At 47.8% G+C, this 204173-nt stretch overlaps 1 protein-coding gene across 2 annotated transcripts; it reads left to right on the forward strand.

The window, feature by feature from the left end:
• Positions 1–63899: 63899 nt before the first annotated feature.
• On the forward strand, positions 63900–193083 carry LOC119393236 (galactosylceramide sulfotransferase). 2 transcript variants are annotated; one of them, XM_037660148.2, is made up of 6 exons: positions 63900–64301; positions 146444–146554; positions 182187–182263; positions 184473–184673; positions 185045–185480; positions 185987–193083. In XM_037660148.2, exons 2-6 carry the CDS (start codon positions 146516–146518, stop codon positions 186545–186547), a joined length of 1314 nt encoding a protein of 437 aa, XP_037516076.1. In that variant the 5' UTR covers positions 63900–64301; positions 146444–146515; the 3' UTR covers positions 186548–193083. The 2 variants fall into 2 exon arrangements, with proteins under 2 accessions (XP_037516076.1, XP_037516075.1); XM_037660147.2 differs by having other exon boundaries at positions 63901–64301; positions 182187–182314.
• The last annotated feature ends 11090 nt before the right edge of the window (positions 193084–204173 follow it).

Genomic DNA, 204173 nt, shown 5'->3' on the forward strand with positions numbered 1-204173 from the left:
TGATTCGCTTGCGCGAGTGCGGCTACCGTGTACTGAGGAGTGCGGCGCCGGCAAATGGCGGCACCCCGCGGCAAGAAGCGCATCTGATCCGAACGCCGCTCTCGATTTACGTCGGCTATCGGCCAATAAGCATGCTATGTCTCTTGCGACGTACAGCGGACCGACGCCCCGCCCACCGACGAGAGTGAGAACCGGCCTCTGTTTGAAAAGAGGGTGCCTGGGGAAACGGCAACTTCGCGCTCCGCTTGTGGCCCTTACGCGGCGCGCACGACTGTAATATTTGGCAGAGCAGTTCATAGCCGTGTCAGCTTTCCGCAGGATGTGTTTTTTCAATCAGCCCAAGGGGTGCTTCATGACCCCTTTAAGAGGAAGGAGGTACTTATACGATCGACTATCGAACAAAACATGCGCGAGTGGACGCGACCGTTCTGCCGTATACCAGCTGGACTTCCTTCCATTTACTTCGGCCGAGTGGGCGTATATCGAAATCCCTTGTCGGCCTTCCGTTCCGCGCCAGCTATAGACCTCGTCGAAGGTTGACGGCAGCCATACATCACATGTCGCAGTCGAGTGTGTCTTTTGTTTACGACAGAAACGGGCCGAGCGCGCTGTGACCTGCAACGCAGCGCTATCCATCAACGCAAAGTACTACCCTCGCTTCGAACGGCTCCAGTGTCCCCACTGCGACGCGCGACTGTCCAATGACGAAGTAGCTGATATGAAGCGAGGCAGGACAGGAAAGGCGGGGTACAGAGAGAGGTTGTCACTGTGAATTCTACTCTGCGTGCTCATTGCGGGTCTGCTATTCGCTAGTGATATGAATCGGTTTGTCATGCGTATAACTAAGCGGAGCGAAAATGTTTGCTTTATACGAAAAAAGAAAAAAAGAGACAGTAAGAGAATGAAGAGAGAGAGAAAGCACAGTTTACAGAAACGTAGCGGTCAATGTACGATATCCCTCGTGCCATACTTCCGTGCGTAATTGATTCATATATGTATGGTTTTGTCTGTGTCTATTGATTCGCACATTGGACAGCGCCATTGATGCGCTGAACAGCCACGTTGCTATGGCATGAAATTGCCGGCTCAGAGCTTGCACTTTCTTTGTTTAAAAACCGCTTCTCATGATGTTTGCGTGCAGATAACGACGAAAACGACGTTGTTCAAGTCGATCTACTGACGGTCATTTGCGGTCGCGAATCGAGTTGAATAAAATATTTTGATGCGCATAGGACTGATAAAAAAATCACGGTTTCGTCGTAAGGGCGAGGCAACGAATGTGATAGCAACAAATTGGAATGTTATACTAAGTAAGGCTAGCAGCTAACTCATTTAATGTCCAACATGGCGTAACTGAACAAAAAGAAAACAGGTAAAAATTATGCGCGTCCGATGTTCTCGAGCACCGGACGCGTAATTCGAAAGTTGTGGGTTCAGACCCCACCGACGGAACGGGTGCTTTTTCGACAACTTAATTTACTTTCAGTTTAGGTAATAATTATTAGACTACAGTTAAAACAACAAATAATGTCTCCTATGCCTTCTTTGGCTTAATCGTCTGTTAGATCCATGCGGTCGTGTCTAACGAAGGAACGAGCCCCTCGGAAAAAAAATCCCCTCCTTTCATTCTCCTTTTTTGCTACTTCCTTCCTTGTCCAGCGTCCTTGCTTTAGCCAACCTGGCTTGTTCAATCCAGTGTCCTTGCTGTCAGTCTTCCTCCTGGTGACATTAACTTTTTTTCGAAAATTTGTTTGCAGATGTCATTGTCTGCCCGATCAGCATTGTACTACGCTTTGTGTGTGTTCTTTTGTTCTCATGCTCATGCCTTGTGGGTGTCGTAGCTTGTAGTTGTCCATACAGCTGCTTTATTGCTCTTGCGTATACGCGAATGTCTGTGCACCTTTGCGCACGAAAACCGTCTTCTTCGGTGTTTAGTCGCGGCTTTCATGGCAGACAAGCACTGGCGTAGATTGGGGGGGGGGGGGGGGAAGGGTTCAGACTCCTCCGAAATTTTTCAATTTAGCATGTGCGTATGTAAACGCACACACGAACATACATAAAGTATGGTTGAACACCCACCCTCCCCCCGAAAAAAAATTCTGGTTACGCCACTGCAGACAAGTAGCTGAAGATGAAAGGAACGATAAATTCACTGTTCTAATTTTGTTTGTCGCGTCTTCGGACGCGTCCGCACAATAAACTTAGCCGCGCTTATGACGAATGCGTTACTGGCACCGCCACCACTCACATATTGGTGTAAGCACAGCCTAAACGGCCCCTGCTACTCGCTTATTTGTCGCCTGCCTGCCACACCTCTTCTATTTCCTTGTTTTTGAACCCAATATTTCTTGAGGCAACGTCTCAAACACTGAGCATTAGTTTAACAAAGCAGCCCATTCCGACGCCGTAGCTCTTCTGATACCGGCATTCACTGCGCTGCGTGGTCTTTAAAGAGACGGAAAAAAAAAAAAAGATGAGGCAATATTTTCCAAGGCTTCAATCCGCCGTGGTTCGCTGAAAAGCCGGCAAGTTATTTGCCGTGCGGCAAGCTACAAGCGTCCTGTCCGACGAGCATATGCATAACGATCTATTCAGCAAGGTCGAACAATGAGGCAGCCGCAGGACTGAGACCTGGCGCCCGGAAACGGTAGCCCCGAGTGCAACCTCTTTCTTTTTTACAAGTGCATACACGCACGAACTATTAGTAGCCGTTCCCGACCGCCACTCTTTTCTGTCTCATTCCAATGGTCGGAAGCTCGCGAGGGCGCTTTCAATCGTTTTTTTCCCCCTTCGTTCTTTATACCTCTATGACTATTCTAATGCCGCCGCCACCAGCAACTTCGCTGCAACCTTTTGTGCGCCATTTTCTATGGCCTGACGGCAGCGCTGTTAACAATGATTCGGTTCTTTTTGTCTTTCGTGGCAGCCGGGTCGAGCCTTGCTGCTGCTCTTCTGCTTTGCGTGCACTCCGGTCGTTTCCGAGAGAGAGCCACTCGCTCTGTAGCTGGCAGAGAGATTCATTGATTGGGCGTCCTTCGCTGCGCGCTTGTTTTCCCGGGGCTTTGCTTACTCTTGGCGCGCTCGCCATGCTATTTGCTTTGTCGCCGTGCGCTTAGCTCTGTACGCACAAAAGGGGCGCCACTTTCGTGGCAGCTTGAAGAGTATTGACAAAAGGGCGAGCTAAGTGAGAGTTTTTGTTGCTGCTAGGCTAAGCAGTGCTTTCTTACCCGCTCACGTAAATAGCTGCTGGCAGCATTTAATTCTTAACTTTGCTTATAATTCATGAGAGGGAGAGAGAGAGAGAGGCTACTTATTGGAAAAAAGGAATTTTTTGCTGGCGTGTGTATTACCGCCGACATGCTACTCTGTATGGGGATGGGGAATGGGATTAGAAGATTCCAGGAGAGGGAAGAAAATAATAAAAAAGAAAGAATATAAAGAAATGTGAAATGCGCAAGTGAACCTGATACTAATATTTACAACTAGGATGTAAGGCAAGTTCAGGCTTTTTTATATCAAAAAGTCAATCGTTAAAGCTTTCCGATTAGGCCAATTTCTGACAGGTAATTAAACGGTGACTCTTAAACCCGTCGCTGTTTTGAAGGGCCGGGCGCCGGACCTAATAGGCTGTTCAACGGTAACGGATCGTGGCAAATCGGGCCCATTTGTCGCTCAAACGCTTGCCTCTCGTCGCGGTACGCGGGGCATTCCAGTAATGTGCGCTCCTCTGTCTCAATGTTGCTAATCCTTAATTCTGGATGAAGATTTATGCTTTCTTCTTAAAAATTCACTTACGTTTGGAAAAAAACTACTGATGTATTTTTAACGTCTCAAAGCAATACTAAGGATAAAATCATAGATAGTATTGCAGGGCTCTGGATGAACTCAGACGGCCTAGCGTACTTTAACATGCACTCAAATGTCACTGCGACGAAAGTTCTTAACTTTCGTATCAGGCGAAATGCGACCTCGGAGGCAGAGAGAGAATGGAACTTGCGAAGTCGTGCTCAAAAACGGCGCGTCATGCTATAGACCACACTGGCCTGTGGTTGAGCCCGCATCTATACGCACAGACGTGCTAAAATCCTTCAAACTTCCCCCATTCCCTTGCCAATGCTAGGCGTGTGCGTATAGTGAAATGTAGAACATTGAATACGAATTGAATACGAATATGAATTCGAATACCATTCGAATAATTTTCATTTAGTAAGGCAGCCATTTTCAAAATAGCTCTGGTATACCACAACATTTCATTGGAACCAAATAATCACATACTTTAAGAATAACAAAAGAACATTACGATTACTGTTAACCGACAAAAAATGATACAATTATATACACTGAGGTAAGTTTGTATACCGCAGCGACTGGAGCTCTCGAGATATTTTGTAACTGTATAGGTTAAAAAACAGCAGTTACTTTATTCAAGGTGGTACTTTGTCACCAGCTCTTACAGAAAGAAGAGACATAAATGTTAAGCAATCTCTCACGAATTAACGTTATCATGAATTCCATGATGGCGACTACAAGTGGTTTGAGGACAATTTCACTTCGGCAAAACTAGAGTTTTAAGCAAAAATGCCTTCATCCGCTGATCAATATAGCGCCGATAGTCCCGTGGAAGCTTGGACTGCATGTATCTTGGCCATTCTATCAATAAAACTAGAAAAGTGACCACTCGCTGTTCGAATGTTTTGTTGCTTTGGGAATTTCCCGTCAGTGCTCATTATTCGAAAAGTAGAAAAATATTCGGTATTGCGAATATGCACTATTCAATTCGGTACTCGAATCGAATAGTGCATATTACAATCTTTATTCGAAACTTTCGAATATTCGCACACCCCGTCCATTGCGTTGCCTGTTTCCCGTGATACATTGCTTGTTTTATAGGGCGAAAGCCTTAGATGCCTCATCAAACTCGAAAAGTGATTGTCGGCATCCGCATCGGCGGCGTCAACACGAGTGATGCAAAAGATCATCATCACATGATGACGTCACCATATGACGTCATCACGACCTCACAGATCGCCAAAATTTGTGACGTTACTATGACGTCACATAACGTGACATCACACGCTGACGCCATCGCATGTCATCTCCGCTTGGTCAAAGGTGGGCCTATCACCGAGGCAGTGCAAAACCACGCTAGGGGCAGAAAGCTTTCGGAGGGGGGCGCGGAGGAGGATTAACGCACCGACTGCGAAGAAGATGGCTTTCGCCTCCGAGGGGTCTCAGGCGGATGCATAAGTGGCCCTGTGAGCTTTTTGCTCTTCTCTGTAGCAGCCCGAAACCATCGACGTGACCGCCTTAGAATGAAGGCCGTGCTCGCGTCAATCCGAGCATGGCGCCGACTTCCCAGGCGGTGATCGTGCTGTTCTTTTCCGCCGTGTACTGCTCGGAGAAAGCAGCCGCATGCAGGGCGCTGCGTTTCGGGTATATGGTGTACGACGGTGCTCAGCAATTATTCGCATCACGTTGTCGCTGGCTGTGCCGTGTCCGAGCTGCATCCCTTGTGCTATACGACGCTGGTTGCGCCACGACCGTCACCGCTTTATGACGGCGGCTTCGTGGAACGCCGGTGACGTGACGTGCGGCTATTACAGCGGGCTTCCTTTCGCAATATGGGGCATTCGGATGTGGTATATATGCGCAGCGTGCTACAGGCCCTATACGAGCGTACTCGTCGTTACGTGGACGTGCAATCACGAGGCGATCGTCGTCTTTTCGGTTTCACCTGTCCTGCTACAACCGTTATCTGCGCTGTACCTTTAGATAGTCAGCGGTGTAACTACGTATACTGCTTCTATGGGTCTATCAAGGAATGTCGAGCCGGACAAAATAAAAGCGCGTTAGTAGCAATTACCAGGATGGAACATCCAAGGTTTGTGAGATGTCCAACCTACACATATATTGAACTTTGTTACAGTCTTTCCCATATAATATTATCATGTTAAAAGTATCTTTACCGACATAATCGAAAACGTGTAGGAATATATTACCCATTCTTTTTTATATTCCTATAATATTGTGAACTCGTTCCGCAAGTTGGGACAAGACAGTTTCCTAGGACATCAAGTTTTAAATGCTATAGAGTATAAGAGCAGCAAACCACTCGGCACCGGCTAAAACATCTTTCGGCGTGGCGCGTATATCGGTCGATGGCGACCGTGTGCGCAAAGTATTATCCTACCGTGAGGCGCGAAAGTGCTTCAAACTTAAAGAAGAAGGCCACACGCCCTCCCTGTCGATGGAGACACGCTTGGCGAGAGAGAGAGAGAGGAGGTAGAGCACTTACGCAGACAGCACGTGTCTATGTAACATATTGGAGGGAAACAGCGCGAAAGACGAAACACCAGGCAGAGAAGGACACATACAACAGCGCTGACTTACAACAAAAGTTTATTCGTCAAACCACGCATTATATACCTGCGCAGTTGAAAACGAAAACGTCTTTCGCGCTGTTTCCCTCCAATATGTCGTACCAACTCGCCCAAGCAACCACTTTAGCTGTATGTAACAGATGCTCGTCAACAAAACCTAAAGGGGGGAGTCATTAGAAAACAATATACTGAACGATCAACAAATGTAAAGATGAATATGTCATAAAATCTTTTATGTTTCCTTCAAGCGATGTTACGCCCTCATCCTTTCACCGTTACTCAGGTTATTTGTCAAGGCCTGAGGCAAGGACTTCGAAGGAAGCCTCATGCATCAAAGAGCCAGGTGAACATCATCGGCGACTTGACACTACCGGACTGCATTCAGAAGGTACTCGAGCTCGGGCCAAAGTTCGCAATTGAACCCAAGAAATCGACTCCCAAACTATTGGAAATCGTCCGACAAGTGTCCAAGCAAGTACCTGACGCCGAGTCCGAGAGGTGTGTATCAGAGGGAGTTGATGTGCTGACGCGTTCCCGTGCCCTCACAAGAAAGCTCTCCTTGATTAGAATAACAGAGAGCTGAGCTAGTTGGTAAGTATTCATTCTAAAAAGACAGGGCGTGCCAACACGGACACAAGAAAGAAGTCAGGACACCACAAACGCCGACTAACAACTGAATAGATGCACAACGGTGGAAAAGAAAGAAGGCACGAAAACTCATCTGCGCATGCCCATGCAATAGGAGATCCTATCAATCCGGCACGCGTGGAGGCCTACGCGAAAGATAACTGTTAAGGCATTTGATTTCATCTTTATGCAAGTTAATCGACGGTTGGCTCACGCATGCGCTACCACTATTCTCGATATGCCATGCCTCAATCATCGGACGCGTTTCTTCATTCCTATGTCGGTACAAAACTGCGCATTCATTGAATTTTGGCGTGCACTTACAATCTCGACAATGTAACGATAGATGACAAGGTGAGCCTCCGGTTAGTGATCTTTTATGCTCTAATAATCTCTGGTTAATGCAGCGGCCCGTCTGTTTAGAACTGTTGTTGATTAGAACTGTTAAATGCATCAAGGACCATTCGCTCACACTTGTACCCGCTGATAAAGAAGGTGGTTTTGTTGTGTTGAACAGGACCACGTATAATTCAAAGGCTCATGAAGCCATTTCATCTACTTTTCATGTGCACAAAGACTTAGCTCTTAGTAAAGTGCAAAACGACGCGAGAAAGTTATGCAAAAGCTTCAAACTAGATCATTTATCCCGGTCCATCGAAAAGAGCACTAATGGTCACCTTGACTTGTTTTTTTCTGCGAAAACACACGAACCTGATTGTTTTTTCCGTGTGATTGTCTCAGAAAACACACGCTGGCAGCAACATGTAGCGGGTTTTTAAAAAAAAGTACTTGAAGCTTTTGCCAACTGACGATCCGTTTTTAGTAAGCAATTCCGAACAAGTGGTAGAATTCTTTAATGACAAACAAGACAGGAACCTTGTTGCCTTCTCTATCGATCTAAAGGATCTTAACTATTCTATTTCGCAGAATGACTTGATGATATGTGTAACTCATTGCACATACAAGTTTGGAGCAGTACGATTCAAAAACGCTTCCGGATTGACATGCGACATGCGTCACAAAAGCAATCTCAGGTCATTTGGGCATTCATTGCCGAGATTGTGGCTGCATGCCCTTGTTTGAAAACACCTCTATCCTGTATAAGGCGCATAGTAAAGTGACTAGAGAAATTGTTGAGGCCTATGAAATTACTAGATTAGAAGAAATGTGCGTTAGCCAGCCTTCCCTCTCGCTTTCTCAAAAGAGTTGCAATATCTTGCTTTGTCGCATTAATGTTTTTGCTATGTCGTGATATTGCCCAGTATACACGTGTTCGGTTCAGCGATATACCCACTCGTTGTCCATTTGTTGTTCCTGTTGCTTCCGCTGGCTCGGTATATATTTATCGGTTCGAGCGAAAATAAAATCAGTTGAAAGTAGTGCTCGGTCCTTGTCTGTTTGCTTTCATCGTCCCTGTCTAGTCGCGCTTACTCACTCTTCATGAAGTGACATCAGACTTTTTCGCTTCCTACACATGCAAAAAGCCCAGTGAGATTGGTCCCACGATTTGTGGCGTTCGTTTGACCACTATCTTGAACTGCACTCTTATTCAGCAGTGTTCTTATGTTTGTCGGCACTTGCGAGATTTACAGGTTGACCACGTGTCCGGGTTCCTGATTCAAATATGTTTCTCGCTTACCAGAAATAAACTGTTGGCAGTCTACGCTCGCTGTGTTCTGTACGTTTCTTACATGTGTCCCTGCCTTTTCGCGCAGTTTAATAACGTCTCTAAGAAACAACTTGAAAAACAATGTTCGTGAGACGCTTCTTATATAGATGGTTCTGACGGCGATGATCGGTCGCTGCAAAAATTTCTTTCCATGATTACTGGCGTTTAGTTCTTCGAAGCAACGGTATAAACAACGCTCACCGAAACAGTTTGAAAGGGGTCATCATCGTGCAAATAAGAAATTTTCTTATATGCAATTCACCAAGGGCAAGCGATAACTACGATTACCCGCCACGGTTGTCTAGTGGTTATGGTGCTCGACTGCTCAACCAGAAGGTCGCGGTATCGAATCCCGGCCGCGGCTGCCGCATTTCGATGGAGGCGAAATGCTGAGGCTCATGTAGTACTTAGATTTAGGTGCACGTTGAAGAACACCAGATGGTGGAAATTTCCGGAGCTCTCCACTACGGCGTCTTTCACAATCATATCGTGGTTTTGGAACGTAAAATCCGAACAATTATTAAATGGTAACTACGTGCTAGGCGCGACAGCGACGCCACCGCAACTCAGCATGACAAACCCGAGGTGAATATTTATATTGATTGAAACAAGTTCAGCTGAATTGGCACGTCTAAACAATAAGAAAACTGACACTTCATGATTTTTCTTTCTCTCATTTTTTTTCTCTTGTTGAGGTTTTTGCATGCAAGTAAAACTGCTTCTGTTCGAGAGAGCTTATTGCAGTGAACCGGTTAACTGAGCTTGCTCACCTTAGGGAGCACATTGTAGTGATCGGGTCACTGAACTTTCTCGCGTGGCAGCTTGCGATTATCATGAAAGCCGATTGGCATTATCTCAACGTGACAATAATTTTTCTTTGCTCGAAAAAGTAGCCTCAAAATAAGTAAGTATAGTGCACACCAGGCCCGTAGCCAGGGGAGGGGGGGGCGATATTTTTATGATACATGGAGTTTTACCGAAAATAAATAATGAAAATAGGAGTTTTTCTCAAATAGTGAAGACTTTCAGCAAGTGGGCGCCTCCCGAAAAAAATTCCTGGCTACGGGCCTGGTGCACACACTGTGACCAGCATGGGACCCAACGTGCTAAAGGTCGATACTATGGTGCTGCATAACATGCAAGCCAAACAGGCACGTCCTTGGTTAACTTCTGTGTTCACTAGCGTTGCGCAATCTGCATATCTCTCTTCCTAGTCGGTGTTATAATTAATCCTGATCGCATTTCAGTCGCGGATTCGGACCTGCCTTGTTATCTTGCGTCTTTGCCAAACGCAGTTCCATAAGCGTTGATGAACACATCTTGAAAACCACATCTTTAGCCTTGGCCATGCTGCATAGAATTGATTCATGCGCAGCGTGACCTTGCGTGCATCCTTGCGTGTGCACGAAAGGACGCGGCGAGGAAAAACGAGACTGCTGCTTACTTCGCGTATACGCGCGGACAATTCTTCCGCGTGAGCAAGCGTGCAGTGCGGGTTTCATTCAGTTTGCGCGCTCGACTGCCTCGATATACTGCGACGTCTCCTTCAAACAGCCGTCATTTTCTCGTTCCATTTCAGTGAACTCTCCTGGCAAAGAACGACGGGACTGAACGGTGGAGTGAAACAAACACACGTACGCCATCGGAAGATAATGTGTTTGTTTGTTTATGTGTACGTGCGCGACGATCGTCAGGCGCTGTGCAGGTCACTACGCAATGTCGCGCTCAACCGTGCTCTATTCGCTACGAGTCGAAAGCAAAGTTCATGGGGCGATAGAGCCGGAGCGCTTTCTCTAATAGCATACTAAATAACACGAAGCAAACTTACCACTTTTTTTATTTCACGCATGCACGATTACACTTCTTTAATATAAAGTTAAGCCTTCGACTTCCATCAAGACTCCGCCGAGGTGACGCTACCGTTCTGTGTAGATTATGGTTGGGCGTCGCGTTTACCCATGCGTATGCGTTCCGCGTAGGGATGGCCGACACGGCCGCCTGTGAACACTGCGGCGATGAAGAAACGATGCTGTGTGTGACTGGCCGGAGTACAGCACACAGAGTCGATCTCTTTGTAATTCTCTAAAGGAGTTAGACGACCAGCCTTTGTCAAAGAAAAGAATACTACGCTATCGTCAAGACTTAACGTCTCGGAAGAAGGCCCTACAAGCACTACTGGACTTCCTGCGATCTACTGGGCTATCTGAACGACTCTGAGTGGGACGCTGCCTTGCGTGCGTGCGTGCGTGCGTGTGTGTGTGTGTGTGTGTGTGTGTGTGTGTGTGTTTGTGTGTGTGTGTGTGTGTTTCTTTTATTTATTTCTTATTGCGATAGCAATTATATCGACAGTCTCGACGGTTTTTTTGCTGTTGCTGTCGCCGTCGCCGTCATGCCCCTCTTGTATGAAGCCCAAATTGATAAGATATCCCCACGCATCTGATGTTCTACCGCGGGTAAAAGCGCGCGAGCGGGGGCGATGAACGCGGCCGAAACAGAGATCAAACGAGCCGGCTCATTTCCGTCGCTCGGAGGGTGGATGCGGTAACATCACCCCGCTCGGGAGGCCTGCCATCGAAGCAGACAGGAAACGCCCCGCCCGTCTTTGACGGCCATGAAAAGACGCGAGGCGGGGGAGTGGGTGTCTCGCGCGGAGCCACTTTGAACTTTGAATCTAAGGGTGCAGTCGCGATCGCTGGCGCGCGCGCTATTGGCCTCGAGGAGTTACGGAGCCGCCCTCTATCGGACGCGCCTCGATTGCGTGCTAGGCAGGATACCGCCGGCGCGCTCCCCATAGGTTTTGCTGTCGGCGCTCTACAAAAACACCTCGCGGAAGCCCTCCAGGGCATTTCTGTAAGTACTTTCGAAATGAACTGTGTTCTTTACTGTCAAAATAATCATTTTCGACGAACTGAAAGCACAAGATAGTCTACAGTCGCTGTCTCTTTGCAGAAAACCGAGCACCCGCTTCACGCTGTCACCGCGTTGGAGACCCCTGAACCGGCTTCTTGCGTGAAAGGTATATATAGTCACTCGCTGAGTGCGAACTATGTGAAATATCTCGTTAGAGTAGACTGCCTGTATAACCAAACGGAGCATAACAGAAAGAAGCCTCAAGCCAGCGATCGCACGGGTTCGCGACGACTGACGGTGCCTCTGCATGTATGAGCGTCTGCATGTTTGTTCGTACTGATGGTTTCGCTTTTGCTACGAGCGCGTTTTGGCACCGCGCTGTGAACTTTAGGCCGCAAAATATGAGAATTTGTGAGTAAACAAACAACTACTGTTGCGCGGACGCTATCAGAGCAGTTCAAAAACAATTTCCTTACAACTGCGGCTTCGGTGCGCATGACAACCTTGTGATCTGCCGTCCCGACGATTCAGTGTTTTTTTTTCTTTTTCGATCTAAATTCGGGTACGTTTCAATGTCATTTGACAAGTTGTCTCGCACTGCGTATTGATCGGTCTTCTCAGCGGGCAAATGCCGCTGCTTCTGTTCCTTTATTCAGTGCATCCGTTACGTTTGGTGCTCACACAAAACGTGAGCAAATGCGACGCCTTTTTTTAATGCTCCTTAATTATCGTTCCGTTTGCATTCCAGTGAACTTGCCGCTCTCTGTCATCAACAAATTCATAGACCAAAGCTTCACCACTTCGATATTGCTGGCGGAAGGAGAACCAATCTACGAGACCGAGCAGCATGCGACGCCTAGGAAAAGAAAGAAAATACAGTAACGTTTGCCGGACGTCGGCTGTGATCTAGGACCCACGGGAACTTGAAATAGCGGTGAATAAAATAGAAGGTATTGCAGCAACCAGCAGCCGCAAAACAGGATAGTAATTATTTGGCGTGTACCCCAGCAATTTTGGCAGCAGCGTGTCTAACGCCAACAGGGCGGCATCTTTCCCACGTAAATAAATGAGGCTCCAAGAAAATACATGGGGTTGGCCGGTGGGCCGATCATCGGTGGGTCGATCACGGAGACAATGCAAAATTTATGTAGCTTATGAAGCAATGCATGCCTCATCAAATGGGAAGGAAGGTTGCCCGTCGGCGTCCCTCGTCGGCGGCGTCAACACGAGTGATGCAAAAAATCGTCACGTGATGGCGTCACCATATGACGTCACAGATCGCCGAAATATGTAGCGTCATTATGACGTCACATAATGTGACGTCACATGATGACGTATTCACACGTCATGGTCGCTTTGCATTGCCTCCGTGATCGGTCACGGAGGCCGTGCAAAACTGCGTTAGGTACAGAACGCTTTTGGAGGGGGGCGCGGGAGAATCAGTACATCGACTGACAAGAAGAAGATGGCTTTCGCCTTCTAGTCATCTTTAACGAATCCATAAGAGACCCTGTGCGTTTTTTAATTCAACGTATCTAAACAATGACTTGCGCATCTGCAGCCGATTTTGTGGACACTGAGCACGGGGCCGACGATCAAGAGGTCGCATTGGAGGGTTCTGAGATGGCATCGCACGTGGTAAAAGGTAGCGCTTTTACCATCCTGTGGCAGATAAGCATCATTTGCCGGTGGGAAGCGCGCGCGAGCCATCGTCTCAGTGCGCGCTGTCTGCTACTCACCGAACATTGCAGGCCCGACGCAGTAACAAAAGTCTTCGTCGCGGAAGTGCTTGTTGCACACAAGACTCGTAGCGGATGGCTACTTGCCGGTTCTTAGCTTTACAACCCATGCTTCACGCTGTTTCTTGTCCCGCGGTTACCAGTGCAGGCTGACACTGGGCTCCTTTGCGTAAGCGCGGCACTGCGGCACCGAGCGGTAGAGCCCCATGTTCGTCGCCTTCGGAGGCAGCCACTCTATTACAATGGTTTCAGTTGAGTAGAAAATGAGAGAAAACTTCCAAATTTGAAGAGACCGCAGCGCATGTGGGACTTGAAACTCGTTTTCAAAGCACGCGGCAGTGCGCCACAAGCAGCCGACGCGGCCGCTGAGACCACGTGATCCTGCCAAGCACGTCACGCCGACGGTGGCGCCGGCGTTTCCAGTGGTGGGCCTCGAGCCATCACAGCGGGCGGCTCGTATACCCTTCTACGTGCTGCGCTCTCAAGGCGAAGTGACTATGCGGAGAGCATCTCTCCCTGGGGCGGCCGTATTCTCTTACACCAGCGTTTTGTAGTTACTCGAGATCGGATACAAAACAGTTAGCTGCCAGCCTCACTTCGTATAACACTACAACTTGTTGCTATCGCATTCATTGCTTCGCCCTTGCGGTGAAACTGTCTTTTTTATGGTTCTCTTTCCAATCCCTTATTTCCCCACGCAAGGGCAGGGTATCATACCGGATACTACCATCTCGTGAACTTTCCTGCCTTCCTCTTCTCTCTCTCTCTCTCTAAAACATTTTTCTTTAACGAGGTGTATCGTATAGCATCCTCGATCGTTCGTTGAGTGCGCTTCGGAACACTCGGCGCCCCGCCACGGTGGTCTAGTGGTTATGGCGCTCGGCTGCTGACCCGAAGGTCGCGGGATCGAATCCCGGCCGCGGCGGCTGCATTTTCGATGGAGGCGAAAATGTCTGAGGCCCGTGTGCTTAGATTTAGGTGCACGTTAAAGAACCCCAGGTGGTCGAAATTTCCGGAGCCCTCCACTACGGCGTCTCTCATAATCATATGATGGTTTTGGGACGTTAAACCCCAGATACTACTACTCGGAACACTCGGCGAACTTCCGTATGCAATTTTCATGCCTTATCCGATATTGGGTTCCTTGTTGCTCTCTCAATGAGGAGGGTGGAGCTATGACATTGAATGGTTTGTCTTGATGAAAATAATTGCACAGAGCCCGGAGATAATCGTGGGAGTGCGTTTCTTATGTTTAATGAAACTGTAATCAAAACGATGCAGCGCTGATGCGATATCATTGTGCCTTCTCTTATTTCAGCCTAATTAGGAACTCTTTTTTTTCTTATTATTTGAACTTGTAGATTTGTGCACATGATGGCGCTATTTATTTAGTGGTTAGGGCACGGTAGTGGCGGAGGAGGCATAAAACGAAAAGAAACGAGCGTTACTAAGAGGGGATTATCATCAGAAAACTACATTTTGAGAAAACACTCTCATGAGCGGCGTGTTTGGGGAAACTTGTCTGTGCGTCAAACGCATGAATCACTGTAAAACAAGATGAGGTGATGAGACCAGATCGTATGCTAATTGCAAGTGTATTTTATTTTATATAACATCACGCGTATAGAAAAACTTGATCTGTATTGTAGCGCCACATGTCATAATTATTTGATCATGCGTTCAGGCAATTTGTTGCTGTCGATTTCTCTCACGTACTTGAACGAAGTGCTCTTTTTTTCCCAATTTGTCGGGCAATATATATCTTTTCAATGTTACTTTGGCAGCTGCGAATGTAGTGCTCCTGTTAGCGCGCTCCATTGCAAGGTCTGTTCAGATGGAAGAACCACTTTTGTCGCTGTGATGGCGCTCCACCTCGGAAGCCATTATTATTATCGTGAACATAAAGATATAGTAGCGTAAAAAAATGACACACACACACACACACACACACACACACACACACACACACACACACACACACACACACACGCGCGCGCACGCACGCACGCACACACACACGCGCGCACGCACGCACGCACGCACGCACACACACACACACACACACACACACGCGCGCACGCACGCACGCACACACACACACACACACACACACACACACACACACACACACACACACACACACACACACACACACACACACACACACACACAAAATCAGCTTTGGGCTGTCCAGAGAGCCTGCGATGCGGTGGTTAGGTTGGGCTTAACCGTCTATATACACGTGGGAGCGGCCCGCGGTGACGACCTAAGGGGTGGCGCTCCTCAAGGTGCCGCATCCGTATTCGTACCAACAGCAGTTTTGGTTTAATACATAGCCAAGTACACTCCGCGTGTATACTCTATTATGTTTAATTTGTGAAGGAATGCACGGGACTCTCGTGAGCGACGTTTTAACTACTGCGAGGTTAACTGCTGCGAAGTACGGCACGCCGCCAACGTTGTTGCGCGGGTCTCGCACAGTTATCCGATGCACGGCGGTAGAAATGGCTCATTGTCGCCGTGGTTTGGCGCGAGCTTTCTCTTTCGCTTGCACGAGGCTCGCGTTCTGCGTTGGCGTCCACCCAAGGCAGATTGGTGCCCTTCACTCGGTGGAAAACGTTTAACTTTCCTCAGTCATTATCATGAGCAATTACGGGTCCGTGCTGTGATCACGAGGCTGCAAGAGAGACGTTTTCGCTGGGTATACTTCTATATAATGTAACTTGTGGGGACTCGACCCGTAACTCGGTTTTGGCGGTCGGCAACAGACTCTAGCAGTCGCAAAAAAGAGACGTACCACCATGGCAGCTGGCTGAATCGCCAGTGTCATCTACATGCACCGTTCTGGAGGTACTGAGCCCTGTTCTTTGGCTATACCATAGGCACGCTCATGCCACCGGCCATCCCCTAATGATCAAAGGGGGCACCAAGTCTGCGCCACACCTTTACTCAGTAGGACCTGTCTCGTCATTCGACGCGGGCTTTTGACGATAATGACAGCTGAGAACATCTACCTCAGACGGCGTATACCACAGCGCGCGAACACACACAAGGAAAAAAAAAGGGGGGGGGGGAGTATAAAGAGAGCACTCTTTCTACTCTTCGCCATTTTTTCTCCTATGTTCTCGCGCTGTGATATGCGCCGCCATGAACCAAAACCAACTCGCCCAAGTTTCTCCACTTGTACTTTACCTCTGATATGGCCTTCAAGATCTGCTTAATTACTTTCCATCTTTACTCCCTGAAGGCGGCGGCTTTACCAAAGGCAGGCCGTTGCATGGGAAAAGCCGTTTTTTATCGGACTCGACCTAACAGGGAGGGAGGGGGGGGGGGGAGTGAGCGCTGCCATGAAACTTGGCCTCCCCTATAGTGGAGAACCTTTGCGCACGCCTATGGTCTATGCAGTCATTGCTTTGTCATCGGTCTCTAAAACCTGCCATTCTGTTCGCCTAAATAAGGTCTCCAGCTTCTCAATGTCAGCATCTCTTCATATCGAAGGCGACAGCATTGGCAGATGAAGTGTTGCTAGATGACTTCTTTGCATGCCGAGCAAAAAGACCGCAGTTGATGTGGCGTTCCAGCATTCTGTGTACAGACACGTGGATATCTAGAGTATATATGTCCTGTCATCTCTTTCCAATCATATTCACGTTTTTCTTGTTTCTTCGCTAAAGCTTTACTTATTCTCATCCAGACCCAGCTCTCGGAGCGTTTCCTTTACAATTTTTTTCGTATACGCCCGGACCTGATCTTGTATCGTGCCACAACACCAGTAAAGACGAATTTATATTAAAAATTAACATTTTTAGAATTGTGCATGACAGCGTTGTCTGGCTCTATTAGTCTTTACACGCATACCTCGTTGTCAAAGATCTATTTACTGTAAACAATAGCGTGGTGTATTTATTTATTTATTTATTTATTTATTTATTTATTTATTTATTTATTTATTTATTTATTAGGTTGACCATCGTCAAGACTTAACGTCTCGGAAGAAGGCCCTACAAGCACTACTGGACTTCCTGCGATCTACTGGGCTATCTGAACGACTCTGAGTGGGACGCTGCCTTGCGTGTGTGTGTGTGTGTGTGTGTGTGTGTGTGTGTGTGTGTGTGTGTGTGTGTGTGTGTGTGTGTGTGTGTGTGTGTGTGTGTGTGTGTGTGTGTGTGTGTGTGTGTGTGTGTGTGTGTGTGTGTGTGTGTGTGTGTGTGTGTGTGTGTGTGTGTGTGTGTGTGTGTGTGTTTCTTTTATTTATTTCTTATTGCGATAGCAATTATATCGACAGTCTCGACGGTTTTTTGCCGTTGCTGTCGCCGTCGCCGTCGTGTCCCTCCTGTATGAAGCCCAAATTGATAAGATCTCCCCACGCATCTGATGTTCTACCGCGGGTAAAAGCGCGCGAGCGGGGGCGATGAACGCGGCCGAAACAGAGATCAAACGAGCCGGCTCATTTCCGTCGCTCGGAGGGTGGATGCGGTAACATCACCCCGCTCGGGAGGCCTGCCATCGAAGCAGACAGGAAACGCCCCGCCCGTCTTTAACGGCCATGAAAAGACGCCAGGTGGGGGAGTGGGTGTCTCGCGCGGAGCCACTTTGAACTTTGAATCTAAAGGCCGAACCATATAGAGCGTTTTGGCCGGCGTTTTCTGACGTTGCGTCCCTCGGCGTCGTCGCATCAACGCCGTCAGAGAGGGCGGCAAACCATATGAGGAGCATCAACTCAGCGTCGCACAGTGTGACCAGAAGGAATGAACCTGACACCTCGTAAAGCAGTGTACAGTTTCCGTCAATGGACCAACAAGATATATTCCTGATTATAGCTTTTATGTCTCATTTGCAGTTCTGTGGTGCAAAAAAGGAGTCACAGTGCCGCCGAAAAGTATATTTTTTTATTTGACTTGTAGCGCCAGCTATTGGCATTAAGAAGAACCACACACTCGTAATATATGGCCTCTGAGCTTGAAGCCGCTGCACATCTTTGAGGCCACGTATTCGGCCAATACACTCATTCCTGCTAATCTTACCGATGAACTTGAGTACGGCTCTCGGAAAGAGTTCGAAGATATCACGAGCGTCTTGCTGTCGAAGCTTCAAGGGAACAAACTAAGTCAAATACAAGCATCAGTTGAGAACTTAAGGGCCACACAGCGCACGGCGACGACTTATTAAATTCGAGGCGGGCGGCAGCCATTTTGGCAGCAGCGATGACGCCGTTACGTAGCGGAAGTCGCTGCCAGCCGCACGCTGATTGGTTCTGCGTCCATCGAACTGCTTCCGGCATCGACGCTGCCGCCCGTGATGTCTGGACCGTCCAGAAGTGGACGTTTCGGCCACCGTCACTGGTAGCGTCGACGTCGAGGGACGCCGGCGTACGAAACGGCGGGGAAACGCCGGCAAAAACGCTCTATATGGTTCGGCCTTAAGGGTGCAGTCGCGATCGCTGGCGCGCGCGCTATTGGCCTCGAGGAGTTACGGAGCCGCCCTCTATCGGACGCGCCTCGATTGCGTGCTAGGCAGGATACCGCCGGCGCGCTCCCCATAGGTTTTGCTGTCGGCGCTCTACAAAAACACCTCGCGGAAGCCCTCCAGGGCATTTCTGTAAGTACTTTCGAAATGAACTGTGTTCTTTACTGTCAAAATAATCATTTTCGACGAACTGAAAGCACAAGATAGTCTACAGTCGCTGTCTCTTTGCAGAAAACCGAGCACCCGCTTCACGCTGTCACCGCGTTGGAGACCCCTGAACCGGCTTCTTGCGTGAAAGGTATATATAGTCACTCGCTGAGTGCGAACTATGTGAAATATCTCGTTAGAGTAGACTGCCTGTATAACCAAACGGAGCATAACAGAAAGAAGCCTCAAGCCAGCGATCGCACGGGTTCGCGACGACTGACGGTGCCTCTGCATGTATGAGCGTCTGCATGTATGTTCGTACTGATGGTTTCGCTTTTGCTACGAGCGCGTTTTGGCACCGCGCTGTGAACTTTAGGCCGCAAAATATGAGAATTTGTGAGTAAACAAACAACTACTGTTGCGCGGACGCTATCAGAGCAGTTCAAAAACAATTTCCTTACAACTGCGGCTTCGGTGCGCATGACAACCTTGTGATCTGCCGTCCCGACGATTCAGTGTTTTTTTTTTCTTTTTCGATCTAAATTCGGGTACGTTTCAATGTCATTTGACAAGTTGTCTCGCACTGCGTATTGATCGGTCTTCTCAGCGGGCAAATGCCGCTGCTTCTGTTCCTTTATTCAGTGCATCCGTTACGTTTGGTGCTCACACAAAACGTGAGCAAATGCGACGCCTTTTTTAATGCTCCTTAATTATCGTTCCGTTTGCATTCCAGTGAACTTGCCGCTCTCTGTCATCAACAAATTCATAGACCAAAGCTTCACCACTTCGATATTGCTGGCGGAAGGAGAACCAATCTACGAGACCGAGCAGCATGCGACGCCTAGGAAAAGAAAGAAAATACAGTAACGTTTGCCGGACGTCGGCTGTGATCTAGGACCCACGGGAACTTGAAATAGCGGTGAATAAAATAGAAGGTATTGCAGCAACCAGCAGCCGCAAAACAGGATAGTAATTATTTGGCGTGTACCCCAGCAATTTTGGCAGCAGCGTGTCTAACGCCAACAGGGCGGCATCTTTCCCACGTAAATAAATGAGGCTCCAAGAAAATACATGGGGTTGGCCGGTGGGCCGATCATCGGTGGGTCGATCACGGAGACAATGCAAAATTTATGTAGCTTATGAAGCAATGCATGCCTCATCAAATGGGAAGGAAGGTTGCCCGTCGGCGTCCCTCGTCGGCGGCGTCAACACGAGTGATGCAAAAAATCGTCACGTGATGGCGTCACCATATGACGTCACAGATCGCCGAAATATGTAGCGTCATTATGACGTCACATAATGTGACGTCACATGATGACGTATTCACACGTCATGGTCGCTTTGCATTGCCTCCGTGATCGGTCACGGAGGCCGTGCAAAACTGCGTTAGGTACAGAACGCTTTTGGAGGGGGGCGCGGGAGAATCAGTACATCGACTGACAAGAAGAAGATGGCTTTCGCCTTCTAGTCATCTTTAACGAATCCATAAGAGACCCTGTGCGTTTTTTAATTCAACGTATCTAAACAATGACTTGCGCATCTGCAGCCGATTTTGTGGACACTGAGCACGGGGCCGACGATCAAGAGGTCGCATTGGAGGGTTCTGAGATGGCATCGCACGTGGTAAAAGGTAGCGCTTTTACCATCCTGTGGCAGATAAGCATCATTTGCCGGTGGGAAGCGCGCGCGAGCCATCGTCTCAGTGCGCGCTGTCTGCTACTCACCGAACATTGCAGGCCCGACGCAGTAACAAAAGTCTTCGTCGCGGAAGTGCTTGTTGCACACAAGACTCGTAGCGGATGGCTACTTGCCGGTTCTTAGCTTTACAACCCATGCTTCACGCTGTTTCTTGTCCCGCGGTTACCAGTGCAGGCTGACACTGGGCTCCTTTGCGTAAGCGCGGCACTGCGGCACCGAGCGGTAGAGCCCCATGTTCGTCGCCTTCGGAGGCAGCCACTCTATTACAATGGTTTCAGTTGAGTAGAAAATGAGAGAAAACTTCCAAATTTGAAGAGACCGCAGCGCATGTGGGACTTGAAACTCGTTTTCAAAGCACGCGGCAGTGCGCCACAAGCAGCCGACGCGGCCGCTGAGACCACGTGATCCTGCCAAGCACGTCACGCCGACGGTGGCGCCGGCGTTTCCAGTGGTGGGCCTCGAGCCATCACAGCGGGCGGCTCGTATACCCTTCTACGTGCTGCGCTCTCAAGGCGAAGTGACTATGCGGAGAGCATCTCTCCCTGGGGCGGCCGTATTCTCTTACACCAGCGTTTTGTAGTTACTCGAGATCGGATACAAAACAGTTAGCTGCCAGCCTCACTTCGTATAACACTACAATTTGTTGCTATCGCATTCATTGCTTCGCCCTTGCGGTGAAACTGTCTTTTTTATGGTTCTCTTTCCAATCCCTTATTTCCCCACGCAAGGGCAGGGTATCATACCGGATACTACCATCTCGTGAACTTTCCTGCCTTCCTCTTCTCTCTCTCTCTCTCTCTCTAAAACATTTTTCTTTAACGAGGTGTATTGTATAGCATCCTCGATCGTTCGTTGAGTGCGCTTCGGAACACTCGGCGAACTTCCGTATGCAATTTTCATGCCTTATCCGATATTGGATTCCTTGTTGCTCTCTCAATGAGGAGGGTGGAGCTATGACATTGAATGGTTTGTCTTGATGAAAATAATTGCACAGAGCCCGGAGATAATCGTGGGAGTGCGTTTCTTATGTTTAATGAAACTGTAATCAAAACGATGCAGCGCTGATGCGATATCATTGTGCCTTCTCTTATTTCAGCCTAATTATGAACTCTTTTTTTTCTTATTATTTGAACTTATAGATTTGTGCACATGATGGCGCTATTTATTTAGTGGTTAGGGCACGGGAGTGACGGAGGAGGCATAAAACGAAAAGAAACGAGCGTTACTAAGAGGGGATTATCATCAGAAAACTACATTTTGAGAAAACACTCTCATGAGCGGCGTGTTTGGGGAAACTTGTCTGTGCGTCAAACGCATGAATCATTGTAAAACAAGATGAGGTGATGAGACCAGATCGTATGCTAATTGCAAGTGTATTTTATATTATATAACATCACGCGTATAGAAAAACTTGATCTGTATTGTAGCGCCACATGTCATAATTATTTGATCATGCGTTCAGGCAGTTTGTTGCTGTCGATTTCTCTCACGTACTTGAACGAAGTGCTCTTTTTTCCCCAATTTGTCGGGCAATATACATCTTTTCAATGTTACTTTGGCAGCTGCGAATGTAGTGCTCCTGTTAGCGCGCTCCATTGCAAGGTCTGTTCAGATGGAAGAACCACTTTTGTCGCTGTAATGGCGCTCCACCTCGGAAGCCATTATTATTATCGTGAACATAAAGATATAGTAGCGTAAAAAAATGACACACACACACACACACACACACACACACACACACACACACACACACACACACACACACACACACACACACACACACACACACACACACACACACACACGCGCGCGCGCGCGCGCACGCACGCACGCGCACACACACACACACACACACACACACACACACACACACACACACACACACACACACCACACACACACACACACACACACACACACACACACACACACACACACACACACACAAAATCAGCTTTGGGCTGTCCAGAGAGCCTGCGATGCGGTGGTTAGGTTGGGCTTAACCGTCTATATGCACGTGGGAGCGGCCCGCGGTGACGACCTAAGGGGTGGCGCTCCTCAAGATGCCGCATCCGTATTCGTACCAACAGCAGTTTTGGTTTAATCCATAGCCAAGTACACTCCGCGTGTATACTCTATTATGTTTAATTTGTGAAGGAATGCACGGGACTCTCGTGAGCGACGTTTTAACTACTGCGAGGTTAACTGCTGCGAAGTACGGCACGCCGCCAACGTTGTTGCGCGGGTCTCGCACAGTTATCCGATGCACGGCGGTAGAAATGGCTCATTGTCGCCGTGGTTTGGCGCGAGCTTTCTCTTTCGCTTGCACGAGGCTCGCGTTCTGCGTTGGCGTCCACCCAAGGCAGATTGGTGCCCTTCACTCGGCGGAAAACGTTTAACTTTCCTCAGTCATTATCATGAGCAATTACGGGTCCGTGCTGTGATCACGAGGCTGCAAGAGAGACGTTTTCGCTGGGTATACTTCTATTTAATGTAACTTGTGGGGACTCGACCCGTAACTCGGTTATGGCGGTCGGCAACAGACTCTAGCAGTCGCAAAAAAGAGACGTACCACCATGGCAGCTGGCTGAATCGCCAGTGTCATCTACATGCACCGTTCTGGAGGTACTGAGCCCTGTTCTTTGGCTATACCATAGGCACGCTCATGCCACCGGCCATCCCCTAATGATCAAAGGGGGCACCAAGTCTGCGCCACACCTTTACTCAGTAGGACCTGTCTCGTCATTCGACGCGGGCTTTTGACGATAATGACAGCTGAGAACATCTACCTCAGACGGCGTATACCACAGCGCGCGAACACACACAAGGAAAAAAAAAAGGGGGGGGGAGTATAAAGAGAGCACTCTTTTTCTACTCTTCGCCATTTTTTCTCCTATGTTCTCGCGCTGTGATATACGCCGCCATGAACCAAAACCAACTCGCCCAAGTTTCTCCACTTGTACTTTACCTCTGATATGGCCTTCAAGATCTGCTTAATTACTTTCCATCTTTACTCCCTGAAGGCGGCGGCTTTACCAAAGGCAGGCCGTTGCATGGGAAAAGCCGTTTTTTATCGGACTCGACCTAACAGGGAGGGAGGGGGGGGGGGGAGTGAGCGCTGCCATGAAACTTGGCCTCCCCTATAGTGGAGAACCTTTGCGCACGCCTATGGTCTATGCAGTCATTGCTTTGTCATCGGTCTCTAAAACCTGCCATTCTGTTCGCCTAAATAAGGTCTCCAGCTTCTCAATGTCAGCATCTCTTCATATCGAAGGCGACAGCATTGGCAGATGAAGTGTTGCTAGATGACTTCTTTGCATGCCGAGCAAAAAGACCGCAGTTGATGTGGCGTTCCAGCATTCTGTGTACAGACACGTGGATATCTAGAGTATATATGTCCTGTCATCTCTTTCCAATCATATTCACGTTTTTCTTGTTTCTTCGCTAAAGCTTTACTTATTCTCATCCAGACCCAGCTCTCGGAGCGTTTCCTTTACAATTTTTTTCGTATACGCCCGGACCTGATCTTGTATCGTGCCACAACACCAGTAAAGACGAATTTATATTAAAAATTAACATTTTTAGAATTGTGCATGACAGCGTTGTCTGGCTCTATTAGTCTTTACACGCATACCTCGTTGTCAAAGATCTATTTACTGTAAACAATAGCGTGGTGTATTTATTTATTTATCTATTTATTTTTTTATTTATTTATTTATTTATTTATTTATTTATTTATTTATTTATTTATTTATTTATTTATTTATTTATTTATTAGGTTGAACGTTTTAAAACAATGAAATGTTAATGAGAACTAACAAACAATAATGCATTATTGTCTGTTAGTTCTCATTAATATTGCGTCCAACAAAGAAAAACGAGCCCTTAAAAGTCACCTTCTTTCCTTAAAACAATGGAGGGGCCTTAAGAGACCCAGTGCAACGGGAGCCTACTCTGGAAGAATCTTGACCACCAAGCGTATATAAATGGGCAAGAAAGCGCTCGGCACGCTCCACGCTCGCATGCGATCCTAATCGGAATGTGGCTGAATGATTTCTGCTCGGTGTCATAGTCACTGACGCTACGCGGCGGGTTCTTTAATCAAAAGTCCCGTTTTTAACACTTCCTGGTCACCCGCCACCGTTGTTCCACGCCAATCCTGTTATTGCCGCTGGCACGCTCTTCCGGCAACGCGGCTACCCAGGATTTATCTTGGCACGCTAGGCAGACCCGCCAGAGGCTCGTTACAGCGCGCATTGTGAAGCCGCGCCGGCCTTGTAAGGCGCCTTTATTTACGGTCTCGGTCACTAGCTCGCTACCGCCGTGTCTTGTAATATTCAAAACGCTCTTCTCTCGTTCAGAGAAAAAGGGCAAGGACTGGCTTAGACGTGGACGCTGCGCCGACGAGCGCGCCACGTGCTGCCGCTTTCGTGCGCTCTCCTATGCATTCTCAGGAAATGAACTTATGCAAGCGTTGAATTACGTCTTTGCTGCCGCGGGCCGTGTTTTTGTTCTTCGCTCTAGCGGCGCGCTGCCTTCTTAGCATGACGCGAACCGGCCTAACGAGATTACACGGATGCTGACGTAAAGTTGCGAACAGCCTCTGCTGTCGTGTCGGTTACCGCGTGTGGTGTCGTATGAAGCGGAGAAAACTTCGAAACTTGCTGGTCTAAGCACAACGCTTCAGACATTCCTTAACTGTTGTCCTAATACAAACACGTCCGTAACAACACGTGTTGCTGGACTAGTTGGCACGCGTTGGCGAGAAAATAAATTGCTGGAACTGAGACTAGGACGACAAATTAAGATAGGAAGAACGCGTAAAATGTATGGTCTTTAAAATGTATGTAAAGTTTTAAAAAACTGCCCGGGTTTCCTGACCTGGTGTGTTTTCCCTCCACCACCCTCTATATTGAAAGCAGCAACAAATATAGCGTAGTGTAACACAAGTCACAAGTGCTGTACTAGCAGAAGAGTGGTGTGCAACAACCTCCTTAGGGACGTGCCTAATGTATACGTCACAGATAAATTTTATGATCAACTCTATGTAAAACACATAGTCATGTGTTTTACATAGAGTTGAGCATAAAATTTCCACTTAGAGCTCCACTTAGTGCTCGTTAAGCATGTCAGTGTCCCAAAGGAAACGTTCGAAATTGTTTAACGCTTACCGCTGTGTGCAGCACGCCTGCACCATAATTTTAGAAAATAATGCAGTATTTTCTTGTTGGTATATCTGTAGGCGTCTCCACATACGGTCCTGAGAGTCTGAGACGAAAAGGTACACAATGTGCACCGATGCAAGGCTGCTGGTTCCAACTGTTTCGCGTGCGGTGTGCTAATGTGACGAGTCTCTTCATTCACAGTTTTCCTTTCCCCCCCCCCCCCCCCCCCTGTGAATGCAGCAAAGTGGCGAGAGATATATACGGACCATCGGCCTGAAGCGATAACTAGCTTACTACAAGCAGCGCAGAAATCGGCAGCGTTGTGCAGCGCAGGACCTCTGCTGCAAAGTAGTTTAATGCAGAACGAAATGTGGAGTTTATACTACCTATTTTATCGCGCAGCTTTTAGGCGCCCATTCTTGTTCCTCGTTGTCCTTCGCCAACAAGCTCACAGAAGGATCTTCTGGATCGCGCACCTCGAGCCACGCGACACTATATTTTGTTTTGTTGAGGCCGCCTTGATTTCTTCGGAATCTTCGCGACTAAAACAGAAAATAAAAGCAAACAAATAAAAATAATCAATAAAATATTTCTGAAAAGAAAAATAAGGAATAAAGAAAAACAAAAGGAAGGGTTTTCTGCAACGAGGCGGAAAATAAAGAAAAAAAGAACAAATAATAAATAAATATTAAAATTAAGGAGCAGCCTGTAGCTGTACCAACATACACATCTATCTCAAATTCTTTGCCTCAGTATATCGCCAAATGAAAACACGCGTACAGCTGCAATGACATTTCGCACTAAGGAGTATAGTAATCGCCGGGAATATTTCTTTCTTCGCTGATAGCAGCTCCTCTCTCGGTGTGAAAAAAAACAAAAAAAAACGGGGTTCTGAAATAGTATTCCAGTTATTCTCTTTTTTTAGCTCGGCAGTTGGTCGCTGCCGCTGCTTGCTACAGATGCCCGCTGCGGCAGTTACGCATCGTGTTGTAGGAATCTGTAGTCCCGTGGTCTTGATTGTCCACGTTAATTATGGGCGTCAAAAAAAATGTGTTGTCTACTCATGTTCCAAGCCAGGAAAAGCCCTCCCGGTGAATCATACGCCACTGTTAAGAGAGAAAGAGAGAAATAGATCAAAAGGAAGAGGCAGTGAGGTTAACCTGGTAGTAATAACCAGTTTGCTACCCTGCACAGGGGTGGGGATATGGGGGTCGGAAAGAGGACGGAGAGGGAGAGAGTGAGATAAAATAAAAACAAAACACAAAATGCACACATGCACACACATGCAGGGCGTTCCTTATAAGAGCCGTTCTGATAGACCGGTTGAACGCAGGACTTCGCCGAGGTGACGCTGCCCTTCTGTGCAGGTTATGGTTGGGTGTCGCATTTACCTATGCGTACGCGTTCCACATAGGAATGGCCGACACCGCAGCTTGTGACCACTGCGGAAGTGATGAAACGATTCAACATATTCCGTGCGTCTGTCCACAGTACTGTTCGCAGAGACGGTCGCTTTGCAACGCGCTTATTATTGGACGACCAAACTCTTTCGGAAGAAAGAAACCTGCGCCACCGACAGGACTTAACGTCACAAAAGAAGGCTGTGCAGACGCTAATACGTCACTGTTAAAAGTTCTGAAACGATACTGACTTCAGTGATCAGTAGTCAGATCCCAAGTATCACAACACAGAGCTCATGCGAAGTTCCCCCGTACATAGGCTTGTAAGAGTCGGAAGCTTGGGGCGAGTTGGCAAGGACCCATTTAGAAGACAGCGCATACAAGATTAGGAAACGAGACAGGACATGCAGCGCTCTTTGCCTCTGCTTCTGCTGTCTCGTTTCGTAACCTTGTATGCGCTGTCTTCTAAATGGGTCCTTCGTATATAGGTTCGCAATGGTTATACTGTTATCGAATGTCCCAGTGAAGAATTCAAGCCCGCTGCCCTTCCTTCATTTCCAGTTAAAACATGAGCTAATTGCTGCTTTGGATAAAACAATTAATGTGTCAAGATTTAAATCAACGCACTGAAAAATAAGTAGAACAGCTTTTTTCATGCAGCAATAACCCCGTACACTTGGGACTTCCAGTGAACGAAGTGCGCGACCTACTAAAGGAAGCAGAATCCCAGCATGCTTAGCAGTCAAATAAGTTAGTCATTCTGAGAGTTGGCTTAGTCAACAATGTGGCGTATATTGGGGGCGTTTGCGCTGCGTACTTGTTGTGAATAGATACGCCAGTCTTCTCGCAAATGCATGGTCGTAACCGTCCACCCGTAACCACGTTGCTTGATAGTAACGCGCATTATCAACTGTGTGGTATCGTCTTCTCTCCTTTACGCGTGTTATAATATTTAGTATACATGGATACATGGTTCGCACTAATCTCTGCTTTTGTTTTCCCCTTGATTTTCTTCGTTTCCCAAATGCTACAGCGCAGCGTTTTCAAGATTACTCACGAGTATTGTGGGCACTATCTGTAATTCATGTTTACGTTTCCTTTATTCTCGTGGCTCATAACACAAGCTGTGATATAAACCGCTTTGATAATAACCGTTGCGGGCATTTTGTGTCAGCTACTAACGCTGAATTAATATAGCGCCTTGCGCACCAGCTGGCACCATGTCGGTGCTCGCGGACGCAAAAGAGTAAGCTAGCCTGGCAGAACAGATGAATGCGAGGACGATAAGTTAAAAACAAAAAAGTTATCCAGCGCGCCATTTCTTCCTCTTTTTTTTCTCTCTCTTTAACATTCTTTTTTGTTCACAACGTGTGTGTCTGGCTACCTCATACGCGTATGTACCCATCACGCCGCATGCGCTTTTTGGCTTCCACGCTGTGCAGTGCGCGCCTTCGAAATGAGATTCTTTTCCCTGGGTTGGCTTAAACTCGCTGCCTCAGTGGCGAAAGTTTCATTTTTCGCCCTCCAAGAATGTGCGGCGCAAGCTGCACAGCCGTCGTCTCCTCTTCACTTTACGTCCTGCCCTTCTTGTGAGTTTGCTGTTAGGCATAGTTGGACGTGATGTAGGCTTTCTCCTCTTTCTTCAGTTCGTTCCTTTCTTTTTTCTCCCCTCTTTGATTTATCTTACTGTAGATCTATATATGTATTCCACATGTGGTGCGACTTCAAATGCGCCAAGCGCTGAATAACATGAAACAAACAAACAAAAAAAGGAAAACGACAGGGCGGTGGAAAAGAAAGACATGGCCAAAAGCTCATATCAGCCGCGCACCCACAAGAATGCACGCGCAAGGGCTGAGCTACTCTCGGGATTTTTAATATCGGGAGCAGCGGGAAACAAAATGCGCTGGAGGGGGAAGGTTGAAAGAGGATTGGGGGGGGGGGGGGGGTTGCTAGCAGCTGAAACGTGACGATCGTATTTCTGATGACTACGTCTTATGAGGCAGCTGTCGCTGAAGTATGCGCATGAAATTTGAAGCACCATACGCCATCTGTGTGACAGCGCATGCATATATTTTATACGTTTGCAACTGCCCATAAAGTATTGCAGAACACTCACCGCATTTAAAGGCCAACACTTTTCTCATTTCGTCTTTCTGCTGAAGATTGGATCGTGTGGGTTTACTTCATGACTGTTAAGGTTTTCTGCCTCTTCTTCAAGTTTCACTGTGTTTCGGTAGAGATGAAAAATCCTTGAACAGGGTGTGTCGCTGCAGCCAACGTTTCGGCAAGTGGTGTTGCCTTCCTCAAGGCAGCAACTGCCTTCCTTAGCTGTGTATATCTGTACGTTTCCCTCACTCTCACCCAATCTCAAAAGTGCAGGAGAGAAAGAGAAGCTGCGAAAAAATGGGGAGGGAGGGGGAGAGAAAAAACAGGAGTCTAATATTGAGATAGGCTTCACAGACTATAGGCACTGTTTACGGAGAGGTGGTTTGATAGTAGTAAATCAAAGCAATCAGTGTTATATGGAAATGAGCCACACAGAAAATTCTCAATAGCGGCAGATCTCCCACGACACATAGAGACGTCACTTAGTGGAAGTAGCGTACCAGTAGCGTAGCCAGAATTTTTTTTTTTTGGAGGGGGGGTCAATCATACGTTATTTATGTTCGTGCACGCGTTTGTATGTGTGCGCGTATACGCATGCAAAATCGAAAAATTTCGTGGAGGGGGGGGGGGGGGTTGAACCCTCCATCCTTCTGGCTACGCCAGTGTAGCGTACACAAACAGTTTCTCGCACAAGATACACCGATCCAACTCATCGGAATGCTGCTGTGGTTATGAAGATGAGAATGTTGGGCACATTCTTTTGCAATGCGTAAAGTACGCAAATGAAAGAAAAACTTAAGAAACTAACAAGTTTGGACAGACGCCTCCTCACGCTACTAAAATTACTTGAACCGTGACCTGACAAGCATCTTCAGCAAAAGGCGAACATCTTCCTAAAATATTCCTTGAAAATATTTCCTTTGTGCTAAAACGCACGGGTGGTTGTCGATTTTCCCTTCCACAACTTCAGTATATCCCGCTTGAAAGAATGAACATTCCGGTGTAGATCAGCACCGTTTTCTGTCCGCTTCTTACTCCCTATTTCTGTGAGCTGTTATTGCTCAAGAAATATTAAAGTCAGATGGTATAGCACGATGAGTTGTGATCACGCTGGCTTCGAGCTCGAAAGGAAAAACGCCGGGGGCTGCAGAGGCGTGCGCTGAAAGAAGGAGCAGCGCGCGGGAAATGGGAAGAAGCGGTAAGCATCCGCTGCTGCGGGCGTGAACCACTGAATGGCAAAGTGAGTCGACGGCAATAATTCAGCGCAAGGGCGGGGAGAGTCATCCAGAGTGAAAGCGACGCGGACGTGTACACGGGGCATCATTAGCATCATTAGGGCCCCGGCGCGCACCCGTGGCAAAGGAAACGCTCGCCATTACACCGGACGGCGCGATGACTCCGACGTTTTGGAGGAATAAAACCGAGGCTTTGCCTTCTTTCGGGGCTTTGGAGTTTTCCCATCTTCAGCTGAGTATGTATTGTAAGCGCGCTGGAAAATCGCCGCGAGCACGCCAGAAGCCCGGTTTGACGCTGACGCCTTGGATGAGCGCTCCCCGATGCCGTTTTTCTTCGGTTTGCCTGTTTCCACACCGCTTCCCTTTTTCTCTGATTTAAAGGGGTCATGAACCACTTTTCCAAGTAATGATCTAATGGCCTCAGTATCGGAGTGTACTGCCTCCCGAATCGATTGCCGCAAAAATTTCTCGAATCCGTCAAGAATCAGCGGAGTTACGGGGGTTTGGCGCACGCTCCCAGCGCTTTCTCTCTTTTCTCGTGCCGGCGAGCGCACTGGAAGCTAGACAGGGAGGGATGGCATGGGGGAAAGAAGTTACGCCAGCGCGCGTCATGAAACGCGATCGCTTTCCCGCTGTGATTCGCTTGCGCGAGTGCGGCTACCGTGTACTGAGGAGTGCGGCGCCGGCAAGGGGCGGCACCCCGCGGCAAGAAGCGCATCTGATCCGAACGCCGCTCTCGATTTACGTCGGCTATCGGCCAATAAGCATGCTATGGGTCTTGCGACGTACAGCGGACCGACGCCCCGCCCACCGACGAGAGTGAGAACCGGCCTCTGTTTGAAAAGAGGGTGCCTGGGGAAACGGCAACTTCGCGCTCCGCTTGTGGCCATTACGCGGCGCGCACGACTGTAATATTTGGCAGAGCAGTTCATAGCCGTGTCAGCTTTCCGCAGGATGTGTTTTTTCAATCAGCCCAAGGGGTGCTTCATGACCCCTTTAATCGTCGCTGGGTCTTGGTTATGATAGAAGGGAAATGAAAAAACATTTAGCGTTTCCCTCTTCTTAGGGAGAGTTTGAAGAAAAAGAAAAAGCGAAAGGGCACTTAGGGTTAACGACGTGAGTTCTTGCTTTTTAATGAGGGTATGTATTCTGTCTAATGCTTGAGCTAAACATATGCTTTTCTTTAGCTAAATGTATGTTTGAGTCGTGACACAGCTGCCGCACTAGAACGTGTGTGTGACCTCTTGGCATCAGAAGGCAGGGTATATTCCGTCACATTCTGTAGGAGGCATTACCTCTTCAAGCTGTTTGTGAGATAACTATGACGAGCCGTTCCTTAATACTGTTTTGTTTTCTCAAGTTCTCACACACGAAAAAGCGAGCTCATGTCAATTGCCACGGAGAAGCGTTCTCTCCAGACGGGGGGAACATCAAGAAAAGCTTATGGTGAATGATGCTGTAAATTATTTTGATATATAGAATGCAACAGCGTCACATTCCACGCGTACAGCTTCACGTGCAAACGATTGTAAATAGATGTCAGATTAAATTGGGCAGCTTCTTTGCGTCCGAAGCCACCGGACCCCTCAACGCAATCTGTATAGTCGTGAGCTTCTCATAGCTTCAGTGACATGTATGAAGTACAACCCTGCATGCTTCGGTAATGAGCGATGGGCGGCAAATAATTCACCAGAGCTGCTTCTTGGCTATCTCTTTATTTCAGAAATTAAACAGTCATATTTCTTGTATTTTTTAAACCATCGGACAAAGTTATAAACGTCGCCTGAAAGGAATATTTAGACATGCAAAAACAGAGACAACATGCGCCTTTTGTACTTGTGACTTATGCGCTCCTTCGTGACTGCTTTCCACGTAAGAACTGGAATGAATCGAACGATATGGTTGCGAAGTGTACTTATGTAACTGTGTGTTCGATGCTTGCAACAGGCGACGATACAGCACCCCCCCCCCCAAAAAAAAATTATACCGCCTTCCCAACGGAAGCTGAAGTGTCACCAAGATTTTCTTTTAATACGAAACTTTATAGATGATCCACCGGGTTTTCTATGTATTTTAACACGAAAGTGTTTTATGCCGAGGTCCACCACGGCTCCACATACGTATTTCTGTCACGGATGTGACGTTGCAAAATATAAAGACTAACAGATGGCAACGAAAAAAACTAGAAGAAAAATTTCCGTCACCGGGAGTGAAATTTACGACCCCTCGCTCCGCAGCGCGCGGCCGGAAACGATTAGGCCACAGACGGCACGTTCTTCGCTATGATAGCGGCGAGCTATTCATATACATCATTTGCCGGTGGCGGTACTCAGAGATCGGTGGTACATCAGCGTGCTTTCGTTATCACTAGCGAGATGGCACGAAGGGCTCGAAGAGCGCGCTTTAAAGATCCACGCCCTACGCGTCGCGATTAGTGCGCGTCTCTACAGGGCGTGGTCGCTCGCGCGCGCGCGTCTTGATGGCGGTGGTTTGTACGTCTTGTGCTCTCACCGTTAGTTTTCGTTGAGAGCACGAAGGTCACTTCGCTCACTGCAGCGGCCGCTATTGCGAAAGGAGCGCGCTGCTCACACAAAAATAAGTTACAACTGTGACATTTCGCGCTCATCCATGCGTATGTTCGTTCCGTGCGTCCTTTCTGCTTGAGCAGGGCGTTGCAAGTTTAGAGCTGCTTGCCGTTCTTCGCGTGACATTACAATTTGTTGCTGTAGCATTCATTCCTTCACCGTTGGGGCGAAAGAATGCCCAACAAACGCTCAGCTGCGTCTGTGAAGACACGTTTCACTTTCGTGTTATACCGATTCCTATGACAGAGGGATCAGCCATGTTTTTTCTTATGCAGAGTAACAGGCCAGAGCGCACTAGCTAAGGCACACCTCTCCGCCTTGTTCTAATATATTCTGTCTTTTGTTAGGCGCATCTCGAGCACAGTGCAACAGTGGTAGCTTTGCGTTTGGCGCCTTTCGAGCAAAGTGCACGCAGTGCCAAACGATGCGTACAACATGCATGCTCATGAACGCATCAATCTTGCCCAGGCGACGCGCTCACACAGAAGCTTTCCGAATACAGCGTGCACAACGCAACCAAAGCGTACGTACATCTCGCAAAGCGCCGTCAAACACAATAGACGCAAGTGCCAACTCATCAATCACCGCAACCAATGAACTCACATGATGGAAGTGTTTACAGGCTATCTTGTGGTAAAGACCTGAGTCGTGGTGAGACAAGGCCTACCAAATATGCCTAGGCGGACCTCTGACGAAGCAGACAAACGGGAAGCGGAAAGAGACTGCCAGATTTGTGCATAAAGCAATATCCAGCATCAGCGCACGCAATCGCTCTCTCGCGCGTTGTGTGTGCGTGCGCATAAGCGTTGGCAGTATGCTCCATTGGGCAGTTTCACCGCAGCGCACCCCCCCCCCCCCTGGTCGACTACGAAACAACACAAGCTTCGCCATGGAGGCAAAAATGAAAATGAAGCGACGATGACGTGCTCCTCCCAACGGCTTGCCATTTGTCCCTGCATTTCCGAGGTAAAGGCGGGAAGCAAACAGTTGTTTGAATGCGACATCAGAGGTCCTAATAATAATAATAATAATAATAATAATAATAATAATAATAATAATAATAATAATAATAATAATAATAATAATAATAATAATAATATCTGGGGTTTAACGTCCCAAAACCACGATGTGATTATGAGAGACGCCGTAGTGGAGGGCTCCGGAAATTTCGACCACCTGGGGTCCTTTAACGTGCACCTAAATGTAAGTACACGGGCCTCAAACATATCAGAGGTCCTAGGTTGTCATTATCGTCAAAAAGCATTCGTAGCCATCAACCTGCCCATTAGAAAAACTTGGAGGATGCTTGAGCTTCGCCTATAAGAGCAAGTAGAACGCGATAGCGTAATCAGTCCCCGTGCGCATCGCCTTCTCAACTGCTATATAGCCTAGCTTCGGTTCTCGGGGCATGCCTCAGCCGTGCCGTAAAAATTAATGTGCGTAACATTGGCCGTTTCAAACTATCCTAGAATACCTACTGCAAGTACAGTTAATTGCCTACTACGCCACAATTCTTCCTTTTGCGAATCAGCGAAGGGCCCACTAGGTGTCCGTAAGGCAACACGCGAACCTACGCAGTTCCTCACTTCGTTGATGCTTTTGCTGCTGATGATGATTAAATATGTCTGAGCGCTTTGTAATGGGTGGGCCTTTAAAACATCCACTCGTTGCGAAATTCACATGTTTTGACGCCTGGCGCAATTCTACGCTTCTGCCACGCATGCGTTAAATATAGCATGCGTTACAGGGAAGCTGAAGCACTTTTTGAAAGAAAAAAATGACTTTGGAGCGTGTAAGGAGAGTTTGACCCCTGCTAAATTTGAAAAGCGATGTGAGAGTTCTCAAAAGCGAACGCAAATAGCACTTTTTGGCAAAAGACACAGGCTGTGGCCGCAGGGCTTCTTGAGATGCTGAGCGAACGCGGTGACGTCATGCTCGGTACGCCGCGTTATGTGCAACAGCAGCACTGCCGTAGCGTGGCCTCCTCGATTAGCTCCGGCAACGGCACGTCACGAGTTAGTCACGGAGGCCACGGTTGGAGATACGAGAGACGCTTGTTCACGTTGCGCTGGGCTGTTTGTCCTTATTCGAAATATCGTAATCCAGCTGTAGATCTTTCAGCTTCGCTATACTTACTGGAGCCTTCGTCACCTAAACAGCGCTCTCGCAGTTCCGATCAACCAGTGGCGGGGAACCTTCCGTCAGAGTGCAGCCCGGCTCTGTCAAAGGAACCGAAAATGACGTAGTTTCCATGCCCACACTTTCGGCGCGCTTGCGTGGGCGGAGCAAGACAAACTTTTCTTTCAAGTATTCTAAAGCTCCTGCTGCAACAACGGCAAAAAAATTACGACATCATTGACAAAAATGTCGGTCCTTGCTAACAACGAAGTTTTATCGAATTCAAAAACCTCTTCAGCTTCCTATTAAGGAGGCTCCTTCCACTACGTGACATTCATGTAGTATTTTTTTCCGAAGCTGATTCAAGAAATAGCGTGGCTCTGATCAGCCTCAGTTGGCACACCGTGCGCAGGAAAGGACAGACACCATTTGTTGTTATTTATTCTATGTGCTTGTGATGTAATTCGTGTCTGCAAACAGGCAATAAAGCAAAAAAATAAAATAAAAATAGCTTGGCTCTGTAGTAGAACGGCTGCTCGCCACGCAGACGGCCTGGGTTCTATTCTCATTCGAGCGCGAAGGTTTTTTTTATTGTTATTATTTATTTTCTTTGCATCTTTCTCGATTGGTCGGTCACGGACAATCGTGACAACATGATGATTTTTCGCTCACAACCAACGATGCTGTCACTGACGCCGACACCGGAATTTCTGCGAAACGAGCTCTTTAACGCTATCGCGTTAATGGGGCGTGAAAGGTCCGACTGAGTAAAGGCGGGGAGGCCGATCCTCCCCCCCTCTCTCTCTCTCCCCGTGCGCACGCATATGCGTGTGTGTGTGTCTGTGTGTTTGTGTGTGCGTGTTGGTGTTCGTCAAGCACAGCTGCCGTTTGTATGCACGGCGGCGAGTAAGCATTCAGGAAGCGGGAGCATTCCCAGGGTTGCGCTACGATCGCGGCAATGCTTGCACGAAAACCACCTGGGGCAACAAGAGGAGGGGAAGCCGAAGAAACCATCCCAAAGAGGCAGTGATACGGGGCGCCAGAAAACTGCGGTCGACAAACTTTGCGCCAGCCTCTGAAGTAATGGTATCTCCGTGAACGCAACAGACGTTCCTCCGCCGTCGTCATCTGCCCGCCCACGCAGAACTGAACGCCGCGAGCGGCATACCCAACGTTGTCATGTGGTGCGTGACGGCCATAAGGAAGTAGGGTCGTCTCGCACTCCAGGGCTATTGTCCAGCTTTGAAAACATTGCGCGGCGCATCGATGGTTGAAAGGATGTAGAGAAGGGGGGAGGGGGTCAGGCTTAAATACAGCGCGGAGTTGTTTGAGTTTCTGTGAGAATATTCATGTTGTATTTGCCGAAACGGATGCTCTATCTCTAGACCGCCGCTGCGGTACACCGTAGAGGTTAGAAAGAGCAGTGTACGTGCATGGGACCCACCGCTTCTCTACCCATTTACTCGACATTGGTTATGCTTGTATGCAGTGCATGTGTTGACCGAAAAAAAACCGAATGACTCATAAGCGTTTCTTATATATAATTCAAATTGTAGTGGGGAAGAGAGACAGCGAGACAGCATCGAGTAGGAGTGGAAAAAGACCAAGACGAAGGGCCGATTGAGAGCGCGCGTGACAGTTTTTTTTTTTTCACTCACACATCCTACTGCCGCACGATTCGTGGCCGATCCCCCGTGGTGGGTTGTGCCATTCCTCTAGGATCAACCAACCAACCAAGCGTGACAGTTTTTCAGCCGCTGAACCCCGGCCTTTGGTTCTGTGAATAAACCCCCTTATAATTTGGTGGAGTCGCTGGGTAGTCTTCGAAGCTGGATCTACGAAGCCGCACCTTACCTCCAGTGTCAGCAATGCCGGAAGAATCCGCCAACCAAGGTACCTCCCAGATCCCAGCCACTGCATGTCCTGGCGTGTTGCCACTGCGTCACCCGCCGATCTTCAGCGGCACTGACGACCAAGACGTTGAGGAGTGGTTGGCTACATACCACAAGGTGAGCGCAGCGAACAAGTGGGACGATGCGGCTAAGCTGACTTATGTCAGCTTTTACTTGGCCGGCGTCGCTAGTCTCTGGTTGCGGAATCACGAAGCTGATATTACCAACTGGGCTTCGTTCAAGACAGCCTTTTCAGAAGTCTTCGACCGCCCCGCTGTACGAAAGCTCCGCGCAGAACAGCGACTTCGTGAGCGCGCTCAACAGCCAGGAGAGAACTTCACCAGCTACATCGAAGACGTTGTTGACTTGTGCAAGCGGGTGAACCCATCGATGCTCGAAGCAGACAAGATCAAGCAGATACTCAAGGGAATAGCCGATGACGCATTTCAGATGTTGTTAGCCAAGGACCCACAAACCGTAGCCGAACTGGTCAGTTTGTGCCAGAGTTTCGACGAGTTGCGCAAGCAACGCGCCCAGACACGTCGCTCTCTGGAACAGCGTGACTCGATCGCAGCTTTGACTCTCGGAGACCAGAATTCCATGTTGGTTCAGATAAAACAGTTTGTGCGTGAGGAGGTCGCTCGGCAGCTCTCCATATTATCAAGCACTCCCGAACCAGCACAGACACATCATCTGACCCCAGCCATGCGACAAGATCCAAGAGGAGGTAACTGACGCTTTGCCTTTCCCTCGTTCACCACCTCTGGAGGCTGCGCCCTTGACGTACGCACAGGTCGTCGCAGCCAGAGTGCCCCGTCAGCCAACTCATTCACCCTCGCCGGCGCCTGTTCCGTCGCCACCAGTTCAGTTCGGCCGACCAGTCGCTACATTTCCTAACCCGTGGCGCACCGCAGACAACCGCCCTATCTGCTATTCTTGCGGCTATTGGAATGCCGACCTGAACTGTCTGCACAGCGAAAATCGTTTAAGGCCTTACTGAACTTTTTGCGTGCCAGTGGCCTATTGAATAGGCTTTAGTACTGCCGATCTACAGCTTCCTTTTGTTTATATCTTTTTTTTTATCGCGCGCCTGCTCTTCTCTCCGCTGTCCTTTCCATCTTTCTTTCCCTTTCCCCCTCCCCTTAGTGTAGGGTAGCAAACCGGATGCTACAATTCTGGTTAACCTCCCTGCCTTTCTCTCGTTTTATTATCTCTCTCTCTCTCTCTCTTGCGGCTATGCCGGACATGTGGCACGTTTCTGCCGCCGCCGCCCTCTCGTCCACACAGATACCATGCCACGATATTCGCACGACCCTCGACGGTTTAGCGGCACATCGAGGCCACAAGAATCTTCTTCACCCGACCGCCTCCCCTCAGTTAGCCGCCGATCTCCATCGCCCCGACGTCGCTCCTTGTCACCTATGCGCCGTCGACCCTACCCTTCAGACACGGAAAACTAGATGCCGCAGTTCCCGAGGCACGAACTGCGTCGTCGTCGAAAGAATCAAGTCCTCGCATTTCTCCGGCAAACCTCATCGAAGTTTTTGTGGATGGCTTTCGTACCCTTGCGCTTGTGGACACTGGTGCTGCCGTTTCAGTGATAGGTTTAAAACTTTGCCGATTACTTCGGAAGGTCACCACGACGTCAGAGGGATTGTCGCTCCGTACCGCCAGTGCTCACCATATTCAGCCATCAGCCGCCTGCACAGCCCGCGTTCTAATCCAAGGTGTTTTGTATACTGTTGAATTTCTTGTGCTCCCTGCGTGTTCGCATGATGTGATCCTCGGCTGGGATTTTCTCTCTCGTAATCATGCGGTTATCGACTGTGCTCGCGCCGAAGTTGCCTTCTCTGCGTTGTGTTCCTCGTCGCCTGAAGCTGCGTTGAACAAGCTCTTTGTCGCCGACGATATCGACATACCACCCAATAGCGCAGCCTTTGTTCCCGTGTCCTGTGCCGATGTGTCTGAGTCTCCAGTTTTGTTTACTCCCTCCCAAACCTTCCAACCTCGCAGGAGCCTCGCGTTGCCATTCGCTATTCTCGACGTAGCCACCGGCGTTACGAACCTATTTGTCACGAATCCCTTGCCGTCTACATCAACCTTACTCCGCGGAGAATGCATTGGCACATATCAAGAGTTGGACGCTTCCTCCATCTTCGGCCTTGGCGGCGCGAGTGATTTGCTCCTTAATGCACTGACACCATCTGCCTGTACGCCTTATCGCCCGACTATTAATGCGTTTGGACCCTCAGTTGATGGCGACCTTGAAGGGGAACACCGAGAGCAACTCCTCGAACTTCTGCACCAGTTTCGCGGCTCGTTTGACTGCCAGCAGACGTCGTTAGGTCGAACACACACCGTTGTCCATCACATTAACACCGGCTCACAAGCGCCTCTGCGACAGCACCCTACCGCGTATCTCCTGCTGAGCGACGTGTGATCACCGACCAAGTAGACGACATGCTTCAACGCGGCATCATTCGGCCGTCCAGCAGTCCCTGGTCGTCACCTGTTGTCCTCGTGAAGAAGAAAGACGGCTCGATTCGCTTCTGCGTCGATTACCGCCGTTTAAACAAAGTTACGCGCAAAGATGTGTACCCTTTGCCACGCATCGATGACGCTCTGGACTGCTTGCAAGGCGCTGAATTCTTCTCATCACTAGACTTACGGTCCGGCTATTGGCAGGTCCCCATGGCACCCTCAGATCGCCCGAAAACTGCTTTTGTGACACCTGATGGCCTATACGAATTCAATGTTATGCCCTTCGGCCTTTGTAATGCGCCAGCAACATTCGAAAGGATGATGGATAGCGTCTTGCGTGGGTTAAAATGGAAGACATGCCTTTGTTACTTGGACGATGTCGTTGTCTTCTCCCCCGATTTCGACAGTCACCTGCGTCGTCTCAAAGAAGTCTTGAGCTGCCTCACGCGTGCAGGCCTTCAGCTCAACATCAAGAAGTGCCGCTTTGGAGCTCGCAAGCTTACAATACTGGGCCACGTTGTCTCAAAGGAGGGCGTCCTCCCTGACCCGGAGAAGCTTCGGGCAGTTGCTGAGTTCCCGAAGCCTACGAACGTGAAAGCGCTTCGCAGCTTCGTCGGTCTCTGCTCATACTTTCGCCGCTTTGTGAAGAACTTCGCTTCTGTCATCGCACCGCTCACAAAGCTGCTCACCTGTGATGGACACCTCTCTGATTGGTCGCCAGCATGCGATGAAGCTTTCGCAACATTACGCCATCTCCTGACTTCGCCACCCATTTTACGCCACTTCGACCCTACTGCTCCAACCGAAGTGCACACGGATGCCAGTGGCATAGGCCTTGGCGCTGTCCTTGCTCAACGCAAGCCAGGCTTCTCCGAGTATGTCGTTGCATATGCTAGTCGCGCCCTCACCAAGACAGAGTGCAAATACTCGGTTACCGAAAAGGAATGTTTGGCCATTGTTTGGGCATTACAAAAATTTCGCCCGTACGTGTACGGCCATCAGTTTGATGTCGTTACCGATCATCATTCCCTTTGTTGGCTTGCTTCATTGAAAGATCCTTCGGGCCGGCTTGGGCGTTGGGCGCTACGTTTACAGGAATTTGATATTCGCGTCATTTACCGCTCAGGACGCAAGCATACCGACGCCAACGCACTTTCTCGTTCGCCCCTGCCTTCCGTTGCACCCGTTTCCATTGCCGACGCTACTATCGCCAGCATTGATCTCGCTGACATGCCTTCGGAACAGCGCAAAGACCCTTGGATAGCGTCGCTCATAGACGTTCTCTCCACGTCTTCGGCGACACCACGCCAACGGCTACCTCGTGCACTACGCCGACAAGCCCCTCATTATGCGATACGGGATGCCATGTTGTATCGCCGCAACTATCAGCCAGATGGTAGAAAGTGGCTTCTTGTTATACCTCGCCATTTGCGCTCCGACCTGTGCACGTACTTCCACGCAGACCCACAAAGCGCCCACGCTGGCGTTTTGAAAACTTACGACCGACTTCGCCAGCGATTCTTCTGGCGTGGAATGTACACATACGTTCGCAAGTACATACGTTCCTGCACTGAGTGTCAGCGGCGGAAAACAACTTGCCATGCGTCTGGCGAATTGCAACCTTTGCCGTGTCCAGCTCGCCCGTTTGATAGAATTGGCATAGACCTCTACGGCCCCCTTCCTTGCACACCTGCTGGCAATCGATGGATTATTGTGGCCGTTGACCACCTTACCCGTTATGCCGAAACCGCCGCTCTGCCAGCCGCTGCAGCTCGTGATGTTGCCTTGTTCATCTTGCGCAGCTTCGTCCTTCGCCATGGCGCGCCACGCGAGCTGCTTAGCGATCGAGGACGTGTCTTTCTTTCGCAAGTCGTCCAGGAGCTTCTCACTGAGTGCAATATTATTCATCGCTCCACTACGACCTATCACCCGCAGACGAACGGTTTGACGGAGCGCTTTAACCGCACTCTCGGTGATATGCTCTCCATGTACATATCATCCGACCATTCCAACTTGGACTTGGTGCTTCCGTTCGTGACGTACGCATATAACACGGCCACACAAGCCACTACTGGGTTTTCGCCCTTCTTTCTACTATACGGACGTGAGCCCTCTTCGATGCTTGACACAATCCTTACATACCGGCCGGATGCTTCTGAATACCGCCCGGCCTCCGAACTCGTTCAATGTGCCGAAGAGTGCCGCCAATTAGCACGGTCATTTACATCCGTCGCACAAGGTATTCAAAAAGAACGACTTGACCAGGACAAGCCTGCCCACACCTTCCCCGTCGGCTCGTTCGTGTGGCTTTCTATTCCGTTCCAGTCTCCTGGCCTCTCCCGAAAGTTCGCACCCAAGTACACTGGTCCGTACCGCATCGTTCAATGCACGTCGCCGGTCAACTACGTCGTCGAACCAGTGACACCTCCCACCGACAGACGATGTCGTGGTCGTGAAACAGTCCACGTCAGCCGATTAAAGCCCTATTATGATCCGCTTGTGCTTGCTTCGCCTTGAGTCGCCAGGATGGCTCCTCTTCGACACCGGGGCAAGTGTAGTGGGGAAGAGAGACAGCGAGACAGCATCGAGTAGGAGTGGAAAAAGACCAAGACGAAGGGCCGATTGAGAGCGCGCGTGACAGTTTTTCAGCCGCTGAACCCCGGCCTTTGGTTCTGTGAATAAACCCCCTTATAAAATATATATCAGCAACGCTACAGCACCGTCGCCACGTCCATCACTCACTCACTCACTCACTCACTCACTCACTCACTCACTCACTCACTCACTCACTCACTCACTCACTCACTCACTCACTCACTCACTCACTCACTCACTCACTCACTCACTCACTCACTCACTCACTCACTCACTCACTCACTCACTCACTCACTCACTCACTCACTCACTCACTCACTCACTCACTCACTCACTCACTCACTCACTCACTCACTCACTCACTCACTCACTCACTCACTCACTCACTCACTCACTCACTCACTCACTCACTCACTCACTCACTCACTAAGCAAGCACCTCATTCTGCATGGGCACTATACCGCATCATACACCATTCGTTTTGCAGCTGTGCTAGTAGCGAAGGAAGGAAGGAAGGAATGGGAGAGAAAGGAAAGGCAGGGATGTTAACCAGTCCAGAAAAATGGGTATGCTACCCTACACTGGGGAAAGGGATGGGGATCGAGTCTTAAAGATAGAAATAGATATAGGGGGTGCACGCACACATAAAGTCATACATCTCAGAGTCATGATATCGTCATCGGTCTATAAACGCCGGTGCAAGTCTGATGTCTTCAAGAATTTGAGCACTGCCTTCGTCGGCTTCACCCGCGATGACCTCCCAGGAAGACGTTCCGAAATGGTTTCTGCCGTCATCGGTCTGTGGTCTATGCGAGCTAGAGCGACCGCGAGTGGTTTTCTCTGCACATTGTGGCGAGGACAGTCGCAGAAGATGGGCTGTAATGTCTCGTCGCTACCACTGTTGTCACAAAAAGTATTGTCAGCCATTTAGATGCGAAGGGAGAATGACTTCGTGACAGGCACTCTTAGTCATAAACGGTAAATCAGAGTGGCATCTTTTCGGCGGTGTCCAGTAGGTGTCTGAAGACCTAAAGTGTTCGGGTAGTGGTGGTCCTGGTTGTTCAGTGTACTTGCTGTATGCCAAGTGGAGAGAGTGATTTTTTTTAAGCGGCCACTCGAAGTTGGCTAGCAGCATCAGTCCTTGATAGGGGTATAGTCTCGAGCCTGACGCCTTGAAGAGCTGATGGAGCAGCATTGTCGGCGTCTTCATTGCCTATCATATACCGCAATGACTTGGCAGCCACTGAAATGTCACGTGATGTCCTTCCTCGAATGAAGTAGGGAGGAGATGTCTAATCTAGAAGACAAATTGTTCGTATGGTCCGTGCCGCAGGACTGATAACAAAGCTTGCAGGGCTGCCTTCGAATCGCTGAAGATTGACCATCGCTGAGGCTGTTCGCGATTCACTAGCCAAAGTGCAGCGCTAAGAGCGGCAAGTTCAGGAGCCGCAGCTAGTAGCGAAGATGGCCGCGTATGCTTTTGTGGCTTAAGCATGAGAGCAGGAAACACTCGCTTTTATGGAATGCAGCCTCCATGCTGACTCCACGTGTCCAATGGGCACCTATTCTGTCTTACCGACTCAATGAGCAGTCAGTCCCGGTAGTGACGGTCGTTGGGCATAGGACATATCGACAGGTAGCGTATATAATTACGATGCTCGAGGTAGGTAGAAAGCAAGAGCAACAAAGAGAACGCAATGAAGACACGTAAAAAACAAATATGAAGTTCCTGTCCGGTAGTTGGGAGGAGCAGCCGGGCGAGTGAGAGGGCGCTCTGCAGCAGTGCGGTTTGTGGCCGTGGCTGCCATTATGTCTGGAGAACTCGTTTGGCGCCGTGAGTCACGGAGTTCCAAGCCGATAACCCTTCATCTGGCAAGAGCGAAGATGCTGGCGCAACCCGTTCCGCAACGACGACGACTCCTCCCGGAGCATCATCGCGGCCGCTGCCCTCGAGGCCCGCCTGTCTGGTGGCAACAGACCGCACGCTGATGGCCGCAGCCACGTCGTTTTCCCAATGATGCGGCCGTTGTTCAACCTCTCGCTACTACTGTAACCTGTTTTTGTGGCGCTATTTTCACTATTCATCTCTTATGTTTTCGTGATTGCGTATTGTTTCTGTTGTGCTCATCGTATCCGTCTGCGGAGTTTTATCGGTTTTTCGCTTGAGCTCCACGCTATTTGCGCGAGATTGCTGCCGAAAAAGTATTCGAGGTCCTTGTAAAGGTTTTGCATAACCCGAGAGAAAGCCACCTGACGGCTTTGTACGCGCAATCGTCGTGCGTGGTGCTTAATTGCGTCACTTAAGGTATTAGCTTTATTTTATTGTACCTTGACATTTCCTGCTCATCAGAAAATCAGTGTTATTGTCTTTACGACTGCAAGTCAACAACACAGTTATCACGTATTGATAGCTTGCACGTGACGTCATGGACGCAAAACATGGCTCCAACATGGCGGCTTAGATGACGTCGAGGCAGTGTAATTACTCGGCGATAAACATTCTTCAGTGTGACAACGACGTCGCTGTGATGATATTGGGCCTCTGTTCATGAATAACGAAGGAACCTGCATGCGATGTACTGATGACAATGTTAATTATTAATTAATTAATTAATTAATGCCCGCAGTGCCTTCATAGGCATTACAGTGGGAGGGGGGATTACATAAAAAAATAATACAAAATGCAGGTTACATGGAGTAAACACAACATGATCATAACTATACTATTACATCGCAGCACTAACGCACAGCATCACAGCACTAACGTGACATCAAAAAGTTCGCGTCCCACCATGTTGGTCCTCCAAGTGGCTGTTTTAGTGACGTCAGTGGATACCAGCGCGCACCACTGCGAAGTGGGAACTCGGGAAGTATTCGCAAAGGTGAACTTACTCGAAATGACGAAATCGGCATACTATACTCCATAGGCGTGCGCAGGGTTCACCATTAGTGGGACGAGGGCAAAGTTCCATCGCAGCGCCCCGATTGTCCTTCACAGTTGAAGCGCGCCGCGGCTCTGTAAACGGAGATGATATATTTTTCTTAGGTCATACCCGAGTACAGAGCGCGGACCCGGCATCATGCGGCGCATATGCGTCACCTCAACACAAATACCCTATAGCCTCGTTCCCATCCTTCGGGGTGAAATTACCGGCCGGCATTTTGCACGCATACCTTGACAAGGAACCCGCTTTAGAATGGCTGACAGTTGGGCATGTTGGTTCATGATCAAAAGTGTTGAATTGCGGAAACGGGACAACGACTAGCGGAAGAGACGACTACACACAGAGCGCACACTACCAACAGTTTATTTCCTTGAACACACAAAAATTCAAACGCACAAGCGCCACCATGTCATGCACTAATAACTTCTTAGAAAAGCAAGCTCTTTACTAGATAAGTTAACAGACGGCGTACTGGCACACTCAGGACACGCGCCGAAAACAGGCTGCCTTGCAGTGAATTGTAAGCCATCCGTCACGCGCATTTTTTACATTGTTGTTGGGCTCTCTGAGCCTATCATTAACACACCTTCCAGCCTGGCCTATATATTTCTTACCACAAGAAAGGGGAATACCGTAAGCAACATTACTCCTGCAAGGAACATAGGTGGCCTTGTGCACAAGCATTTGGTTTCCTATCGCTATTATTGCGGTGGCAGGCAAAGAAGTTTACGGAGGGCTGGAAAAAAAAAAAACACTTTTACTTTGAATTGTCGTGCCACTTTTTTCAAGTTGTGTGATGTCTTGTGGAAGTACGGGATGACAGCAACTTTTTTCGAATTGGTCTTTGAGGCCTGCTCAGCTTGCTGACCCGCAGGTCGCGGGATCGAATCCCGGCCGCGGCGGCCGCATTTTCGATGGAGGCGAAAATGCTTGAGGCCCGTGTGCCTATAAATTTAGGTGCACGTTGAATAACCCCAGGTGGTCGAAATTTCCGGAGCGCTCTACTACGGCGTCTCCCGTAATCATATCTTGATTTTGGGACGTTAGACACCAACAGTTATTATGAGGCCTGCTCAGCTGAGGGCGGACGAATCTTTCTGAGCAAAGCTTTAGCAACAGACGTTTGAACATTTAAAGGATAACCTGCTTCTGATAACCGGTTGGACTGGTGTTCGTCAGTCGCCCTCAGCTGAGCAGGCCTCAAAGACTGATTCGAAAAAAGGTTGCTGTCATCCCGTACTTCCACAAGACATCACACAACTTGAAAAAAAAGTGGCACGACAATCCAAAGTAAAAGTGTTTTTTTTCAGCCCTGAATTCGTAAACTTCTTGGCCTGTGCCACCGCAATAATAGCGATAGGAAACCAAATGCGTGTGCACAAGGTCGCATATGCTCCTCGCAGGAGTATTGTTATTCACAAGATTTCCCTTTCTTGTGGTAAGAAATATAGGGGTCAGGCTGGAAGGTGTAATAATGATAGGCTCAGAGAGCCGAACAACAATGTAAAAAAGGCGCGTGACGGATGGCTTACGATTCATTGTAAGACATGTGGCTGTCAGCCTGTTTTCGGCGCATGTCATCTATGTATGATAAGTTGACAAGAGAGATTATATAAGCTGAAAGCATGGTAAGATTAGGTCCTGAGTGTGTCAGTACGCCGTCTGTTAACTTATCTAGTTAACAGCTTGCTTTTCTAAGAAGTTGATTGTTAGTGCATGCCACGGTGGCGCTTGTGCGGTTGCATAATAGCTGTGTGTTCAAGGAAATAAACTGTTCGTAGCGTGCGCTCCGTGTGTCGTCGTCTCTTCCCCTAGTCGTGGTCCCGTAGTCCCGTTTCCGCAATTCCACACTTTTGAACTGGCTTTAGTTTCTTTGTTTTCTTTTTGCTAAGTGATTTCATGTTACGTGATTACGGTTTATTTGCATGTAACCTCGGGGGCGGCTTTTACGTGAGTGTATAATTATATTATTATTCCTGTTTTTGTCCGCACTGTTTACCCTTGAGTCTGAGAGATGGTGAATAAAGGTGCTTCCGCAAGGTGTAATTTTCAATCATTTATATACTCGTGCGTGTCAACGGTGTGTGGCGTCCTTCCATGTGAGTTAGAAGCTTCCGTTTGAACAGCTTCCTAACTTCATTCCATTTTCTGGCTATTTAGGTTTCTTTTCCTTGGATTTAGAATTGCCGGCTCTTTAAGTAGCAATACTTGCCATATTTCACAGCTGATAAAAGAAGGCTCCTGTTGCGGGGATATATATATATATATATATATATATATATATATATATATATATATATATATATATATATATATATATATATATATATATATATATACCTCCTGGCACAGTGTGTGGATTCACCGGAATTCGACCCTTTCATGGCGACTTGTAGCCTATAAGCTAGCGGCGGTTACATTTAGAACCAGCACGGCGGTTCGCCAACACTTATTTATGAATTTATGCGAGTCACGTGTCGTACTCTCTTGCCAGTTATCTTTTCCCAACTCCTTCCGCCATGTGATAAGGAGCCCATAAAACTCCGCGTGGAAGGATAGCCACGTTATTCCTCTTTTCCTTGTTTGCTTATTGGTATACTCTGCCTCTGTGTGAAGAGCAGTAAAATGAATCCGCTGAAACGATGCCAGCAGCGTCGTCCACGCGACCACCATGGCTGGGTTGAATGTGGTTGCTTAGTTTGCTTGTCAGGCAGCTCGTTTTACTTTTACGATATGACTTTTAGCTACATGTTTCTTTCGACCAGCAAACGCACAAAACTACATAGTTATCAAATCAAATAACACTCCTGAAAACGACACGAGATATAGCCTTATTTCAAGTGACATGGCTCGGAGCTTTGTCGCAGCTGCAATGAAATGCACCTGCTATGCGTTCAAATCTCTCGCAAGATATGTGAGAATCAGTAGAAAAATAACGAGGAAACATGGTACTACAAGTGACATATTGCGATTTCGACAGACGCATATTTCGAAGATACTTCAATTATCATCTTATTAGAGGAGGGCGGGGGGGGGGGGTAGCTGCGTTACAGTTGGGAGGGGGGCTACTTGACTCCGGCAGAAAGTGCGTTACTACTTCGATTCAACTGGGCGCGGTCACGCGCTCCTTGTCTTGGGATGGATCAGCAGACTGTTCATACCTTTGTACTAGCTGTGTTCGCATCGCGAAGTTTGCGTTGAAGCCATAGCCAGCGCGAAGGTCGCTTCGCTCGCTACAGCGGCCGCGTTGCTAGCTGACGCCAGGTTGGATACTAAACGAGTTAGCTGCTTGGCTTACGTCGCATAACATCCCGACTTGTTGCTTCACCCTTGCGACGCAGCTGTGACTTTTTTTTTAAAGGTAGGTATATTTAGGTATACCTGAGGTCATAGATAAAGAGCTTGAGAGTTGCTTTCCTTATATTTTGGCTCAGACACGATCGATACCGGCTCTACAACGACTGTTCAAAGCGTGTAACCCGACATTTTCCTGCTTTTGCTTCTTTTTACGCGGCGCATGTTCCAACAGCTAAACTGTAGATTCCGTTATTGCTACTCTTGCATACCCGAAGCCTCTCCCTTGCCTATAGCTGTTCGCACTGCCTGTCGTAGGCACGTGATAGCGTTCACCGATGCTCGGGCACTGCAGTCACTGAGCGCGCTTCCAGTTTCGAGCCTAGTTTGCTTGTTTTGTCTAGACCTGCTTGTCGACAAACGGAGGAAAATAACACAAAGATCGAGCGCCCCGCACAGTGACCATCGCTTCTGCAAGCCAGGTATATCTTTCGTCTCCGTTGAGAGAGGACAGGCTGAGCGGACAGAAATAGGCGGCGCTGGTCCAGTTCCTATTTCCGTCACGACCACCGACTTCAGTTCGTGTTTTGCTGCTCGGTTCGTGCCTTGGAAAGCCGGCGACGCGCACAGCATTCTCGGCCACGTCGAATGGACATCGACGTAACCCGACCGTGGACGCGGTTTGCACAGGGATCGCGTACGTCCTTGCCGGCGGCGTTCAGTGCGGTTCTGTGCGCACCTCGGAACGGCGGTCAAGCGAGTGTTCGCCCATTGATGTATTCCGCACGCGTACGGGCTTTTTCGCTGCACACGGCCCAACCGTGTGAGGAAATAGTGCACACGCGGGCTCCGCAACATCGACTGAATACTGCATGGGCATGCAGGTGAAGGATATAAGTTGCCGGAGCTGTCTGCTTATCATTTCTTTACCGCTGACCGCCTGCCTTCTCACTTGACTTTTGGGGCTGTCTCAGTAAAACTGTGCAGCTGCGAGTAAGCTATAGAAAGCGGCAGCTAATGAAAGTTTCAATGCATGTTTCAGTATTGCTGTTGGCTCTTGAGATTGATGCTTAGTAGGAACTTGTTTCTGGGGGGTTGGTGATCACTTGACGACATTTTCATTTTAACGTTATAAAACAGACGAGCACGTGACAGCACTTGTCCTATCGCCTCTCATGTGTTCGTCTTCTTTAGCGCTAAAATGAAGATGTCGTTGTGAGAATGACCGGTGGAGTCACTAAGAGAGAGATCATAAAATGAGGGAAAGGCAGGGAGGTCATCCACTGAGCTTACCGATTGCGACAGCCGGCTAGACAGTATCGTCCAGCAGAAGGCTTGATTCTGTGCGGCGGGGATCACGAACTTTGGCTGAAGCTAGCTGTGCGAGCACAGCGCCGCACCGCTTCAGATAGAGAGAAAGAGAAGAGAGTGATGGCGATATCGCCTTTGCGACGATCGGCATACGTGCCTAACTTCTTTCTTATTTGTTTATGCTTTTACCGCGTGCCGCGTGCTTTACCGAACGGGAGATCTCGCGAGATCACGGGGCACATAATGAAGTGTTCCGATGCCACATTTATTGCGGACCGGTCGCCTCGCGATCAGCTTAGCCCAAGTGAAACCATTAAGCCGATAGCGTCTGCGATCGTATCAGCTTCGTCTTTGTGTGCGGCAGCTTTCTCGAGCGCGCCATTTTGGCAAGCAGCTCGACGGCACACAGATTCGGAAAGCTAGACGACGCAAGGGTGCAAGCATGTGATGAAAAATATATGGCTCGTTCCCCAAGGCATATATATCGATGAGACGCATCCGGTAACGAAGTTGGCAAGGACACTTTTCTAGTCGCCATTGAAACTACGACAATCGACACACCCCCGTTCTACATGATGACAGAGGCTAAATATTATCAAGCGTTTTGCACGCACAGCGGCGAGGTCGTGAGACAACGATGAACCACAGTTCGAGGAGAAAATAACTAACTAAAAGCTAAATAAATAAAGAGAAAAATTCTAGGCGTGGTTTTACTGTCGCAAACACCAATAATGGACAGCGGTGCTGAGGGAAAGGCTCAGCGACGAAAGCCCTACGCCGCTTTACTATGCTTTACTGTCTCCCTTCTGCCTCACCCTCGCAGAGAGTGAGGCGCATGGACGCCTTCAAATAAAAGAAGAATAATCAAAATAAGTCTGCGTCGAATAAACTGAATCGTACTGCCCACTTGAACGCGTTGTTCGTCATGCGAACATAGGGTGATGCGGTAAACGAAAGTCCATTCGCAACTGAAGCAAACGCAACAACATGCTATTATATATATATATATATATATATATGTATATATATATATATATATATATATATATATATATATATATATATATATATATATATATATATATATATATATATATATATATATATATATATATATATATATATATATATATATATATATATATATATATATATAAGCTTACAATGTAATCCGTATCTCAAACTCGCTGGTGAAAAGATATTAAAAGCAGACGGAAATAACGTGCCATTTATAAGATCATAAAGATTTATGGACGTCGGTTTACGGCGCGATTGTGTCGACGTCGTCGTACGCGCAAGAGTGGGGCGCAAAGGAACGGCGCCGGCGAATTTTATTTCACGAGTAAAAGACGAGCTGAGCGCGCTTCCAGAGAGTCGCATTACCATTTGCATTTCTGACCGAGACTGTCGGAGCTCACACGGCGGGTGCGAGGATACTCCGAAAGCGCAAAGTGTATTTTGCTCAGCGGACGCAGAGACCAACGCCATTGGCCGAAACAGCAAAGCACGGAGGATTAAGAAAGAAAGAAAGAAAGAAAGAAAGAAAGAAAGAAAGAAAGAAAGAAAGAAAGAAAGAAAGAAAGAAAGAAAGAAAGAAAGAAAGAAAGAAAAGTGTTGCTTTGCCTTTGTCTGTCGTGCTGCTATCCACTGTGAAGCCATACCAACTCGCTTTGTGTTCTATCTTACTGAAAGAAAGTGTGTGCGTGGGAGAGGGTGGGGGGAGGGATGAGGAGGAGGAACTGGAGGGTGTCCGTCACTTATGCAACCGTCCCGCGCACACGGCGTATACATGGGATGGTCCGGTATGCGCTTAGTGAGGACCTCGGCTTACCCATCGATCATTCATGCAAATCGCGCTCAACGCAAGCTTCCAATAAACGCAACTGCACCCCCCCTCACCCTTTTGACGGCGGTGATATTCAATACGGCGATAACGCCCTGTAGTGCGCCCTCTACATATACGCACAGCGTTTGCACAGACATAACTTTCGCCGTGAGGCATAAAAAGCCCCGGACGCCTTCGGGCGTGAACCGAGTGAGTCTCAGAGCGGAGACAGATTAAACAAGATTTTCGTCGACTCTCGGCGCGCATCGCGTGCCAGCAACTGTCGGTCTACGCCGTCGCTGGCTCTTGATGGAGCATCTCTCCAGAGGAAAGCCTATATGCTAACGCACGTGTGCATCCGTGATTGAAGTGGTTAGGTCAGAGTTTTGTTGAGACGAGAAAGCTTTCTATCTCTACTTTCTCTTTTGAAGCGAGAAATTGGATTAGGCGCGCGCCACGTTCATGTGATTGTGGTGCGTTTGTTTGCGTTTGGTTTGAACGCCGCGATTGCGTTCGATTACGAAGACGTTCAGCACGCTATACTGTATATTGTTACGACTGGGGTAGGGCCCCTCGGGTGCGCGGCGTAGGATCCGAGGTCGTTGCATCCCACCGCTGCCACCACTGTTACGAATGAGGTTGCGTGGCCCATCGCTATCGTGCTCGGAGTAGGCAGTAATGGCAAGGTGAAGAAGGAAAAGATTTTATGTACACTATTTACATATTTTTACTACCAGGCAACATGACTGCCAGCCCGACCACGTCGGCTGGTTCGACTCCGTTCGAGTCGTTCTCCTTCTCCCATCTCCCTCTCCCCACGGACCGGCACGGCCTTAAATCGTCTAGCCGTCCATTGTCCTGTTGACCTCCGCCGGTCGCAGGTGTTGGGCTCCTATCCAAGTTCTCCAAATTGCGGCGCGCGGCCAGAAGTATCAATTGCGACGCGCTGCCAGAAGCCGCACGCAGGTGTTGACGGTCTTCTAGTCTCTTGACCGCCCGCCGGCCGCAGGTGTTGACGGTCTTCTAACCTGCTGAGCGTCCGCCGGCCGCAGGTGTTGACCTTCCTCCGAACTGGGATGCGCCGGCATGAGCAACACGCAGGTATTGACCTTCCTCCGAACTGGGATGCGCCGGCATGAGCAACACGCAGGTGTTGACCGAAGTCCAGGTGTTGACTCCTCTCCTGGTGGCCTGACAGCAATGCTCTGGCACACAGCACACAGGTGCTGATTCCTCTCCTGGTTGCCCGAAAGCAGATGCCCAGGCACAACAGCACCCCCGCCGCCAAACAATGCATCAGGAGGACGAGCTGCTCCACGTAGCTCGGCTGAATTGATGCGGCCGGACACCAGGCTCATCCACGGCTCGAGGCGAAGCTCCCAAGATCACCGCTCTCGTGATATTCCACACGAACACTCGGCTGGCACGGACTCGATGCTCCTGTGGATAAGACGAACTCGACAGGGCAACCATTATCAACCTACACCCAACGCTGCAAGTGCCCTCCGCACTCCCTCGAATTGCCAGACATGAATGAAACAAATCTTACTGACAACTAACGTTCCCGCTTTAAATAAAACGAGGAGAAGTGCGTATCGCATGACGACGAGTTCAACAACAGACCTCAATTTCAGGTGTTGTTAAAGAAACAACTCCGAGGTAATTCAAGAATTGTAATTGCACTAAAGCTGCTTAGGCATGGAAGGTAAACAACCAAGGAAGCCAACGGAAGCTCAAAGGCTTCGCTAAATTCTCACTAAACGCTCTCAGCGTAAGCGTAACACAGTAAGAACACAACATGGTTCTACTAACTAGGAACTGAAATTGAAAATAAAGCTTACACGCTTCACAAAAACAATGTTGAACTACCTTTTTCTTTAAATGCTCACGCTAACTAGTACAAAAACAAAACAAAACTCAACCTACAGCTAGCTCCGTTGAAACATTTTTCAGCTACAACGCTAGAAGATTAACCTCCAAAATACAGACACTACATAGGTCAAAATTTACTGCCTCTACAGTAAACACAAACAAGTAAAATTCGGTTACGCTCGACCAACGCTACCACTCTTTCACAATTAGCGGTCGCATAAATCTTTACTCACGGCTAACGTGTATTATTTGACGCCGACAACTCACTCCCATGCTGGTTACTGCTTCCGCATGTTATTCTTAATATTGCGCCACTAAAGCTAGACATGTTCCCGTGAGCACTCTGTCACGCTGCACCCACATCAGGAATTGAATTCGCAAACGACATCCGTAATTGCACGTACTAGTGCCACTGCGAGCTTCTACTCCGCGGATGTACGACTCACCTAGCTCTACTCTTGTGGTCACAATTCTTACAAACAACCGAGCGACTCGCTATAACCTTTCCTCATTCGCTCCTACACAGAACGCACGCCAAAAGAACAAAAAACACACAAAAATAAATTTTTGCGTGGCTCTACCAAAACTCGCACAAAGCCTAGCCTTGCCTATCCTTCTCGCGAGCCCTCAGCTTAACGCCTAAGGTTCCGCTAACAACTCGTGGGACACCTTGACTTACTAGGGAGCTCCCGAACGGCGCACGTGTCATACGCCAACCGCTTGCGGGCTCCCGCCAAGTGACGGAAACAGCAGGCCTCAAACGCCAACGCTAACTCAGCGCACGCCACCCGAAAACTGCCCAATTTTCCTTGCGTCCACGCATGACACGCAACGCCACAAACTCTTTTCATAGTCAGCTGACGTCACCCTATTCAAGGCGCTCATCTCTTAAAGCCCCTGACTCGCTCTGATACGTGTCACTAACCTTCCGATAGCTAACCACACAACGCATATCGGCTAACAAACAAAACCACAGAGCGCTAAAGAAAACAAGGTTAAATAACAGTTAACTAAGCTATCAACACTCGCGGAAATAACAAGGAATACTAATTACTAACTAAAATCAACAGTCAAAATTCCTTCCAACAAATCCGGAGTCGATATTCCAGGAAAAGCTAACAGCTGTCCTCAACAACTTTTCAGGCGCACTCGCGGTGGTCGCGCCCAGAAGGCTTTTCTCGTCAAGCGGGGTGTACGATACGCATGAAAGTTAATCACCCCCTCGTCGAGCCTCACTACTTTCCCCGTAGCGGACTTTTCTTTGTCGCCTCCTGCCACCTCGCGAAGGTCACCGACCTCGCGGTGTCGCACCTATTTCAACGTTCCTCGAAAGGAACAACGGGGAGTTCTTTTACCCACTGACCCTTTCCGCGAATCATACGCTTCTCTTTTCTTTTTCTTTCGGCTGCTTGGACGCCTGCGATCTCGCACCTGATCCGACGCTCTTCGAAAAGAACAACGGGAAGTTCCTTTGCCCGCCGACTCTTTCCGCGAATCATGCGCTTCTCTTTTCTTTTTCTTTCGGCGGTACGGGCGCATGCGGTAGAAACCTGTCCCTGACGGCAATCGCACTTGTCTTGCAATTTCGCGCCGACTTTTGAACTTCTTTCTCAACCGCGTCACGACCTTTGTCGCATTTCTATCTTTCTGACGCTTTCTCCCTTTCGCACGCTTCTTGGTGCAGACTTTGGAGCATTCCGTCCGCCTCCGATGCTCATCAGCATCAACATGCTCCTCAGCTGTCTCGCGCTTACTGTCTTGATGATTGCGCATCAATTCATCCTCTGACAGATTCCGCGTACAATGCGCGGCGCACTTCTTTTCTTTCTGGCCTCTCGGACGCATGCGATACAGACCTGTCAGAGATGACAACGGCACTTTTCTCGCCTTTTCGTTGCGACGTTTGAAGCCTTTCTTCAAACGCATCGCGATCTCTGCCGCGTTTTTGTCCTTCGGACGCTTTCTCCGCTTTGCACTCTTCTTGGTGCCGCCTTTGGAGCCTTTAGTCCGCCTCTGACACTCATTAACATCGTCAAAACCCTCGCCAGCTTCTTCGCGCGCACTGTCTTGATGATTGCCTAGCAATTCATCCTCTCGCTCAGTCGCTAGACTGGCGGACAGCTCAACTTTCTCTAGACCAATGCCGCTACTTACACCCTTACAAGGCCGCTCGCGTACCAATGAGCTGTTCGTAACAGCATTGTCTCCTCCACTCAGTTCCTCTGTTAGCCCTTGTGGCCCTTGGCCTCTCAGAGTGGGATCTCTTTCATTTTCGGCAATCCGAACGGCAGGACTTACGTCTATGAGCTCTCCTGTGCACTCTGCGAACTCCCGACTCCTTCCTTAGCTGGCGCGCCTTCCTTGCTATCGTCTGTAGTGCTGTAAGGTTTACTTTTGGTGGAACGCTTTTCCACCGACCCTTCACACCCTGACGTGGCCGCGAGCTCTCTTTCCTTGGAACGGGTCACGGTCTCTGCTATGCCTTCACCTTCACTAGCCTTTTCTTCGGCTGTAAGCGGCACCGCCGCTACATCGCACCGTTTGTGCTCTACATCTACAGATGTCAGGCCTCTTTTCTGCTGTGCCTCATGCTCTAATGCCTGCTTCTTCCTTTTATGTTCTTCCTGCCGGCGCTTACTTTCTATATCCTTATCAACTTCGATAAGCTGCTGCCAACTGTCTGACGTGGGGGTTAAAACTGACCCTTCCTCACGTTCTAGGCATTCCTCTATCTGGCCTTTCCATTCGGCCGAACCTACACTACCACAGTGGCTGAACAACGTATTCTTAACCTCAGTTACTACCTGCAAGCCGTCTGACACTAAGGCTAAAACTGAGCCTTTCCCACGTCCGAGGCACTCCGCGTGCCGGTTGGCCATCTTTCCTCTTCCCCCATGCGTGCCCTCCTCCGATGTCCTAGCTTTGCGCGTATGACTCAAACGCTGTTGGAATCCTTTTGCTGACAAGCGACATTTGCGCAACAGCGCCTCTTTGACCTTGTCATACGATACAGCGTCCTTCCTATTGAGTCTAGCTATTACATCGGCGGCCTCGCACGGAAGAAGAGTTAGCAACTCTTGCGGCCAACTTTCGAGGGGAAATCCGGCCTTCTCGCACGTTCGCTCAAAATTAACAAGAAAGAGCGCGATGTCCTGGCCAATTTCGAACGGCTGCAAAAGGTCTTCCATCTTTACCGCCTCCCTCACTATGGGAACCTGTCTTGCGGCGGATATACGAAGTTCCAGCTCCCTTAGGTTCAACTCATGTTCCTGCTCGGCAGCTTTCTCTTTATCCCTTTCCTCCTTTCTAGCTCGAATCTCCTCATGAGCTTCCTGGGCCTCCTCGACAGTCACCTTCTCTGCCTCCATAATCGGGAGGATCTGTCGTTTCCGCTTGGCCGAGCCAACCGAAATGCCCAACTCCTTGCAAATTTCAAGGAGGTCCTGCACACTGAACTTGTCCATACTGACACTGCACTCCGCCTCGTTTACCCTCTACTTAAGCTAAGCGGTCAGACCATCCAATTCTTGGCTGACCAAACAAAGTTACAAGTCTACACAAAACCTGCTAACAATGACTTAGGCTAGCTAGGTCTGGCAATAAGAGAGGTAAACTTCAGGCACTCACCACACCAGGGTAGCTGACGCTGGCCGATCCCACCGAGCTGCCATCCACTGTTACGACTGGGGTAGGGCCCCTCGGGTGCGCGGCGTAGGATCCGAGGTCGTTGCATCCCACCGCTGCCACCACTGTTACGAATGAGGTTGCGTGGCCCATCGCTATCGTGCTCGGAGTAGGCAGTAATGGCAAGGTGAAGAAGGAAAAGATTTTATGTACACTATTTACATATTTTTACTACCAGGCAACATGACTGCCAGCCCGACCACGTCGGCTGGTTCGACTCCGTTCGAGTCGTTCTCCTTCTCCCATCTCCCTCTCCCCACGGACCGGCACGGCCTTAAATCGTCTAGCCGTCCATTGTCCTGTTGACCTCCGCCGGTCGCAGGTGTTGGGCTCCTATCCAAGTTCTCCAAATTGCGGCGCGCGGCCAGAAGTATCAATTGCGACGCGCTGCCAGAAGCCGCACGCAGGTGTTGACGGTCTTCTAGTCTCTTGACCGCCCGCCGGCCGCAGGTGTTGACGGCCTTCTAACCTGTTGAGCGTCCGCCGGCCGCAGGTGTTGACCTTCCTCCGAACTGGGATGCGCCGGCATGAGCAACACGCAGGTGTTGACGGTCTTCTAACCTGTTGAGCGCCCGCCGGCCGCAGGTGTTGACGGTCTTCTAACCTGTTGAGCGTCCGCCGGCCGCAGGTGTTGACCTTCCTCCGAACTGGGATGCGCCGGCATGAGCAACACGCAGGTATTGACCTTCCTCCGAACTGGGATGCGCCGGCATGAGCAACACGCAGGTGTTGACCGAAGTCCAGGTGTTGACTCCTCTCCTGGTGGCCTGACAGCAATGCTCTGGCACACAGCACACAGGTGCTGATTCCTCTCCTGGTTGCCCGAAAGCAGATGCCCAGGCACAACAATATACAGCGCACCGACCGCCTTCGTTGTGTAAAGCCATGACTTGTTATTGTTCTCGACCCACTCACACATATAAGGCGTGAATAATTGGATTGAATTGCGTTGCGCAAATAAAACGAAATTGGGGTGTTATATATACATATATCCGAAATATTACGAGTGAGGTGCATGACTACCTGGTGAGGCGGAAAAGCGCGAGTCTTCCCGGAACAAGTTCTGTTTCGCTCTCGAAGCATCAGAAGGAAGCGCCCGGCCGACGAGAATGCGTGACAACGAAGGCTGCAGCACCGACTATTCCATCCGTAAGATGTCTGAGTGCTTGATTTGGCCTCGATACTTTCTTCGTAGAGCGACGGGTATCTCTTCCGTGAGTGTCGGTTGCGGAGATGTAGCGTTATTCGTGGACAGGTGCCGAAAGAAGCCCACTCATTGCAGCGCTGAATGTATTTGTTTACGTCACTTCTCTCGTGAAGCTTACTAAGGCGAAAGCCTTAGAGGCCTCATCGAACGCGAAAAGTGACCGTCGGCGGCGTCAGTGTGAGTAATGCAAAAAGTCAACATCATGCGCTCACGTCACCATGTCACGTGATCACGACGACACAAATTGCCAAAATTTACTAACCACTATGGCGTCGCATGACGTGACGTCACATGATGACGTCGTCACATGACATTGTCGCTTGGTCAAAGATGGGCCGATCACGGAGGCTGTGCACAACCAGGTGAGGTGAAGAAAGCTTGCAGTTAATGCCCCCGATCCTGGTGGTAGCTCTAAACGACGTTAGGTGCAGAAAGCTTTCGGAGGGTGGCGGGGGATGATCAACACATCGACTCCGAAGAAAGGAAAAAAGATGGCTTTCGCCTTCGAGTCTCTTTATGCGAATGCATAAGGGACCCTGTGTTTTTTTTGTTTTTTTTTTCTTTGGAGGGTGCAAATTTTAGGAGTGCCTTCTCGAGTGACAACGTTGAAGGCGCCATACGGCTCCATCAAACGCGTGCATGCATGGTCTATACAGCTCTTTCTCTCCCGCTGGTAAAAGCGGCGCGCCTCGTTTGCTGTCGGGTCCGCTTCCCAGGCTCGCGTTCCCCATCTTTCCGGGACATTAAGCGCTCGCTTTCCGACGACTGCCGCATGCGTTCTCGCGGCACCAGGAGCCGCTACGTGCCACGCGGTGTTGCCCACGCGCCCGCGTGAACAGCTGTTTTTTACGAGCCCTTGCATGCTCGAGCTTAGTGGTCGCGCTGTGGGCATGTCTGCCACTGACTTGAACGTATTAGGTATACATGCCTTGTATTGACACAAGTTATACGTTCTTTTGGTCGAGCAGCGTTGAATGGGGAGCACATAGTCAACTGTTTGTTTCCTTTCGTTATACTGAAGACATAACCTAACTTTCGCATATAGCGGAATAATATAAGAAACAAGCTGTGTGACCGGGCTAGTTGGTATTCCAGCGCTAGTCCTCGTCGGTTACTCGTCCTTGTGTGTTTCACGCGCCCGCTGTTCACGTCGCCATAATATAAGAAGTTTTAAGTTTTGTTCGCTCAGTGTTAAGCGACACGAACCGTAGGGCGTATGCAAGAGGACGCGAAAATGTACATACAAAGCTACACAACAGGAGTATAAAAGACCGAAAGCAGGGCGTGTGGTTTTGGATACGACAAGTGCATGCGTATACTTCTCAGCTCCCAATAAGTGGAGTACGCCGGCAGTCCAAGGGCGCGAATTTTGTTTTCCAGTCGGAGCTACGTTGTTAGGGAACAAAGCTATGCCTGTTCGTTTACATTTTGTTCGCAGATTTTCCAGTAAAATGTCACGTATAGCGATACGTAGCGCACATTATTCACGCAGGCCTTTCGCCGCAGCCCATGGCTAAAGCAGCAGTTCCATACATTATAGAGCGTCAACCCTGTGAATTGGGTCGATGCACGGGATTTCACTGCTCTCTGTAGCGTGGCTTGTGCAATTACCGCTAGTGACGAGACAAGTTTAAACAAGACGTGCGCAATGCACCGTCGGATATGGTCGGGTCGAAAGCGCTGCTTGAACAGGCTTGTTTTGTATTGCTTCCGCCGCTGCTGCTGCACGTCCGGCCTTCTTACGAAAATAGAGAATGGATTCAGTAAGAGTGTCGGGGTTGGTATACATACATACATACATACATACATACATACATACATACATACATACATACATACATACATACATACATACATACATACATACATACATACATACATACATACATACATACATACATACATACATACATACATACATACATACATACATACATACATACATACATACATACATACATACATACATACATACATACATACATACATACATACATACATACATACATACATACATCGAGCTAATCCTGCAGTCTCTTGTTTCCTATAGTCGAAGCAATGCCGGTAGATCGCCGAGAGCAAAACAACATTCAACCCTTCATCCTTCAACCAGCGAGCGCCATATGAATGAATGAATGAATGAATGAATGAATGAATGAATGAATGAATGAATGAATGAATGAATGAATGAATGAAACATTATTTCACCCTTCAAAAGGAGAAGTGGGGATCGCAATATAATAGCTACAGAGATGTAGTGCTAGTGTGCATGTGACATCGCATAGATTTGGCGCGAAAGCGTGCGACCAAACATAAGATTATGTAGCTTCATACAGTGCAAATAAGTAAAAAGAAGAAAAGAAAGCACGTAAATACCCATGGAATAAAGCAAAGTGGCAAAAAAACATGGCTGATCCCTCTTTCATAGGAATCAGTATAACACGAAAATGAATTATGTCTTCACAGGGCAGTTGAGCGTTTATTGTGCATGGTTTCGCCACAAAGGGCGATGGAATGAATGCTATAGCAACAAACTGTAATGTCATGCGAAGAACGGCAAGCAGCTCGAAACTTGCAGCGCGCTCTAAAACAGAAAGGACGCACGAAAAGAACATAGTACACATGACGTGCGCGAACTAACAACTCTCACAACTGTTACTTCTTTGTGTGTGAGCAGCGCGCTCCTTTCGGAAACGGGGCCGCTTCAGCGAGCGAAGTGATCTTCGTGCTCCCTATACGGAAGCTTGCGGTGAAAGCGCAAGACGTACAAACCACCACCGTCACGAAATAAGCGCGCGCGCACGAGAGACACTCCCTGGCGCGCTCGCATCGCAACACGCTGGGCGACGACCTATAAAGTGCGCCCTGCGCGCCATCTCGCTAGTGATGACAAGAATACGCTGAAGCCACGGCGGTCTGAGTACCGTCAGCAGTAAATGGTGTATATAAATAGCTCGCTGTTAGTAAGCTGGACAACGTATGCTCTGTGGTTGAATAGTTTCGTGCTGCGGAGCCAGGGGTCGTAGGTTCGACTCCCGACAACGAAACTTTTCCTCCAAGTTTTTTTTTCTTTGCCATCTGCTAGTGTATATTTTACAACGTCATATCCGTGACGGAAATATGTCAGTGGGAACCGTGGTGGACCCCGGCATAAAGCACTTTCGTGTTCAAACTTGATAGGCGATCGAAAACTACCCACTGACATTTACAAAGAGCGTCTAAACTCTTTTTGCCATAAGGCGAGCGCACTGCATTTACTGTAGCTGTGAATATTCTAACGAAATAAAAGCCTTCCCCCCTTTTCATTAGTCAAGTCAGAAAGAAAACAAGCTTCAGGAGATGCAAAAATGAACACGAAACAATGACGTACTTCTCACAACGGCTTGCCTTTGGCCCCCAGCCTTCCGCGCTACAGTTCTTGTAACGCAACATCAGAGGTCGTCGGCCCTTATTATCGCCAAAAACCCTACACTTTAAACAATGAAAGGACAGGTCCGGTTGAGCAAAGGTATGGAACAGACTGTCCAACGCGTGCCCAGGCAAAAAAAAAAAAAAAAAGAAAATCCCGCGGAAGGTATGCTGCATGCGCGTCGGTGATATGCGTGCGCGGTGCGTTATGATGCTTCGAGAGAACGCGCAGAATGTATCTTATAGTTCAGCGGAGATTGTGGTCGAGCCGGCTTGGCGATGGGTTGCATGTGCCGTGGCGATTGCTGCGTCGCTATTTCCGACTGTGTTGTTTTCGGATGCACATTGCTAGTGAGCGCCGTTGCGTACAATTAGCCTAGTGTCCTCGCGTACAAGAGCACTATGCAGCCTCTCTACTAATTCAGGCGACTTCACTTGAAGTGTGCAGCATGTCTAAAGTCATCGCACAATGTAATGCTTTTTTATTTGTTCAGTGTTTCGGTTTATCAGGAAGAACACACTCCAAGTACAATGCGTTTCTTGCAGACTAAACTAGTAGAGCATGAAAGGTCAATAAAATTTATAAATTCTACAGACATAACACAGAGGGACAACATTGTGGGCATTGTTGCCCACAATGACTACACCATTCTGTCATACGCGCACTGACACAAAAATTTCCGGTTGACGTTATTTTGCATCAATGAAGCGCCAAGCCCTCAAGAGCTTTGAGAATGCACTGGTAAGCGCTAGCGCGCCCTGAAAAATTAATTACATATTTTAAAGATATAGTATCGGTTTCTACTGCATCCTGACGTACCGACACGGTATGAGCTTCTCGTCACGTGCTCGCGAAAGGTGTGGTGACGTTCCCAAGGACGCTCCACTCTATGGCTTCTTTGGTGACGCACAAGCGGTTGATCTGTATGTTTTGGCACTTGACGTCACCACAACTAGCTATACTGGTGCGTCATGTCACCAGGATTGATACTGTAGCCTGAAGTAGAGCACTGCACGGGCCTGATTTTTTCGGCCCGGGCCCGCTTTAGGAAGCCTGAGCCCAGGCCGGGCCCGGACGTACATGACCGAACCCAGCCCGAGCCCGGCCCGGGCCCGCTAGAGGATGTTACTTGTTGATGATGACTATTAATGATGCCTTGCGCTTGGTAGCGGGCGATCGGACGGAAAATCCGGTGTACATGCATCGATATGTTGCTTTGGCGGCGGTGGTAGGTCAGCGGATAAAGGGCGAGACCGACGGTACGATTTTCCATGCGATGTTCCGGCCGACGCGGCGGTGGGGGAGAGGGAATGGTGGCTGTCCGATGCTATGAAAGGTCACCATTGCGGTGTCCCCACCGCCGTGTCGGACGTCGCATCGCATGGAAAATCGTACCGTCTGTCTCGGCATTAAGCTGTTTCGCTGTTAAGTCCGAGGACGCGGTGCGATTCCCGCGGCCATGGCGGCCGCGGGAATCCGGTCCCCGCTACAGCGTGCCTCGTAATCATATCGTGGTTTGGGCACGTAATACCAAATGAAATGTTGCCTATATATGGCCATGGCAAGTCATTGCAATAACATTATAGTGAAGTAAAACATAGCAACAAAATTTATTTAAAAGAAGTGTACAGTTAACACAATGCCCGAGTCCGGCCCGGCCCGCAGCCTCAAGCCCGGGCCTGGCCCAGGCCCGCACTTTTCAAGCCTGAGCCCAGCCCGGGCCTGTCGGAAAACGCTTCGGACGGTCCGGGCTTTCGGGTCGGCCCGGGACCGTGGAGTGCTCTAGGCCTTGAAGTCACTCTAGTGTCAGCAGGTTTGTTATCTCTCTTATCAGCCTTGCCTGAGCTTCACATTTGCTCAGAGCCGTCTCGGTATAAAGGCGATTTGTATGGCGGAGTAAATTCAGCTTCGAAAATTAGTGCCAGTACTCCTTTTAAAGAATTCCTGGGGAATGGTCCACACATTCGTAGTTGCTGCTAGAGATTTGTCTCGATATTTTGGCTGCTTGTTGAACAGCGTTGACAACGCAGGTGACTCGTTTTCTTGGAGCACCATGGTGAGCAGCGCAGCGCACCGAGGACCGGCCGAAAAGTAGCATCCCGCCGCGCGGCGGCGGCAGCTACGCACCCCTCCTCGGCGGCGCGCAATGGTCCCGCCCCGCGAAGCGTTTCCGCTTCCTCCTGCGCGGCCGCAGACGCGGAGCAGCCAGAGCAGCTCCGAGCACGCCTGGCCAGCCAGCGGCGGCCCGCGGAGTGATCCCGCCGGTGCATTCTCTTTCTTTCGCCAGTGTGGGTGTGCGGGCGTGCTTTTTCCTCCCCATCCTTCTCTCGCCGCCGACTTCGTCCGAGGGCTACAGCCAGCGGCATGCGGCCGGACACCCCGCTGCCGCCGCTTTTGCCCCGAATGCCGCGCCGTTTTTCGTCGCCGGCCTGAAGGATCGACCCGGTGAAGCAGCGAGCCGCCGACATTCCTCGTTCCCCCGCCGCCGCCAGTGGATTTGGGCATTCAGGTGGCCACCGAGCCTCCCCTCATCTCCGGCCGCCGAGAAGAAAGGCGGACGCGCCCCGGGTCGGTCAACGGGTGGCGGCGCGCTAGATGGTGAGTCACACTCTGCCTCCCCTGCGAATCCCATCCCTGCTGCTCTGCATCCGATGCGCGCACGCGACGATGACGCCGGCTCTGCAGCGGCGCCCGTGCTCGAGGTATCTGCGCGCGCGTGCCGGTCCCTTTTAGCGAGGGGGTGAGAGAGGTCGCGAGAGATCAAAGAACCCCCGTGCCTCTTTGCTGAATATGACAACGAGAGAGAGAGGTGCCTGCGATACGCGTGGGAACAGTCGTAAACGCGTAAGTGCGGATGGGCCCAAGTGAACAAGAGCCGGTATTGTATTCCGTCAGCTCGGTTGTGGGCGCTGTTAGCGGATATGTTTCACTGTCACTTAATTTGCGTGGCTGTTGCAAATGTCAGGCCCTTACGGTCGCAACTTGTGGACGCAACAGGAAAACGAAGGTCGACGTTTCAGTTCGTTCAGTGATATCGGCTTCTAGAGTGCATGACGCTCATACACTGCTCGTATGGTATCCTGTCGCCCCTGTCGGGTGCTTTTTGATCCCGATGCCCATTCTCAATATCGCACTGTCACTGCTCGAAGGTGCTTAGTGCACACTGCTTCCAGTGCGCCCTGTCGAGTGGATTTGATGGAGAGCGTCCGAGGGCGATCGTCATAGGCACAGCCATAAAGGGGTAGCATTCAGCACGGCTTCCATATTTATGCTGTTTGTATATTCTGGGTTGGTTATTCAGGCTGCTTTTATACACTATAAAGTGAACCGGGAGCAATAACCCTGTGCACAGGCGTGCTGTCTTGGGCCTGACGGATAGGACCTAGGTATGCGCACAGTTCGTAGTAATGGTCCTTTTTTTTTTCGTTTTCTTTCGTGCGCATGCGTGAACATTTATCCAGAGCAGCTCTACTGTACATAGTAAAGTAAATAAAATGGTATTGTTGCGTTTCTGAGTTCTGCTATGCAGAGTTTCACAGAAAATATTATTGGAGCAAAACAGCGGTCACCGCACATACACAGTGACACAGTATAGTATCCTAATATACTTCTAGCATCGGAGATGCCGTAGTGCTGCTGTTTCTTGCCCAGAAGTGCTACTCACTACTCTCCCAGGAGACGTCTGAGGGAGTTCTAGTTGTTTACAAGTACATTTGTCTATATCTGTAAGAATTGAAGGGTTTTTACGTTGTCCAGTTCGTAGTAACTGTGGCTTTTAGTAATGTCTGCCTTCACCGCTGCTCAATGTAGGCCGGCGAATTGACAGGAAGAGGGTCTTAATGTGAAAATTTCAACACTTATTTTCGCCTCAAGGTAGCATTTATTTGTGCCACCTCCAGATTTTACCCCGTTTTACCCCACTCAAGTGAGGAATGAAAGGACGCTCTGTCATAAGACGATCGAATCCGTGGCCTTTGTTGTCATTAGGTTGCGATGGGGTGGAAGGGCTTAACACTACACGTCATGAACTCTTGCGCAAGCATGACACTGAAACAACAAACCATAGAACATGTAGATAGAAGAGCGGATAGGTAAGCCAGTTGCCCAGTGGCGGGCTGACTGAAAACTAAGAAGCGGAAGGTTACGTGAGCACGTCATCTTTCGTAAGCCGGTGCGATCCAGCGTGCCTGCGTGTTCTTGCAACAGGAAGTCCCTTGTTTTCGCTGTCACTGCAGTCCTGGTTATATAAGAGAAAGGACAATCACACGCTTTCTGCGACGTGTTCACGCTTATCACGGGTAGACAAGACGTCGCAGTCGAATTCGTGAGCTGGCGCTGCTCTGACGGAAAGAAGAAAAAGAAATATATATACACCGCTGGTTGCGGGGACGAGTTGCCTTGCCTTCAGACCAATGTTTGTTCGCAGCTATGTGTGATCGGCATTGCACTCTGCCTGAACCTGTATACGTTAGCCGCCACCGCTACAGTCCTTACGAGGTACCTAAAAGACACTTCCAATAGAGCAATGCAAATTTTGATAAATAATACGCTTTGTGCGCTTCACGGCATCTCAAGTTGCGCGTTACTTTCGCTTTTAAAAGGCACTAAAGTGCAACGCTCATAAGTTATTCTGTGAAAACCTCATAAGTTATGCCTTGAAAACCCTATTTTCATTAATTTTGCTATCATAGGTTTATTAATAGAAAAGAAAATGGAGGTCGAACTATCATTTTTAAGTTTCGTGCCGATATTCTTGCACATGAATGTCAGCGTGACGTCGTATATTCCAAAGTGCCTTTTCGTATTTTGGCACTTCCTGAAACTTGGTACGTTAAGTCTCTGGCCCACTCAGAGGACAGTGTACTCCATTTTTAACGATTAAGAACTGTTTAGGCCCCAGCCGCCAAAGTCTATGACGTCTGGGCGAGTTGGCGCGGGAACTTGAAGGTGACGTCACCGCCTGAATTTCCTTCGTGAGCGTCTTTTCGCTTGCCAATCATCTTGCGGCAAGAGTGGGGATTTTGGTATGACGAAAGGGTAGCTTACTGAGTACTATAAAAATCGTTTTTTTTTTAATGTACCTTTAAAACTGACCTGTACAAGTAAGTTTTAAAGCAGTTCCCCCTGCGAACGTTTTCCTCATCCCGATGACTCCGCCGCTTAACTTGCTGGCTGCTCTGCTCGAAGTCGTGCATTAACTCAGCTTTTAACCAGCGCTCCTCGTGAACTTCTTTTGGAACCAGTTGAAAATTTCGCAACAGTTCTGTCGCCGGCTTTTCTGTGCGACATAAATTGTCAAAGTATTTTTCTTTCTTAGCTTGTTATTACTGGGGGCATGAAGCGAAACGAAGCAAAGAAGTCGTCTTGGAATAGTACATTCTTCGTAATAACGAGAAGCTATGATGACAGTTCTGGAGAACCTCTGGGTCCAAGCCGCAACGATCGTCGTTTCATTGTTGTGCGTCATCCTTTATACTGAAAATGCCTTTTCTGCTTTGCTAGCACAATAAATTAAGCAAGCTAGGCGTCCATCTAAGTGCAGGAAGCCCAGGTAATATGACTTGCTGTGATGAATCTCGCTCCGTGTCGTGCAGCATGCTTTCCAGCACAACAAATTTTGAGGTTGTGCCGGAAAGTTTGTTTTTCTGGCGATAAATTACAGTTCGCTAAGCGAGCCATTCCCAGTCTTCAAATTAGAATGTTGGATTGAAGTTCAACCTAACCAACAACCTCGTATACTGTAAACTTTAGCGAGAAAATGACATTTCTTTCGAGAGAGATGCAGTCATTGGGCATGCAGCTTCGCACCGTGGTGGCAGATATGTAGTCGCCCTTACGTTGCAGCTAAAAGAGAGTGAAAGTATTACCTCTAGCAACGTGTGTCTCATGCACAAACGCCTACAGGGAGTGACGTCATGTGATGGCAACGTATGCCATATTGTGCGAATCACAGGTTCCGCTGTGCTTCTGGAGATAAGCAGACTGTGATAGAGCGCTGCAGTGTGCTGGCTGTAAAACAAAATGCAGGCTTCGAGGACGTCTTGAAATAGCCCCTATATGCCACACACTAATATAATAATAATGGCTGTTGTTTTACCTCTCAAAACCACGATATGATTATGAGGCAGGCCTATAGATGAGGGCTCTGGAAATTTCGGCCACCTGGGGTTCTCTAATGCGCACCTGAATCTAAGTACACGGGCCTCTAGCATTTTCGCCTTCATCGAAAATGCGACCGCCGCGACCGGGATCGAACCCGCGACCTTCGGGTCAGCAGTCCTGGTCACACAGTCATAAATTAAATTCACTACTTTATTTCGTTGCTTTCTTCCCTACAGTTGCTAAGAGTAAGATTGAACGCGCGTGTTGCACCACCTATTAGCCCTCTTTCTGACCTCTGAAAAATAGCCTTTTTTTTTTGTACGGATATACGGATATGTAACATTCATCTTGTACTGATAAGCTTTTTTTTTTTCTTAAGCCCCGGTACCTGGCTTTTCGCGCAGCGCCGCCAGAGAACAGCGCTACGCGTTTTGTTCCCAATTAAATGCGACGGATGGGAACCTGGCCAACAGTGCACCGTTCAAGTTTCTCGCTTTCAAGGAGACGGCAAAAGAGAAAGAGAGAGGGGAAGCATTTTATGTATACTGCGTGCCTAATTAACAGATCCGGAGACATCTTCCGAAATCTCCCGGTTGCTACGTCATTTTCTTTCGTTACTTTTTTGCTTTATTCAAACTCTCCAGTTCGCACTGTTCCGCAAGCAGCGGGGCTGGCAATGTGCCGTAAGGGTCGAAGAAAGCGAAAAGACCGAAAGGCGCACCACAGCAGTGCACCGCTTCCTGTGGTTTCGCTTATCAGATGCGCACCACAGCCGGTGCATACTCCTTTCTAAGAGGAAAAAAATAAGAACGCTTACAAAGAAATCGTTCTTCGTATTTTTTTTGAAGTGAACCACAATGACAGAGTTTAAAGGACATTGCTGGCGTCGCTGAAAGTTTATTATCGCTCCCGAACGTCAAAAAAGGCGCATTTGTTCGAAGCTAACGCCAAGTTTTGTATACGTCAGGCGCAAATTATTGGAACGCGCCACTTTTTCACCCAGAAAGAAAATAAAATGAGCGATGAGCGCCGACTCTAGGAACGCCCTCTGCACTGGCGCTAATTAATGGTTTCCACGAGTCGTGACCAATAGCTGAAAACGGATTTTTCCTTTCTGTATTTTTTTTTTCAACTAATTTCGTTGCTGGTTAGAGCTCTCGAATAGAGGGTTCAAGCGCAAGTCCAAGTTCTCATGTAGTGCTTCTGCATCGGTTATTCTCTTTCCGATGACTTTACCGGTGGGTCTTTTGACGCTTGAGCAACATCAACGACGACGGGCTCTCTCCCACATCCTCTCCCTGCTTAGCATGTGGTGTTTGCAACCCGTGCTACACCAACGGATTAACGGTTCACCAACGAATTAATATATCAACGGTTTAGACGTCATTACGTGCCAAGTTTGCAGCGTGCGTTAACGAAAAGGACGAAAAAAAAAAGAAAAGAAAGGAAGCTCGCATAACTAGACGTGGACGAGCGCTGAAGAATCTCACGTTGTCAAAGTTAGTCCGTACCACACAACCACGGCGTTTCTCACGACCGACTGGGCAGGGACTTTAAACCCCGTCATTCAATAACGATGATAATTTGACATTCCCATAATTTTCATTCTGTAAACTGTTGAATGATTGCACAACTTGCCTTCATGGTGAAGACGAGCAGCACGGAAGTGCGGAAATACTGAAGAAGCGAAAGAATGACGAACACGAGCGCTGACTTCCAACTGGATTTATTGGTAACATATATATATATATATATATATATACATGAGATTTTTTGTTTGTCAGACACGGAGTAAGCCCCCCGTCACATATATTTACACGATAACAAGGCTGTCAAACAATGTATCAAAGAGACGAGTCACATTAGCAACATAACGAACCCTTTCCTGTATTTCCGCACTTCTGTGCTTCGTGATTCGTGCTGCTCATCTTCACCATGAACGTATAAACCAACTCGCCCAAGTCGCTATCCTTCACAACATACCTCTATAGCTACCCGCCGCGGTGGTCTAGTAGTAATGGTGCTCGAGCTGCTGACTCGAAGGTCGCGGGTTCTAACCCGGCCGCGGTGGCCGCATTTCGAAGGAGGCAAAATGCTAGAGGCCCGTTTACTTAGGTGCACGTTAAAGAACACCAGATGGCCGAAATTACCGGAGCCCTCCACTACGCCGTCCCTCATAATCGTAATGTGTTTTTGGGACGTAAGACCCCAATATTAACTTGCCTCTAGCTAATTTGCGTAAGCTTGTTCTTCTGTCCTCGTCCGCATTAATGTTGTAGATAGGCGCGCCAGCTCTCCCAGTACTAAAAGCGGCTGCACTTAACTGTAGGTGCTCGTGCACTATGCGGTGTCGCGTGCGCACCAGGACCCGGTGCGTCTGTCGTCTGCGCAGCGTGTGCCTTTTGACTCCTGCCGAACGAGGAGGAAGGGAGCGGGTCGTTTGTTTCCTGTCAAGGTTTTTAAAGCCGACGGGAGTCCCCGCTAATTGCGCGCTCGCTGTGAGGAGCCGGTCTTCCTCGCGTCCCTGCCTGTGCTATTCTTTTTTTTTTTTTTTTCATCTGGGACTCATTAAAGTGTGCAGCGCCCGTGCGTCGAGAACAATGCGGCGCTTGCTTGTCGCACCGATCCTTCGCAGCTCGGTGGTTTGCAACCCTTTGGCCGCCGCCGCCTCTTCCGAAGACGCGTCGTCGGAGCAGCGCCATTGTTAGGCCTCTGATGTTTTCTGTTTCGCCCGCAGTGTTTTACTTTGCTGCTCGTTCTTGCACTTGCCCTTCGTTTCCGCTTTAGCGGCAGTAGACGTGCGGACGCCTGCCGGACAACAAAGTTATAAAATGAAAAGAATTAGGCAGAAGTTAAGAAGATGGAGGCTCGGGAAGCAATGCTGTCTTCAAACTGAAAACTGTGTCGTTCTGCTTAGTACATATTCAAATCCACGAATGATGCGAAGAATATATAACAGGGACCTGAACAACGGGACATGTGGAAACTTTCAGCTTAGTTATGCAGGAAAAGCTTCGCTGAAGTAAACCTCACGCGCATGCGCATTAGATTCTGAAACAACAATCAAGCGAGAGTGGTATCCTCCACCTAGCCGTACCCAAATAATTATTGCGAACGAGAAACGGCGACGACACCCCGACGTACTGTTCTCCCTTCTTGATATGAAACACCTCAATGGGACATTTGGCATCACTTATGAGGTGGATCTTTCGTTTAAGTGATGCTCGCTTTTCTTTGACGAGTATATAGACAAAAATCACCGACCAATTAATATTTTTTTTCCTCTCTTAGACAAACATCGGGCAAGATTTTATTGAACAAAGTATTGGAAGCAGAAAAACAGAAACTGGTAAATTTCAACATTAGCATGTGCAGCGAGTTCCCTCCTGGACGTTTTCCGTTCTTATCGTGATTTTTATTTTTCCTGTGACAAGACATACTCGGCCAAGTGCCCGATCAATAGGCGACGAACGCCGATGTCTAAGCCGAGCGACAGCGAGTTTTTCCCACGAATAATTGAACAGGACCCGCGGGCACTTGCGAGCCTTTATCCTTCCACGCGTCTTTCTTGTCGTGTCCGCGGTGGTCTGTTATTTTCCTTCCACTCGAATGAGCTCTCTGTATGCAAGCTTTCTCGAGACCAACTTTCGGCGCTGTCTTTTTTTTTTTTTTTTTGCAGGATCAGTTGCAATGCATGTGTTTAAGCTGCGCCTCGCTAGCACACAACATAAGCGCGAGCTCGAAATCACTACTTTTCCGATTGTTTGCAAAGAGACCGGCAATGCTGACTGCGAGAGATCTGGGCGATTGCAGGTAGCGCTTTAATCCGACATTAGAAATTCATGAACTGTTAAAAAAAGCGAAATCACAAAACTTTGTATAAGTCGTGCGCGCCGACAAAGCGCGCGAACATGGAACGCCATTTGACATATTTGCATTAGAAGGGGTTCGAGGGGCTCGTTTCTTTGTTAGACATAGCCTAATGAAACCAACAGGCAGTGAAGCTAATTAAGGAAAGCACAGGGTACATTGCTTGTGTAGTAAATGTGACATAAATGGGGAGGAATTACGGCGGACGAAAAAACATCATGCCGGTGGTGGGGCTCGAACCCACACCCTCCACGAATCTCGACCTAGAACAGCTTACGAATATATTTACACTGAGTTTGACATCTTATAATTGTAATAAAAAACGCGAGTTGATATACTGGAGAGCCTGCGTAGTTCAGAAAACACGTTATCGTTTAATTACTATACTAACTTCAATTGATTCAATCAGGTTTCTTTTGTGCATTTTTTAAAAGAAATTCAGTCTCCAGTGCACGGTATAAGGCAGACAATTTGTTCTATTTCTCTTTTAACGGTGTTTGTTTTTGGTCGTTTTTAATCGCAAATTCCGACGCATAGTTTTTGCAATAATTCTACAGAAGAGTTGCAACAGGATGGAAAATTGGGCTAGTCGGTACAATCGCATCGTTGAAGCAGTGCGAATAGATTTAGACAAGGAAGGCGAGAACACACAGGACTGCGCTGTGTGTTCTTGGCTACCTTGTCTACGTCTAATCGCGCTGCTTCAACGATACAAGGAGTTGCCGACGCGATCCCTCTGTTGTATCATGCATCTTATTTTCAATTTGTATTCGAGCAGTCGCCGTTTACTCCTAATGGTGTACCATGATATCCGGTTAATCAGGCTCCCCTGGAAAGTGTGCTGTCGAGATAAGGAGCGTCGTGTTTACGCCCGCGTTGAGGACGCTTTAAACGGCTTATATACGCTGGCGACGAGAGAAGTCGACGGGCAACAAAGTAACAATAGCGTTGGCTTCTGGCAGCCACTAAATGGCTATTCGTATGACCGCCGATAGCCCAGGCCGCGACCTTTGCATGTTTACTTTTTTTATTTTCCGCTGAAAATGCGTAACCTTAGCACAAAAGCTAGGACGCATGCCGTAGGCACGTCGCCAAGAAGCTCTTCTTGGTGTGACGAGACCATGGAATGGCGGCCGAGAAACTGGCTGCCGCTGATTCTGGCTACATTTTACCTCGTAGGATGGCTTCGCAGCTTTCTTTTAAAGACTGTTGGCGTTTGCGTAGATTGTGCAGTGACCACTCCCTGTTTTCTTTTTTCGGTCTGTCCGTAGGAATATATCCGAACTTCCATCCATATTTTGGGCTAGGCGTGCGGCCAGGTGGAACTCTTCAGCTTCAATTAAAGTCTCTATTTCTATCTCCTGTTAATTAGCTGTCAGTGTATGTGGCGAAACTAAGGGAACAACTGCATGTAGTGTTACTGTCCAACAGTATCAGCTCAAGTTCATCGACGGGGCCCCATCGTTCTAGGAATGCGTCGCGCGAGGCATTGCGCCAGGAAAAGAAAACTAAATTTATCTCTAGGACCATCGATCAAGAATACAGCGGCAATATTCGTGAGAAATGCCTACTCCCCTGTCATCATTATGCTCGTAATCGATTAGTTGTACTCGACCTTTCGTGCGATCGATCTACACTTGGAAGTGTTTCACGGAAAACTGATTTCTTCCCTAATATTGAGGGACCTCCTAAATACTCCCTGTGAATCAAAGTATCGCAAGTACTGCAAATGATGTGTTCATGTGTTGATTTCTCGATTAATTCGCCCTTGCGCTGACAATTGCTAGCTGCCTGATTAGCTCAATTGGTAGAGCGACCGCCCCGAAAAGGTGTCGGTCCCGGGTTCGATTCCAGGACCAGAACGAATTTTTCGGCAACTAGGTAGCTTTCGTTTAAAAAAAAATCTATATGGGTTTCCTTGTAGCCTTGTGCTACGAACGGCTGGTTGTCAGCTTTCCCTTTCATAACGCCAGTTCTCCCTCGCATTTGGATTGCCTTAAATGTTCTATAAGTTGGCATTATGGAATAATCTCTACAGGCGTCCAGTGCTGGAGCAATATATATATATATATATATATATATATATATATATATATATATATATATATATATATATATATATATATATATATATATATATATATATATATCGTTAGCAACGCTCTCAAAGTTCGCTTATGGAGCGAATAGTAATCAGCCCGGATATCGCATTTCTGGCTGAAGCAAACGCGCTCGTTTAACGCCCGAGTACGCAATCTTTCTGCGATTTCAATTGCACGGCTCCAATTTACAACACTCCTCGCTCATCGCATCCAACTGAAGCTCCCGAATTCGGCGTGAATGCCTGCTCAAAGCTAATTAAGCGCACGATACGCTATTCGGCATACAGGCGCAGCCTGTGTGCTGCGTCGAATCGGGGCCAATAAAACGGAGCGCGCATGTAAGACAATTTCACCGAAATTAGACTCGCTAGAGTTCGTGCTTACATGCGTTCGATTTCGAATCGTCATCATGCTCAGCCTGATTTAGTCCACCGCAGGACGAAGACCTCCCCCAATGATCTCCAGTTTACCCTATCTGTGCGAGTTGATTCCATTTTATCCCTGCGAACTTCTCAATCTCGTCACTCCGTCTAACTCTCTGCCTTCCTCGACTGCGTTTCCCACCCCTTGGTAACCATTCCGTTGCTCTTACCGCCCACCGGTTGTCTGTCCTACGCATTACGTGCCAGCCCAGGTCTGTTTCTTTCGCTTGACGTCAGCTGGGATATCTGCTACCCCTGTTTGTTCCTTGGCCGTCCTCCGATCTCCGGATGTTATTCCTATAATTTTTAGTTCCATTGCATGCTGCGTGGTCCTAAACTTCATTCTCTAGTTGCTTTGTCATCGTCCATCTTTCAACCATTTATGTTAGAACTGCCACTATGCAGCGATTCTATACTTTTCGCTTTAATGACTGTGGGAGATTTCCTCACATCATTTGGGAGTGCCTGCCGAATGCGCTCCAGCCAATTCTATCAGCGTCAAAGGTAGGGACGTCGATTCTCGGACGCGCCTTTCGTCGACGGTCTTTGCTTCCTCGGCTACGCGTGGGACCGTTGCACAATGCGGCTGAGTCACAGCAATTTCTATTATGCGGCACGCGGAACTAGTTCGTCTCTTGAATGCAGCGTACGGACACAGCCGGTTTTCTCGGCCCTGATTAACTCGCACTTGGCTACGCTCTCCGGAGAGGCGCGGCTGCACGCCTTCTGCACATTTCATTTGACGTCGGCCACCGCGATTACGACGTTCGCTTGAAGGCTTTGCTAATCGCTTTTCACGTCGTCGTCGTCGTCTGCGCGTCGCAGATTACGCCGCACACAGTGCTGCTGCACTCGGTTGACGAGTAAGGCCTACATTGTTTTTAAACTCTCGCTTATGTATATAAACACAATTTCTTGGGTGGTTTGGGGTGATGTAGGCCTACTCATGACATATACACTCTTGTATTCCGTGACTAACCTTCAATTGAAGAGCGTATAATATATCGCTCTTCATTCACGCAGATCGTAGCAGTTTGCACTGTGCGTTTGGACTTCCCTTAAGTACAAGATTGTTTGGTGAGTACGGTGCCACTCTTGCGACAATGTTGTAGGTCGCGTTGTTGTCGCTGTTGCCCTTAAAGCATTTATTCCTTTGTTGTTGTTGCTGTTGCTGTTGTTGTTGTTGTTGTTGTTGTTGTTGTTGTTGTTGTTGTTGTTGTTGTTGTTGTTGTTGTTGTTGTTGTTGTTGTTGTTGTTGTTGTTGTTGTTGTTGTTGTCAATAGCGGTTGCAGTAGACTACTTTCGAGAAAGAGAGGGACAAAGGAAGGAGTACAGCAGAATTTTGACCTTCCATAAAAGGCGGCGCTCGGATTCAAGAATGGTGCGAACGCTGCAAATGTTAGAAAAGAGTGGACATACATGGACGCAGTGATAATCAAAAGCGTTATGTGATCGATCACGAAATATAGATGGCGGATATTCAAAGAATGTATTTCCTATTCGGCGTGTACCCGATAGACTTCGTGGCTTATTATAGAATTCGGTGCCATCGGATTCGCTGACGTGAAAATACGTTAGAGATGTTTCGAACCGAGGTTTTCGGCGAGACACAGGAGTCCCCGCGCTGCCTCTAGATCTGGAAATGAACCACGATATGAATGGCGTCATTAGTGGAGCCGCTCTCGCGTGTGTCCATGCTTATCGCGTCGGCTTATACGAGGCCATGGGAGCAGCATCTGAAGACAGCTTGCACATCTTCGTTTTCGTTGTGCTGTTGTTTTGTCGGTCGGCGCTCTTGACGGGTGATACGCTGTTTCCTCCACCAATATCAAGCGCGGCTAGTATCCGGTGGCACAGCTTCCTTCAGAAGCGCAACGCCGTTCCCGGCGCACTTGCGGACATCTGGAGAAGATCCGCGCTTTAGCGTATGCACAGAACTAGGAGAGAATATTACGCAAGCAATTTTGTTTAAAATTTCTCAAACATTTTCATTCGAGACCTTGAGGGCACTCAGTTTACGTTTGCGGGGAAAGGGAGAGAGAAAGGTCAAGAAAAAACAGGGAGGTTAAATGGAGACCTCTCGTTGGCTAACCTGTACTTCGGAAAGGGAAAGCAGGTATGAATGAATTAGAGAAGAGTGAAGGCACCGCAGGGCCATTAATTTCTCTGTAATTAGTATTTTTGTTGCCCTAAATTTTATGTACACTTATTTTAAATATTTCACTGCTAATCCGCCACTGTCTGCTGGCCGATGTACTTCTGCTTATATACTTCTTGTTAGGAGGTTCCCCTGACAGTTCTTACTTTGGGACTTCCGATTATTTACTTACCACGCAAAAAAAGAAAAGTATTCTAATGTAACCAGGCTTATCATCATCAGCAGCAGCAACAACGGCCGATCGTGTGTGCACTGCAGGACGAAGGTTTCTCTGTTATTTCCACGCGATACTGTCCTGCGCGGGCTGATTCCATTTCATGCCTGGAAATTCCTTAATTTCGTCACTCCACCTAGCTATCTGCCGTCATCGGCCGTGCTTCTCATCTGTTGGTATCCATTCCGACATCCTAAGGGACCATCGGTTACCTGTCCTTCTCATGACGTGACCTGCCTTAGCATATTTTTCCCTCCTAATATCCGCTAGGATATCGGCTATCCCTGTTCGTGCTCTGGTCCACTCTGCTGTCTTCCTGCCTGTTAGTTACGCCCGTCATTTTTCGTAATGCCCAAGTAATACACAGATACATTATTAATGCACAGTCACGATGCATCTTTCGGGAAGCTTGTAAGTGTAGTCCTAGCACGCACGCTAGTTTCGTTTTTCGAGCTATACACCTATAGAAGAACACAAGTTTCTGGCGTTTGCCTTCATAGCAGCATTCAAACTGCATTTTCGCTTTGACGTAGACTATTGGTGCACGGCAGCTGGCCGGGTGGTAATAATTTTCGGCGTCGGACCGAAGATAGTAACAAGAGTTTGAGAAAATAGGATGCACTTAAGCGCTGTTATGAGTGAAAAATTTATTTTCCTTAATTCATTGACGTTTTTGTACATCAAATATTAATTGACAACTGCCATTCCTGAGTCTGATAACAAGCTTGCGTTGTCAGTGAAACCCGCCAAACGTATTTTGAGGTTGTTTCTTCATCCGCCACGGTGATAAGTGGTTATGGCACTCGACTGCCCAAACGAAAGTCGCGGGATCGAATCCCGGCCGCGGCGGCTGCATTTTCGATGGAGGCGAAAATGTTTGAGGCCCGCGTACTTACATTTAGGTGCACGTTAAAGAACCCCAGGTGGTCGAAATTTCCGGAGCCCTCCACTACGGCGTCCCTCATAATAACCTCGCGGTTTTGTGCCGTAAAACCCAACAAATATGAGATGTTGCTTATTCCCTCGAAAAGTCAAGGTTGCCTCTTTCTGCTCTCGCCCGCATCGTGACTCGCGTTAGGTCGCAGGCGCAAGCAACCGCGGAAGAGTCGTTGCATCGCCAGATTTGTGCCGGACCATTTGCGGAAGTGACTACCTCTATCGTCTTTCATTAATAGGCGAGGCCTGCGGCGGACATCGTGCCGTGTCCCTGCAGGTATTTGACACGCGCACTTGTGCTCGCCGTACACTTTCGTCTACGCACGTACAGCCCTTTTTCCACGTCACGGTCTGCTCGTTCTCCGCGTGGCTGCGCACGACGCGTGCGTGCTTCGCCTGCCACGCGTGTTCGTGTCCCGACGCAATTAGGGGATATTTCTAGCCTCGAAGCGAGCTCTTCTCGAGACCAATTGGCACCGCTATTGTTGTTCTCCGGAGTAGGGGGGACAATGCGAGATCTGCCACCTCGTGTATATCTTCGTGTGGTCCCCCCGTCGGGGGTCAAGGCGAGTTTGGACGTCCTGTAGCGGCGTCGGGCGCAGATAAGAGGACGCGAGGCCCCTTCCGGCATCTGCTTATAATGCCTGCGCTGCAACTCGCCTCACGTATCCTGTAGCCTCTGTACTTAGATTTAGGTGCACGTTAAAGAACTCCAGGTGGTCGAAATTTCCGGAGCTCTCCACTATACGGCTTCCCTCATAATCATATCGGACTTTTGGGACGTTAAACCCCAACAATTATTATCATGTATCGCTATGAGTGCATGCTAATAATAATTGTTTAGGGTTTTACGTCCCAAAATCACAATATGATTACGAGGGACGTTGTTGTGCAGGCCTCGGAAAATTTTTACCACATGGTTTTGCTTAACGTGCACCTAAATCTAAGTACACGGGTTTCTAGCATTTCGCCTCCATCGAAATGTGGCCGCCGCGGCCGGGATTCGACCCCGCGACCTTCGGGTCAGCAGTCGAGCGCCATAACCACTAGACCGCCGTGGCGGGTATGAGTGCATGCTTGGTAGCCCGTTTCGTTTCCTTAGTAATTGTTAATCTTCTAACTTTGAGTCTCATTCTGCGAGGTGTAGCTGGTGTTTGATCGCGTTTGTATAGTTAACTTTGCTACAATAGAGCTGTATTTATGCATAAAAGAAAACTTTAATCTTAATGTTGATAACTCGCCGTTGTGGAGATATCTGTCTTACCGCGTATTTAAAAAAAATATTTTAACGCATTATTTAAGTGTTTCTTTTTAGTAGTTAGTACCTCGCGAGCAATTCCAGCGATAGCTGGAATTAAATGTGTGATCTCTGTGCGTGTACACATACTACTTGCTGTCGCTGTCTGGTCTTTAGGATACGTCGAGCTACGTACTTAGCTTTTAGCCCAATATGATCATCCAGCATGGATACTTATTAATGAAATTGATTTGATTAAAGGAAGCCACCACCGGGCGCTCAGAAACCGAGGGTTCCTGGATGCACGATCACATTGCCTTATCTGCCTTAGCAACAGTGCGGATTCCGCAGTCCGAGTATCGCGCCTGCCACTAATGGTGCGCAGTTTCTGTCGTAGTAATTGCATGCGTGAACGCGCCAACCGCCATATGGGAGTTTGCATAGTTGCTTGTATCCTGTGTCTATGACTCTATCTGTACATATGACAGCAAGGCTCATTAATAATTGATGGGCTTTATCGATCCAGGGCTGCACGTGGGCATGCTATATATAGCACTCAAGATGCCCTTATTGATGTCTCCGGGTTTAGAGCGGCCAGGCGTCCTTCAGCGTGCATAGAAATCGGAGTTACATGAATGTTTGTGCGTCATGCGATCGTCCTAACGCGGGCACCGCATTCGGGAATCAAACACGCGACCACGTGCATAAGATCATACAAGACGCGGAGATACAAGACGCGCAACGCCAGACTTCAACTGTAGAAGTCTATTCTGTCCATGTCTTTGTTTCCAGTGCGATGTTTCACACTATGCATCTATGTATATCAATAATTTCTGTCATTTTGTCATACGGATGATGATAGATTTGCGAAAGCACACTCCATCTGTTCGTCGAACGGATTGAGAGCCGTAGTGACAGCGTCGTGGCCAGCGCTCCGCGCACTTTGCGCGTCATTAGTTGAAGCACGCAGCCTAAAGATGACCGTGCGCAGCGACCGAGGAAAGCCTTCCGTGCATCCGCATCGACGACCAGGCATATCGAGTCGCCCGGGGCGGCCTGTCCGCTTCCCCGCGTCGCAGCTCGGATCTTCCTGCTGCCAAGGTCGCACGCCGTCTCTTGCATACAGAGGAGTTCCCGGTGGCCGCCGTTGCGACTCGCCAAGCCTCGTCGCGGACTCTTTTGCTGTGGCGGGCAGGTTTGGCCTTCGTAGTTCAGAGCACGCAGTGCTGCTTATCCCACGGACGTGGGTTCGACCCTTGCAGCACTTATCAAACCCGACAGCACTCACAGGCGTGCGCACGGGGCAGTGGGAGCGGCCGCCCTCCTCCTAATCATCTAAAAGGGGCGCCAATTCTGCCTCATACCTTTACTTATAGTCGGACGTTTCACATCATTCTTTTAATGCGTAAGGTTATGACTACGCATGCTTTTTAGGCGATAATGGAGGCCAAGGAACTCTGGTGTTGCATTCAAAAATCTGTTTACTTCTCAACTTTACCCCGGATAGGCGGGCACCAATGGCAGGCCTTTGTTAGAAGCACGTCATCGCTTCTTTTGATTTTCGCCTGCATACTTTGCGGAGCTTGTTTTCTTTCGTAATTGACTAACCAGAGGGGGGGGGGGCAGCGTTCAACTAGCGGTCCTCCCCCCCCGCTTTAATGGAGAACCCTGCGCACGCGTATGGGCACTCTCATCGAACGAGCGACGCGACTGATGTAACCATGTATGCAGTGCGGAAGATAGTGAATTTGTTACGTAACCTTCCGACACAGGAAGGTCCCTGCGTGTAACTGATATCATTAGGCAGATCGGTTGGGTTTTTTCTGTTTTTCTGAAGCTTGCTGACACAGATAGACAGAGCGAGACATAACGCAAGAATATATTTAGCTATTAAGCCTAGTCGCGTTCCACTTGGTACTGACTTTTTATTGCAGCTGCGGAAAACGGGCTAGATAGTGGGGTTGAGGCTTAATCCATGGGGAGTTACAGAACAGTAAAAAAAGAAACTCTGGTTGGCGACAGCAAGAAGCGGGAAAACACAGAACAGGGGGACGCCCGGACAAGTGGTCATAATTCGTTTTACATTCTCTTACTTGGGAACCAAGCTATTCGTATGAGATGTAGCCGTAGATAACTATAAGGACGAACACTTTCCCTCTCGGGCCACGGCACGTATATTATGGTGGTGGTGGTGGTGGTGGTGGTGGTGATGGTTGGCTGGTTGGTTGGTTCCTCAGTACCTTGGCGCAACCCACTCCGGGGGATGGGCCATTGTTGCTACAAGCGGCATCAGCGCTCGTGCGTGTTAGTGTCTTATTTTTCGTCATTGGCACTTCTATTGCAATACTGTTTTATTGCTTACCCCCCTCCCCCCCTTTCCGCACTGTGTATTATACCCAGTAAACTATCACTACAAGAGTAAAAGCTGTCAGGTACCGAACACTCTCTACACCATTGGTGTGGGAATGCGAGCACAACACATACCACACCCCATTTTCCCATCAGCCGTGGAGCAGTGAGAAAATCAGTTGACCAGCTTGAGCCGTCATGAACAAGCTTGAGAACTGCGAAAGTTGATAAGGATTCATAACGAATAGATAAGCAAAACAGCGCAAATGGAACGAGGACTAAGGAAGAGTGGACACAACACGAGCGCTGTATATGGGACCATGCATGGTTTCCTGTGACTAAAGCGCTCATGTTTTGGCCACCCTTCCTTAGTCCTCGTTTTTATTTGCGCTGTTTTGCTTATATTCGCCGTGAAGAACAGTCCCACATGTAGAAAGGGTCAGACAGGGGCGTTACCAGAAATATTTTTAGGCAGAGGGTGGGGGGGGGGGGGGTTCAACCGCGCTTTATGCATGTTCGTGCGTGCGTTTGTATGTGTGCGTGCATGCGAAATTGAAAATTTTCGGAGAGGGGAGGGGAGTTGAGCCCCCCGCCGCCTTGCTACGTCAGTGGAGCCAGACTAATGTCAAAGGGCCATGGCATCGCTGTGAGTACGAACCGCCCACTTGTGGATGACCAAAAACTTTCGCCTGGTCATTTTCAGTAAAGTTGACTCTTTTAGGGGCGAAGCTCCTTATAGCGGCACCCGTTCGTCCCTCGTAGCGTAGTATGTAACCAGTCTTACGCTTTGACCTGCAAGGTGGTGCCGGTGGGAGATTTTTCCTGTGCGTTGTTGAACAATAAAAAATTCGCAGCGTTAGCTAAAAGCCGACTTCTTCTGTCTCTCATTCCCATTAGCAGCCATTCTTTACCTCCAAGGTAGTGCCTGGTGAGATTTCTCCTGTGCGTGATTAAACAATAAAAATTTTGTTCAAAACGCCGTTGATTGATGAAATAAACCAACAAAAGACGCCAGATGTTTTTTAAAAGCAAAACGAAAGAACGCCAGATGTTTCTAAAGCAAAACGAAAAGACGCCAGCTGCTTAACGAAAGACGCCAGATGTTTTCTAAGCAATGGTTTTCTAAACAATGAAAATTCACAGCGTACATGTAAAATTAAAGTGCGCTGCAAGTCGTCATAACTCATCGAACCTTTAGTATAAACGCGCCCGATCTCACGTCGGTGATGATGTACTGGGCAGAATTCACGGAAGATTCACGGTTTACCGATGAACCTCCGCAGCTTCGCCCACTCATCATCATTCACTCCGTGGATATGCTGTGATTTTTTCTCCCTGTTTTATGTGGGGAGTTCTCTAGTTCACTCGCCTTCATCGTTGACCCCAATCCGATATATTGATCACGTGACGAAGCCGCTGTAGCGAGTGGAGAGCGGCGGGTGTATGCGGAGGAAACGCACGAAGAGCGGCGCAGCTGTGCCTTCAGCTGCGTGATGGCTTGGCGACACGCTCGTGACACACAATTCGCCGAGCTCGTTCGCGCCATCATGAATGCCGCGCATTAATGCGCTTAACGGTGTGCGACAGCCTCGTTAACCGCCAGCTTGCTTGATTTACGGGGTCACATTTTCCCCGCAAGGTTGCGTTTCGATAGCTATAGCACCACGCCTGGCTTTCAAGTTCGTCACAACACAGTGTCTCTCTGTCAGGGCCAAGGAAGCGCTCACGCTTCTCTTTTTGCCTCTTTTGAAATGTACAATCGTTACCGCGGCACGTTTAAAGCGAAGTTTTTATGCAAACCGTGACCGCTGCTTCTGTCGCCGTCGATCGTCGCCTTCTTGCTGAATAGCTCACATATGGGATCGCACTCACATATAGATCACTGAAGCAACATATGTCTTATACGAGCTCTGTCTTATCACGCAGTAAAAAAAAAGTGCCTAAATATTCTCGGCGCAAAATAGCATAATATTGTTAGTAAAGCGAATCTTTAACGTGTTCGTCACCGCGGTTTGACGCGTACCATCACTTCTTGCCGAATAAGGCTCGGCCACCCTCGGTATAGCGAAACATATTCAGTAAACTGTGCTGAACTGTGGCTGCAAGAGTCATTGCACTACTTGTAGAAGAGCCCAACGATCAGTCTCGCTCTTTCTCACAATTTGCTCGTGGTACATGCAAAGCGACGCTGTCAAGTAGACAGCGACGTTTCTGCGTTTCGCGGGTATCGTGTTCCTCACGACCGTCGGATTTGCCACTCGGCAATAAGCCGGAGATTCCGTTTTTCTTGGCGCGAGTGTTTTCGTTTTCAGCTCGAGTATCGAACCAGCCACCAAGTGCACGATTCGTCGAGATGACCTATGCTCAGTGGAAACCTGTCGCACGCGCTGCTTTCTTCGCTCTAACTCTTTCTGCAAACACGGCGTCGCACTCCATACCACTTTGCGAGCAGCACCCTGTCTTTTTCTGGCTTCCATGTCCGTGGCATGCCTTGATCAATTCTGTCGTGGCCCAGTTCTTTTGAGGCAGCCCGGCAGTGGAGTTTTTCTTGCCTTGCGAAGCGGCCGGCTTCTGATCCTTTTGGCTGGTACCGTCAATGGAACTCAATTTGACCCAAGGCCGCCGTCCTTCCTTGCTTGCGCTGCGAAATCGGGGCTTCCGCATTCTCAAGGGCCGTCTTTGCTTTCTGTCCGCATTATTTGTTCCTGTCGGTGTAAGGCGAGTTAGTTTGGTGCATGTGACTTGCAGACATTACGGTGTCAGCGCCAGTTTGGCAACACGACGGCGACTGATGTCGAATCACGCCGCTGTTTAGACATTCAGTGGCTAGCTATATAGATTTCAGTCAGTAAGCACTTATAGCGGCCAATAACCGTAAGGAAGACCTGGGGATAGCATTAGTTGCAGACGGCGCGCATACAATCTTCATGGCTCCCCCCCCCCCCCCCCCCACCTCCACCTTTTATGCTGCAGGTGCACTGGTTCATGTTTATTTACGGCGAAAGCTTTTATGAGATCATTTCAGCGGCCGTTTTCGGCGCCGTAGTTGTCCGCCGCCGGTGTCCGTAACCACTATATCGCTCGAAATAAAAAAAAAAACGAAATAAAAAATTCCAGGATGGAACGAGGTTCGAACTAGGGCCCTCTGCGTGGGAGCCCAGTATTCAACCTCTGAGCAATGCCGCTGCTTGACACTGCTTTGCAAAAAGGTCCTATACAGGCTTCATGTCGGGAAGGAACCACATTAACGTATGCAACATAACGTGGTAGAAGAGTAAAATAAGCACCAAGCGTCGCACAACGCGAATTCTGTAACCAGACATCACACAATGCGAATTGCGTCATCAGGCACAGCATCAATAAAGTGCGCATAATGCCTTACATGCGTTTAGCAGATACCACGGCTCTCCGTAGAATGACGAAAAATGTCATAGTGCCTGCTTCCCTACTTCTCAAAAATTACAATGATTTATAGCGTCGTGAGTTCCTCGCAAGTGCACTTATATTGGTTGCCAAGGAAGCCCATAAGCGCATGATCTATTTCCTCCTGGTCTCAGTAAAGTTCTTCCCCCCCCCCCCTCTCTCTCCCACGTCAACGTATGTTATACAGCATGGCGGGAGAGGGAAATAGCGACCGGGCGTCACCCAATGCAAATTGCATAACTGGTGGGGCGTTTAAAGCCTCCAACCCATTACAAAGGGCTGAGCCATAATTCTTCATCGTCATCAGTCGTCGCGTCAACAAAGTGCACATAATGCCTTACAGACGTGTAGCTGGTGCCTCGCTTCTCCGCAGAATGACGAGTAATGGCTTAGTAAGTGCTTCCCAACTTCCCAAAAATTGTGATTGATGGCGTAGTGGGTATACCTTGCTAGTGTACTTGTATTAGTAGCCCCAAGGGAGCTTACAACTGGCTCTAGAAACGCCGTTCTTCCAGCTTTCGCTGTGACTGTGCTGCGGTTTCAGCGCAGGCCTGGCGTTTTTTTTTTTTTCTTCTTATTCGGTAACCTCGCATGAGGGCGGGGTGCACATCTGCTAATTGTTGGGGTTATTGTTAGAGGGGGCTACGCGCTATCGACGAGTTAGGACAAGCGCTTCTTCACATTACGAAAACTACTTGGAAAGTTAAGAAAAAGGCGAACATCCTTCTAAAAAAAAAACTTCTTAGTGGACACCGAACTAGATAAGCGTTTGTGGCGAGCAGCCATGTGCGGTTATATTACGAAGCGACGTGTTAGCCTGTATATACCGTGTGTAGAGCTGTAGGGCAGAAATGCGCGAACGCTCTATTGCAAAGTGAACTCTTGCTAGCAAGCTGTCCATTGCCATGTTATTTTCTTTGTTTGTTTCAGTTTAATATATGTGTTATTCCTTTATTTGTTCATTTTTGTTTCTGGGTAAGCATTCCTTTTTTTTTTTTTTCTCTGCAGAACGTAAATAAATGGCGCAGTCGATGTGCAATAAATGTCACCCTCTCCGCAGCACACAAGTTCGAGCAGAACAGGACAGATAAGGAGCCATATTCGCTTATCGGCGATTAATGGCCGACGACCGGGGAATGCGCTATCGCACGCCCTCCGCGTACGGACTAGCTGTACGTACGCACGCTTCTCTAGGCCGCGCTGCATCAAGAGCGCGATCTCGATTTTATTATGTTATCGCACTGCAGAGACCAAGGAAATGAAGATCCTCTTGCCTGCAGTTCTCTCATGAGACAGTAAACGCTTCTTGCTACCTTGTGCTGCTGCTGCTCAGTGTTTACCTTCTTTTTTATCGACTTCTATCGCTTCAAGGCACGGAAATTTGCGGCCTGGCTTAGTCGGCGCGTATCGCATTTGCGACTTCTGGTAATTGCAAGCCGCTCTCCATGAAGATTGTGATGGGTGGATCCGGTTTTTCCTCCCCCCCCCCCCCCCCAATCATACTAGCACCATTTTTACTGGTTCTTAAGTATTGTCGATGCGTTGGAAGTGTAATAAAACGTTGTTCCGCTTGCAACGCGAAGAGTGGTCAGTGTAATTACGCGCGAAATGCGAGGAGGAAGGCGGAGGAAACGGCGAAGGAGAAGGCACGGAAGTTAACCAGAAAAACTTCCGATTGGCTACCCTACACTGGGGGATTGGGGAAGGCCAATAGAAAGACGAGAAATAGAGAGGAGGGAAGGAGAGTAATAAAAAGGAAGAAGCGAGGCAGAGGTTTATAAAGCGGATTATGGAATGATTCGCGTGCACGGCCAGCCATGTATGCTTTTTTTTTGTGTGTGCCAGGAAAATTGGGATCGGGCAGATACGGTGCAGAACACATATAGTTCGACGGGCTGCCTTATAGGCGTTTAGCGCTAAGCGGTAATTTTCTTCGGATGCAGGCATATCCTAATTTGAAAAGACAAGATACGACGTGTGCATTCCGGTCGTTCTGGCCATTGTGCGAGCAACTTGGCGTTTTTGTAGACATTTCAGGTTGTGTGTGGCCGATCAGTCGCTCTTTCTCGCTTCTAAGCGTTTTCGACCTGCTCGTGTTTTGTAGATGATACTCAGTGTAGACTAGCGTGTTGGTGTTAATATTTAATAAAACTGTCTTTTAAAGTAATATATATTTTTCACTTGCTCCTGTCTCTTGGATAACATGGCCGCGCTTAAAGGAAGGCGGGAGCAGAAGAAAGACGTTAGAGTACGATTTTTCTTAAATAGTTAGTTTTAGTTTCGTTACTTCAATACTTTCGCAAACTGTTTAGTAGGTTTTTCCCGAAGTACGTTGTGCTATAACTTCACGACAGCATACTGTTGTTTTCGACTGGCGCATCTGCAGGCGCTTTTTGTCATAATTTCGTGGTAAGCTTGGTAAAGCGAAAAGCGAACAGACAAAAACAAACAAACAAACAAGTCAGCGTGCCTCTCTTTGCTTTTTTTCTTTTAATTTCCTTTACCGCTTTTGCTGTTGGCTCGCGCAGTGCGCTGCGCGTCACTGATACCACGCGAGCAACCAGTCTTCCGCAATTCCTGTACGTGTTTTCTTCCCGCATCTTTACATTCCGTTTGGCTCCTCCTTTTGCTTGTTTTTGGCCGGTTGTTGTGTGGATGGACACCAGGCACGTTCGGCGAATTCTAGGGAAAGAAAGGCGAGAGAGAGAGAGAGAGAGAGAGAGAGAGAGAAATAGCTTGCACGCGTGCTGAACTTTGCGAAAGTCAATCCGGCGAATAAGCGGATGCGCGGAGAATCGCCTTTCAGCTATTTCGAAGCGGCAAGCTTCTCTACGCAGTCGCCGCGCGTGAGACGTTGCCAATTCGAGAGATCTCCTACACGGAGCCCTTCTCCCTTTTTTAGGGGGGGGGGGTGCGTCTGGCGGTGCGCTCGAGGCTCGCATGTCGCGCTCCCCCGAGAACCGATCGACACTTTTGCTTCGCTGTACTTCATTCCAGTGTGACAACAAAGAACAAGATGGGGATCTCGAGTCCACGGAGCCTATCATCGACAGACAGAGTGCCGTTGTGTTCACCATCGGAGCCGAAAGAAAGACAGTAGCGTACACGACAATTCCGACAGAACGGGGCGCGGGCGGCAGGGCGTCATCTTTCTGGATCTTCTCTCCTCGCTCGCTGACAATGTTTTATTTTCAATCCCGAGGGCCACTGATCGGCGCGCCTTCAGACGCCGGAGTGTAATCTGTACGAGAAGTAGCTCTACTGGGTAACGCGCCTTGCCCCCGCGTCTTCCGAACGGACATACCGTGTTTCCTCGGTTCTTATTTGCCGCAGGTACTTCGAACAGATCTATGCCCCTGTGGCGGCGAAAAAATAAAAAAAAGAAAGCGCGGACATGGTTGCACGATGTGACGAGAAAACGTGTGAATAGTAAACTATGTTGCTTCCTGGGCCTTGTCTTATTATAATTAAGATACTGTATTGTAGAGTGCGTCGCAAGGATAAGTGATCGGGAATGCAGCGTCCAGCCATAGGAAGGGCAGGGAACTTATTTTTAACAACTCAACCGACTCAGAGGGAAGAGGACAAAAAGGCGTTTGAATAATAAGGATAGACAGTCCTGTCTTATGTGTGCCTTAGAAAGTTTTTCTCGTCCTTTTCGCGCTGTTACATAATGAAGGATAGACAGTCGAATGCGACTATATTCAACAAAACGGCCTTGTTAAAGACAGTAAGCGTTTAAGCCGAGGCCACAAATAAAATATTGGGTTTGAGGAAGGGCCAACTGGAGTGAGGGAGCGAGTAAGTGAAAACATTTACTAAAATAAAGGTAAACCGTAGGGTCGTTCGACAGGCCCTGGGCGTGGGTGGAGTTCTCAGCCCAGGACCCCGTGAGCCGCGGTCTTCCTGAGCGTTGTTATGCCAGGGCTCCCAACCCAAACTTCCTTGCTTCGACAAGGAATTCAAGCTGGTAAAACGTCTGACGCAACCAGCGTCGACACCCGCTGATGCAACGAAGCGGGAGTCTTACGCAACCCCCGGCAACTCCGGCGATGAGGCTGACTCAACCAGCGTCAACACCAGCTGATGCAACGAGGCGGGAGCCTTACGCAATCCCCGGCAACTCCGGCGCTGCGTCTGACGCAACCGACGGAAATCTCCCCCGCAACGTGCGGCAAGCCCTCCTCCCCGCGGATCCGGTTCGAGCCAGCGACCAACGGCGGTTCCTGATTGGAGGCTTCGCACTACTGGCTGATGCAAGCGATCGCCCAGGGCTATAAAAGAACCAAGCTGCGCGGAGAGAGAGAGACAGCGAGACAGCGAACCAAGAAATCGCGGGTCGTCGTCGCACCGCTGTGCGAGCCCAATAAGCTGTCGGCCCCAGCGCCGAATATGTAACGCCTCTGTATATATGTATATAAATTTGCCTTAACTCACCGTCGCCTTGATCGCTCCGTCTATCAGCTCTGCGCAGAAGCAGTCGCAAACTGAGACACCCGTTTCCCAACAGCGTCCTCGTGACAAGATCGAGCTGGTCCCGGGAGCTCACGCTAGGCTTTCTACTATTGTACGGTTGGGTGAGATCTCTGGTCAAACCCCACGATTGTTCCATTGCCTTTATCTTTTTCTTGAGGAAGGGGACAATGATTTGTTTGTTCGGCAAATGCCCCTTCGTTCATGTTCATTCTTTCCCAACATCTTCCTATCTAAATGGCTTCCACTTTGCTGTCGAGGCCGTAGAGCGTGAGACTCGCTGCGAGCGGTTGATATTCGCCAATTAGAGTAGCAGTTGTCTTGTGATGTGTAATATGTGTGAGCTGCACCATAGGCGTGCGCAGGGTTCTACATTAGAAGGGGGGGGGGGGGCGGAGAGAGTTGAAGTGGCTAAAGTTCTACCCCCACCCCTCTCACTGAATACCCATCCCACTCCTACTGAGGTCCTTACGAACAACGGAGTGCAATGACGAGGTATTAGGGAGGGGGGGCGGCCGGCTCCTACGCCCCCCCCCCCCCCCCCCCCACCTCCGGGGCGCACGCCTATGAGCTGCACCGTGTCTTGACTTGTCGAAGTAGCGAGAAGCGATATATGGTGCACGCTGGGCAGACGCATAACGGCCGCACCCTGCATCAACAACCGCAACAGCTATTTCTTGTAAAATTTACGAAATGAGCCAAGCAGGAGAGGATTAATGAATAGAAGCAAACAGTCCTTTCTCTTATGTCTGCTTAGAATGCGAAGAATCGTTAGGAAGGAGTAAGTACGGCGTATTGCGGCTGACATCGTCGTCAAAATCGGGCTGCCGTGGCACGGCTCAGAGGAGTAAGGGGAAAGAGACAGGGACTAAAGATGAAAAATAAAGGATCGAGAACTCGGCGCAAGCAGCCGCTGCCATGTCTTTCGCTTTGGTTCGCCGAATTCTGCCGACTCGCTCTGGTCGCTGTCCACGTATATATAATGGTCGGCTCGCCGCATTGCTTTTTAACGAAGATGTCGAAACGGCTGTATAGTGCACTTAGGCGTCTCGGAACGGACGCGTGTACCTCTGTACTGCACCGCACTCGCTCGGTGGGCGAATAGACGCCGATTGGTTCTCTCTGTTCCGCTGGCATCACCTCTGGCTTGCTTCCTTCTGCGCACAAACGCGCCGCACAAACAGCCGCCCTGTTGATCGCATCGTCGTATACGGAGCCGAGTGCGAGGTTATTTGGCCTGCCGGTTTTCTCGGAGCTCATCTCGCGAGAGCCACTTTCTCCGACGACGCTGAGAAGGCGACTGCCGAGGAGGAGACGGGATAAGAACGGGGCTTTTTTCCGTTTCTTCTTCCTCGTTTGAAAACCCGATTGCTTTGACGGCCTAGCGTTACGATTATAATCTAGTGCCGACTCTGGCCATTGCTTCGACAATTTGCAGTAATGCCAAGAGTCCTACGTCTGGCAAGAACGGAGGTTTTCAAAGAGTGATTTTGTACTTTTCTTTCCCGATGGTTGTTTTTGTGTGCGTGCGTGCGCGTCGGCGAGTTCTTCGTTCATTCCTCGTTCGTTCGCGATGACAACTGCGAGCGCCTTGACGTCAGGCTTTTCGAGCGACAGCATTTGAACGTTCACTTTCGGCTGTAAGCTAAACAAAACTGACTGATTTGCTATACACGAGGTGAAGGAGGTTTTGAGAAAGCTAACACTGTCACTAAGCTACAGCTTCGTGACTGCTTTCACGAAGACAACTTTTTCCATACTCGTGCACATGCTTATAGCGCTTGATACGCGAAGGAGCGCGAAGCGTAATCAATGGAAAATGGAGCAGCCTTCCTTGAGCACGAGCTGTGAACATATCTATGTGCTATCTTCAAGTGCACCTAAATCAGTTTCTGGTTTTTGAGACAACTCGGGCTATCAGCGGAAGTGGTTGCTCTGGTGATTTAATAGGAGACTTTTGCGACGGCCTTCCATCGATTTAGATTGCATCATAAAAGTACCATGCGCCAATCTTCAGGCTTCCGTAATGTATGCTCAACTGGCACCGTTGTACGGCGCATTAAGTTCACGGACGGAGGAAAGGGACGCGTTGAATCTGTTCCGATTTTCCTCACAGTTAATTTCAGCTCGTCGTGGCTCAGAGCGACAATGTGACCAAAATATTCAGTCCGGTTAAAGTCCGGCCAGACAGTATTAAAAACAACGTAACAATGTTCGTGCGCTTCTGGATTAAAGGGTATTGATATAGGCATACACTTGCGCATAGCGGCCTTGTTTTCGGGCCCTTGTTGCACCATAGCTCGCTGACGATGCCAGAAACCAAACAGTGAGTCAATTTAATAATGGAGTGGACTGTAGACGTGTTTCACGGTTGCAGGATGCTCTAGCTTCTACATTTAGTGCGTCATACAGAGCTCAACTGGTATACGACTTCGAATAGAGGGTCAAAGTGAGACGAAAAGAAGTGCGTTGGCCTTACACAATAGGCTGCTGTTATGCATTATTCAGTCGTCAGGCACACCTGAGTGAGCGATCGGTGGCGGACATTTTTTAAAGCATCTAGAGCTTTTGCTCGGTGGACGGCGTCGCAGCAGCCGCTATTGAATTTGCCTGTACAGTGGTAGTGTCATCCGCATCCATTCTACATCGGCGGATGCTGTTTCGAGCTGAACGACTTTCCGGAATTTGCCCTCATAGCTGACAACCCTGGAGCATTCGCTCGCGGACGCCGAACGACAATTTCCTCCTCTTCATCATTGTCCTCCTCTCCTCTTCCTCCCGGAGTTCATTCATGCCCGTCTCTGTGACGCGTTCGTCCGCAGGCCGGACGCCGTGCCGTGAATGACAGCCCCCACTTTGCTGCTCGTTCGCTCGCCCTTCCGTCCTGTTTTCTTTTAACCCCCGGCCGGACAGCTCGATGTTCATTTGTGCCGCGTTCCGCTCTGCGTGGGATGTGTTACAAATCCTGCTCCAGTTCCACGCAGTGCCGTGGAAACCCCCAACAGCAGCAATCGGCGTGGCCTTGGTCGTTTGGAGCCACGTGAATATCATTGGACTATATTGTTCGAATTGGTAGAGTTATTGGCCGCTTCGATGATAGGCTGACGTTCGCCTTCCGCTATATTCTAGTTTGATACATCACTGTATTACACTTGTATTTGCTACTGTTAAACAGAGATGCCCTTCTTGACGTCATTCATCTTTTTCTGAATTTTACTGCTGCTTACGTGATCAAGCTTTGTCAACTTAAGAGTAATTTCTAAGGTGTTACACGTCATAACGCGTAATACCTTAGAAAGTTAGTAGGGCTCGATGGGCCTGGTCACGCCCAGCAGCACAACTTCCCGGGAACAGGCAACCATCAAGGTTCGTACACCTAAGACCAATATGTCCATATTCCTTGATGAGCAGTTCTCGCTGCTTAACGAATGCGGGACACTAAAAAATTGTGTTCTCGTGTCTTACAGGAGCCACACGACGTACATGACGGACTGTCTACACGACCTTAACTCTCCTCTCGCAAGCAGCCAGAAACAAATAGCTCAGTGGGATAAAAAGTAAAAGGAACTGCCCCTTTAATATTACTTCGAACAGCTTGTGCTAATACCTTAATAAAGGCCGCAAGAATATGCACCTGAACAGAGCTCTATTGGTATCCTGTTTCAGTACACTGTTGTACTCAATTTGCATAGCAACGTACGAGAAGCAGGACGATCGCGAGCGTCTCTTGTGTTCATTCAACTCGCTCTCGCCGAGCTCATAACACTCTTGGGTGGCATCACTTTCTTTTTATGTCAACTTACGCAAAGTGATAGGGACGTTCTTGATCGTATTTACAGAAAATGCCGCATGTACAGAGCCTCCCTTGTACGAACTCGACTTGAGCGGATCGAATAAAACTCGAGACGACCCGGACCGATTTTCACGCTGTTGCTTTGAATGTGTTGGATGTGTTCAGTTTTGGTGGCACTGCATGCATTTTAAAAATTAACCCGGGGCGTGTTCCTTTTTTCGCGTGCACGCATGTATGATTGACAGAGACGAACTTCCTTCCCTTTCTTTGTTTTAACACTGCGCACGCGGACGCTTTTACTTTTCTCCACTTAACGTGAAAATGAAAGCATCGTTCACACATGGCGCGCTTGACGTCGGCAGCTTTTTTCTTTTTTTGAGCTGTTTGGTGGCATTGTTTTCCATAATTATCTTCCGAGCCTTCTCTCTTCTGTCTCCGATAAAATGGATTCCATCTCTCCGGTTTTTTCTCTCCCGTCGCGCGCTGGAACGTTCTCCGTGATTCCCTTTGTTTGCATGAAATGCGCGCGCCGCAATGTGATTGATCGTTGCTTATGACGCCGTATAGGACGCTGGGGTTGATGAATTCTGCTTTCTCGCGCTTCCTTGACAGGCAGTCTCGCGTTCAGTTTAAGACAAGGGGCATATTGATTTCGCTGATCCAGATAGAGACTCGACTTCATCTCGTCGCTGGTTCCTGGGTCGAGCACTCCCTTTTGCGCCGTTGTGACTGTTTTTCTTCTGAGATGTTGTCCATTCTTTTACGTCGCCCATTCCTTCATTTTTTTTTTTCGATTTTCTCACCACTTTCTCGCCTTAATCAGAACACCTTCTTCCCTTCTGTTTGTTTTCTACTACTTCACTGCTCGCCTTCTTTTTTTTTTTCGTTTATAAAATAAAATAAAAATGTTGGCTCGAAAATGAGGCGCCGGCTACTCCTTGGCTAGGTGCAGCATACAACACACATGATTTTCACATGACATATAAGCTAACGTTACCAGAGTAACAGGACGTCAAAAAATTGTGTTGCATACAACACTCAGTTTTGGTATCGCGTACATGTGAATGCAGCTCCAGGATACTAAATATTATGAATAAGATGTTAAAGATTGCCAGTAATACAGTTACATAACAAGAAGCTGTCAAAGCAGCGGATGGCACATACAGTGGCGTGATCACGCAACAGACGTAATACAGTAGTCGACATAACCAACCATCACGTACGTTCCAGACAGGGACGTCAAAATCTTGCGTGCGAAACATCGTTTTTCCTGACTCTTCCGCCTGCATTTTTCCAACAAGCCGTGTAAGTGTGACAATTGCAGCTACTACCGCGGTTCCATAATGTTAGATACGTAAAGGCAAAGCCGATCGACGGCCATGTAGTAGTGCTTCATGTCGTTCACATTCGTGCGAAACATGAAGTTACGTCATGACAGTGAATGTTGGAGGAAGCCATTATCGTTTGCCTCTCGAGGTCGCAGCAAAATCAATGCGCGCGGTATATGTACATGAATACCAAACACGATGGCATTACTATACGCAACGTCTGATTGTCCGAGGAAAAGGCAAAACTGCTTTGAAGGTAAACTAGTAAACTGTCAGCTGCGGTGAACTTCCGTAAATGTCAGTCACTCTAATTATCAGGTAACTAGGATTGACTAATTATTGTTTAATAATTGCGAAAGCAATGTCAGTTACGAATTGTAGCCGCTGTTTGCAATGCATATCCACATAAATTAAATCTCAGAATGGCGCGTTTTTCGAAATACGCGTCCCGCACATTTCACCGTGGACGCCGTCATTTTCAAAGGTCTCAGGAGCTGCGCTTTTGTAAGAGCCTGCTTTGTTGCTCCCACCAATGGACAGATTGTTGCTCTCTGCTTATGTGGGCTCCTCCCCCACAGATCCTTTTCTCTGTTGCTGCTTAGAAACAACCTTCGTGCTCTCACGTTGTTTACCTTTAAACGTTGTGGTGTGGCTTTTCGGCCGCGTATACCGATGCCACGTCTGGTTCTTGAAAAGAGTAAGTGTGGTCGTCGCCGGTACATTGGCGAGCGAGCGCCGATCTTTCCGTATGTGGTCACGCGATCAGTTTCTTTCCTCCCTGCAGCGATGGCTCGCCCATGGCTCCCGAAATAAACGTCGATCGGTTGGCGCACGGGGCCACCGCTTTCGGCGTTATAAACTCGGTCAGGATGGACGAGGCGGTTATTTGGTGGTTCGCGAGAAAGAACATCTTTTCGTTATCTTTTTTTTTTTAAACTTTCTATGGCGTTGCGAGCAAGGAAGTTCGAGTGTATCAGTTCCGACTAAGCCACGGCCGCGAAAATAGCTCCTCCGGGTACGGCTTCACGATCGACTACGCCGTTTCTCGGGAAACTATCTTAAGCTGTTGAGGCACGCATGCGTGAGAATACGACAGCCTGTTAACTTCATCGCCGCCATCCATCACTCTTCGCGGTTCTCACAATCCGTCAGGTTCGCGTCTGATGTGCCTCATCTTTGCAGCCGCTGGTTGCTGCGAGCCTCATGAGAGGACATATTTCTGTGACTATTCGTTTTGCATTAATTTTCGCCGCTTTATGAAATGCAAATTTTTATGAAGGCATCAGTACGTTCACTGGCGTAGCCACAACGTAATGACGCAGAAAGTACGCACATTGCTGTAACAACCGCAAATTATTTATTTTATTTATTTGCAGAATACTGTCAACCCTTCTTGAGGGTTATTACAGGAGTGGAAAAGATACAAACATTATACAAACATACAAACATTATGCAAGCAAGGTAATGCAATGGCAATACAAGAGCACATAAGAATAAAACGCACACAAGAGTAATGACATCATCACGTGCAAGCGTTGCGATCATGGGAATCACTAATGTATACAACATACAAGCATAGCAATACATTGCCTACAACCAAAAAATGGAGAAGATAAAATAAAACGTTAGTTCAAATGCTTTCACCCGTACGCAAGTAGGTTAGCACACAGAACTCGGGAGCACCGACATGAGATTTTCAACACTTTCTAGAAATTTTTTAATTGTTGGCTCTGCTACAGTAGCTGTATCAAGCGCATTTCATTCTCTTATTACGCGTTTCATTCTCTTATTACGCGAGGGAAAAATGAAAAACGGAAGGAATTGTTATGGCAGAAATATTCTTTGAAGATCAGGTCGTGTTTTTGGCGCACTTTCCCTTTTTCTTTTATAACAGTGGAGGCGGAGGCATTAGTTTTAAAGTGGCCATTCAACAACTGGTAAAAAAAAACTTCAACCGAGTTGGGTATGCCGTGCTTTCAGCCATGGATATGGTGATAGCGCAGATATTTCAGGACATTATATGTGTCTGTGAGTCGTGGGCCCAAAACACTGTCGCGTTCCGCTCTTAAAGGCCAGTCTTAAGCGTCCTCCAAGACCAACAGCGACGTCTCGTCGCCAGGGCCAAGGAGGCAGCGAAGGCCAGGGGGTCCCTGGAATGAGGAGACCTCCCACCGAGGGTACACGCGGGACCGCGATACCGCTTCGTGCAATAAACGTTTAATCCTCCTCCTCCTAAGCGCGACTACTTTGTGGCTCTTCAGTGGACGTACACTTGTACTGACGTTTTTGGGGACTTCACTACTGTCATTGCATTGCACCTGAACCATACACAAATGACGGGCCGCGGATTGTATCTTCGAACTATATATATAAAGCGACGCCTCCGAGTGCCCGCACTGGAAGAGCGGTATTATTCACCGTGTTAATACGCAAAAAATATCAGCGTGCGCTCAGAGCGCGAGACGTTCCTATAGAAGGCTTATGGTTGTCCTGAGGGTTAAACGAACATAGCAGTCGCGGCTGTCTAACGTACATACTTTCGTCTGGTCTGTCTTGAATAGGCGCACAGCAGGTCGCGTGGGTTAAGCCTTATAAGAAATGTATTACCAGAATTTAGCGAAGCGTCGCTGACGTGTGCAACTCGGCGCTTGAAGAAGCGAGCGCGCCAGCCAGTCGCGAGGGAGGCGTAGGCATTCCATTTCTCGTTCCCTGTGGGACGCCTGAATAATAGAGATCTCTGCCGGAAAGAGCGACGCGATGACGGGCGCACTACGTACGTTGGCTTTCACTGCTAAGCTGCTTCCAACGCGCTTAGCTGAGAAAATGGGTTCTGTGTCGTGGCTTCGGAGTGCTGTCTCAAACCTGCGTTCTTCGTGTCTTGCCGAGTTATGTTTTTCTATTGAGCCACCCTTTGATGCGGCGTGCATTGCGAGTGACTTGGTTGAGTGGTCAGGTTGTCTGGGAAGTGTTCATTTATTACCTCTCTCAGCCTTTTCTCTTTTTTCTTCTGTTCACGTGTCCCAATTGATTCCTCGGAGATGCTGACATTTCGTTTCGAACGAGTAGCGTGCCAAGTCCTTTATTGCCTTTGCGCCACGACTGTCGCACCTATTCGGTGCCGTGTGTGTGTGTGTGCAAGCGAAGTCCGTTCTTCATGAATACTAAGCCAGATAACTGTTCCCCGTTCACTGTATTCACTGTTGTATGTGTACGGAGAAATAGCAGACGTGTGCATTACGATCGGCTCATGATATATGCGCCTTGTGAATTATACAAGGAACAAATTTGTTAAGATTATGTACATTTCTTCACTTACATCCTGTCACGAAAGTTTCCGAGCTGCGGCTTCTATTTCAAGCGGGAAGGGCGAAGGAAATGAAATGACGCGAGCTAGACTCTGTCAGGTGATGAAAAACGCGAATTGTTGTTCTTTTAAGGCGAAAACCTTAGTTGCTTCATCAAGCGCTAAAATTCACCGTTGGCGTCGGCGTCAACACGAGTGATGCAAAAAGCTATCACGCGATAACGTCATCGGGACGTCACATGATGACGTCATTACATGACATTGTCGCTTGGTCAAAGGTGGGCCTCTCCCCTTTCCCGGTACACGGTAACCAACCGGTCTCATCCAGGTTAACCTTTCCTACCTCACTCCCTTCTTTCTTCCTTTCTTTCTTTATGATTGCCTACGTCTCCCGCTCTTTTTTTGTTTTAGTTGTTCGAGACTGGGCACGCAGCAGTTATTCTCGCTAGGTTGTTGAGTGCTATCCATCTGTGTTCCCTTTAGGTGGAAAGTAGTATAAAGTCGCTTCTAACAATTTCGCCATCTCTGAAGTACGTTAACTAATGTATAGTATATAAGCAACACTGCAGCCCTTAGGAATTCCGAGGGGCGTACAATACACAAACAGTAAATGCCGCGACGCATATCGCAATGCACATTCTAGACGCGTGTGTTCCCTGCCGTGTCCTGACGCGTCTTTTATAGCTCACGTTCGTTCGCCGCCGCGACATCGGCTTCTTGCGTGCCGGTCGTTTCAGGAGCCTTCGTCTTCACTTGACGCATGCTTTCTCGCCCTGCGTCGTGGCTCCCTTGGGGCGTTCGTTCACCTCTCACGAACAACGAAACTGCCGGTAGGCATTCTTCTCTCTTTGTTGCTTTATCACGTAGTCCTTGTTTTTTCTTTCTCCTTCTACGGGGTTACGAATAACGCGATCGATCCCCACGACTGCGGCCGGTGCTGCGCTCGTCAAGACTCGACTGCAGGTACCTTCGCGGCAATGCGTCTTTCGTTTTCCTTGTTGAACAGTTGTGCTGCAGTATACTTCGTCTTTGCTAGGAACGTACCCAACTTGAGAAGGCTTGATCGTCCTTAATGACTGAGTTCGAAAGGCACACAATTTCATTTCGAAAGATTCAAAGCAGCGCGAACGAAAGGTAATCGATTAATTAGTTTTTAAACCTTCAAGAGAAAGACAGAGCAAGGAGTGGAGGATAGGGACGTGAACCAGACGAGCGCATGGTTTGCTACCCTCCACTATGGGTAAGGGAATGATGGATAGACACAGGAAAATAAACCTTAAGCAACAATCCTGATCACTTTTTTTTTTTTTTCGAGGTTTAGTTGAATAGGCGCGGTCAAGGGTATATAGATGAACTTGAGAGAACCTGTTTTTGGCTACTACACTTCACGTGGCGATCATTATAATTCATAAATATAGAGCTAATCGTATTTAACAAAAGCGAGAAATCTGCATCGCTCTCCGCAGTGGCTTTTAGCGCAGTCTGGGAACCGAGTGGACTCATTCGCCAGGATTTGACCCTCCGGTCTCCCCTCTGGCGTGTCGCTGTAGGCCTGCTTATCGCGGTCTGCTTATCGCGTTCGCTCGCACTGTATCTTATTAATGGAATTTCTAGACAAGATTGCATGCGAGTCATGTTTTATCAGCCATGCAGTACATCGCCCTGTTTGAGCCACTTTGCAGAGGGTGACGCCGGACACTATTACAGTTACAATACTCCCGTGCCAATCGCGACGCGCACCCTTGGAATACCTTGTAAAGGCTTGTAAAATGGTGTAATGTGTGAAAGCTGCCCTACTGTGTATGGTTATCTCTTTAGCGTGCACACTTATTTCTTTGAACGAGGGGACACGATAGAGGCAACACCAACAGGAGGAATAGAAAGCTTGAATGGACACGACCTGCACGCACACCTGTCGTGACTCCGCAGACAAGGCTTGCGCAATCGAATCCTTCTGTGGGCACTTATGAGGAAGCGGCAGTCCGAATTCGTGACTGCATTGTGCTCTCTACGATAGCGTCTAAGCTCAATACTCTTTTTTCCCTCTCGAAAATCGGGCACATTTCGTGCGTGACTCTTGAGTTCGTGCCGTTCGTTGCGGAACGCTTTGTTTTGAAAGGCCCGTGTTTGTTGGCAAATGTACGATCTCGGCCACTGAATGCGCCATTGGGAAACTTCGTAAACTGGCACGAACGACTCACTTCCAGCTTCGACGGAATTGGCAAGCACGTAGCTTACGCAACAGCGCCTGTAGTACAAATTGGAGATCGTTATTTCGAGGCCATCTGGGGGAAGTCCTGTCTTCTTTTAGATGGGTGAAAAATGACGCCGAGAACCCTTCATTTATTTCGTTAGCAGCTGGAATAACCTTTCACTAAAAGCGTCCTTTTTTTTTTTTTTAGTATCGTCCTTTTCGAATGGATAGACCAAAGAATGAAGTTTAGGCTCTGACTCTTTCCCGCTCTCTATACTAGCCTTATAGCCGCAAAAAGTTCTGGCTGAGCTGTCTGCAATAGAAGTGTGCGTAATTCAAATTTTAACAACTGTGCTTGTAAGAATGACCGTACACTGCGCATGCTTGAAATGAGACAGGCTCTCGACCTAAAGGTCGATCTCGGGAGTTTCCGTTTTAAGCAATTATGTTTGCAGCTGCTCCCCCCCCCCTTTTTTTTTTTTCAGGACATACGTATAGATACACTCGCGTATGTGTTTATTCGCGTCTTATTTTAGCGTTGAGTGGTTATTTTTAAATCGAGTGCTTCGCGTTCTGCAGGAACTATATTTAAAGGTCGGTCTGACGTTATCCATATGACCACGTTCGCTGTTTCTTCATTTCGGTGTTAGCGTGATTGTAGAATTGGAATTTTCGTCACTGAGTGAGTTCACTTCGGAGCTGTGCGTTCATGCATCAAGAATCGATGCCCAGCTAGATAATGCTGGCTTTCAGTTTTGATTCTTTCAGGACGTCAAGGCAAGTAGCAGTTAGTGTTGCCCCTGGGTGTACTTAACGGACGAAAGCGAACGGCGCTATTGTTTTCATACTGGTGTCTTCTTTATGTGTTTTAATATGACAACGCAAACCTAACCTTCTGCCGTCCTCTGTTGCGTTTCCCATCTCTGGGTATCCGTTTCGTCGCAGTGACTGCATTCAGCAGAGCGACAGAAAGCTGTACTAGTTCGTAAGGTTTTATCACAAAGGAAGGCGTGCCGCCTTGTTCTCTACTCTTGTGTCCGTGTTCGTACGCCTTACCTTGTTTAATGATGAATTCAACGGTCCTAACTGTTGAATTCATTGAGTAAGCTGTACACGTTAATACGGGATGCTTCACTCGTTTATGCCTCAGGGCAAGCTTTTTAATTAAAAGAAGGAATTTTTTTTAATATTTCAGCGTTCCATTTCAGCGTTCCTGCGAATGCAGGAAACGTCATTGCCGCGTCGCAGGCCATTTTCTTTGCGCCACCGGATCACGGCCGTAAAGCTCGAACGGCGAAAGAGCAGGAAACTGCTCGGGCTGCGTAGTTGTTCTTTTTCTTTATTTCTTTTTTCTTTTTCCACGGCGTCCTTCCTTCCGTGCCACATACCTGCAGACCGGTGTGTGTGGCTTTCTCCTCCGAACTGCCAGACGGCGGCGAAGGTGAAAGGGGGCTTGCCAGGTGGTGAGGGGTGTTAGTGGCGGGCACATTGGTGACGTCACGGCGGCGTTCTTCTCGGCCAGGCCCAACCTGTCTGGGCAGCCAGACCCGCCGCTGACCGACGGGGCCGGGTCACGAGTGTACGCAGAAAACGAGACGAGCGAGAGCGCCTGCCTCGGCGCGTACACACACTATATACGCTGAGTGCAGGCCGTGCCCTCTATGCTCGCAGGGCCACCTCACCGGGTCGGACTTTCCCTGGCGAAGGTTTTCGCCTTCGTTGATACAAGTCTCTCTCACCCAAGGCTTCGGTATACGGGAGGTCCTTCACCCGCTTTTCATCTTGGCCGAGAGTCACTTGCGGGTCTTTATTAAATTATGCAGTCCTGCGTTGGGGAAGAGGGAGAAATGACTGGAGGTTCACTGTATGCTTGGACCCAGACGCGATGAAGAGTTCGTCGTTAAATTAATCTCAAGTGGTTATACTGTGCTTTTTTCTCAGTCTTCCTTAAGACTTTTATTTTCCCTTCATTCCCACCCTCAACTCGGCGTCTCTAACAGCGTATAATGATCTGGTTAGCCTCTCTGTCTTCCAGTTTCTTCTCTCTCTGTTCTGTTCGGTTCTAACTCGCTTGTTGTGGGGAGGTTGGCGATTACATCACGTCGGTTACTCCCTATCGAAATTCTACAGCGCACAAGACAAAAAAAGAAAGAAAGGAAGTTACGCAAAAACAAAAATGAACAAGTAAATAAGAAACATATAGCAAACTAAAACAAATGACGAAAATAACATCCTCCCAAGATAATATTTTCTGTAAAAGACGTGGCGTCAAGGCGCTGTGAAGCTGTGCGAAGGCCAAACATCCTGTGTTGTCGACGCGGGTAAGACACTCAAGTCGCCGGCGCTTTGCACGTGTCGAAGCTGTTCACGAAGCGACCATTGCCAGATCTATTCAGACTAACGCATGTGTACGTTCAAGCTGGACTTGGCAATATATGAAAACACGCGCAGTGCATTTAAGATTCTATTCAACATCCGAAAGCGATGCCTGCTCAGCGTGAAGCATTGCCTTTTTCTCTTTCCCTCGGAGCACTGCGCGCGTGCGTCTTGTTTAGGCAGGCAGGCAGGCGTACAGTATACTCAACTGCCACGAGCAGAGATCCCTGCGTTTGCAGCTGTCAGCAGTGGTCGTCGAGAACAGTTTCTTTGCATTCGCGTGCTTTCGCTTCGTCTGATCGCTGCCTGGTTTGTTCCTTGTGTTCCAAGCTCCTTGTGTCGACGCTGGAAAAACTTTTCTGTGTGATGGATGGCCGATTACTCTTTCGATCTGTAGGCGGCCTATACTTCTACGTGGGCCCTTGACGACCGAAAAGCATAAAAACGCTCGAAGATTTCACCTAATGTAATTTCTGTTATAGGCGATGATTGTATCTCAGCTACTTGCGCATAATTTTTTTTACTGTTGAATTACTTGTCAGCTAACAAGTGGTGACTATACGTGGTGTGTATAATCGATTCCTTATTCTTTCGTATTTTTCTTCCTTGCATAGAAAAAAAATTGACTCTGTCCCTCAGTATTTCCACAGCATGCCATTTTAACAGAACAGATGACTATGCGCAGGAGTTTTCACACGTCCCTTGATTGCATTTTTTTAACGAGTCCGTAGTGCGCTGAGAAATTCTTGGTGTTTTTTTTTTCCTTACTTCGTCATGAGAAATTGAATAGCCGATGCCGTTTCAGGGCTCTATCATTCTTTTTTTTTTAAAATAAAAATTTGTCTTGAAGGTTGTTGTGACCTTAGATGCTTCGTACGAGGGTTTCTGCGTTCATAGCATTTATAGGCGGTTGCGGCGCCGCTATCCTATTAAGAAATGCCGAAGGCATCTGCTCGACGCTGTTTATGTGGTGTACGGAGATTGCGATGACGGAATGAATGCATCACAACAGCCGAGAGAGGAATGTGCAATGAAGTGGCACACTGAGCACGTACCTGCAGTCGCTTCCTGCTTCGTTTTGCTGATATAAACCGGTCGTCCTCGCTTCCACTCGCTCGCGGGTGACGTAGCCGCATACATTAAGTAAACATCACGCTGCTATGCGGTATAAACACCGAAACGTCGTGTCGGTCTCGCTTAGTCGGCACGGTGTGTGCTCTTCAGCTCATTCGCCGTAGTGCTGCAGCTGCCGTAATAACTAGTGTCGGAAAAATACATAGCAAGTTGACGCCATTATTGGCTTCCATAATCACATCTTTACCCACGGCGCGAAGGAAATAACAAGAGCGATTAGCCCAACTAGCTACTGTGCCTCAGTTATTCCACAGGTACAGCGCGTATACGACGGCACAGAGAACGCACACGAGACACAGCGCCCTGTGCGTCTCCTTCTATGGGCAGTCTTACGAGCTGTGATTATGTAACTTAAAAACCAGCTTGCCCTAGATATTCTATTAAAGAACGCCATTATTGGGCACCGCACGCACAATGCCGTAGTTTCAAATGCAGGTGTTTCCCACCCTGTTATGTTAGCACGTGCTTCTGAATAAGTGTTGCATATATATAACGGTCTCGGCAACCAGGAAGCCTAAGCGGCACTGTGCTCTACGGTTAGTTCTGTGGGCAAACAAGTTCTCTTCTTTCAACTGTGCAGGCAGGGCGAACTAGTGAATATAACAACAGTGTTGTGAGAGGTAAACGACTTTAATACACTAAGGCTGATTGGTTACTGTGGTCGGAGCTCCTCGTCCAGGGCCCCAGTGGCTATTGTGGCTAGAAACATTCTTGATGCTTGATACCGTTGCACGTCGAATATCATAGTGTCTGCGAATGCCTTCCACCTTTTGTAACTGAGGCTGCGTTTTGCTATATACACTGTTATACACGTTATATGTACTGTTGTAGTGCCCCTCTTCGTGAATGGCCATGGCTCTCTTTTACGCTGCATTAAATTGCAATGCGTCTACTAACAGCGAGAGAGAGATAATAATCTTTAATGAAATTCCCGGAGAAATTAGCCTGGTTTGTCACCTGGCTTGCTGCCCCAGGTGTCGGGTGATGACTATGATATATAAAATGATCACATATACACACACATAGTGCGAACAGTCAAAAACGCACAAACAGCGAGATCGTTTATTTGCGCGGGTTTTCTTTGCTGTGGTTGCTTTTCGCAGTTTCTTCATTCGCTGCACCAAATAGTGCATATAGAATGATCGTACTCCTTGTGCTGAGGTCACGGTCGCTCGTATATACAAGGTGCATCTCTCGCAGCAAATTATTATGCATAGGCCGAGTGCAGCTTCTCGTTCCATGATACGCGTTTTTACTGCAGACGCTGAATGTCCTGCATGCTATACCGGCGTTATACGTTGTTTCTTCTACTATTTACGCATTCAACCGCTCTGCGCAATGTAGCCAATCGAAAGCGCCTCTATTTAAATCCAGTTTCGACGCTCCCTTCGATGCTCTTGTGTAGCGTACCCTCGCTCGGCATCGCCAGGTAACTCACATTGCATCGAGACGATGGCTGACTTGGATTTCGCGACAGGAAGAGCGTCTGCACGATGTCGAGACGCGCTATTCCTCGCCCCGCGAGAAGCATGCACGTAGTCCGAGGATCACAACCGGTGAGACTGGTTGCCTCAGTCGTCGGTGCTCGAAGGAAAGCGGGGCGAACCCGCTCAAGCCTTTCGTTCGAGGTCGCCCGCCGGAAGGAAACCAGCATGAGCGAGCTGTCGAAGCCGTACATGCGTCCTTCAGTCTTATCACGGGAAGCTGCGTCAACTAACGTTTCTGCCGGCATGTGCGCAGTCGGCCGTAGCTTGCGGCCCGGTTGGCGGCAGAGCTCTACCCGCGAATCCAGGCCGATTTGAAAACCACGGCGCAGTTATTTACGTCCGGTCGACGCCTAGGTGCGCTGTGCTCGTCACATATGACCTAACGAGCGTTCGCTTATTCATTCTTAGCTGTAAGTGCGTCCACATTACTTGCGATTTCTGCGAGTAGCACCTTTGTGGGCTCCGCAAGCTTTCTTCCTTTCCTTCATTCCCCCTCCCTTATTCATCCCTTATTCATCGAGGGATTGCAGCAATCCCTCTGTTATGTCGAAAACAATGACACGAATGTATTATTATAGCAGGAACAGCGCGCCGTGGCACGGGCTATGCTTGCTCCGAAGTTACTTTCAGGAAAAGAAAGTTAAGAACGCTGGTCACGTGGTCCTAACCTCTCGGCGTACGCAACGCTTGTGTCAAGTTGCGCTGTTCCAGCCGTGAACCTATGCAAACTGTGGTTCTTTCGTGCTTCTAACACTAATGCCTGCGCGAGTTGCATCGAGTAACATACTTGCGCAACGGTCAGCGCAACAGTCGCACAGCGCATTGAAAGAGGCGCTTAAAAACTCAGAACACCAACTTGCAAGTGAAGGATTTGTTTCCAAGCGTGTTGTGTATAAACGCTGGGAAAACACAGTTGCCAAGTAATGTTGACATGCCATTCGAATGTTGTCGCGCCGCAACCACGTTACGAGCCTCTTTTTTCCATTGTTCGCACTCGTATTAACACGCAGCCCGTCTGTCACCGATTGAGGCGAGTGGCAGGCCGAGGGCTCAGCATCCGTGCAGCCGCCCAGGGGAAACGCAGTTGCTCGCGCCTCGCTTATTTATCGACCGATTGTCCCACTTCCATCTGTCTCGGGCGCCTGTCGTTCGTCGCCGATCACGCGCCAAAAGACGTTGTCAACGCCGTTATATGTTTTGCGTCGGTGACGCTACATCGGATGCGGCCACCGCGCGTGGACCACGCAGGCTTCAGGGCAAGGGAAAAAAAGGGCGGGCCGCATAAGAGGCGCCGGAGCAAGCCGTCGTAAAACGAGCCGTGTGTGCGAGTTATGACGTAACTTCCGTGGGCTCGAGAAAAGACGTCGATGACTTGCTTTGTGATTGTTCTCATAGGCGTGCGCACGAGGGCGGCAGAGAGGGGGGGGGGGGAGGGAGTGCGCAGTGGCGTAGCCAGGAGGGGCACACCGGGTCCGTGCCCCTCATTTCTCATTTCTCAAATTTTCCTCATGGGATACAGAGCACAAAATGACACTCGACCTCACCTACCTGCCCAGACCCAATGTCGAATCAAGGAGCGCCCCCCCCCCCCCCCCGAGAAAAAATTCTGCCTACGCCACTGGGGGGGCGCAATGTCTGCACCATACCGTTAGTCAGTCGGACTTGTTCCGTAATTTTTGAACAGCAAGGTTATGGCTACGCAGGGTGTAAATAATTAGAGTAACTTAAGCCAAATAAATCAAATTGGGAAAATGTATGTGGATCAGTTGTGTGTTCGTGTCATGTCTCCGGCGGCGAACAAGTGGCGACAAGAGATCTACGCTGCCAAGTTTTTTTTTGGCGGTAATGGCTCCCGAAGGCCCCTGATGTTGCTTGCATTCCAAGAACTGTTCACTTCCCAATTTTACTCCCACAAAGCCAGGGACCGAGGGCAGACCATTCTTAGAAGCATGTCATCGTCTCATTTCAACTTTTTCATCTATTGTGAAACGTGTTGCCTTTTGGACTCGACCATCGGAGAGGTGTGTGGGCGCGGCGATGAAACTTTGCCCCGTAATGGGGAACCCTGCGCACGCCTGTGATTGTTCTTCTGTCCCCGCATATAGGTGGCCTTCGTCTGATCTTTTGTGTCTCGTGGTCAGAGCAGCGACGGGCTGGTCTTCTGAGGTACACGACATCTACAGACATGACTGCCCGTAGTACTTGAACACGTATCTGCAGATGCGTGTCCAAGTTGGAAAGAATGTTAAGAAGTGCTTCCCTTACACTCGGAGAGTGTTGTTGTGGCGGGTTTTGTGTTGCGTATATTCTCTATTTGTCGCGTTCTGTGTATGTCACGTATGTTTTCATCGTACCCATCGGGAGCAGCATGGCACAGGAAACATTTCCAGTACCCATTACGGAACCTATCTTTTTATAGCTGGAAAAGTATATGACTAAATGACATGTAGTCATTGTATTGCACAGACCAACACAGTACTAAAGAGCGCAGATATCGAAATTTTTATTGAGATAAGTGGACATCGAACTATCGCAGGAGTTTCTCTTTAATGAATCGCAGCATAGTCGAGAAACTGCGTGCCCTCAATTACTCGAAAGGCTTACCCTCTCATACGGCGTCATTAATACCGTCGGTCCACATTCCGAGTTTTACTCCGCGTTTCTCTATAAACTCGATGTCGCACACCCTGTATGAAAAGAAAGAAGAGGTAATATCGTGCAGAGAGACGGTCGAGAACGCATTGTAGAGAGAATGTCAATTCATGTTATACACACATTGTAGCAGCGCTAAATAGGGGGCTGGATGATAAGTATATTGAAGAAAAGTGCAAAGTGAAAAGAAAGGTCAAAGGGGCTTCAAAGGTCAGGTCTGTGTGTAGCTCTGTCAGTTCATTAATCTTTTTCTGCTACTGAATATGCGTTCGTGGAATGGCTATACGGCCGCTGCTTAATGTTAAAGGGACACTAAAGAGAAAAACTTTTTTTTTTTCGTATTAGTAAATTACTCTTTCAATATACGAAAATCACCACGCCTGCCGCAAGAAGACACTTGGTAAGCGAGAATACGCGCAAAAACAAAATGCGGGTGGCGACTCCACTTTGAAATTCTCGCACCAATCGCCGTGACGTCATATATTTGATGGCGTATGCTAGGACCCACGTAGTTCCCAATCGGTAAAAAAATTAAGTACATTGACATCTGAAGGGTCCAAAGATTTAACATACCAAGTATCAATGACTTTCGTTGAGGCAATGTTGCCAAAGTGCGAAAAATTGATATTGAAATACGTGACGTCAGTGTGAATGTTTCGGCTCGAAATATAAAAATGAGACTTTGACCTGTTTTTTTTTTCTATTAATATGCCCATGATGGTGAAATTAACGACATTAGTGTTTTCATAGTACAATTTATCGGTCTAAACAGATTCATTGTTTCACTTAGTGTCCCCTTAAGGAGCATTAGAAGGGCGGAAGCGTTCCATGAACCGCCGAGCACTGGACGAGACGAGAGACGCCGACGACCTCCATACTGCCCCGAGAAGCGGCAGGCATCGGGTCTCCGGATTCGTTCTGTATCGACGAGATCGACCGCGCTCAGATGAAGCGCCCTGTTCAATTCGGACGGGCCTTCTGTCCGCGTTTTGTTTTTTCTGCGCCAGGCATCTCTCTTCTTTTTTTTTTTTCGCTTCACTTAAGCACGTAGCTTGTTTTTGTTACGTTGCTTATAGTGCGACTGTGTTCGCCGGAACCGCTGCCCGATAGCATCTGCACAGCAGCCTTATTTCGTGGAGGGCCGGGCTCACGTCGAGCCGATAGGTCGAGGATAACGCTTCGATCATCCGAGAGGCCCGTCGATGATTGTTTGAGGGAGACAGCGAGAATACTGCGGGTCTCATGCCCTACCGCGGGCTCAACAGCTAAATTACTTGCCGAATCGTTCTTTCGACGCGAAAACTTGAGGGAGCTGCACAGCCTATGGAAACCGCTTTAACACCCAGAGCGCACTCGCTCTTCGTAATGAACGCCAACCTGCTCTCGGGCAAGTTCGTCCGCAGACGTGGTGCCTTGTGTTCATTCGTTCATCAAGCTGTTTGTGTTCCCTGTGTTGGAACGATTGAGGATATATGCGTAAACGTGCCGTTTATGTCCTTTACGATCGCCCACTTTGTCATTGTCTTGATGATGTAATCTCCAACTTTGTATGTGCTGTTGTGAACCATTGTAATGCAGATTTTTATCCGCGGCTACTCTGTGTGTTTTATGAAACTTAAATTGACCGCTTAAGGCTCACCCTTACTCGTTTGTAAAAGATAGCCAACGGGCTAACCTTCCCCAACGTCCTCTATTAATGGCTTGTTTTGCTTCTGCAGCGTGGGAAAAGCGCCGGTACCAACGTTAATGCTTAAGCCAAACAAGGAAATTTCTTGCGTGCCATTAAAAAGCGAACAAAGAAAGCCTAAGCTTAATTACAACGCCATGCACGAGCCTCAAAAATGCCGCAGTGCGTTGCATTTGCGTATACCTCTCTCCTTGTGAAATAACTGGTCACGGCACTTGAAGAAACAAGACTATATTTACATTATTTACACATAGCAGTTCGAACAGTCCATGGCGGATGCTTTCTTTTTTCTCTTCTTTCTTGAGAGCTCGTGCGTTCTTCTCGACAGCTTCTTCTTCTTCTTCTTTATCTTCTCAACGAAAGGCAAATATTCAATACTCCTCTTCTAATCGTCATCACTGACCTTCTCCGTCCCCCACCCCCAGTGTGGAGTAGCAGACTGGAACAATCTAGTCCCTGACAAGTTTCTAACTTTTCGTGTGATTAATCTAATGCTATGTTCTCTCCTTCTCTCCCTCTTCAGACATATCGCTGTAAGCGATAGTGCCGCACTGTGCTTTGCGTCTCTATAACCAGTCTTTACAACCTCGATACAAAATGTAGTGCAAAGACTTTTTCTAACGTCATTCAGCAAGAATGCGGTCGCCGTTGCAGGGGTCGTCGTCGTCGTCTCAAACGTATTTTTCGAGACGGACCCTTCGAGCGTAACGCGAGGTCGAATGCGTCGGGCTTCTCGCTACAGCGTGGTGACCTGATTGCGCACCTGAAAGGTGTTCCATCACGTTACGACTTGAGTCGTCGCGCGATCACTTCGTTGACGAGATTTCGAGCTTTTAACGAACAAAAACGGAGCAAGAAAGATTTGATCGCCTTTAAGAAATGCACGTGTTGCACCGCAACTGCTTTGATGGTTGAAGCAGACCGCCAACGCGAGCACCTCGAGTTCGAACTCTCTTAGAAATAGTGAAAGTCGGGCGAGGTTGTATGGTTCCACGATAACACTGGAGATAAAGAAAAAACATACCCTAAGAAGGTAAAGCACACAGGACGAGCACTCTACAGTACCCTCTTATCTATGATCTCTTCCCGTCAATCTCAGCGCTTCTTGCCAGTCCTTGAGCAAACACAAAACGCGACGCGAAAGGACTCTGCGTGTAACTAGGCGTAAAAAAATATTGGACGAAAACTAAGCAACAAATGCTAAGCGCCACCATAAATGTATGCAGAGGCAAACGGATCCAGAACGAAGCAGGCAGGGAGGGCGGTATGATATGGGCGCATGATTGATATGCCATTGGGACCATTAGCATCTCTTCTCCCGTTCCATATGCCGTACAGCCCTGATAGGCTGACTGGAAAGTCGTGTTTCTTCGTTGTTGTGTGTCTATGTTTTGGGTAGTTTTCGGTTCGATGATGGTTCGAACGTCGCTTATCGCGACTCCGTGATGCGTTCCCCCACCTGCGTTAGCGCGTTGCGTTCGTTTCGCCGGTCGTTTTGCCGCCGGGACGATCGATGTGGCTTTCGAGCTTCATTTTCGAACGGTGCGCAGCATGCGTCGTTTCGATGTCGCACGCTTTACGCCGCGCAGCATTTCTCGATGAACTGTGCTGCTTTTACAGCGTTCCCCCATTTCGCCCTTCCGGCGAGGCAATAAAATGAAAGTACTTACAGTTTCCGATGGTGACCACGTCTTTGACGATCGCCTTATCGACACGTCCAATCGCCTCTGCCTTTGGCACAGCGTTGTGCGTACGAGACTGTGCACACTGAAAGTGAGTCACCGGCTTCCCAACTTTCACTCGTCCCTATAGCGATCATGGCGAGATGCGAAAACTACGTTCCTGGCATCGTTGGGATACTTCGATCTTTCTACGCGTCACGCTGGTGATGTAGAGGTGTCTATTTAGTATTGTATCGAAACCTTTCTCTTGTTTATTTCTTGGGGATCCTTCAAATTGATTTCGCGTAGTATTTCTTGATAAAACTTTCGCAGCAAAATGAAACAAAGACGGTCATTATTTTTACTAGACTGGGTGCACATGTCTCGCTACGTAAACAATATTGACGCAACTTTCACTTCAACTAACGGGATTGTATCAGGAATGAACAAGCATTTTTTTCCCATATCTTTTTTTTTTTTATCGATGTCTCTGGGTCAGCTTGAACTTGCAACGTACGTGCGATTGTAATACGTTTCGGACAGGGTAGTCAAGGCAACCGCACGGTAAGCGGCAACGCAATGTCCCTCGCAATGTATTGTTTGCACTGCCAGATATTGTTTCTGGTGTCCTATATTCCCGTTCTTATTAGCATTTAGGTGTTCGAGATTGTCTTGTGTCCTGCTTGTCGACGCTGTTCTTCTGTTCTCTTGTGTTATAACTGGCTTGCTTTGGAAAGGTAGAGGTTTATATAACCTCGGCTACTCCATTTCTATAAGTTCTGCAGAGAGAGAGAGAGAGAGAGAGAGAAAAAAAAAGTGGTTACTCGCCAACAAGAATGAAGAAGCAAAGAAAAAAAAGATATAGCAAACTGAAATAAGTAAAGAAAATAACACGATAATGTACGGTTCTCTTGCAGGAGTTCATATTGCAATAGAAGGTTCACAAGCACACATTTGTACCCAAGTTCGGGCTAACACATCGTTTCGTACATAGCAACACAAAGCTGTTCATCACAATCGCTTATCAAGTCCAGTGCTCCTTGTGGCTAAGCGCGAGCAGTGATATTCATGTTTCGTTCTCTCTTGCTCATACTAAACAAGAGAAAAAAGGCTGCATATATTTTCTGTGCTTTAAAATTTGGCGTCATGTACTGTAGCGAGCCATGGTCTGTAAATAAAACACATTCCATTACAAATAACCGCTGGTCGTTTACATTCCTGACAGTTCTTAGCATATCGAATTATGTTTTGGTTCTGCCGGCTTTGTAGACTTCCTGGTCAGGCCGCGCTGCAGTGAGGCATGAAGATGTGAATACTGTTTTGTCAGTTCGGTCTAGGACTTCGAGTAGCCCTTGGATGTTGGGAATCGCTGAATATGTGTCTAGAAATGGCTAGAAACGGGAGTGATAGAGAGAAGATTGGGACGTAAATGGGCTACGGACTTTACGATTTCGCATAGTTCATGCTGCCGTGCGCAGAAGCAGCGCATGTGCATGCGGCATCGTATACGTGCGCCGTTGTTTGAGTCTCCAGATCGTTTACCCCGAGCAAACAGCTCGGCGAGGTACGCGCCTCGTAGCGTGACCCAAGGTGTGCCAGCAATGAATCGGGCTGCGTGCCGCTGCCGCTCTATGTATACATATGCGTGTGAGCGGCGTCTGCTAAGTCTCGGCCCGTCTGTGCAGTAAGTTGAACCACACGCACGTGCGAGAACATGGACAAACGCTGCATACGCTAAGTGCGCATCTTTCTTTCTTTCTTTCTTTCTTTCTTTCTTTCTTTCTTTCTTTCTTTCTTTCTTTCTTTCTTTCTTTCTTTCTTTCTTTCTTTCTTTCTTTCTTTCTTTCTTTCTTTCTTTAAGCAAGCAAGCAAGCATCTGCCACCCCGCCGACGACCTTTCGCATGGCTGTGCCATCGTCGGTCGGTATCTCAAAGGATGCCTCGGCTTACTATAGCTCGCCATTTTGACCGTCAGCCATGACAGTGAAAGCACCTCTGCTGTTGTAAAGAAATAGTTCCCTACGTGAAATCTCTACATGTAATGCACGCTCATTGGGTACCTCTAAACGACACAGACCTGTTAATGCGATAACGGATGGTAACAACGCCTTCCTTGATATGCTAAGGCCTTGAGTTTGGGTTAATCTACCGTTGGGCCCCACTGTGTGGGTGCTTGTTCCAAGACAATCGCCCAGAACAGTGACGTAAGTCTATGCAAACTAAGTGTACAAGAGTGGGTGTGTAGCACTTTTATGTGCAAATAAACCTTTCATCAGCATTGTTTCCCTGACAAGCATCAAACATTGCCTTCCTGCTTGTGGCATCGCTGCATCAACATCTAACAATTAGCATCAATGGAAATTAGGCGCCGAGGTAACCGCCAGCTTTTAAATATAAGTGGACATACAACACACGGGTTTCAAAATAAGATATCATGCGACATTATCGTAGCAGAACGTGAACAAACGTATGATACATACAACATGCCCGTTTGTTATCGTATACAATTAAAACGAACTCAAAAATATAAAATAAACGGAGTGGCCCTTGTAGTGCACGTCAAATTGCATTACTACGCAATTGCATTGCTACGCAAAGCTCGACAGCAGTTCACCGATATCGAGTCGTCGTCGGAGACGGCATTCTGCCTGCCACCTTTTCCTGTTCTGGGACCCCTGGGATCGGCTTGCTCGGCGATTCCCGCGGCCCAGTAAATCTGTTCGGGGCACCGGCTTGCGCGGTTTGGAGCGCAGCACGCCTCGGCGGCGGCGTTAATTGCCCCCAGCGCGTATACTTCCACCCTAAGCTGCTTACGGTGTCGCGACGGGTGTTGCGTATCCGGCGCGAGCGGCGAAGTGCGCCCCACTCGCACGACCAGCCGACCGCGGTTGATTTGTGGCGCTCTTAGAGGAGGTGGCCACTCTGCGTGCATTCGAGTGTTGCCTGGTGACAAGATACTCGCGTTTTACCGCTTGCTTGTCCACTTTTCATTTTGCCACTATATCTCCTCGGTACGAGTCGAACTGTATCCGCCATTTTTATACTCGCAAGGAGACAGAGATCGCGGGAGGGAGAGAGGGATAGACACAAGGAGTGCGAACACAGTGCATATCGGCTAAATAGGAGCAGTTACTTAATGCGTTTCACAATACGACTGCACCATGTTTGTCGACGTCTTAGAATTACTTTATTAATAGGTATGACGTCTGTGTTATACGTACCTCTTGTTTGGTTTTAGCAACGTGCATTTGTCATTTTTCGCCGTACTGTACAGGTGTATTTTGTAAGCATATTTGTAAATCCGTAATGCGCCATTGATCGCTGGGCTTTTGTCCGGACTACTTTTTGTTAGGAAGCCCCCGACAGTTGTTCCTTTTGGGACCTGCTATTGTACAATTATCCAATTAACATCAGTGTTTGGGCGATTTGGTAGTTCATCGTGAAGAAAATTTCAACAGCGCGGGAATAAACACGAATGCACGAAAAGAGAGCTGACCGTGTCAGCTCTCTTTTCGTGCATTCGTGTTATTCCTGCGCAGTTGAAATTTTCTTCACATTTATCCAGTAAAAAATGTATTTAAGTGTTACCGATTAGTAAACTGAAGCGGAGACTAATTAAACACGTTGGCCTACTACGCCTGTGCAACCAAGTAATGGTGCCCAAATGTATAGTTTATAGATCATTCTGCATGATTGTGTCAGTGACCGCGTTTCCTGTGAAAATGCATGGCATAATTGTAATGCGAACATATTAGGACTTGTGACGCGTCGAACCACTGTGTTGATGCGTGGTTGACTCTCTAAACTTGTTTGCTGCCAACATTTCACTAGTATGCCGGTTGCAGCGTACAGTGAGAGACTCGTCCCTATCGGCGAAGTAAGTCGATGGCGCCTGTGAGTCCTCCGACTAAAGACCGTCTGTAGGGTGAGGTGGTGAGGAGAGACTTTCCGCTTGCGTGCGTTTGCCGACATGGCTGCGTGATGGCTACACGCCGACCCCGGACTGGCCACAAAACGGGATTACGATGAACTGCGGCTGCAGTAGCGGTCGCCGTGGAGGGAATGTATATGGTTTCTCCTCGGCGATGCTGTTTATGACCCCAAGGCAATGACACTACGCAGACGGCGCTCAGTGATAAGACTGAACTGCTGCGCGTCGCTGTGAGGCCTTGGCGAGCCTCACTGGACGAGAAGACTTCATTTTCGAGCTGCGAATACATTTATGAACAAATTTCATTCATCGAAAAAAGCTTTAACTGCGCAACGCACGTTTGTGCCAGCGTTTGCAACTTGCCTTCGTTACACGCATAACTTAGAGCGTTGCTCCGGAAGGAGGCTAACGACGTCTTTTTCTCTTAGTTTACTTCGTGACTTTGTTAGGGTGAATATAGAGCGCAATATTTTTGCGTAGCACCTCGGTTGGGTTGCCCAGTCGCGGTGGGGAATGGTTTAGTCAATGGTGCGTATAAGTTAACTGGCCTATTGAAGAGAGAAGTCGGCACGCTCTGAGGCAACGTGCACTTGCGGAGGTCTTCTGGAGATCCGTGTGTGCCCGCTTTCGCGGCTTTAGAATAAATCAATTCATTTCTGTCCACTGTTCGCGAGGCCGCTTCGCGCCGCTTCTCGTATTTGCCGCTGCATATTGCCTGAGGAGAAGCTGCTGCGAGCTGGTTGCTGCAGGTCGTGTTCGTCGCGCTCGCCTGCCCACCCAAGAGCGATGTCATTCCGGACTTCTAGGAATTCTGCCAAAAGAGCTATTTTTTCTCGGAGAAGAGAAATTACTTCGTTAACGGTCATGTATTTTCCTGTCGTTCTCTGACGGGAGTGTGTTAAGCTTTTCGTCTTGTATGGTTTTGGTTGGTGGATGTATTGTTGGGGCCCCGGACACCGACTACGCGGCAAATGTGAATTTGTGTTCTGTGGCTTTCCCAATATAACGGAGAACTATAGGTAGTTTGCATAAACTGTTACACAGCCTGAACCTTTTAATTACAGGCTATGTGCTCAGGCCAAACGAGAATACAACGTCTTCACAAATCTCGCGTACTGGGCACGTCTCGTCCCTTACTATGCGTACGTATAAGATTCGTAGATATTATGCACAATTGTTTGCCAAACTTTTTCTTTCATGTTCACTTTACGCGTGTGAATATCTGTGAAGCATATTTGTGCACGTTGCACACATGTAACATTGTCTATGTAACTTGATGCCCACGTGACTCAGGCTTGCACTTCGTGATTCCCGTGAAGCCGCAATGCACTGGACACGCATGTTAAAGGCAGGCGATCCGCATGCGTAGTATAGAAATGTTTAAGTGTTACTCGATTTTAAACGCCTGTGACATCAAATGGTTCTAAACGCTGAAATTCTTTTGGTACCCGCTGTGTGCAAACAGTAAGAAGGTTCTACAGCTTTCCCGCCTCAGGCGCCGGGCCGCACTTTGCGCATTCTAGGTGTAACAGCCGGAAAATTAGACTCCGGTTTCTTGGCTCCGGACGCCACTGGCCGTTTTCTCCTTGCCGCCACAAGACTGCGCTTTGCGAGAAAGCGAGCGAGCTTCGAGTGCGCAACTCTCGTGCTCTTTGAACCTCTTCGCGAACGCTGCGAAAACTGGCGACGTAGCTTGTGTCTGAGTGCGTGTGAAATCACTTGGCGTTTTTATTTTGTTTCTTTCACGATATCGCAGCTCGTTTGAGAATTTTCTAGTTGCGCGTGCTTCCTTGTGTACGGCCACGGTTGCCTGGCTCCACGCGGCCCTGCAATGACTGCATCGAAGCGTGAAAGCCATGCACTCAGGAAAAACAAAACAAAAAATAGCTCATCGCTCGTTATTGGAATACGAAAAACGACCGACCTCGCGGGAATTTCCTTGCGGCCGAGTTGCGAAGATGAGATCGTTTTGCTCGGAGAAAGGCTCCCTTTTCTCTTTTTTTTCTTTTTTACCTTTTTTTTTCAACGCACCATGCACGCTATATTATAACGGTCATCGCAGCAGGAAGTTCTTTCGGCTTCCCTCCCGGATGTCTACTCTCAGTTCGGCCTCTTCGTTTCAAGAAAATGGAATGCAGAAGCTGCATTATACGGCGTCTGCATGTTTGTCGTTGCATAAGCGGGAACGAAATCTTCATAAACATCGCGAATGTATTGGAAGCTTATTTATGAATAACCTTTCGCTTGCGCCTTCTATGGAGATGGTGTTTCGAGTGTCGTAAAAATGCATCAGACCAATCTCGACAAAAGTAAAAAATAAAGCAGTTGAAGCCTCACAAATGGAAAGCGGAATTTGCATATTTACGAGTTACTGGTTGTTGGTTCGATTCTTGGTTCGGCTGCTTATAATTCTTGAAAGTGTTCGGAAAGGAGTATTTCAGTGTACGCATGCGTGCAGGAATGAAGTAACGTATAAATATTAGGTATTTTGTCGATGCCTATACGCAGCTTGCGGGACCGCATCGTTTCGGCACCGTAAAGTCACACCATTTGTAAACAGAAATTCTGCGCGAAGTTCCTGTAATCTGTCAGGTTGCTGGCTTCAGGAAAGGACACTTCCGACATAGCCTACCTTTCATACTTGTAAAATATTGTATTTACCTTGAGCTTCGCACCAAACGGCCGCAAACAGGATCACGTCGATTATGTTCAGGGTAGCGTTATTCGGAGTAAACGAGCGCTTTGAAAGAACATACCCTTTAAATATAATTACTTCCCGTTATAGAATGTGTATTGTACGAACAGTGCCGCAGCGACATTCAAGCCGATGAGCGACGGTGTGTAAAGCATTCCGGCACTCCAGTTACAGGGTTTGCGAAAATGTGGTTAAAGAGGAAGTCCTCATACGTACACGACCCTACGTGGGTTTACGTATATTGGGCAGATTCTCCTGCATGACCGATATCCACGTTTTATCGGTGTGTCAATTAGTGCTAACGACAGAAGAGGACCTCTTATCGCACGCTGCGAAGAAGGTCGTACGTGTATTCGCTCGGCACTGGAAGTGGCGTTGCCATGGCGATGCAGAATGCCTTGGGAACCCTACATATATAACTCCAGCAGCGTTCATCTTCCATCGCAGGAACACCTTTACCCCTATATGGTCCACTTCGCCTTGATCTCGCTGCTGCTGCTTTTTTCTTCTTTTTTTCGGGATGTGTGCTTTTATTCTTTTTTTTCTGAAGTACCCTCTTCGCCTGAACGTCTCACGAAGCTCCTTCGTGTTTTCATGCTTGACCAGAAGGACTGGACTGGACGGGACGCCGTCAAAGGAACTGGGTGGTCCGTGCCAGAATCGATAAGCCGGGAAGACCTCGCTTCGCAGAGCGCTTCTGTCAGGAGAGTTTGGTCATTTTGCTCGTCGCTTCTTTCGTCTCTCCGTATTTCGCACGCTTTCTTCATTCGCCCTGATTGGCGCACCGTCTTCGTTCACGTTTTATACTTTGCCCCGGTGTTGTGCGCTTTGACCTCTAGATTGCTTCTCCCGGAAGATGCCCTTGCCCGGCAGAGCCCCCGTACACTCTGCGGGGCGGAAAGAGCACGTATACTATATAGGTGCGTGCTTGTCGCTTCGCGTAGAGTTGTTTTGTTGTTCACAACGGAGGCCATGCGGAACGCCGTCAATTGTTGAGGTAGCAACGGAAAGAGACTGAAAGGAAGAAAGGCTTTTTTGCAATTCCTAAAACTTGTGGCACACATCCTGATTCGTGATATACTGTATGTTAACCAACAGTTCTATATTGACCAGGTGCGGTCCAGTGCGGAAGGAAAATATATCTTGTTGCTTTTAGTGCCATTGTTCGAAAAAATACTATCTCGTTTGCCTTGCCTCACGTTATTCATCGTTTTCTATAGCGCTTTCTCTCGCGTTTCGCGCGTTGTGCAATAAACATTTCCAAAGCTACCATCGATCAAGCGTGTGTGGAAATAACAAATATGGCGCACAACTAGAGTTAGCCAATGGCATCGACTGATTACCGCCCGTTTATTAGAATGCGGCCAGGAGGACGTGTGTGGTTCCGTGCGTCTGTAGCTCTGGATCAGGTTTATATATTGTGACGCGGACGTCTTTCTCTAATAACAATCTAAACAAAGAAATCATTGTAATCGTTGTTTAGTGCATTAAATGTTCCCGTGGCGCACGTTATAACCGTCTGCAGATCCTTTAGAGAAGTCAGTGTTGCTTCAGAGCGTAATTCAGTGTCTCATCACTGAAACATCCTTGCTGGTAAAATCTGCGGCAGATATAGTTCTTTAAGTCTTATATTCTGAATCTGCATCGTTTATTGTTCCATACTGCACAGTAGAGATGTCATGTCCACATATAGATCGACCTTAGTTTTGGTACTTGGAGCAGCCAAAGGCGCTTCTCTCAAGGCTGCTTTCAGTGGATCGGAAGTATCCACATGTGTACGTGTGTTTCGCCCCTGTGCGCTGTTCTCTTCGTGCGTGTGTGTATCTGACGTGGACGTAAGAGCAGTTTTGCCTGCCACTGTTTTCTCTTGTCGTATCTGGTTGGAGGCAAAAAAGAAGTAAATGGTCTGTCGTACGATCCGCCCATCGGTGAGCGATGGTTCTTACCGTGGCAAAGCAGCCGTATGGCGATGCCTATACGGCGCCGTCTTATAAGAAGGGCCCTTTTGTCAACGAGCAACCCTGGGCCCTTCTTAATAAATACGCGTGGGGCGGGCGCCTAGGCGGCGCACTTCGTTCTTTCTGCTCTCCCTCTGCTCTTGCCGGCTGCGCACAGTTCGCCATCCTGGCCATGATAGAAAGAAAGGCCTTCGCCGTCGAGCGTCCTCCTTTGTTCCCTCTAGAAACGCGATCAACGGTTCGGCTCCTGCGAAGCGCGTTTTTCTGCGAGGCCTCGGTGCTCTGTGGAGAAGCTTTTTGTTTTTATCGGTAATAGTAGGTCACTACTGCCCGTCGTGTTGTGGGCGCCTTAATTCTTTTTTTTTAATTTATTTTTTTATTTCCCCTCCCCCCCCCGCCCACACACACGGTAACAATTCTTTTGGAATGCGTAAAATATTCAAATGAAAGAAAAAAGTTAGAGAAGAAACAAGCAAGTTTGGACAGGCGCTCTCACATTACAAAAATTGCTTGGGCCATGGCCTGAAAAGCATCTTCAGCAAAAGGCGAACACCTTCCTACGAGACTTCTTAGCGGACACTGGACTAGATAAGCGCTTGTGATGGACAGCTCTGTGTTGCTATATACGAAATGTGTTAGTCCGTATACTGTGGGTATAGCTCGGATAGAAATGTGTGCGTGTGTACCTTCTATCGCAATGTGAACTTCTGCAAACGAACTGTATATCAATGTGTATTTGTTTACTTGTTTCAGTTCGCTGTATGTTTTCTTTCCTTTCTTTACTTGTTCACTTTGATTTCTTGAGTAACCACCTTTTTCTTCTTTTTTTTTTAGCTGCAGAACTTGCAAAAATGGAGTAGCCGAGGTGACATAAACCTCAACTTCTCCACAGCAAGCCAGTTTTAAAAGAACAGGACAGAACAGTACCTTCAACGTTCGTCTCGTTTTTTTCGTCCGGTTTTATCCTGTCGGTTTTCATTCTAGTTCCCTCTGTTACCCCCCCCCCCCCCCTCCATATTTATTGTTCGTATTTGTATTCACCGAAGGCGTCGATGGCGTTTCCATCTTCCTTCCGCGTCTTTGCCCCTCTCGTATCTGATCGTCTTCTGCGTAGGCGTCGCTTGCGAGCTTCTACCGGTCCAGCCCGAAATGCACCGGAGCGGCTGACGAAGGCAGGGGCGAAATCTGTCAGCGTCAGAAGACTGTCTTGCCCTGCTACTGCTTGCCTCCTTATCTGTCCGGCCTAGTCCTCTATGCTCCTCTTTTTCTCTAAGTATACTGTGGTAAGTGCGCGCTGCTCCTCTTTACTGGAAGTCATTCTTTCTTTCTGTTTTCCTTTACTTTTTTTTTTCTTTTTGTCGTAGCGGCGGGTGGGTGCTGCCGGCTGATCTAGGCTACCTCCTGCCACTTTTCGTTTACAGCGCTTTGTTCTCTTCGCGCCGGGGCGTGAATGTTAGTAGAAAACTTATAAACTTTCGTTTTGACACATCACGAAGCTTTTGCAACCGACTTATATGCCTTGTAATTTGCTCTTTTATCTATACGGTATACATTACATCCCCTTTTGCCCTTCACATACTGTTTGTACAATGCTCTGGGGCGTTCCACTTGACCGCGCTGGCAGATCGATTTGTTATTTGTTTCTTTAGTTGTAGTAAACTTACTTCGTTGGCTTCGTGGCCTGTTTGCTCTTACTGGTGTTGCGCAGTTCTTTGCACAAGCCCAGAGGCTTAGCTTCAGGAAACGGACAGTGTGACATCTGTCTGTTGACCTCTCGTTAGATGAAAGAGATCGACTTGGCCGAAGTCTTACGTTCTTCTAGCTTGCACACGTCGAAAACCGAGACGCGAATTGCTTGTTTTCACGCTGTCTTGCCTCTGGCCGGTTCTTTAGCGTTTGTCGTTGCCTTGGACGCACGGATCTGACATGGAACGGAAATGGTATACTCTGACATCCACCTCAATGTATTGCCTTCCCGTGCTTCGGTACGCTTGCTCGACTTTCATTTGTTATTTCAGGTCGTTTTTCTAGTTTTGTGCTGTGCTATTCTGATTGAATTAACTCGCCAATGAGACCCCGTTCGGACGCTGTGAGTTTTGTTAGAAGACACTCAGAGGCCTAACAGAAAAGGCGCAGTCACCGCAGTTACAATGTGTGACATGCCGGAAATTCTCAAGAAACAATACTGATAGCACCTATGCTACTAGTAGTGCTCGGAATTGATTCGTGCAGCTATGCCAGTGTTGATATTAGTATCCTTCTAAAATGCTATGCTTTTACGGCGCTAGCTCGGAAAGCGCTTTTACATCGGCCTGTCCAACTATACTCCAGTCGAAGTTATATATGTTGTCGTCATCGTCAATTTTGTCGTTGTTTCACTAATCAAACTCGATCAGATGTTCTCAGATCCTGCAATGACATTGTACCGTATGAATTATGCCGAGCAGTGATGTCATACGTAGTAACGCTCAACAAAAAAGTGAGCACTGCTTCACGGGTGGTCAAAATGACCTCGGAGTTTTCTACTAAGACGTGCCTCAGTATAACATCTTGGTTACGGGACTTAAATTTCTTTTCTTTAGTAAAATTAGAACTTCATGTGCGAGCTTTGCCCCGAACACCTCCTCACCCCCTCCCTGGCTACGCCAGTGATCCATATCTATGAAAAAAAAAAAAAAACAACGCTAACTTCAGTCTCTCCTATTATGATTAAACTATTCTCGCTCATTATTGTAGACAGGCACGTAGCATTAGGGTCGCACTCATCCCTTATTTAACTGCAGTAGAGCACCGGCCTTTTTTTTTTCTCGGGTTGGGGGCAATTTTCTCGAGTCTAGCCGGGCGCGTTTGGGCGGGCATCCTTCGAAGGTTTGAAAAACGGAGGGCCATCTCGCGGGCTAATTCGCCCGGACGAGGGGCTATTCCCTCGCGGCTCTCTCGACAGGCGCCTGCAAATGAATATAGCGCCGACTGATTGTGCCTCGCCGAACGCGCACGCAGACGGTCCTCGCGCGTCTCATTCGGCCAATTTGGGGAGAAGAGGGTCCGGCATCTGCGCCCGGGGGAAAATAGAGCGACGCCTGCGAGTTGCATTCCATTGCCGTCTCGAGTATCCTCGGAGAAAAAAATTCGTCCGAGGCACTCTCGTCTAGCTCGCAGTGCGGCTGTGGATGGCCGCGTATGTATACCGACATCGAGGAGTGGAGTGGACGACGCAGATAAATTTTTGTTAGCAATTAACGTCACGGTGGAAACCGTTTAATTATCTTCACGCTTTGAAGGAAATCTTTGAGAGCAGTAGATGATGAGGGCATGACACTATATTTCGCACGAATGAGTGTGCAGCAAAAATACCAGTACAGCGCCGGTCCCGCTGTATGTGTCGCTTTCGTCTTCGTCGTTGGTGCTTTTCATGTGCCCTCTAATGAGTGTGCAGGTTGGCATTAATTCAGATTTTCGCGAGCGCTTATGTTGAAGAATACTGCGTTGGCGTAAACAAACATTGCAGGAATAGGGTGCTGGCGTCTCAACTTCGTTTCTTGCATAAACATGTACTCGACGAACTCAACAACGATTTTTATTGCAATGAAAGAAAAAGAACAGAACGCGACACACATTGCAGATTAACAGTAAACAGTAGTGCGTCATCAATAGTCTTTCGTCTATGTTTATGTGTGCGGTTAGTGAAGTCTAGTTCACGCTGATACGGCCCCTGTCTAATTAAAAGGCACTGCCACTCCGTATGTGGGTGAATGTAGCCATCCGGTACAGTGGAGAGTCGGCCTTCGTTTCCTGAGCTCGTTGAGGGAACCGGGCTGCTCAGCAAACATGGCCTGTGTGTCTTCTCGTGAATCAATTGGACCCGTTATTGTCTTGTCCGTCATGGTCGTTTGTAAACACACGTGTCGCGTGCAGGTCTGCATTCTGAAAGTTACCGGGCGTGTGCTCGATTTCGCTCTTTCATCTTCAAGTAGCCTTGGTGTTACCTTCACTTTGGTCCACGAATGAGGATGGTAGTATTGATGTTGCTATTGGCAGGGTTAGAATTGCAGTCCTGGTCGGAAATTTCTCTGCCGGCACCTCTTTTCCGGTCAAGCATGTCGTCACGATTCGTTCAGTCCACACACTCTCAAAAATGTCGTAAGAATGCTAATGTGCTAGTAAAGCGCTTGTCTAGTCAAGTAACTTCTAGTACAATTGAAATCCAAATAAGGTAGAAATTCAAGGGAAGATGGAACCTTGAATGGATAAGAATCCTTGGAATACGGGTTGTCGCTGAAGCCAACATGTCGGCAAGCGCTCTTTCTTCTGTTCAGTTGCAGCCTTGAAAGCGAGACCGCTTGTGGAAACGTTAGCTCGCTCCAACGACAACCCGTTTCCAAGGATTTTTCGTTTCCAGTACATTTCATAATTTTTAACTGCGCTTTCGAATTTTCCATCACAACTCGATGCTGATGGCTCGCGTGTCGTGTTGCTTTGTCGCTGTTCGTATATTGCCAAAAACTACAGCCGAGGCGTATCAGGAAGCAATCTGAAATGGATTTCGAATTGAATTTTTTTTCGGTAACCGGTTCTCAACTACGTCTACTATTTCAAGTTAATTTCCTTTAAGGAAATGCAGAAGAACAAAAAGGTCACGATGCCACGACGCGATCAGTAAAACTTAATCATCGTGAACCACCCTCATCGGGTTTGCGCGGACAGATCATTTCTCTATTCTACCCTTTCCGCTTCCTTCGATGAAGCGTAGACAAACGGAGCGTTCAGCTCTCGCCTTTCATCGTACCTTAGCGTTTTCATTCTGCTGCATCGGTAAGAACTTTCCCGTCCAGTTTATCTTGTTACATTACTGTACGTTTGACTCGCACTACGTAGGGCCTTGTCTCAACAACTGGCGGTGCAGAAATAAGCGGCCGCTCCGCGAACATTTTCGCTTCTAACACCGCGCGTGCCTGCGCGAGGGCATAAGTGGCTCGGTGGCAGTCCGTTCGCATCGCTGCTTCCGCTGACGTTGCACCGCACGCGAGCTCGTCATGGCGTCCGTCGAGAACGCGCTTCCTGCGCGCGAACCAATAATTGGACGTTCTGATGCGCTACCGCCTTGTCTTCTTTTCTCGTATTTTTCCCGGCCCTGTTTCGCAAACTAGGCAAATGCCGAGTGTTAGTGCCGATCGTCGGGCTCGTTGCTGTGGTAGTACGAAGATTTGGTCTTTGGAGCGTTAAGGCAGCGGCTGACTCGGCGGGAACATTAGAAGGAAATGTGTGTGGGGAGAGCCTGTTTGCGCCTCAACAGCTTGTAGTCACGTGACCTGAGCTTAAACGTCACGTATGACGTCAGTGGTAGCGCGGTGCGTCGCTTTCGACCACAGTAATGATGCTGGCAAAATAGTGAAAACCGCGAAGCGGCACGACGTGGGTTACTGACCCCCAGGTGTCACGGGCTAACCACTGGCACTGGAACATAGCCAGACTTACGAAATGCCAGGCAGAGCTTTGCCTTTCATTCACAATGTACGGCGGTGTTATGGCGTCTGTCTTTTTGGACGCGCTCGACAAAGGCAAGGACACAGTGAGGCACACAGAAAACCACAAACGGAAGCGCTCTAGCAGCTGAAGTTTATCGAAGCATGTTGCCTACATTTACACACGCCAACTTACACCATGTGACGCATGCTATCGCACCATCGAGTTAAAAAACAACCCCTTCTGCGAAAAAGCAACCGACGCTGAACTGACACATGTGGCCCCTTCTATGATTATAGCCTGTGCCTCCATAATCACTCGCGTGCTTCTGTAGTTATGGTGGCTGATTATGCGGCTATTTGAAAAGCACGGGTGAGCAACCATAGTCATTGCAATGAATTGACAGGCGCCCATCCCTGTACCGTGCAACGTTTTGTCTGTGTTCTCTTAGGCAGTTATTTGTACATCTGCTTGCTTGATCGATGCACTTCGCACCATATGTCAGTGGCAAGCTGTAAGCCACCCTTTCTGCGCAGAGCCACAAAAGTGTGTTGGCGCTTTTGTAGCGTTGGCTACACTGGCCTAGCCGAGCCAGTTTCGCGTGGATCCTCAAGAGTCGTGCTGCGCATGCGCGAGGATCAGTGATGTCACGCACCGGAGCCGGCACCTCACGCGCACTACGCCGCCAGTCTGCGCTTTCCAGAGGAGTGACATCGTAGCCTTGGCAAGACGTACTGGCGCCGGCGCGCGCGCAGCTATTCGCCTCCGCTGTGCAGTCGCCGTCTGACATTGCGCTGGAGCCGCTTGATAGCGCCTCTGACTGGCGTTTGCCAGTAGTGTGGTATAGCCATGGAGAAGGAGAGCGCAAATGCTGCTCAACGGCGCAGAAGAGCGGAGAAGCTTAACTCATCGGATCCCGAAGTAGTTGCCTGGCAAAATAAATATACATGTGTCACATAATACGCATACCGTGTGTGTGTCATTGGAGCAGCAGTAAGCATGATAATCAAGCTAATCCTAGACAATCAGGAAAGCTAAGAATAATTAGCTGAACCTTTGCTAACGCTACGTTATCCTGGCATAGCCGAGCTAAGCCACTGCAACATTTTTTTTTCTAGCATCCTCTCGGCTTATCTCCTATAGCGGTTGAAAGAAATGCAATCGGAAATTTGGCTTGTCTTTTTTTGTTTCGGCCCGTTCGAACCTTGGTATAGACAGCGCCATTGTATGATGTTCCTAATTTCGCGGATCCTCTCTAGACAGGTCTTTAATTATTTATTTTTCATTCGTCCGTGCAGTATTTTGAATCCTATCCAGCTCAAACGTATTGCTAATCAATGCTATGTAAGTGGTTTGTTTTAGCAATGAACGCCTGTGCATAACCTGTACGTCTGTACATTGCCTAGTCACTGCTACTAGACGATCAACTTACAACTGTATATTTCGCTACGTTCTTTCGGTATCCGATATCGCAACCAGCATATTTAGCTGATGCATTCTCGAACGGTCAAATTTGAACGCGACAAAGTGCACAATGCACAGTTTAACCACTGGCGCTGCTCTCGGTGCGGTAGCATTCGTTATTTATATGTATTTTTCCTACTTTCAAATAAATGAGAAGTGTACGTCGGTGCCAACTACTTTTCATGGCAAAACGCTCTGAATGACTCAGCGTCCAGTATAAGAAATGGTCACATTTCGTTGTCAATCCAGTTTTCGGCGGTGCTTCCTGGTCCCACATAGCATCTTCCCTTCCACAAAGCACGCATGACAAAACCATGTCGCGCGAAAGGTCTGCAGCGCTTGCGATGTCGCCGCATAAGTGGTTATTCGTGTTCACAGCCGTCTCGCGCACGCGCACAACATTTCAGCGTTAGGAGGCAAGGGAGGACCCGCGTACATCGCGTTCGTCTTTTTCGCGCATGCACTGATATGTATATAATGCAAGCCTCTCTGCGTTTGCGAGATGCGTCCGGCTCCCCTTGGCTGCAATCGTATTTTTTCCGGACCGGCCTTGACAAAGCCGCCTATCTCGACGAGGCAGACCGAGCACAATGCATGGCGGCGACTACGGGAAGCATTGCGGGCGCGCCGTCGTCTAGACTGCTGACGAGCGCCTCTCGACGAGCAGGCGTTGGGGTCCCTCGTCATCTCATTGCCGCATACGTCGATATATTGAGCCAGACAGGCGTATACATCGAGAACTGCCACTCAGCGAGTCGGAAGCGTACTTCCGCCTTGTCATCGATACACTATAGTGTAGTGACGTCTTCATCGGCTTCAGGTCGGTCACAACGTCTGTCAATGCTTCCAGCAGGCGCGGCGCAACGAATCTTCATGCTTGCAAGTTGTGGAAAGACTCGCTGTCGAAACGAAACGATAAACATGTCCGTATGCAGACTGGTAAGGTGGTGCAACTTTACCTTGATCAAGTACGATTTTTCGCAAATATAGCAGCCATCGCTCACTAAAGCTTCCATTGGAGATCCGTTTTTGTTTGCAATTGTATCCATGAAACCCACGGTTTCAGATAAGCTAGGTTGTCGCTGCATGAATGCTATGCTTAGAAGCACGGAAGCTTGGGCGAGTTTGTAAGACATCATGGCACAACTTCAAAGCGCTAAAAAATAGGGACAGACGAAAAGAGTGGACACGACGAGCGCTAACTTGAAACTGAAATTTATTACAAGAAAGATTGGAAAAAGGTTTCAAGTTAGCGCTCGTCGTGTCCACTCGTTTCGTCTGTCCCCGTTTTTTAGCGCTTGAAGTTGTGCATTGATGAATGCTATGATTTCATGGCAAAACATACTAAATAGTTTGTCCCATTTCGGCGCGCTGTGCACGAATTGCATCCAAGCTCTGGTGTTCCGACTTCGGAATGGCCTGATGGTACAGTTTGCGGTAACTCGTCGTCCTCCTCCTCATCTAGTTATTTATTCTTCTTATCTCTGTCTCCAGACTGTACTGGATGCCGTGGAGGAGTTCCATTGGCACCTATAGTTTTTTTTTTACGTTTTTTAATTGTTTGTTTCTGTTATTGCATTACTACTTCTCGTGTTCGTTTGGTCTGCTTCCTTACGAACTTGTGATAGTGGGCTCGTGCATTCTCCGCCGGAGGTAGCGAGCTACCTTGAGGCGTTCGTATAGAGATGTCACCCGGTTCGTTAGCATCTCATCCCAGTGTCCCGATGCATGATCAACGAGGGGCCCGTGTCTTGCGCAACGCACGTTGAATCTGTAGCGTTGACCACACTTTTGTTCGCTTAGTGCCGCGGAACTTGTTACGCGCCCGTTGTAAAGGTCGATCGGAGGAAAAAAAAAGGGGGAGGGGGGTTGTGTTTGATTCAGACCGGCGCCATTGTTCGCCCTGTGTCGACTGGGCGTGAACGGGGCTACTTTCATCGCTCAGTCTGTCGGGGCGTGATTACGTAAGGTCGGGACTTTGCGAGCGACGCTGCTTTTTATGTTTTAATGGTCAAGGTAGTACTTGACGCTCTTCACCATTATGATTCATACCTATTCGGGAAGCAACATCGGAAACACGCCAAGGGTGACGAGACGCGTTTGACGAAGACAGGTACACCTATCGAAACGTCGGCGCCTGTCTGAGGCACTCATTCCCGTCCACACAACCAGTATGTCACATTGTTTCCGTCCGTCGATCCCCACTTGTACTTTGGATCGGAAATAGTAGATTCATATCACAGTCGAAGATACGGCTTTATTCTTACGTTGCGAATAAAGGTGCACACTCATAGTGCGGTGGGGCATAAAATTTGCGGAAATGTGGCAAGGCCATACAATACAATACAGGTACACAGATAATATGCCATGCGCTTCTGTGTATTGAACTATGCCACTATGTAGCGGCCGTGACTATGCTGTCGCCCTGTTTTCTGTTGAGAAGCAGCACTCATGATTCAAATAGCACTCAGTGGTTACGAGTGACACTGTAAAAAGCACCTTTATTGACCAAACCTCAGTTGGTAGTTAATAATACTAGTTATGCATCGGTCCTGTGCGTGCATGTTTCTTGCGTCCTCGTCCTTCGTGCTGCTTAACTTTGCTGATGGCCATACACATTCGCTGACTGAGGCGAGTTTTTATTCTCGGGAAATATAAAAATTAAACAGAATAACGACGCAGTACGTGCAGTTTTTTTTAATTTTCGTTTGAATTATTTAACTGTCCTTAATACAAGCAAGTATATCACTTTTTTTTTTTTTTTGCGTGTGACAGCTGATTGCTCCTGCCTGTATAAACCCTGCTCACCTAATCACCGAATTCAGCTTCTGGGATCCCGATCTATATAGAGATAATTATTGATCGACGTGCACCTTCGTATCGCATTGATTGCTCGCCTATACACTCGTTTCCTGGGAAGCCTTTCCGCAAGCAGTATTTACATTCGACACAAATACATTGTTTATCCGTTGAGATTGGTTCGTATAATCCCCTAACTCCATTTCTCATCGCCGATAGAAGCGCTTTGTGATATGTAAGCTTTTGTAAATTTAAAGAGGGCAATCGTGAGTGGCGCTTGAAATGCTGGCCGCAGATCCTGGTGGGATTCGACAGCGCGTGGCGTGCAGGTTTGAAACAGTGCCGCAAGCGGCCGACGCGTTAATCTCCTAATGACCTCGTTATTAAGTTATTCTAGCGAAAGCAGGGTACGGCTGCTCGTTAATTATACGGGACGGGTGGTCTCGTATGTATTTATTAAACCAGAAGCATCGCAACTGTTTCTGTGCTTTGAACACTGACGCGTTGCAGTTAACGGTTCAAAAGTTTTCGAACGGTACACGAGGCGGCACGTGAAGGAAGCGTATGCACAATTCAGCGCAATTACATTGGCGAACGACAAAAGTAAAAGGATATGGCTATGTTCAGTGGAATGAACTACGAAAAGCTTCGAAAATCATCGGGTTTCTTTTCGTTCAACTCACGATGGGCTAGTTTGACTACGATCACGTGCTTTGGCCATAATTTCGTTTTCCTCCGATATTTATCGTAACATCGATCTAGCCCCGCAAATAATCTTAACCCGCTTCGGCTGTCGATGATCCACCTCCGATACCCGGAGTCCGTTATTTATATGTGGCTTCATGTTGTAGTCCCTGGGGTGTAGTTTGGTAACGTCGGATTGCGATGCACGCACGAATATACACTTCCGATGTGAGCTGACGAATGTTCCGAAGATCCCCTGTCGTTTTCGTAAGATATTTGTTTTTGATTAAGTAAAATCGAGTCTTGGCAAGACTACCATTTCCGCTTGCACTTTTGCAGAAACAACAACACCAACAACAACAACAACACAGGCAGTGGAATATAAATGAGGGATCGAGGAGCCACGTATAGTCGAGTGCCTTAATCTTAGCACAGTTTTGATAAAAGGAATTACCTTACAGCTTTCATTAGCGCCTTGCAATGACGTCTCATCAGGTACTCCTGCGTGGGGTGCGCAGAGTGCAGACGCACGTAAGCTCGTCTTAGGCGAACGACGAGTTCATTAATCCGTGGAGCGTTGGTGAGATTGCGCTCGAATCCCCCTGGTTCTTGTGAGAAACACGTGAACCGCTTTGTTTTTCTTTGACATCTCTTGTTTTCGGCCTGACGCACGTTATCTCGCCGGCTCGCTTGGTAGTGCAGTTTTTGAAGTGCAATGTACGACAATGCCTTGGCAAGCTCAAGCTCTTTATCCCGTCTGGTTGATAGCTGCGCGCACTGTTTGGACACCGCCTTTAACGGCGCTGCAGGATTACCGCCAGCGTCTTGGCGTATAACGTCTCGAAACTGTCCCCGTCGTCTCATCGTCTGTTCTCTGGGTATAAACGTGGAGAATAGAAAGGAAGAGAGAAAGGAAGGAAGGAAGAAAGGAAGGAAGAAAGGAAGGAAGAAAGGAAGGAAGAAAGGAAGGAAGGAAGGAAGGAAGGAAGAGAGGAAGAAAGGAAGGAAGAAAGGAAGGAAGAAAGGAAGGAAGAAAGGAAGGAAGAAAGGAAGGAAGGAAGGAAGGAAGGAAGAAAGGAAGGAAGGAAGAGAGGAAGGAAGGAAGAGAGGAAGGAAGGAAGAGAGGAAGGAAGAAAGGAAGGAAGAAAGGAAGGAAGAAAGGAAGGAAGGAAGGAAGGAAGGAAGGAAGGAAGGAAGGAAGGAAGGAAGGAAGGAAGAAAGAAAGAAAGAACTACAGTTTTTGTTCTATCGCTCGGTGCAGGTTGTTAGGCTAGCCTTAATGTGCGGAATGAAAGCTCACACGCAAATTGTTTGTCATCGCTCTACATTAAAGTGGGCGCTAGAATTCACGTCACGGAGGTGCGACGCGTCGGCGTCAGATTCGTCGTTAATGCAATTGCGACCACCCGTTCTGGCGTAATCTTGCCCCTCTCTCTGTATTTTTCTTTTTTTTTTTTTTTTTCGAAAGTGACGTTGAGTAATCTGAGACAAGTCTTACTAAAAAGTTCGCTGCAGTCATAAATAGACGAACCGCGAAGTTCGCTGTAAGCTCTAGCCTTTTTCTTTTTTCTTTTTTTGCTTTTGTGGCTTATAGACCACTCGAACTTGGATTTACCCTTTTTGGAAACTGTGGTCTGCACCTCCTCAATCTCATCTGCGCTACAAAACGCGGTGCCGAGAATTCGCGTGGTGAAAACGTAGCATGCTCAATCATAGCAGATGAGTGGACATAACAGATGGCCCTCCAGAAGGAGCGGGAAAATAGCCTATCCCAGCGCTTTACCTACGGAACGCCTTATTGTCTCGGTTATTATTGCATTAATTTCGTTCTAGAGAACTACCGCCTCAACCGTCGCTAGTGTTTTGCTGCAATGCTCAATTACCGTGCGGGCAAGCTTCACCTTTAGGAAGCTGCACTCCGATTTTATTGGTGCAGCTGTGGCCATGAAAGTGGTTATGTCATCAAACTTTCGCGCTACTGGCCAATCATCGCACTGAACTTTGAGGCCTGTGGCGATTGCGGTACGCCTTCGTCTTGATCTTCCCTCTTTCTTTACTTTTCTAACTTTCAATCTCGCCAATCCCTTTCCACTGTGCCGGGATGCATTCCGGTTATTATAAACTGGCTAACATACCTACCTTCCCTTTTCTTGTTTTTCTTCCTTCTCTTTCTCATTCAAAAATTGAAACCGTAACCTCCTTGCATCAGTCAGGTTCTCCTGCGTTTGCTTCGCCGTTTGATGCCATTATATTATTTAATCTGTCAAGCAGTGCAAGCTATCGTGCCTTACGCGTGGCCTCTCGAAGAGTTGTACGCACTGAAGTGTCGTCAGGGGCTCGTTCTTACCTAGGCGCGCGCCGAGCGCCCTCGAAGCAAGATGAAGCGCTCTACGGCGGCGTGGGCGGGCTCGTTCGGCGTCGAGTAATTAGAGCCCCCCCACTCGGCGCGAGTGAGAGACGGCGGCCGTACGTCTCAGTTCGCCCTGTTGTTCGGCGGCGGCGGCGGCGGCGGCGGCGGCGGCCTGGACGGATCGCCTTTCCAGTCACGTTGGCTTGCGCGTGATGTCACAAGAGGAGTCTCTTTTTCACGTTCTGTTGTCGCAGTTCTGAGTACTCGAAGGCTGCTCACAGACGAGGCCTACTCTGATTACAAGTTTACCATGGCGTCGTAGGCGTTGTCTCGTTACCTGAGCGCCGTCGCTGGCTTTTGAGGCCCTGTACGTGAAGAAAACCCCACTTGTGTTTTCGCGTGTATGGCGCGACACTGTGCTGAACGTGTGGTATTCGTTAACAAAAAAAAAAAAAAAAAACGTGAAGAGGAGGGACATTTGATGACGTTTTCGCTCCGTCTCCGGAGATTGCGCTGGAGCAAGCACTTTTTACTTTGGTTTTGATTACAAAGTCTGTTTTCGCCATCACTAGAGTTTGTGGAAGCGGGTGAGAGACAGAGAGAGAGAGAGAAGCGAGGAAAGGCAAAGAAGTTAACGAGACGCGAGTCCGGTTTGCTACCCTGCATTGAGGGAAAGAGATAAATCGATGAAAATGGACATAGAAAAGAAGTGAGAGAACATTAATCGTACACTCACTTGAATATGTTCATCACTTCTGCGAGTGGTTGCAGATACCTGTCGATTTGCCCTAGCAACTCATTCGTTTTTTTTTTTTTCTGCGCCATCGACGAGTACAGCCATGCAACTCGCAGTAACGCTTAGCTTATCATGTGCCTTTCCTACTTTGACACAGTGTTGGACCAAGAAAGCTTGTTTATGTGATGCCATTAGCATGCTGTACCTCCTGACACTCTTCAGTCTCGAGTCGCGAGAATGTATGCAGTGTTAACTCGCGCACCACATCGGGGCATGCCCGTGCGCCAGTCTAGGAATTATTTGAGATTGGATTCGCAGGTTTTGTACGCATTAGAACTTTAGTTGTCGCTGGTCGTAAGAACGAAGGCGGAGATTTAGTCCTCCTGACGCCGTACAAGATGTGCTATGAGAGTTTTACGAACCCTTGTTACGTGGATGTATCGCACGTGTTCCCTTAATTCGGTGTCACTTGCCCTCATTCTTTCGTTACGTCAGTAAACAGAAAAAGCGAAGAGCAGAATCGACAGCAAAGGAAGTGAATAAACTTCCCACTTTCCTGTGACAACGAAAACATTCCTTGGAGAGCGTGCGCTTTAACGCGTTTGTCATGCGTTATACTTTCGTTCCTGCGCTCTCGCGTTGTCGCACACCGGCGGATCGCCCGTGCCGACATGCTTTTCGACGCTGACTGGGCGCGCCCAGAAATGGACGCGCCTCTGCGGCGGACAGCCCTTCTGCTTCCATGTTCTGCTTCGTACCGCGAAAGTATCAAGAAAAGCTCGCCAGATCCGACACGTGCGTGTTCCCTCACGCGGCATTGCGAGCCGGGTCCTCGCATCGAGTCCTTTCAGCGCTCGGAGGAAAGCCGCCAAATACAAACACGATCGGGCGGCTCTATACAACCGCTTTCGAGGAGTGGGCGCAAGCGATGTGGCAGCAGTAGCAGCAGCAGCCTTCCCGTTTTCGTTTCTCCCACTTGAGTCGCGCCGCTTTCAGTTTCCATCCCGATATCCCATGGTGCGGGGCAATTCATGAGCACGCGCACCAGAGTGACACTCTCGAGAGGGAAGCGTGCGGCCGTGTTTGTTCAGACGCGGTATTGCGTCGCCTTGAGCTTTCAGGACGGATTTATTTGCGCGCGCCGCGGTGGTCTAGAAAACTGGCAAGTTGATGCCAGCGGGAGCATCGCGTTAGGGGTTCCTCACGAGGAGGACGTCGAAGAAGTTTGCACTTTTGTAGCAAAAAATGCGTGCACCTTTGTGGCAGTATGGAGGAGACGTGATCGGAGGCGAATGCGCGACGCTGACGGCGCGCGTAATTAGAAGAAGCGATGGCTACGTAGGTGGGAAAAGGCATTGCACGTATATCCTGCATGGTGGGCGTGAATGGGGGAAATGAGGGGGCCTTAAGGGAGACAGCGCGCTACTGGGTACTGGCTAACACTCCCAGGTATTACACGCACAGAAATACTCAACAAAGTGGACGGTGAAGCGCCTTTCGTCTTAGCTCAATTGTTAGAGCATCGGACGCGTAATTCAAAGGTTGTGGGTTCGGATCCCACCGACGAAAAAAGGTGCTTTTTCGTCCACTTTAATTCATGTCAATTTATGTCATAAGTGCCACACCACAGTTAAAAACAACAAATAATGTCCCCTAGACATCCCTTGCCTTAACTGTCTGTTGGATTCACTTGGCGTGTCTGACAAAAAAAAAACAGAAAAAAAACGTGCCCCTCGGAAAAAAAGATGTTCTTTCGTAGGTTCAAAAACGGTACTCATTCAAGTTTGTGTGGAAAGGAAACCTGCCAGATTAGTAGAAATGACGCCAACTGATCAGAAACCACGATGCCATGTTTCTGAAGGGTACATTATAGTCGGGTGAACGAAACCTTATCAGAAGTGGGAGCACGACCACTCGCCTATATATGAGTGAGAATGTGCGAGACCTTATTAAACAACATCGCTTAGAATAGGCTTGTCACTTGTTGTTTAAACGTATACTATTTCTGCAGTTAGTTCAATTAATGTATGACTTTGACAACGCCCGTCTTCTCGGCGATTGCAGGCCCTCTTTTCACTCCCAAACAACGTGTGACTTTGACGGTTGTTAGTCCACCCTGCTGTTTTTCGGTTGTACTCTCTATAAAGCGAAGGACTTTAATTTTGCATGCACATCACATTTGCATCAAACGATATGCGTGTATCTTATTCGGACAATGAAAGTCCAGGTGGCTTAACAGTTTAAAGAGAGCAGTTGCTGATCACAAAAAAGGCAATAAGGGAAGGAATGCATTTGCTTATGAAGGCATTCTATGATAAAATAGTATAGTAATTACCAAAGAACAAAGAGCTGTTTCGTTTGTTGCAGGTGGATCTAGCAAAAACCAGTGTCCAGTTCTTGTGTCCTTTACACTGCTTGTTAAGGTACAATCGACCATTGTGCTTTGAGTAAGTGCCTGGAATCACGCGAACGCCATGTAAATGAGTGGACTTTCGGGCCAACAACTACGTCTTCGTGTGTGTTCACGTGTGTCTCTTTTCAATTTGCCTTGTTTAGCGCTACTTTTACGACGGTCCCTTTTCTTAAGCCTCGTGCTTTTGTTCGGGTATCGAAACACCGCGCACGGGTGCAGGTCTGCGCGTTTTGTGCCGGCACGTCGATCGCCTTCTGAGCCGGCAGCAAAATGCCCGCGGCTCCGCTGAGTAAAAAACGCCGAACAAGGCACACGCGCTGGCGCCAGCCATTGTATTGCGTCTGTTTTCATGCGGTCGTCTTCTTCTGCTTCTTTAAAGCTCTCGCTTGACTATACTGGAAGGGCGGCTTGGAAACGTCGTGTGTGGTGACCCAATTTCAAAACTCCAGAGTGCCGCTTTGAAAATATAGCGGCAAGAAAGGAATACGAGAATGGTGCAACGCTCTCGGTGTATCAGGTTCTCTCGTCTTTGTTTTGCAAATATTCTTAGTGTTGTTACCTTTTCGGGAGATATTGGAGCATTTTCATAGGTACAGCATGCCGTTTTCGCTCTTCTGCTCGGAGTCTGGGTGCTTCGCCATCCGAGGATCGTCTGAATTAACCGGGTTGCGGCCAAATATGACCGAATTTAACGAGAGTTTGATGCCATTGAACAATGCATATGCTTGCCGGGACTATAGAGCACGTCCGAATTAACGAGGGCTGAATTAACGAGCTTGCACTGTATCTCTATGCGAAATCGACTGGCCCGATACGCCTCATTACTCAAAGTCAGCAGTTGTCTTCGTTTACGTTTTCAATTTTTCTCTTGTTTCCGCTCCGTGAATTTTCATCATGGGCCACCAAGTAGGCCGGTCGCATACTATACCACTGTCCGAACAGCATAATTATTATTACCGGTCATTTTAGGGCAAGGCGCTGCAATGATCAAGCATTGCACGCTTTGAAAAGTCGGGTTTGGAGACCCGGGTTGTGTAACCCCGCGGGCGGAGATCACTCTGCTCTCGTTCCTTAAAGGCGAGGTCGATGGCAGCGTCTAAACGTGACCGCGCTTCTCACGGTGACGTCCCCTCCTGCCCACATTTCGTGCCCGCGGTGCTCGCTCTCTTGATTTGGCCGGACCAGATCGATGACTCCTTTTGCAAATTTAGACCTTCAATCTCGGGGATCCGCCCTATGCCGCGCGACGCGCTCTCTCTTCGGGACGCTGCATGAACGGCGACGGAGAATGCCTGCCGCGTACGAGATGCGCCTTGCTTTGTGCAATCACTATCGGGGACCGAGAATTACGGGAACGGCGCGAATGTGTGACAAAATGTGGGCTGGCGCAGTGACCGGCCCACGTTACGGTCGGCCCCTACACATTGGCCTTGACACTGAGCGTAGGTTTTCGAGGCAGGGCGATCGTCTGTGCGTCTGTGCCGATGACCCGTTAACGACGTGATATTTTTTGCGCTTCGTACTTCATGCTTGTGGCGGTTCTCGCCCTTTTAACTCTTCCATTTCTTGCTCACTTTGGTAAAATTATTCCTGCCAAGTTTCTCAGGGAATCGGAATTGATTCTCACGATGACTTATGGAAAGCGCTAATCAATAACTTGGGTGAGAGTCATTTTTATTCTTCAGATTCAAGTTTTTTATTGGATCATTTGCTTTCCGGAAGCGTGATCGAGTATCTTGGGTGGCTCACGCACCCTAGAGGATCCCGATAAGTTTTTTAATCCATCCATCCTTCCATGATATGAGCAGGTAAAGAAAGGCGCAAATGATCGGTTAAAAGAAAGAGATGCGGTCTGTCTTTTCGTGACGTCCTTGGCAAATTCATTGTACAGTCCTTCCTGATCAAGACATCTGCTTTTGTCTAGCTTTCCAGTCTTCCTGGTATAAGGTCTGAAAAATTCTTGATCGCGAGGTGAAGCTGGAGGTGACCTTTCGACAAATGGCCCTGTCTACTTCGAGGCAGCAACTGCCTTGAAGGAGACTTGCCGAAACGTCGGCTCCAGCGACACCCCCTGTACAAGCTTACGTCTTCCCCTGTACTTCTGGCTTATTTGCGATAAGGCCTATCACTTCACGATTCCGCGCATAACGTACGTGCGCCGCTGACAGGGCTATGCTTTAGATTCCCACCTGCTTAGATGTTGCCACACGTAGTCGCGCATCTTGCCGATCACAGTGTTCCATTCTCTGAACGTTGAGTCACTGCCGAAGATGTAAAGTGAGAAAGACCGCCGCCGTGCCTTCGAGTGGAGGCTCAGTGGCCCCGGGCCAAAGCTTAGCATAGAATTTCCTGTCTCGCTTTTTCTTTGCTGCTTCCTTCTTCCTTCCTAGGCCGCGCCGATCCCGCGGAGGTCTCTCGTTTTTCTTTTTCTGTTTTTTGCGAGAACCGTTAGCTCCATCGCTCACAGTTTGTCCGCCAGTGGCGGGCTCCCGTCTCACGGTACGCCTCGTGCCGAGCGCCTCGTTTTAGGTGCCTTAGAACGGGACGTTCTTATTCTCTTCATTTTTATTATCATGTTTTTAGTGTTTTAGCGCTGTTCACATTTCAAGAAGCGCCTTTGGGCCATCTTTATTTTTTAACTTAATTTTCGTCTTTCTTTTTCGGGTGCGCCTCCGGGTTTTACGTGGCTCGTATTTTACGAGCCGGCTTAAAACACGACAGTCAGCGAGGAGGGGAGGGGGCTTGGAAACACGACGGGTTTTGCGTAGGCCGCGCTGCCTACCTCTGCGATGCTGCCCGAGCGCGACCATGCCGCACCGTGGAAGGCTTTGCCGCGAAAATATATCCGTTCTTGAAGAGGAGGAAAGGATAGCGCTATCTTCTGATACTCGAGCGGTAGCCGACTCTTTCTTTCTTTCTTTCTTTCTCTCTTTCTTTCTTTCTTTCTTTCTTTCTTTCTTTCTTTCTTTCTTTCTCTCTTCTTTCTTTCTTTCTTTCTTTCTTTCTTTCTTTCTTTCTTTCTTTCTTTCTTTCTTTCTTTCTTTCTTTCTTTCTTTCTTTCTTTCTTTCTTTCTTTCTTTCTTTCGAGGCACTTCTTTACACGACATGTTTGTTCTACGCTGCTGTGCGTTCATATAGCATACAAACACTTCAGGTCGCCCTCACATGCAGTTTTACGCTGAAGTTCTACCCAAAATTTTCGTGACAGCATACCTGACACGTGCGTTTTTATTTATTATTATTATTATTATTATTATTATTATTATTATTATTATTATTATTATTATTATTATTATTATTATTAGCAGTAGTAGTAGTAGTAGTAGTAGTAGTAGTAGTAGTAGTAGTAGCTGTGGTATAGTAGGAGACGCTGGACGCCTTTACTGACGCTGGCTTTACTCATCTTGCCATTAGAAGCTTAACTAAAAGCACAATAAATATTGAAAACATAGAAGAGCCGGTAGCCGAATTCAGTTTGCAGTTGTCTCGAGTTACTTGGTTGGCGTCTTTATAGCCCGATGCATAAACATTGCGGCTCGCGGCCCCCGCTGATTAAGATCGCGCGGGCCGGGAGCTCCCTTCTTTACCGGAAGTGGACGTTGTTGAGATAGCGGGAAAGAAGCGCCGACCACGCGTCGCCAAAGCAGGGAGCAAAGCGGAGGAATGCGAATGCTGCGAGTGGTGCAGACCGCGCAGTATATCAGACACGCAGTGGGCGGTGCGAGCCACTGGCGCGCCATTTGGACGCGTGAGAAGGACCGCTCTAATTATTCCGGGCACGCGGTTGATTCCCGCGCCAGGATTTCGACACGCTTTTGCCGGCAGCCAATTAGGGGAGAAAGGACGCTGTGCCGGTGACCGCCGTAACGCGCCGCTTTTAACGCGCTGCTTTTAACGCGGCCGTGTGTACCTGCTGAAAGCAACGCAGCGTCACGAAAACCGCGGTTGACGTAGACTGGTTATATATATGTGTGAGCGTTCACCGGGCGCCGCGCACAATCGCGGTAAACATGCGATGCAAAACATGCAACGCTGGAGCAGTTTTCATTTCCTAGTCAACTTGCCCCTTTTTATTTTATTTTTTTCGTAAATTAAGATCCGACACTCAGAACATCTGCGCGTTTTGCGTCTGTGCTACCCAGAATCGATAATATCGCTAGCGCGTTTTTGGTAATCCTTCCTGCAGTAGCCGGACAGTTCATCTCTCTTGGTCATGCCATAGCGTACGAGGGCATAGGGCTCGAAGTACTCAAAGTAATTATTACCAGCGCATATTCTTTCGTCCAACACGGCCGCCGAGGTGTAGCAGCGCTTAGGTTGCTCGGCTGCTGACCCAAAATACGCGGGTGCAATCCCGGCCGCGGCGGTCGCATTTCGATGGAGGCGAAATGCTAGAGGCCCTTATAGTGTGCGGTGTGAGTGCACGTTCATGAAGCCCAGGTCGTCGAAATAATTCGAAGCCCTCAACTATGGCGTGCTTCATAATGATGTTGTGGTTTTGGAGCGTAAATTTCCAGAACATTTTTTTTTCGTTACCGCGTAAAATAATGGTCAGTGTATACCGACGTCCAGCTCCTGCTCCACCGATTGGTCGCCTACAGCTATGCGAGCTAAAATGTGTTCAGTGAGTAACTTCACAAAATTGGTCACTTCTCGAGTGCTATTCTGGACACTTTGAAGTTCCGCCATATTGTCAAATTTCGTAATGGCTGCTTTTTAAGCCAATCAGGGAGGTCGTAGCAGCCCTCTGGGCCAATCAGAGTCAAATAATGGCGGAATTCGGCAACATGGCGAAATTTACAATGTCCAGAATAGCACCCCTCGGCTAAAACGTCTATTTTCGACCATCACTTCGAGACCAACTTAGTCGAGCAGTCCGACTCGCCGGTGTAAATACCGCCCTGTCCGGACTACTGCACGACCACGCGTCTTCACGCGCGTTGCACAGAATGCTCGTGCGTCAGCTCCGCTGCTTCGGATTGACAGCGTGCGCGGTCACAACGGCGATCAATGGTGCGCATGCCTGCGTTGCTCCCGCGGAGCGACGACTTCGGCGGCGGCTCTGCTTGCGCACAACACGCGCGCCGGCGAAGAGGAGGCGCGCCGGGAATCTCGTTAATCTCCAAACTTAATTTGAACGTAGCTCCCCAACGGCAGTCTCGCTCAAAAAAGGGGCGTGGCGTCCGGGCGCTTCTTTAATGAACTGTGTTTTTCTTCCGAGCGGCGAAGCTGCCTCACGCCCTCCAGTGCCCCCGCATTTCGTATCCTTTTTTTTTTTTAAATTTAAATATGCGCTGGAAATTTTCATTTCAGTAACGGTAGAGACTAGCTAATGTCTTGGATTTACTCAAAAAAATGTTTATCGCAGTTGGAACACGCATGCCTCACCGCACCCGATAAACATCACAGCAAAAGTGGAGGCATTCAGGACTCTGAGATTATCCAGCTTTCGCCATTAATGCTTTTTTTTAAATCAAACCTGCCAAACTTCATCAGCATCTTACTGCACGCTGAGCAAAAAGCTAACAGCGCGCGATATGCTTTGCGAGTTTTTGAAACTTCCAGCGCTTTTAGCTCTCCCTATGTGCTATGCAAAATGGGGTAGAATATATCAATCTGTGCTGTGACGACAAACTTCCTCTTCATTCCAGAACCATCGATTTCTTCAATCAATCAATCAATCAATCAATCAATCAATCAATCAATCAATCAATCAATCAATCAATCAATCAATCAATCAATCAATCAATCACAGTTTACTGTACAGTACGGTCCACTCTTACAGGGAACACGCGAGCGCGTGGCTGACAGCCCGCGCGGTGCTGACTAGCGGCGAGATTTGTAAATGCGGCGCATGCGCATACACTTGTAAGAGCGGCGCGCACCCGAACGCCGTAATGAATCTATACGCGTGCGCTGCATTTACAAATCTCGCCAGCAGTTAGCGCTCCGCGGACAGCCGGCCACGCGCTCGCGTGTTCCCTCTAAGAGTGGACCATACTGTACATTGATCATACATGTAAGGGAAGGGATGCTTCCAGCGCAATGCGAAAAAGAAATAAAAAATTATGCACTATTGCACGCGATTCGAATCCAGCGTTGTACACTATTCCTGTCAAGGCGCTTTGTTGGTGCTGAATTTATTCGGGGCATACATTTTCACCAAAAAGAGAAAGGCAGAAAAAGGGACGAGCTTCGCGCACGACAACGGGCGCGGCGTTGACGCTCGAGTGACTGCACGGAAAAGCGGCGATAGAATTCGCGCATCGAACTCGCATCTCCGAAGCGACAATCCGTCGGTGTTTCTCGATTTGCTCCGAAATTGCGCCACGGCCGCATATAATGCTCGCGGCTTACGCACGCCCCACCGGTTCGGTTCGCTGCCGTGCGTGCGCTGTTCGTCGTTTCGCAATCGCTTTGAGCTTGCAGCCGACTGACAGCTAAATGGACCGAGAGCGAGCCTGTATAGCGAACAGCGCCCTGTAGTTCTTTTCTCCCTTGCGGTGATTTTCAGCGACGAGGTTCCTCTCCAACGCAATTTGCGAATCGGGTGGGGGAGGATTCAGAACTGCCGAGCGTTTGTTCTGTGTTTGTTATCGCTGGCGTGACCTATTGGGAGACTTGAGGTCGCACTGATGATACCTCCGAAGGAGTAAACGAGCACAAAAATACGGATACCCGTCCGTGATTTTGTTGTGCTAAAAAGGCGCTCAGACTGTCTAGCGCAGAGTTAGTCAGACGTATAGCATTATCCAGCTTCGCTTCTGCGAGCAAACCCGCTGCATAATTTCAATTTGGAAGTGATGTATAATATTCAGAAGTCAACGTGACACTTCGAAAACCGGAATCTCGTGCGGTGTATTGCCACTCCACTTCATGGGTTGAGACAATGTTGCTAAATGGACTCGCGAACAGACTGACGACGCTATGTCATGCGTCTCAATGTCTTAGATATTCTCATTTGTGGTTTGCATTTATTGCAAGAGGTTCGCAGTGCAATCTTTGATCGCGCGTCGACATTAAATGTCGCCGTGCGCCTTTTTGCTAAAACAAGTAAATGAAATAGACACAGCACTGTCATTAATGGAAGATTATTTGCATGGCACCAGTTGTGCGATACCCTTGTGCGATACCCTTATCTTGCTGCGAAAAAATTCGATGAAAAATTCAAACCCGAAAGGAACGTAATATTTTATCCTGATAATTATCTCGAAAAGCGCTGCTAAAGCTCAAATGGACAAGTCAAGTGGCAGGGTATTTGTGATGCCACAGAAGTTACTAATCTTTGCAAAGCATTTTTATACGTATGTGTGCTATGCAATAAATAATTATGTTTCTGTTATAAAAACGCTCATACGGGGGCAGTGTACGGCTATGGCGTGTTATTTCCTCGTCCCTTATATGTGCGCCGCTCTGTATTATTCGTCAGCCTAGAAATCCCACTTCTCGGTCCGCAGTCCGTCTAATCCCGAAGCTTATTTTTCCCAGGCACGCTGCATACCTGCCTATGGTTATATTTTTGTTCGGTGCAGTGCACTTCCCTATAAATTTCCTTTGATAATTTTCCGTCGCTTAGAATGCACTTTGCTCAAATTAATGCAGTGCAGCATTCTCGTTACTAGAATCGACGTTCGCTAATCATTTACGGATGGGCCCACAAGACTGTTAAAACATTAAAAGAAGTTGGCCGTTGTCTAAGCCTTAATTCGCTGTGTTCTTAGCGGCATTCCGCGACTTCGACGATGGCCTGACCACTTCGCAAGGGAGGTGACACATCCAATGTCAAGGCCATCCTATAACCTCGCGCACCATGCAGTTCGCGCCGAGCTACTAGAATTGCTTATTGGAGAATTATTTTTTTTTTTGCGTGTCACATTATCACTGGTCCCTGTGTATGTACATCATTAATAAATACATAGAGCAGCCTCCGTTGCTTACTTATCCAGTCACGGTTTCCTCTTTAGCCGCAGTACCGTTCGTATTGAAATCTGCCGGCCTTAGATAACAGCAGGGAGTTCTTTTTGTGATAACTACTTCGTGGCTGTATCCAGATTTTGTGCCTGTTTCGCTCAGTCTCTCGTGGTGCTGTCTGAAAACCTGAAAGGCGGCGACGTAGTGGCTGAAAAGATGTTTTTGTGATGAAGGCGACAACATTTGTCTCGTTTTTCTTTTCTATCCTGAGATGTGGTGCTTCAGCGCTGATATTCGCCGGATGAAATGATTTTACCTTACTTGTTTACAACAACGGAAGCATTAGTTCAATGTACTATCCCACTTCGCGCATGTCCAAGTAAATGAGGTCGTCGCACCGACGTCAGCCGCTCGTTGGCTTCTGGTGCATTGAGAGGGTTCGAAGGCGAGCTTGTTTGCATGAACACATCTTCAATAAGAGCAGCGCTACGAAAACACGAACTGTGAAAAAACACAAGTGTGATCTTTTCTCGTCCGTGTTTTAGTATAGCGCTGTTTTTCTTCAAGATGCAGTGCATAGTTTTACTGGCGCCTACCATAGCTCCCGCAGCGCTGCACTGTTTTAGCCTGTCTATTAGGTCGGCGGCGTTCGTGCCATCTCCTGCAATATTGCGGCCCGATAGCTTCTCGAATTCTCGCGAGTAATTTTGTCCTTGCAGCGCCGACCGTGTTTCTCCCTTGCAAAGGGATGTGCTGCAGTGAAGCGCGATGAATTATTTCTCTGCGCTGTCGTTTTATCTCCGCTTCTCTATTCCCCCGGGTATTCTGTCTTAACATTTGCAATTCTGATCTTTTTGAGCCCAGGCTTTCGCTGGCATGCAGATTGGGAATGAATGCAGCCGTCCTTATTTCAAGTTACTTGCACGCGCGGAATGAAAAATATAAGAAAGCTATAGAACCGACTGCACTATGCTTCTCGCAAGTAAAAGGTCTGTTTATAATTGGCCAGGGAAGGACGCCGAATAATTTCGACCACCCGGGGTTCTTTAACGTGCACTGAAATCGCGCAGTACGCGGGCCTCTAGCCCGTGTACTGCGGGCTTTATCGTCACTATCGTCTCTATCGAAATGCGACAGATATATATATATATATATATATATATATATATATATATATATATATATATATATATATATATATATATATATATATATATATATATATATGCTGACCCGGAAGATGCGGGTTCGATCCCAGCCGCGGCTGTCGCATTTCGATAGAGACGATAGAGACGATAAAGCCCGCAGTACACGGGCTAGAGGCCCGTGTACTGCGGGCTTATATATGTATATATATATATATATATATATATATATATATATATATATATATATATATATATATATATATATATATATATATATATATATATATATATATATAATGTGAGCGTATGTGTAGATATACGCCCACGTGTAAATTTTGCTCTTGCATGTAAGGTCGCCTATATTAATCAGCATGCATTACGTAAAGTGCTGTCTACAAGTCTTCGAGTTCCCTTTATTACATAAGGAGTGCGGATGGTCTCTCTTCTCGAGCGTATTGATTCTTTTCGTTTTCTTGTTTTTCTTTTTTTTTTTTCACTGGCAACTTCACCATACGTGAGATGAATCCGTCAGTCATACAGCAGGATTACTCTATCTTACGATATTGACTGCGGCTGATGTGATTTTCGCATTTCTCTTTCATTATTGGCTATTTTGAGGGGCGCGTATAGATCAACTATGTTTTCTTCATACATTTTGGCTTCCGTCTGTGTAGCTAATGGATTCGTCATGTCGACGAGGCTAACGAGAACCGACCCACCGCCGGACGTAAAGGTTGTAATAAACTTGCACGTATCAGACGTCGGGGGTATTACGAATAAGGTGCACGAGAAATACATGTAAGGAAGCAACGAAGATGACAAAAATAAATAAGCGAAGTCAAAATAATAAATGAATGGGGGATTGGGGAGGACTCTGCTCAGAATCACAGACGAGGGGATCGGCTCTCCCTGCGCAGAAGCTGTTCGTAATGAACGCGGACGGGCTGCTAAATGTGTAATTAGCGCTGGTGAAGTCTTTAACGTAATTAAGGGCGCACCAAAAGTGCGCGCGCCAAGTCGTAAGCCCCAGTCACTGCAGTAGAGCGCGCCCGCGTGACATCTCTTGATGTTTAGCGGCTTTAGGTTTATTTCCCGTGCTCGCAACGGGATGGACAAGCAAGGAAGAAATGAAGAAAAAAGGGGAGGGGGATGCTGTCTGTGCGAAGTCTCGCAAAGGCTTCATGAACGCGCAGTGCCTTGAGCGGTTGCTTGCTATAGCGAGCATTTTATGTAAGCTGCGTAAGGAGGGGTAAGATATATATATATATATATATATATATATATATATATATATATATATATATATATATATATATATATATGGTCGTAGTGCATAGTCTAGTTAACTTCCCTGCCTTTCCTGTGCCCCCTCTCTCTCTCGCTGTACGCGAATATACCATTACGCGCATTCCGGAATTTAAGGTTACTGTTACGGCTATTCTTGCGCTATTTAACTGTCTAAGGAGTGCTGTTGTTTTTTATTCTCCGGGTTTGCTCGCGAAAGTCCGAGTCTCTGCATTTATTTTCTGCTATAACAGAAAATAAATACAGCTAGAGACTCTGACTGGCCGTTGCGTCGTTTACAATGAAGCAGTAATTTTCACGCTGCATGCCAGCTTAAGCGCGCTTCCAATTTCGAGGCATATCCGAGCACATTCTTACTTTTCAGTCTGTACCACGGATGGTTGCTCTTAGATTTAATAACGGTTACCATGACGACGATGGTGAGGATGATGATAGTAATAATACCATGCGCACACCGTGACAAGGCCAGGGCGCTTTGTACTATAACCATCGCTACTAGCGTGGCCTTATATTATACATTGCGCTCTAAACTATCCCGGCTCTTTTGAAGTTGATTGGAAGCGGACGGCTTGTCCAAGACAAAACACACCTTGTTATAATAATTTGTGGCGTTTTTTATGCCAAAGAACGACGTGATTATGAGGCACACCGTAGTGGAGGGCTCCGTAAATTTGCGCATCCTGCGTAAGCAGTAAGTTCAAACCCCCGAAAGTTTTCTATTTTGCATGTGGATATCTACGCGCACACGTGCAAACGCACGCACGGACATACGTACACAGTTGTTAAGCACCTTCACCCCCCCCCCTTAAAAGATTACGCCCCCACCAACGTCTTCCACCAGCACTTTGGTCGTCTTGTAATTTTGCTGTCAGTGTCCTTCCCTTTTGATCCTGCCCTAACGAGCGGCCTATCTTTTCCTGTATTATTTTTTTCATGTCAGAATAAGATAAGTAATCGCTGCGTCTTTTCCTTGGCTCGCAGGTTTCGTCTGTCGGCGCAGTTGGACTGATGCGCTCAACGGTTGGTTGTCGAGGTGACTAGTCAGTGGCCGCCATGACATGCAGAGCGCACGACTACAAGGCTCTGCTCAAGGTGAGCTTTAGTCGCAATTAGTTCGGTTGGCAGACCCAGCTAATGGCGTTTTGATAGAGCTAATTTCAACCTGACACACATTAATGAAATAAATTAATAGAAAAGTAAAAGCTGATCTTCCAGTCATTGCATGTATAGCCCTGCAGAAAAATAATAATTTGGCAGTAACGATAGTAGCTTGACCTTCAAGGCGTGTTAATTGTGTGGCAATTCATGAACCCTTCTTTTTTATATTAAAACGTTTCATGCTTAAGATGTATTTACTACCTGGTTCCATCTGCGCGCACGACAGTGCTATGGATTTAAACTTGTTAGCAGGCGCACGCGGCACGTATTAAGTTGTCTTGATCCTCTTACAAAAACAGCAGCACTCGTCGTCCTGCCTAAGGCCAGAACGCCTCAGGTTGCTTCGTTGGCAGCGAACGCAATTACTTGCGGGCCATCGATCACAAGCGGCTCGACGGGCACCGTCCGTCCTATAGAGGAAGCGAGGGTTCCTCCTACAAATATACGATCGAATAAATTTACTAAGAAGGCGATCGTTGTGGCGTAGCTTCCTCTCTGTGACATCGTTCTACTTCGCACCGCGGCAAAGGCAGAATGCATAACAATGAAGAGCCCGCGAAACGAAAACGACATAATGCGAATAAAGGAACAGCTCGAGATAAGCCAGTTAAGGGTCGAAAGAACTGACGTGTGTCTTCGGCTGCTGGACATCCTAATCATTTGTCAGTGCGAGAAGCAACTACGAACGCCGTTACCTGTAGCCTTTTGTTTTTTTTTCCTTCTCTATTACAAGGCTTCGCGGTGTTGCTTTTTGGGAACCGTTTTGTTATGGACTCCTGTCACCGACGGGGCTCGCTGATGGTCGGGCAGCCTACACTCTGGCTGCGGCGCCCACTTAAGAGCAAATCGGTTAATCGAAAACCGATGTCAGCCAGCCGGACCGGCAGCGGCGGGGCGAGTCGTTAGCCCTGCTGGGGTTCCTTAAGTATAGTAAGCTGCGACGCTGAGCCATGTCGATGCGCAATCAATAGGCGCTCCTCTTCGGAGGTCGTGTTGCGCCCGCGTTCGTGGCACCCGCAACTTTAGCGGCGTCCTTTGCCTGAACGCTGATGACGCTGCGAGATACCAGTCTCGTGAACGACTGCCGTATTTTGAGTCCGTGGCTGCGCTTTAAGGAAAGAGGGGGAAATCGAAAAAAAATGTTTGCTCACCTTTAATTAGTACCAGTAATTAGAGCAGTACCCTTGACTTTAGTATAAAATTAACGAGAACTGAGGAAAGCACGTGTTACACGTATATGTGAAATCGTAATATGCCCCTTACAGCACCATTAGCATAAATACTTTGTTCTCCTATTTCCCTATATATCACTGCTTGTTTGATGCATTCAGGTAGTATGCGAGGGATTATTGGTCAGCTGCCAGCTCGTAAAAAGATCACGTGCTACGTGACGCCAACAGGCAGATAGTTTTCCACACTCGCCGCCGTGGCTGCTGTCGGCGCTGACTAACACTCCTAGGTTTAAATGCAAATATATACCCCATGAAGTGGACGGAAGGATGACCGCCGCCGTAGCTCAGTGGTAGAGCATCGGACGCGTTATTAGAAGGTCGCAGGTTCGGTGCCTGCCTGCAGCAAGTTATCTTTTCATCATTCAAATTCCTTCAGGCCTTCGCCGAGGTGACGCTACCCTTCTGTGCAGGTTATGGTTGGGTGTCACATTTACGCACGCGTGCGCGTGCCGCATAGGAATGGCCGACACCGCATTATGTGACCACTGCGGCAGTGATGAAACTACTTAACATATGCTGTGCGACTGCCCACAGTACTGTTCACAGAGACAGTCTTTTTGCAACGCGCTCGACAAATTGGACGACCGCACTCTGTCGGAAGAAAGAATCCTGGGCCATCGACCGGACCTAACGTCACAGAAAAAGGCTGTGCAAGCGCTCGTGCGCTTTCTGCGTTCAACCGGTCTCTCAGTACGGCTCTGACTGGAACGTACTGTGTGTGTGTGTGTGTGTGTGTGTGTGTGTGTGTGTGTGTGTGTGTGTGTGTGTGTGTGTGTGTGTGTATGTGTGTTTCGTTTTGATTTTATCTCTGTCTTACCCCTATTTCCCCACCCCTGTGCAGTGTAGAAAACCGGTCACTCGCGCCAGGTTAACCTCCCTGCGCTTCCTTTTCATCTGTTCCTCTCCTCCTCCTCTTACTTCACATTTATATCCTAATTACTACAAATAACATTCCCTATACTTTTTTTGGCATTATTGTCTGTTAGTTCTCATTAATATGGTGTCTAACAAAGAAAAACGAGCCCTTAAAAGTCATCTTCTTTGCTTCGTGTTTGCAGCATACACTTAACGTAGCACCCTCTTTTGTCGTAAGGGCTATAATTATTTGCATATCAGACATATAGTACTAGTTCTTGTCTAGGTCACTTACGCACCAAAAATGCTTCGTTTAGAAAAGGTGTCGACTGGTGGATGTGAAGCTTTTTGTCGTACGCTGCAGACACAGTCTTGATTCACCGCAGTGTGTGGTAGGAGGTAATCGAATGACGGAACCCTCAGAGTTCTATCTGGCCCTCGGGTGTAAACAACTCAATGCATTCATTCAAGGTAAACAGCACTGATCGATTCTCTTGTTTGTCATTGTATTCTGTTGCACAGGCGGTTGCCTTGATATACACCGTGCAAGTGCCACATTTCAAGAGTCAGTCATACATGACAACTCAATTCGGCGGAAGCCTTGAAGGTGCAAGTTAATGAAAATGAAAAGTCAAGATCCACTCGTCATTATAGTACAAAGCTATCAAGGGAACCATCAGGATATTAAACCTCGACCAACGAAGCCTTTCAGTTGCGAAGTTTTCTTTTTGTAGCTTCGTGCTCGGAAGGACGTCAATCTTCTTTCATCTCATTTGAGTAACGTGAAGGATGCTCTTTCTTTTCCCCTTTTTTGTACGGTTACGTTTAATTGAATTGTGGTGTTTTACGGTGCAGAAACAAGATACGAATGAGGCATGGTCCAACAAGGTACTCTGGATAAGTATTGACCACCCAGGGTCCTTCTTATCGTGCGCCCAGATCTAAGCATACACGGACGTTATTTCATTTCGCCCCCATCGGCCGCCGCCCATACATCTACTACATATACCGACGCCCTGATCGCGTACACATAATCCTCTGCCAATTCACAGACATCGATCGACGCATGGCAACCCTATCGCGCACGGGACGGGAGATGCTAAGCGTAAACACCGTGCGGCTGAAACAGATCGTTGTTTCCGCAGATCCTCGATTGTCGGCTGTGTCCTGCGCATTGTCATTTGCTTCTTTCTCTATCAGCGGCGGGCCTTCTAGATGCACGCGCGGCTCTCTGAGGCTCCGCCGCGTACTCTTCCGTGGGCAAAACCTGCTTCCCCAATAACCATCGGTGAGCGCGCACTCTGGGCGCCATTACGTCGACGGCCTATCGGCGCACCCGCCATGCGGCGGCGAAGAACGGATGGCCCGAGTGCGATAATGGCCTGTCAACATGACGGCCTCGCTTCGAATCCCGTACAGTTTTCCCTCGCTCCGGCGAACACGTCGGTGATGACAGACATTCCCGCCGTACAATATCGAACGGCGCCGAATCTCGCTGGCGCCAGCGTCGTTTGTTCTTCCCTCCTCTATACACACCGGGTCGTTTATCTGGGGGCTTTTGCCTGGCACAAAACCATATCGAACGCCCGAACCTGTCCCGCTGTTCTCGCTCTTCCGTCTCACCTCTTCTTTACTGCTGGTTCTTTACTTTCATCAGTGAAGAACCGGCAAAGTTTTGGCAAATACTGCGTAAGAGAAAATAGAGGCCGATGCGGTCGTGAGCGGCGAACGGTAAGGGGGTGGCTTGTGCGAGATCCACGTGTGCGTTATTGCGTGCTCCGCCTGCAGCTGCCGGTGTGTAAAGTGTGACGTGAGAAGGGTAATTTATATCGAAGCGTCGTCTGTCGGAGGGGCCGCCGTTTCGGCAGGACGGCCCGCGAAAGAGACCGCCAATAAAAGTCGGCCCGGAGAACAAGCGAAGCGCGTAAAAAGCAGCCGATGAAGGCGCTGATCGTCGTCGTACAAAAAGCGCGCGCGATCCGTCGCAGAAATAAAAAGGTGCTCAGCGTCGTCGTCATCAAGGAAACAACCGCTCGCGGCGCCTCCTCGAGTGAGATATGACCGCGGGCCGGCATTGCTGCTGGCGTCTGCTCCGACGACGACGACTCTGTCGCTTTCTCGACTTCTTTTCTTTATACCGCACTTTTGCGGGTTCTTTATATTTTCGTGTCCATTTACCCGAGCTCTTACTCCTACGACAGTTATTTACTCGTCGTTTTTCAACTGTTCTCGTATATCCCCTTTTACCGCAGTTTTTTTTTTTTTTTTAGACACGATCGCTGCGTCATCGCTTCGCATCCCGCGTTTTACACGACACACTGCGTTTCCTTTTCGTGCCTCCCTTTCTCTCCTCCTTGTTTTTCTTCCTCTCCGTTCATCGGTATAGGCGACGCAGAAACATGCTCGAGAGGTGGCATGTTCTTTTATTGTCCAACCGTTCGCGATTTCTCGTTTGTTTTCTACTGAGAAAGCAGAGAAGGAGCCGTACGAGAACGTCAGGCGAACGCTTCTTTACGGAAGCTCTTCGTCCTAGTCCTCTTTGTCGTGTGTTTTACGTCCGTCTTTATATATATATATATATATATATATATATATATATATATATATATATATATATATATATATATATATCTGTATGCCACGTACCTTCCCTACGCTCCGCGAGAGTTGCTAAAGGAATCCTCCGACATTTCTTCGGTTTCCTGTTGGCGCTTCGTTTGCCCTCGATTTCTTCGCTCGGCCGATCCAATTTACTTCTTCACTCTACAGCTCCCGCTGGAACTTTTTCCATAAATAGAGAGAAAGAGGGCAGCGCGTGCGAAGCTTAAACGACGAAAGTAAATATCAACAAATTTAGAAATTAAGGGCGCAACGGGGGCGATACAAAAACTGTTCCATTAAAACGTCTTAAAATGTTTTCCCCTTCTTGTTTCATACTTAGTACGTCGGAGCGTTACATATCGCGAGCGGCCATGGTGCAGGATTCCGTCTCTGCGGAGCGACTGTTCGCGCTCCGGCCGCCCTCGGAACAGGCTGAGGACGATGACCCCTCGACGTTGCCGTCGGCGAAGCTGGCGCGGATTCAAAGAATCGGAAAAGAGTTTGCAAAAGAACGCAGCAAAAGCGTCGGGTGCTATTCGCTTTGAAGCGTTTGGGGACACTCTCCCTCTATTTACCTCTAACTTTCAAACTCACACATCATTTTCCCCAGTGTAGCACACCAGTTACTCTAATATGGTCAACATCACAGAAATAAGTCTTTCCTATCCTCAGACCACTACTATTGGAGCCTCTCCTTGCAACAGCAGCGCCAGAGCGCACAGCCCAGCCAGCGGAAGGAGCAAAACTGGGTAGACGGGACAACCGTTCGTCTTGACATCGAATTTCTCATCACGAGGCGAGAGTGTCCGTAATCTAAAGAAGTACGGGTGCGTGTGCGGTGCAACGTTGAAAAATGAAGCATGTGTGCTAGTGTCATTTTAGTGCCTGATCTTTCTCGTACCCTTATCGGCCGGCTTATGGCGAGACGGGGCCTTATAATTCAGAGCTGTACACGCAGCGTCTTCTTACCAGTGCTTATAAGTAGCGCTAGCAGTCGCGTGCATCTCACGGGCAGGATGTACTGTGTGTGTCACGCTGTTCTGCGACTAACAGAGTTGCGTTCGCTTTTTAGATGTGAAGCATCTTATAGCGGAGTTCAATCCGGTGGTGGCGTGCGGCGTGACCCTCCTTAGTGCGCATGCGCAAACCCTCTCCACGCACCTCCTCTCCACACACACGCCCCCTTCTCCCCTTCCCTCTCCACTTCCTCTCCCCTCCCCTCTCCACATCCCCTCTCTCCCTTCCCCCTCTCCACCTACCATCTCCCTTTCCCCTCCTCCCTTTCCCTCTTCCCTTTCCCTCTTCCATTTCCTCCTTTCCCCTACTCCTCTGAAACGCGGGCTTTACATGCCGAATTGCTGCTTCGCATCACCTCATGGTCCTTTTAGCGGGAGATGGTGTGATATTTTTCTTCCTGCGCGGTGGCGATGAGCGCTCTTGACTACCTCCTTCGAAACGAAAGTGAGGAGGGAAAGCATGCCTAAACGTTACATGTATGCGGTTCCATTGCGACACAAGAAATCTCGTTTGTGATCAATCTGTATGTTGGTGTTACTTCTGTGAAGTTCGAGAGTGGCGGTATATATATTTCATTTTTTCGTTTTAGGCGAGTTATATATGACGAAACGCCGGCGAAATTTTTCATATTGAGATTTGACGCGCAGCGTTGCCTAGTGCATGGCTGGACTAGAGGCGCGCGGGCGTTAGGGAATTCACGCCCGCGCGCCTCTCCAGTCCGGCCACGCCTAGTGTTCCTCCGAGATCTCATGTCACCCGCACCAACATTTCCCTGCTTACCCGTGAAGCGCATGAAACTAATTGGTATAATAATACTTTAGGTTTAAAGCGCTAGCAATATACCATAGCTTCTTTAAATGTCGAGCCGTGATCTTTTGCACATTTCTGCTTCGACTGGCTACCGAAAACGTCCGCCTCTCCTTGAGAGATATTTAAAAAGACATTTTGCCTTCGACCTCTCGTATTGCGCCCTCCGTTCGCCTCGATAACCGCGCTCTTGCTGAACAGCGAAGGAAGAGCCCCAGGCGAAAGCTTAATAAGGGACGTTAGGGCCCGCTCGAAACTCTGAACGGCCAAATGCTCTCCTTCTTTATATTTTTCTGCGCTTCTCACGCTTTGAGCTTGTGTTCGGGAGTATAGCGATGATGGTCTTCTGGCGGAAACTGCCTTCTAGTCGCGTTTTGATGAGATAATTTACGAGCTTCTTACCAAGCGTGTCTAAAAGACGTGCCCTTATTATATGCAAGGCGAACTGCGGGTCCGTGTTACCCGGCAGGCTTCACGCACCCTTGTATTGTAATGAGTTGTGAAAAGAACCTCACGACACAACGTTAGCCGCGTGAACGTAAAGGAAGGGCACTTGTTTACGGAACCTTTACATCACAAAGGTTCAAGAACACTCTTTTGTTGATTCATTTATTAGATTTTATTTAGCTTTCCCGATACACCGTGGTTATAGTTAAGAAAGGAAGTCGCACTAAACGGCGAAGATGAAAATGGCTTACTGCGTCTCCGCACGAAAGGCCTCTCTCATCGTGTCTTCGATTCGTTTTTCCGAAGAACTAAGACCATTAGCAAGTCGTCGGAGAAAAGAGATGACGAGGAAGGCAAGCAGACGCTTTTACATCGTCTAATATGCCTTACGTTCGCTCTCACATCTAAGGATATAAGCGCGAACGGTAACTTAAAGCACATTTGTTTCTTTAATTGCTACAGCAATTATGTGGACACTCTCGGCGGGTTTTCGCCGTCGCCGTCGCCGTCATGCTCCGTATAAAGTCCAAATAGATAACATCGCCCTGCGCATCGTATGGTCTACGCGCTAGCAAAAGCTAGCACGCGAGCGCGGCTGAAGCAGAGGTGAAAAGAGCCGGCCGTCACCGTAGCACGAAGGGCACATGTGACAATTAACATCGACCCGCTTGCGAGACCTTTATATATATGGCTTATTTTTTTTTTACAAAAAGTGATGATGAGAGGGACGATAAACGCTCACGAAAAGAACACAAATAACAAGCTCAGAAAGTCTCCGAACTTCATTCTCGGCAAAACTGAGTTGGACCATCTCGACAAACAAAAACAAAAGGAAAGTGAATATTTGGATTGACCTTAGTGGATGACGAGGCAACAGCCTTTCCTCCGCATTTCATGGGCAACCATCGCACTGTAAACAGCCATCCATTATATCAGTGCCCGGTTTAGCCGTTGCCTTTGCGGGTGCTTTTTCGAAGTCAGAAGCGACGCAGAGAGCAGATGCGCAAGGAGGCCTTATTCCCTTGGGCGTTGCCCATTTCTCTTCACTCCCGAGGTACAGACCTCCGTCGTGCCTCCTGGGCCTTCAGAGGTTGAGCGCTTTGATCTCGTGCGCTCAATCGAGAGAATCAAATGAACATGCAGAAAAACAGACGTTTGTCTACAGCCCAAAAAGCGAACGTAGAAAGAAAAGACTGTTTCTCCTTTGCGAAAAACAGTGGACTATTCGAATTAGTACATTTGGTATCCCTGTCGCTTTCGCCGAATTTAAATGCCGCAGTCGCTTTCGCCGAATGCGGCATTGTAAGTTACTTCTCGCTCACTTTTCGCATTTGCATACGGCCATGTCCGGCTACATCATAGGCAAGGGGGGGGGGGGCAAGGTATGTCCATACCGTTACTCATTCGGCCCTGTCCCATCATTGGGCGCGTTAAGTTAAGGAGCTCGAGCGCGCTCTAGCCTGCGGAGTGCGCTCTTGTAAACTTAACGGTTGAAAAGCGACTTCCGGTGCGTGATTACGGAGCGCGCTCTACGCACTCCGAGTCCAACCCTGAGACGGTGCACGAGGGCGTGCGCGAGAGCTCGCGCCTGTTACGGCTTCCGAAGAAATGACGTGTTTCCGACCCTCTCCTCCGGCGAAGTGCGTTCTCCTTCTCCACTCGTTCCTACCGCGGAAACAACATAACACTCGCCATGCGACGCTTTCGTGCCCCCGAAAGCAATAGGCGGAAATCACCGTTAAGCTAAGCACCGAAGGCGTTGCACTCGAGCGCATTCGAGCGTGTTCCTTTGGATTTCGGAGCGCTCTAACTTAACGCGCCCTTTGTTTAAAGAGCAAGCCACGCAGGTTTTTGACGATAATGGCGGCCGAAGGCCCCTGGTGTTGCATTCCAATACCTTTTTGCTTCCCAACTTTACTACCGGAAAGCCAGGGACCAAAGGCAGGTCATTGCGAGAAGCACGTCATCACTTCATTTTCATTGTGAAGCATGCTGTGCTTTATATCCGAGGGGGGGGGGGGGGAGGAGCGCTGCGATAAACTTTGCCCCCTTCCCCCTCCCTGATGGAGAACTGTGCGCACGGCCATGGGCTACATGTCCTTTGGGAAGATGAAGCAGAGGAGCCTACTACAGCATGACGGAAGCTAGGTCCGCGAGCGCCGCGTGCCGTACGCATTCCTTCGCCTGCCGAGCGCATCGGGCGCCAGAGGAAATCCCGATGCTCTCTCTATACTCGCACCACAGATCGATGCTGCGTCTGTACCACTTTTACTTCACATACGCACGAGTTTGTTTCTCGCGATGAAATACACGAGGCTGCGAAAGAACGCGGCACTACAGTGCAGTATGTCAAATAAAAATATCCCGCGGGAAGCGTTCTGTACCAATAAAAGGTGCTGGTGGCTGAATTCTCGTGTTCTGACGCATTTGCATGCTCCTTTTCGTATTCCCCCACTCCGGCCGCCTGTTTTTCATTCCTTTCTATGCCGTGTCGCCTTCGTATCTTCCTCCCGTAAACACACGCACTTGTTTATCAATAAAATTCTGGTCTCCTGTCTCGTTGCGTATGCATGGCTCGCGCTCGCGGTACACTCGCACTTTGCGAGAAAAAGGGAAAAGAAAGAAATACGAAGCACCTTAAACACGGCGAAGTGTTTGTCGCTATCCCTTGTGTACAGGGCAAACCGCACCTGCGGTAAAAATAAAATAATAAAAAAGACGGCACAGCTTATAGCAGTGAACTATGAGCCTATGTCGACACTCCCTCTCGGTAATTTTTATTAATCTACAACCACATGCTGGCGACAAGCGACGCGACAGGTGAATCCTGGCGTGCTGTCGCGTCGCAATATGGGGGCAACCGCACAAAAACGACATCGAAAGAAAAAAAGATAATAAAGTAGCGACAGATTCTGATTCTGGGGCGAAAAAATGCGCTTAAGGCCAGTAATATCTTTTAAAGCGACCTTGCCGCGAAGTCAACGTGTTAACCAGAGTACATAGCATCTAGCCTTAATGTTCCGCATATGCCAGTAAAAAGGCTTTGCGTGCTTCCAGTGTTAAATCTTCATGTTATCTAGTAGGTAGAGATCTGTTCTGTTCTGTTCTGTTCTGTTCTGTTCTGTTCTGTTCTGTTCTAACTGTTTTGCTGTGGAGAGGTTGAGGTCCATATTGCCTCGGCTACTCCATATCACGAAGTTCTGCAGCGAAAAAAAAGAATAATACTGAACGGTACCTAACATGACCAATCACTGAAACCACTTCAAATATCATACCAATACACAGTTTGCTTGCAGCAGTTCACACTGTAGATCAATTGGTATAGATAGATGTATCAAGCAAACAGCGCAGACGGCGTCTGCAAAAAAAAAACGCTGCACCACAAAGGATTACGAGAAGAGGCTGCAGATGTTGCATCTGCGTCAGCTTCTTGTAGTGCTGTTCTTTGCATTGTTTCGTTCAATATGTACGCAAATTAAAACGCTTGCGTGGGTCTTGATGGTGTCCCATGCATAACAGCGTCAATATAAGCAGCCTATCTCATTAATGTCGACAGTACATTGCCAATAAATGTTTTGTTTCCAGCATATAAGGTGAGACGTACGAAGCGAGGTAATGTGCAACGTCGTTGTAATCGCGAGTCCACGTTACTACATTACTCAAACATTCAAGAACGTTCGCACGCGGGTGCGTAGAGGGTCGTGTATAATTTACTGCAGCCCATCGCGTCACAGTTCTGCGATATTGCATTCCTGTGAACGCCGAAATGTCGTGTTGGTTGGCGGTATATGGAGAAAGTTAAGCGTTTACGCTATTCGTGTGAGTGCTTGCATTTGCATTCCTGACGTGCGACACGTTAGGAAATGTCAATGGCTTACTGTTCCTTGCATGTACGGTTTTCTGGATACGAGGTTACGTTTTCCTGGCAGCTTTCGCTGTAGGGTCGTTTACTTTATCACGTTTGACGTTTTTGTAGAAGCCTTTCCCTCTTTCCTCGCTTCTTTCGTGGCATGTTTATCGACATTTGTTGGCATTTTCAATTAGTTCACTCGATACACTGTGGCGCACGTACATATTGAGCTTGTAATTACAAAAAATAAACGTCGAAGATTGCTGTTTGCAAATGCCGGGTCCTCCTTGCGCTCCGTAGACAGCGCGTCGTACAGCGTCTTACAGCGTACAGCGTCGTACAGCGCGTCGTACAGCGCGTCTACAGCCGTGCTCGTCTCTATAACGCGAGCTGTCGGTCGCCGGTCCTTACAGAGGATTATTTCACTCCCTTTTTGTCTTCCACACACTGCTTTTATTTCTACACATCTTTTTCGGTATACTGCGACCAATCTTCAAACACAACAGCGGGCGCAAGGGTCGGCTTGTCAGTGCGCGCTCTTCATACTCCCATCCCGGCTTCGCACCGCGATGGCACTGCCAGTTTAATCATTCGGTGCGGACGTGGCTCGGCGTCCGAAGCTCTGCAGCTTCCCGAGCTTCTCCCTTATATATAGCGTCGTCATCTTCGCCTCGAATGCCTGAATCGCCTTTTATTTTCTCTCGCGCGCGTTGTGCGCCTGGGAACACTGCGTTCTGTCGTCACTCTTCGACCGCCTCTCGCCCTCTTTGCTTTTCTGCCGCTTTGCCATTGCATGTCTGCCATCCTTGCGCCAGCATCGATCCCGACAGGGACTGGGCCAATAACAGTTATTATACGGCCGGTCCCAATTCCGTCCTTAAGATGAATAGGTACTATGGCGTGCTATATTTACTTGCGTTATATTTTTAGCCGCTTGAATGAGAACTGGTTCTTCCACTTGATCCATACGATGTTGACTGAGTGGGAAACGAGAGGAAAGGTTTGGTGAAGTAAAGAATCTTGCAGTCCCCCCCCCCTCCCCCCCCCCAAAAAAAAAGAACAAAAAAAAACGCTGAGCTCAATTCGAATAGATTGCGGTGTCTTTTTCGCTGGAGTCTTTCTTATTTATTTTTTTTACTCAGTGCCGTACAGCGCTCTCATGTGGGAATTGTATACGACTCTTTGCTTCCACTGTCATATGCTCCCGATGAAGGATGATTGAACCTGCAGTTCTTTCAGAGCGTCTCTTGTTCGCTCCCTTACCGGCCCCCCCACCCCTTTTTTTCTGTATATTACCTTTTTTTCTTTATACTCGCGCTATGATAGCTGCCTTATTACTCGTTCATTTTACTCCTTGGTTCGCTTAATTTTATCTAGACGTGGCTCCCTTCCCGTACTCTCGGGTTTACAAATCGGATTCTAAAGAGCAAACGAGTTCCCAGTCGGCTGAATGGAAAATTGTAATTTCTCGCTTTTAACGCGACACGCGCGCGAGTTTTTTTCCCCTGACTCTTGGATGTATATGTACTTGTATTAACCTATTTTAGGCTCCGTTGAAGGCTTTATTCAGAAGAAGCGTACGTCGAGAGGTTATTAATGCTCCTCTGCCATGGTGCATCTGCGTTCGACAGTTGAAACGGGGGCTGGGCATGTTTTTTTCTTTTCATTTTCTTTCTTTTTAAAGGTTGAGAAGAGGGGTAGCTCTGCGTTTCTCACTGTTAATGCCGAGCGCTTTTCTAGAAGCTTCAATATGTGTGTCCTTTAGCGCGAATAATAGTTTAACGTTTCGATTTTCGACTTCCTCACGCGGACAACGCGCTTACTAATGCTTTCTTAAAAGGGGTTACGTCTCAAATAAGAAAGCAGAATGAAGCCATTATCTTAGATTATTGTATCTGACCGGGAATAAACGATGAGAAAAAGAGATCCTGGTTCTGCGGGTGCGCCTTCCGTTGAAAAATACTATTGAAAGTGCGAAAAAGGGCTTTTTCTTTCTTTTCGCATTGATGCTCTTCACACCGTTAACATGGATCCTTAGCCGTGCCACTATGTTATACGTTTTTCTTACTTAATGCTAATGCTTGACGTTTGCATTAAAAAACGCCTAGCTACTGTGTGTGCGTGCGTGCGTGCGTGCGTGCGTGCGTGCGTGTGTGTGTGTGTGTGTGTGTGTGTGTGTGTGTGTGTGTGTGTTTGTGTGTGTCTGTGTGTCTGTGTGCGCGCGCATGTGTGCGCGAGTGTGTGCGCGAGTGTGTGAGTGAGGAGTGAGTGTGTGTGTGTGTGTGTGTGTGTGTGTGTGTGTGTGTGTGTGTGTGTGTGTGTGTGTGTGTGTGTGTGTGTGTGTGTGTGTGTGTGTGTGTGTGAGTGTGTGAGTGAGTGAGTGAGTGAGTGAGTGAGTGAGTGCGTGCGTGCACGCGCACACACACACAAACACATACGCACGCATGCACACACACACATACGCATGCACGCGCACACACACACACACACACACACACACGCACGCACACACAGCGTTTAGATTGTACAGATTTTTAAATAAAATTTCTTCGGCAGTATGACATCTGTCGCCTTCACACACGAACTCTATGTCGAGGTAGAGATACTTTGCTGCTGCTAATTAACTGTTCAGTTGCCAACTTGAGGGCGCCTGTTTATGTAGAAAAGTCGTAGGGCGACACAATAAATTGCGTACTCTTTTTTTTAGAAATCCGTAATATCGAACGGAAATTGATATTCATCATCGATTCAAGGCTCCAATATCGAAACCGAGTGCGCCAGGCGCGCTCAAAACGCGGCCGTTGAGTTTGCGTATTTAGTTGGGAGCGATATGCAAACAGACCTTTATATTTAAATATAGTTGCACGGTAAGTAATCCCAGATGGTAGGAATTCATCCTGAATTATTCGCTAGGGCTCACCTCTTAATCATAATGTAGTTGTGGCACGCAGAGCCTCAGAACTTATTTTATTTTTAAGCCTGCTGCAGAGCCCGATAGTTGCCCCTGTTGTTTGTCGGGTAGGCTTCACCTCTATAAGCATCGCAGTGCGGAGAAATCCGCTTTCAGTTTTTGACGTGCTCGGGGCACTGTGGGTCGGGATGGGAAACGAACCCAGGTCTTTGGGGTGCGAGACTACTTCTTAACGCCAGGATGACTAGGGGGTTCAAACCGAATTGATTCCTTCTCGGCGCTGCCGCCATCGCTACGTCTAGCGGCCAATCAACGGGATCTGCTCACGACATGCTTAGCTCCGTGTGGTGGTCGGCGCGTGGTCTTTGATCGCTTGTTGCTGTGCGACAAAAGACGACACACACGTAAAACCATTTACATGTGTTCCTTTATTAAGATTCCGTACGTGAATATTCTTCGTTTTCTCTTACGTGTACTTTGTGTTAAAGGGGTACTGACACCTTTTTTCGAAGGCGAGTTTACTCTGCCATACAAATCTCCTGTATGCAGAGACGGCTCTGAGCAAGTGTGAAGCTCAGCAAATGCTGATAAGATATTTTATTTGGATATTGAAGTCAATTTTTCCATGGCGCACTTACTGACATCGACACTAGCTTGACGTCAGACTACAGTACTAATTCTGGTGACTTCACGCAGCAGTCTGGCTAGTTGTGATGACGTTAGGTACCAAAACTTCCAAGATGGCCGCTTGTGCGTCATCAAAACTTCCAAAATGGCCGCTTGTGCGTCACCAACGGAGCCGCGGTGCGGAGCGGCCCTGGAAACGTCACTATACATTGTGCGAGCACGTGTCGAGAAGCTCATACCGTGTTGTGACGTCAGGGTACAGTAGGAACCGAAACTAGCTTTTAAAAACATACTGTAATTACTTCGCCAGGGCGCACTTGCGCTTAGCAGTACCTTTTCTAGGCTCTTGAGGACTTGACCTTTCATTTGACGCAAACGACAACTGAAAATATTCGTGTCAGCACTCCTTTAAGTTTTGACTACATTTCCGCTTGTGGGTATTGGGTTCAAGTTGGGTCCAAGTGGGTTTTCCGGAATTTTGGACCAATTCGCCAAATAGGGTTATTAATCAAAACAAACAAACATTTGAAACACTTATTAACACTTAATGCCTGCTATAGCTTGCTGTATTGAAGTCGCGTATCTGAGCTTAAGTTCCGGTTAGAGTAGGGCGAACTACTTGCTATAACATTTTCTTGTCGGCCGTTTCGTTCTTTGTTCGGGGCAAGGTAATGGTATCGATGCCTTTCCAAGATGAAAGAAAGTAAATGGAAGGTCTCGTTTTTTATTTTATTTATTTTTTGTGCGTGTTCGTTAAAGATCTCAAGACACGTCATTACCTTCCTTTCCGAGACGTCTACTCTGGTTTTCCTCGGCAGTGAGGGCCAAAAGCTTACAGCAAAATTATTCGCTCCGGCAGCTACAAATTGAGGCTTTAGGCGACCTTGTATCCCCTTCTAAGTCATCAGTAGAGCGGCGAAAAAAAGATAGAAAAACAAACAAGTGCAATGTACGCATACAAAATGTACAAACGTCGGGCGCTACACTTTTTTTTTTCACTCCGGAAACACTCGGTGCCTTCGAAATACACGTTGTGGGATGAGCCTAGGTCACGCCAACAGTGCGAAACGAGCGCGCTGTTATCCGTTCGGGCCTTAAGGAGAGATGTGTGCCGCGCAGAGAATGAGGCACAGGCAAACGCGGGCTCTCGGGGTACGGGACATACCGTGATTTGCACCGGCTCTCCAGCTGGGCCCTAGAGTGCCGCCATAAATTCCGTGCCGTAGAAAACGAGCTGTCGAGTTCTGCGGAGCCTGCGCCTATGTCTTGCCGAAACATAAATGTGAAAGAAAGCGTAACTGTAGTTTCTGAATATTATTTCGGAACAAATTAAACGCGACCGTTGCTCTTTTCTTGGCCTTGCTCTTTTCTTTAGGTGTACGGGAGGCGGGATTTAGCGTTAGCGTCACGTTAATGCCCTCGTACATTCTTGATATTTTAAAAGGACATAAAGATAATAACGATTTTTCTCGTATTGGCAAATTGCTCTTTCGCGATACCAAAAACACCTCGCTTTCCTCGTGAAGACGTTCGGTAAGCGAGAAAACGCGCAAAAATAAAATGCGGGTGGCGACGCCACATTGAAGTTCTCGCACTGATCGCCGTGACGTCAAAGATTTTGACGTCTGCTAAAACCTACATAGTTTTTAATCGGCAAAAATGTAGTACATTGTCTTCTGAGGGAGCCGGAGACTTGAGATACCCAGCTTCAGGAAATATCATTGAGCCAATGGGGCCAAAATACAAAAGAAAACACAAGAACACAAAAAACCTTTGAAATCTGTGACGTCACCGACGGAGATATCGCCGGGAAATTTTCTTATATATTAATAAACCTACGGTGGCGAAAAAACGACATTAGAGTTTTCAGAGTGTATTTTATCAGTCTAAGCTAACTCAATGTTTCACTTTAGTGTCCCTTTAAGCACCGCCAATAAGCGGGTCATATGAATGAAATATTACTTGTTGTGCCGAGTGTAACGAAAAGGTATAGTGGTTCAAAGTGTCTTTCATAAGCCCTTACAAAAGAACCACATACGGGATGGAGCGATTAGTTCGGAATATTATTTGCGCACCATTTATCTACACAGCGGTGTGCCGCCTTTCGCCGTTTGCGCGACATTCAAAATGAAACGAGAGAAAGGAAAAGAAAGGCCGAAGAAAGCGCTCGAGTTCCACCGTCTGCTGAGCATACCCGTCTCGGCAGCTGCGGTGTCTTTTTCGCGATACGAACTGACAGCGCGACGGGCCATGTCGCTCGGAGGGAACCTCACTTCCTATTTGCACAGCGGCGCACGGTATCCCGGCCGTTACGTGGAGAGAGGCCGGCGTCTGTCGTCGTTATCGACGCTGTCGTATGTTGTGCGCGGCGCCGTCAAAAGGGGCGCGCTGCCCCGGAGTTGACGTGCGCCTCTTTTCCCCGACGACGGCAGCGTAGGGAAATACCGGCGCCGAGTTTTTCGCTTGTGTTTATGGCACTTACAACGGCTGGGCCCTGTGGCCTGATTCAAGTCAGCCGTCTCAAGGCTTCATTGCAAGTTTGAGCTAAACACGGTGTGCACATTTCCAAAACTGCAGCGTCCGTGAGCATTGCGCTATTGAGTGGGCCTCGTGTTACGCAGCTCCATCGGTGATCGTTTTTGATGAAGCGCTAGCAGCACGGAATGTTCACCATCTTCGTGTCTCAAACTCAAGTGCGCTGAGTCATGCATGGAACAAAGACGCCACTGCATTGGCACTAATGCAGTCGTCTTTGGAAACCTTACTTGTCGCGACCCCCGACACGGTAGTTATGGTGCTCAACTGCTGACCCGAAGGTCGCGGGATCGAATCCCGGCTGTGGCGGCCGCATTTCGATGCAGGTGAACCGCCTGAGGCCCGTGTACTTAGATTTAGGTGCACGTTAAAGAACACGAGATGGTCAAAATTTCCGGAGCACTACGGCTTCCCTCATAACTATATCGTGGTTTAGGGACGTAAAACTCTAACAATTATTATTATTATTATTATTATTATTATTATTATTATTATTATTATTATTATTATTATTATTATTATTATTATTATTATTATTATTATTATTATTATTATTACTTGTCCCAATGTACAGTCGCGACAGAAAAAGATCAGCACAAGCGGCGAATACCCAGCATGAAAATCGGGACTCTGGGCGCCTTGTCCCCCAACATGACAAAAGAGTAGCAGGCACGATCCACCTGTTAAAGCGGGAGTGGCCGGCAAGAATGTAGCCCATCCTTAACTACGAATTTACAGTGCGATTTGCGACTTTGCTGTTCCGATTATCGGTCACTTGAGCAAATCTTTTTCCGTTGCGACAGTGCATATTTAGCCAGGAAATATCGATGAGGAAGGTGTTTTCGCCAATTGGTGAGAAGTGTGCTGATGGTAGGAAATATAAATTGCATTAAAAGGCTTTATCCAGGACTGTTAAATACATATAAGGTGCAATGCCTGATTTGTGCTTGCGTTGCGTCTGACGTCTCTGAGTGTTTGTTTAGTTTAGTTAGTTAGTTAGTTATTTGGTTGGTTAGTTAGTTATAGTTAGTTATAGTTAGTTAGTTAGTTAGTTAGTTAGTTAGTTAGTTAGTTAGTTAGTTAGTTAGTTAGTTAGTTAGTTAGTTAGTTAGTTAGTTAGTTAGTTAGTTAGTTAGTTAGTTAGTTAGTTAGTTAGTTAGTTAGTTAGTTAGTTAGTTAGTTAGTTAGTTAGTTAGTTAGTTAGTTAGTTAGTTAGTTAGTTAGTTAGTTAGTTAGTTAGTTAGTTAGTTAGTTAGTTAGTTAGTTAGTTAGTTAGTTAGACACTTTTGATACCTGAGGGCAGTATCGGAACTTGTAGTCCATTGCAGGCCTGTCCACACTCGACGGCGCCACGTGAAATACATGACGAACGGAAAGGCATCACGGATGCTACTTTTTTACTTTGACTGCGGCTTTTCAGTCCGTCCCGGCCTCACTCGAATTCCATGGTGCATGACCACGTGGCTCGAGCACAGCAGTGGATTGCATGGGCTCTTCGTAATTTGGGGAAATCGGCAATCGAGCATACGAAAAGAAAAATACCTTAATGCTGTGTGTCGTCTCTCGACTTCAAAGGCCCCTCTCCATACAGCGCAACGCAGCGGTTGTCATAACGGCGACTTTTCTTTGCCCCTCTGGATTGGAGCGGCGGAATGGCTGACAGCAGTCAGTGTTTTCACGCCTCCACCACCAACCGCTTTCCGAGCAATCAGTTTTGGAATGCCGGAACGCCGGTCAGAATGCCACGAAGGCGCCGGTGAATTTTCTACGAACAAACAGCCTCGATGACTCTCCCGTTTTCTAAGTGCGTTTCTTTTGTTCTTGTTTTTATGTAGTCATCTCGCTCTCCTTATTTCTTACTTTCTTTCTTACCTCTCCGTCTCTCCTTACCATTTTGCCAGGGCGGGATATTTTATCTTCTGATTAACCTCTCCGCATATTATTTATCTGTCCCCATCTCTTGCAGCGCTCTAAATGCGCACAGCCGGTCCGTGCACGCATGGCTCACTCTGCGTATAACAAGCAGTCCCCTGGGACCCTCGGGTACTCGAGGTGGGTCCACGCCCCTGGCGCTGGCGTTCACTCACCAACAGGTGGCGGGCCGCTGTACGAACGGACACTGGGCGGGGCACGTTTGTCCCCCGGGGCAGTTTTTAATTCGTTGTGCGCCCGTAATCTAAGCGTGCAACCCTGCCCGCGACATAGTCCCAGCCTGTCTGTTTTGTGCTTTTGTTTCCCACGTTCAGTTCGTGGCCTTTTATCTCCACAGGTGCTTTTGTACGAGGACAACTAATTGCTGCGCGGATATACAATGCGTAATGCGGGATTATCTTTCACAGGCGCAAACCACACACACACACACGCGCACACGCACACATACACGCACACACGCACACACACACACACGCGCACGCACATGGCAAACGACAACTCAATCATTTTTTTTTTTTCATGTGCCACGCGTGGTTGTTTGGCTTGTGCTGCAATTGAGAATGACCCTTCACCAACCAGCTAATTCAACTTTTAAGTCAAAACAGACGTGATGTTTCTCCGTTGATTGGTTTGGTGACGTATAAAAATGCTACAGCTTTCCATAAATCGCAGTGTTTAACTATTTCGTTAAAAAGTAAATCAACTGTGGTTAAAATGATTAAGGCTGAACAAAAGGTACGGGAATCTAAGGGCTCGTTTTTCTTTGCCAGACACAACCTCAACGAAGACCAACGGACAATGAGGCCAAGGAGAGTATAGGTGACGGTACTTGTAATTATGATTTAAATGTGAAGAAATTAAAGTGGGCGAATTAGCAACTTGCCACCGGCAGGGACCGGACCTGCAACCTTTGGGTTGCAGGTTAGTTGCAACCTGTTGCAGGCTAGTTGGTCTTGCATAACTGCTGAAAAGAATTTGCGCTGAAGAAACGCACAAAAAGATCGGTCGCGATAATCTACTTGCCTTCCCGTCTCTAGCGATAGCAAGTTTAATTTTCTCGAATACAGAGTTTATCTGACGTATTGATTGGTTTATAATGCCTCAAAGCAGCGCAGAGGCTTGATAACCAGTAATGGAGCGTTTCGCGTTCATCTTTACCGCTGGGGTGAATCAGCCCATTTACTAATGTCTGTCTGTACTCGCTGTATGCTCGCTCCGATATCTCTAAGGACGAGCTGTCCACTTTTTTTTGGTTCGCTTCCCGCCCCGCCACGGTAGTCTAGTGGTTATGGCGCTCGACTGCTGACCCGAAGGTCGCAGGATCGAATCCCGGCCGCTGCGGCTGCTTTTTCGATGGAGGCGAAAATGTTTGAGGCCCGTGTATGTAGATTTAGGTGCACGTTAAAGAACCCCAGGTGGTTGAAATTTCCGGAGCCCTCCACATACGGCGTCCCTCATAATCATATCGTGGTTTTGGGCCGTTAAACTCCAGATATTATTATTATTATTATTATTATTATTATTATTATTATTATTATTATTATTATTATTATTATTATTATTATTGGTTCGCTTCCCGTAAATGCGCAGCGCTCGTTTGGCCGTGAGGTTTACTTTCGGCACTCGAGCACATTATTCGATGTCTTCTAATCATGTCCACATAATCTGTTCAGATAATTACGCTCAGACCACGCACGCGTAGTGTGGGACAGCCTATCTTACAGTGTTTTAAAATGTTTCGCGTAAATAGAGCTGATAACGCCGAATATGTAATATATTCGGGTACTGCGTGCAACATTTCTCTGGAATTCTGGAAAACTGTCGGGGACTTTGTAGGCGCTAATACACCACAGTATGTCCTTGTTTAAGCATTAATGTTACCCGCCACGGTGGTCCAGTGGTTATGGTGCTCGAGTGCTGACCCGAAGGTCGCGGTATCGAATCCCGGCCTCGGCGGCCGCATTTCGCTGGAGGCGAAATTCTAGAGGCCCGTGTACTTAGATATAGGTGCACTTTAAGGAACACCAGATGGTCAACATTTCCGGAGCCATCCACTACGGCGTCCCTCATAATCATATCGTAGTTTCGGGGCGTCAAACCCCAACAATTATTATTAAGCAGTAATGTTAGTTACATATGAAAATTAACTGCAAATATGTGGTTTGTGATGATCTGCGGTATACGCTTTGAAGCTGTATACAGGCCACTCGCTAGGCTGGAGGACAAAAAGAAAAGAAAAGAAGAAAAACAAGTTAGGTGTGTCATGTTGACACGTTTCGCCTGAGCAACACGACAACCTTGTGCGTAGTCGCGTACTGTTAATCTTCAATAAACTTAGTTTGCGGTCACGGAGACTCGCTTGGCTGTCGCTGCGCACTGGTCTTGTTGATATTCGCCAACAGCTCGAAAAATGCTGAATTCATTGCTTCTTGCGTTTTTGGTTGTGCCACTGACAACAATAAAAGTGAAAATGAAGTGCGCCCAGAAGTTCGATCGAAAGCGAAGGACCGCCATCTTTCTAAAGCTGCGTTGGGGGGCCTTTTGAACACATCGCGTACTCGCGTAGAAAAGGGGGCACCGACTTCTTGGCAAAGTTTGGTTGTTGTACGAACGGGACGACGAAAATTCTCGCTTTGTGCGGCTCCCGAAGTGGCGGGTGGCCGGACTCGTCGCTCGAGTGTGTGCGATGAACGCCAATGTGCGACGGAGCGCGACTGCCGGCACCGTTCACCCGTTTCCGTTCGACCGCAAAAAACGTGACTTCCCATCTCAGCAACTTCAAACTGAGCTTTTGACATTGTGATTGCATGCGTTTCTAAGCTGCCCGCGTGCGCGTGTATGCGTAACATACACACACGCGCACACGCACACACACGCGCGCGCTAGGAGGGAGAGGGAGAAACAGCGAGATCGTCCGGCAAATGCGAAAGTGCCTTTGTGCGTAAGTGCAAGGTGATTGTGCCTTTACCGTGCATAGGCTGCACTATTAACGCGAACCATTCTATGGACCTGAGCACAAGATCTTGCAGATTCTCGCTAGTATTCGTCTGCCGCACAAATCCTATTTTTCACAGCCAAGCTGCATACCTCTAACCCTCAACATTTTCGTCTCCGTGGGCAAAAAAAAAAGCGCGCGGGAAATAAACGCGTGGACAAAAAAAAAAAAACGGTGTCGTGCTCGGACGCTCCGTTTCAAGGGTGCAGATTCTAAATTTAGTAGACGTTCTACTCCAGAGTCCGCTCTACAAGTTCTACAACATTCGCTTCAATCCACAGACTTTCGGACGTCTCCCGGACGAAGGGGAGATATACGAAGAGGAGGCCGAGAGGCTAAAGGACGTCGACGACTTGGATGACCGAAAGCAATGCGTCATGGCTATGAACGCGTCGAGTCAGACGGTTGTGTACGATGAAACACGCACGACCGGTCTGCAAAATCATACGCACTTCTTGGCCATCGCTCCCGGTGAAGGTCAGACGCCAATCTCACTTTTGTACGATTCTAATGCGGAAGACCATTCAAGCGACGTCGCAATGGGCAATCGTTCTGGGTGTCGCTTCGCTGTCCAACCACCTTCACGGCGTGAAGTTGATCCATATATTTTTTTTAAAATAAATTTCGCAGTATAATCATACACTCTTGAAATTTGACCAGTTATTTATTATAAGCTCAGAAAGACGCGGGTTTGATCCCGGCCGCGGCGTTCGCATTTCGATGGAGGCGAAATGCTAGAGTCCCATATACCGTATGATGTCAGTGCACGTTAAGGAACTCCAGGTGGTCGAAATTACTCGGAGCCCTACACTACGGCGTCTCTAATAGCCTGAGTCGTTTTAATACGTTAAACCCCACGAACCAACCGGCGAACGTGTGGGTTGCCTTCGAATGATTTTTTTCGAGACATATGTTTATTACTCCTTCGCGCAATCAATACAGTCAACGCGCCGTTCGTGCGATAATAAAAACAGCGCACGCAGACTATTGACTGCACGTCGATCTGTTGGTTGGCGTGCGTAACACGCGAGGTTAAACCTTCGCGTGCACACGCACCGCAATTCGGAACGGTGTTTTCACACTTCGCTGCCGTACTCGTGGCGACCCACAACCGAGTCCCTGCGTCACCTGGAAAAAAAAAAAAGAAAAAAAAAACGCTTAATCGAGATGTCGCATTTCGTTGACTGTTTGGCGACTTGGTCAAGTCTCAGCCGGTTCTCCTTTGAGATTAACTCTCTTGGGTTATCTCTCCAGGGTGACTCGTATTTATTCGCAGTCCGTGTCCTCTGATATATACAGCAGCGCTTTGTCCGCAAGGTATAATAAATTCCCGTCTCTTCGCGTGCGTCAACCGGCTGATATTACCAAAGAGTACCTGACGTACTCTGAAGACAAAAGTTATTGTATGACTATGAATTATATGTTGGGCGTTCCTTTTTTCATGGCAGATGAACACTAACTAGGCTGTCTATCGAAGCGTTATCTTGCCGTGCGCAGCTGAACATGCGCGGGATGATGAATTAGTTCGATGAAAGGACGTGTAGACGCTATGCCATCATACGGCGTGCCAACGTTTCAGTGTTTCTAACAACCGGCACCTATAATTTCTCAACTTCACTTCCATTGCTCCGTGCTACTACGCAAGAAAGTTCGCGTTGTTTATTTTTCCCCCGTTATCTCGAATGAAAGGCGAGCCAAGCTGGGCTTTTTTTTTTTTTATATAGACAGAAACTAGTTTAAAATTAGCGTTCTAGGCAGTTTCGCGGTATTTACATCGCGCTTATCACTGGCTGGCGATCCAATGCAAACATAAAATTTCTGCCGACAGTCGCGGTGTCCGCCCATTTGTTCACTTTGCTGTCTCTCGGCTGTCCCTGTACTCAGACTCTGGAAGAGGAGCGGCCTCCATCATAGTCGCCAGGAGTCACTTCGCAAGCGAAAGAAAAAATACGGGAAGGAGTTCTGGTCGCGCCCGTTCTCTCGCTAATTCAATTTGCGCGTGCGTCTCAGCCTTCTCCGAATCGACGTCCCCGCCAATGGCCACGCGTGCCGATCGGTGCTGTTGCCTCTTCTTTAGGCGTCTTCGTCGAAGCTCCTTCCTTGGATGAAACTGATGTATAAAAGAAACGGTGACCAGGGTTGCCACGCAACAACTTCCTGTCTCTTCTTTTTTTATTGATATAGTGTAAAGGAGATGTTGGCGCACAAATAAGGCGCCGGCTACTCGTTAGCTCTTGAATGGATCGAGCATACAACACAAATAAACCTACAAACAGTAGGACATGAAAAAAAAAACACCAACACACTAAAAAAACACGAACACACAGATCAAACAACGCCGTAATAACGTAAAATGGAATGTCCCAAATGCTGTTAATAATGTCTGTGGTCGTCATGGGGATGAATCCGCACAAATGGGCAACATAACAGTCAACGCATCGTAAACACCAGGACATAGATATGATAAGTGACCTTCATGTAATAGGAACATAAATGGCTTAATAATTGCAAGCAATGCCGCTGTCTTCAATACAGCGTTTTAAGGGTTTTAAAGTGTACGTCTGTTAGGCTCTCATTGGCCACCGGCCAGAGGTTTCTTTGTACTGAACGGTCTGCGGTCAAATTGCATTACTTCCGATTTAAAACGGCGTCTCAATGCGTCATGATGGGGGCAGTATAGAAGGCGAGACGGGAGGTGTATGCCACCTCCTTTCCAGGTTATCTCTCGTAAGCTTTTGTCTAGTCAGGGATTAATCGTGAGTGGCCGGTGTTCTTGCACCCTCTCGCTCGATCGAGGGAGTGAAGAGCTAGCGGCTGTCGTTATAGAACTTCCTTGTGAATGGGTGGTTTATCTTTGACCGCGGTTTGGGGGCTTACGCCGCAACGCGCGTTTGCAATGTTGACATGTCGGTAGTGAGAGCCATCTGTTAGTTCTGTAGGTGTTTTAGTGGAAGGCATTTGGAGAGGCCTGTTTACGTTTACTCCGAAAGCATGTGCTTCGTTCGCGTAGTGTATTTTATGAGATCTAATTCAAATCATAAGTTGTGAAAATTTTGGGACGAGGTTGGGGTAGCACATTATAAGTCAGGGCAGTTATTCGTGGGGAGAGACGCGAAGATCGGTATACGGAGGAAGTGCATATTTTCTGTAAATGGTGTCCTATAGTGATTTAACATTTTCACTATACCTTTGTATGCTTCATTAGATGCAAAAGTAGTACCGGTGTCACACGGAGCACTGCTGGTCGCGATTAAGCCCGATTGGGATCACGTTTCCGAACAGTGACTGGCACCCTTCTGCAGCTTGCGTAATGGAGCCAATCACAATCAAGAAATTCGGTCCGGATCAGGCCCGATCCTGATCAAAACTGACCGTGTGACATTGACAAAACCCTCTGAAGCCTTCGTCGGCGCTTATTTCAGCGTGATTTTTTTAAAAAAACATTTCACAAATGCTAGTTCCATTGAAAATATTCTTAAAGATAAGAAAATAATTGCGGACCGCGTTAATGATGCATTGATGTGTTGCATTCCCATGTAGTTGCGTATGTCTGCGGTTTTATTAAGGCGAAGGCCTTCTAAACGGCTGATGAGAAGGGCCCCTTGGCAAAAAGTTGGCGTTTGTTACAAAAAGTGACATGACCACCCGCGCGCCTCGTGGCTCGATACGCGCGAGCTGCGCGTTCACGTCGTCCTTACGGCTTTCGCGTGATAAAGACCGCAATAAGATACACTACGGGTGGCTTTCGCCTTCGAGTTGTCTTATGCAAATACATAAGGGGCTTTGTGAGTTTTTGTATGCATCATGCCTTCTGCACATGTATTCTTGTGTGTGTGTGTGTGTGTGTGTGTGTGTGTGTGTGTGTGTGTGTGTGTGTGTGTGTGTGTGTGTGTGTGTGTGTGTGTGTGTGTTTGTGTGTGTGTGTAAATAATACAGACTGCTTTTCTTTGTTTATTATTTGTCGCTCTCGCTTCTATGATGTACTAACACGTTTGTTACTATTAATTAATATTGCCACAACACAGAGTATCCGAATGTGCATAACTTTTTTCTCTCTCTCTTTTCATCATCCACGCTCTCGTCTAATGTTACGACTCGGCGGCCGCACTAAATCCCCGGCTCGGTGGTTCACCGCTGTGTAAAGTCGTTTCCGGCGCTGTCTTCATTTCCCGCTGTTTCCGCGAGGCAACGGCCGCGAGGCGGAGGCAAATTACCGCACGACGGGGGTGCGAGTTTATGGCCGCAGTGTGGCTGCTGGGGCCGGCTTTATATCGAGCAGCAGCTCCTCGCATGCATCGGCCCCTGCCGCAACGCTGCTGTTTCGCTGCGTCCTCTCGTGGTTACGGCGTTATCGGTATCAGCCGCCACGCGTCGCTTCTCTTGCAACCATTCGCTTCCCTATACACGCGATCGCCGGGGCTGCCCGGAATGCATATAACGTGCCTTTTGTTGTTCGGGAGAGCTGCGACATGAAACTACGGCGCGATAACTAAAGGACGATAAAAAAGAAGGCACAGTGGACAAGTGGTGAGCTACCAAGAGGTAATTCTTTATTGAAAGAACGTGCACAAAATACCCGCAGAAAGTACGCATGACAACAATTAAACATGTCATAATTTCCTAAATATAACTGGCAATGTTGTCAACTTCCAAGCTACAAGGAGCAAGGCAGATAAAGGAGCCTCACCTCCTTGGCCTCGCGACACATGTCACCTGCACTCTCGATGTAGTGTGCCTTCGCCATTTCTTTCAATTTAAAGGTCCTCTCTTGACAGATCGACGCTTGTCTGTAGTATTTTCTTTTCTTTCTTTTTTGACTTTGTAGTTTTCGGGCTGTAGATTAAATATAAATTACTAGCACGACTACAGTATACCGTTAATATGGCGAGTTCCGACTTGGTCTGCTTGGCATCCTAGAGCTTCCTACAAAACTTACTCTATTTCTTTACTCTTCTAAGTCCCCCGTCCCTTTCCGCGGTGTAGACCGGTTATTCTAAACTGGTTAAACATCCCTGCCTTTACTCTCTCTCTCTCTCTCTCTCTCTGTTGTCCTTCCTTACTATAGGAACTTCGGGCGCTGTAGTGTCTAAGGGGGCCGCAAGCATGGCGTTCCACCCAGCATGGGAGAAATCTATTTGTCTACACTTGGTCCTTCTGACTTAATTATGAAAAAATCAATGGATGATGATGGATGAATAAACTTTATTTAGGTCCCTCGGAACGCGCCCTAGCACGTTGCGGGCCGCTCCCACGTCGGAACAGAAAGACTAAATCTCTCTGCCGCGTCGCGGGCCCGTTGGACTGCCCATAGTTGTGCTTCGAGTCCGGAGCTGGTAGTAGCATCTTCCCATTTTGACTGCGTGATGACTTCGCCGCTGAAAAAATCAATGTACTAACCCATTCCCGTTGTAGCCGAACGAACAACGTTTCTTACTAAAGTTTCTAGGAAGAGCTGTGACGCTGAGATCGTTCGGCTACAACGGGAAAAAATCAATGTACTAGTCCATTCCCGTTGTAGCCGAACGATCTCAGCGTCACAGCTCTTCCTAGAAACTTTAGTAAGAAACGTTGTATGGTTGTTACGGGATTTTAGGAACGTAATTATATAACGTAATTTCCCATGAAATTCTCGGGCCTCTAATCACTAACCGCATCCTGTTCAGATCGTCATGTTTGCCTATGTCTGAGAGTGCGCCCCGTTACTGTGTTGTGTGTTTCTGTGCCGTTCTGGTTCTAGTGTTGGCATCGGCAGCTGTCGCTATGTAGACGGTGTGGGCAACGCGGGGCGTGCCGCGATCAGACTACCTGTATATCAGGCTTGACGTGGCGGCTGGTAATCGATGATCGTTGTCAGCTGAGGCTCCAGTGATGACTAGCAAAGATTTTTTTTTTTTTTTTAGGAGCGAAGCTCCTTAGGCCCGCACCCCGCCGTCGAAGCTCCCTTCTCTTAAGCATCGCTTTGGGTTTCAGTGGCCGGTGATTTAAGAGGAAATGTCTAGGCCTTGAACGGTTTGTTTCTGGCTCACCAGAAATTCGAGGTAAAAAGACGTAAGCTCTGTGCACAACATGGTTATAATGGTCGTCTTCACTTTCACCACCTTTACCGTGGATTGTGAAATGACAACCATCATTCTAGCGCACTACGGGCGCTTTGTCGAAGGTAGTAGCAGACGCTCTCTCCACCCGGCGCCGGCGCAAAAAGACAATGAGCGCGCGGCGTTCGGCACGCGTTGCGCAAAAAAAACAAGGCGCGCGACGCAAATAAACAGTTTCAAAACGTACATAGTTGTGTGCGTCACATTTCTAAGGAGCTTTGCCCATCGGATGCACTCGTACACGGAACAACTGCTGATTTTATTTTTTTTTAGCGGACATGCAGTACCTCACAAACAAACGCGCCAAGTTTTGCGCTGTTAAGGTCAGCTTGCATTGACCTTGCACACAGATGTGTTTCCCAGTAAAGGACTGATGTCATTTTTATGTCGCCAATTAATACCTTTTTGTTTTCTAAAATCAGATGTAACGTATTGGTATCTCTAGTGCAGCATGAATTATTTTTCCAACATTTCTTTTTATTCGTTACGCACCAAGAATATACTTGACTGCTCGCCTTCACATTCCACATGCACGTCGGCCGCTGAAATACTAGCAAACGAATTCATGCATAAGGAGGCATTCAACGAAACATCAAGTCGTCGTTTTTTTACGCTGGCAGCTGTACGAAATAAAATGAAAACGACGACGAGGATGTGCATCATCTGTTGCTCGACTGTCCGAAGTACGACACGCATAGACAGCGACTCGAACAAGGACTTCACACGCTGGACTCTGAGCGAACGTTTTCCTTAGCGAAAATACTAGGCCCATGGCCGACTGGGATAAACCGTAAAGCAATGAAAGTGCTCCAGCGTTATTTTGAAGACACTAATATTTGCGATGGCTACTGAGTTCTTGAACTTATACGACTATATATATATATATATATATATATATATATATATATATATATATATATATATATATATATATATATATATATATATATATATATATATTTTGTTAACAACTATGTGGAAAGGGGTAGCCGTCACCAAGCAATGGTGACAACTCCTTCATTTATTTTCTATTTCAATAAAAAAAAAGAAACCCTTACTCCGCGTATGTTCTGCTCTCTCATTGGTACACATCAGATGCGTGCGAATCGGCCATTACGCAGCCAAATAAGGCGTTGGCGATTGTGCACGGGTGCGCTGTGGTATATACAAGGATTCGGAGGCGGTGCTTCGTGCAAATGGCGCCGTTCTTTCCACCCACCCATTCCCGCATGCGAGCGCCGCTTTCTCTCCGGCACGTAGTTACGTCGACCAAATGAATTGCGCTGCCAGGGTTTGGGGGGGGAGGGGGGGGGAGGGGGGGCGACAGGCGTTCGCGGTAGAACGACGCCAATTTCCGCTGCCGAACAACATGCACAGGCCAAGTGCGGCCCGCCCGGCTGCGTAAGCACTGCTCCCCGCTTGCTGTTGCCTTCACGTTCTAATGAGAACGGGCGCGTTGCTGTTTCTTTTCTCTCCCGCGGTATGGTTTCACCTTTCGCGTTTTCCTTGTAGTGCGCTCTTTGGCTGGGTTCTCTCTGGCTGAAGTTTATCTCGTGGTATCAACTACTACTTCGGCGCAACGCGAATGGGAGAAGATAAAAAGAAAGGAAAGAAGCACTTTTGCAAGTTATTTCTTCTTTGACGATCGTGTAGTGATAAAATTCTTCTGTCAATAAATTATGTGCGCAGAGGGATGTTATCACAAGTCTAGAAAAAAGGTTTCGATTAAATATTGCAATAAAATTAAATGTAATATGTACAAATATTGGCAAAGGTATATTTATATAATGGAAAATTAAAAATAAAACGGGAATACACAGGACAAACGCGACATAGAGAAAGTACGAAAAGTAATGAGGACATCGACATTTGTTGAGAGGAAGTTTGGGCTTCAATGAAGGCACAAGTAAGCGCCTACTCATGCAGGGGACAACATAAGAACATTGATTGTAACTATAAAGGAGTGGGCGTAGTACTACACTGACGCAATATAATGATCCTTTCAGCTCGCGACTGGAATTGTGAGACGCACACTCGACGCGTCCAGCGTCTCAAAACGGTAGCTTGCACGCTTGAAGGTGTTCCATCAATCACATCGACGCCTGAGTTTATGATTGTCATTGGGCGCCTGTTTTAGAGGTCGCAAGTTTGATTCCTGCGAATGTTTGTTTATTTTGTTGTTTTATCTTTTTCTTTTATTCTTTCTGTATATTTCTCTCTTTTTTTTTTTTTTTGGCTGCTATCGCAAAGGAGCTGCTCATGCATGCTTTCCCCGCGTTTTCGCTTATGTCGAGTCTTATGTAATGCATCAGGCATTAAAAAAAAAAAAAAACCGGTAAACGGGCGTGTCGCCTTTAGTATTCAGCCATAAGCTAGAAGTTCCTATCTTGACGTTCCTTATGGAGGCTTTTATTACGTTCTGCCAAACCGCGTCACACCACCGGTGACGTGCATAAGCAGCGGCGACCCAAGCTACTCTGCGTGCGTTTCGTCCGCCCCGATGCGCGACGACCTATTGATTGTCAACGGACGGCTTGCTGCTCACAGCGGCGTGACACACACACACACTGCGGGACAGCAAAGCTTCCTCCACTTCGTGGCCCGTCCATACTCGTCTGAACTGGACTGCCTGTACGGAGTCCGTGTATCTGCGGGGCCCCTGTAGCGACCGGCGTGTTGGGCGAACGACCACGTTCCTTTCGAACCGTCCTGCGTAGAAGGCTTTACTCGCCTAAATAGGCGCATAAACAAACATATTAAAATGTAATTGACATATTTTCTCGCGTTCGGCGATATATATATATATATATTCACACAAAGCCGTGATCAATAGTAACTGCCTTTTTTCGTGGCAGAACAGCGTAAAAAACGGTACAGTGACCACACAGGACACAGCGCCAACTGTCGACTGATTATTAAACCAGTTGATAGTGAGCGCTGTGTTCTGTGTGTTCACTGTCCCGTTCCTTTTTTTGTTTTTGTTTTTTGCGCATTTCTGCCACAATGTTCATGAACAAACTAGCCCACCTCAGAACCCTCGCGCCTTCTCTCACGTGCTTACTGGTATAATGTGCGTAAGCGATACAAGATTTATCGTTAAGGCTTTTTAACTGCGCTACAATATTTCTTAGGATCGTTTAAATGGCTAAGCACGCACTTAAAGGGGCCCTGCAACACTTTTCGAGCATGCTCAAAAAGCGCTGCCGATCGGTAGTCGAGGCTCCCGAGAATACGCGAGCCAAATATTAGAGCGATGCGCACGGCCTGGAATTTACAATAAATTCTCAAAGTCAGCTGAAAATCGCTCCCTCTTCTCTCGACAAATGATGTATTAGTCCGCAAAATATGACGCGATTGTCGGCAGTTCCACCATTGGCTGATGTTATAAACACAATAACACCCTCATTATTACTTTCGTTGTTAATTTTGAGTTCAATAAGTAGATAATATGTATGTTTATATTCTGTTATCGCGTTAAAAACACCGAACAAACATTAATATTAGCACTTCCGGTCTCACCGACAGCTCGTCTGCTCGTAGTTGCGTGGTTCCGTTTTCTTCGCCATGCGCAGTGCCGAAAACGTGAATATTTCTGTGCTTTTGACCATCGCCGGTTGCCGTTGAGAGTGGCAGCCGTTCGAGTGTTGCCTCGTAAGCTGGGAACTGCATCGTCGGCACGTTCTCACGACCGACCGAGGCAGCCGTGCAGCATGTCTCCGGTAACAATGCTGGCGTCCGGTAATGGCGGCGCTTCGGGGTCGTCTGCCAGTGCCGTCTTACGAGGCGGTGTATCGGAGTATGGGCCGAAACCGATCTCAGCTGTCATTCGTGCCAAACGAGCGCGCAGGTTTGCTTCCATGGTTGGCAAAGCGATGAAAACACTACGGCGTTCGAGGTGCACACCCAACATTACCAAACCGACGCGCAGTTTTCAAGCACGCGCGATACACAGTGCGATCGACTGCGCTCGACGAGAACGACGCAAGCCGACCGGAAGTGGCGGCACAGACCACGTGGTTGCGCCCAGACGTCAGAGAGAAAAAAATGAAGAAAAGATTTCCGCCGGCGCTCTTGGGCGGAGCCTCGCTCGTCTGCGCTCAGTCCCTCGACTCGCTGCCTAGCTCTCCGCGCGCTCGCAGCGTTGAGTTGAGGGAGAAAGCTGCGGAACGTGATCTCTATAATTTGGTAACACCACTTAGACTTGACGGATTCGAAAAAATTTTTGCGGCATATGGCTCGTGAAGAGTCATACGTCAATAATGAGACTATTCCAATATAACTAAGAAAGGTGTTGCAGGGCCCCTTTAATGTATCCCCGAATTTCACAGTTCATTGCTTTCGTTTTTAAAACGCAAGTGGTGGCTTTTCCTCACATAGCCTACTACTGCAGTGAAGCACGCTTGCCGTTTCAGATAGAATGGCATTGTCGAGATAATAAAAACGGCGCATCGGATCCTCGCTGTGGACCCCTTGATGCCGGCAACATTGAAGCGAGTGCGTAATTGTGCAAGGTAATGCTATGTAAAAAGAGCACAATTAAATGGAATCAAAATTCTCCAGCCACACCACCTACGCACATCTCTGAACTGCGCATCACTGATGCAGTATAAGCAGAGTTGCGTGCTGTCGCGGCTGTGCCATGTAACCAAACTTCTCACGCGCTAACATCCGAATGCATTGGCATGACGACACATTTTTTGCTAGTTATTGGACGCATAGGAAGGCTGTTTAACTTCAATTGAGTAATGTTGAAACCGTTGATGCAGCGCTGAAAGACGAAGACTTGGAGACAGAAAAGCACAGGACGAGCTCTGCATAATTTCCTTCGCCGTACTCACGTCAAACATCGCGCCGTACCTCGCATCAAACACCGTTCGTGACCTCGGTTCTCCGGAGGAATCGAATATATTCGAGCAAAAGCTTCTAAACGGTTTAACAAACTTTATACTTATGATGCTGAAAAACTGTGTAAGTTATGGATGCGGTTTTTTTTTAAATACATGATGGAGTGTATGTGGAGCTACCGCTAAACCTGTCCAATGTTTCCTGCATTCATGCTTGAATTCCAATGAAGACACGCCGAGAAACTTTGCTGCCGCTGCTTCAGCTGCCTGCGCCTACCTGCTTTTGGCACTCACGCTATCCACATGCGGGACGTATTCGTTCTATCTCGTAACAACTGCGTACGAAGAGAATAATGCGTGCACATTCTGATGGCGCGCGCTCTCAAGGCTAGCGTGCTTTAGGCCATCTGCGCGAAGCACACACTCCTTGCGGTCGTTGCATGAGGACACAGCGAGCGAAACGAAATCGCATTTTGCCCGGCACTCCTTCTGCACGCTCTTGATCCCAGGCGGTAGGAGTGGGCAGAGGAGGCTGCGTTTTCGCAAAGGAGACGCCTTACCACCATTTCCGTGCAGTGGTTCGGAATCTGCGGGCATCGTAATCCTCACCGAGAAAAGCGCACGTCCGCAGTGCGTGAATCCGCGCTCGCCTTATTCGTTTGCGGAAAGCATCTGTGAGTGCGTGCGCACGAGTCACACGGGAAGCCCAAGCTGCACCCTGGTGGAGTGCCCTACTCGAAAAATTCCCGAAAACGCTATATGTGTTATATTGCGTTGTCACCGCTGACAATAACTTATCGAGTTTTGCCTTCTAGAAGTTCTCCAAATGAGTCGCATTTACGGCAGATATGAAGCGATTTGTTCGCGCGACTTGTTTAACATTTCACCTCTATTAACGGCGCGAAATATTAGCCGTTACCCCCCGACCCTTTCTCTCGGATTGCTGTAGCCGCGAGTAGAATAGCGAGGATGTACTGATTGCACAGTACTGTAATGTATGTAATTGAATGAGGTGTTAGGAGAACGTAAGGAGAACTTTCCTGCGCTGAATCAACCTGACCCTAGTGTGACAAGAATCTGAGCCCGAAATCGAATTCTGATGCGCAATTAGGCTTCCGCTAGTGTTGACTGCGCTGCACGGGCATGGCAAGACGGAGTAGGGCGTCGGTCTCTCCTGCATTCGAGCTGATTTGATTAGGGCTGCTCGAGGCCTCGGTCGCACACACACCGTCTCGTTGAGTTCTTGGCCCCATCTCGGGAAAATACGCTACACCTCGTATGCCTTCTCCTGTATATTCGTCCCGCATACTTTGCTGCGGAAAGTCTTATGGAAGAAGTCGGGCTCCTTTCCTAGCTTGCCTATTAAAAGGACAACTTTTCAAAGCCAGTGCAACTGTGCGCGCTGATAAACAAAAATGAAATTGAGTTTGACGTGCCGAAACTGTGATTGTTGATTAAGAGGCATGCCTTATGGGGGGGACTCTGGATTAATTTTTACGATCTTGAGCTTCATCACGTTCAGTGAAATATAAACCGAGCGTCTTGTTTTCATTTTATTTATTTATTTATTTATTTATTTATTTATTTATTTATTTATTTATTTATTTATTTATTTATTTATTTATTTATTTAAATTTTTTTCGCCCTCTGTTGTTGCGTGACCTATTGCTTAGCAGAGCAGCGTCACAGCCGCTGGTCATAGCGCCGGGCGCATTGATAAACGACACGATTGTCGGTCTACTGTTCGGTAGTAATGTGCAGTCTAGAGGTGTTTGACTGTTATCACAATGATAGACAGCCATGCAGAAACACCCTGCGTAACTTCTTTTTGTAAGAATGCCTCAAACTAACGTCAATTTAGGTAATAGTTTGCTTATTCTGTTCTGCATCACTAATTTGATGGGAATGCAAGTCGTCGCAAATCTATGGTACAGAGCTAGAATGGGCGCTACAAGATGATTACGTTAAAGGGACACTAAAGAGCAAAACGATTTTTCTCGCATTAGTAAAGTAGTCTTCCACGATACCAAAAACACCACGCTTTCTGCGCGAAGACGCTTAATAAGCGAGAAAACGCGCAAAAAGAAAATACAGGTGGCGACGCCACCTTGGAATTCCCGCACCATTTGCCGTGACGTCACATATTTTTGACGGCGCCTGCTTGGGCCTACGTAGTTCCAAATCGGTTAAATCGAAGTACATTGTCCTCTGCGGGGGCCAGAGACTTGACATAACGAGTTTGTGGAAATTTCGTCGAGCCAGTGGCGCCAAAATACGTTAAATGCTCTTTGAAGTCTTTTACGTCACGAATTACAAAGTTCGACGCGAAATTTAAAAATGAAACTTTGAACTTGGTTTTCTTCTCTAATAATAAACCTATGGTGATGAAATAAACTACACAACAATTCTCCAAGCACACTTTATCAATCTAAACCAATTAATTGTTTCTCTTTAGTGTCGCTTTAACATTTCTTGGTTTGGTACAGCGTGGGTGAACGTTTTGTAACTGAGCGCTTGCTTATAACTCACTATCAGTGTTGAGGGGTAACTTCACTTAAGTGATTCACAATAAAGAATTTCACTTCTCCTGCGTAAGCATTGAATGTAATCGAATTCACCGGTTTTCGGGCAGGGTGCCTGCGTCCCTCAGCGGCGCCCAAGCAAAAGCAGGGCGGTGCGTCATAAGTAGGAGATGCGGCCTCGCTTGCCGACAGTTCAAGTGATAGTGGCGATGGTGATAATGACGTGAACGTACTGGAGTCAGCGACATTTATTGAAAACTGATCGACTGCGACGTGCCTTTCTCCGTGCTATACAGAACAGCCTGCGGAAATGGGACCTGCGCAAGTGGGCCGTGTTCGTGGTCCTGCTGCTGATGCTCGTCTCCCTGCACATGTACGGCGTCCAACAGTACAGCCTTGCCACCAGGGCGGTCTGGTACAAGAGGTCGGTGCCATGCAGAGACCCGTGTGTCCTATCCGCTGTGAACAGCATGCATTCAGTGTTGTTGTGGCACGTCTCCCCTAAGTGTGCGCACGTTGGATCATTCGAACGTCGGCGATCTACCGACGTCGCGAACTGGAGTACGTGAGGACGTGGTGGCTGCACGCTTCAGGATTACTGAAGGATAGCATTTAGTTGGAGTGTAAGGTGCGCTGTTGAAGGGACAGTAAAAAAAAGGTTTTTTTTTTCTCGTGTATGCGAAATGACAGAGGCTATTAATTTTTCTTAAATTCGTCCACGTTAATCGATTCTTGTAAAACCTTCGATGGCGTGAATAAAAATAGATTTGCTGCACGTAGTCCGTGAAATTTAGACTTTCATTTATTTGCAACAAAGTTGAATGAAACTGTTTCAGCGATCGCCAACGATTAGAGGATTTCTGCATAGGGCGTGTTCTAGAACAGGTAAATCCGAGCTATGGTTTTCACACTTGCCCTCTTTCTTTATGAGCAAGGTGTTTCTATGTCATATAACAATGAAAAGGTGAACGACAAGCGGCAATGATGCTGTATAATTTTCAAACGCTCTTCATTTATTAAAACGCATATTGCCCTAGCGACTGGACAAAAGTATATGTTCGTAATAAAAATAAAGTTAATTTTGCAACATCTTAAATGAAAAGTTAATCTTGCAGCTTTTTCAAAATTTATATACTGAAAAATGTCTCGTAAGAATACTTTAGGCTTTCTCGAAAGCAACAGTGTCACTGGCGTGACTGTTACTGCGCAGGAGCAGCTAATGGAAATATTCGCGATAAGTACACGTCGCGACGGTAATATTCCCTTTTTTTTTTTCGCATGTAATAAATGTTGAGAAATTTTCTCACGTGAAATACGTTAATCTGTCCTGATTTGTTGCTTGAATTTACTACGTGCGCAAATTACGTCCTCACTGTCACCTGACCATTAGACTAAACAATTAGGAAACGTACTGTTCCCGCGCGGAAGGCGAACAGCCGCTTGCCTTGCGGCTACAAAGCAACAAAATTTTGTTTAGTTATAGACAGGCATTAGACAACGTTCGTTAATCAGCTGCCTCAAAAGCAGACCGCATCGCGAGAAACACTTCGAACTTAATGCATTTATGAAATATTTATTGTGAGAAACGAACGCTTTGTGTTCCAGTAATAGGCGGAGCTTATTCGTCAACGAAATCGAATCCCATGTGTGGGAAGGGTCTCGCCTGCAGCTGTCGGCTGCAGAATGTCGTGTCCCGGGCTCTGTGTTGCATGCTGTGTATATGGGACAATGCATGGCAAAGACTGCATGTGCAAGACTACCTTTGGGAATGAAGCGAATCATGTGAAGGCCTCGCACAATCTACGCTCCTTTTTTAAATTGGCGCGAAACGTAGGGCGTGTAAGCCATCTATACCAAAAATGAGCATGCTTGCCCAAACAGTGTTCTTGCTGAGCACCGTTCAATAAAAATGAATTCTGTTCGACAGAGCGTGTATTGTGCGAGGCAGTATACAGTCTGTTCGTTTGTGCCTGAACGGGAACAACATTGTAATAGATAATGAGCACGTGTGTGGATGTCAATGTTTTTCGTCCTGGCTCAATGTATGGAGTATTCAGCTACAGAAATTTCTGTGTTAGTGTGCCGCTGCGACCTCCGTAAACCGACCCAGGACAAACAGCGTTCAAGCAGAACTTGTCTCCCTGTATAATGAGATATCTGCCATTGGTGCCCGTTTACGAAAACACCTTGTATTGATTATATAACTGGATTGAAATATTATAAGCATCCGATTCTAGAAAATGGGAGGTGTTCGCCCTTGTTGCTGCAGCATATTGCTAGAAACCACCGTAACTAAAACGCATTGGGTGCCTGGTTCCTCAGGTGGCGTTTTATATTCACGTTAGTTTCCTACAACCTGATTTCAGCAGTTCCAACTATACATCTTAGCCTCATTGGAATAAAAACCACAGTGTCTGTTTTCTGTGCACACTTTAAGGTTAAAGAACAAACAAGCATCCAGATTATTCAATGCATCTGTTAGAGCAGTGTCTATGATAGCGCTAACGGGACCATGAGAAATAGTCAAGGACTTCGCTACGGAGCATTTCCGAACGTGTGTGCTCGTCTCGGCCTCCTCGCAGATTCCTGACCAACCGAACGCGCTTCTCGAACGAGTGCCGCGGTTGCTGCCGTCCCGCACTGAATGTGTTCCTGCTGAAGACTCACAAGTGTGCCGGCTCCACGGTGCAGAACGTGCTGATGCGCTTCGGCGACCGGCGCAACCTCTCGTTCGCCCTGCCTCGAGAAGGAAACTACTTCGGCCACCCAAAGCCCTTCTCTCTGTGAGTGCTGGTTCAGCGGAAGCACTGCACGTGCCTGTATAGGACTTCGTTGTTCTACGCAGTGCTGTTTTGAAACCTACAGGTAGTTTTCTGATCCCTGTGACAGGTTGGACTTATTTTCATGTTTCCTTTTTTCCCCATAGGCGTCCGCAAAGGTGGAAGGGGGGGGGGCGCTTTTCCGTCCACTGTCATTGCTTTGAATTTACGCCCTCATTACTACACTACACTTAGGGACAACAATTAATGTGCCCTATGCTTTCCTTGGCCTACTTGTTTGTTGGAATGGCTTGTTTGGTTCATGCACGTAGTTTCAGGCCTGCTGTTAGGTGCCTTTGCCTGGCCATAGCACGTGGTGCATAATTCGATCGCAGGTCCATGATCCCAGCGGACATGATCCCTCCGTGGGGATTCAACATCTTCTGCCACCACGTGCGCTTCGGCAGCGACGACCTTCGGCGCCTGATGCCCCCGGACACGGTGTTCATCACCATATTGCGCGACCCGGCGCGCCTGTTTGAATCTCTGTATCTGTATTACCACCTGGAGAACCACACGGGTGTCTCCCTGGAAGCCTTCCTCAAGAGCGACACCAAGCAGCGTTGGCTCGACACGCACCGCTTCGCTGCCCGCTTCGGCCGCAACCAGATGCTCTTCGACCTCGGCATGGACACCTCTGGTCACACCAACGACTCCGAGGTGGACGCCTTCATTCAGCACATCGAGGACAGCTTCCACCTGGTCCTCATCGCAGAACTGTTCGACGAGTCGCTCATTCTGCTCCGAGACCTGCTGTGCTGGGACACCCAGGTACGACCTTCAATTTCTTAGTGCGGTCTTCGGGTATGTTATCCTATATAATTCGTTTCCTATGTATCTCTAGCCACTATAGTTCATACATACACTGGCAAACGTTGATTACGTGTCCAAGCACTTATTACACTTATTTTGTTTTATATGTTTATTATTTATACGTATATGGAAAGATTGCTGAAGCATAAAACAGAGCACATCCGAGCTGTTGCTGCAATACCACTGTGCCCTATTCGGGTGTGCGCGTGTACTTCTTTAAAGATTGGAGTGGGATGACTTCTTCCATTATGACAGGATTAAAGGTTATTTTTCGGTAGACGTAGAACGAAGAGCTTAGGCTTCCTACTGTTGCTGAAATTCTTGTTTCTGTCTTCGGCTCCTCAGTTGGAGCTTAATCAAAATTCTGGCCCCGTCTATTTCGCTCGCGCTGCCACGTGATATTTTGAGTGTGAAGAAAGATAGCCTTGTACACTCTCGTTTCTTTTCCCGCTCACCTCTTCCAGGACGTAGTGTACTTCGAGCACAACCAACGCATGCAAAAGGCGGCTACCGGCAGCGGCAGCAATGACGTCGACAAGGGCAACGACGCTCTCCGGCGCCAGATGGAGCGTTACAACGCGGGCGACGGTCGCCTCTACCGCCACTTCCGCCAGAAAATGGAGCGCCTGATCGACGAGTACGGCCGCAAGCGCATGCGTCAAGAGGTGGACGGCCTGAAGTTGTGGAAAAGTCTGCTCTACGAGCACTGCGTCGAGAAGCTCGATTCCGGCCGCACGGTCGCGTACGAGACGCGCGAGTACAGCGACGACGTCTACAGCATCGTTCTGCGCTCGGGCGTCAACAACCGGCTCTGCCTGGACATGGCGCGCGCCGAATTGCCGTACACCGAGAGGCTCCGGCGTAAGCAGAGGCTCCTGGCGCGCAGCAGCCACTGGTGGACGCTGCCGTGGTCGTCCGGTGACGGGGCACCGGACGAGCCGGCAGTGGCCAGCACGCGTGGTCATCTGCTCAGAAGGGCTGTCAATGCCAGACAGAGAGCGCGTCGGCGTGTGGCCAAGGGCTGACCGGCGCGTGATCAGAGCTTCCGGCGAGCGTCCCTCCGGTATAACCATGGTCGCCTCCGTTGTCAGGAAATGGGCTTCCAGTCTCCTCGCCAGAATATGGCTCCAGCACGGGTCACCGTATCAGTCTCGATGCGAAAATGGTTGGCCCGGCCGCTAGCCATTCCACTGTCGGGCCTTCCTCGGCCCTGTTACTCGCCGGGAAGAGAAGTCGCGAACGGTTATGAGGCGTCCAGCCGCCTGCTGGCCAGAAGGTGGCTGGAGCATGAGTGTGCGGAGTCTACGGCATATAAAGATGGTCCCGTTTTCGATGCTAAGTGCTGTAGTCCACGCTTCACATGGCCAAGCATTCGCCAGACAGAGAGCGGTTGCGAGTCACGAAAAAAAAGCTCAATGTGTGACACTGATTGCACACAACGTTCCGGAGTCTCACTTTCGAAGGGTGGTTGTAGCACTGTCCTCCAACAAGTCAACGACTTTAAGCAGAAAAAAAGATCAAATATTTACATCCGTGCAGCATTCCATGAAACAGGGGCACTGCGAGTCTTCGAGTGCTTCGAAATGAAGTCCAGCAAGTTCTTTTTGAGCCTGAAGGTGTCTTCTGCTCTGCATTTCGTGTATGTGCTGTGCCTGTGATAATCAAGGGCTTGTGATATGCCCTCCTGCCAGCAGTTTGCTTTGATTTGGCTCACTGCGGGAAATGTTGACAGTAACGAGGAATGACATAGAGAACATGATCTGCTCATTGAGGACATCGGACCTGTGTGTGTAGAATATGTCTGTATACTTGCAATTTATAAGGACTACATTGTATTTAGGAAATGTGTATTAGCTTGTGCATATGTGTGTATGTGTAGACGTGAAATTCAGTGATGTGGTGCTTAGCCATGGCGCAGCCCTTGGCTGCCACTTAAATTGTGCTGCGTTGTACATTGTCAGTCAGTCAGTCAGTTCTAGCATATCTATGTTGTGAATGTGACCTCCGCTAAACGCAGGGGTTTAAATGTGAACATTACAAGAGGAGTTAGTTGTTTTATTCCAATGGGCTGCTGAGACGCCGAATGTGTGCGACAGCGATCTAGGCTGTGTGATTGTCTTTTGAAAGATGCGGCCATGCCATCAGTCTGGACCAAGATACTGTTCAGTGTTGATATCTCACTTTGTGTCGGCCCATGTTTTGAGCAGTTTCTTGTCATATGTCACAACTAAAATTAGTAAGGAAGTGGCCTGTACTAGATTGCAATGTTATGTTGAGCTGGAGTATAAAGCTCTTGTGAACAAACCTGTGGGAAAGCGTGCGCTCGTAATATGAAAAATCTTTTCATTCCTGTTAGTTTTCTAACGAAGATCTTTCTTTGTTATGCTCGGTTCATAGCTCAAATTTTGTTTACTCGCACCATGCATATTACTTAAGTATTTTGTGTTTCAAATTGTGTGTTGTCGTAGTATCTAACCTGTCTCAAATAAAAAAAAAATGTCTTGTTCTGCTTGCAAGTCATTAGCAAAGCACAAGTTTCCGATTATGCCCTTAAAGGGACACTAAAAAAAAAACGATTTTTCTCTTATCAGTAAATTCCCTTTTCACAATACAGAAAGCGCCACTGTTGCCGCTGCAAAAAACTTAGTAAGCGAAAAAACGCACAAAAATAAAACGCAGCTCGCGATGCTGCCTTGATTCTGCACTGACTCACCGTGTAGTCCATAGATTTTGACGGTGTCTGCTAGCGCCTGCATAATTTTTAATTGGTAAAAATGAGTTACGTTCCATGTTAATTAGGGATCCATAGACTTAAATCAGCAATTTCAAGGAAATTCTATCGAGCCAATGTAGCCAAAATGCGAAAAAGAAAAAAAAGTGGACTTGAATCTGTGACGTCACATTGACGTTTTGGTGCGAAATACGCATGAAACTTTGGCGTTAATTTTACCTTGTATTAATGAACCTATGATGGCGAAATTAACAACAAATATCTCAAATAATAATTTAACAGTCAAAACGGATTCAGTGTTTAACTTTAGTGTCCCTTTAAGATAAGGAATAGTCGAAATTCCGGCATGACCAACCTGCGCGTTATATTGTGTAGTTTACAAATGACAGCGACAGTCTTTTTTTTTTTTTCGCTTCCCAAGATGCTTCTCTCGTGATTCTGTACCTCGTGAATGCAACAAACATTACTTCCTTTGCTTTCGTTATGGGTATCTCATAATTCATTGTCAGTCTGAAGCAATGCTTGCGGCATTTTCTTTTTACAAGAAACGTGCATTTGGACTTTTGAAATTTGTTTACCTCATCTTTATATCTTGCCCTTGATTTACGTCATGCCAGATTACGTAGACAAATTCAAATGTTGTTTTGTGCTGCTCCACATTTTTAAGCACGGTTTTCAAAGGCAATTAACAATTGCTCGTTGCGCTTTTGTGGCATTGCGATCGCAGTCTGAAACCTACCTTTTTGTCGCATATATGCCCGCTCTGAAGTTGGCAAGACCTTGAAGAGCGACCAGAAACGGACCCTTTATACCATTCCTATGTCAGACTTAACTATCATTTTTTCAAACAAGTTTACTTGGGGGGCACTACAGGGAGCTTTCTAGGCCGCCGCAAATGAGGTCACAAAACGCTGTAATAAATACTGTGTTAGTAAAAGTAATCAACTTAGGTGTAATGCTTTGAGATAGTCTTGCTGATGTATTACCAGGTATTGCACTTAAATGTTTTTGTGCGTGTGTCAACGAACAAAATCTCAAGTTTGTTGTAGCAGCACCACCATTTTGCTCATGTCTTGTCAATTCAGTGTTGTCAGTTGTGAAAATAGGCACGTCATCGTAAAACTTGCGTTTGTTGTGGGATGGCATCGCCCGGTAGGCTACGAATAATGACGGAAGCAGTGCCCTCGTAGCATTTTCCTCTTAGCACTGTCACTTGTCACAGCAGTAAACGCAGTGATGTTTAGGTGACTGCTCGCAGTAGCCGCAAAATTATTTGAGCAGTATGTTGAAGAGGGTAGAGTTGGAGCACATGGTCGTTAGAACTCAACCGAAGAGCTATTGTATGTAGCTGCATATTCTAGTGCTGCAGGGAGCGAGCACCAGCAAGGAAACGACGTTTGAAGAGCTACCGGTTCTGACGAACCTTTCTCTTTCGAGCCAGTATACTCACATTTCTTCACAATGCGAAGTACGCGACACATTCGCTGAAGCGAGAGGACTTCCACTAGTGTAAATTAATAGATGACACATCGATTTTTTTTTAAAGAGATCGCCAGACTTGTTAGCACTGCTCGCATTCCTTTCCCTCCCTCTCACTGCCAGGCCTCCCGTAGCAGTGTATGTGGGTTGTAGACGTGAGTCTGCTGTAGCATAATTTATTTCATGACGCATACTATTCGTATTTCGCGCACATCACAGCGTGCTTCGTATGAGTTGGCATTCTCGCCTTGAATCTCTTGTCCTGTTCGTTGGTCGTGTCGAAGATGAGCTGCGCGACGTGTCTGCACGTTTGACGGTATCAATGATGTGCTGCTCTATCCTGTCGCATTTTTCCTATTCGTGCTAACCTGCTTAGTGAGCGATGGCTGTGCAGTGCGCGACGCGGAAAGTGCACGTTTGCTGACGGCGTAACGCCTGCGCGCGCGCGTTTTTAACGTGTTTACAGCTAATGCTCCTGTGTCAGCTACGTGAATTGGGATCACATTAATTCGATTTGTTTTTTTCGACTATACTTCCGCCTGTTATCTTTCGAAGTAGCCGATTGTCTCTTGACCTTCGCCTTGTTTACCTCCGCAGCCGCCGCAATCGTTTATGATGCCCCCACACTCATTTCTATCTCGTTGCGAACAACTCGGTGTCATCGCGAGATCCTTACCCCACACAGTGTACGAGAAAGAAAAAGAAAGAAAAGACACTGTGAGAAACACACGAAAGGGCCATACGAACAATTTAATGGACCTCACGCATATTTTTACATTTCTTAGCGTTCCTGAGGTTTCTTGTGTTACCAGCCTGGATGATTTATGTGCTAATGGGAAAAGACATTTTTGGTTCATGCTCACAAGACTGTGTGCTTTATCTAAAGAATCATAGGTGCGACAGCCGTACGCTAGTTCGCTCACACTTGTATACGTGTCGAAATGGCACCAAGAAGTCAACTCTTCCGAGTTTACCTTCCCGCAGGTGGGATAAGACGCTTACAAACTGGATCTTGGCAGCATACACATAATTTTGTTAACATATTCGTGTGCACCAGGACGCTGGATGGGCTCCTCTCGGATCTCAATGAAAACGTGCCCGCTCTGTAGCATTTTTACACTCTGTGAAGATTTGAACGTGGACGAACACGCAAAATGCCCGCGGCGCACTGGAGAGAGCTGCGCAGTAAAGTCTCTCTATTTAGTGCGCGAAGCGTTACACCAAGGTATATGTGCAGCCGTAAAGCGCATTTTGTTTACAGAGACAAAATGCTGGAGCTTGTCGAGCAACGCGGAGCTAAGGCTTGAGACATTTTGGCATGCAGCCATCCGTTAACCGAAGTTGCGTTCGAAGTTACGCCTCTGCGTCTTACTCCTACCTTCATTTTATTTATTTTTCTTCTTTCCCTTGGAAATGTTGCTTTAATTCGGAGAATTCCAGGAGAAAGCTTGTTTCCCCGTTCGTTATCTGCCAAGGTGTCTGGCGTTTCGCGCACTTTTGTTTTTGCGAACCTCCGGACATCGCATTAAAACGCAAGTGTGGACATGATCGATGCTCGTAACGGCGCAGGTCATTTCAAATAAGTTATTTTGTCGCCACCTGAAAGCAGTGTGTATCTTGCATTGAGGTACGAAAATAGGTGGAAGTTTGTGAACACGGGCAACGAGAACAAAAAAAAAAGGGGGGGGGGGACAGAGAACAGTGAGGAACTGCGGTCAAATGTTTTGAGATGCACCACTCAGTGCTTTGTTGTTACGTTACTTCTTTATGTTCGATTCTTCGAATTTCCTTGAGTTAGCTTTGTTGCCGCAGTACACCGATGCTGCCAATTACGAGCCTTCTGATCATTCCAATATAATGGACCTGCCCTTCCCGCCCGCTACACACGCAATACTCTTTGTAACTTGACAGAGCACCGCCAAAAAAGTGCGTCGGAAATGTGTGAGCGGTCGCTCTGTGTAGCTCAGCTACTGAACATAAGGCGTGTTAGAAGATGTCAGTCACGAAAGAGCCAAGAAGAAGGCTGGACACGATGAGAATGTGTTGATATGTATCTATATAATGACGCGTGCTATAGCTGTATGCCGTCAAGAGCATATGCGCAATTAAGTCACTTGCCGGACTGTCAAAGCCAGGATGACACTATTAATTTAGAGCTGTCTCTGACTGATATTTTGGGCTTAGCCGTATTCAGCCAATTGTTAACTCGGATAGGCTGAGAGGGCTGCTCTGGCGTCTTTGAGCGGCTCAAAACGCCGCCGTTGAATAATTTTCATAGCTAAGTATCATTAACTCCGCCTTCGACTCCTTGTGTCACCATAAGTATATTAACGTCACTAAGAGATGTCATGTACTGAATAAGATATGAGTACGAGATAATTAAAGTGACATATTTGCTGAAAAAAAGTACTCAAAGACGAAGTTGGTGAACAGACACACACACAACTCTATGCTTTTTCTGCTCTTTAGTCAAAGAAGGGGGACCATCCGCCGCCAACATCTCGATTAAGGGCTCGCCCCTTGTGAGCAGCGAATCTGCGATTGATCGCCTGGAATTCTGTCACGTACGTTTTCGTGATCGCAGTTTCGGAGAGCGTCGCAGAGACGTGCGTCTTTCGCGACAACCTACGCGATAACTAACATGTCATGAATCGTGCGATTCAGTTTGTCGTCCACCCTTTGCCCGAAGACGATTCGAAGGAGGAACTATGTCACTTGCGATACAACTGTGGAGCTTCAGGCTATCGTTGTGCCGCTTCAAGACGGGCCGGCGACTGCTGCCCGCTTTGAACGATGTAACGAATCTGCCATGGCCGACTTTGCTGGCTCAAGCGAACGCGAAGTGATGAGGCGTATAGTACATTCTACGTCCGTTCGCATCCCCCCTCACACTTTGTAGCGTGAAGTCTGTTTCAATTTTTTTATTCGTTCTCTAGACACATTTGAATGTAGTGAGTGAATATAGTCAGATTCAGTAGTTACGATGTGTCAAGTGAGATGTAGTAAGTGACCTGACTGTCAGTGGCGTCAGAAACGGACGTCCGTGCTAGTAGTAGTTTTGGCACACACTCGCTTTCCCGAAGAAGAAGAAAAAAAAGGCTAGCGGGTTTCTTGTGAACTGGTGTATTCCGTGAGCGGGACACTCCGGCTCTTGAGTTCACTCGTTTATCTGTGCTGTGTGTGTGCGCGCATGTCTTGTCGTTTCACAGATGATAGAGCACCAGTGTGTGTATGTGTGCATGTGTGGCAGAGAAGCCAGAACTCTGTTCTCGTGTCTTGGCGATTCATTAGTCCCTTGCACGGGGATTTGTTTATAGTGGCTGTTGTTTAAATAAATTGTTTGGAGACGAATCGAATTTTTCCTGTCTCTGCAATGGCTCCATGGGAGGTGATTTGTGTGTGTTTCGTGTCTTAATTATCTGCAACGACAGTGCGTCATCTCGCATCGGCCTTCTCTGTGTTGGCTTTTAGGGTGGAACGGTGAAATGGACTGAAAGTCTGGAGATGGACAAGGTACGTTTTTGTTCTTTAGAATCATCATGGACTAATTAACAAGACGGCAGCACGGCCCAACTGGTTAAAATTCGTAATGTATAGACTAGAACACAGAGAATGCCATGCGCATCGCCATATGGATGGATGGATGCTATGAGCGTCCCCTTTATAACGGGGCGGTGACATGTCTGCCACCAGGCTCGAAGGATAAAAAAAGAAAAAAAAAAGAAAACTTCCTTGTTTCATGTTGTCCTAATGCCTTATCTACATTGATTAAATCTATGTTATTATAACAAAAAATATAAATTCACAGTCCATCTCTCTGCCTCTTAAGGCAGAATAACATTTTTTCCCCCAATTATTTATTTTTGTACTTTATCTCTACTTTTCTGCCACCAATACTCTAACCGTCTCTTACTTATTTCTATCGCGGGCGTGTTCAGCTTTCCATTGTTGTCCCTAAAACCCAAGGCTTCATGTAGACTCGTGCCCACACGTATACCTGGGTGAATATCGCCACATTCAATCAGTACATGTTCCATCGTTTCCTTAGTTCCCCCGCAGCATGTACATAGCATGTACATAGCATGTACATATTTGCATCGCGCGTCGCGCCATCTATCGCATACGCGACGAAACAACATGCGCGGGCTGCCACGCCAGCAGACGCTACACAGAGCAAACGTGAAACTCCCGAAACTCAGCCCGTCGGAGAGCGTGTTTCGCGTCTTTTCTAGCCTGCACATTTTCGCTGATTTTATTGGAACATCAAGAACATCTTGCTCATGCAAGTCCACAATGTATACAGTACGTGCTGAGTGGGCTGCGGAAGCAACCTCGTCAGATACGTACGCTGTTACATTTGTAGAAAAACGTTCTCGCTGTGGTACGCGTGAATCGTAATTGCAGTGCAGCTCGCGAAAGAGTGAAACGATGTTTTGTTGCGCCATATTACAAATTGTGCACAAAGTTTTGTGGAATGTGATCATTTCAGCATGCATCGCGTAATAATTAGAGTACGCTTTACGGGTAGTTTCGCGGAACGTAATTTTTGTTTCACGAGCGCTCTTACAAAAATGCGTCTTGCTCACAAAAGCGTGCTATCAGAGAGTATAACCTGCAGTATCGTTCAGCGATCCCATTTGGAAGCTACCTGCGCGATTTTATCCTTGTAACGATGATGCTTTACAAGCGAAAGTGTGCTACTCTTAGTTAAGCCGGTTAGCTACGCCTGCGACGTAAAGGACACTGGCGCGAGTACTGTTTACTTACGTACCAATATATGTATTATGTGCAGCTGGATGCCTCGTGTCCAAATAAATTTGGGGACATCAAACACTGCAATGAAAGCACGAAATTCTGACCAGCTGTTGAGGAGCACCGTGCCATTTATTACCTTTTGAAGACGAAGTCTCGAAGGCGTGGATGCCATCAAATCACTAAAGCTTAACACTACGTTGAAAGTGGCAAAACATGCTGATTGCTTGGGCTTGAACGCACTACCTTGCACGAGACTTTCGTCAAAGGAAACGCTCAAAGGTATGAAGTGCACCCCCACACAAAGCTCGTGCCTGCCTTCAACCCAGCTGCGTGTCACGCAAATTAGGTTCGCAAAATGAAATAGGTGGGCATCACACTGCAGAATACACGCAATTAGTGTACTTACTCGCGCATTTTCACTCGGCTCCTAGTTTTTTTGCTTGAATCACAGTTATCCACTCGCGGCGAAGCTGAAAACACCACACCGGCACTATTTCCGTGGCGCGTCGTAATCGTCGCAGACAACGCTAATATCCTCTTGTTGCGCTGCTTGTTTTGGCATCCAAAGACAACGCAGTAGTGCCCAGATGAGCTCTTACACGCTGAAGCGGCGTCAACGGGTACTTTTTCGCAATTTAAAGCCTCAGAACTGCAGCTTGCCCTGTTTACTTGGTACAGCCCGCGCGCGCCTCGGCAGCCCGGTCAGCCCGGCGTCTGGGTGCGAGAGTATCCGCTCGGCTCGCCAGCAGCCTGGGTGCGAGACAGGCGTGCTGTGGTGTATACCTTTGGTAGGGTGGCTAGAATGGGGAGGTGTGCTGAGCGCAGCGCGTTTCCCTTGCCAGAGAGGGTCCCTCCGCGCGCCGATGCCGCCAGGGGCGCTGCTGCAAGGGGCGCTGCACGGTACGGCCGGTACGGCCGCCGCCGTTGCAGATTACCGGAGGAAAGCCTAGCACTTGGCAACGCGGCGTCGTATTTTTCATCGTTCAAGTGGTGCTTATTTCTCGAGGGTCATGGATTTTTGAGGTGTGAGGATATAAACTGAAGAAGAAAGCTGCACGTTGTTGCTTCGTTCCTGGCTGCAACTCTGGGTACTTTTCGTCGACAGAAAAGGCATGTTTGTTCCGAGTACTGGCGTGGAAAGAGTTATTTTAGAAGTAAGGTCGTGCGATACCGAGAGCTGAGAGGCAGCTGACAAGGAACGCAGCACAATGCGAGAAGCATTTCGACGCAAGGCACGTAGAGGGGAACGACGTTGGGCTCGTTGGTATTGCGTAGTCTGAAGTGAACGACAGCGCGTACAACGTGATATGTTGTACACTTTTATTCCTTAACTCGGGTGCATTTATTTTTAAAGGGGGTTAACCATGAGGAGGAAAAAAAGAAAGCCAAGTGGGCTAAGACCTGTGTTCTGTAGATAGCTCTTTATTGCAGAGTTCAAATAAACTTGCTTCGTGTACGAATGTGTTTCCTTTGAACTAATAAATCTTTCAACCTGCCGACAAAACGAAAACATGACGTTTTGACCAGCAGCTAGTGCATAGTAATGGTACAAGCGCGAGAGCAGGCAATTTTTTAGGTATGTTTCCACCTTTTTAGAAATCTTATGTTTTGACCCAAAATTAATTGTTTTGTGTTTGCCTTTGGGCGAACAGTTTAAAAGGGCTCTGCAAGTGCGTTCAGTAAAAGAACGGAAGGTAATTATAATGTAATTACCAATATTACGCATAACACGGCCATCACGGCAATAGTCATAACTATACCAATCCAACCATACAAAAAAATGGCTTCGCAGCATTATAGCTGTGTACCAGGGGCGTAGCCAAGGGGGCGGGGGTTGGGGGGTTCAAACCCCCCCCAAATTTTTCAATTTTGCATATGTATGTATACACGCACACATACAAACGCACGCACGAACATGATTGAACCCCCCCCCCCCAAAAAAAAATTCTTGCTACGCCCCTGCTGTGTATGTAGGCTGTGCGATGAGCTAGAATCCTTGCGCTATCATTATTATTAGGTATATTATAGCCTAAAACCACCATAAGTCGTGTTGTTTCAGAAGGTTGCATTTCAATTGAATTATTATAACATTAAAAGTTATTCATCGGTTCAATGATTCTAGTTCATTGCACAGGCGCAAGTAAATGTCTGAGCAAGAAGCATGGAAAGTTTCATGGGAAAATATTGATCTGTTCATTAGCTATGAGCTTTTTCGCAACAAAAACCTACTGAAAATGAAGTTTCGACAAAAACAATAATTAAATTTTCCGAACATGTCATTTTCAATTTGAGTGTAGTCACAAAAAAAGGACCATAACTTTCGAACAGAACCAAATAGAAGCGTAATTTTTTGTGAACCGCAATTCTGTATGTTCGTACATTTTCAGAACATCAAAAGTAAAAAAAAATCACTTAAAAAAAAAGACATACCTTAACCATGTGAATAAGCACTAAAAATGACTTGAATAAGTTGCAGTGATACATAATGGCAAGTGGTAAAACGGCAGGACACAAGCGCAAAAAGAACAAAAAAAAAACTTGCTGCTCAAAAGTGGCGTGCGCGAAATGCCGCTAGCAATATTACTCTGGCACGCGCAGTGCTACTCGGCGTGCGATACGAACCCTGCTTTTCAAATGGGGAGAGGAAGTCTACGCTTTATTAGCGCAATCGCTGAGGTAAAAAGAAAACGATTAACGCTGCAAAGTGTAGCACGCAAAAAATAGCGCGAGCCATAATAGTCGGACGCTAGCAAGGCTGCGCTGTACGTCGTCTGCTCAACACCACGCGCCCCTGCGTACAGCGCTCCTTGCGGCATCGGCGCACGTTGGGACCCGGTTTCCGCGGCCGCTTTTCACACCTCCCCATTCTAGCCACCCTACCTTTGGTGCGATCTTGTACGCGTTACAAAATAACCACGGAGGCGTGGCATTACATCCAGCCGCACGTGACCGCACATGCCGCACGCGAATGGCCCATTTGAACCGCGACGGCTCTGCATTGACCAATCGCGTGCGGTCACGTGCGGCTGGTTGTCATGCCACGCCTCCGTGTTTATTTTGTAACGCGTACAAGATCGCACCACTAAAACGAGAAACGATAACTCAGTCCTATCCGTGGGACGATCGCCTACCTTGTAATGAAGGTTCACATAGACACAGCCGGCGTCGCCTGTCTAGTTGCGCCGGACTAACTGTCCAATGAGAGGGAGGTGCAGAAAATAAAGCTTTCATTGCTGTGATTTTTGCAAGGTTAATTCCGGCAGTATACTACATGTCAAGGACAAAATCGAGCCGCTAATTCGGGCTTCTAATTGGGTACGTGGCCAGAAAGGGGAGCGAGGGGCCTTTCCCCCCAGCTGACACGTCTCACAGCGCTCAAATCTCGGACGGAATTTAGCCCTTGCTTGGAACGGCAGGATATGAGGCAGCTGTTAGTCTCCATGCGCACCGCTGCTTTGTTCCCTGCCATCGAGTGAAGCTGCGGTAATGGTAGTCTCTCTACTATTTTTTGACGTGGAAATGTGCACATATAGGCTACAAAGGACAAAGGCATTATAGAGGGGAGTGGTTTACATTCATACAACGTAATTTGAGACTAAAAGAAATTACATTCAGAAGAAATACATTCCTCTCCTTTTTGACCTTGTTTCAATAAATTCAGTTGTTAGATGCGCTTCGTCTGTGTTCATGTTTTTTCGTCCTCAACTTTGCAGCGCTAAAAATTTTTTTCTAAAAGAAATGGTTGCATCGATTAGAGCGCTGCATGGGCCCGGCCCGTCCGAAGCGTTTTCCAGCGGGCGCGGGCTGGGCTCGGGCTTGAAAGTGCGGGCCTGGGCCGAGCCGGACTCGGGCCCGCTTATTAAAAGGCCTAACTCTGGCCTTCGAGCACATGCGAACGTTATGCATTGCATGGTCTAAAGCATTCTGTGCCAAGCTTGACACGGGCGAAGAGCTGGCTCTTAGTAAAGCTTAGCAAAGAAAATAGAAAAACAGCTGAAGTTCTTTTTTTTTTTCTTTTCCACAAAAACGAACATGGCTGCCGCGTGAGGAAAAACTAATTATACAAAAAACCGCTCTACAAGCAACTTTCCCGTTACCATTTTTGCGATTACACTCGATACTATTGCATTATAACGCTAATGCTAACGGTATATATCTATACTGGCGAGTTTATTTTATGCTGTATGCTCATGAATTCACCACACATATATATACAGGGTGTTTCAAGAAATGTGTCCAACCTTCTCAAAAAATCAGGAAAATGCGATATTTGATTGCTGCCTTGAGAATTAGTTTTTCTGTAGTGGCAGGAATTTTAAGATGGTTAAAGAGATTATTTAGGACTGTAATTAAAAAAGTTAAATTAACTTTTTAATTAGTGGAATTAGGTGGTTGTGTGAAATGGGAGAATTGAAGTTCTTCACGTCAGAAACCCAACCCAACTTTGAGATTTCGAAAAAGTGGCATCTAGTATTAATTACGCAGTAATGAAATTCAACCAAATTCAATGGCGAAACCTAAACAGAAACACTGAAGAACGCAACTGCCATATTCTTCTGAGACCTCCAAAATGAGTGAATGACTTTTTCTGTAGCGCTAGGCATCTCAAGATGGTTAGAGGCATGACTTGAGACAGTAATTAAGAAAGTTAAATTAACTTTTTAATTAGTGGAGTTAGGTGACTGTGTAAGATTGGGGAATTGAAGTTCTTCGTGCCATAAACCCATCCCAACAATGAGATTTCGAAAAAGCGGCCTCTAGTAATAATGACGAAGTAATGAGATTCAACCGAATTCGATGGCTTTCGCCGTTGAATGCCGTTGCATTTCGTTGAATTTCATTACGCCACAACAATTACTAGAGGAGGCTTTTTCAAAATCTCAAAGCTCGGATGGGTTCCTCGCATGAAGAACTTCAATTCCCCAATTTGACACAATCACCTAACTCCACTAATTAAAAAGTTAGTTAACGTAACTTTCTTAATTACTGTCCTAAATGATGTCTTTAACTACCTTAAGATTCCTGCCGCTACAGAAAAAGCAATTCTGAAAGCCCCGAGCAAATATCGCATTTTCCTAATTTTTTGAGAAGGTTGAACACATTTCTTGAAACACCCTGTATATAATGTGCATGCAAGATGACCTGACAGGACAAAATCGTGCGATCAATGTAAATACATGTGCACCAGCGTAAACATATATACCAGCAATAACAATGGGCCAGATCATGGTTGTTCCCATGGGAGGAATTAAAGATTTCGATCTTTTATTTGTGGTTGACGCATACGGTACGATCTGTACGTAAACAAAGATATTTTGATACTCGCGTCCTTCGTTGAGTCTATTAGGTGTAGACCAAATTATATGTCCTTCTGGTCGAATTGCTGATGTCAAGGCGTGTGTAATTTTTAGATCACCTTCAAAGCGTCGTATTAAGTTTTGCCATCGTAAGTCCGTAGCTGTCTTGCTCGAGGCGCACACCATCTTCGACGTTGGAATACGAACGATTTATATTTCATCTGCTTTTGGTGGCTGTTCACCATATATAACGTTAACGGTTTTTATCTTGCTGCAACAATTTATTAAGCAGGAGCCTCTTTTAAAACAATTGTGTAATTAATGTTTCCAACGTGGGTGTAGAAAAGAGCATTAAGAAAATGTCCCCGGGCTTTGCTTCTATCCGCTTTTTCATGTTAGTTGTACACTTCTTCTAAATAAATTTTGTTGCTATGTTTTACTTTCACTGTACTGTTATTGCAATGACTTGCCATGTGCCATATAGGCAACATTTCATTTGATATTACGTGCCAAAACCACGATATGAGTACGAGGCACGCCGTAGTGGGGACCGGATTAATTTGGACCACCTGGAGTTCTTCAACCTGCACCTAAAGTATATGCGTGCGCATAGGAGGGGCAGGGGGGGGGGGGGGGGGCGGCCGCTCCCCCTAATCACCTAAGAGGAAGGGGCGCAAAATCTGCCCCGTACATAGACCCCTCTAGTCACCTAAGAGGGGGGGGGGGGCGCAAAATCTGCCCCATACATTGACTTAGTAGGGTGGGCGGGGCGCTGCGATGAACCCTTGAACCCCCCTGATGGGGAACCCTACGCTTGCATTTCGCCCCCATCAAAATGCGGCCGCCGTGGCCGCGGGAAGCGCACCCGCGTCCTAGGACTTAACAGCGAAACAGCTTAACCTCTGAGCTACCACGACAGGCAAAGCAACATTTCGATGAATGTACACTACGGATTTTTCGTCCAATCGCCCTCTACAAAGCGCAAGGCATCACTAATAATCATCATCAACAAGTAAGATCCTCTAGCGGGCCCGGGCCGGGCCTGGTCATGAACACGCGTGCCCTGGATAAGTTTAGTAATGAACGCCCGGGCCGGGCCCGGGCTGGGCTCAGGCTTCACAAAGCGGGCTCAGGCCGGGCCCGGGCCGGAAAATCAGGTTCGTGCAGTGCTCTAGCATCGATACAATAAATGAAAGTAACAATAAATAACGTACAGCACGAGGAGGAAAGAAAGAAAAAACAGCTTAGCAAACAAAACACGCAGAAATTTTTTGCAACAAAGGAACAAAGCGAGAGAAATAACGCTGAAAGCAGTGACACGCACCTACAGAACAAAGAGCGCCCTTTTTCAACAGAATGGCTCGATCAAAGAAAGGAAGAAAAAAAGGTAAGGGCTAAGCGAAAAGCAAAAAGATTACAATGGTTCAAGATCTTGAGTTTATGATGAACAGCAGGTTACTTGGAGTAGCTTTGAAGCTAACATTAACAGGTATTTCGACGGCCGATCGGGGACGGTAATTCGAACTTTCTGACGTAGAATGAACGAATGAAATGTAAAAATGGTTGGTGTGGCATGAAGGAACACCAACCTTACGGCGATGGCCATCATCAGCCTGACTATACGCCCCATGCATTGCAAAGGAATCTCCCGTGTTCCGCCAATCAACCCGGTCCTGGGCTTGCTGCGGCCACGTAATCCCCGAAAACTTCTTAATTCTGTCTGCCACCTAACTTTCTGCCTCCCTCTCACGCGCTTGCCTTCTCTTGGAATTCAGCTTGTTGCTCTAAATGACCAGCTGTTATCTTGCCTACGCGCTACATGCCCTGCCCACGCCCATTTCTTCTTGATTTCAATTCAATTCAATTCAATTCAATTCTTTATTTGCAGACGTCAAACATACAGAAATATCAAAACTGGTTGGACCCATAGCCAAAGGCTAGTTGCGGGTCCAAAAAGATGAATAAATAAAAGTTCCACGTACAAAAGAAAGATATAATACATACATATAGATAGCAATCGTACATCCTTAATTTGCACGAGCGAACAAAAGGAAAGCGAAAGTTTGGTTAAGTGAACGATTGTACTTAACAGCTCTAGCTAAACTTACGAAACACGACTAAGATGTCCTTAAAGACCCGTTTGTTCCATGACCGACTCTGCCCTCTTCTTGTGCCTTAAGGTTACACCTATCATTTTTCTTTCCATGGCTCGCTGCATTGTCCTCAATTTAAGATGAACCCTTTCATAAGCCTCCAGGTTTCTGCTTCGTAGGTAAGTACCGTTAAGAACCACATTGATTGGCATGGGGCCACTAGACGATGGTCAACGCGAGCAGAAAAGTAACAAGAGGGGGTTATCAATTTATGCTTAAGGATTACGTTGTCATGGTATATCTCACGAAACAGACAAAGGCCGAGTATTTTCCTACGTTGCTATTGCAGTGGTAATGAAAAGCTAATTGCTTTCATAGAAGTGACGCTGGAGTGCGGTGTTCGTGAGGTGCGGTGAACGTAAGCGATATGACAACAAAGAGACTTATTGGATAACAGCGATGGGGAAAAAAAAGAAAAACCGGCTTTGAGTGACTACCATAAGGGCTAAGACGAAATATGGAGGGAGGCATTTTATGACAATACAAGGAGAATAACTTTACTGTTTGAAGCGAGGTCGGTTGCTTTAGAACGCGTAGTTATATAAAAGATTCAGTAAAGAAGGAGAATGTACTACATGCTGTGGGGAAGCTAAGGAAACGACGGAGCTGCCGGCGAAGCATATTTTAATTGAATGTGGAGATATCCATCCGAGTGCATGTTTTGGCACTAGCCTACATGAAGCCCTGGATTTTAGGGACAACAATGGAAAGGTAAAGACATCCACGATAGAAATAGGTAACAGATGGATGGAGGATTGGAGGCGGAAAAGTAGGGATACGGTACGGTACGAAGAACTTTATTTAAAGATCCGGAGAATTAAGCGCCACCCCTTAGGGTGACACCGCGGGCCGCTCCCACGTGGGGACAGTTAGACCTAGCCTAACCGCCGCATCGCATGGCTCTCTGGACAGCCCAAAGTTGATGCTGATATTCCCAGCTCTTGAAGGCCGAGCTCCATTTCTGCTCTGTGAGGTTCTATCCCCAGGGATAAAGGACAAAAATAAATAGTGGGACAAATAAGGTCAGTCTGCCGTAAGGCGCAGAGAGTAGGGCTGTGAATCTATGATATTTTTTTATTTTTCCATGGGAAGATCGTTTTAATTGAAGTACACAAGACTTAAAACTTTTTTTTTTTAGTTTGGTGGCGCACAGGTCACCGCCCCGTTATAAAGGGGACGCTCATAGGATCCATCCATCTATCCATCTGACGGAAATAGCGTCACCAAGCGCTCATCCGTAATTGGATAAGAACAAAAGTTGCACATAATCACATTATTGCCGCAAAATCTTGCTCTGCAACTACAAAACACTGTAAGGGCGTTGGCTGTTTTTAACAGCGAAGCTGTTCTTGGTCGGGCCTTTCATGTCCGGGATCCGTGGTAACGCTTGTGGGCATCATAAATGGGTATGCGCCACAGAAATTGTGTAAATCGCACTGCTCACCACTGGTCCACTAAAAATGAAGGCAACAGTTAGCCCGACAAACGGGTATATGCCACAGAAATCTGTGCGGCCTATCAGAAAACTATCATCATCGCACACGCGTATGTGACACAAAAATTGGGCAAATCCCACTACACACAACTTGTACTAAAAAGGAAGAAGGCAACAGTTAGGCCAATAAATGGCGCGCGCGTTACCACAGTCACACCACTGTCACGTAATACGTTGTGGTTATAAAAAGTGATGGCTGTACTACCACATCAAAACTTAACAAAGAGTGTTTAATAAAGAGCAGTGATACAGCACAGCATATCGGAGCATCAATTAAGCGAAGGCTTCTTTGTAAACCTGTGTATCAGAGTACGTGGTATGGTCAAGATGCAATAAAACTATGCTAATAAGAGCAGTGCTGCAACATATCTGAAACACTTGCAAAACATAGAAATACGTTAGCCAGACGAAGGGAACGCCACCAGCATCGCTGTTTCATCGGTGCCCGCGAAGCGAAGCTGGTTGAATTTTATTAGCCTGTTTTAGGATTCTAGTTTCACAATGCAAAAGTATGATGTCCTTCCCTTGTAACGTACTTACCAGCAGACTGAATGAATATATAGAGTTTTGATGTTATTTTATGACAACGGAAATGCTCGTTTATTCCTTGAATGGTACCTGAACAGGACATATGTAGAATAACACCCGCTGCCATTCCACAACACATACAGGCTGGTGATAGCACTTACAACATTTAGAACATTATTACATTTACATTTTCAATGATATTGTTGTTGTCAG

This window comes from Rhipicephalus sanguineus, chromosome 5 (genome assembly GCF_013339695.2).
Source record: "Rhipicephalus sanguineus isolate Rsan-2018 chromosome 5, BIME_Rsan_1.4, whole genome shotgun sequence".
In the NCBI taxonomy this organism is placed as follows: Eukaryota; Metazoa; Arthropoda; class Arachnida; order Ixodida; family Ixodidae; genus Rhipicephalus; species Rhipicephalus sanguineus.

Coding starts and splice junctions, on each gene's coding strand:
- LOC119393236 (XM_037660147.2), top strand. CDS start 146,516: ATGACATGCAGAGCGCACGACTACAAGGCTCTGCTCAAG. Junction 146,555..182,186: donor ACTACAAGGCTCTGCTCAAG/GTGAGCTTTAGT, acceptor CGTGCTATACAG/AACAGCCTGCGGAAATGGGA. Junction 182,315..184,472: donor AGGGCGGTCTGGTACAAGAG/GTCGGTGCCATG, acceptor GCCTCCTCGCAG/ATTCCTGACCAACCGAACGC.